Here is a 243,793-nt window from a genome sequence, read left to right as displayed (position 1 = left end):
CAAATTTTTTTCCAGTCTGGAAAACACCTAGGAATGATCACTCTTTCCCATCATTCATCCTGTTGTGCATCCATATAGCAACTTGACCTAAACCATAAGCACCAATTTTGCTCACAAGCCTATTGTGAGGTGCCGCCTCCAACTTCTCTGACCAACTAAGGCTTTTGAAGCTCAGTCTTTAAAATAATTTCTCCTCTGAATTGTTTCCAAAGCCACTTTGTCACATTAATGCTTTACTTTCTGTCAAACTATATGCCTGCTAAACCTTCTGCAGAAAACCAAGCTTAATTTTTTTAAAAAAAATTTCCAAATAAGCCACAAACTTTTATCAAAACAAATCCCGTTTCGCAACAGAAGTTGTGTGAAAAGATGAACTTCTTTCTCACTGGTTTTGCATTAACACGAGATGCTTCTGCCATTTCCTGTGAGCGTGTGTATTTTTATAAATCAACCACCACTCATCAAATCGCCAGCTTTGTGCTGCTGGTCCAGAAACAAGATAATTTCCATACATGGGAGTCCTGACGTCAGGCTTCCTGAAAAGTATGCGTCGCTTTAACTTCCTTAAGAAGTCTCACTGGAGGAGCTGACTGTCTTTAAAGTGGAGCTAATGAAATCCACACTTAGCTCAGAGAACCAGGAGTCGGTCAGTTGCCCACCCCGGACAAGGTAATGAAACAGCTTCTGGGTTACTGCTGATGGGTCAGAAAAACCAGGTCTTTTTGTTGAACTGTTTCTCCTTTATTATTTGTCGGGGGAACCTGGTGCTTGATCAGCTTTGGAAATGTCAGTTATAGGTTTCCTGTAATTCTCTAGATCAGGAAAAGGGAGTCGAGCGGATAAGAGGCGTCCGGACGGCTTGGATTGTGGAGTTTTACACCAAGGTGCTCATTGCAAGACAAAAGCTAACATAAACTGAACTGACTGCCGATGTTGGAAAGCTTTTAAAAAAAAAAGTTAAAGCAGAACACGTTGGCAATGCTCAGCAGTTCAGGAGGTGAAGAGGCGCAGAATGCTCGGGAGTTAGATAGTTCAGTTGGCTGGACAGCTGATTTGCCCTGGGCGAAAGTGAGGACTGCAGATGCTGGAGATCAGAGTGGAGAATGTGATGCTGAAAAAGCACAGCAGGTCAGGCAGCATCCGAGGAGCAGGAGAATGATGTATCGGGCATAAGCCCTTCATCAGGAATTTGCCCTGTAGAGCGATGATAACAGTGTGGGTTCAATTCCTGCACAGGCTGAGGTGACCATGAAGGACTCTCCTTCTCAACCTGTCCAGGTGTGGTAACCCACAGGTTAACCTATCCCACCAGTTCTCTCTCTCTCTCTCTAATGAGAGACCAGTCTCTCTAATGTGATCTGGTGGCTGTACCATTACCTGATTACAACAGTTGCTTTCGGGGATCCTGTGGAATCCACCTGAAAGTCTTCATAACAACTAGAGAATGACTCCAATTATGTTAAGGAAAATATTTACTTAGGAAAGGTTAGGCTATCTAACTCCCAAGTAACTGTTAAACTGATCCCATAAATCACTCACACAAACCTCCCAGACCCTCATACCCTAGACACTAACTTGACACTCCCTATGTATAATCCCAAACTCCATGTTCCTCTGTTGCACCAATCCCTCCACCCCATAACCCTGCTACTGACTTGAATCTCCCACACATGGTACAAACCCTCCCTAGCAGCTTCCGCCCATTAAACATAATTTCTGTACCCCACCCTGATCTACCCTAAACACTTTGCTGCCTCTTTGTCACTTTGCACCCTGGTAACCTACCTCCACCCCAGGGGGCACTCTAACCACTTGTGGGATTGCCACTCCCCAGAAGGTCTGGTCTAACATTTCAGGCTGATGACCAGGGCAGATGAAGTCCACTTGAGAATGTAACTTTTAAAAAAGTTTTGCGATTTACATCTGAAAGAACTGAAACCAACATGATCATTCTAAAAGATGAGAGACTTAACAAACAATCCAGGTCTTTTTCAATAATTTCAGTTCCATCACACTTTAAACTTTTGCCATAAATTCTGTGTCTTACAATCTAATACTCCTCAACTACCTGATGAAGGAGCAGCGCTCCGAAAGCTAGTGCTTCCAAATAAACCTGTTGGACTATAACCTGATGTTGTGTGATTTTTAACTTTGTCCACCCCAGTCCAACACCAGCACCTACACATCATAACGGTGAATGTCAAAAGCAGCAGCTCCCATACCAAAACTCTAAAATGTCACCTAAAAAATACTCTGCAGCTAACCTGAGCCTTAAAATTTAGACATAAGTGCTAGTATTCTACATTAATTCTACTCGCTCATTCTATTTACATTCTTTCTTCCCTTATCATGTTCAATTCTGTCACAGAGTCACTCTTTAGCCGGTTGCATGGGTATCTGCAAACACTCAGGGACCATCACCACTCACTCACTCTACCCCAATGAATACTGAAGTCTCGGTAAAGCACCCTTCCACATCAGTTAACAGTTTCTAAGTTCACACTGAGAATCTGTGAAAATGTAGGGTTCCTTTGTTTGTTTTCCTTTCAGGAGTTGACTAAACTTGAACCTGTAATGGGCAGTGTGGGTAGCATGTGGGTGATTTTCTGATGCTGCACAAGCAGGCAAGGATCTGATACAGCGCTGTGATTTTGGACAATGGTCCCTGTGGTTCGATGGAGAACTATGTCAGTATCTTGCAACATCCCTTGCTTCTGAATATAATTTGAGACACATTTTGTCAAATGGAGTAGGCTGCACGTATGGTTCTCTGGCAGCATGATCTCTCCTGCCTTCGGAGTGAATTCCAGGATGTGGTGGACATCCCAGTTATCTGCTGCGCTTTTCCAACAACACATTTTTCAGCTCTGATCTCCAGCATCTGCAGTCCTCACTTTATCCCAGTTATCTCCCGGTGAGTGATATAACATGAAGAAGAATTCATAGTCAAGCCTGAATGTACTAACATTGAAATATCAGAGATCAAAATGACAGCTTTTGTTTTACAAATGACTTAATAAACAGTTCGTAAAGCAGTGTCTATCTATGAATGTGCATAGAAGTGTTTAAAAAAATAATTGAACAAAGCTATGTAATTAAGCACAACTGGGCCTGCCACAGTATGAGATCAGAATAATAACTGATGTGGCAAGCTCATGCAAACATAAAGGAGTTAGTAAAGGCCATCAGGTGATTCAATGCTCACCTTGTTTAATTAGCAATTGCCACCTTTATTTTGTTCACTCATGACACTTGGGCATTGATGGATGGGCCACCTTTTATTGCCCATCTCTGCTTGCCCTTGAGAAGGAGGTGGTTAGCTGTCTTCTTGAACTGTGGTCGTCCATTGTAGGTAGACCCACAAGGCCCTTTGGGAGGGTTTTTGACCAGTGACAATGAAGGGACGATGGCATATTTTCGAGTCAGGATGGTGAGTGGTTTGCCGAAGAACTTAGAGGTTCCCATGTATCTGCTGCCCTTGTCTTCCTGGATGGAAGTGATTGTGGGTTTGGATGGTGCTGTCCAAGCATCTCTGGCAAATATCTGCACTGCATCTGGCCCAATGGCCTCACTTTGATCCTATGTCATAGAGTCATAAAGACATACATCATAGAAACAGGCTCTTTGGCCCATCGTAGTGAAAGTGAGGACTGCAGATGCTGGAGATTAGAGTCAAGATTAGAGTGGTGCTGGAAATGCATGGCAGGTCAGGCAGCATCCGAGGAGCAGGAAAATCAATGTTTCAGGCTGGAACCCTTCATCAGGAAATGATGAGGCCCACCATGTCTTCGCTGTTCAACAAACTACACTAATTCCATTTCCCATTTACCATGTGGTATGCTCTTATTCAGGAAACTGATCCATTTCTCTCTATACCAAGCACACAGTTATCCAGTGATTCTGCTTCAGGTATGCTTATGATAATTGCAACTCACCCCATGTGAGTTATTATTATTATTATTCTGTAATATATACAGAATATATACAGAAGGATAGACTGTAAAAGATAGGGAAGGATCTTTCTATTTGAGAGTCTACTCTTAAAGGTTACAGAGTCACTTCCTACTGAGGCAAACTAGACTTAGAATTTTTCTGACACATTTCCAAGTCTAACAGGAGGGCACATATGTGGTCCAGTCCTTCGAGCCAGTATCATCACCTAATATTGATTTTGAGTTCATTGATTGACTTCTGTCAAGAGGTTTGACTATTTTGACATCTGTAGTCATCTCTCATTTTACTTCTTTTTCACAATTACCTACCTGCACAGGCTGTTAAATTGGTTAATCCCCATGTTCAGAGTTGAAGAGTGTGGTGCTGGAAAAGCACAGCTGGTCAGGCAGCATCTGAGGACTTCAAGACATGGCTGAAGAGCTTCAGGGCAGAGGAGATGTCCTTGGGGGGGGGAGTGAGAGGGAGGTGAGGGGTGCAGTGAGAGAGAGACTCACTGAGATCCTTGTGGAGAGAGGAGGAGAACTTCTTCAAGGTGGGCATTCTTGGAAGGGGCGTTGCAGTAAGGTTATAATGAACTGTCCTGAAGCTCTTCAGCTTGGATGCTACCTGACCAGCTGTACTTTTCCAGCACAACATCATTTGACTCTGATCTCCAGCATCTGTGGTGCTCACTTTTCCTAATCCCCTTGTTCATCCTTGCTTTCAAGTTACTCTATGATCTCACTCCTTCCTCTCCCTGCATCACTTTCGCTCTTCAACCCTCTGAGTTTCCTTCACCCAGACTCTTGTGAATTCTCACTTTCATTTTTTTTTCTGAGCGGTGGAATTTATTCCTGAAACCTACTTGTATCCTCACCTGTTTCTTCACCTTTAATGCTCTCCCATAAAACTACCAAGTCTTTGGTCACATGTTCTCTTACCTCTTCAAATGGCACTGTTGGAGAATTTAGCCCAATTAATCAGAGATCAAAACACACAACTGACAAGGATTTATTTAACAAACAGTGATATTGTGGAAGAGACTTGATCCCACTGAAACAGTCACTGACAGGCTGTTCAGAAGGAACTACAGCTTCTTTCCCGAACAGAGAATACAGTGGAGTTTTATACCCTTACAACATTGAAGTGTGAATTATGAGACAATGGTGTGAGTTATACAACAAAGAGAAATAAAGTTCATTCATTGAAAAGATTCAACTGTCCGGTGTCTGACAATGAGTTTCTTGATTGACTCAAGCGATTCCAATCCTTGGCTGGAGGAGGTGTTACTGGAGGAGGGTTTCATCCTGGTATCAATGTGTGTGTATTGTTGAGAGGGCAAGCGAAGTACCTTTGGTACCTCCTTGTCTGGGTACTCTTTGCGAAGGCTTGACCCCTAGTGGGAGCAGCTCTGCCCTAAGGACACAGCTATGGGCTATTGTGGAGTGTGAGGCTATATTCTCTTGGTCTGGGGCTGGATGAGTCATGTCTTGAGGTATGTGTGATGTCTGGGGTGGTTGGTGTGGCCAACTTGAAGCCAAGTGGTTAATCTTAGTGGCTAAGTGCAGACATTTTGTGTTGTCTGTTTTGTGGCCATGAGGAAGCTGGGACCTGTATTTTCTCCCACAGGCACATTTTCACATTTTGTTTCATAATACTGAATATTAAAAGCTTTACTCAGATAAAAGTTGTTATAAAGGCCCAAGATAAAATAACTTGTCTACTCATAAACCATTTCTGGTAATAGTAAATCTACAGGGTAAGGAGCCACCTATAATTTGATGATACTTCGTAATCTCAGTGCTCAACAAAGAGATTGTGTTGGGAAAGAGAAAAGCAACCTTGATACGTAGGGTTGCTGCACTTAACTCATTCTGACAAACCTGTCTAACTTGAAGTTCCATCATCAGTTAAAAACAGGCAACATCAAATCGTTACCTTATTCACACCTTGTCTGCTTTCCCTTTCTACAGAATTCAGTGAATGAAGATGTACAATGAGTGACAAATTCATGTTATTGTTTTATTAGTTGGCTAATTTGTTGTGAAGTTGTAAAAATGAATATAAAAGCTGTATTTAATTCACTTGGAGTGGAAATGTTTCCTCGTTATCGAGGTGGTGCCGAGGGTTTATTCTCCATGTTAAGTGTGCGATATCTCAGCTGAGAATTCTCATTGCTATGTTTACCATTGGTGAGTCCATTTTTATAAGGATAATCTATACTTTGTTGATGTAGAAAGTGCAATTTGTGAAAAGCCTTTGGCTGCTACTGTGATATCTCACAGTACTTGTTTCAGAACTCGAGGTATATTTAACTTATATCATGATCACTTCTAATAGGAGCTACAAAATAACGCTAATTTCTATGAATTGCCATCAAATGTATAATAACGGTCCCAATATAAAGTTAGTTATATATGAACTTATATAATTACATCTAATGTTATAATCCTTTGATGAGGAATAGCTTCTCTCTATCTTGCAAACTGGTTCAAAACAGAAGTTTGATTCTGGAGAGGGGACCACCCCCTCACTGTCTTTGCTTCAAATACCTGCCCCACTGATTTCCCTACTAGATAAACTATATTTAAACTCTATTGATAAAGATGAAATTCAGTCACTTTCACAACTCTCTGCAAGCAGTGCTGTGAAGCTGCAATTGTTTATTTTCAAAGTTTTACAAACTCTTTTGCTCTCTTAGAGGTTTTCTGTTTACACTATTTGTTGCTCCATCTTCCATGCTAATGGGGGCGGGGTCTCTTTTTACTGTCTACAGTTGGCTGTTCATAGAATTCAACTAAATCCCTGCATGGAAGTTTGAAGGTTGCATTTTTAATTTCACAGTACTCATATGGGTATGTTTAATATGTAGTAACAATGTCAGTATGACTATACATTATTGTGAGATTATACTTTTCTTTTGGCTCTTGCTAAACTGTAAACTTCAGGCTGCTTGTTACTAAATGTCTCTTATGTAAGTTTTTCAAGGGTGCTTTCTTATCAAAAATGCTCGTGTGCTTAGAGCTGCCTGTCTACAGAAATCTAATTAAATTCCCCAAGGTGTAATTTACCAAAAATGTGTGTGTGTTGTGTGTTTCTGTGTGTGTGTTTCTGTGTGTGTGTGTGTGTGTGTGTCTGTGTGTGCGTGTGCAGTTTCCCCTTCTACTGTATATGAAATTGAACTTTTATAATAGTTTGCTAAAAAAAAGGTTTTCATCTGTGTCTCAGTTATCAGGGATGCCTTATTGACTATACTCCTCTGTCTTCTCTCACTGAGATCTTTCATTATCTTATCTGGCCCTCTATGGAGGCCACAGTCTGGCTGTGAACATCTGTTATATGTAGCTGCCAACCCCTTTTGGCAATCTTGCTTCAGCTAAAAGCTCCTGGCAGCCACTTTAAGTCAACTTTAGCTATGGGTAGCTGCAGCAACTCCATTTTTTGTTTTTTCACTTTATCTGTGTTTCTTGGCAGACTGTTCACTCCTTACTTTCCCACATACCTTTGCGTCATCGGCAAATTTAGTAACCATACACTTTGTCCCTTCATCCCCCAAGTCATTGATATAGATTGTAAATACTTGAGCCTCAAGCATTGCTCCTATTGGCACTCCACTCATTGCATCTTGTAAACTCAAAAAAAAACCTACTTGCCTCTATTTCTGTTTCACTTTAGCTAATCAAGAACATTGAACATAGAACATTACAACACAGGAATAAGCTGATTGGCCCATCATGTCTGTGTTGACCATGATTCTATTCTAAACTAATCCCACCTGCTTGCACATGTTCTATATCCCTCTATTCTCTGCCTGTTCATGTGTCTGTTCAAATGCCTGTTAAATGTTGCTAATGTATCTACCACTGGTCCCAGCATGATCGGTGAAGACCATCCCCATCATAGAAGTATTTCCACCAAATGAACTGCAGGGGTGTCTGAAAGTATTCACCATCACTTTCTCCTCCAGGGCAATTTAAAGATGGACAATATGTTTATTTTCATCGTCGGAAAGTGTGGTAGTGGAAAAGCAGAGCAGGTCAGGCAGCATCCAAGGAGCAGGAACATCAACTCTCCTGCCCCTCGGATGCTGGCTGACCTGCTGTACTTTTCCAGTGCCACACTTTTCGACTCTGATCTCCAGCATCTGCAGTGTTCACTTTCTCCCAATAATATTAAAACATCACACAACCCCAGGTTATAGGCCAACAGGTTTAATTGGAAGCACTAGCTTTCGGAGCGTCGCTCCTTCATCAGGTGGTTGGTATCTCCAAATCATGCTTCCCAATAATGCTTATTTTCCCCAAGATGCCACATCCTCAGCATGAAGTACCAAATGTATTTTGTCTGATTGACTTAACAACTTTAGTGGATCTAAACTGAGCTAAGACGAAACAGAATGAGAGTGAATTAATGGTGCAAATCAAAACAAAAATAAAGTAAATTACTTAGTTATCCTCACGGAGTTAAGGATAATTAAAGTTTTTACAAGTTTCGAATTGATAACAGTTCACGTGTAATTTTAGAAGCTTTTTTACATAAGCAGAACACTATATGAATAAGAAGGAAGCCAATTTATCTCTCCTTTTATCTTGGAGAAGAGCCAGGAATTTCCAAACAGTTCCCAAATTACAGAAAAGCCTCCAATTGACCTCTGGATATACTTGCTTGTGGAAATTCAATCTCTTGTCTCAAGGGAGAATGTATTTGTCTGAATACCCACCTGGCAATGCAACTGGACTGCTCTTTGGCTGCAGTTTTTTTTGATAGATTGGAAAACTGGAACTAATAGTTTGAAGAAGTAGAATTTGAAGTGTCACTGTCTCCTGTCAGCAACAGTCCCAAAACAACTTAAGATAATTACTGATCAACTCTTGCACTGTCGAGCTGTTACCGTCAAGCCTGGTGCTAATTACTCTGCTGTAACGTATAAGTATCCTATCATAGAGAATAGAAAGATTCATAGTGCACTGGGGGGCTTTACGTTCCTATGGTGCTCTTGCCAGTTGATAAAGAGCTAGTTAGTTCTCTTCTCAACTTCCAGCTATGGGCCTGGAGGTTGTAAGTTATTGCACCTGAGGTATATCCAAGTGGCAGCAGATTTTGGGTTAGCCATTGTACAGAATGTCCTATAATTAGAGAATGATGTTCAGCCAAAAGCAAAAATCACTACCTTACAAATCTAAAACTGATACCTTTTTTTGTGAGGAAAGTTATTGAAAAGTATATACCTTCCAGAATCATTATATGTAGCACTCTGGAGCACTGGGATGGATATAAACTACCACTTAGCCTACTTACTTAACTAAAGAGTTAAAAGGTTAAGGTTAGATCTCAGAAGGAAAGGAGCAATATACTAAGATATTAGTGGAGACAATAATGAAATTTATTGGTACTTATGAATAACTAGTGTAGAAACTTCAGTGAGAGATGGAGACATGGAGTTAAATTAAAAGTTCCTGAATTTACTGATCATGTTCTGCTGTTCCAACACTATCTTTGCATAAGCAGTATCATGTTTGCTTTCCTACTGAAATACAACAAATGCCCAAAAGCTTTGTAAGCTAGACTTTTTTTGTTATTCGTACATGGTCAGCATTTGTTACCTGCTTGCCTCGAGAGGTAGTGGGGAGCTGAATTTTTCAACCATTGCAGTCTGTTTTGTTTGGTATGCCCTCAAACTGTTAGGGAGAGAATGGCAGGATCTTGACCAGATACGCTGAAGAAACAGTGATGCATTTCCAAGTCAGGATGGTGAGTGACTTGGAAGTGAACCAACAGATAGTGCAGTTCTGATGTAACCGATGCTGCTATCCTTCTAGATGGTCGTGGTCATGTGTTTGAGTAAAGGTAAAGTCATCATAATCTTCTCTCCTATCAGAGAAAGATGACTGGTGGTAGCTTAATCTGCAGGCCACCACACCTCAGGCGAGGGGAGAGGTTGAGGAGGAGAGTCCATCATTATAACCTCAGCAGGTACAAGAATTAAGTCCATGCGTTTGGCATCAATCTGCATTACAAACCAGCCACCCAACCAACTCAGATAAATCAGACAATGAGTTTTAAAGTGAAGCATTTTTGGTGAATTTCTGCAGTGAATCTTGTACGGGGTACATGCTATTGCTGCAATACACTAGTGGTGGAGGGAGTTTGTAGTGAATTTTATGCCAGTCAAGTGGACAGCCTTTGTTCCGGTTGAATCAAACATTTCGACTGCTGTTGCACCTGCACTGAATGGCACCACGTGTTGAAATAAAATTAAGCAGGCTGTTTGCTCTGGCTGGTATCAGCTTCCTGAGTGTTATTGGAGCTGCACTCTTCCAAGCAAGTGGGGAATATTCTAGCATACTGCTGACTTGTGCCTTGTAGATGTTAGGACAGGCTTTGGGTTTCAGGAGGTGAGTTATTCCATACAGTGAATGACCTCTGACCTGCTCTTTGTAGCCACAGTATTTATATGGCTAGTCCAGTTACGTTCTTGGTCAGTGGTAACCCACAGGTTATTGATATAGATGAACTAAATTTGCCACAGAAAACTCATGCTTGCTATTACCTAAGTACCATTTTAACATGATAGCTGTTAGCTACTTCCAATCCATCTTTCTTGCATTGAAAATTGACTGTTAGAAATTTAGAGTCTCATTCCTTTGGGCTTTAATTAGCACTGGAGGCTTAAAAATTGGAAAAATTATGTTAATTTTTCAGTTTTAATTTTCTTTCTTCTGTACATCATAATCCAATCTTTCTTTCCTTGTCTATGTCTCCTACCTGATTTTTGCATTGAATTCATATTCCCTCATGAGTCCTTGCTCTGTGAATTTCTCAATATTTCAATATAACTGGCCAAGGAGATGCAACATTGTTCACCCAGTTTATTTAAGTCCAACTTCCATAGTTTTCAATTTGCCAATTTAAAAAAAAATCTACATGTGCAAGTCATTTCAAATAGTGGTAGATGCTCATTGGTGTTTGGCATCATAAGTTATATTCAATGATCTAATATGATCGATTTCTGACTGAATAGTTGAATAAAATAGTGTGTGTGAAGAATTTAAAAGCAAAGCTATACACACTATACCACGCTTGAGTAAATAGCTTCATTAACTGGTTTAATAACAGATTTGTTATAGAAATTGTAGCAGAAAATAAGGCTATTAAAGTAGTAGAGTCCTAGAGTCATACAGCATGGAAATTCACCCTTCAGTCCAACCAGTCCATGCCAAACATAATCCCAAACTAAACGAGTCCCACCTGCCTTGTTGGCCAATGTACCAGTACCTATGCCACTATTACCTCTGTGTCAGAATTATCTGCTCTCACATTAATCTCTGTTTCTTTTAATATTTTTAAAGAGCATATGATTAGCCAACTTGGTCTCAAACGTTATGAATGAGTAGCCTGCTGAAGTCATGCACTCAGCTTCAGTAGTCATAGACACACAGTAATAATTCTACATGGAGCAGTGCAGAGCAGCCTCATGGTGTTACAATGTTAATCTTGTACGTTTTGGGGAAAGAGCCAACAATGACCTATAGCTCCGTTTCAGATTGAGCGCACACACAATTGTGATCTGGATCCTGAAGCTTTAGGAGGTTGACTGGTTTTGGTTTTAGTTTGAAGGCAGTGTAAGTTGCATGGTTTCTTGTCTATTCTGTGTTATTTCCATAGCTGTGGGTTATTTTCAGTCAGGGATAAGAGACATCATTGGAAATAGAGAAGTGACTTGGTACAGTGGTGAAATCAGCCTTTCACTAAACTCTCAGAAAACTATGTTCCTCTTCCAATGAGTTTCCTCAATATAAAACCTCCTTCTCCCCCCACCCCTCACCAGATTAGCAATGAGATCCTGGAAAATTGTGACCATTTTCAATATTTTAGCAGCCAGCTCTCAACAAGGGCAGATATGGACAATAACATTTATGGTCACTTCCAGTGTGCCAGTACATTCTCTGGTTGACTGAGAAGAGTACTTGAGGACCAGGATTTGAATCAATGTGCCCAGGCCATTCGCCTAGATTTACTAGTTCAATTATGTCACCACTATTTCTCCAACACCCCTTAATAATCCAAATTTGTCAACATGACTGTTGATTATGACCTGAATTATCATTCCTAAAAGCTTTTCCACCCACAAATGTTTAACCAATTGGTCTGTCATTGCTAGGTTAACAGCTTTTTTTTTGGCAATTTTTCAGCCCTCAGGCACTACCTCTTCATCTCAGGAGAATTGTAAAATTTTGGCAATACCACTACTGTTTCCATCCTTCACTTGCTATCAATGAATGCATCTGGTGACTTATAGACTTTAAGTACTTTCTAAAACCTGTCCTTGATCATCTTTTAGCCTATCTACTCTTTGAATAGGAGGTCTTATAGTGCCTGTAGGCTGGAATCTCCACGGTTGGATTCCCTGGCAGGACATGATGGCCAAATATGGCTAAACGGGTTGATTATCAGCCTGATGACAGGTAGTAAGAGTAGGATATTCTCCTGGTTAGTCCAGCCTACAGAGGGCAATGGCAAACCAATGCAGTACTTTAGAAGGCAAATGAAATATTGTCCTCCATTGCTAGAGGGATGGAGTTTAAAAACAGGGAGGTTATGCGGCATTAGTATTGGATGCTAGTGAGGCTATGCATGGAGTACTGTGTACAGGTTTGGTCTCCTAACTTGAGAAAGTATGTACTGGCATAGAGGGAGTGCAGAGGAGTTTCGCTAGATTGATTCCTGAGTTGAGAGAGTTGGCTTATGAGATGAGATTGAGTAGACCAGGATTATACTCAATGGAATTTGGAAGAATAAGGGGGGAGTCATCTAGAGATGTACTCAATTGCGAATGGAATAGACAAGATAGAAGCAGGGAGGTTGTTTCCACTGGCAGGTGAAACGAGAACTAGGATGTTTAGACTGAAAATAAGGGGGAGCAGATTTAGGACTAAGTTGAGGAGGAATGTCTTGTCCCAAAGGATTGTGAATCTGTGGAATGCTTTGCCCAATGTAGCAGTTGAATCCACGAAAATAATCAGCCATGATCTTATTGAATGGCGGGTCAGGTTCGAGGGGCCAGATGGTCTACTCCCGCTCCTATTTCTTATCTTCTCATGACCCAACCATCAGAATTGAGTTGGAGAGTAAATTGTCTGTCAAACTGAATCCTGTTCTCACAACACCTTCGGCAGCACCTTCCTCCTTACTCAAGACAGGTGCAAAGTATTCCTTTGTATCATAACTGTGTCCTCACCACTACCATCACAGACTCTCCCTGTTGAACAATAAATGGCTCTACACCTCTTTATGCCACATTTTCCATTTAAATGCCTGTTGAAGACTTCTGTGTTATCTTTCATATTGCTTACTAGTCTTTTCTCAAACTCATAAAGTAAACAGCAATATTTGTGTATCTCAAGACCAGAATACAAATTTTACAGATTATGATGGACTTTGAGAAATTAGCTCTGCAACTTTAGTTCAGTCACTATATAATACTTGTGTCAAACATGGGAATTGTTAAATTAATCTCAAAACTATAATGGTACTGATCTTCAATGGGGACAGTTATGAGTTAGGCAGTGGGCAGAGTGACTCACCAATTGCTTGCTGTCAGTGGTCAAAGACCGAAATGATTTCCTTCATCAGAATCACATTCATTTCTCGTTCTATCTTGTGTATTTTAATACCCAGCATGGGTACCACTTTTAATCTACGTGAGTTGCCACAACATGTCATTTATAAATTGTGACACTTCAATTCACTTAGAACACATGCGTTTTGTGGTATCAAAAATTAATGGCTGGTATTATGATTTATCTCCAGAGAAAGGAATTGGTTTTCATTTTCTCCTTGCTCTTAGAGTATCTCCAAATCTCTTCATGCTGCCTCAGGTACATAGTTGGGAAAGCAATACAATTCAGACATGGAGTGTAAAGTTCACCCTATGACACAGTTATTGAATAATTATTCCCTCAGGCTTCAAGAGCAGAGACATTTTCCAGATGGGGTAGTGTTTCAAAATTAGGCAATTTAAGTAAAAGAAATTTGTGGCAGTAAGGAATAATATATATTTTCAAATATCAGAACCTGTTTCTCTTGACACACACACAAATACAATGCTATAAAAACAAACATCTATTCTATTAATGAGCAACTTACTGTACCATACAAATCATCAGCTACGAATCACCATAAACCCAAAATGGAGTTATTGTGATTTTTTCCATTTGGTTCTTTTCTCGTTACCATTATTGTCTTGGAAACTATGGCAGCAGCCAACTGTCAGTGAGTAAGCAATTTATATGCAGATTTAGCACAAATGTAGCCTCCAATTGAGTAATCTCTAGTTTCTAAAAATTGGTGAAATAGAAGTATCGTTCACTTCACTTGGAGTCTTTAGACTTAATGAAGAAGAGACCAGGAGTTCAAACCCTCTTGAAGTAACTCCACAGAGGCTGGTATCCCATCACAAACTCACCCTTTATTTACACATGGAGAGTCCCTGACACTGAGCCAGCTCCCTCAGTGCCAGCTGTCAGAGTGAAGAGTATCTCTGACATTCCTGTTTATATCTGTCAGCCAGGGCTCCCTGATTGGACCAGATTAACAGCCCCGGTCAGGAAATTCACTTTCTATGATGTCCACCGAGCTGACTTTGTTACAATCACTGCACTTCTCTTTCTAGTTGGAACAGTACAAACAGTTCTTGGCTGACTCATTAGTTCAGTGTGCCAAATTGTAGCTATTACAAAGTTGCCAGGACAAGCCAATTCCTGTCCAGAGACAAGATTATAAATTGCAATTGTGAGCACATAAACAACTGAAACAATTCTCCTCTTTTAAATAAAGCCTGGAGGCAGTGTCAACAGTGAGACCCAAAAGTGATAGAATAACATACAAATAATTGAAAAGAACCAACAAGATTGTCATGTTGTTTTTATTAGGAAGAATTATTTAACACCCTCAAACGTTACAATCCACAGATGTGCAGGTGAGGTGAATTGGCCATGCTAAATTGCCCACAGTGTTCAGGGATGTATAGATTAGGTGCTTAGTCAGGGGTAAATGTAGGTGGGTGGGATACTGTTTGGAGGGTTGGTTTGGACTTGCTGAGCTGAAGGGATTTTATGATTCTATGATTATTATCTGGCAGCAAGAAAAAATATCACCCAACTCCAATAGTGTATTCTCCAAACCTAGATATTGTTAAATGTCTGTTCTAAAAGCAAGTTAAAATTATACTTGTTTTCTTTCTCTCAGATATGGGTTGAAGATCTTATACCTTTTCACATATAATCTGATACAGTTCGTTGGATACTCATGGATATCTACGAATATTACTGCCAGATTCTTGACATTTGGTGAAGGTAAGGATTGTTCTGCTCTGTCTTAGTGGAGTCTTGTGTCCTGCATAGGCATTCCTGATGCCATTTCACCCTAACCCTGATCTTCACCTCTGTGAAGATCATATTTAACCTGGTATGGAGTCCTCTCCCATTAGCAAATCTGCTGGAGCTGTCCCAGTATGAACATGAGGGATGGTCCTATAATCAAACAGGAATCAGAGTGGTTTGGTATCAAGTGAAGCTGTAGGCTGTTCCTTTAAGTCTGCCTTCAATGTTTGGACTGCTCTTTCTGCCAGATCATTGTTGAATGGCCCTGAGGTTAGATTAGATTAGATTCCCTACAGTGTGGAAGCAGGCCCTTCGGCCCAATAAGTCCACACCCACCCAGACCCATTCCCCTACTGTTGAAAACCATTTGGCTTTAGGAAATACTCCCAATTCCCTGCTGGTAAATGATGGCCCATTATCTGTGACTAACACTTCTGTGAGTCCATGTATTGCAAAAGATGTGTGCAGTTATCCTATCATCATCCTATTTGACAAAGGAACTCATGCATGTCCAGCCATTTTGAGTGGGCGTTCACAATGGCTAAGAACATCGACCACACGAAAGGACCTGCATAGTCAACATGTAACCGAGTCAAGGAGTTTACTCAGCCAGTCCCACGAATGTGGGGGAGCTGTTGGCAGTAATTTTTGTCCTTGTTGGCACTCTGGGCACTGCGCCTCCAACCGAGCTACGTCTGTATCCAGTCCTGGCCACCAGACATAACGTGTCGGCAACTGATGCATTTTGGAAACCCCTGGATGACCCTGGTGGAGTTTGGCCAGTATCTGGCGTGACCTTCGCCTGGGACAATCATTCTTGCTCGCTACAATAATATGCCGTCCTCTATAGTCATCTGATCTCTCTGGGTCTAAAAATGTTTCTGTTCTGGTTGTGACAACCCTTTGGTATTCCCCATCACCACCAGCTGTTTCAGTTTTGCCAGGACTGGATCTTTCTGTGTCCAAAGTCTGACATTTTCAACTACTAGAAGTATGACAAGAAGATTTAAAACCATTACAGACTCTTCCAGTGGCAGTACCAGTGGTGGTGTATGTGCCAGTGGGTGGTGGCTCAATGCATCCTCATTTATCACTTGGCCTCCCGGACGGCGTTCCAACTTGTAATTATGCACACTTATAGGCTGCACTGCCTTGTCCTCTTTACGTAGACCGAGCAAGGGTGTGTGATCTGTTATTATTGTAAGTTTACGTCCATAAAGGTATTCGTGGAACTTCCTGACTCCAAATATAATCGCCAAACCTTCCTTCTCTATCTGGGCGTATTAACGCTCTGCATTAGCCAGAGTCCTGGATGATTACGCTTTGGGTGTTCCTCTCCAATGGCCATCTACAAGCTAATACTACCCCAATGCTGTACAGGGAGGCGTCTCATGTCAATACCTGATCTTGCTTGGGATCATATTGTGCTAACACCTTAGAGGATGACAACTGTTTTTTCACTTCCCTGAAAGCTATGGCTTGGCTCCATGACCATTTCCAAGGCTGACCTTTTTTTTTAGAAGTTGAGGCAAAGGTGCCAAAATCGAGGCCAGGTTATACATCAACTTTCCATATGACTTCACCAGCCTAAAGAAAGACCTAAGCTCCAGTCCAGATGTGGGAGCTGGGGCACCTTTAATTGACCTTGCTTTATCTTCCAACGGGTGAAACCCGATCTTGTTGGATCTGTAGCCCAAGCAAGTCGCTTGGAGTGCCTCGAACACACATTTTTCCCTTCTAAGGTGCACACCTGCCTGAGAGAAGTGCCTAAGGACTATATCCATGTGCTCCTTATTGGTCTTCCCTGTTATTAGCACCTCATCCAGAGAAATGGTGACCCAGGATAAACCTTGTAAAATGTTCTCCACCATCTGCTGAAAAATTGCACAGGCTGATGATATCCCAAATGGAAGTGTCATATATTGGCACAAACCCAAATGGGTATTGGTTGTAGCATACTTCTGGGTATCCTCATCAACCCGCAATTGCAAGTACACATGGCTCATGCCCAGCTTCGTGAAGGACAGACCCTTTGCCAGCTTGGTTTGGGTATGCACTGCATCAGTGTTTAGTGGGTTTGAGCAGAGCTTTGATTATGATGCTACCTGGGTAGGATGTGACAATCTCCAGAGTTGATGTGCCTCGTGGACCAAGCATAGGGACTAAATTCTGAAGAATTTCACCTGGTATGTATAATGATCTCCATTCCAGCTTGCTTCCTTAATCCACAGTAGAGGGGCTGAGAGAGGCTGTCCTGTTGCCACCACCTTATTGAATAAATCAAGGTTGAAGGGACATCTGTGTCGAAACTTGAAACAAATACTATGGGAACATAGCAACTTCCTTTAATGCACATTATAATTTATTTTTGTTGGCCATGAAAGATCTTCTTGCATTGTGTGTGAGAGATATGAAGATTCATTCCAAAGGATAGTGGAGATTTTGCCAATGCGCTCCTGGGAGCCACTGCATGCTGTAAACACAAGGAAATAAGAGTCAATTGATTTATTAAAAGGATGGCTGACAGCACTGAATCAAACCAATATCAGCAACAGAACAAAGTCATAATATGTGCCACTTTGTAGTTTGTGCTCATTGCTGATTTCAGGTCCCTGAATACAAACTAACTCTTGGTAGACAGCTCAATCAATTAATTGCCCAGCTTCTAACACTGTGTGAATGCAACCAAGCAGTGAGGAATAAACAGTAACCATTTTGGATTATATTTTTCACTTGGGGAGAAACTGGATCATAACAATATTTTATCTCCTGTGGTTTCATTGAAGACAGCCTGGTGGACACCTATCATTCAATTGGAACTGTGATGTCTTTTTGCCAACTGTTATCAATTCTGGAATTGATCCATATACTCCTAGACATCGAACAGAGCCCATTTCTTCCACGACTTGTGCAGGTAGGATTTATGAGCTCAAATAAATCAGTTTGTTCTTCCCCTGTGTAAAATTGTGATTTCTGTTTCTTTACAGATAAGTCCCCTTAGCCAGATGGGATTTATCCGAGAATGGCTCTGGGAAGCTGTATGGATTTCAAAAAAGCATTTGATAAGATTCCCCACTAAATGCTATTGCAGAAATTATGGAGGCAGGGGATTGAGGGTGATTTAGCAGTTTGGATCAGAATATAGCTAGCTGAAAGAAGACAGAGGGTGGTGGGTAATGGGAAATGTTAATCCTGGAGTTCAGTTACTAGTGGTATACCACAAGGGTCTGTGGGGTCACTGCTGTTTGTCATTTTTAAAAATGCCCTAGACGAGACTGTAGAAAGATGGGTTAGTAAATTTGTGGATGACACTAAGGTCAGTGGAGTTGTGGACCGTGCAGAAGGATGTTGCACGTCACAGAGGGACATAGATAAGCTGCAGAGCTGGGTTGAGAGGTGGCAAATGGAGTTTAATGTGGAAAAGTGTGAGGTGATTCACTTTGGAAGGAGTAACAGGAATACAGCATACTGGACTAATGGTAAGATTCTTGGGTAGTGTGGATGAGTAGAGAGATCACGGTGTCCATGTGCATAGATCCCTGAAAGTTGCCACCCAGCAGGTTGATAAGGTTGTTAAGAAGGCATATGGTGTGTTAGCTTTTATTGGTAAAGGGATTGAGTTTTGGAGCCACGAGGTCATGTTGCAGCTGTACAAAACTCTGGTGCAGCCGCACTTGGAGTATTGCGTACAGTTCTGGTCGCCGCATAATAAGAAGGATGTGGAAGCTTTGGAAAGGCTGCAGAGGAGATTTATCAGGATGTTGCCTGGTATGGAGGGAAGGTCTTATGAGGAAAGGCTGAGGGACTTGAGGCTGTTTTCATTAGAGATAAGAAGGTTGAGAGGTGACATGCAAGATGATCAGAGGATTAGATAGGGTGGGCAGTGAGACCCTTTTTCATTGGATGGCGATGGCTCGCATAAAGGGACATAGCTTTACATTGGGGGTGATAGATATAGGACAGATGTCAGAGATAGGTTCTTTACTCAGAGAGTAGTAAGGGTGTGGAATGCCCTCCCTGCAACAGTAGTAGTCTCACCAAACTTCGGGGTATTTAAATGGTCATTGGATAAACATAGGGATGATAATGGAATAGTGCAGGTTAGATGGACTATAGACTGGTTTTACAGGTCGGTGCAACATCGAGGGCTGAAGGGCCTGTACTGCGCTGTAATGTTGTATGTGCTATGTTCAATGGTCAATTATGTGAATGACCTTCCTCAGATAGGAACTTGGATTGAACAATATGGTAGGAGAAAAAGCTCTTGGATAATATTGGAATGAGGCTTTATGTATTAAAGGAGGTACATGTTAGAAATGCAGGTTTGGAGGGATGTGGGCCAAATGCTGGGAAATGGGACTAGATTTATATAGGATATCTGGTTGGCATGAATGAGTTGGACCAAAGGGTCTATCCTATGCTGTGTATCACTATGACTCTATGACTTAAGAAAAAGCATTTCTGCTTGTTCTGGCAACTTGTACATAATGATTCAAAAAATAAAAATGTAGATTATGCAATACTATAGCAGTCATATAATGTTAAGCAATCATAGAATCTTTCTGCATGCAAAGAGGGTGATGGTGCTTGTACTAACCCATTGCTAGAGAGATACAATTAGTTCCACTATCCTGCTCTTATTCCTCATAATGCCCTTTCGAAGTTGCTCTTGAACCTTCTTCCATTGCTCTTTTAGATAATGTATTTCAGACACAATAACTCATTGCTTCAGAAAAATTCTCATCTCCAACCCTGATACTTCTGCCAATCAGTGCCCTTTGTTACTGATTTTCCTGCCAGTTCATCACAACATATTCTACTGTAACCCCTCAAACTGATTGCATGGGCATTTTGGAAAAATCAGGTCAGGTTCTCATGAAATGATATTTTTAATCACTGATTCTTTAACATCTTACACCAGTTTTGTCTCTGCTGGTCTGCCTCAGTTTAATAACAATTCCGACTGCCCTTAGTCAACAACTTAGAGAACTGAGGTGTCGCAGCTAAGTAAATGGAGTAGGCATTTAGGACGGAGATGAGGAGTAATGAGGAAAGAGGTGGAGCCTGTGGAATCCTCTGCCACACAAAGTGGTTGAAGACAAAACAGTGAATGCCTTCAAGAATGTGAAATTTTTTGTTCTAAAGACTAAAGGGATCAAAGGGTGTGTGGAGAAAGTTGGAACAGGGTACGGAATGGATGGTCATATTGAATGGCCCAGCAGGATCGAAGGGCTGAATGACCGACTCTTGTTCGTATTTTCTGTTTCTGTTTCAGATTGCAGCCAAATTTCACATTAATAATGATTAATATTGTGCAGAGCAGCTGGAGAAACAGATGTGATACAAACAAAATGTGTGATAAAATGCTTGTCATAGAGATGTATAGCACGGAAATAGACCCTTTTGTCCAACCTGTCCATGCTGACCAGATAGCCTAACCTAATGTCATATTAGGTTCTTATATCATAGAGTCGTACAGCATAGGACTGACCCTTTGGTCCAACTCATTCATGCCAACCAGATATCCTATATAAATCTAGTCCCATTTGTCAGCACTTGGCCCATATACCTCTAAATCCTTCCTATTCATATACCCATCCAGATGCCTTTTAAATAGAGTCATAGAGATGTACAGCATGGAAACAGACCCTTCGGTCCAACCCGTCCATGCCGACCAGATATCTCAACCCAATCTAGTCCCACCTGCCAGCACCTAGCCCATAGCCCTCCAAACCCTTCCTATTCATATACCCATCCAGATTGTGTTTAAATGTTGCAATTGTACCAGACTCCACCATTTCCTCTGGCAGCCCATTCCACACACACACCACCCTCTGCGTGAAAAAGTTGCCCCTTTGGTCTCTTTTATATCTTTCCCCTCTCACCCTAAACCTATGCCCTCTAGTTCTGGACTCCCCCACCCAAGGGAAAAGGCCTTTACTATTTACCCTATCCATGCCCCTCATGATTTTATAAACCTCTACAAGGTCACCCCTCAGCCTCTGACGCTCCAGGGAAAACAGCCCCAGCCTGTTCAGCCTCTCCCTGTAGCTCAGATCCTCCAACCCTGACAATATTCTTGTAAATCTTTTCTGAACCCTTTCAAGTTTCACAACATCTTTCCGATAGAAAGGAGACCAGAACTGCACACAATATGCCAAAAGTGGCCTAACCGATGTCCTGTACAGCTGCAACATGACCTCCCAACTCCTGTACTCAATACTCTGACCAATAAAGGAAAGCATACCAAATGCCTTCTTCACTATCCTATCGATCAGCGACTCTACTTTCAAGGAGCTATGAACCTGCACTCCAAGGTCTCTTTGATCAGCAACACTCCCTAGCATCTTACCATTAAATGTATAAGCTCTGCTTTTCCAAAATGCAGTACCTCACATTTATCTAAATTAAACTCCATCTGCTGCTCCTCAGCCCATTGGCCCATCTGATCAAGATCCCTTTGTAATCTGAGGTAACCTTCTTTGCTGTCGACTACACCTCCAATTTTGGTGTCATCTGCAAACTTACTAACTATATCTTTTAAGCTCACATCCAAATCATTTATATACATGATGAAAAGTAGTGGACCCAGACCCGATCCATGTGGCAGTCCATTGGTCACAGGCCTCCAGTCTGAAAAACAACCCTTCACCATCACCCTCTGTCTTCTACCTTCAAGCCAGTTCTGTATCCAAATGGCTAGTTCTCCCGGTATTCCATGAGATCTAACCTTGCTAACCGGTCTCCCATGGGGAACCTTTTCGAACGCCTTACTGAAGTCCATATAGATCACGTCCACCGCTCTGCCCTCATCAATCCTCTTTGTTACTTCTTCAAAAAACTCAGTTAAGTTTGCCATAATTGTACCACCTCCAGCACTTCTTCTTGCAGCTCATTCCATACATGCACCACCTTCTGTGTGGAAAAGTTGCCCCTTAGGTCTCATTTGTATCTTTCCCCTCTCATCCTAAACCTCATTCCAGATCATCAGTGTAGACTTCATGTGCAAGCACTCACATTTAAGAAGCTCACAGAGTTATCGTCAGTGTTGCTAATGTATATTTTCAGGTTACCGAGAGGAACATAATCCTTTTTGTGGTCATCACCAGTCAAGAGGAGATGCAGGCTAAACCTATCGTTTGGGGCTTGTTTTCCCTCTGGAGCACCCTGGATGTAATCAAGTAGGTAACTGAGCAGCATGAATGATGGTTAGCCTACTGAGTGAAATTGTTCTTCAGCTTTGTACAGAGCAAAAGAAATGTCTGCAGACTGATATTGAAAAAAAGAGAGTTCATAAAGCATAACTTCAAAGTGATGCCTCAATTAGTCTGTTCGTGGCCTCCAAGCAATATTGGGTTATGTTTACTGACCATTGATATCTTCTACTAACAATGAACATTTTGAGGACTCAGCCGCTAGTGTGGCATTTTACTGATACATCACCGCAGCTCTCCACTCCTTTGACTCTGTTTTGGATTTGGGTAGTTCTGCCATCCGTTCTGATCACTAGTCTCACTGAAGCCCTCCCAATCTCCAGCCTGTGCCCATCACTGCCCGATCTCCAGCCAGTGCCAATCACTTCCCGATCTCCAGCCCATGCCCAGCACCTCTCAATTTCCAGCCTGTGCCCATCACCTCCCAATCTCCAGCCAGTGCCAATCACCTCCCGATCTCCAGCCCGTGCCCAGCACCTCTCAATTTCCAGCCTGTGTCCATCACCTCCCGATCTCCAGCCTGTATCCATCACCTCCTGATCTCCATTCTGTGCCCATCACCTCCCAATCTCCAGCCTGTATCCATCACCAAACAATCTTCAGTCTGTGCCCATTACCTCCCGATCTCCAGACTATGCCCATCACCTCCCAATCTCCAGCCTGTATCCATCACCTCCCGATCTCCAGACTATGCCCATCACCTCCCGATCTCCAGCCTGTATCCATCACCTCCCGATCTCCAGACTGTGCCCATCACCACCCAATCTCCAGCCTGTATCCATCACCGCCTGATATCCAGCCTGTATCCATCACCTCCCAATCTCCAGCCTGTATCCATCACCTCCCAATCTCCATCCTGTGCCCATCACCTTCCAGTCTCCAGCCTGTATCCATCACCACCTGATATCCAGCCTGTATCCATCACCTCCCAGTCTCCAGCCTGTATCCATCACCTCCCAGTCTCCAGCCTGTATCCATCACCTCCCAGTCTCCAGCCTGTACCCATCACCTCCCGATCTCCAGCCTGTGCCCATCATCTCCCAATCTCCAGCCTGTGCCCATAACCTCCCAATCTCCAGCCAAGTTGGAGATTCAGAGGTGATGGATACAGGCTGGAGATCGGGAGGTGATGGATACAGGCTGGAGATCGGGAGGTGATGGATACAGGCTGGAGATCGGGAGGTGATGGATACAGGCTGGAGATCGGGAGGTGATGGATACAGGCTGGAGATCGGAAGGTGATGGATACAGGCTGAAGATCGGGAGGTGATGGACACAGGCTGGAGATCGGGAGGTGATGGATACAGGCTGGAGATCGGGAGGTGATGGATACAGACTGGAGACTGGGAGGTGATGGATACAGGCTGGAGATCGGGAGGTGATGGATACAGGCTGGAGACTGGAAGGTGATGGACACAGGCTGGAGATCAGGAGGTGATGGATACAGGCTGGAGATCGGGAGGTGATGGATACAGGCTGGAGATCGGGAGGTGATGGATACAGGCTGGAGACTGGGAGGTGATGGATACAGGCTGGAGATCGGGAGGTGATGGATACAGGCTGGAGACTGGAAGGTGATGGACACAGGCTGGAGATCAGGAGGTGATGGATACAGGCTGGAGATCGGGAGGTGATGGATACAGGCTGGAGATCGGGAGGTGCTGGGCACAGGCTGGAGACTGGGAGGTGATGGATACAGGCTGGAGATCGGGAGGTGATGGATACAGACTGGAGACTGGGAGGTGATGGATACAGGCTGGAGATCGGGAGATGATGGGTACAGGCTGGAGATCGGGAGGTGATGGGCACAGGCTGGAGATTGGGAGGTGGTGGGCACAGGCTGGAGATTGGGAGGTGATGGATACAGGCTGGAGATCGGGAGGTGATGAACACAGGCTGGAGACTGGGGGGTGATGGACACAGGCTGGAGATTGGGAGGTGATGGATACAGGCTGGAGATCGGGAGGTGCTGGGCACAGGCTGGAGACTGGGAGGTGATGGATACAGGCTGGAGATCGGGAGGTGATGGATACAGACTGGAGACTGGGAGGTGATGGATACAGGCTGGAGATCGGGAGATGATGAACACAGGCTGGAGACTGGGGGGTGATGGACACAGGCTGGAGATTGGGAGGTGATGGATACAGGCTGGAGATCGGGAGGTGATGGATACAGGCTGGAGATCGGGAGGTGATGGATACAGGCTGGAGACTGGGGGGCGATGGACACAGGCTGGAGATCGGGAGGTGATGGATACAGGCTGGAGATCGGGAGGTGATGGATACAGGCTGGAGATCGGGAGGTGATGGATACAGGCTGGAGACTGGGAGGTGATGGATACAGGCTGGAGACTGGGGGGTGATGGATACAGGCTGGAGACTGGGAGGTGATGGATACAGGCTGGAGATTGGGAGGTGATGGATACAGGCTGGAGATTGGGACGTGATGGATACAGGCTGGAGATTGGGAGGTGATGGATACAGGCTGGAGATCGGGAGGTGATGGACACAGTGAGTAAATTATTACTTTTGAAAAAATGCAAAGAACCCAGGTGCAGGAAATCAGAAACAAAATCTGCAATTGCAGGAAAAACTCAGCAGGTCAGGCAGCATCTGTGAAGAGAAAGGAGAGTTAACATTTCAGGTCCTCTGGACCAAGTTTGGATTACTTTATGAAGACTGATGCATAATGAAAGGTAATGACTTCACAAAACCACATTTTGAAACATGCGAGTTTTGCTTGTTTCTCTTACAGCGAGGAGGGTCCTGTTTTAAACCGCAATCATTCTGGCATGATGCCAAATGATATGTGGGTTAGCGTGGGTGATGAGTGTTGATCGCTTTCTGTCAGTAAGTTAGGTTTGATAATAATAACGGCTCAAATCTTCTGATGGGGGAAAGGTCTCTGGCTTAACAGACAAGCCTTGTAACCCTGAGAAAGTCCAGAAGTGAGTACATCCTCAGTATTTTCCATGGAAGGTTTCGAGTTCAGGTTAATGGTTCTAGACCATAAGACATAGGAGCACAATTGGGCCATTTGGCCCATCAAATCTGCTGTGCTGTTAAATCATGATTGATATTTTTCTCAATCCCATTCTGCTGCTTTCTCCTTGTAACTCTTGATTCCCTGACCAGTCAAGAACCTCTCTATCCAAGTCATTTCCATAGCTTTACTATGTCCTGCATTGTTATTGCGACGTCTGTGGAATCAGATATCCAGAACCTAGGAGACAGGAGCTGTTGGTGCTTTACCGACTCTGGTCTTAACATAGATTTATCTGATATTTTTAAAAAAACATTAAAGGTTAATTAGGTTTACTAAGAATCCATAGGACCTGAAGAATATGTAAGGCTGATATGAGCAGTCAAGCAGTAATGACAAAGTTGTTTTAAAAGGCCTGCATGATCAAATGTGGGAAGAAGGGAAGTGTACCTGGTTTGGAGGGATGTTCAACACACATTCAGGGAGCTCCTTCAAGATGCCAGTCCCCCTTCCATCTATGCTGCCTATCTGACAGAACCTAGTCCCTCACTCCAACCATCTTCCTTCCCTGAATTTATCCAATGATCTCTTCACAGCCTAAATCCTTATCACTTATCTTCACAGGGAATCATTGGGCTTCCTTGGACGACATCCCAGAATACTGGCAGTGCTCCGTATTGACGTAGCAGGAGCAAATTACTGAAGCTCTGATGAAGAGTCATCGAGACTCGAAACGTTAGCTTGCTCTCTCTCCATGGATGCTGTCTGTCCCACTGTGATCTCCAGCATTTGTTGTTTTCAGTACTGACCCCTGGTTTTACTGAATCTGACCAGCAGTTCCTCCGAGCAGGATTTTGTCCCCTTTCTGAGGCAGGATTCCAAGTAATTTGCCCTTTCAGCCCATCTACTGCATGCTATTGCTGTGGGGCAGCTTTGCATGAAGTGAATTCCAGCCAACTCAGTGGGACATGAGCACTCTGCCTTCTTGTAAATTTAAGCACTATCTCAAGCTTCCAGCACTGAAACAAGAAGTATTAATTGCATTACACCCAATTTCTGTATGCTGTTGTTTATGTCACAAATAAGCCTTTTCCCACAACCCCTAGCCCCTCCATCCAACCCTATCAGCAACATTTAAGAAGCATCTTAAAATCCCAGAGCATAGTAGGCTACAGATGAGTGCAGGTAAATGTATATAGCTTGGTTGGCATAGACATGATAGGTCAAAGGTCCCATTACTATGCGCTATGATTGTATGACTCCATGAGAGTTGGAAGTGGAGAGAGTTAGGCCCCATATTTAGTCAATTTTAAATGCCAGAGAGATTGACTGGCAGCAAATAAAACTTGTGGTCTATTTAGAGTCAAATGGATTTGAGTTAACTTTCTGCAGCAAGTTTAATTTATACGTGCCACTCAGACACAGTGACCTAATGCCATTTAATTACAGTAAAGGTAAAATTGCCATAGTCTTAACAAACTATTGGGCTGCTCTCTCATTTGAGAAAGACAGATAACTGGTGGTGGTTTAACCTGAGGGTCACCACACCTCAGGTGAGGGGAGATGTTGAGAAGGACAGTCCTTCATGGTAATCACAGCCAGCGTGGGTATTGAACGCACATCACTCTGTATTGCAAACCAGCCATCCTTTCATCTGAGCTAACTGGCACTCATGCCTTCCAATAAAAGAAGGACCGTTTCAAAAAACATTCAGCATTCAAAACTATTTCAGCTTCTTTGCTTCCTTCCAGTGATGTGCACAAGCAGCAAAACACTTGGCTTTGGCTGTGATGCTTTACTGCAGTTTACTGCTATGGTGTCTGGTTAACTCTGAATATTCTCCCTTTTCTAAATTTAATTGCATGTCAAGGAATCAAGAAACTGAAGTTGAATTATTTAATATTCTAGATTGCAGATATGCTGACCTTTTGAGATTCATGTACAAAGACATACAGATCTCTCTTTAATATATAAGTCAGCCATTTATGCATTCATTCAAATTCTGTGATATGTGAAAAGCATTTCAAATTCAGTGACAGCATTGATTTCTAATGAAGAACAATTCTGAAACTTGAAAGACTACTTTGTAAAATTGACACTTCAATTACTTTGTAATTAAATGGGCAACCTGTAAAACCATTATTGATTCATCACTGACTTGAGCAAGTAACTATTTAAGAATTTATTTTAAAATAACAACTGTATTATTTCCTTGCAATTACAGGTATCCATATCGCATGTTATCTGTCATAGGAACTGACTTGTATACATTGTCATGGATTCATCATTGCCTTTGGATTCCTGTTTTGCCTTCAATATTGCTGACTGAAGGTATTACTTGCATTCACCATATTACCTTATGTAAACTTGGATGATAATGTTACATAGATTCTATAATATATTTATGTTCTTCTTAATTCTACTTTTTTCCCACTTTTATCACCTATTGTGGTCTCTCATGGAATAATGACTATGCCTCACTAAAGGCAACTTAGACGCACACTCTCAAGGTTTTGCCAATGCAATACCTTCATAAGCCTCTGTTAGAATATATTGTCCAATTCCTCTCTCTTCATATACTCATTGATATTCAAACTTTATGAAAAGTGCGGAACAGGACCACAAAATTCATTTGAAGAGATTATATAACTCTGGGCTGGGTGGAAAGAAGAGGTATCAGCAAAGCTGAAAGTGCATGTCATGTTATATTCACAGAGTCATAGAGATGTACAGCACAGGAACAGACTCTTCAGTCCAACTTATCCATGCTGACCAGATAGGCACAGCAGGTCAGGCAGCATCCAAGGAGCAGGAGAATCGACAGTGCGGGTGTAAGCCCTTCATCAGGAATGAAGCAGATTCCTGATGAATGGCTTATGCCCTAAACCTCGATTCTCCTGCCCCTTGGATGTTGCCTGACCTGCTGTGCTTTTCCAGCATCACACTCTCGACTCTGATCTCCAGCATCTGCAGTCTTCACTTTCTCCTCCATGCTGACCAGATAGCCTAAATTAATTCAGTCCCATTTGGCCCATATGCCTTTAAAACCTCCCTATTCAAATATCCATCCGGGTGCCTTTTAAATATTATAATTGTATCAGCCTCCGCCACTTCCTCTGGCAGCTCATTCCATACACACACTTCATTGTGTGTGAACAAGCTGCTCCTTAGGTCACTTTTGTCTTTCCCCTCTCAGCTTAAACCTATGCCCTCGAGCTTTGGACTTCCCCACCCTGGGAAAAATACCTTGGCTGCTTACCCAACCCATGCCCCTCATGCTTTTATTAACTCTTATAAAGTCACCCCTCAGCCTCTGACACTCCAAGGGAAAATAGCCCCAGCCTGTTTAGCCGTTCCCTATAACTGAAACCCTCCAACCCTGGCAACATCCTTGCAAACCTTTTCTGAACCCTTTCAAGTTACTAGCTTGGAAGACTGCTTCAACCAGGTCTGGGGACGCATTTGTAAATGGTGTAAAGTCAGGGTGATCGTCCTTTCCTGGAGAAACATGGTCGTGTGGAACAAGCTGCCTGCTCATGTGGATGAGTAGCGATTTCATTGAGTTTCCAAATGGACAGTCAGATTTCAGCAGGTCTGTTTCCTATCCACTACAGGATACCTTTATGACCTATAATTTAATTTTTGGGTCACTGACAATGGAAATGGTTGCTGCGCTATATTGGATTCTCTGTCTGCCTCATACAGACTGCTGTGTCCCAATGAAGAACCAGCAGGTTCTTTCTCAGTCAGGCTGGCACATAACATTTGTTCACCCTCTGCCCAGATCCACTAGGGACCCGAATATTTGTGGGTTGCAACCATTCCTGCTCTCCACACTATTTGCCCCTAAGTATTCTGTATTTTTATCTGTTTCTCACCTCTTCCGGGAGATTAGTTAACTCTTGGTTGTGTGCAAAATCTGAGTAACAATAAAATGAAAATGTCCAACAAACCCCTCTGCTCTTCAATGTTGTAAAGAGGAGGGAATTATGCGTAAGTGGCAGAAAGGTTAATTAAAAACAATTAGCTATCGGGACTAATAATGTTTAACTATTTAAACCTGGTTAGCAAATTACTGCGTTTAATTAATGGTGCTGTAGGAATTGTGACTCATCGTTGGGTGGTTTGTGCAGAAAACTAAATTTAAACTCTGAAGTTGTAAGATATGCTATCTCACTGATAAGAATGGCTCATGTGAGTGTACGCATTTGCAATGAAAGCTGATGAGCGTGACTTCAATGGTGGCGGGAAAAAACTGACAAAAACTTAGTAATAATGCTCCTCTTAGCTTTCGATCTGGTGAATTGGATGAGAAAACATGACTGAATTTGAAGACAATGTTGACAGTGTGACTTATTTAATCATAGATACAATCAGAGGAGAGAGCGTCCTCAACAGAAAATAAACAAGACAAGTTACAGGTTTATTAATTGCTGTTGCAAGCACTGACTATGTCTCAAGTATTACTATGCAGTGTGGCTTTCCACTTATTCAGCTGTGCTGTCAATATGATTGCTTTTCAACCTTAGCTTCAGAGGCGTGCTCCACACAAGCATGACATTTCAATTCTCCACAGTCTGGGCCTGTCAAATGAGACTTGTCACACTTAACACTCCATTCAAAGCAGTTTTGTAGCATGGATTTATTTTGACTGGAAACTGGGTGGAGTCTGTCAGAACTCATTTGTGACTCTGAGTGACAAGACTTTCATCCTTTATCTTGGGCCAGAATCTCAATTGGAGCATTGAGAGGTGCTAGGCACTTTTAAAAACACGCTGTTGCTCAGTGCCCAAAATATACAATATGGAATTTATACAAATCTTTTAAACTTAGTTGTGCCTGATGCTCTAACTCAGATTACTGCATCCAGCCTGGGGTAGCTGTCCCTCTGATTTTATTGTGTCCCCCCTCAGGGAACTCCAAATCCTTTATTTTATATTTCTCAAGATGCATGACACAGATTGGCTCATCACGTGGGGTAGTGCAGCAATAAACTGCCTACTCAGTTGAGCTCCCGAAATTACTAATCCATGCATTCATGCGCATTTTTTCATTGGATGTCATCACAATAAATTGGGAAATTAGAAGCCATACAATAACATTACATTATATGGTGTACAAATACCGTAGAGGTACTCGGTTAATAAAACAAAAGCCACAGGATAGTCCTGTACACATGTGCTCACCTTCCTCAAGATTTCAGTGTTGAAGTTACTAACAAGATATTTCTCATTCCACAGTAATTGCCATTTACCAGTCACTGCCGTACTTTGAAGCTCTTGGCACGTACTCCTTTCAGTTACCTGGACCAATTGCTGTCCCCATCCATTTTCCATACGTATTGCAACTCTACTGTCTAATACTTGTTATAGGTAAGTTCCAAATTAATCCTATTTCTAAGTTTAAAGTATTTATGAAAGTAGTTATACAATCAAATCAAAAGCTCAAGTTGTCAGAAAGACAGAATGCTGGTAATTTTACATGCTTATAATGGAATACTAAAAGTGATTTTGAACCCAATTTTACCAAATGTGCACTGGCTGATCTTAATTGTGAGAGTCTTGCTGGATGCATAAGGATCAGTCACCCATCAGGAAAGTCAACGTTTCAGCCATAAGCCCTTCATCAGGGATGAAGGGCCTATGCCCGAAACATTAATGCTCCTGCTCCTCGGATGCTGCCCAACCTGCTGTGATTTTTCAGCACTACACTTTTCAACTCTGATTCTCCAGCATCTACAGTCTTCACTTTGTCCTATCCTTGTGTGTCTTCACAGCCATCAATTCAAAAGGACAATGGACAATAATGTTCTCTGATGCATTCTTACTGGCAATGTCTCAACTAGAGTCGACTTGCAAATCTATCAGTACCATTTTCTCATGCTGTGTAACTCATTGCACCTTTTGAAATGTGGCAGTCTTGCAACTGCCCTCATCAAGAGAGAAAGCTTTGGCAGCTTGGTGGCTCAGTGGTTAGCATTGCTGCCTCACTACACCAGGGACCTGGGTTCGATTCCACACATGGGCAACTGGCTGTGTGGAGTTTGCACATTCTCCCCATGTCCGCATGGGTTTCCTCTGGATGCTCTGGTTTCTTCTCACAGTCCAAAGATTAGATTCCCTCCAGTATGGAAACAGACCATTCGACCCAACAAGTCCACACTGACCCCTCCAAAAAGTAACCCACCCAGAACCATTCCCCTATCCTATATTTACCCCTGACTAACGCAACTAACACTATGGACAATTTGTCATGGCCATTTCACCTGATCTGCACATCTTTGGATTGTGGGAGGAAACCCATGCAAACACGGGGAGAATGTGCAAAGTCCACGCAGACAGTTGCCCGAGGCAGGAATCGAACCCAGGTCCCTGGCACTGTGAGGCAGCAGTGCTAATCACTGAGACACCATGCTGCCCTAATGGTCTACAGGTTAGGGTGGACTGGCCATGCTAAATTGCCCGTAGCATCCGGGGATGTGCAGATTAGTTGGATTAGCCATGGGGAATGCAGGGTTACACGGATAGGGTAGGGAGGGTGGTTCTGGTTGGGATGCTCGTCGGAGATTCAGTCTGGACTCAATGGGCCGAAAGGCCTGCTTTCACACTGTAGGGATTCTATGGCAGTAGGACTGTTTTCAGAAAGGACTGTGTTTTCTGTGAGGATGTAAACCTATTGTGCACATCATCCTTAAAGCATTGTTTGGATGATGATGGAGGCGGTGGTGTATCTTTGTAAAGCCTAATCTGACATCGGGAAGGAGAGGGGCCATGTTAAAAGAAAACCCCAATTGCCTTCAAGCTTCTTGCCACACCCCCCATCCCCCTCCCATTTTCCCCCTTCCTGCAATGACCTGTGGTAGCTGGCTTTTGGAGCTTTAACAGCAGCAATCATTACCACCAAATTACCATCCCACTGGGAGGAATGGCAGACACAGGCCAGCTCAGTCCCTGAGGGCACTGATAGAGTCGTAGAGTCACACAGCATGGAAATTAATCCATTGAATGGCTTCAGGCCACCCTGTGGAAGAGACATGGACATCCCAATGGTTCTGCATGCAGTATTCATCCGTAAGCTATCTTACGTTAAAATGTATTTGAGAACAATGTGAAAAGATTGAATCCAGTTTGAAAATGCATGTCAATACTTTTTAAAAGCAAAATCAATACCTTGCTGCAACCTTCCTAAATGCTTCCATTAACCAGTATTTATGCTCCATTAACACATTTCTCCCCTAATGTCGTCGTTGTAATTTTATGTTTCTTTTTCCATTGTTTAATTTAGGCACATACTGCAGCTGCAGGCACTTTTATGAAGAGCGAAAACTGAACACAAGATACATAAAGAAACTAAAGCAAAACTAACAAATCTGAATTGGTTCCCATATCATTCTCCAGGATCAGGAAAACGCTGCTGTGAATGTGAGAATCAGTGCTTTTACCCCTTGAGTCTGAGCTTACTCAAATGATGCAAAAACTCTTCCAAATGGTTGTCAAGTCAAATACACTGTGATGTTCAATGTTAGGCAATACCACGCAAAATAGGCTGAATCCTAATCCACAAAATATGCTGGATTGGTGTCAGTCAATGGTTAAAACTCCAAAATTCTGAAATTTGGAATCAATCCCCTTCCTGTTAGTTTTAATTCGGACATGCTACAAATCCATTCACGGTCTGCGGGCTTGTCAATTTGATGTTATCATTTTAGCCTTTGTGCAAGTTTTGATTCTTGGGTTTTCCATGCCATTGGAAATCTGAAAGGGATGAAAGTGGAGCAGAACTGAAAGGTGCCTTAGCAGCACTGCTTAATGTTTAACAACAAGTTGTCCAGTAAAACATGCTGCCCATGAATAGGAACAAAATTCAAAAGTTCAGGCTTTCTGAATAATTAGATATCAAATATTCCTGCATTAAAATAAACTGAAACTTAACTGAATATTAATGATAAGCTCGAAAGTAGGCATGCTCTACGCTTGGGTTTTGAACTGCCTGTGTGAAACGGAAGTTGTGAGTGGGTGTGGGTAGACTTTGAAAACAGCGCTCCCGACTGATGGGTTAGCATTCAGAAGCCACTGTGGGATGTGGTTAGATTTTAAAGGTGAGGGATGGGAATGGATGGGTGGGAACTGGAAACCAACATACCTCCAGTGAATGGCCTGCTAAGCTCATCAAGGAGTTTGTTCACAGTTCAGCAAGATAACTTTTCACATCAGAAATCGTGAAACTCAAACACAATCTGGTGCAAGTCAGTGCACAGTCCGCAGGTTCGAAATGGCGAACTAAGTTTTTTGTCGACAGAGCCTTGGACTCATCCAGCATGGAAACAGACCCGTTGTCCCAACTCGTCCGTGCTGACCAGATATCCTAAACGAATCTAGTCCCATTTGGCAGCATTTGGCCTATATCCCTCTAAACCCTTTCTATTCATGTCCCCATCCAGGTGCCTTTTCAATGTTGTAATTGTACCAGCCTCCACCACGTCCTCTGGCAGTTTGTTCCAAACATGCACCATCCTTTGCATGAAAAAGTTGCCCCTTAGTTCCCTTTTAAATCTTTCCCCTCCCACTTTAAACCAATGCCCTCTAGTTCTGTACTCCCCCACCCTAGGAAAAAGATGTTGGCCATTCACCCTGTCAATGTCCTGTGTGATTTAAAATCCTGTATAAAGTCACCCCTCAGCCTTCAATGCTCCAGGAAAAATAACCCCAGCCTATTCAGCCTCTCCCTGTAGCTCAAACCCTCTATTCCCAGCACCATCCTTGTAAATATTTTCTTAACTCCTATGTGTTTAATAAATTCTTCCCTATAGCAGGAAGACCGGAATTAAATACAATACTCTAAAAGTGGCCTCACTAATGTCCCTATATAGCTGCAACATGACATCCCAACTCCTATACTCAGTGCACTGACTAATAAAGCCAAGCATTCCAAATGCCTTCTTCATATAAGTCCTGCCCTAATTTGCTTTTCCAAAAAGCAGCACCTCACATTTATCTAAATTAAACTTCCATCTGCCACTCCTCAGCCTATTGGCCCATCTGATCAATGTCCCGCTGTAGTCTGAGATAACCTTCTTCACTGTCCATCACACCACCAGTTTTGGTGTCACCCACAGATTTACTAATTATACCTCCTGTATTCACGTACAAATCATGAATAATTTTAACAACCAGAGGTTTTTGTGAGAGGTCTGATGCAGATTTTTTAATTGTTTGGCCATTTCTCTGAGCAGTGAGGATGTTGGACTCTCAAACACCTGCCTCCTCTCTTCTGACATGGTGCTGTGCAGGATTCCCTTCACCTAATAATGCTTGGTGTGGAGAACCAGCACAACAAAGGCACTTACACTGAAGGATAACATCACGAGTGGTGCAGATGCAGTGAGCATCCAGGGCTCAGAGACAATATGGATGCCCAGTCCCTGACCCCAAGCTCTATCAGTCAGCTTCAATAATTAGTCAAACCACTCCAGAGACATGATGCATAACTGTGGCAGCTTGCTTGACATTTAAAGGTGACAGTAACATCTCAAAGCGCACAGTTTTCAAGTGAATTTTTCCAACTTTCCCAAAAATGTCAGCAGTGAGAATCGTATGGGAAAGATTTAGTTAATTGTTTCCATAATCATTGTTTGCATTAGAAGTTTTGAAGCCCTATGCTATTTTGAAAGTTTACTGTGTTTTTCTTGACACAATTGCTTGTTTGTTTTTCAGCATGATGTAAATTTATTTATGCAACAGAAGTGAATTAACATTTGATTACAGTAATGTAAATGGCAGAATTCTAGATCTGCGCCACTGTTAAAAATCACACAACACCAGGTTATAGTCCAACAGGTTTATTTGGAAGCACACTAGCTTTTGGACAACCACCTGATGAAGGAGCAGCGCTCCAAAAGCTAGTGCTTCCAATTAAGCCTGTTGTACTATAACCTGGTGTTGTGTAATTTTTAACTTTGTACACCCCAGTCCAACACCGGCATCTCCAAATCACCACTGAACTGTGTCTCACTGTACTTTCATCTGGTTATTTTCTAACAGTGAGTCATAATTGTTAATTTAAGAGTGATACAATTTGTCAGCATTCCATTGAACACTTGCTACTAGATTATTCAGATTTATTTGCTTCCCCAGATTAGTGTTAATTAGAATGGAAACAGTTAAACAACTCTCAGTATTAATCAGAATGGAATTTGGATTAAATAACTAAATGCTGCAAGTCAAAGTCCAGACTTCAGTAACATTCAGAGGCTTGTTCAAAACAGAGTGCCAGTTGACACTTTTTCAAGAGAATTGATGTGAAACAATCCTGGGAAACAGTACTCTTAGTGGATCGTCACTCTTAAAAAAAAGCATACACCTTGATTTATTGATTGGGGAATGGAAGGAACCTGAATTCTGAGATAAAATAGGATCAATGAGGAAGGTAGTGTGGGGATAGGAGAACAATAGATCCTACAATGCATTTATATTGCGACTGTTGGTCCTAGCTAACAATCACAGATTAGGTTCCAGTTGCCAGGACTCTGTTTACATTGCTGGGTTTCTGCATGGCTGGAAATGTAACTGTCGTGTTTAGGAAAGAGCTGTCTGTTTCAAATTTTATATATATGCACACAAAGTTCCCATTAAACAGTTGGATATTTAAATATCTACAAAGTAGATATTGTCTTCTTTTGAGGGGGGCTGGGAGGAGGGTTAGTGGCTGGTATTAGATTTTTTTAGATTAGATTTACATTATAGTGTGGAAACAAGCCCTTCGGACCAACAAGTCCACACCGCCCCGCCGAAGCGCAACCCACCCATACCCCTACATTTACCCCTTACCTAACACTACGGGCAATTTAGCATGGCCAATTCACCTGTGGGAGGAAACCGGAGCACCTGGAGGAAACCCACGCAGACACGGGGAGAACGTGCAAACTCCACACAGTCAGTCGCCTGAGGCGGGAATTGAACCCAGGTCTCTGGCACTGTGAGGCAGCAATGCTAACCACTGTGCCCCCGCGCCGCCCACTCAGGTAGCCTTTATATTGGAGCCCATCATGCTTGAAAACTGCCCAGGAGATCCAATAGCCCTCTTCCACAGCACTTAGTCAACCAGATTTAACACCAAATAAAAACCACAAGAACTGTGGATGCTGTAAATCTGAAACAAAAACAGAAATTGCTGGAAAAGCTCAGCAGGTCCGGCAACACCTGTGAAAAGAAATCAGAGTTAGTGTTTTGGGTTTGGTGGCTCTTCCTCAGAAAGGTTAACTCTGATGTCTCTCCACAGATGCTGCCAGACCTGCTGAGCTTTTCCAGCAATTCCTGTTTTTGTTTCAGATTTAACACCACACTGCCTTAACACTCTATACTGCTGTACCATAAATGCATTAAGCAGTTTCAGCAATTATTATGTATACTGCATCTTTGTAAATGTCTTGCAAAATGTGATGTTAATAACAAATGAGCTATTCAGCTAAGCTAAACTAAAAGGGGCAAGACAACAGATGTATCTGTCTATTTTCTTCTTTATTTTTGCTATGTATTGTGCTATAAACAGGTATTGTTGGACTATAGCTGAAAAATGTGTTGCTGGAAAAGCGCAGCAGGTCAGGCAGCATCCAAGGAGCAGGAGAATCGACGTTTCAGGCATAAGCCCTTCTTCAGGAAGGGCTTATGCCCGAAACGTCGATTCTCCTGCTCCTTGGATGCTGCCTGACCTGCTGCGCTTTTCCAGCAACACATTTTTCAGCTCTGATCCCCAGCATCTGCAGTCCTCACTTTCTCCCATTGTTGGACTATATGCAATATATTGTCATACTACTGGACCAAGAAACCTGGGTTCAAGTCCGACCTGCTTCAGACATGTGTATTATCTATCATCAGGTTGATGGGGAAATATCGACAATATATTGCCTGTTCGTAGCATTAACTGTATTACACTGTATTGTACTTGTTTTAACTAAAATAAAATTGAAGCCAGTAAATAAAATCATTGAAAAGTTTTAAATAAAACCTTGCCCTTATAGAGATTTTTTTTAAAAGACTATCGTTCAGCTTACTTTTCAAAGTGCGTTTTAAACCATGAAGTAATATCATGTGTATTGGAAAGCTGCTCTTTTCAGCAAATAAATTATTTAATTTTGGCAATACCAGGAATACTTTAATTATACAATTAATTTAAATATTTGAATTTGATGGAACAAAGTATTGATTTTTTTTACGAGTGTAAAGATACACCAATACTATATTTTTGTCAAATCTGGATGTTTTAACAAGTTACCCTTCTCTGATGACTGATGAATGTTCATTTTATTTAGCCTTAAAAAAAGATGAGACAGGGTCTAAGTAAAGATAAAACGAGCAGCACCAAACTGCCAAGAATAAATCGAGCTAATGCAATATGCTCCTGAGTCAGATTGACTGAATGATGAGCTAAAATCTCACTATCGAATGCTTGTTTAATTGCCGTTTCGAACTGGTCTGGCTCCAAAACAGCACTATACAATTAGAAAGACACAGAAAGATTGCGCTGCAAGGGCCAACATTTTGAACAAGAGCCATGTTGGACTTGGATTGTGAAATCTGTTTATCTCTCCACAGATGCTGCCAAGGGTCCCTCCAGCATTCTGTATTTGTTTCCGATTTCCAGCACCCACATTATTTTGCTTTTATTCAAGTATTTAATTCAATGCCACTTCTCTTCCAGGTGTGCTCCCACCTAGAAAAAGCTCTGCTCTTCTCTCTGGCATCATTTCCACTTAAGTCTTTCAGCTCATTCACCTTCATTGCTTTCTATTTCCCTCCTCGTGTTTCAACAAATGTTTGCCAAAGCTCACTTTCAGAGTGACACTGAGTGAGTGTCTCTGGATCTGCCTCACCCCACCATGGATTCAAACTGAAGTTCCAACCTTCTCATTTTGAATTCCCAGCTGTTCCTACTGAACCCACCCTCAGAGCTTGCATAACCAGCTGCATATTAGATTAGATTACTTACATTAGATTACTTACAGTGTGGAAACAGGCCCTTCGGCCCAACAAGTCCACACCGCCCCGCCGAAGCGTAACCCACCCATACCCCGACATCTACATCTACCCCTTACCGAACACTACGGGCAATTTAGCATGGCCAATTCACCTGACCTGCACATCTTTGGACTGTGGGAGGAAACCGGAGCACCCGGAGGAAACCCACGCAGACACGGGGAGAACGTGCAAACTCCACACAGTCAGTCGCCTGAGGCGGGAATTGAACCCGGGTCTCTGGCGCTGTGAGGCAGCAGTGCTAACCACTGTGCCACCATGCCGCCCTATTCTTGACCTCTCCATCAGCACTGCCTCATGCTATATCAATGATATCCAGTCCCCTGGGAGTACTGATGCCTCTCTGGAGCCTCACTCCTCCACTCTGACTTTATCCTTTACCTTATCCCACTTCTGTCCAATATTCATGATATTCTTTGACCTTCCCTTCTCTAATGCTGAACGATCTCTACTTAACATTATCCCTTTGTACCCCCACATCATGAATTTTGTGCACATGATGCTGAACTTTTCTCCCTTTGTTTGCTCATGTCTTTGTACAGAGTCCTCTCCCTGTAACCCCCATTTCACCCAGACCCCTCCCTCTGTCCCCTTACCTACACTTGATCTCTTCATCAAGAATTGCTGACCTGACATAGAATAAAATCCGCACAGTGTGGAAGCAAGCCAACAAATGCACACCAACCGTCCAAAGAGCATCCTACCCAAACCTAATCCCCCTACACTATAACCCTGTATTGCCCACGGCTAACGCGTCTAATCTATACATCCCTAAACATTATGAGAAATTTTGCATGGCCAATCCACCCAACCTGCACATCTTTGGACAATAGATCAAAACTTGAGCAACCGGAGGAAACCCATGGAGACACGGGGAGAACATGCAAACTCCACACAGACAGTCGCCCGAGGATGGAATCGAACCTGGGTCCCTAGCACTGTGAAGCAGCAGTGCGAGCCACTGTGCCACCCTTCATCAACCCCCTTAATTTCTGTGGCCTCTTTGCTCACTTCTGTCATCCTATGAGCTTGCTGTTCTCTGTTACCTCAGGTCCAACCCGAACTTTGCATAGAATTCTGAAGAGTCATAGCAGTCTCAATACATTAACTGCTTCTAACTCTTTAAATGCTGTTAAACCTGCTGAATTTATTTAACCCTTTCTGTGTTTGTTTCAGATTTCTGGCATCCATGGTATTTTAAAATAGAATATTAAACCTGTTTCAGGTGGTTGGATCAGCCATGATCCTATTAAGTGTTGCAGCAGATTCAAGGGAGCCAAATGCTTTACTCCTGAGCCTAATGTCTTATGATGGTACATCATCTTTCTGTCTGCAAAGAACAGGGACCTATGTATTAATATATATAACTTCTAGTATACTCAACTTGCCATACTGGAAGCCAGACTGACAATGTTACATTGATTGTCTATGTAATGCTTTGTAAATAGACAGCACTTGTTTATCAAACCTGAATGTGCCAGGTCAGTACAATGTTACATATCATGCTGTCCATTTTGCAAGCATGAGCCTCTTGGGTTATGAACCGATTATAAATTTCAATGCTGGTGTGTTGCTGGGCACATCCCATAGACTGGCAGATCACATCTAACAGTATACCCCTTCGGTTGTTCATAACAACTAAGACCATACCCAGCCAGGTACATGGAGGACTGGAAGAGAAGTTCAAAGTTTACAGGTTGTGAGTGAATGTGAGAGAATGGCAGAATCAAACTGTATGTTATGCGCAAGCCATTCTTTCATCCAGTTCACAGGACAATGACTTGACTAATCGAAAACAACTTGTCTCATTTAAAATTTAAACAATTCCTGGTAGTGAACTGTCAGTCATCAACAACTGGTATACTCATCATGGCAATACCTCTACCAATCAGAGTCCATTTCCTAACCAGTCAGCAGACTCCACTCATACAGTTATTTTCCCTTAATTCTCAGATTTGTTGTGGATTGCAAAATTATATAATGAGTTTTTCAGGGCCAGTGAGGGTGCTTAGAAGTAATTGCAAACTTATTGTCCCTTTAACAACCTAGTCATACTTCATTGAACAGAAACAGCATTAAAGCAGAATTGAGGACGACAATAGAGATAACCAGGCATGGGAAATGAAATAGGGCATCATCTGGAATGGCATAGACCCACATAAACTGACAGCAAGTGTGAGAGTCTGCCCCATGTACAATAACACAGAGCTCCAGAGAGCCAGTATCTAGCTGAGATAGCTGTTAGCCCAAATGGAAGCTAGGAATGGTGTGTCTTCTTTTAAAGAAACATGACAGGTTCTGAGGAGGAAAAGAATAGCCAATGTGAATGATAAATTGCCAGTCTGTTAAATTTCAGAATTCCAGGCTACCGTAGCCTCCTGGATCTTTACTGGATTGTCTAAACAAAATGGAATTTCCCAGAGCTTTCCCTGAATCGGCACTGGATTTTTTTTTTGTTGATTCTGTCAGAACGTTGTATGCCGGCTTAATGGCACTTATTCTTCCCTGATGGTGTAGGCTTGATAGACCATTTTCTGACCCGCATTTAACAGTTTTGTGTGAACCAGAGGAATTGATTGAATTGTAGAAAGGAGTTCCAAACCACAGAGCAAAGAGGAGTGCTGCTCAGCAAAGCCTTACCAGACACCCTGAGGTACCACTCCAGAAACATAAGTGTTGTTCTTGGGTTTTGGCACAATGAGAAACCTCAGGTCATGTCTCATGTGTGATTAAGGAAGATCTAAGTACCATCAATAATTGCTTGGTATAATATATGTTAAAAACATTCCAAATCACCTTGTCTTGTGACTTTCTTGGGATGGAGTGGATGGGGTTGGTGATGGGTACGAGAATATCGTAGGCACAATGCCAATATTTTATAGGCCAACAATCTTTTCCACTAATGAAAGTAGATACACAGGAGAAACATCTATTTGATAAATTAGTTGTGAGATGTTGATGGTTTTTGTTCAATTTGAAGGATTATTATTCTAATATACTAAAGGTATTTCAAATGTGCTTTCAACATTAAAAAAAGCCCAAATACAGAACATTTCCATACCTTTTACACAGATTGAACATGTTCTTTTAAAATGCGTTCATTTACACTTTAGTGCTGTATCACAGCACAGTGCTTGGTAGGCTATTCTCAGTGGGACAGAGAGGGGGACCATAATTGTAATTTTCCCTATTGTTTAGTTCCCAGTTGAAGTCTGGCAATTGGATCTTAGCTGCCCTGCACAATGAATCCAAGAGGCTGATGCAAGAATTCAGTGCATGTGGTGAGTTAGCAGGCCGTTGTGCACTAGATTTGATCACATTTCCAGCCAGCACTGCTGTCGTGAAGAGAAAGAGAATGAAACACTTACATCAGTCCTATCAGGGCAGAGCCTCTGCATCATCAGCAGTGACCTCTCTCACAGCAACACATGGGATTTGGGTCCCTTGTGTTCCCAGGTTAAAGCTTCAGAGGAACTTTGGTGCGGTTCTCCACCACCCTGCTGCGTGCAGTCTCACTGGGATGTGAGAAACCCTCGGGCACTAAGCACCCAGCCATGGCTGAAGAATTCACTGTCACCTCAAGAGAGGTTAAACGCTCAGTGAGGAAACGTTGACCAACACCCAGGGGCTGGTTCTACAATTATGCAACCGCTGGGTGTGATTTTGGCTGGCTAGGCATTTAAAAAACAGCATACCGCCTTCCCATCTACCGACAAACTCAACCCTCACAATGCAGAGGGTGGGAGGGTGTCCATAGGAGCAAAATACCACCATAAGTAAATGAATAAACAGAGGTTAACTGAGTTACCTGCCCACACCATAAAATGGCTGGTGTGTAGGTAGTTGTGTAAGAGCGGTCAACTTGTTTGTTCCGTGTAAAATGACGGGGAGGAATAGGAGGTTCCATTTTCAGGGGGTGCCCTTTGCAGTGGGGACTTTGTAAACTCTACTTCATCCCTCTCGGTAAGATGGACAAACCCTCCCCTGTCTGAATGCTGGACTTCCCTGGGACTGGGTGTCCATTGAGCTTTCCTCCAGTAACACTGCTGGAGCGGCCAACTAATTTGTTTAGGGTGGGACTTTCACCCACCTTTTTAAAAAATTTATTCATTCTGGCAACATACGCTTCGCTGGCTAGAGCAGCATTTATTGATCGTCCCCAATTTTTAAAAAAACTAAGGAAAACCAGCAGAATATATAGTGTTACAGAGTCACACAGCACAGAAACAGACCCTTTGGTCCAACCAGTCCATGCCGACCATAATCCCAAAGTAAACTAGTCCCACTTGTGTGCATTTGGCCCATATCCCTCCAAACCTTTCCAATTCATGACTTATCCAAATGTCTTCTAAATTTTGTAACTGTACCTGCATCCATCACTTCCTCTGGTAATTCATTCCACATACGAACCATTCTCTGTATAAAAAAATCCCCTTCCTGTCCTTCCTAAATCTTTCCCTTCTCACCTTAAAATATACCTCTTAGTTTTGAACTCACTCAAGGGAAAAGACCCTTGTTAAGATCAAATAGTTTTTGACTAATTCGATCGAGTTGTTTTGATGAAGTAATAATTTTTTTTTCCATATTTGTTCTCGGGATGTGGGCATTGATGGCTCGGCCAGTATTTATTGTTCAGCCCCACTTGCCCAGAGGGTAGTTGAGAGTCAGCCCACATTGTTGTGGGTCTGGAGTTAGGTGTGGGCCAGATCAGGTGAGGGTGGCAGATTTTCTTCGCTGAAAATTTGTGAAGCAGATGTGTTTTCCCAGCAATAGACAATGGTTTCATAGTCACCATTAGACTCTTACTTCCAAAATTTTGTTGAATTCAAATTCCACCATACAACACGATTTGAATGCCAGTCCGCAGAACATGACCTGGCCTCTGAATTAATAGTTTGAATTGAATACTGCAAGGTCATTACCTCTCTAAGCAAGTTCCAACAATTCCAATGGTAGGCTTTGGTCCCATTTCTCAAGGATACTGGGTTCTTGGTTTTTGTCAGAGAGGTAATAAACCGCTGGTTAGACTGGTTTAGTACAGAGATTGAAGGGTATTGAGAGGTCTTTTTGTTTTCTGTAAACAGATGGGGCTTCAGGCCAAAGTGATCATGTTTTCGAAGTGACCTGTATAATGAAAGGGTAGTGGCCAGCTATCTAGCTGAGCAGCTCTGTCCAGAACTAGTTAGGAGTTCAACAGTGAGCTGTGTGGAAACAAACTCTCTCTCCTGCCCTTCTAACTTCAACCTGTAAGCATTCGTTCCATTTTTACCGTGTTTTAAAGGAGGTTTGCTTATTGGGACTGTTGTGTATATTCGGAATACCATAATTAAGTCTAGTTTGGATAGACTGAGTTCTGTAGGGGTTCTTTATTCTGTTTTTTGTGTTTCATTGTGCAATTTTGTGAATAAATTTTTGTCTGTTTTAAAACCTAGTCGTCAACCTTACTCCAGGTAATTCTCACCGTACACTTACCAAAACAAATTGCAAAGTTATGGTTTGGGTTCCTGCTCAAGAATGTTTTGAGTGAACTGGCCTAGTCCATAACAGGAGCAAGACTGGTGAAACTTCATTGCACTCCCTCCGTTGTAATACTATATTTCCTGAGATAAGGAGACCAAAACTGCACACATTGTTCCAGGTGCAATAAACGCAAGCTTCTGTACAATTCAAGCAAGACTTGACCACTTCTGTACTGAGATTTTCTTGTGATAAAGACTAACATTAGCTTCCCTAATAAATTGCTGCAAATGCACATTACCCTTCGGTAATTTATTGACAAAGACCCCCGAGTCCATTTACACATGTACACTTTCTAACCTCTCACCATCCCGAGTTGTCCTTGAAATGGAACAACCCATATGCTGTTGGGGTGAGAGTTCCAGGATTTTAAAATGAAGGAATGGTGATATATTTCCAAATCAGGATTATGAGTGGCTTGGAAAGAAACTTTCAGGTCATGGTTTTCCCAAGTATCTGCTGCCCTTGTCATCCTCAATGGTAGTGGTTATGGGTTTAGAAGGTGGGATTGAAGAAATTTGCACTGTGCATGCTGCACATGACACACACCGGTGTTCCTGAGCATCAGTGGGGTGGAGGAAGTGAATATTTGTGAATGTGGTGTTCATAAAGCAAGCTATGTTGTCCTGGATGGCATAAATCTTCTTGAGTGTTATTAGAGATGTACCGAGTGCGGAGCATTCCATTACACTCCTAACTCCTAACCCCCACCTTTTCCTCTGCTACATCGATGACAGTATCGGCGCTACCTCGTGGTCCCATGAGGAGGTTGAACAGTTCATCCACTTTACTAACACCTTCCACCCCGACCTCAAATTTAGCTGGACCGTCTCAGACTCCTCCCTCCCCTTCCTAGACCTCTCCACTTCTATCTCGGGTGACCGACTCAACACGGACATTTACTATAAACCGACCAACTCCCACAGCTTCCTAGATTACACCTCCTCCCACCCTGCCCGTTGTAAAAACGCCATCCCATATTCCCAATTCCTTCGCCTCCGCTGCATCTGCTGCATCCCAGGAGGACCAGTTCCAATACCGAACAACCCAGATGGCTCCTTCTTCAAAGACTGCAACGTCCCCTCAGACGTGATCGACGATGATCTCCACTGCATCTCCTCCACTTCCCGCTCCTCCACCCTTGAACCCTGCCCCTCCAACCACCACCAGGACAGAACCCCTCCAACCTCCAGATACATATCATCCTTCGTCATTTCCACCACCTCCAAACAGACCCCACCACCAGGGATATATTTCCCTCCCCTACCCTATCAGCATTCCTGAAAGACCACTCCCTCCGCGACTCCCTTGTCAGGTCCACACCCCCCACCAACACAACCTGCACTCCCGGCACCTTCCCCTGCAACCACAAGAAATGCAAAACTTGCGACCACACCTCCCCCCTCACTTCCCTCCAAGACCCCAAGGGATCCTTCCATATCCGTCACAAATTCACCTGCACCTCCACACACATCATTTACTGCATCCGCTGCACCCGATGTGGCCTCCTCTACATTGGGGAGACAGGCCGCCTACTTGCGGAACGTTTCAGAGAACACCTCTGGGACACCCACACCAACCAACCCAACTGCCCCGTGGCTGAACACTTTAACTCCCCCTCACACTCCGCCAAGGACATGCAGGTCCTTGGCCTCCTCCATCGCCAGACCATGGCAACATGACACCTGGAGGAAGAGCGCCTCATCTTCCGCCTAGGAATCCTCCAACCACAAGAGATGAATGCAGATTTCTCCAGCTTCTTCATTTCCCCTCCCCTTATCTCAGTCCCAACCCTCAGACTTAGCACCGCCTTCTTGACCTGCAATCTTCTTCCCGACCTCTCCGCCCCCACCCCCTCTCCGGTCTATCACCCTCACATTATTAACCTCCTTCCGCCTATCGCAATCCCAACGCCCCTCCCCCAAGTCCCTCCTCCCTACCTTTTATCTTAGCCTGCTTGGCACACCTTCCTCATTCCTGAAGAAGGGCTTATACCCAAAATGTCGATTCTCCTGCTCCTTGGATGCTGCCTGACCTGCTGCGCTTTTCCAGCAACACATTTTTTAGCTCTGATCTCCAGCATCTGCAGTCCCAACTTCTGCCTCACAGATGGTGGGCAGGCTTCGGAGAGACAGATAGTGAGTTATTCACTTAAGGATTCCTAGCCTTTGACCTGCTCTTGTAGGCACTGTATTTACATGGCTAATCCTGTTCAGCTTCTGGTCAATGGTAATCACTAGAATATTGAGAGTGGGAGATTCAGTAATGGTAATATCATTGAATGTAAAAGCATGATCCTTGGATTCTCTCTTGTTGGAGATGGTCGTTGCCTTCTGTAGCATAAATATTACTTACCAATTTTCAGCCCAAGCTTGGATATTATCCAGGTCTTGCTGCATTTGGACATGGACCATTTCAGTGTGTTATTATAAACAGTGCTGACCATTGCACATTCCCACTTCTCATGGGAGGGAATGCCACGGATAATAAAGCAGCTAAAAATAGTTAGGCCTAGGACATACCTTGAGGAACAAGGACTCTTGTAGTGCAGTGGTAGTGTCCTGGTACTTCTGAAGCAGGAGTCCTTGGCTCACTTCCTACCTCCTTCAGAGATGTGTAATAACACCTCTGAGTATGTTGAATCAAATAAATAAAGGGATGACCATAGGGTGCTTGTGGCACAGTGGTAGTGTCCCAACCTCTGAGCCAAGCGACCTGGATTCAAACCCCAACTGCTCCAGTGGTGCGTGGTACATCTCTGAATAGGTTGATTAGAAAATATCTAAGACAAACCCAATGGGCTCTTGTGGTGCAGTGGTTGTGCCCTTAACTCTAGGCCAGGAGGCCCATGTTCAAATCCAAGGCTGTTTGATAGCAACTCTGAACAAATTGATGAGAAAACTTTTCAAATAGACAGACCCACGATGTAGACGGGTAGAATGGTAATCTGCTGCTAGGCCTGGCCAAGCTAGCTATAACCAGGTGCAGGCAGTGGCCTGTGGAAGGGTGTCATATCTGCCAAGTGCCTGCCACACTTCTATGAATACATTAATGCCTTGGTGTCCATCAAAGCTCTTGAGAGAGGCAGATACTGCAGGGGATAAACCGCTTTATTCCCCCTCCAACTCCATTTGTAATTAGCCCCTCCCCGCTCTCCCTATTTTTAATGTTTCACAGGGCCCATAAAACACTTTGCACGTAAACTTCTAATGGGCTGCACCGATTAGTTGTTGGAAATCGAAAAAAAGTCACGGTGATTTGGTGATGGGGAAGTCATTCAGGTGCATGGTAGCACTTCCAGATAATATAACAAAAAGGCAGCCCCATGAAGGACTCTAATAGCACAGTGGTAGTGTCCCTACCTTTGAGCCAGGAGGCTCAGGCCAAAATCCCACCTGCTCCAGAGGGATGAATACATCTAAGACAAACAGAATGTCAAAGCAGTTATAAGGCAGACCCACCCCTTCCAACTCCACTTTTATTTAGCCCCTTCCTGCCCTACCTCTCCCTGATTGTTTGCAAAGCCCTGAAATGGATTTAATTGGAAACATTGGAAGGTATGAAAGCTTAAACACGCATACCAATACGTTCAAGAACGGAATGGGACTATTTGGCACCGATCATTTGGCTCTAAACTTATTTGGTGCTCATTACTTTGGCGCTGAGCTGTTTTGGCGCCAATTCAAAAAAAAGTCTTGTAGAGCATGTAAGAAATTCGTTTTTATTGCATTGTAAGAAATAAATCTAATTCCTTTTTATTCATTATTTTTAACCTATTCATTATAAAAATTAATTTCTACATTTTGCTACATTTATCAAACACATGTAGATAACCATCGTGTGAAAACTTTGGTTTGTCTCTCTTGCTTAGAATGTTTTCAGCCATTTCTGGTATGGGCTCTACAAGAAAATAGAAAGAAAATTGTATTACAGCTTTCCAGTGTGAAGACAGAAGGGCTTGAGTATCATCAAGGCTATTAACAATTGTTAAATGAGAAAATGATTACAAAACGAGATTTGAATCTACAGCGGGTCATTACAGCTTTGACTATCAACTCTTGCTAGTTGAAAAAATTACACCGAGTCATTAGTCATCCTCTCTTCTTTAACCAAACAAGACTTTTTTAAAATTCTGAATTGGCGCCAAAACAGCTCAGCGCCAAAGTAATGAGCGCCAAAACAGTTGAGAGTCAAAACGGCAGGGCCAAATGATCGGCGCCAAAATGTAGCCGACCCTTCAAAAACATCTTCTTTCTCTCTGGCATTAGATGTTGGAGTGGACTTCTCAAATTTCAAATCTGATGTTGATCTTGCTTTTTGCACACCCTCTTTGCAGCAGTAACTTTCTATTCCTCATTCTGTTCTATCACCCTATGATCTTTGTATGCTATGATCTGCCTGTACTGTATACAAAACTTTTCACTGTACTTAGGTACACGTGACAATAATAAATCAAATCACATCAAATCAAATCAAATCAAACCAAACATGGGCGATTTGCTGGTGGTGGTTAATAGAAGGACAAAACAAAAAGGTATCACACATAAAACCATTCAGAGCTGTGCATGGTAGCACTTCTGGACGTTAAAAAACAAAGCAGGGTAGCGATGGACATCCAGCTCATAGTGATGCCTCCTTCACCTGCTGACGGTAGCAGTCAGTCCTGAAGTTGTGCACCATGTGAAAGTTGCTCAGGTGCGCGGTGGAATCCCGTCTGCACGTACCCCTGCCCAAACAGAATTTCACATTGGCCTCGGGTTCCTGAACCTGCCTCAGGAGCTTGGGGCCCACACCCTGAGCCGCCTCACGGCTAAGCCTTCTGTATCCCTCCGCCATGCAAAGTGGCGGGTTTTTTGTACTGGCTGCCGCTGCACACCATCCACCTCGAGTCTTACCATCCGCCGCTCGGTCATGCCTTGACGTCCTTACTCCCCTCTGGGCAGGAGGGATCCCAAACAGAGGGCTCTCTATGTGGGAGTGCTCTGTCTCTCCCCTTAGGGACCAAGTGTAGAGGATGCTGCATTCAGCAGTCCCTTATAACTGCAGATGGTGGCACGTCACACTCTCCCAGCCCAGTTGTTCACTTTGCAGTTCTGTGGAGTCAGTGAAATATGGATGTAATACGGTTGGGCAATTGCACCCCCTTTTCGACCGCTTAAAATATCTTTCGCTGTTCTTTTGATTGCACTTTAGCCCTATACTCCTGATCTTCTAGCACTCGGTGCAGAGGAGTATGGGCAGATCAGAGGACCTCCCTATGGCTCTGCTCCATGCAGTAGGCTGTGGAGAGGAGGAGTCATCTCTGCCGACTGCCTACCCCTCTTCTGTGGTTACGTTTCAGCCCAGACTGTCATTGGAGAGGGAGCATGTGGTGTCCACCACGACTCTCAATGCCTTCAGAGACAGGTGGGCATCACATGGGGTACAACACTTTACTTCCCCTTCCAAATCCACTTTGACTTAGCCTCTTCCCGCCTTCCCTACACCATCCCTCTCATTGTTGACGGACTGCATCGCCCACACCAATGGGCTTTGCTTGGAAATATTTAGTTGGCTACATGGGTGTTTTGACTAGCAGTGGTTGCTAGTTGAGGAAAAAAATAAAATACCACAGGTGGTGGGGAAATAAAAAAATGTTCTATAAAAAATGTGTGTATAAGAACAGGGATATTTTAAAAAGGCAGATGCAGGGGATGGGTGTGCAGAGCTGTCCCCAGGCTCGGACTAGGTAATGTGTGGCATGAATAGTGGCTCTTTTTTGGTGTTCAACAATGAACGATATAGAACATAGAACATTACAGCACAGTACAGGCCCTTCAGCCCTCGATGTTGCACAACCCCGTCATACTAATCTGAAGCCCATCCCACCTACACTATTCCATGTAGGTGTGCCTGTCCAATGATGACTTAAATGCGCTTAAACTTGGCAAATCTACTACCGTTGCAGACAAAGTATTCCATATCCTTACTACTCTGAGTAAAGAAACTACCTCTGACATCTGTCTTATACCTATCCCCCCTCACTTTAAAGTTGTGTCCCCTCGTGTTTGCTGTCCCCATACTTGGAAAAAGGTTCCATTCCAGCCAGGCTCCCTGAGTTATAACAGGCAGTGGCTGCTGCCACTTTGCAAACAAAATCTTTAACTGTTGTTCAGACTGGACATAGTCACAGTATCCACCTTAAAGTATGCTGTGTCTCTCACTTGGAGCTTACAACTCGAAACAGTGTAATGCAAAGAACATTTCAGGATCCCAGTCTTTAATTATATAGAACATTACAGTGCAGTGCAGGCCCTTCGGCCCTTGATGTTGTGCCAACCTGTATTATTGCTTGAATTAATATCGACAGAAGAACTTCAGGTTTACAGGTTTTGCACGTGAATTGATGCTTTTATTTCAACATTCTGATTCGCATTTGTATTTATATTCTGCAGCAAACATTATGTTGGCATGAAGTGATCAGAATCTTGGCCAACTTCTGGTGGTAACTATTTGCAGAAAGAACACTAACAGCTTAAAGAAGCAGGGAACAAAACTTTCAACAGAAACAAATCTGTCTGTTTCCAAATGTATCCCTTATACTTTGGCGAACTCTTCAATAACAAACAAAATCCATTAGTAGAATTGTAGTTTTATGCACTATTTGAGGCAATTTGTTTCTGTAAACAAAGTGCATAAGATATCTCTGATATACAGTTTTGGAGGTGCAAATTCTTGAGCCACTTATCCATTCACAGCAAACAGCTTGGTCTTAATGGTTTTGTAATACATTTGGTATCTTGCCACTTGAGTGCATCATCAAGCCTTTCCTCGCAGTTTTCACTTCCTCGCAAGTGTTGGCTCCTTCTGAAAACTGACCAGATTAACGCTCAAAAAGGTGCCAGTTACCATCCATATGCACGAGTCCAGATAGCCTTCCTCCTGTACTCAGGTAAAAACCGCAGTGCCAGCACTGTAGCTATGAGAAATAGAAAAGGACACTTATTAAGGTCGACCTAATATAAAAGGCATAACCTAAAACTGTTTCCCAAGGTACAATAGGACCGCTGTGGTCATTTAAGGGCACTGGGGTTTATCAATAGAAATATTCAGATTTCATGTCATGCAACTCAATAACAGTATTATATATTGTCACAATGGATAATGGTTATAGTTAAACCCAATCTTTGTGAGTTGATAAGTTTATTTTTTAATTTGTACTTAGACCATAAGACCATAAGACATAGGAGTGGAAGTAAGGCCATTCGGCCCATCGAGTCCACTCCGCCATTCAATCATGGCTGATGCGCATTTCAGCTCCACTTGCCAGCATTCTCCCCGCATTTCAGCTCCACTTGCCAGCGTTCTCCCCGTAGCCCTTAATTCCTCTAGACAACAAGAACCTATCAATCTCGGCCTTGAAGACATTTAGCGTCCCGGCTTCCACTGCACTCCGTGGCAATGAATTCCACAGGCCCACCACTCTCTGGCTGAAGAAATGTCTCCGCATTTCCGTTCTGAAATGACCCCCTCTAATTCTAAGGCTGTGTCCACGGGTCCTAGTCCTAGTCTCCTCGCCTAACAGAAACAATTTTCTAGCATCCACCTTTTCAAAGCCTTCAAGCAGGTTAGAGTATAAGAGTAGGGCATTCTTACTGCTATGGTACAAGGTGCTGGTGAGACCACGTCTGGGGTATCGTGAGCAGTTTTGGTCCCCTTATTTAAGGAAGGGTATTATTTTACAGGAGGCAGTTCAAGGAAGGCTTACCACGATGATCCCAGGTATGGAGGGATTATCTTGTGAGTAAAGACTGAACAGGTTGGGAATCTCCTCACGCGAGTGAAGAAAAATGAGAGGTGATCTCATGTGAAGTGTTAAGGACAAATGCTAAGAGATGGTCCCCCTCCAGAGTCGAGGTCCAGACGGAGGTCATAGTCTCAAATTAAGAATGCCAATTTAAGACTGAGATGCCGAGACATTTCTTCTCTCTGAGGGTTGAAGAGCTTTTCAAGTTCCTTGCCACAGACAGCTGTGGGTCAGAGTCCTTGTGTATATTTAAGGCTGAGATTGACAGATGCTTGATCAAGGGTTATGGGGAAAGGGCTGGAAAGTGGATGTGATGAAGGTTGTCGAGAGTGTGGTGCTGGAAAAGCACAGCAGGTCAGGCAGCATTCGAGGAGCAGGAGAATCGACGTTTCGGGCAAAAGCCCTTTATCAGGAATGTTGGACCAGTCATAATCCTATTGATTGACAGAATATGCTTGAGGGGCTGTTCCTTTTTTCTTATAGACTATGCTCTTATCTAATCAATGCGAGTCAGTAAGTCCTGCTATTTAATGATAAAGTATCATTACCTCACACAGCCATATTTGACAAAAGGTCGTTTATTTTAGCAGTTTCTTGCAAATCTATCAACATTTTTATTGGGTAATTATGCAATGTAGCTGAAATACTTTCTGAAACCTTTGTATTGTGTAAATTTCAAAAATTATAAAGTTGCTTTATGGCTGCAGTTGCTCTGGCTAGTTCCTGCAACAATAAAACCGGCAGAAAGTTCCACTCTCACTGTCAATAACTTTGTGGCACATATTATTCATCAGTTTAATCCAGAAAATTGCTTGCTTTTGAAGTGCAACTAATTGTAAGTTCAAGTAGAGTTTACATCTGATTTTCAATAGTCTGCATCCAAAACATCATTAATAACCAACACCATGCAGTGGGATTCAAGAACTCTCACTAATTATTCCACCTTCCAAAGCAGACGAGCAAACACACATAAAGGTTCCAAACAAAGAAATAAAATGATAACTGTTACTCAACCATAACCAGTTCTAATTCACAGCAGCAGCAAATGAATGTTTATGTGGATAGTTATTCTCGCAGCAACACCATTCCATTTGAATCTGAATTTATCACAACAGCTTTCGACACCATCTGTAATCAGCTGTTTATCCAAATCATTCAGTGAGGCATTACCTGGTTTGATTGGATGATTATTGCCTGTGTTGCAATGATATTCTCCTCAATCTTCAGTCCCACTTACTTGGAATTGTCAGGTCCTATAATCATAATCTAGTTTGGTATACCCAGCCAGTGTTTTACAAATGACAGAAAAATCAATCTCAGTGGCAGGCACAGATTATGTACTTATTCAGTAAACAGTCAGCATGTTGTAAAATAACACTATTTGACCCTGTATTTTTAAAGTAATCACAAGCTGGTCAACTTTCTCAGCTCCTCCTTTCCATGTGTCAATGAATGATGTTGGACATCCACCGTTACATCGACCAAGAGACAGATTCTTTATATCTGAGCACGGGAGAAGCTCTGGACAATTATTTGAACCAGTTCCAACAAAACTATGTTAACTGGTCGTTTGCTATTCGTGGACTTCTGCTGTGCACACATTAACTCCCATGCTACTCCTACCTAAAAACAGAACAGAGAACAATACAGCACAGAACAGGCCCTTCAGCCCTCGGTGTTGTGCTGGCCTTTTATCCTAATCTAAGATCAGACTAACCTACATGCCCTTCATTGTACTGACTTCCACCTGCCTATCCAAGAGTTGCTTAAACATCCCTAATGGCTCTGGAATTCCTGAAGAAGGGCTCATGTCCGAAACGTCGATTCTCCTGCTCCTTGGATGCTGCCTGACCTGCTGCGCTTTTCCAGCAACATATTTTCAGCACTGTACTCGCATCCACAACTTACCCTGGAAGTTCATTCCACACATGGACCACTCTGTGTGTGTAAAAACAAAAATTGTCCCTCATGTCTTTTTTACAACTTTTTTTCCTCTCACCTTAAAAATATACCCCCTCGTTTTGAAACCCCCATCCTAGGGAAAAGACACCTGCCATTTACCTTATCTATACCCCTTCATGATTTTATAAACCTCAATAAGGTCACCCCTCAGCCTCCTACACTCCAGTAGAAAAAAAAAGTCCCAGCCAATCCGGTCTCTCCTTTTCACTCAAACCTTCCTTTCCTAGCCACATCCTGGTAAATCCCTTCCGAATCCTCTTCAGCTGAATAATATCCTTCCTATAAGAGTCACCTTATTCAGACACCATTGACTCTCACTTGCGCTGGTTGAGCATCTTTTCTGGACTTCATCAGTGATGGAGTAAATTATAATTTATGAAGCAGCATTGCAAAACTTAAACCACAGAATGCACTAAAACATTTTGCATGCAAACTAATATTCACAAAACTGACAAAACACCAAAATCATTAATATAAAAATAAAGGACTCTGGATGCTGGAAATCCAAAATACAAAGTGCTGGAGAAACTCAGCAGGTCAGGCAACATCTGTTGAGAGAGAAGCAGAGTTAACATCAAATCCAGTGACCCTTCACGATAACTGAAATTATTGAGGGAAGGGTTCTATTTATGTCGATTACGGGGTTAGGGGCAAGGGAAGAAGAATAGAGTACACGGAGACAGTGCCGAGAGAGGGAGAGAGAAGAAAATCAAGGGATAGGCAAATGAAGATTGCTGATGATAATTTGAGAGAGGGATCATTTCCAGGAAGGTGCTAAACACAAGTGTGGGCAGGTGAAAAGGTGTTGGCTGCGCTGTGGGCAGTCCACAAACACAACTGGACCTTGGGGTTTGCAGGAAGGTAAGGAACAAGGAAGAGGGTGTTCACATTCTGAAATTGTTAAACTCAATGTTCAATCGTGAAGGTACCCAGTGGAAGAGATGGTGTTGTTCCTCCAGATTGCATTAAGCTCCACTTGAGCACTGCAGCAGCCCTGAGACAGAAATGTTGGCATGGCAACACGGCGGTGTGTTGAAATGGTAGGCAACTGGCAGCTTGGGGTCATTTTTGTGGGCACAGTATAGGTGCTCTGCAAAGCTGTCACTCAGTCTGCGTTTTGTCTCCCCAGTATAGAGACCACGCAGTGAGCAGTGTACACAGTAGACGAGGTTGAATGAAGTACAGGTAAAGTGCTGCTTCACCTGGGATCTTAGATAGTGAGGAGGGAGGAGGTAAATGGGCAACTGTTACACTTTTTGAGATTGCATGGGAAGGTGCCATGGGGGGTGGGGGTGGGAGAGGTGTGGGGAAGTGTTGGGAATGAGAGACGAATGGACCAGAGTTTCCCCACAGGGACTGGTCCCTGTGGAGTGCTGATAAAGGAGGAAAGAGGTATCTGTCTCCGATGGTGGCATCCCATTGGAGGTGTCAGAAATGAGGAACCTGTAGAGGCAGGGGCTGGTGTAGGACCAGGAGGACCCTATCACTGTTGTGGAAGAGAACACCAGGAGTGATGGCCGAAGTGCAGGAGATGAGTCAGACGTGGCTCAGGGTCCCATCAACCGCGGTGATGGGGAATCCTCAGTTGAGGAGAAAAAGTGACCATTTCTGAGGTCCCTGCCACAGAAGGTAACATCATCAGAGCAGATGAGACGGAAAGGAAAATGGAGACACTGGGAGAGTAGGATGGAAGCAGTGTTTGATTATGCATACTCATGGTAATTATGGGAGTCAGTATATTTGTGGTGGGTATTAGTGGGTAACCTAACCCCAGAAATGGAAAACAGAGGTATCAAGGAAGGGAAGGATGGAGTCAGACATGGATCAGGTGGAAACTAGAAGTTAAACTGACCAATTTTCCCCATTCTTGGGAGGAGAGGAAAGCAGCACCAATGACATCATCGATGTACTGGAGAAAGAGTTATGAAACAGGACCGTAGGAGGTCTGGGAAAAGGAATGTTGCTGGTATCCCACAAAGAGACAGAATCATTTCTCTTCTTTCACCTCAGACCTGTTTAACATCTTGTTAAATTTAACATGAGCAAGTGTCAGGGAGCAAAAACAGGAGTGTTCAGGTTGTATTACCTTCTGAACTTCTTGATCTGATGATCGCCTCACAGTCAATGTCTGGTATTCATGAATTTTCTACATATAGTTGCACGTGCAGTGAGGGAGTATTTTTGACAGGAGATGATTGCATTTTCATAGCAATGTTTTTCTGTGCTGGATTTCTCTGAACAGTACAGCGCTCTTCATTCTGAGAGTGGGGAAGGGGGAGGACACAAAGCGACACTCTGCATCGAACAGATATCTTCAGTCACAATGTTGGCTGGTGGATGGGTTGGTGTGTGTGTGTGTGTGTGTGTGTGTGTGTGTGTGTGTGTGTGTGTGTGTGTGTGTGTGTGTGTGTGTGTGTGTGAGTGTGAGTGAGAGAGAGAGAGGGGGGGGTGTAGTTTGCAGTGTGAAAGTGTCTGTAGACTGAAAGCATGGGAAATTTGCAGATCTGAAATCTGTTTCCTTAGGGCAGACGGGGGAGGGGGCATTCTAACACTTAGAAATTAGATTAGAATTTTTAGATTAGATTACTTACAGTATGGAAACAGGCCCTTCGGCCCAACAAGTCCACACCGCCCCGCCGAAGCGCAACCCACCCATACCCCTACATCTACCCCTTACCTAACACTACGGGCAATTTAGCCTGGCCAATTCACCTGACCTGCACATCTTTGGACTGTGGGAGGAAACCGGAGCACCCGGAGGAAACCCACGCAGATACGGGGAGAATGTGCAAACTCCACACAGTCAGTCACCTGAGGCGGGAACTGAACCCGGATCTCTGGCACTGTGAGGCAGCAGTGCTAACCACTGTGCCACCCACGGTGAAACTTTCTGGGACAGGAACTAAAGACAAATTAATTGGTGTCCTCAGAGTCTGGTGAAACCAAGGGTTTTTGCCCGAAACGTCGATTTTCCTGCTCCTTGGATGCTGCCTGACTGGCTGTGCTTTTCCAGCAACACTCTCATGTAGACTCTGATTTCCAGCATCTGCAGTCCTCACTTTTGCCTGCCTGAAACCTCAGATAATCAGAGGCACACTTCCTGGGGTGCTACACACCCATAAATCCAGCCATCGTCAAGTGCAAATGTATAGCTCACTAAATCACATTTATTTTACTTCAGTCAGTCTAAGATCCTAGGGAGTGTTGCTGAACAAAGAGACCTTGGAGTGCAGGGTCATAGCTCCTTGAAAGTGGAGTTGCAGGTAGATAGGATAGTGAAGAAGCAGTTTGGTATGTTTTCCTTTATTGGTCAGAGTATTGAGTACAGGAGTTGGGAGGTCATGTTGCAGCTGTACAGGACATTGGTTAAGCCACTGTTGGAATATTGCATGCAATTCTGGTCTCCTTCCTATCGGAAAGATATTGTGAAACTTGAAAGGGTTCAGAAAAGATTTACAAGGATGTTGCCAGGGTAGGAGGATCTGAGCGACAGGGAGAGGCTGAACAGGCTGGGGCTGTTTTCCCTGGAGCGTCGGAGGCTGAGGTTTACAAAATTATGAGGGGCATGGATAGGATAAATAGACAAAGTCTTTTCCCTGGGGTTGGGGAGTCCAGAACCAGAGGGCATAGGTTTAGGGTGAGAGGGGAAGTTAGAAAATAGACCTAAGGGGCAACTATTTCATGCAGAGGGTGGTACGTGTATGGAATGAGCTGCTAGAGGATGTTGTGGAGGCTGGTACAACTGCAACATTTAAGAGGCATTTGGATGGGTATATGAATAGGAAGGGTTTGGAGGGATATGGGCCAGGTGCTGGCAGGTGGGACTAGATTGGGTTGGAATATCTGGTCAGCATGGACGGGTTGGACTCTAACACATGTATTGCCTCTGGGTGATTCTGAGCACAGGTAGCAAAGCAGATCTTCACCAAATAGTTCCAAGATGAAGAAAACTAATGAAAATATCCAGCCTATCAGATTTGCTCTGTACAGGGAGAGCCTCACCTCTGTTGTTATGCTTCACTTACATTGGCAGAACATGATATGGGTGGTCTTGGCACCTGACCACAGGCTTATATGTTGCAGGTCAAGTTCAGATGAAAGCACATCATTCTGAAATGTTAATTATTCTTCTCTCTCCACACAGGCTTCCTGACTACTTCTGTATTTATTTCAGGGTCCCATTATTTGCAGTATTTGGCTTGTAGACTGTTGCAGGTTATCTGGGTTAGTGCTCTGTATCAACGACCCTGAGAAGAACTCAAAACGTCAATTCTTCTGCTCCTCGGATGCTGCCTGACCGGTTGTGCTTTTCCAGCGCCACACTTTTTGACTCCGATCTCCAGTCCTCACTTTGTCTTCGGCTGTACTTTCTCCTTATGTTACCAGTGCACCTCAAGTCTTAATGTGCGCGATTCATGTTACAGCGAGCACATTATTGTGAATTCTGAAGCACTAGACAGTCTTGAACAGTGGATTAATATTTCTAGCCATTCACTAGCTTAATCGCCAGCAGATCCTTTCACACATCGTGTTAAGACCCAGAGCAAAAAACATAGCGTTACGATTTGAGGAACCATGAAATGTGAATGGCACGCTGAATAATTCAATATGTATTAAATTTAATTTCTTCCCATGCATTATCCCAAGAAACAAGTTAAACCCAGTGTGTGGGGCAGCTTATTTAACAATGTGTGGTCTATGGTGGGCCAATGTATTTTGCTTTCTGTCTCAAATTTCGGAAAGTTATCCTTGTTACGCCTGACTTTGTTTCAGCTTTGTAACAATCTGAACATTCTTGAAGAAGCAACAGCTGTTCGCAGCACAAAAGATTTTCAACTGGATTGCTGCCTCACAACAGGAAAATCATGCAACTGCTAACTGCTGCTGTCATCAGACAGCTCCATGCTATTGTTGCTCCTGAGTTGGGGCTCATGCACTAGGCAGGATGGTCTGGTGTTCATTTCCCTCCCCAACCCTTTCCGCTTTCTGCAAAGACCATTCCCTCCGTGACTACCTGGTCAGGTCCACGCCCCCCCTACAACCCACCCTCCCCTACCACCGCAGGAATTGCAAAACCTGCGCCCACACCTCCTCCCTCACCTCTATCCAAGGCCCCAAAGGAGCCTTCCACATCCACCAAGGTTTTACCTGCACATCCACTAATATCATTTATTGTATCCGTTGCTCCCGATGCGGTCTCCTCTACATTGGGGAGTCTGGGCGCCTCCTAGCAGAGTGCTTTAGGGAACATCTCCGGGACACCTGCACCAATCAACTCCACCGCCCTCGCCCTGTGGCCCAACATTTCAACTCCCCCTCAGCTGAGGACATGCAGGTCCTGGGCCTCCTCCACTACCGCTCCCTCACCACCAGACGCCTGGAGAAAGAAAGCTTCATCTTCCGCTTTGGAACACTTCAACCCCAGGGCATCAACGTGGACTTCACCAGTTTCCTCATTTCTCCTTCCCCCACCTCACCCCAGCTCCAACCTTCCAGCTCAGCACCCCCCCATGAGCGGTTCTACCTGCCTCTCTTCTTTTCCACCTATCCACTCCACCCTCCTCCCTGACCTATCACCTTCATCCCCACCCCCACTCACCTATTGTACTCTATGCTACTTTCTCTCCACCCCCACCCCCCTCTCATTTATCTCTCCAGTCTGCAGGCACACTGCCTCTATTCCTGATGAAGGGCTTTTGCCCGAAACGTCAATTTTCCTGCTTCTTGGATGCTGCCTGACCTGCTGTGCTTTACCAGCACCAGTCTAATCTAGACTTTGGTTTACAGCATCTGCAGTCATTGTTTTTATCTGGTCTGGTGTTCAACCCTACCAAGTTACAGCTTATCCAAGACCGGCTGCCATTTCAGCTGTCTGTACACGAGAGGTTAGGGCTGCTACTGGATAGGCAGAGCTGAATGTTTTCAGCTTACATGGGGAGACTGACCCTTTGTTGATAGATGCTTTCAGCAAGGGACTGCATGTTGAACAAGGCGGCCAGAGGCTAAGGAAAGATCAGGGAGGGAAGGGATGCCATTGCTGGAGATTCAGCAACTACAAATGTACAGTTCAACGTGAAATCAAACATGCTCAGTCCCAATAGACTGAACAACAGGGAACAGCCTTTACAGGAAGATACTGGGGCCAACTACACCAAAGACTGACAGGTCAAGAGAATGGGCAGGGATCATGTGCCACGGTCAAAATTACAATGCCACCTAGAAGATTTTTTTTATTCATCCTTGGAATATGGGCATCACTTGCTGGGCCAGTATTTATTTTCTATCTCTAGTTGTCCTTGGTGGTGGTAAGCTGCCTTCTTAAACCACTGCAGTCCATGTGGTTGACCCACAATGCTATTAGGGAGGGAATGCCAGGATGTTGACGGAAAAACAATGAAGGTACGGTGATATATTTCTGAGTCAGGATGCTGAGCAGCTTGGAGAGGAACATGCAGGTGATGTTCCCATGTATCTGCTGCCCTTGTCCTTCAAGATGGAAGTGGTTATGGGTTTGGAAGGTGCTGTTTGAGGATTAGATTAGATTAGAATCCCTACAATGTGGAAACAGGCCCTTTGGCCCAAGTCCACACTGACCCTCCAAAGCATAACCCACCCAGACCCATTCCCCTACATTTACCCCTGCCTAATGGAACTAACACTATGGGCAATTTAGCATGGCCAATTCACCTAACCTGCACATCTTTAGATTGTGGGAGGAAACCGGAGCATCCAGAGGAAACCCACAAAGACACGGGGAGAATGTGCAAACTCCACATAGACAGCTGCCGAGGTTGGAATTGAACCCAGGTCTCTGGTGCTGTGAGGCAGCAGTGCTAACCACTGAGCCACCGTGCCATCCATATCTTTGGTGAATTTCTGCAGTGCAGCGTGTAGATAGTACACACAGCTGCTACTGAGCATAAGTGGAGGGAGTAGATGGCTGTGGATGTGCTGCCAATCAAGAGGGCTGTTTTGTCCTGGGTGGAGTTTCTTGAGAGTTGTTGGAACTGCACCATCCTGGCAAGTGGGAAGTATTCCATTGCACTCCTGACTTGTGCCTTGTAGTTGATGAACACTCTTTGGGGAATCGGGAGGTGTGATACTCAGTGTTCCTAGGCTCTGATCCACTGTTGTAGCCGCTGTGGTTATATGGTGAGTCCAGCTGAGTTCCTGGTCAATGGTAACATCAAGGATATTGATAGTGGGTGATTCAGTGATTGTAATACAATTGAATGACAATGAGCAATGGTTAAATTGTCTCCTATTGGAGATGGTCATTGCCAGGCATGTGTGGGGCACTACTGTTACCGGTGACATGTCAGCCCAAGCCTGGATATTGCCCAGGTATTCTGTTAAGGTCATTCCATTGCTGCAACAGTGAGAAAATCCAAGTGAAGAGAGTTAAACTCAAAATCATGGCAAAGACAGGCATGGGTTGGAATGCTGACAGGACACCTCAGACTTGAGAAAAAGGATGCTTGGAGGCAGGATAGGAATTTGCAAAGACCTGATTACAGACCTGAGGAAAGAAGATAGAAGTATGGAGGCTGGGGAAGGAAGATGGGTGGCTAGTTTTTAAAAACCAGAGGGGAGAATGTGCTTCAGAAAAGTGACAGCTGCAGATGCGTGGTGCTGCATAGAGGAATAAATGCTGAACCATCAGGAACTTATGAGAGGAGTTTTAAGCAATCTGAAGTAGAGCTATAGCTGATGATGCACACAGATGGAAATGGTCTGGAGATACGCATGATGAAACATAATAAAGTGACGTGAGATTGTCAGATCAATGATCGAGAGATGATGGGAGACTATGGGCAGGGAAAGCCCAGTAGTATTATCACTGGACTCAGAGATACAGATAATTTTCTGGGGTCCCAGGTTTGAATCCCACCATCGCAGAATTTCAATTCAATTTAAGAAAAAGTTCTGCAATTAGAAGTCTAATGTCAGACCCTGGAAGAATGTTCTAAGTTTCGAATGGGATCAACTCCAGATAACAAAAGCCCAGTTTTGCCCAATTTCCCTGCCATCCCATGGAGTAGTCTGGTGAATCTCCATTGCACTCCCTCTTAGGCAATTAAATCTCTCCTTAGATAAGGAGATCAAAATTATACACAGTACACAGAGGCCATGGTCTTTAAGGTTCCATAGAACTGCAGCAAGACCTCTTTACTCCTGTACTCAAACTGCCTTCTGCTAAAGCCCAACAGACATTCTATAATTCATACAGTCCATAAGTGATAGTTGCACCTACACACTAACTTTTGGTGTCCCATAAACAAGGACAGCTAAGTCTCTTTGCATACCAAAAGCTCCCAAACCATCGTCAGTTAAGAAATATCCTGTTTTTTTTTCTCTAATAAAGTGGATAACTTCAGACTTAGTCACTTTATGGCCCATTTGCCATGGAGTATAATATTTTGTGAACGCCTTGTGGGCGGCACGGTGGCACAGTGGTTAGCACTGCTGCCTCACAGCGCCGGAGACCCGGGTTCAATTCCCGCCTCAGGCGACTGACTGTGTGGAGTTTGCACGTTCTCCCCGTGTCTGCGTGGGTTTCCTCCGGGTGCTCCGGTTTCCTCCCACAGTCCAAAGATGTGCAGGTCAGGTGAATTGGCCATGCTAAATTGCCCGTAGTGTTAGGTAAGGGGTAGATGTAGATGTAGATGTAGGGGTATGGGTGGGTTACGCTGCGGCGGGGCGGTGTGGACTTGTTGGGCCGAAGGGCCTGTTTCCACACTGTAAGTAATCTAATCTAATCTAATCTAAAACAGACATTCTGAGGGAAGAAAGTCTGTGGGAATGTGGTTGTTTGTTCATCTGTTAGAAGAGTCGAAGGGGGTAGAGGTGAGTAGCGATGCAGTGGGATAACAAGTTGGAACATTGTTTTAGAAGGTCAAAGATCAGGAGGATGGGAAAGTTAGCATCCCATCCCCTGGTTGGCTCAAAGAGCTAAAGAGAATAGCTTGGCAGGGCAGTTTGAAAGCAAAGTGGAAGTGATGACTTTCGGTGGAAATTAAAGGTGGGAAAACTATCCAAGAGTGGAGAGGGGTGGCTGGAAGCTAGGATGACTGGAATAAAGCATCAGAGAAAGGCCACAAAAACAAATGGATTCAGGTTCGAAATGACAATTTAAAATGTACAGGAAAGTTCAAGTCAAGTGGGTGGCACGGCAGCTCAGTGGTTAGCATTGCTGCCTCACAGAGCCAGGGGCCTGGGTTCGATTCCAGCCTCGGGCGACCATCTGTGTGGAGTTTGCACATTCTCCCAGTGTCTGCATGAGTTTCCTCCAGGTACTCCGGTTTCCTCCCACAATCCAAAGATGTGCAGGTGAGGGTGGATTGGCCATGCTAAACTGCGCATAGTGATAGCTGCATTAGACAGGGTTAAATATGAGGTAGGGGAATGGGTCTGGGTGGGTTACTCTTCAGAGGATTGGTGTGGACTTGTTGGGCCTAAGGGCCTGTTTCCATACTGAAGGGAATGCAATCTCATCTAACCTAAGCAAGCCAGCAATTAAGACAGTTGTACCTTGTACCGTACAGATTTAAAGTTTTTGTACCTAGCAACATCAACAAACATTACAGAATGCAGTTATCAACTGTCAATGCATTTTCACTTCATCAACAATCTCATTGAGAGAGTTTGGATGCTTATTCCACTTGTGATGCAAAACCAAGTAAACCCTGCTAAGGAGATGGCTACTGTCAGAATTTTAAAAAAAATTCCCTGTTTAAGTTAAAATTGTACAAACAAGTATTGAAAATAAAAAGCATAGAGCATTTGTGTTTCATTAACAATAGATAAACGTGTTCAGTTCCCAAGTATATTTTTGTTCCCCTGAACTTAAGACAAACTTTTTCTTTGCATCCTGATTAGTCCAAAACCACAGGTATGGTATGACACTGGAAATAGGCTCCTCGTCACAGCACAAGGAGCTGTTCCAAGCATCACAGGAGTCCTCTCCAACGACATCATAACCGGAACAGCCACTGGCATTGAGAGTCCATATGGAAGATCACCAGTAACTTTTTAAAAAATATCAAACCAGCATTATTAACATATTTCTTTGGATGGTATGGGAATAAAAACTAAAGCTGCGAGAGATCCTTCCTAACATTAGACATAGGAAGAAAAAAATATGACTTTAGCCTAACAGTCAAATTAAGTTTAAGAATTAACTAACCAGTATGACTTAAGACCACAGCAAATTAATCATCTGTTAAGGCCATCTAAGATTTTAAATAAAAGCAGTAAATTACCTTTGATCATATTCAACTTATCCAGTGATAATGCTCCTTGTGGACATTCTGCCATGTTAAAAAGCCAATCAATGAACTGTAATGGGGAAACAGAAATATGATAATTAATTTAAGATTCAAATGAATAGAATGCATCAAACAATTTGTTTTTATGAATAACACTGACTCAACTTCTGTTAAACAACTTCAACAAGCACCTTCCACCCAGACCTCAAATTCACCTGGACCATCTCAGACACCTCCCTTCCCTTCCTGGACCTCTCCAACTCCATCTGTGTGACTGACTAACCACGGACATGATCCCAGTCCCAAGCCTTCAACTTGGCACTGCCCTCCTGACCTGTCCATCACCTTTCCCATCTATTCACTTCATCACCTTATCCCCCACCTTCATCTACCTATCGCATTCTCTCTGCTACCTCCTCCTCACCCCCCCCCCCCCACCCCACCTCCCCAGCCCCACCCCACCTCCCATTTATCTCTCAGCACCCCCGGCCCACAAGCCTCATTCCTGATGAAGGGCTCTTGCTGCCTGACCTGCTGTGCTTTTCCAGCACCACACTCTTGACTCTGATCTCCAGCATCTGCAGACCTCACTTGGTCTTAGTTTTGAGCTTGTGTATGAATAATATTTGTTGTTTAAATTCCAAAGTGATGCAGACCATGTTGTCTCAACGTACTCAGTATTCCAGGATTATATAAAGGTCACTTCCTTCCTGGGGACACAGTCATTGGGATTTGATTGTCAAAATTTTCTGGTGCATAGCAATGAACTTCTGGTCTGCCCATCGAATAATTGTTATTTGTCTGGGATTCTTTCTGCATTATACATGATTTTAGATTGTATACGCAATCTTCCAAGTCTAATGCTAATTTCACCTGCAAACTTAACCATTTGTTAGATTCACAGTTGATCAAGTCTTCATCACTCCATTACCAAAGGTTAAGTGCTGTGACACTACCTTTTCTCTTTACTAATCACTGAGTCCAACCCAGCTTCCTCCAGCCCTGATTTCAAGTTCAGTGATGCTCTTGCTCCACATGGTCGCCTCGTTGGAACTTTCTAACCTGAGACTCCAGGTGGTTTTCTTTTAAATTCATTCCTGGAAGTAGGTGTCACAGCTAGGCCAGTCCTCATTGACCATCCAACCGTAATTGTCCTTGAGAAGCTATGATGGCATTGGACTGGGGTGGACAAAGTTAAAAATCACACAACACCAGGTTATAGTCCAACAGGTTATTTGAAAATACAAGCTTTCGCTGCGCTGCTCCTTCATCAGGTAGCTGTGGAGCTGGATCATAGGACACAGAATTTATAGCAAAAGATCACAGTGTCATACATCTGATGTGATCCATTGAACAACCTAGATTGCTGCTGAGTTTTTCATCTTTTAGACTGGGATGCAGGGTTTGATACATTAATATGTAAATCCCTGAACTTCTTTCAGGTCATGTTCCGAGGCATGGTACATTGGCGAGACAAAGCAGACGCTATGACAATGGATGAATGAACACAGCGCAACAATAGCCAGACAGGGATGTTCCTTCCCAATCAGGGAACACCTCAGCAGTCAGGGACATTTGGCCTAGAATCTTCAGGTGATTGTCCTCCAAGGCAGACTTTGGGATAGGTAACAACGCAGAGCGGCCAAGCAGAGGCTGATAGCCAAGCTTGGTACCGTTGGGGATGGCCTCAACTGGGACCTTGGGTCTATGTTACACTACAGGTGACCCCACTACAGTACACACTCTCTCTTACACACATACTCACACAGACCCTCTTTCATACACACTCACTCTCAGGCACACACAAACTAACACCTCGCACCCCCCTCCCCCTCCCCCACACTCACACCCATGCATACACCCTCTCACAGGAATATACTCCATCACACTCACGCATACACTCTCTCTCTCACAGACACTCACTCACTCACATACACACCTATAGGTCTATAGAGTGAATTTGCATTAGCATAATTGTTCTTGTGCAAAACACACAATCTGTAGGCAGTGAATCCATGTAACATTTTATAAATTCCTACTTTGGAAACAGAACCAGTCTGACTCAAGATTGGAATACAGACAGACTCTAACCTCAAACCTTTAATGCATGTCTGAGCTGACATGACACTTTTTAAAAATATAAAACCTTAAGTTATCTTGAAAATGTGATTTGAAAGAAGTTCCTGGATTTACATATTAATAAATCGAAACCTGCAACCCATTCTAAAAGATGAAAGACTTAACAGCAATCTAGCTTTGTTCAAGGTGTCACATCAGTTGTATGACATGAAGATCTTTTGCTATAAGTTCTGTGTCCTACGGTCCTGCCCCACTCGCTACCTGATGAAGGAGCAGCACTCTGAAAGTGAGTGTTCCAAATAAAGCTGTTGGGCTATAATCTGGTGTTGTGCAATTTTTAACTTTGTCCTTGAGAAAGTGATGGTGAAGGATGGTCTTTTTGAACTGCTGCCAACGAGGTGGTTTAAGGGGCACCAGGAACAGTGTTGTTAGTAAAGGAGTTCCAAGATATTTGCTCAGTGGCACTGAAGGAACAGTGATATACATCCAAGTCAAGATGGTATGTGGTTTGGAGGACAAATTTTCCTGGCGTTGGTTGGGTTCCTGTACATTTGCAGCCCTCCAGGTTTGGGGTGGTCGAGGCTGTGTGTTCAAAGTAAACAGACAGGCTTTGGGATAGACAGTAGTTGAGTTATTCCCAACAGAATTTCTAGTCTCAGAGCTGTTCTTGTAGCCACAGTATTCATATGGCTGGTCCAGGTCAGTTTCTAGTTAACGATAGTCTCCAGGATGTTGATGGGGGTGCCAGCATTAGTAATGCTACTGAATGTGATGGAAAGATGGCTAGATTCTCTCTTGTTGGAGATGGTAACTGTGTGGTATTTGTGAGGGATAAATGGTACTTGCCACTTGTCAGTCCAAGCCTGGATATTGCTGTGTTTGGACCTGGGCTGTTTCTGTATCTGTGGAGTGGTGAATAACGCCGAACATTGTTCACTGATGTTTGTACATGCCCATTTTTGACATTATTACGTAGAAATAGGAGTGGGAGTAGGCCATTCAGCCCTTTGAGCCTGCTCTGCCACTCAATATGATCATGGTTGATTATCCAACTCAGTACCTCGTTCTCACTTACCCCCCCATATCCTTTCATCCTTTCAGTCTGAAGAACTATATCTAACTCCATCTTGAAAATGTACAATATCTTGGCCTCAGTTGCTTTCTGTTGCAGAGAAGAGCAGAGGTTCATCACTGTGTGAGACAAAATTTCTCCACATCTCAGTTCTAATTGGCCTGCTCCATATTGATGGATGGAAGGTCATTGATGATGCAACTCAATATTGTCTGGTTAAGGTCACTACTCTGAGAAACCCCTGCAGATTGGAGGTTGAGTTTGATTGATGTCCAATAACAAGCATCTTCCTCTGTGCCAGTGGAGAGATTAGCCTGATTCCAGTTTTCATTTGCCTGGATAGTTGGTTGGCAATGCAGAGTAATGACAACAGCATGGGCTCAATTCTCACACCGACCGAGGTTACCATGAAGGAGTCTCCTTCTCAAAGTCTCCCCTTGTCTGAGATATGTTGACCCTCAGGTTAAATCACCACCGATTGTTCCTCTCTAATGAGAGAGTAGCCTAATGGTCTTTACATTTTGTTCCTGCATCCTTGCAATGGAGAAGCATCTTAATATGTTGCTCTGCATGCTTGCTTTTAAGAGAAAAAAAAATATGTATTGGACATTCAAACTGCAAAGAAAATATTGTACTTTTTCTAAAAAGGAATCAGCAAAGTTCTACCCTTGGTTTAGTGGGAACCTGAAAGGAGTTAACACCTTTAGAATCAGCAAGCTGAGAAATCGGCCGAAGCAACTTGAATTCTGCAGAAGCTATAAAATTCAAAGACCACTCATTTTATTCATTGTGACTCTTGTTTAATCCAGGAAAAAACAGTTAGGATTATGTTGAACTATGGGAACAATCTCTAAGTTTAATGTCAGGCATTAACTTAAAAAGCAAATATGTACAAATGTACAAAAACAGAAGTTGCTGGAAAAGCTCAGCAGGTCTGGCAGCAACTGTGGAGAGAAAGCAGAGTTAACATTTCGGGTCCTTCCTTCTGTTCTGAGGAAGGAACTGTCAATGGCTGTGGATGATTAAATAACTTGCTGGAGGAGGCAGCCTCAATGATGGAAGAGCCCAGCACATCAGTACAAAAGGTAACACGGAAGCATTTATAATAACCTTCAGCCAGAATTGCCAAGGAAATTTTAAGACTAGGAGGCACATTTTTAAGGTGAGAGGAGAGAGACTTAAAAAAAGGCAAATATTTTATGCAGAGGATATTTTGAGTATGGAATGAACTTGTTGAGGGTGGATGCAGATACGATTACAACATTTAAAAAAAACATTTGGATAGGTACATGGAATAGGAAGGGTTTGGAGGGACATGGGCCAGGAGCAGGCAGGTGGGACTAATTTAGTTTGGGATTATGTTTGGCATGGACTAGTTGGACCAAAGCGTGTGTTTCCATGCTGTATGACTCTACATGACTCTATTACAGATACCATTCTTCAGCCAATTCAACTTACTCCTCGTGATGTCAAGAAACAGTTGGAGACACTAGATACTACAAAGGTTATGGGCCCTGACAACATTCCGACAATAGTACCGAAGACCTGTGCCTCAGAACTTGCTGCTCCCCTAGCCAAGCTCTTCCAGTACAGTTACAACACTGGCATTTACCTGACAATGTGGAGACTTGCCTAGGTATGTCCTTTAGGGTGTAGGCTTGTTCACTGAGCTGTAGCTTTGATATCCAGACGTTTCATTACCTGGCTAGGTAACATCATCAGTGGCGACCTCCAAGTGAAGCGAAGCTGTTGTCTCCTGTTTTCTATTTATATGCTTGTCCTGGATGGGGTTCCTGGCGTTTGTGGTGATGTCATTTCCTGTTCGTTTTCTGCGGGGTTGATAGATGGTATCTAGATCTATGTGCTTGTTTATGGCGTTGTGGTTGGAGCGCCAGGCCTCTAGGAATTCTCTGGCATGTCTTTCCTTAGCCTGTCCCAGGATAAAAAGCAGGACAAATCCAACCTAGCCCTATCAGTCTACTCTTGATCAACAATAAAATGATGGAAGGTGTCATCAGCAGTGCTATCAAGCAGCACCTGCTCAGTGACACCCAGTTTGGATTCCACCAGGGCCACTCAGCTCCTGATCTCATTACAGCCTTGGTTCAAACATGGACAAAACAGCTGAATTCCAGAGAGGAGATGACGGGAACTAACATTCCTTGATAGTAAGGCCACATTTGACCCAGTGTGACATCAAGGATCCTGAACAAAATTTGAATCAATGGGGATCAAGAGGGAAACTCTCTGCTGGTTGGAGTCATATCTGGCACAAAGGAAGGTGGCTGTGGTGCTTGGACGTTAGTCATCTCAGCTCCAGGACATCTCTGCAGGAGTTCCTCAGGGTAGTGTCCTCGACCCAACCATCTTCAGCTGCTTCATCATTGACCTTCGCTCCATCATAAGGTGGGGATGTCCACCGATGATTGCACAATGTTCAGCACAGTGACTCCTCAGATATCGAAGCAGTCCATGTTCAAGTGCAGCAAGACCTAGGTAATATCCAGGCTTGAACTGACAAGTGGCAAGTAATATTCAAGCCACACAAATGCCAGGCAATGACCATCACCAATAAGAGATAATATAAGCACTTCCTCTTGACATTCAATGGTGACACCATCACTGAAGCCCCCACAATCAGCAGCCTCCCCATTTGCCTGAATGGGTGCAGCTCCAACAACACAAGAACTTGACATCATCCAGGACAAAATGGCCTGTTTGATTGGCACCACATCCATTCCCTCCACCAGCTCAGTAGCAGCACTGTGTACCATCCCCATGACACACTGCAGAAATTCACCAAAAGTTCCTTGGACAGCATCTTCCAAACACACAACTACTTCTACCTAGAAGGACGAGGGCAGCAGATACACGGGAACATCACCTTCGGTACGTTCCCCTTCAAGCCACTCACCATCCTGAACTGGAAATATATCGCCATTCCCTCAATGTTACTCTGTCAAAATCCTGGAGCTACCTCTCTCATGGCAATGTGGAACTACCAATAGCACATGGACTGCTGTGGTTCAAGAAGAAAGGTCATCGCCACCTTACGCTGGGCAACTAGGGACAGGCAATAATTACTGGCCCAGCCAGAGCCATCAACATCCCTTGAATGGATTTTTTAAAAAAATTCCATAAAGTCTGACAATTATAAACGGGAGTTGCTAACAATCAATTACGCAACGGCAATTTTGAAATCAACTTTAAGTGCAAGATTTCAATAATTTTGCAGCCTTGGTGCTGATAGTTATGTTGTGCCTTTTGCTGGAAAAGTGGATTTGTATGAATTTTGTGAATGATAAGAGTTTTTGGTATCAGCTATGCCCCATATGTGTCCGTACGAAATGTGGACTTGTGGGGATATGAAGGAGTTGACAACGTCACTAAAAGATACATCAAGAAAGGGAGGAGAGAGATGAGCAAAATGGGACCCTAAAAATTTCTAATTTGATTTTCATTTATTTGGTATCAATGCAGCTATTAGTGTCAAAAAACAGATTGGTGGTAGAGCTCAGCAGGTCTGGCAGCATCTGTGAAGAGAAATCAGAGACAAAGTTTTGTGTCGAGTGACCCTTCCTCAGAACTGTTTCTCTCCACAGTTGCTGCCAGACCTGTTGATTTTTTCCGCCAATCTCTGCTTTTTGTTTCTGATTAACAGCATCCTTTCGGTTTTTGTTTAGCGATGACTAAATTTTTATTCTAATCAGTTTTTAATGAACGTCAGCTTTGCTGAGGCAATTGTTATGCGCCAGAGTCGAAGAGTGGGGTGCTGGAAAGGCACAGCCAGTCAGGCAGCATCCGAGGAGCAGGAGAGTCGATGTTTTGAGCATGAACTCTTCATCATTTTCTCCTAATTGTTATGCCCCAGTCAAATCCCATCTGGCAGCCCCAGTCTAAGTAGCCTGAGAATGGACTCACCTTTTGTGTATGGTCTTTCCAGGGCTCTTTAGCCAGCAGTAAGAGGATGCTTTGTGGTAGAAGGTAAAGACATTGTTGCACAGACAAGGATTCCACCGAACTTCCGCCTAGAGACAATTGCATGCAGTCGATGAGATTTTTCTCCTCGCTCTGTGGTACCCAGCTGGCCCGAACACCGAGCATCAGCGGTGTCGTGTGATCACTCCACGCAGCAGCAGCAGCAGCAAATACCCTCAGCAGGAAGCCCACAGTCTGAAAAACAAAACCACATGGGAGCCCGGTCAATCTACCTGGGCGAATACTTGCTTTGGACTCATCAGACTGCACAAAACATTTTGAAATTACAGTCCTTTGGTAGCGAAAAAAAAACCCCAGCAATTTCAGATGTTTCTTTTTGAGTCACGGCTGGTTTCGGTTTCTCTTGGCAAATACTAATGTGCAGCTCATCTTTCATTCAGTCAGCTTCTATGTCTTTGCTGCAGGAACGAGAAACTAATACAAAATTAGTTTGCTGTACTTTAAATAAAGCATGTACACTACAATTTTTTTTAAATCAAGCTAATGTTTGAAAGTAATCCCAAGGCCACATTAAATGAATATTAGCACATCTAGATGTTTATTTACTAAATGGCATAAAACCATATTATATAACTGTATTAGTCATAAAATATAGAGTATATGTCTACATAACCTTGCTGGTTTATATAATGTGTCAGGTGAATTTAATGATTATGTGTTTCTGTGTTACAGTGCACAGAGGGATCGGTCTTTTCATTTGCTCAACATTAGTATGTTCTGCCAAGCCCATAATGGAGTTATTCTAGCACAAGCTTGCTTCTATAAATGGCATTTAATGACTTCAATGTGTTTCCAATCAACTTCAAGATCCCGAAACAGTCCAGGTTTTGGTTGCTTCCATCGAATTAATGCAAAATTTCCTTGGGACAGAAAGCATTTCAAATTTAAAAAGCAAGCCTGGTGGAATGACAGAGGTACCTCTTTCGGATCTGTGTTCTGCGTAGGAGCTGACCCATAAGCAACGTTTCGGATATGTCCCATCAGCTCCAACAGCCATTCCATCCGCTTTATTACACCTGAGCAACAAAGAAAAATTGTTTTGTTTTTAAATGTCAGTCGCACACTTGTTACTCAGCTCACGTCACTTCTCCAAGATCACAACGAGTTCCGATTCACTGAAAAGCACTTGCTTCCCTTTCCTGGACACCCATTGTTCAAATAAAATGCTGTGTTTGTCAGCTGATGCCGTTAACTCTTACACTGCCACTCCGTAGGTAAAGGTGGGATGTGGCTGCAACTCAAAGTGATTTGTCAAACTACATCAAACATTTTGCTGGGAGGAGTCGTGAACGTGTCAAGTCAAAGGGTATTGTAAAAACCGCATATTGTGCTTACAACAATCAGAGCAGTGTTTTAATTAATGAGCTCAGTTGGCTAGGCAGCCAGTTTGGAATGCAGATAGATGCCAACAGCGTGCATTCAATTCCTGCATGGGCTGAGGTTACCACAAAGTTTGCAACTCAACTTCACCCCTCACATGGTGACCCTCAGGTGAAACTCTCACAGTTATCTTTCTCTCTAATGAGAGAGCAGTCTATGGTATGGTATGTGTATGGTGACTTTGTCTTACCTTATGAGCCACAATTGGCACGGCTGCCCTCTGGTGGATGTTGGGAATTGGCTCATTATCAAAAGTCTGATGTACTGGATGAAAACACTTAACCAATTACACACGTGCATAGGAGTGGGGAAGAAAGGTCACTAATTGGTGAGAGGATCCCTGGTCTCCTAGTGTCACGTCTGAGATTTGATCCCTCCCTCAGGAATAGGACATTTTGTTTGCTCCAAGCAAGGTCAAGCAGTTGGGCCTGAGGCCTTGGGCTGTGATTTCCTGCAGACTCAATATTTCAGAGATTGGGGAAGGTATTGCCAGTCAGTCAGCCAAGAAAGCCAAGATCATAGTGCAAAGGGGCTCAGAAGGCCAGGAATATGGCTGAGACCCAAAAGCTACTCGAACAACTCCAATGGCAGAGGGTCAGCGTTCCAACATTCCTGCTGGCCCAGCAGGCTTCATCCAGATGTTCTTGTCTCTAAGATAGCACATACTCCAGACGCACCATTCACTGTAAACCATTAAACCGCTTGTTCAATGTCCAGAACTGGGGGAGCAGAAAGTTTCTCTGACTAAACACTGAAGAGCAAAGCCACTGGACTGAATCCAAATGGCCCTCTTGAAACAGGCTGGGAGGCAGGAAAGCTGGCAAAATGAACTGGGAAGGTGGATTACAGGAAGGTGAAAGTGAGGACTGCAGGTGCTGGAGATCAAAGTCAAGAGTGTCTTGCTGGAAAAGCACAGCAGGTCAGGCAGCATCCATGGAGCAGGAGAATCGATGGGAAGGGCTTTTGCCCAAAACGTCAATTCTCCTGTTCCTTGGAATACAGGAAGTCCCATATTTTCCCATTACCAATGGAAACAGATTAGCCAACTGGTGACATGATAGACAGGCAACCAATTGCCCTAATGGTCATTGCCTCTGAAGTACCCGCCCTCCTGCACTGGTGGCAACTTCCCTTTAGTTGGCCTTCAGGCATTTTATCGCAAAAGACCCTGGCTGGATGAAAACACTCAAATTATTACAAACGTGCATAGGAGTGGGGAAGAAAGGTCATTAATTGGTGAGAGGATTCCTAGTCTCCTAGTGTCATGTCTGAGATTTAATCCCTCCCTCAGGAATAGGACATTTTGTTTGCTCCAAGCAAGGACAAGCAGCTGGGCCTGAGGCCTTGGTTGCGATTATCTGCAGACTCAATATTTCAGAGATTGGGTAAGGTATTGGCCCGGGCTATACCACTGTACCAATGGCTGCTTCTGGCACGTTCACCCTTTCAATTTAGAGCTCACCTAGTCCTGAACATCTCTCAATCACATACTGGCCCCTTTGCCTGTCCCTCTGCAACGTGTTGTATAAAGGGGATGTATTGCTGGCTGCTTCCAGACCTCCCTGTCCCCAACCACTGATGCTACAGTGCTGCAGTGGCGCAGTTTCTCCATGGCAGGCTTGGAACACTTGGCCAACAACGTGCTGCAGCGTTAAACAGCAAGAGTCAGAGAGGAGTGGCAATCTAGCGATCATCTGGGCCATTGCTTTTACAAGTGACTTTTTCAGATCGGTTATAAAATTAAACAGTCAATGAGTCATAGAGATGTACAGCATGGAAACAGACCCTTCGGTCCAACCCGTCCATGCTGACCAGATATCCCGACCCAATCTAGTCCCACCTGCCAGCACCCGGCCCATATCCCTCCAAACCCTTCCTATTCGTATACCCATCCAAATGCCTTTTAAAAGGTTGTAATTGTACCAACCTCCCCCACTTCCACTGGCAGCTCATTCCATACATATACCCTCTGCGTGAAAAAGTTGCCCCTTAGGTCTCTTTCCCATCTCACCCTAAACCTATGCCCTCTAGTTCTGGACTCCCCCACCCCAGGGAACAGATTTTGTCTATTTATCCTATCCATGGCCCTCATGATTTTAGTCCCAAGGCATGAATATCCTTCAGCAAACCAATGCTCCATTGGTCCAGCTTACCTGTGTTCTGGTGGCTGATGAGTCGACACTGGTAAAAACTCTGCAGCATAATCCAGATGACAGTCTCCATGTGACAGCTGCCGACCGCGGCAGCAATAACATCATTAAGACACAGCAACGGAACCCGGCCTTGAGAAACCAGGAATGCCCGGACAAACGTACTCTTTGCAATTGTATCCTGCAAAAAAATTTCAGCCAGTTAAATGCAAACAATAATGTGCAATCGCTAAGTTATAGCAGCACCCAACAATTCACACATTTTCTCCTATCAAGATGATTTCATACCTATCAAAAAACTGCAATCTACAGTCAACTGTTTATTATCCTGTTGGTCCAGAAGTGTGCCAATTGAGTATACAATCAGTAACTGATCGAGAGGTCCACGTACTCAATGTAAAAATACAATGTAGGGGGTATACACATCACTGTCATACATTACTTAGAGCAGAAATCACTTCAGTAATAATTCAACTTTGCCTTAAATAAAACTTACCGGCACAGAGCCTTTTTGCTTACCCCCTCAACTGACTGCTCCAGACACTGTGGTATTTGAGGAGAAATTGACTCGAAATTGAATTGTCTGTGATATTTCATTCAACGGAACAAATATATTTACATTCAGGTCAATAACTTCAAAAATGATAAGAGTTGGACAGAACAGCACTGGAAACTTTGTGGTACTTGAGGTATATAATTTTTTGCCAGTTTCTCGAGAGTGCTAATTAAAACAAAGTACGCTATGTTAAAATATGTGCAATCCTCTGAACTTGGGCTCCCCAATGTTAAGAAGCAATCATATTTGTGAATGATATGGTTTTTTTTTAATGACAAACAACAATGGTTACGTGGTCGCTGTTCAATTAACTTGTGATTCCACTTTTTTTTAAAGAAAGTGATATAAAATTTCACCATCCATCACAGTGGGATTTGAACCCAGGTCCCCAGAACATTAATTTCCAGTTCTGGATTATTGATCCAAAGACATCACCGCCTTCCCTCTCCTCATCTGGTAAAGTTGCGCATTTTATTAGCTTAGTAGTAACTGCCTTGGGCTCAAATAATTCAATGGACAACAATCCGCATCCATTTGTTATCTCAACATGCATGGAGTTTTGGTCGACCGCTTTTGATTATTTCAATCAAACTTTGTTTACTGTCTTTCCAAGCGGAAATTGGCAGAAAAGTCTTACTTGGTTCTTATTGGATGGGTCAACAAGTTATAAGGATTATTCTGATGGGCAGAAGTCAAAGAGGCAAGGAAACTGAGCAATTTTACCAAATACATCTGCCAGTTGTGGCAGTAAAACCGTGTTTCAGACAATGGTTATGAACATTTTTTCAATTTATTCATTCACAGGAAGTGGTTGTCGCTGGCTGTGCAGCATTTATTGCCCATCCCTAATTGGCCAGAGGGCAGTTAAGAATCAACCACATTGCTGTGGGTCTGGAGTCACATGTCGGCCAGACCAGGTAAGGATGGCAGTTTCCTTCCCTAAAGGACATTAGTGAACAAGGTGGGTTTTTCTGACAATCGACAATGGATTCATGGTCATCATTAGATTCTGAATTCCAAGTTATCTTTACATTTTCCTTTTTATCGAATTCAAATTACACCACCTGTCATGGGGGGATTCAAACCCGGGTCCCCAGAACATTATCTGGGTCTCTGGATTAATAGTTGAGTGATAATACCACTAGGCCATAGAAATACACAAACACCACGGGCCTGTAGAATGAGAATCTGAAGTATGTGGAAAGGAGTTTTTTTGTTTTGTTTTACAATCATAGAATCCCTATATTGTGGAAACAGGCCATTTGGCACAACAAGTCCACACCTGCCCTCAGAAGAGTATCCCACCCAGATCCGTTCTCCTATCCTATTACTCGACATTTCCCATGACAAATGCACCTAATCTACGCATCCCCGAACACTATGGGGCAATTTAGCATGACCAATCCACCCAGCCTGCACATCTCTAGGCTATAGGAGGAAATCGGAGCACCTGGAGGAAACAGGAGGAGAATGTGCAAACTCCACACAGTCGCCTGAAGCTGGAATTGAACCCAGGTCCCTGTCGCTGTGAGGCAGCAGTGCTAACCACTGAGCCACAGTGCTGCTAAGTCAAGTGACCAAGAGTGCTGAGTGGCAGGAGCAGCACTGAATATCTGCAGTGAGATTGAAGTGAGGTACAAAGTGGTGTGGAAGGTCATTTTGTTTTGTCTGCTTCTGGGTGAGGAATACCTTCAGAATGGCCAGCTCCATGTCTGTATGCCATGTTTGACCCAGCCTTGCACTTCTCTGCACCATGAGATTGTGCATACTCCTCATCAAAGATTGATAAGGTTCTACACGGTTTTTTGATCAGTAAAGTTAGATAACATGGGACTCAGGGAGAGCTTGTCATTTAGATACAACATTGGCTTGACAGTAGGAGACAGGGTTGTTTTTCAGATTGGAGGCCTCTGACCAAGGATGCTCCACAGGGATTGGTGTTGGGTCCACTGTTATTTATATATACAATTTGGATGAGATTTTAGGAGGAACTCTTATGTGTGTGATGATAGAGCTCCAATCGGAATGCCAAGCTTCTAGGAATTCTTGGGCGTGTCTCTGTTCGGCTTGTCCTAGGATGGATGTCTTGTCCCTATCAACAAACACATCGCGTTAGACCCCATCTACCACCCCCTGCGAAAAAGAACAGGAACTGGCATCACCACAGGAAATTACATCGCCAACCCAAAGAAACCCAAAAATATAAAGAGAAAGCAGGAACCATCAGCAGTGCTTCACCCAGAGGCTCACTGAAGATGTTACTGAGTAGGGTAATGAAATGTCTAGAAATGATCCTTCCAGCTCAGCAAGCAAACCTACATCCAAAACCTCATCCTGAGCTACAAATCTTCTCAAAACTCGCTGAGCTTTAAAAGAAACCTGAGGGACAACTTGTTCACACAGAGGGTGTATCGTAGGTGGAATGAACTGCCAGAGGAAGTGGTAGATGCAGGTACCGTTACGATATTTAAAAGATATTTGGATAGGTATTTGAATAGGAAAGGTTTAGAGATATATGGGTCAAATGTAGGCAAATGGGACGGATTTAATTTAGGAAACCTGGTCGGCATGGACCTGTTTCTGTGCTGTGTGACAGTATTACTCTATTGACCTTCTTGACAGTAGTCATTTTGCTTTGCCAACCTTCCCAATCAAACAGCGCTCATGGTCACAGCTATAGTGTTATTGCCCCAGCCGCTGAGCCAGAAATCTAGGCTCAAATCCTAAGGCAACTGTGTTCATAATGCAATCAATGTGACGATCAATATAGATCAATGGCATGCAGCCAGCCATGGTTCCATGCTCCACCATGCCTACATCTTGACACACCAATCCAGACTCATGGAGAGCCAGTTGTCTTAGTCAGCTAGATCTCCATTCCAGCTGGGGCTTTGGAACTGCTCGACGTGGTGAAGATCACAATTTATGTAGAGAACAGAAGATGATGATGGTGAACAAACATAGCAACAGAAACCATGGACATCTCATGCTCCTCCCAACCTTCCCCTTGCTGCAATTTCACTCTTCTCTCCTCACATAAGGAAGCAGATGGATGACCGCAACAATCTGTGATGCTTCGCTGGGGCATATTGAAGAGGGCTGTCCAGGCACCTGAACAACAAACCAAACTCTTTGTTATTGCCCAGGTCATAATAGAGTTTGTGTTTGATCTCTGCTGTGAATAGATCAATTCAGATTTTCTCAAACAGAAAAATGTGCAAAGCTCAAGTTGCCCATGGCTCTCAGTTTGTGTTTTCGATGTATTCTTAATGAACATTACCTTTGTAACTTGGGTTATTCTGTCTACCTCAGTATCACCCAGTTCAGATAGACAGTTGGCAATTCCAACATAAAACTTCAGTTCATTGACCTGAAAAGGAAATAAAGATATATAAATTTCAACTGGAGTAATGCACCAGTTGTCAGTTAAAATAATGTTTAACATTGATATGGTTCTCTTTCTCTATCAATAAAATTACTTTTCTAAAATTATCTTTTCTAAAAGATGTGTACTGATAATATGAAGAATTGGCTTGGAGGAGATTGAATTTAGTGAATAAGCTAAATAAATAATGATGATAAATTGTTGTTACAGGCAGTTCCTGTGACAGTGTTGCAAATACTGTTGATTTGGTCGCTCCAAGCCAATTGTCTGAAGTAATCATCTGTTTGGTGGCAGTTAAAAACATATAGAAGTCCCTGAGAGTTCATTGTGTAATTAAGCTTGAAAAACAGAAGTTGCTGATTGCTGGTTAGGACAAACTCGCAGATGTTGACCAGAATATTAGTTGGCGTCTTATAATTGAGCTTAAGCTATAACAGCTATTGATATCCCAGAAAAGCTATAATCTCTTCAGAAGAATAAGGTGGAAATTTGAAAATAAATTAAATACCATAATATTAAAAAGGTGGTGTAATACTGACACTGTACAGCGTGCTGGAATTATAGCTTTGAATAAAAGCAGAGGCAAATCATGGAAAACAAGGTGACATTGCTGGTTATGTTACTATTAAATAATAAGATAACTATTAAATAACAGAATGTTGTGGTGCTTTGACCAAGCATCGAATGCCTGATCTCAATATTCCAACTGGATGGAGTCAAATCATACTCAGTCTTCCACAGGAAGGAAATAGTAAATATCAAATGGAAAGTTGAATCAGGTTATGACAGACATCCTGTGTATTAGACAGGAGAACTTGTAAAAATCAGCTTCCAAAGAAATTGAATGTTTATGATGTCTTGTGTCAGAAATGAAGAAAATTGAAAAACATTTCTACAGATGGACATTCTTTCAATTTTTTTAAAGCATTTTAATTATTGGTCAGTTATTTCCATCTGTTTGATGTTTAAAGGCAGCACTGATTAAAAAGCTCCTCACTTATGTTTTAACATCCATTTATAATTTCCAACAGCTACAAGATTTTCCAGGTTTAATGTCTGCATTTTAAGATTTGGAGATGCCGGTGTTGGACTGGGGTGTACAAAGTTAAAAATCACACAACACCAGGTCATAGTCCAACAGGTTTAATTGGAAGCACACTAGCTTTCAGAGCACTGCTCCTTCATCAGGTGATTGATCAATCACCTGATGAAGGAGCGTCGCTCCGAAAGCTAGTGCTTCCAATTAAACCTGTTGGACTATGACCTGGTGTTGTGTGATTTTTAACTTTGCATTTTAAGATGTAGTATAACGTGGTAGATTTCCGCAATGTACATACAGAAGAGTTCAGCATAAATATAATGAAAGTGCCTCACTTTATTTCCCAATTATTTATCAAATTTTAAAGAAGAACTATCGAATTAACTAACACCACAATAAAGATTCCTTCCAATTCAAGAGAAGAGGGACTGTATTAGATATCTCTATGATAAAACAGAATATAAGCCTCATTAAATGTAATAAAATTATAACTAACTAAAAGGCAAGTGGCTCTCAGCTGTAATGTTTGATTCAACAGACCACAATCATTCAGCAGCATCGCTGTACACCAATCCAACTCGTCAGGTTCAAGAACTGAGCCCCAAGCAACACACTGCAAATAACAGCCGGCCTCCTGGTTATAGATTTTCTTTTAAGAAAAGTATCGAAACCATTGCATTGATGTGGAATATTGTAAAAGTGGATAAAACACATTGCTGCTTTATTCTTGAAAAAATGCAACATTCTCCTTGACCGTTTTGGGATTGAAACACACGATCTATAGTTTTGGGATTGAAACACACGATCTACAAAAGCTGATGTGCACCTCTATGGTTCCTGCCCAAAGATAAGTGAGATTGTCCCAGAATGTATGAGTTGAATGATTAGATTAGATTAGATTAGGCAGGCCCTTCAGCCCAACAAGTTCACTCCTTGAAGAGTATCCCACCCAGACCCATTTCCCCCTGACAAATGCATCTAACACTATGGGCAATTGAGGTCAATGAACTAAATGGTCAATTCACCTGACCTGCATATCTCTGGACTGTGGGAGGAAACCGGAGCACCCGGAGGAAACCCACACAGACGCGGGGAGAATGTGCAAACTCCACACAGACAGTTGCCCGATGCTGGAATTGAACCTGGAACCCTGGAGCCGTGAGGCAACAGTGCTAACCACTGATCCACCATGCCATCCACTGATTCATTCACAAAATCTTAACTGTCAATTTTTCAGCAACAACAAAAAATATTTTTCTGGTCTTCTTTTCCTTCCAAAAATCACAGCTTTTAAAAATACAAATTGGGCATCATTTGACCAATTTTTTTTTACTTAGCTTGACTTCTCTTCTGAACTGTTAAATCCGGGCTTTAGCCCATTCTAGAAATCTAGGTCCTTCACCCCATATCACATCAATAAAATGGAATGTCTGACCATTAAATAGAAAGGTCACATCAATCTCTGTTGTCATCAATGAATGAAATAGAGCCAGTAGCCTTCTTGATGTGTCACTGGATTAATTGTCCAGAGAGTGAAACAGAAAATGTTGGCAGTACTCAGTAGGCCAGGCATAGACCCCACGTGTAAGAAGCAATAGAGTTAACAATTCAACCTAAGGAACTCCCAAGTACAGCAGTTATCAACTCGAAATATGAACTGCATTTCTCTGTCCACAGATGTTGCCTGATACAAGTATTTCTGTCAAGTTCTATTTTTATTTCAGATTTCAAAAGTCCATAATATTTTGATTTTGTGATATGAATTCTGGTCTTACGATAGCAGCAGGAAATTACAAAATCAACTCAATAAACCTGGGTTCCAATCTAAGATTAGTAATAGTGACAAAGAACTAGCTGTAGGATTGTCATAAAATCCATTTAATTCACTTTATCCTTTCATGAAGGATATAAAAGATGTGCAGGTTAAGTGAATTGGCCATGTTAATTGCCCGTAGTGTTAGGTGAAAGGGTAAATGTAGGGGAATGGGTCTGGGTGGGTTGCTCTTCGGAGGGTCGGTGTGGACTTGTTGGGCCGAAGGGCCTGTTTCCACACTGTAAGTAATCTAATAATATCAGCCTTCTTTATCTAGTCTGGTTTATATTAGGCTCCAGACCCACAGCCACGCGGTTGAATCTTACTCATTCTTTGAAATAATCTAGAAAGACACTCAAATGTATTCAAGAAAGTGTAGGAGGCTGAGGGGTGACCTTATAGAGGTTTATAAAATCTTGAGGGGCATGGATAGGATAAATAGACAAGGTCTTTTCCTCACGGTAGGGGAGTCCAAAACTAGAAGGAATAGATTTAAGATGAGAGGGAACAGATTTGAAAGGGACTTGACCGACAGCCTTTTCACACAGAAGGTGGTGCGTTATGGAATGAAGTGCCAGAGGAAGTGACAGATTACAACATTTACAAGACACTCGGAAAGGTACACGGATAGAAAAGGTTTAGAGGGATATGGGCCAAATGCAACCAAGTGGGACTAGTGCAATTTAGAAATCTGGTTGGCATCAAGGAGTCAGGCCAAAGGGCCTGTTTCTGTACTGCATGACTCTATAATGCTGCTCACTACCGTATTCTCAGGATCAATAAATCTTGGCCTTACCTGTGTCACCCACGTCCAGTGAATGAAGAGATATTTACAAACTTTTTAAAACTTTGCCCTCACCCTTTTTCTTCATGACAGCCACCAAATGCAAACTACATGCTCTTTCCCATTTGTCTTCCCAGCCTCCCTCGAACTCGTGTTCTCACCTTTCTCCCACAAATCCTTCCAAGCCAGTTCTTAACAAATTTCTGCTTCCAAGTTATATTCATCCTTTTCAGAACTTCTACCATAAGTGTCTTTCTTAAGCCATCAATCCCTCTATTTCTACTAGCCATAGCCCTGTCTCAAATCTACTTATCTCTCTTAGGTCTTTGGACATTTTGTTGTACAATTAATGTTCACCTCCTTCACCACTCACTGTCCTATAGGTGTGGTTTCTTCCCCAACCATAGCATTCAAGATTTATCAATCAATGTTACCAACATTGTTTGACTGTGGTACACAATCCCTGCTGAATCTCTCTCTAACTTTAATATTGCTGATCAGATTTTCCCACTTTTCTGAAATCCTTGTCGATTGTACTATTTTTTGATCCCAATCATAACAGTCTTCCATATGTTTATGAATATCCTTCCTTTGATAGTCAACAGTAATTGTTGGTTTACTCTGGTTAATTTTATTTCTAATTTATTAATCACTTACATGTTGTTCGTTCATATGCTCATCCCTAATCTATATTAAGGATCGATTCTCAAGTGCTTTCCTCAGTTGCCTGCCTTCAGACTTAAGTTAATTCAGAATTCTACAGTCTGCAGTTTTTTCAGGGGGACAATGATGTATAGTCATCACCCTGATTCACATCACGCCCTGTGCATCAACAGTTCAATTTTAAGATTCCCATTTTCAAATCCTTCCATGCTGTTCCACCATCCAAACAAAGCAACCTAATTCTGGTCACATTTCTCTCAACTTCATCTCTGTTCCACTGATTGTAGTTGACTGCTTATTCCTCACACTATGTAAATCAACACTGAAAATTAATCAAGCCATGGCATTAATGATTCTCTGGAATTCTCTTGCAAGACTAACTTGCCAACGTACCTACCTGCCTGCCTTTAAAAGTCCCCCTAAAACGCCAGCTGATTCTGCTCCTACTCTGCTTTCGTCCCATACCTTATCAGTATCCCGTTCTGACAGGCTCCCTTTTCATAATTTGTTTTGGCACTTAAGAGGTGACCATTTACGAGAGGTACACTGTATCAATTAATGCAGGTGTCGTTGCAGAAAAGCCGTACCTGGATTTCATTAGGCAGCAGTTCAAAAATTGTCTCAACGCTTTTGCACAATATGCTCCAGCTGTGTTGCACTTGTGTCGGAACCTTCATTGCTTCATGCAGCCCTTGTAGAACGGTGTGACAAAGGTCTGGGCTTTTCTGCCTGCTCTCCAAGGTAAAGCATTGGACTGCAAGCACTTCCACAAATGTTTGAAGTTTATCTTCTGGCACATGTTTCATCCAGGAAGCAAGAGATGTAAAGAGGTACTTTCTTGTCTCCAGCTGGAAGCAAAACAAAAGTACTGAATTTAAATAAACCACAGAATGCCAGAAATCTGAAACAGAAATTGCTGGAGAAACTCAACAGATCTGGCAGCATGTGTGGAGAGAAATAGGTAACGCTTTGAGTCCAGTGACTCTTCTTCAGAAGGAGTTTCTGAAGGACGGCCACTGAACCTGAAACATTAACTCTCCTTTCTCTCCACAGATGTTGCCAGACCTCCTGAGTTTCTCCAGCAATTTCTGTTTTGTTACAGAATTTAAAACTTGATTGAAATGAAGTCACGACTGGTGGGGGAACGGAATCTATTTTGGAGTTTGAAATTGATACACATTTTGCTGATCTGATGCGGAATTCTACACTAAATCAAATGATTCACTGCTTTAGAAAGGATGGTAGCAATAATATCTTGTAATAAATATGCACCGTTTTGCTGCAGTAGTAAAATTATGCACAATAAGTAACAACAGTTCTTGATGAATTTTGTTACAATCCAGGTTGGTCGGTCCGACAATGTATTTTTAAAGAGTAATTGGTAAGATTCATTATAAGATTGCACAAGGTTGGAATGAGTTATGACCTGTGAAGGATATCAGAGTAACAGGAATTGTCAAGACCTTGAAGGGGTTAGAAAAAAAGGATGTGTTTTAAAACCGGAAGTGGGGGGGGGGCTTGAGGGTACAGGGCATTGGATGAATGGGACTCGGGTCACAGAGTTTGGATGCAAGCTTATGGATGCTAAAAACCTGCCAAGATTGAGGGACAGCACTCAAGCCAGGAGCTAAGGAAGATTTCATGTTCCTGGAGCAGTGGAGCAGAATCTCAGGTGGAATCAGGCGATGTTACAGAGGTCGAAACAGGTCATCATTGTGGATTATTTAGTCAGATGTACATTGTGGGATGACGTACGACACCAAGGTTACAAACTTGCCTTCCCCATATTTGATTTGAAAAACGTCCTGCTCATTCAGCACTAGATGTCAGAGAAGCAGCCTGGTCACTTAGATATGGAGATGAAGTGGAATTGTGTGTCTACCTAGGGTGGGGGCAGGGAGAGGGCTTTAAAAAGATGGGTTGCAGTAGGAGTAACAATCCTACTTTTCCGGATGACCATGGACTGGGAAGCAGACAGATAGAGTCAGATAGTCTTCTTCCAGGGGATAGTGCCTAGGGGAATTATGTAGACCCAAAATGTGAGGGAACAATAAGGGTAACAATATACACAAGAAAATAAAAGCCAGTGTAGTGAATTTGGTGATTATGAACAGAAAAATAAAGTACATTCCTACCTATCTGGATCAAAATGGAGACAGACTGAAGGAAGACGGCATGGACAACTGCAATGAAGGTTGTACATGGGTCAAGGAGGACAAAGCTGAAAATGTGTTGCGGGAAAAGCGCAGCAGATCAGGCAGCATCCAAGCAGCAGGAGAATCGACATTTCAGGCATGAGCCCTTCTTCAGGAATCCTTTTCCAGCAACACATTTTCAGCTCTGATCTCCAGCATCTGCAGTCCTCACTTCTTCCCTCAAGGAGGACAAGTAGGAAAATGCATGTCTGCCCCATAGGATATTGTTTGTGACTTTTGATAACAGCGGCTTTGACACTGTGGTGGGGTTTGGGGGGATCCTTAGAATCACTGAATCTTTACAGTATGGAAGGAGGCCATTCAACCCATCAAATCCACACCACCCCTCCAAAGAGTATCCCACATCCCTATAACCCTGCATTTTCCATAGCTAAACCACTTTAGTGCACATCCCTGGACACAACAGGCAACTTAGCATGGTCAATCCCACTAAGCTACACATCTTTGGACTGTGGGAGGAAACCGAAGCACCCAGAGGAAACCCATTCAGAGACGGGGAGATTGTGCAAACTCCACACAGACAGTCGCCCGTGGGTGGAATAAAACCTGGGTCCCTGGGGCTGTGAGACAGCAGTGCTAACCACTGAGCCACCGTGCCGTTCTTTGGAGGGATTGAACCATGGAGTTCTAGGAAAGACTGACACCCATTTGGGAAGGGGCAATTTATTCGACTTCAGAGAGAAAAGCAAGGCTGAGGATGGGCCATTCATTTGTAAGCACGGAGCCCTCACAGGTGGTTTCTCTTGAAGACAGGATGATGACAGCAGATTGGAACAAGAGAAGCTCTGTGCCTGAATACAGAGAAAATCTTTGACAACATCAACTGACATGTGAGGCCTGGCATAAGAGGAAATGGGAGAGTAATCAGAGAGTGATGCTCTGGTAGGTGGAACCTTCGAAGAATATGGTAAGGTGGGCTTGAAAAAAAAACACAGGTAAAATGACCTCTGGATAGACGGTTGGTTTGTTAATTGTGAGCCCAAGAGCTCTGCACACTTGTTAAAGGTGCTGGTTGGAGGCAGGGAGAAGGTTTTAAGATGATGGTTTGCAATAGGAGTAACAATCCAGGGTTACTGAACTTGTCTGGATGACCACGGGCTAGGGAGCAGCTTTGGCAGATACCAGCAGGATGAATCAAGCATCAGTATAATATATTCACAAACCCTGTAACTACAGTCAAAGCAAAGGAAACCGCCCCATTTAAGAATACCACTAACAAGTTCCATGTGTGGATTACCGACTAAACAAAAAAAAAACAAAACGCAGAAAGCAATATGCATTTATAATAGAAACAGATATGGAAAATTAATACATACATTCAGGCTGTACACTAATGGTGGTGCCACCCACATGCCTAAGAACATTGCAGCACTCTGTGATGTCTGAGCCTGGGTGACTGCGATTTCAATGCAGTGCTGCTGAACATCTTCACCTGCAATAAAGAAAATAACAGCATTCAAGCTGGTATTTCACAGCATGACCACTGCATGGCACTGTTTACTTTAGGAATCACACAGCAGCAGGTTATAGTCCACCAGGTTTATTTGGAAGTACGAGCTAGCTATGCAACAAAGGAGCAGCGGTCCCAAAAGTTAGTGCTTCCAAATAAACTTGTTGGACTATAACCTGGTGTTGCATGATTTTTAACTTTGTCCACCCCAGTCCAACACCAGCACCTCCACATCATGGTTAGGAATGGCTGCAGAGGTGGTGAAATTTGTCGTTGTTTCCTAACAGTTAGAACAAGTCACTGGCAATCTTGATTTCCCAACTTGATTCCTCAGTGAGCTTAAGATGAGGCTGCAGCATGATGAGGGACCATGACTGATCACCAACATTTCCTGCATTCTGAACAACTTGGCAACATAGCTTGCGCTGGAAGCAAGTTCTGGCCCAATATATTTGCAAATCAGAACTATGGCACTTAAAATTATTGAACTCAATAGCATCAGTGCTCAGGAAGTGTAAATCATTGTCTCCGTACTTCACATTTTTGTTATCATTTTGGAAAAAGGTGAATCTTAACTTACTCCTGCACTCATTAAAAGAGACCAGCAGTTCTTTCACTGCGTTGAATGAGTGTAACAGCATGAACGTGCTTAGTCAACAAGAATTCTCAGTACTTGCACACACTTCATTTGACAAGGCAGACTTGGTGATAAATTTAACAACAAGGCAACATTTCTAGTGACAGACAGACAGACACACACACACACACAAACATATCATCACCGCAAAGGATCATTCATCACTTCAGGACAGAATTCATAGCAGCCAGCAATGGATTAGTTGATCAGTTGAGGCTTAGCTATGTGGAAAACGTGAAGATTTGAAAACTTACTGTTTTCAAGAATTGTTTTAGGAAATATTTCAATTTATGTTCTTACCATTGAGCTCTTGGGATGATAATCCATAACAAATAATAAACATCATTTGAACATCACTGGTTAAATTTGTCACTTGGTGGCCAATTTTCCAATTAGAGACATTTCAAATTTTTTTTTACAGAAGTGTAAAATATCTGTGATATAATCTCCCCAATATCATCCCTTTCCAGTTTACTTCACTTTGAAAGCAGTTGGGCACAAGTCGAGGTGAAAAAATACAATATTTGCTATACCATGCTAAGAAATCCAACAATGATCGCAATCCAGATTGAAAGACCAACTATTTCATACTGAGTTAGAAATATGAATGAAATCGTTGGGTATTTCTTCCACACTTTAAGGCTAAGGCCAATTGTAGGGCAAGTCACCATCATTGAAAACCCCTTTAAAGGCATGCAGAAAATTATAAAAGCAGTGATGTTGGGGATATAATATGAAATCAGACATTTTATATTTCGGCAAAAAACATTTGAAATGTCTGTAATGAACAAGATGGAGGCAATTTTCGTTAAGCCACTGTCATTAAGTACCCTTTAAAATGAAATGAACAAAATAACCCTACATAAATCAATGGACCTTACGATGCAATGCATTATAAACAATCATTACACCTTTGACAATTTACCAAAATTCAGTCTTATAAGCGGAGAAAGCATAGAAGCCCAATTAACAGGTGGATATTGGTAACTGTTCCCACATCCAGCAATGGGCCCCAGCAAAACCTTCACGAGCTGGGCAGGAATTCTCTCAGGTCCTGAAAATGAAAGAAGAAAACCAGATGTAAAAAAAAAGTGCAGCAGTGGCATGGTCTGCTAATGTAGATTGTTGTGGTGCACTGATTTTGAATTCAATTCAAGTTCATTTATGCAACTGCTTAGATTGGCAGAAGAAATATAAGAGTGGTTCAGTGTGCATTGTAAAACTACAAATCTAGGTGCAATGGTTTAACCTGTTAACTGATTGGGAAACAAAGCACACACGTTACCTTCAGTGTTCGACACCAACCGAACTAAAACAGATCCCAAAGAGGATAAAGTACAAAAGGAGCAAATTGATATATTATTAAATAAGCCTACAAAAAAGTGATAGTTTCATGACAATGTTAATCTCAGGGTTCAGACTGTTACCATAGAATGGTTCAGGTCATCAGACAAGCTCCATTGTTCTGTCTAACAATCTTTCCTACATATCCAAAACTAAACAGCTGAACTCCTCACTTAATGCTTTAGTTCAGTCCCAGATGCTTAATAGTCTTTACACAGAAGGTTAAAACCACTCTGAGGACATCTTTTTGAAACATACATACAGGTTTGTCCCAGTTTATGGATTAATGATTATCAGACCCTTGAAAGTACCAGATTTACACATCACTCATGCGTCACTTAAAGAAAAACCCAAGGGAGCATTTTCATCAATTTAAAAAGAAACTGAGACCCTAATACCACAGAAACACAATAATATACAGACATTGGAAAGAACATATATCTGCCCTGAAAAATCTCCATTGAGTAACCCAGAGGTCAATGCTTTAGGCTGGATGGAATCGGATCTGGAAATGTCACAGCTGGGTATTGTTGAGTTTGACTTCAGGTATGTGTTTTTAAAATCTTTTGGGGTCTGCACTGATCCTGGCATGAACTGTTGCTACCGTTCTGTTGTTGTACTCCATGGCGACATATGATCTTGCTCAAATGCGCGCTGAACAACGGTGACAGTCAGTCCCATTGTGGCCCCACACACACAGCTGTGAGAGTCAATGGGGCTGTTCAAGGATGTTCAGGGAAACAGGCAAACTGCCCAGGAACCCTGATCTGAAATACAGCTGTGAGAGTGAGCAGATCCGAAATAGGAGGTACCCTGGGAGGATTCAGAGAAGGCACAATAACTGACATGGTTTGCAGATAAGCGCAGCAGGTCAGGCAGCAACCAAGCTTTTAGGCTGAATGGAATTAGATCTGGAAATGTCACAGCTGGGTAATGTTGAGTTTGACTTCAGGTATGTGTTTTTAAAATCTTTTGGGGTCTGCACTGATCCTGGCATGAACTATTGCTACCTGTTGCGCTTTTCCACCCTTGGATGCTGCCTGACCTGCTGCGCTTTTCCAGCAACACATTTTCCAGCTCTGATCTCCAGCATCTGCAGTCCTCACCTTCTCGTAGTTTGCAGATACCCGAGGCTTTACTTAGCGCACAAGTTAGAGCTGGGAGATCAATTGATAAATTCTTGATGTCACAAGGAATTAAGGGCTACGGGGAGAATGCAGGTAAGTGGAGTTGAAATGCCCATCAGCTATGATTAAATGGCGGAGTGGACTCGATGGGCCGAATGGCCTTACTTCCACTCCTATGTCTTATGGTCTTATGGGAGTGCCTTGCATTCCCTTGGGAGTTTCGTCTCCTTAGAGTAATGCAACAAACTTGTTTACGGATAACACACTTCAGAACAGTAAGGTCACACACAAAAGACTGCAATTAAGAGGCTTCTCTTTTGGAGGGAAACATAGAAATAAAAGGAAAGTAATCTCAAATCATCCAATCCAACTCGTTATTATCCCACTGCAACATCAACCTCTCCCCTTGCCCAAAGCATGGTGACCCTCAGGTTAAATTGTCACCAATTATCTCTCTCTGATGAGAGCGCGGCCTTATGGTCCCCTGGGACTACTGCACCTTCACTTTTTACAAAAGGGTATGGAATAAGGGCTTTTCACCTTCACTACCACTTGGAAGCACATTCCAAGATGCTATTCAAAAAGTCAAACAGGTTATTTTGGTATAGCATTCCGTCCTGTCTCATTCATGATATGGAGGTGCCGGGGTTGGACCGTGGATGGACAAAGTCAGACGTCACTCGACACCAGGTTAGAACCCTTCACCTGACATAGCATTAGCACTCCAGAAGCTTGTGATTTCAGACAAACCTGTTCGACCATTAACTGGTGTTGTGCAACCTCTGTCTCGTTCAAAGGCACTTCACATGCTTTGAAAAGGGGTTCTCAAGTGGGCAGATGTGGCAGTTTCTTTTAACAAAATGAATAGCAATAGGCCACAAATCATAACAAGATAAATACTTGATTGTCCTAGTCTCAGAAGGAGAAATGTGGCCCAGGACCATTGCTACTCACCTTCAAACAACGTTTGGAACCTTGACTCTATAGCTGAACCACCCAGACAAGTAAACACCAAGTTTCATACCACAACATCTAACAATGCAGCACACCCTTGATTTTGTTTTTAATCCCAAGGCAGTATTTAATGCATCTCTTGGTGATTGTGCTCTGAGAGAATAAATTCTTCTTGACATAAATTCTTCGACCCCATACCTCTTTCTCCTCCTGCAGTGTTTTATTCCAAACTAATGCTTCATGTTTACCCATCTTATCCCGCTTAATATCAAAATCTCAAGATAAATCTGCATATCCTTAGTTAAAAATCACACAACACCAGGTTATAGTCCAACAGGTTTAATTGGAAGCACACTAGCTTTCGGAGCGACGTTCCTTCATCAGGTGATTGACAATCACTTGATGAAGGAGCGTCGTTCCAAAAACTAGTGTGCTTCCAATTAAACCTGTTGGACTATAACCTGGTGTTGTGCGATTTTTAACTTTGGACACCCCAGTCCAACACTGGCATCTCCGAATCATGACTGCATATCCTTAGTGGTCTTCTTTGGCCTGTGCTGCTAGCTCAGAGCCCTGACACAGTGGGTCAATTTCCATTCTCCTCTGAACTGTGGCCACAATTTGCACTTTCCCTTCCAAGTGATCACCCTGCATCCCCAGTAGCCAGAGAAAAACACTGGATGGTTTTAGCACTTTCCACTAACGATGAGTACAGCATTTTCACAAGCTATCTGATGCCTTAATCAAAAACAATGAGTGCGCTTGCTGATTTGTGTTGTGAAAAAGCAACTGAGGTTCCATCTACAGATTTCTCACATATTTATCAGTTATCCAGTCCCATTGCTAATTCTGACAAAACATCCATATTTACAAACAAGAACTCATCTGCTCACTCCACACAAATGGCCTGATGTCTCAGTGCCTCTTGCATTTCCTTCAGATTTTCAATATCTGCCGGGTTTTGGTTTTGCATTATTTTGATATTGCCGATGGCTTACTCAGATTAAAACGACCGGGGCTGTCAGCGCTGCTGGGTTCAGGAGGATAAGGGGAAGATTTTCCAAGAAGAAGCAAGGTCTGAACTGTTGAACCTTTTTAAGATAATGTCATACCTCCTTTCTAAGCACACTTTCAACTGAAGGCAATTAGATTAGGCTTCAGTTGCATTATCACATGGACCATCATAACCATTTTTAGCGAAACATCAATACCATTTCAGAAAGCCAGTCAAAGGTCAAGTGAGACCTAAGTGGATAAGTAAATGCATCTTGGCAGTGTTAAAACATTGCCTGAAGTGTTCTTATTCTCTTTGTCTTAGGGTTTCTGGAAAGGGGAATTGAACAGGAGAATAGGATCTGTGCCCAACGTGATCCTATATTGGATCAAGAATTTCTACACACAAAAAAAAAGCCCAATATGACAGCCAATCTGTAATTCAGAACCGCACCCTTGCAAAGCAGCCAAAGTGATCTTCAGCTGACGAATAAGCCCAACTTCAGGAAGACTGTAGAATCAATTCTCAATATCGATCATCTTGATAGCACCAACACAAACTTAGATTGAAACAAAGTGACCTGCCAGACACAGCCGCGGAAGACTTCCGTTTGCTACAAAACCTGACAACCATGCAGCATGTTGCGAAGCACTGGGTGTAATTCAGTAAGAATTCTAGTGAAGCAGGATGCAATAAAAACTGGATGAAGTAACCATACTGAGAAAACGCCACGTAAAAGAACAAAATTAATGCAAACTCAAAGCTGTTCCAAGAGCATCAGCTGAACCTGGATTGAACAACAAGAAAGCTAATTATCATTTTGTTGCAATCAAGGGAAGCACTTAGGATACATTTAAAACAGTTTCCATATCATACCTTTCTTTCCTGCTTCAATAATATAGTCAGTGGCAGATCTGATGACACTTCTTTCTGGCAAATAGCCAAAGTCTGGAGGCACTGTAAAAATCATTGATCTCATTAAGTAAGGAGTCACATATGTTAATTCCACAAACAATAGCTCCCTGTGTCATTGGCCAGAACGTCCCTCTTCTGTTTCAAATAGCATGAATATCCACACAAACAATCTGAAGTGCTGAGCAATTAAAAAACACCGAGGAAGTTGCTGGACACGACACAGGGCTCCAGGGCTCCACGCAGAACTGACAGTTTGATTTTTTCTTAGAAAAAAGATCCAGTTGCAATTAGATGGCAGATACACGGATGAAAGGAGGTACATTGGGAAACACATTTCAAAGTCGATGCTAGCTGACAAGTAAAACCCTGCTGTCACCTTCAGTTTCAGTCGTCTGCTTTCCAAACTTGAGAAAAATGTACGACTCGAGTCTCCTGGCAACAGGGTAAGTAGTCTCAGTATCCTCGTAGCTTAATCACTTGAAAAATGTGGCATCTGCAGATGCACAGCGGGTATGTTGTACAGCAGATCACAGCCAAAGGAGAAGCTAAATTTGCTGAGGACAGGAGAGGCATGAGCTGGTTGGTGGAGATGAGGCAAGAGGCGAATAAAGCCCGCAATTCTTTTACAAACTGCTGAGGGGAGTCTCGCACCTTGTATAAATCACCTAACATCCACAATATTCTTTTTGCTTCCACAGGATGATCACCTCGGGTCTCCCTGTGAGATCTCGCTGAGAGATTTGGCATCAGTTAAGAGACTTGACCACGGCCAGCTTCAAATGAAGTAATGCCATTCAAAATTCCTGCTAGTCCCATCCAGATACAGTGGTGTCCAAAGAGGCACCATCAAGATTGAATAGAAGTCGAGAGATTTCTTTTTTTGTTAATGTTGCTGAGATTTGAGAGTTAAAGAAAGGTAATCCTTCTACTTGCATTTCTTATATCCACAAGACCTTCCAGCTGCTAACAAAATTACATTTAAGACAAGAAATTCTGATGAACTGTTCTCTTCACGTTTCCCTCTTCTTGTCAAATTCTTAGCTGTCTTTCTGCATGCCCAACTATCATATCACATTCCATTCCACCACAGACAAAAGGATTTCCCAATTAAACAGCAAAGCAGGAGCTAATTTACACATTTGTATTGAAGATATTGTTGAATCAGGTACAGTGGTCAGTGTTGACTCAACAATTTTAGCCCCTCACAACACCTTTCCACTTCCACTTTGACAAGACAATAAAGGTAAGTAATTCAATTTGTTGGGAACCGCAAGACAGAACAATATCAGAGAATCCCGACAGTGCTGAAAGAGGCCATTCAGCCCATCGAGTCCACACTGACCCTCCAAACAGCATCCAACCTGAATCCATCGTATCCCTGTATCTCTGCATTTCCGACTAATCCATCTAGTCTGCACATTCCAAGACACTATGGGCAATGTAGCATGGCCAATCCACCTAATCTACACATTATTGGACTGTGGGAGGAAACCAGAGCACTTGGAAGAAACCCACCCAGACGTGAGAATAACGTGCAGGATCCATATACACACACAAGGGTGGAATGTAACCCCATCCCTGGAGCTGTGGGGTAGCAGTGCTAACCACTGAGCCACTGTGCTGCCCTCTATGTTGCAATACTCTGTTCTCAAGTAAGCTCAGAAATAAATACAACCTTTATTTTTTCATTATTATCAGCCCTTTGCCAATTATGCTCAGTATTGAGTCACTGAAGGATGTACAAGACTAAATGGAATGATTTGTTCTCTATTTTCACTCCATCTTTGTCGGGTGACTTGTCAGCCGAACGTCCCCTCTGAAGGAACAGCAAGGTGAGGAGTTCCACCTTTGCAGAATCATGGAACATACTCACTCACAGGTAAAGTACAACAAGGTGTTACACTATCAGAATGAACTGCCACAAGATTTATTATAAATCCTGGTACTGTTAATTGTTCATGATGGCAACTAACAAATTCTAATTAGATGGGACCACAGCCTGACTACAGGTGCTCTCAGAGGTGTCTTGTTTTAGGCAAGATTTTACACAAAAGATCTTCCTCTCCTTGCAGGTGAGAATAAAAATAATTCTACGGGTTTATTTCAAGAGGGCTGTGGTGGTCTTCTGGTACAAATTCTGTCTCCAATGACTCAAACCCATTGTGACCTAACTTTCTGTTGTTCAAAAACACCCTGTAGTGCTTGCCACTGAAAGGAAACAATGTCAAATGACGGCAATGATGAACCTCAGATACAAGGCATAAAATAAACAAACAGAAATTCACCGTCTATTCTGGAGCTCACCATGCTGTTTCCACACTCTCAGGTGCAGCTTATGATAAATGCCTCAGGTATCTCTCTCTCTCTCTGGGTATCTGGTTCCAAGTCTGCCTGCCCCAGAATGTTGCTGGAGCTGCCACAGATGGGAATCAACCAAAAAGGTATCTTTCTTCAAAGACACTCTCAAAACTACCCCCTCAAGGCTTTGTGTTTCTACCTCAAAGGATCGTCAAAGATTTTGAGAGTATACCATGTCCTGCAGACACAAGTTTCTTTACATAGTGAAGAACCACACTCACAGAGGAAGTTAAATTTGTAGAATTCATCCTATTTTGGGATGGTGATCATTTTCACCTTTGGTTTCAAACACCTTAATAACCCCCTGCCTCCTCATGTCGATAATCTCCTCCAGCCCTCCAAGATGTCTGCACTCCTCCGGTTCTGGTCTTTTCCATATCACTGGCAGTTGCATTTTCAACTGCTGAGGACCCCAGCTCTCTATTACTTTCTGGCTGCCTCTCTGCCTGGAAGATGCTCTTTTAAACCAAACTCATAACTCACGGATCGAGCTTTTGATACCTTTGCTCAGCTCTCTTTGTGGGTGTTTGAAAGATCACCCTGGTGAAGTGCTTGGGTATGTTTTTTTGCTCTTATAGAAAGTTATATAAATGAATGTTCTTGCTGTTGAAGTATTCACAACCGAAATGGGAACGTGAAATATTTGCAGTGTTGCTCAATTTACACGGCAATCAATAAGGTTTGCGCTGGTATTACTAACCTGATGTCCGGCTCTGACTGGATGACATGTTGGTCAGATGTAGATGTCCTAAAGCATAGGCAGCATTTGATTGGAGTCCAATTACTCCAGAGAAACTAATTGTCTATGAGAGAGTAATAAACCACAGGTAGGTAAATAAAAAAAGAAACACAAAGTCAAAACTGAGCAAGTGTAATTTAATTTATGCATATTTTCAAAAATATCCTGCAGATGCAAGGGGCCTATTAGGGAAGGCAAATGAACTCATGGCATAGTTGGGAACATGGGACTGGGATATCACAACAATTACAGAAACATGGCTCAGGGATGGGCAGGACTGGCAGCTTAATGTTCCAGGATACAAATGCTACAGGAAGGATAGAAAGGGAGGCAAGAGAGGAGGGGGAGTGGCGTTTTTGATAAGGGATAGCATTACAGCTGTGCTGAGGGAGGATATTCTTGGAAATACATCCAGGGAGGTTATTTGGGTGGTACTGAGAAATAAGAAAGGGATGATCACCTTATTGGGATTGTATTATAGATCCCCCAATGGTCAGAGGGAACTGAGAAACAAATCTGGAAGGAGATTTCAGTTATCCATAAGAATAATAAGGTGGTTATGGTCGGGGATTGTAACTTTCCAAACATAGACTGGGACTGCCATAGTGTTAAGGGTTTAGGTGGAGAGGAATTTGTTAAGAGTGTATAAGAAAGTTTTCTGAGTCAGTATGTGGATGTACCTACTAGAGAAGTTGCAAAACTTGACCTACTCTTGGGAAATAAGTCAGGGCAGGTGACTGAGGTGTCAGTGGGGGAGCACTTTGGAGCCAGTGACCATAATTCTATTAGATTTAAAATAGTGATGGAAAGGATTGACCAGATCTAAAAGTTGAAGATCTAAATTGGAGGAAGGCCAATTTTGATGGTATTGTTATTTTGAAAGCTGATTGGGGGCAGATGTTCGTAGGTAAAGGGACGGCTGGAAAATGGAAAGCCTTCAGAAATGAGATAACGAGAATCCAGAGAAAGCAAATCCCTGTCAGGGTGAAAGGAAAGGCTGGTAGGTATAGGGAATGCTGGATGACTAAAGAAATTGAGGGTTTGGTTAAGAAAAAGAAGGAAGCATATGTCAGGTATAGACAGGATAGATTGAGTGAATCCTTCGAAGAGTTTAAGGGAAGTAGGAGTATACTTAAGAGAGAAATCAGGAGGGCAAAAAGGGGACATGAGATAGATTTGGCAAATAGAATTAAGGAGAATCCAAAGGGTCTTTACAAATACATTAAGGACAAGAGAGTAACGAGGGAGTGAATAGGGCCCCTCAAAGACCAGCAAGGCTGCCTTTGTGTGGAGCCTTAGGAGATGGGGGAGATACTAAATGAGTATTTTGCATTAGTATTTACTGTGGAGAAGGCCATGGAAGATATACAATGTGGGGAAATAAATGGTGACATCCTGAAAAATATCCATATTATAGAGGAGGAAGTGCTGGATCCCTTGAAACACACAAAAGGACTTGATCAGATGTAACCTAGACCTCTGTGGGAAGCTAGGGAAGTGATTGCTGGGCCCCTTGAGGAGATATTTGTATCATCGATAGTCACAGGTGAGGTGCACCAAGACTGGAGGTTGGCTAATGTGGTGCCACTATTTAAGAAAGGTGGTAATGACAAGCCAGGAAACTACAGATCAGTGAGCCTGACATCAGTGGTGGGCAAGTTGGAGGGAATCCTGAGGGACAGGATGTACATGTATTTGGAAAGGTAAGGACTGATTAGGGATAGTCAACATGGCTTTGTGCATGGGAAATCATGTCTCACAAACTTGATTGAGGTTTTTGAAGAATTTTGATGGTTTTTTTTGATGCCCTTCTTCAGGCATCAGCCCTCCTGAAGAAGGGCTGATGCCCGAAACGTCGATTCTCCTGCTCCTTGGATGCTGCCTGACCTGCTGCGCTTTTCCAGCAACACATTTTCAGATTTGGTATGCTTCCCTTTATTGGTCAGAGCATTGAGAATATGAGTTGGGAGGTCATTTTGTGGCTGTTGGTTAGACCACTTTTGGAATGTTGCATGCAATTCTGGTCTCCTTCCTATCGGAAGGATGCTGTGAAACTTGAAAGGGTTCAGAAAATGTTTATAAGGATATTGCCAGGGTTGGAGGATTTGAGCTGTAGGGAGAGGCTGAACAGGCTGTGGGGCTGTTTTCCCTGGAGCGTTGGAGGCTGAGGGGTGACATCATAGAGGTTTATAAAATCATGAGGGTCATGGATAGGGTAAATAAACAAAGTCTTTTTCCCTGGGGTAGGGGAGCCCAGAACGACAGTTTAGGTTGAGAGGGGTAAGATATAAAATGGACCTAAGGAGCAACTATTTCACGCAGTGGGTGGTGCGTGTTTGGAATGAGCTGCCAGAGGAAATGGTGAAGGCTGGTACAATTGCAACATTTAAAAGGCATATGAATAAGAAGGGTTTAGAGGGATATGGGCCAACTGTGGCAAATGGGACTAGACTGGGCTGGGATATCCGGTCGGCATGGACGTGTTGGACTGAAGGGACTGTTTCCGTGCTGTACATCTCCACATCTCTATGACTTCAAAAGAAAATATATTTTTTCTCCCCCTTTAGCTTCCAACCTCTGTACTTCACGTTTGGTGGTGAAGTTACAACTTATTCATTACTAGCGTTACGGATGCTATAGAGAGGCATAGTATTCAGGCACCACAAGTCACATGTCTGCAAACATCCTAACGAATGCGAGAGAAGGAAGTGAGGTATGATGGGAGATTTGATTTCACAGTTACTCCATGCTAACATGACAATACCATGCTCTGAACATATCACATTAATTAACGGTTACACATGCAATTTGTATGAAATGAATATCAACTCAAATAACTTACAGCAGGATTTTATTTGACATCAAGGTATTTTGCACAGCACAGAGCCTATTCTCATCCCTTTTTGCTCATCTTTATTTATTTGCTTAGAGTTTGACTAAATAAAAAGTGGGCACTTCATACTGATGACCACAATTCTCCAGAGGACAAAACCCAGCCTTCCACATTCAGGATTATGCCAATATCCCTGTTAGCACATATACCAGAACAACAAAACTACTTATAAGAGAAATATCCCAATGCTCTACTAGGGAAGAGATTAGACTCAATTAAACCACCAGTTCAGACTGAAATTTGTGACATGGATAACTGTAAATCATTCTGTATGTATAATGTTATCAACAGAAATTTAAACCAAATTTATGTGAATTTCTGCAACAAACAAATGAACATCAGGGACTCCACAAACATTTTAAAAGTTAATTTCATTTTTAAAAGCACTTTAATGTATGGTTGGTTAATAAATACATTGATGTTCTTCCCTTGACTGTATGTGATTTACTTTTGTATTGTCTTACTGCTTGTTGACACATTTCAGAACATCCATGCACAGATCAGATCTAAAAATGCAACAGGTCTGATATGCAATAAACTTGGCTATTTATTTCAGCAACATATTCCTGAGATTTTTCAACTTCAGGCAAATGAAGATCGCCACATTTGCGTCGACAAAACTTTAAGTTTTTCCATAGACTTTAATTTTTATCATTTGACAGTTTTTGAAAAATATGGTAAAGTAAATGTAAAAGTTCTATATTGTACTAACCATTGGAAGACTAATTATTCAACAATCGGGTTATTGCTAAAATATAATTTAATCAAAGTAAACCAAAGTTGATTGCCAGTCTCTAATATGGGCTCAATAATGGACAAATCATTTGAAATATTTGGAAGCACACATACAAAATTTGCAAAAGTATTGGTAGGAAGATTGCAACTTATCCTGAAAGGAATTAAGGTGGCATGAAAAATCAACAGAAGTCAAACGTTAAGTATAAACGTTAAGTATAAATGCCTTTTAAGAGTGGGATGACAAATTTCTTCACTCAGAGGGTTAAGTCTATGGAATTCACTACCCCAGAAAGTGGTTGAAGCCAAAACATTATATGTTTTCAAGTGAAAGATTTAAAAGGGACCGAAGGGGCAACTCTTTCATGCAGAGGATGGTGCATGAATGGAATGAGCTGCCAGAGGAAGTGGTGGAGGTTGGTACAATTACAACATTTAAAAGGCATCCAAATGGGTACATGAATAGGGATTAGATGGATATGGGCTAAATGGGATTAGATTAATTTAGGATATCTGGTTGGCATGGGCGAGTTGGACCCAAGGGTCTGTTTCTAAGCTGTACAGCTCTATGACTCTATATAACTCTTGCAACTGAAGGGATCAAGGGATATGGGGAAGGGCAGGATTAGGGTATTGAGAGTATCAGCAATGGCCATATTGAATAGTGGAGCAGGCTTGAGGGGTCAAATAGCCTCCTCCTGGTTTTATCTTCAATGCTACTAGCTTAAGTGCACATCGACATTAACCCAAATGGAACAAGCACAAATTATTCAATTACTTGCTAGATTAATTAGTGCTAATATGTACTACTTTGCCATTTTGAAAATCAGTGGAAGAATGTTCATTTGTCACAATAAAGTGGAGCTTGTCTTAAGCTAAGAATAGAAAATGGTAAATAATCTCAGCAAATTTCTTCACTGACTTCACTCTGAATTTTGACTGCACTCTCTCATCACTGACTGAACCTTCTTCAATAATAATCTGTCTGTCTGAATCCAAATGATCTCTCAGGATCACCCCCTGTGCACTCAGTCCTGTCTATAGTCACGAGGCCAATGAAAGAGTGGCAATCCCTACTGAGCTCAACAGTGCACAGCTTTCAACTTGGACAACAGTCTATTGACTTCTATATAGTGAGCTCTTCGATGACAAACAGTGCCATGTTGAATAGTTGGCACCGGCTCACTCATAAAACCTTTTTTAAAAAGTTAAGGCTTTGTATTAGTTTTAAAACAGTAACATCACTGGAATTAGTCCTCTGCAGGTTTCTGGAAGGATTACTGAAGATAAGAATGGGAGGTGGCAGTGTGGTGGGAATGGTTTTCACTGGTAATCTAGAATGCCCAGACTGATGGGCGGCACAGTGGCTCAGTGGTTAGCATGGCTGGCTCACAGTACCAGGGACTCAGGTTCAATTCCAGCTATCCAGATCATCTGTGTGGCGTTTGCACATTCTCCTGTGTCTGCGTGGGTTTCCATCCACTGTCCAAAGATGTGCAGATTGGCCATGTTAAAGTGCCCTGTAGTGTCCAGGGAAGTGCAGGCTAGCTGGGTTAATATGGGAAAGGTGGGGTTATGGGGAAAGGGTGGGATGCTCTTCGAGGGGTTGCTGCAGACTCAATTTCCACAACATAGGGATTCTTTAGCGACAGCGGGTCAAATGGCACCATGGTAGATGAAGCAATTTGAATTCAATCAGTAAATCTGAAATTAAAAGTGAATCTTAGTAATAGTGACCACAAAACTATTGCTGCTTCATTAATGCCCTTAAGTGCAGTCCTTACCTGGTCTGGCTTATGCAACTCCAGACCAAGAGCCATGTGTTTGACTCTAAACAGACTTCTGAAATGGTTCAGCAAATCAACCCAATTATGGCCGAATTATGGCCTTGCCAATGATGCCTGAACTCCATGACTGTGAAAAGAATTAAAAGATACTGGTGGAGAATTTTGTGATGAAAGATCTACTAAAAGGGCAATTGTTCTATTATCAGCCAAAGTTGCTAGAAATTGCAAAAGAGAACCCAGTCACATCTGTAAAATAATGCTCGCAGCTTAGTATCTTGTTGACCTCCTATATACTACGAGAACTCTTTTGGATGGTCAAGAATGAAATCATCCTGGTTACACAGCATGTTGGCTTTCAAACGGTGTAAATTTAGCAAGGGTTAAATAAGATCCTGCACACAGCAGTAAATGAAAGGCTAAATGAATTAATGAGACATTCATATTGCTGGGTATGAGCTTTCCTTGTAACCCAAGCTGAACAGTGGATTCATATAGTTTATCAATATTAAAGGAGTAGAACAAAAATTATTGCAATAGCAAGAAACTGTTTCAAGAACCAGCATGTTATACTTGAGTATGAGCAGAAGAAATAATTTTTGCTTGCTAGTATATTGAAGAGTAAGTTTCCACCTCCTGTGCAGAGTTGTGCTCACAGACAGCATCATAACAAAGCTGCACAGCTCAGCAGGAGAGTGAAGAAAGGGAATTCAAAGACAAAGAGAACTCTGATTCAGGGATAACTTACTCCTCAGACTGCTTAATATTGACACGATACATTAACAGGTATTTGAAATTTACCTGAGTCATTGCTCTTATGACTTCATTCATTTTCGATTGAAATTGGGATGACTGGATTGTTTCTGACTTCAGCTAGACAATGAGTCAACAGCAGATGGTTAGATGGTGTTCAATTCAGTCAATCAACTGAGATTAGCAAAAGTTTGACAAATTAATACCGGCTCTTTGCATTCTATTACGTTTCACAAACTAGATCTGTTAATTTTCAAAGGAATTTTAGCTTTATGTTCAAAAAGCTATTTTTGTTTACTGCATTCAAATCCAGAAATGAGTGAACCAGCCATTACATCTGACCCTGCACAAACAGATCATGCCAGTTAAAATGGGTATTGGAAAAAATATGGATCTTTAACAGATTGCTTCACATTTCAATAAACATTTCTTTTGTACTAAAGATACAGCTTTGCAAAATCTGCCCCAAACAAATCTGATTTGCTCTGCCTTTTTCTATGATATTTCTGTCTGAAAGTGTCCTTCGCTCTCTCAATCCAGATTTATTAAAATGTAACAAATCTACATTGATTCAATTTTCTTCAGCTGACATTACATTAATTCGACGATAATAAGGAAGGAAAGAGTTTACATAAATGCTACCCATTCTTCAAATGTGAGGCTGATATGTCCATTGCACATTTCTGTGTTTACACCTATCAAGTGCTGTATCCATACAGTTCAAATTTCACCCCCACTAACACTAACTCAAAGTCATGGAGTTAAAAATAAGATGGCAAATGTGAAAGCGGTAGGCACACTGCAGTGCTGATCTCAACACCACCTGAAAGGTACTGCCCTGAGTAACAGGATTAAAGACTGAATGCAGTCTCAAGTCAAACTTTTAATAAACTCTCAATGCTTGCCTGATTAAACAGTTTTCTAGTCTTTATAATCAAGGCACTTTGTGTTATCCAATGTTGGTTGGTTCCAGTTAGCCGTAGATGGAGGGTTATCAGCTACTTAATGATCTTTGTGAAGTGACAAACGCCATAGTTTAAGACCAATCGGTGCTCTCTCATTAGAGAGAGACAACTGGTGGAAAGGTTAACCCGAAGGGTCACCACGTTCAAAGTTGCCAGGGAGGGGCCTTCAATTCTGAACTCAGCCAGTATGGACCAAACCAACCGCAGCAGCGGAAACTAATGCTTGATAAACTGGTTACATGCTTAGGTTTTCCTGGGTACGAAGGAGATCTTAGGAGACTCTTAAAACTGCCCTGGGAGGGGGTCACTGTTATGAATAAGGTAATGAGACCATTATTGCTCAGAAATCAACAGTGACATGAGGGTGAAGGGACAGGGACATTCGAAGTTGCTGCTGTACCATTCTCCTTAGCTTTGCCCAACCATACAAGGGAACTTGACAGAATATGAACTACTCAAGTCCATATAAAGTACGCAATGCACCCAGAGTATATTTTATCCTTATCAAATTTTCAGAGAACAGACAAAGAGGTTGTTTAATACCTTTTATCTTTGGAGCAATTTTGTAGAGCAGGCAGTTGTATATAGAAATTGCTATTTTAACCTTAATTGTGGAATGCCCTGCTACTAATCACTGCCACCTCAGTCTCCCCAAAGTTCTGCCAGGTCCAAAATAGGAATCAAATCCAATTTAACATTTGCAGGTACAACACACGAGTTCTCTTGGCCAGATAATGAAATTTCTTTGTGCTTCACAAGTGGATACTTATAATGCTTATTCATCCCATTAACGTGGAGTCTGAACCTACAGGAACCTTCCTTTTGAAACAAAAACAGAAATAGCTGGAGAAACTCAGCAGGTCTGGTAGCATGTGTGCTGAGAAATAGAGTTAACTTTTCAAATCTAATGACCCTTCTTCAGAACTGGACTTGAAATATTAATTCTGCTTTCCTTCCACAGACTTTCCTGAGTTTCTTTTGCAATTTGTGATTTGTTTCTGATTTTTACATTTCACTGTTTCTTTGTTTTATTCCCTTCCTTCTGCCTTATTTATGAAATGGTTCCAATGCTAAATTTCTGTGTCTCCCCTCTGCTGATCTGATTAAACTCCATACAAAGGTTGCTCATTAGTATACTTAAAAGGTCCCTCAAGCACAACAAAAAAAAAAATTGGAGACATGTATTCACTCTGCATCAGCATTAACTAAATAAATTCTGTGTTTACCTACAACAAACTGACAGAATGGTTTCACTTAATTATCTTCTCTAGGCTTCTGAATTGTCAGTTTCAAATAATTTTTGTACTAGTAAATGATTTTGGATAAAGTGTACCTGTGTTAGGGAGCTTTCAGATCCCACCAAAGCAACAAGACCATTTACTGCAGCTAATCGATGCATTGTCGGGCAACCCTTTGAGAGGTATAAAGAAATGAGAAGGATAAGATAAGGTGTTTTGATAATTACCATAGAGGCACACAGCAAAACAAAGATATCAATCTAGAAAAATAACTGACTTTGGAACATAATGGGTAGATTATCTTTAAGTATTGTTCTTACATTGGACATTAGAGGTCTTTAACTTGTATAAGTCATTGTGTGATCACTACATTATTAACATCAGATAATGTGCTGTAAAAGACACTCTCTATGGGAGCATATATATCAGAACTATACAAAAAAAAGATATCTCTGATGTATTTAAAGACAGAGTTTGTCTAACGAGAGTTCATCAAATCATTTTATATTGGAAATGCTCTAGTTTTTGACTGCAGTTATTTCTAGATCATTGGAAGATAAGAGATAAAACTGCACACACTAACAGTAAGTCAGTAGAATATGCTAATAAAAATCCATTATTCAATTGTCATCAGTCAGTAGCTCTGATAGTACTCTGAATATTATGAGAGATAAAACAGCACATCTTGAGCAATGCCATGGAATATCCTGGCAGTATTAAATGGACAACATATAATGTGCCAACACAAACTTACTTTAACATTTTTGTGTACGTGTCCTATAATCCTGATTGTACACTCAAGTTTTAAGAAAGTGTATCCAAGTACATGGGGGAAAACTGAGTTGCATGTTCTGCCATGATCATAATGAATGACAGGCTTGAAGGGCTGAATGGCCTACTCCTGTTCTTATACAATCCTCAGGTCTCATGCTTCTTGCATCCCCTTTAAAATTGTACCATTTACCATAGATTGTTACTCCACATTTTTCCAACTAACATACATAAATTGCATCTATAATACTATTCTCTTAACTGTTGACTATCGTTCAATTTGTTTTGATCTGCAAAGTTTTGGAAATTTACTAACAGAGATAAAACTAGCATCAAATCACTCAATTGCAGATCAACATTGTCCACATCATCCCACCTCAGCAAGGAGTATCTTCAGCCAAGCGGGAAGTAGTCGATTGCTAAGGTCTTCGGCCTTGCCATGTCCACAGGCAGCCAAGCCGTGAACCATGTTTCCCAGAGCCATGGCAAAACCTGCAGTCTGAGATTGAAAGAAAATTTAGAACATTAATATGCAAAGTAGCATAGACATACGTCACAGTGGATGAAGAGTGGAGCTGGAAAAAGCACATCAGGTCAAGCAGCATTAGAGGAGCAGGGGAGTCAACGTTTCAGGTCAGAACCTTTCATCAGGACTATCTCCAAGGAGACATGCACCAGTGCATCTATCTTTTTGTTGACTTGACCCAATTAAAGAAATATAACAAAGAATTCAAAAGTCTGCAGACCCACAAGTTATCAGCATCATTATCTTCTGATCTGCATTTGATTCCTACACTTCCATAAGCTTGGCAGTAATCCACTGATTTGACATTGCAACTGGTTAACTGAACATACATACATTCAACGTACATCTACAAAGATGATTTGAACTTCAATGTTAATGCACACTGAAGATGGAGAAGGAAAAGATATCACAGTCCTGCTGGTCAATAGGGCTGTTCTCCCATGAGAGAAACGATTGGTGATGCTTTAACCAGATGGTCAGCACGCTGGAGGTGAGGGGCTGATGGGACCTTCGAGGGAACCTCAACTAGTGTGGGAATTGTACCCAAGCTGTTGGTGTCACTGTGCATCGCAAACCAGCCAATGGAAATTTAAATCTTGGGAAATTTTGTGTTTGAAGGACGAAATCTTGAGCATTTTTCTAATATTGGTAAGGCTGGGATTTGCATAGTCTGATATAGCTGGTTCCACATCCCAATACACTTAGAAAGCTTTTTATTTTATTTCCTATATAAGCATTAAGAAATGAAGTTGCATCATTATTCACTACTCAAAGTCATCTGGCAAAGTCATGGGGATAATAGTGATTATTGCTACAATGTCAACCTACACAACGTATTGTTTACACTATCTGGCCTGCACACTTTCAAGTGCAAATAGTGATGTTCGTCTGGTGTTAATAACAGTTCAGTGTTAAATATATATGCTGCCATAACAAGTTGAATCTATTTCTTTTGTGGGCAAGAACTGCTGGGAGAAAGCTAAAAATGATCTTAAAAACAGTTTTACAATACCAAGTGAAGCGAGAACAGGAGTTATCCGACAAGAGCATATAGTCCAAACTTAACTTTTACTTCCTGAAGAAGGGAACTTGAAACATTAATGCTGTTTCTTTTTCAATACCTGCTGACTTTTTCCAGCAATTTCTGCTCATGTTTCAGATCTTCAGTACCCACAGTTCTTTCTTTCATTTAATTTTTATTTTAGGCCTTATGTCTTCAGGCTTACTCACCTGGGTTAGGGTGCTGCGGAAAAAGCCCTGCTATTCCATGATCAAAAAAAAACTCAAAGAACTGTGGATGCTGGAAATCTGAAACAAAAACAGAACTTGCTGGACAAACTCAGCAGGTCAGGCCATCATCTGCAGAGCGAAAGCAGAGTTAATATTTTGGATTCAATTACCCTCTTCCAGAATACTATTCCTGGATTTGTCACGGAAGTTAAACATTTTATTCCGAGTTTGCAAAATTCCCCAATTTATCTGTCTTTCAGGCACACATTGACAGAAAGCACGGATCAGGTCTGCATATTTAACGAGATTGCTATTTATTACAAATAAACAGATTCTAGCTACAGTTAAACAATAATAAACTACTAACCAGTTAAAACTCGATTTGCCTTTATAAACCCGACTTACACAAACAGGCAGACACACAAACAAAAAGAATAGAAAGCATACTGTCCGGGTTCATAATGGCCTGGTACAACAACTGCTCTGCCCAGGACAGTAAGAAACTACAGAAAGCTGTGAACACAGCCCAGACCATCACGGAAGCCAATCTCCCATCCACGGAGTCCATTTACACATCTCGTTGCCATGGAAAGACTGCCAACATCACCCCGGTAATGCTTTCTTCCAACATCGTGAACACACTCACCAACAGGCTCAAGAACAGTGTCTTCCCCGCTATTATTATTAGACTGCTGAATGAAACTCTAACTTCAAATAATATTGATCTTGCTTTGTGCACCTCCTCTGCAGCCATTACCTTGTTTGTTTCGCTCTGTCTAAGCACCCTGATCTTCCTCCTCCAGGTATTTTCACTTCCTTATAGAAGGCACAAAATAACTGGCTGACATATCTAACATCAAACTCAAAGGAAAGAAAATACAATTGTGTGAAAATGGGTGACAGGTCACACTCAGTATTGATGCTCATTTAAATGACCCGGTGATGGCTTGACAGGCATCTTGTGTGATTCTTGATAAAGTCTCTGACTTATTATTAAAAGCCACAACTTATACCAACTGGGAAATAAACCAGTTGGGGCATTGAGGTGGGGGCATTTTCTTTTGATCGGAAGGAAAAAGGACAGCTTCCTCCTTTCTGGAGATCCGATGGCTTCTGGCTGATGCTTCACACCCGGAAGCTGCTCAGATCCCTGGAGCCAATCACGTAGCTAGCAAGCAAAAGGCCTTTGTCATTGATAACACACATCAGTCCACAGACCAATCAGCAACTTGTTGCTGCCCAAATCTCTCTTCATACACAGTGCCTCCCACCCCAGCTCCAGCCTGTCAATTTTACTTCTCCCCCAAACCCCCACCTTGAATAAATAAATAGTGTAAACAGCACTTACAATGAGTGTCAATTAAATTGACCAGAAGTGCAGCAATCCTTTTCAAAATCAATTTTTCCCAACTTTTTCCCATTTCAGCCCACAATCAAAAATCCAGAAAATTAAAAATATTGGTCCTTACATGAAATTAAATGTGTTTCTGCAATCATGTTACCACACCAGGAAAAGCATCTGATAATAGTTAGAGTTATTGCGGGTCTTAATGAAGCCCTGTTGTACAGCGAAGCTATAATGGCCAGGGAAGTCCCCTTTTGTGTTGCATGAGTTAATCACAGCAGGAATGGGAGTGGTGGTGTCATCACTCACAGTATCATTCAGCCAGGGTACACGAGGAGAGGTCAGTGTTCTTTCTCCTGATTATTATCAAGTGATCTCTATTAATAGTAGCATTCAGTGCTATTTCCTGTTTGAGTCACAGAGACGTACAACACAGAAACAGACCCTTCAGTCCAACTCATCGATGCGAACCAGACATCCTAAATTAGTCTTGTGGCATTTGCCAGCATTTGGCCCATATCGCTCTAAACCCGTCCTATTCAGATACACATCCAAATGCCTTTTAAATATTTTAATTGTACCAGCCTCCACTACTCCCTCTGGCAATTAATTCCTTACATGCACCACCCTTTGTGAGAAAAGGTTTCCCCTTAGGTCCCTTTTAAATCTTTCCCCTCTCACCTTAAACCTATGCCCTCTAGTTTTGGACTCCCTACCCTGGGGAAAAGACCTTAACTTTTTTCCTCTCATGATTTTAAAAACCTCTGAAAGTTACCCTCATCCTCCTGCATTCCAGAGAAAAAAGTCCCAGCCTATCCGGTCTCTCCTTATAACTCAAACCCTCCAGTCCCAGCAAGATCATTGTTAGTCCTTTCTGCATCCTTTCCAGTTTAGTAGTGCCCTTCCTAAAGCAGGGCGTACAGATTTGTATGCAAACGTGGCCTTACCAAGGTCTTGTACAGCTGCAATATGAAGAGCTTCCATTTTTAGTGTTCAAATGATTCTCAGATAGTCTCAATTTTTCATAATTATGAATTATTTTATTAATATTGTAACAGTTAATTGAGCATAGCAACTCTCAGGAGATGAGGAGAACCCATTAGTTTTTGGTACAATTGCTTTGGGCAGGAACTTTAGAAAAGACATCTGTCCTTTTCCCAATATCTGACCTGACCCAAAAAGTCTTTAATGTTTCACTGCAAAATATGGCATCACCATCAAGGAAGCAAAGGACACAGAGTGTGAACCTGGACTGGGAGTTCAAGTCTCACAATCTTGATTCTGAATCAAAAGCAAAAGCTGACCGAGCTGCACAGAGAAACCTTTTGGCAGATGAACTTGAAGACACATCGACTTTATGCTACTTCACAAATGAATACATTGACTTATGAGAAAATAGACAAAAGACTCCAATTGAATTCCGCAAAGCCTGTCATATTTCCAGATTTTTTTGACCAGTTTTCCCACTAAAAGCATTTGGGAGAAATGAAAAGAAAGGTGTTTCAAGCGCTGGGTTTAAAGAAGGAAGCCACAGGTTACATGTATTTGCAGAAAACAAATTTAAGTCAGACAAAGCTATTCTGAACCAGACCAATCTGACAAGAGAGGAGTCATGTCATGCCAGGATCTAACAACAAACATTCACATCTCAGGGTGATGGAACATTGTTCTGATTGAACTTTGGAAGCTAATTTAAAAGAGTGCACACTATGCTAGGTTTGACAACAGCCCCTCTGATCAACTCCTGGACCAAGGAAACAGTTCAAAAACAAAGCTCCTATTTCTTTTGAGGAGAAGAAAAAAAGTGCAGCAAACAAAGCCTTACAGGGCTATACAAAGTTTACCCATCTTCTAAACAACCCGGTCAGTGATGTGGCTCTGTGGTTAACACTACTGCCTCACAGCACCAGGGGTCCAGCTTTGATTCTACCCTCAGGTGACATTCTCCCCACATCTGCTTGGGCTTCCTCTGGGTGCTCTGGCTTCCTCCCACAGTGCAAAGATGTGCAGGTTAGGCAGATTGGCCATTGGAAATTGACTGTAGTGCCCAGGGATGGGCAGGCTAGGTGGGGTTAGCCATAGGAAACGCAGGGTAATGGGGATAGGCTGGGGAGTGGGTTTGGTCAAATGCTCTTTGAAGAGTTGGTGCAGACTCAATGGGCTGCACTGTAGAGATTCTCGGATTTGCACTGAAACTCTCACTAGTTACACTTCCCGTAGAAGACATTCTGGTGTATTGCTTTCAGCATTGTAAGGCAGGCTCAATGGGCTGGATAAGGTCTTTCCACACTGTAGGGGTTTTGTGATCCCAATATCCCTCTGGAGCAGCTGGGACGGGAACACTAACCTCCTGACTCAAAGGTAGGGACACTACCACCGTGCCACGTGTTTTACACAGGCTCAAAAATGCTGGAAGAGTGGCCAGAGGTGACATATCGAAGTCACAGATGCAGGGCAGCCTGGCATGTTCGTTATTTTGATCAAATACAAACTGTACTAATAAAGCTAAAGAATTATAATTGCTGCCCTGTATGTTCACCTGCCGTGAAAGAAAACAATTTAACACTTGACAAGAATCCTCATCTCATTAAGTTTTTGGTCAGTGCACTAACACAGCAATTAAGGTAAAACACAGAGAACAACATGAATATCTGGCTCAGGCTATCAACGGTGACTATTTGTTCCAAATCCTAGCTAACACAAATTGGTCAATTGGAAACATGAAGCAGGGATGAGATGGCTCCCACAGAAGTCAGGACTTAACATTATAGGAGCAAATTCTTTTATTCATTCACGGGATGTGAGCATCATTACCCAGGCCAGTATTTATTGCCCAGAGGGCAGTCAAGAGTCAACCACATTGCTGTGGGACTGGTGTCACACTTTGGCCAGATTGGGCAAAGATGGTTCAATCCATTCAAATTTGAAGTGATACACCTGGGCGGGGTAAACAAAAGGCAAGGGAATACACGATAAACAGTAGGACTGTGGGAAGCGAAGATCAGCACGACCCTGGCGTGGATGTACACTGGTCCCTGAAGGCATCAGCACAGATTGTTAAAGTAATTAAGGCGGCTTATGGGTTCCTTGTCTATGTTAGTTGAGGGAGAGTGTTGAACAGCAGGGACCTCATGCGGGAATTGTATAAAAGGTTTGCTAGGCCACACAGTGAGAGTACTGTGTGAAACTCTGGAATCCACATTATGAGGAGAGACGTGATTGCACTGGAGAAAGTTCAAAGAAGATTTACCAGGATGTTGCCTGGAATGGGGAGTTTTAGCTATAAAGAGAGATGGGACAAATGGAGGGGTTGAAGCAATGGTGAGATCAGCAATGATCATATGAAATGGCAGAGCAGGCTTGAGGGGCTGAATGGCCTTCTCCTGTCCTATGTTTTTATGTTATGAGCTCGGTAATTACAATTATGGTGGAGGTTACCATGCAGCACGGTAACATTAGCAACATTTTAATTTTGTCTGCTTTTTTCCCCCCCACCCCCCAACCCTCCTCTGAGGACACTGGATCTAGAATTCAACTGGGCTCTGGATCATCTGATCTCTGACTGGAGTTACAATAGGAGACTGACTGAGCCCAGTACTGAAAGGTGTGATGACTTCTCTATTAAGTTGCATTTCTTTATTGAAATATTGCGTGCAATTCTGGTCTCCTTCCTATCGGAAAGATGTTGTGAAACTTGAAAGGGTTCAAAAAAGATTTACAAGGATGCTGCCAGAGTTGGAGAATTTGAGCTACAGGGAGAGGCTGAACAGGCTGGGTCTGTTTTCCCTGGAGCATCGGAAGCTGAGGGGTGACCTTATAGAGGTTTACAAAATTATGAGGAGCATGGATAGGATAAATAGACAAAGTCTTTTCCCTGGGGTCAGGGAGTCCAGAACTAGTGGGCATAGGTTTAGGGTGAGAGGGGAAAGATATAAAAGGGACCTAGGGACAACTTTTTCACACAGTGTGGTGTGAATATTGAATGAGCTGCCAGTGGAAGTGGTGGAGGCTGGCACAATTGCAATATTTAAAAGGCATATGGATGGGTATATGAATAGGGAGGATTCAGAGGGATATGGGCCCAGTGCTGGCAAATGGGACAAGATTGGGCTGGGATATCTGGTTGGCATGGATGAATTGTACCGAAGGGTCTGTTTCCATGCTGTATGAATCTGTAACTGGCAGTATTTGAACACAGATGTCTGATCACTGACCTGTTGGCTCTGTTCCGTCAAAGTCCGCAGCTTGATCATGATCTCTTCAGCCTCATTAGCTTGTATGATCCCAGCACTGAAAGCAGAAACACTCACACATGCCACCGAATAAGCCAATACCTGAAAGAATTGACGTTCATGAGTTTCCTTTCATTATTAATTGTCGTACAGCCCACAGACAATTGAAAATGACAATTAAAATTTTTAACCAGTGGACACCCTAAGGAATTACAAGGCCTGACATTTTTCTAAGCTTAAATTAATTTATCAAACTTAAAAAAGGTTCCTTGATAAAGTTATACCCAGTCCCGACTTCCCAGTAATTACTGTGACCAAGCAATCGGGTCCGATGTTCCTATTGGTGTATTGGACTATGAAGATGTCGATAAAAGCTGTTGAAATGTTCGATCAGCCATAACTGCATTATATGGTAGAACAGGATGGATAGGCTCCTATTCCTATGTACCTCCACTCAGAGGCAGTGAAGAAGGAATATTCCCTATTGTTTGAAGTATGAGATTTGTGTGATGTTGAGCATTTAAAACTATCCTTTTTGATGATAAGATTATCGTGGTTTTGAACTGCATCTTTAAATGTAGGTTAAATGAAGAGTTTTACGTCACAGTAAACCTGTTCAATTATTAAATCAAAAGGAATGTCACAAGTGTGGTTGAAAGAGAGGTGCCAAACATAAACAACTGGGGACAATGGTCACTTTTTACATTCACAATGAAAACAGCCTGTGTCTCCTAAAACACAGCAAGGTGTTATTGCTATCAGGTCATAAACAGAAACAGAGAGATTGTTTCCAGCCCAAGGTAAAAAGCAGCAGTAATTAGAAATAGCTGATTACAATTCTAACATGGATACTGAGCTTGTATACTTCTTGCTGCGAGTGGCTAAGAGAAAGCCATAGTGTTCCGATGACATGATTACCGAAAAATTCAGATGGATTGTAAAGAGAAAATTGTTGCAAGTTTTGGTCTTGGAGCATATACAGCCGATTGGAAAGGAAGGAACAAGGTGACAGGCCTGCATCTTAAGCAGAGACATCACTGACTCTCTCCCATATACTACATGTAATACAGGCGGCAGCCCAGTAAGGAAACAGAGTTCATGAGCAATTAAGTCATCTGAAGGATTTGCCGAGCTAAATTATGGGAAGTTTTCTCAGCAAAAGTCTCTCAGTGGAAGATAGAACAGGGAAAGCAATGTGCAAGTAACAGTGTGCGTATACATTTGGCATGAATCATGCCAAGTGTGACCTTGGTTTGGCCATTCTTAGTAAATGACTGCCAGATGTATGCAGATTTATTGCCAAGTCAAAATTTGATACCAGTGGTGTATCTTGAACTATACTCTCCAGATAATTCTCTCTCTTAACTTCATCCAGCTCAACACACATTCTACAGTAGGAGGGAACATTGGCCAGTAATATTTCAGGCTCTTAACTGCATACAATTGTAATTCAGTTTTTTAAAAACTGTTTCTAACTCCAAGTCTTTGTTGATTTTTATATTTGTTCCAAGTTACCAGTCTACAGAGAATGATGTGGTGAAAGAATGTCTGCAGACTTCAAGACTTGTACATGAACAAACAGACAGTGACAGAGACACAGACATAGAACAATCTTCTCCCTAAATTTCAGACAGGAACAAAATGAGAAACCTCTGCATTTTAATAAGGGCACTCCCACTGGAGTGTGCTCCATGTTGCAGTCATAGCTCCAGCCTCACAGCAAATCAAGGACTCCACTGCTAGGGTTGTCTTTGAAAATGGTCATGGCAACAAACTTTAAAGCACGGCTCCTTCTCAGCTGAAGCTAGACATGTTCATAGGGTTTCATGTTACATTAGGGAGATCACTAAAGCTCTCTACTCAAAAGAGAACAAGTGACATTTTATTGGCTGTTGAGAAGACAGTGCATCAAGTCCCAAACTTTGCTGGATTGCAGGTTTCCTGAAAATGTAGGTGTGCCGACCACATGCACATCACTTTTGTGAGCTCCATCTCATCAGAACCCAAAGAGATTCTACTCCATCCATGCAATCAAAGGAAGTGATTCATGAAGATTGGTGCCTGGTATCCCAGTCATGTACCTGCGGCATTTGAGTGAGATGGGCAAACTAAATGGTATCTCCCAGGAGAATTCTCAGACCAGATGACAAACGACTGTGGTGTGCAACTCACTCAAATGTCAAACGCCTACATACGATTCTGCTACCTGGACTGTACTGCACAAGATTGTACCAATCAACAGGACAACTGTCAAGGTACAGAGAGGTCGACTGCATCCTTGTTTTCACTTCAAGTCAACCCTTTGGCAATACAGCTGGGAAGCTTTAGCTGACTGGGATGCAACCTTGACATTTTGCAGGGATTAATAATGGTTTTAAATGTCCAAATTTGCTTTCCCTTATTCATGGTACCAAGTTAAGTAACTAGCAAAGCTTTGTAATGCAGTGAAAGCACAGTACTGCAGGCACTGGAGAGCTGACAAGTCCAATCTGCTGGAGAAACTCTGCAAGTCTGGCAGCATCTGTGGAAAGAGAGTTAACATTTCGACTCAGGTATAATTTCTTCGGTACTGAAAGCCACTGGACAATGATTGTTTTGATCTTGTTAACAAAGAGGGAAGAGTGGAACAGATGGCGAGGGTGCCACAACAAAGGGCAAAGGGATTGGAGGGATATAGATGCAGAATCAGTGTTAATAGTAGGCAGGAGTAGAAGAAAATAGGTCATTTTTGTTGAGGACAAACCTTTGCAAGCATGACATAAAAGTGGAAGGAAGATGGTGTTACCCAAATGGAGATGTATCCATGGGTCTGAAATTGTTAAACTGAATGTTCAGTCTTGAAGGTGAGGTGCCTTTTCTTCAGCTTTCAGTGAGCTTCACTGGAGCAATAGAAACATCCTCATAAGAACAAATTGGTTGAGAATAAAAGGAAGACATGTCAGAAGCATCGTTGTGGAAAGAAGCATCGTTGTAATAGATGCAATAGGGATAGCGAACCTGGGAAAATGGACTGAAATGTTTACAGGAAGCAGCGTGTGAGGAAATATAGGCATGGTAACTGTGGGAGTCAGTGGGTTTGTCATGGATATTGTTGGATAGTGTATCGCCAGAAACAGAAACAGACAATTCAAGGAAGTGATGGGAAAGTCAAAACGAACCGTAGAATCCCTACAATGTGGAAAGAGGCCATTCAGCCCACCCAGTCCAAACTGACTCTCTGAAGAGCATCTCACCCATACCCTATCCCTGTAACCCCTCATTTACCATGTCTAGCCCACCTAGCCTGCACATCCCTGCACATTATGGGCAACTGAGCATGGCCAATCCAACTCAACTCCTCAACTTTGGACTGGGTGAAACCAGAATGCGAGAGAAATATGAAAACTGGAAGGAAAATTGATTAATTATTCTATTTTCAGGTGAGAGCAGGCAGCAGCATTGATAACATCATTGATGTATCAGTGGAAGTGTTGTGGGAGGGGGGGGTCAAAGTAGGACTGGAACAAGCAATACCCAAATACCCCTAATAAGACAGGAATGACTCGGGCCCATACAGATACACGTGGCCACACGTCTTATTTGTGGAAAATGAGACAAGTTCAAAGAGAAATTGGTAAATGTGAGTTCTTGTTTGGAAGGCACCAGACAAATTGAATCTGACAGGATAAAGAGCCCTGGAGACGTCAAGTAAGAGCTGATTCCAAGTCAATGAATTACATTGCCATGGGACAAAGTGTGAATGAGGTAAAGATAGGGCGGAGCAGACAATATCATTCCATTTCTGACCTGGAAGAATAGGGAAAGGGGCTGTTGCTTAAAGTAATACAGAAGTGCCATTTCAGTTAAAAACTGAACACCTCAGTGAGGTGGTCCTCATGGTACCTGGCTGTCTCGGACTACAATCTGTTTCAATTTAAATTTGGGGGATTGAGGGAACAAGTTAATGAAACAGTACTTGGATGCCTGAAAGAACCTTTTGCAGGATATCTTGTCAAAAGGCAGTGCCAAAAGCAGAGTTGTCCTCTGCAGATGCCAAAAGTGTCCCTTAAGGCCATCTGGAAGTTGAAAAGAATGCGAGAAAAATATTTGGTGACCAAGGTAGAAATTACAGAACCCTATGCAGGATTCACAACTTTAACCTGCATTAGGACCTCCACTGAGCACACACCAAGTCCTGACTCAACACATGTTACTCAGCCTCCAATAACTCTGTTGCAGTCTTAGAAAGGTACAGGACGACCATGAATACCTCCCTGACACTCCACCTTAATGGCAGGCAAGGGGGCAAAACAGGCAAGCACAGTCAATCACATTTGAAAAATGGTTTCTGGCAAGAAATGGTGGAAAATCCCCTCTATCCTGGGCCAGATCCGGGTTGTGGGCCTGTTACTGCTTATTAGCAGCAGAGTGCCTCAGTGGTTAGCAATTCTGCCGCAAACTGCCAGTTCGATTCCACCCTCAGGTGACTGTGTGGAGTTTGCACATTTTCCCCATGTCTGCGTGGGTTTCTTCCGGGCGCTCCGGTTTCCTCCCACAGTCGAAACATGTGCAGTTTAGGTGGATTGACCATGCTGAATTGCCGATAGTCTCCAGAGATATGCAGGCTAAGTGGATTGGTCATGGAAAATGCAGGGTTAGAGTAGGGGGCTGTCTGGGTGGGATACACTTCAGAGAACAGATGGGCTGAATGGCTTGTTTCTACACTGCAGAGATTCTATTATTAGAGATTTAACCAATTCTGGTCATAATGGTAAATTTAAATTATTCTATGAAGCAATTCTTTAATTTATACGTGAAGATGCTTATGTCTAAACTGGTCCTACCTCTTGGTATACCCTGCTCTGAGACGTACTTTCATCCAAGCTGCGACAGAGTTCACTAAGAGTGACAGACACATGCACACGGCTCTCTGTTTGGCTGCTTTGGCTCATCAGGGACAGAACCAGCCCCACTCCCAGGATGCAGCCTGTACTGCAAAAATGAAAACAACATGCATCATGAGAACAGTCACTGCAGCCTGAGAGACTCTTCCCTCCATGCCCTGTAGGCTGATGTTGGGTATTCTGCATTCACATCTCAAAAGTCAAACAAAACCTCATGAAATCGGTAGGCTGCAAGTTTAAAATTGGGATTATTGTGCTTAATAAACTCTTTCATATACTCTACGACACTGACCAGTAGTCACTGGGAATACTGGCCACAGAAGTGATAACTGAGCAATTTTACACAAATGTTTCACTGCAAGTCTTAGCTGGATGAAGGGAATGGATCAGAAGATGTACAGAAGGCACACTTGCGAGTCTGATTCGACCATGGGAAGGAGTCATTACTCTGCTTTCAAGCTTAGGAATCCCTGTCAGTAAGGTATAGCTCATCAGCACTAGGAGTTTTAAGCTCGGTGAAAACGGTCCAATAAGCGTAAAGACTAATACCTTGGAAATTGAAACAAATGAAGTCCACATTCTGAATGTAAAACTCCACAGGTTTCAAAACCAGTCCACATGGCATGACGAGGTGATGATGTGGCAGTCATAATCCTGTTAGTATCTCTAATCCAGGGTGTTAGCGAAGACTTTGAACACTCTTAGTAGGCACGCACGACTAAATCTGTAGCACTGTCATGGTTACCATGGAGAAAGTGAGGACCGCAGATGCTGGAGATCAGTGTCGAGAGTGTCGTGCTGAAAAAGCACAGCAGGTCAGGCAGTATCTGAGGAGCAGAAGAATCGATGTTTCAGGCATAAGCCCTTCATCAGGAATTCCTGATGAAGGGCTTATGCCCAAAATATTGATTCTCTTGCTCCTCAAATACTGCCTGACCTGCTGTGCTTTTTCAGCACCACACTCTTGACTCTGTCATGGTTACCGTGTCCTGTGCAACTCAGCGCTGGTGGTAACAAAGTTGCCCCAAGAGGCTCAAAGGAGGGCAGTCAATACAAGGGAACGTGAGGAGACAGATTGCTTCAATTGTGTCACTGATTCCCTTTTGAAATTTTTATCTTTCAAACAGCAGAAGTTCTGAGGCAAAGAGAGAAGAATCTCTTACCCCTGCACTACTCCAAGGTGGACTGTATGGAATCAGTACAGATGGAAGCTATTCAACCCATCATGTCTCTCCTGGCTCCTGAAAGAGCTACCTAGCTAGTCACGCTCTCCAGCCCTATCTCCACAGCCGTCTAGTAGGCCAACATTCTCTACCCAATGCTCAAAACACGCATCATGGAGAATGTGCTCTTTTGAATTATTTTCTCAAACGTAAAAACAAACCTACCCGCTGCACAAATGATTTTATCTGAAACCTCTCTACTCAGTGGCAGCCAGGTTCAACGGCCACTATCGCAGTCAGGTGGGTCTCCAAGATGTATCACAGACAGAACAGGGATTGAACCTACACTGTTGTTTCTACACAGGGTGGTTAAAAAGGCATTTAGGACGTTTGCCTTCATTGCTCAAAGCTTTGAGTATAGGAGTTGGGATATCGTGTTGAGGTTGTACAGGGCATTGGTGAGGCTCTTCTGGAATACTGTGTCTAATTCTGGTCACCCAGTTAGAGGAAGGATATTATTAAGCTGGAGAGGGTTCAGAAGAGATTTACCAGGATGTTGCTGGGTATGGAAGGTTTGAGTTATAAAGAAAGACTTGCAGGAGGTTGAAAAGTGACCTTAGAGAAGTTTATAAAATAATGAGAGGTATAGATAGAATAATAGATAGGTAATTGTGCGTTTCCTTCGGATTGTTGGATTTCAAGACGAGAGGACACATTCTTTAGGTGAGCAGAGAGCGATTTAAAAATAGACATGACGAGCAAATATTTTACGCAGAGAGTAGTTTGCATGTGAAATGAACTTCCTAAGGAAGTGGTGGACATGGGTATAATACAATGTGGAAAAGACATTTGGGTAAGTACATGAATAGGAAAGGTTTGGAGGGATATGGGCCAAGAGCAGGCAGGTGGGAATAGGTAAGTTTGAGATTGTGTTCAGCATGGACTTGTTGGACGGGAGGGTCTGTTCCAGCACTGTATGATGCTATGACTCTATATTCTGCACTAAACCCTCATCAACTAACCAAATGAGCTAAATGACAGTGGTTAGCACTGCTTCTTACAGCGCCAGGGACCAGAGTTTGATTCCATCCTCAGGTGACTGTCTGTGTGGGGTTTGTACGTTCTCCCCATGTCTGTGTGGGTTTCCTCAGGGTGCTCCAGTTTCCTCTCATAGTCCAAAGATGCACAGGTTAAGTGGATTGGCCGTGCTAAATTGCCCATAGTGGAAAGTGAGGACTGCAGATGCTGGAGATCAAAGTTGAAAAGTGTGGCACTGGAAAAGCACAGCAGGTCAGGCAACATCTGAGGAGCAGGAGAATTGATGTTTTGAGCATAAGTCCTTCATTAGGAATTGCCCATAGTTTAGGGTGTAGGTTTGCTCGCTGAGTTGTAGGTTTGATATCCAGATGTTTCATTACCTGGCTAGGTAACATCATCAGTGGTGACCTCCAAGTGAAGCGAAGCTGTTGTCTCTTGCTTTCTATTTATATGTTTATCCTGGATGGGGTTCCTGGGGTTTGTGGTGATGTCATTTCCTGTTTGTTTTCTGAGGAGTTGATAGATGGTATCTCAATCTACGTGTTTGTTTATGGTGCTGTGGTTGGAGTGTCAGGCCTCTAGGAATTCTCTGACATGTCTTTCCTTAGCCTGTTCCAGGATAGATGTGAAAGCAGGAGACAACAGCTTCGCTTCACTTGGAGGTCGCCACTGATGATGTTACCTAGCCAGGTAATAAAACATCTGGATATCAAACCTACAGCTCAGCGAGTAAACCTGCACCCTAAACCTCAACCTGAGCTACAAACCTTGCAAAATTTGCCCACAGTATTCAGGGATGTACAGGCTAGGTGCACTAGCCATGGGAAATGCAAGGTTAAAGGGATAGGGTAATGGGGTGGGTCTGGGTAGGATGCACTTCATTGGGTCGGTATGGACTCGACACACTGGAATCTAGAATTCTATGACAGCTCACAAAAGCACATCAAACATCAAGCTTAGAATTCAGTTACAGCACCCACAATACCACTTGCCAGAGCTAAAACTGTACATTCAGATGATCATCTTCCCACTTAATTTGTGTGTATATTATTTATTTTAGGAATTATTTGCTGAATGCATTGTATTATAAACTGAACAAGAATAGTTGAACTGGATGCTCAGAGAATGTAGAAACAGCTGTTGACAGATGAAGAAACAGCTGAATTTAACTTGTAAAAAATTTACATCTGACGAGTTCATTGTTACCACTTACTGAATTTATAACCATTCCTTAAGGTAAAATAAACGAAAGGTAATCAAACCGCACTTGTGTTCCAAGCTGGTATCAAATGAACATTTCTCCAGAGCATCCAGTGACTTCATGAGCAGTAAATTCATCTTCTGCCCGGAGACATCACTGCCAAAAGGATGACAGAAGACATTAAGTTCAAATACATTACCTCATACTCAGAAACTGACATCGTCCAATCCGTAAATTCAACCATGAAATAGTTTCAAATAATGCATGCTGTGCTTGAGAATCTGAAGTAATATAAATTTCAACAGGAGACAGGAGGGGTTAAAAACAGTCTGCACTCACAACAACTCTGGTTCTAAATGGCTTCTTTTGCAGACATCTCTTTGGTTACGCACAAAATTCCTCTCCATTCATGCATTATTGAACACAGTTTGCAGCAGCTCCATGGGGGGGGGGGGGGGGGGAAAGAGTGCAATACAGAACAGTCACGTACTTAAGATCATGATTCCCTGATTTTCACGACTACAGTTTTGAAGATTCATTTTTTTCTGCATTTTCCTTGTTATTGTAATGGTCACATGGCTTTGATCTTCACTTCTCTTTCCGGTCGCTTTATACTGAGAATGTGGCAAAAGACTTCAAAGAGCACCATGTAATAGAGGTAAGCAATCCTCACCGCAACATCAGGCTGTCATGATTAAAGACACCATTGTCCTGTAGAGTTCAATATTATCTAACATCCTGTCAATTTCCACCTGGAATCCTGTACTAAAATTATACTCCCTCTTTGGTTCATTCCTCTCTCAGAGAACAAGAAAATTGTGATGCATACTTCAAAAAGGTCCAGTTAACATTTTATATCTTCTTCTTTCTTCTCATTCTTAATTGTTTACTTGTGTGAATTCAGATCTGTTGCCGATTCAAGATGCTATATAAATGCAGTGACAGGAGAAATTGTATGACTAGCCAAGAGGAAAAGGGAAGCGTACATAAGGTCTGGGCAGCTAAGAACAGAACGGGCCCTGGAGGAACATCGGAAGACTAGGACAAGTCTTAAACGAGGAATCAAGCGGGTTAAAAGGGGTCATGAAATAGCTTTAGTGATCAGAACTAAGGAGAATCCCAAAGTATTTTATTCTTATATAAGAAGCAGGCTGGTAACTAGGGAAAGAATTAGTCCACTAAAGGATAATGAAGGAAGGCTGTGTGTCGAACCTGAGAGAATGGGTGAGATCCTGAATGATTACTTTGCATCAGCATTCACTGAGGAGAGGAACATGATGAATGTTGAGATTAGAGATAGAAGTTTGATTAGTCTGGATCACGTTGGCATAAGTAGGAAAGATGTGTTGGGTAGGCTAGAGGTTATTCAGGTGGACAAATCCCCAGGACCGGATGGGATCTATCCCAGGTTGCTGAGGGAGGAGAGGGAGGAAATAGCTGGGGCCCTGACAAATATCTTTGTGGCATCTTTAAGCACAGGTGAGGTGCCGGAGGACTGGAAGGTTGCTCATGTTGTCCCCCTGCACAAGAAGGGTAGTAGGGATATTCTGGGTAACTACAGACCAGTGAGCCTGACGTCAGTGGTGGCAAAGTTGCTGGAGAAGGTACTGAAGGATAGGATCTATTTATATTTAGAAAGGAATGGGCTTATCAGTGATAGGCAACATGGTTTTGTGCGGGGGAGATCGTGCCTTACCAACTTATTAAAGTTCTTCGAGGAAGTGACCAAGTTGATAGATGAAGGAAGGGCTGTAGATGTGATATACATGGACTTTAGTAAGGCGTTTGATAAGGCTCCCCATGGTAACCTAATGGAGAAAGTGAAGTCATATGGTGTGCAGGGTGTTCTAGCTAGGTGGATAAAGAACTGGTTGAGCAACAGGGGACAGAGAGTAGTAGTTGAAGGGAGTTTCTTGAAATGGAGAAAGGTGACCAGTGGTGTTCCACAGGGGTCAGTATTGGGGCCACTGTTGTTTGTGATATACATAAATGATCTGGAAGAGGGCAATGTTGGTATGATCAGCAAGTTTGCAGACGACACGAAGATTGGTGGAGTAGCAGAAAGCATAAATGACTGTCAAAGGATACAGGAGGATATAGACAGCCTGGAGAGTTGGGCAGAAAAGTGGCAGATGGAGTTCAATCCAGACAAATGTGAGGTGATGCATTTAAGTAAAAACAATGACTGCAGATGCTGGAAACCAGATTCTGGATTAGTGGTGCTGGAAGAGCACAGCAGTTCAGGCAGCATCCGAGGAGCAGTAAAATCGACGTTATGGGCAAAAGCCCTTCATCAGGAATAAAGGCAAAGAGCCTGAAGCGTGGAGAGATAATCTAGAGGAGGGTGGGGGTGGGGAGAAAGTAGAAGCAAATGTGGCTGTGGTAGCGAGTTTGTTTCAGGACATGGTTGAAGAGCTTCAGGGCAGAGGAAATGACCTGGGAGTTGCAGTGGGAGAAAGACTCCCTGAGATTCTTGTAGAGAGAGGAGGGAAACTTCTTCAAGGCAGGCATCATTGCAAGAGGATTCGCAGTAGGGTTAAAATCAACTAGGTAAAAACAATGACTGCAGATGCTCGAAACCAGATTCTGGATTAGTGGTGCTGGAAGTCTAGTTCTAGAGCAAATTATACAATGAAGGGAAGATCCTTGGGAAAAGTTGATGGGCAGAGAGATCTGGGAGTGCAGATCCATTGTACCCTGAAGGTTGTTGCATAGGTGGATAAAGTGGTTAAGAAGGCATCTCGTATGCTTGCCTTCATCGGACGGGGTATTGAGTATAAGAGCTAGCAGGTCATGTTAAAATTGTACAAGACATTGGTTTGGCCGCATTTAGAATACTGTGTACAGTTCTGGTCACCACATTACCAAAAAGATGTGGACGCTTTGGAGACGGTGCAGAGAAGGTTTACAAGGATGTTGCCTGGTATGGAAGTGCTAGCTATGAAGAGAAGTTGAGTAGGTTAGATTTGTTTTCATTAGAAAAAAGAGAGATCGAGAGGGGACTTGATAGAGGTTTACAAAATCATGAAGGGTATAGACAAGGTGGATAGAGACAAGCTTTTTCCCAGGGTGAAGGATTCAATAATGAGAGGTCACGCTTTCAAGGTGAGAGGTGAAAAGTTTAAGGGGGATACATGCGGCATGTACTTCACACAGAGGGTGGTGGGTGTCTGGAAAGCGTTGCCAGCAGAGGGGTAGAGGCAGGCACAGTAGATTCATTTAAGATGTGTCTAAACAGATGCATGAGTTGGCGGGGAGCAGAGGGATACAGATGCTTAGGAATTGGATGACAGGTTTAGATGGTAGATTTGGATCTGCTCAGGCTTGGAGGGCCGAAGGGCCTGTTCCTGGGCTGTAAATTTTCTTTTTTCTTTGATCAGTGAAAGCATTCTCTTAGGTCATCACTCAATTTTCAAAGAGCTATACAACACAGGAACAGGCCTTTCGGCCCACCAAGCCTGCACTAACGCATGATGCCTTTCGAAATTAAAAATCTTTTGTCTCTACACTGCTAAGATCCCTCTATTCCTTGCCTATCCATACACCCATCAATATGCCTCTTAAGTATTGCGATTGTTTGCAGATGACACCAAAATTGGTGGTGTAGTGGACAGTGAAGATGGTTATCTCAGAGTACAATTGGACCTTGATCAGATGGGCCGAGGAGTGGCAGATGGATTTTAATTTAGATAAATGTGAGGTGCTGCATTTTGGAAAGGCAAATCAGAGCAGGACTTATACACTTAATAGTAAGATCCTGGGGAGTGTTGCTGAACAAAAAGACATTGGGGTACAGGTTCATCGTTTCTTAAAGGTGGAACCGCAGGTAGATAGGATAGTGAAGGTGGCATTTGGAATGCATTGAGTATAGGATTTGAAATGTTATGTTGCAGCTGTACAGGACATTGGTGAGGCAATTCCTGTCTCCCTGTTATAGGAAGGATGTTGTGAAACTTGAAAGAGATCAGAAAAGATTTGCAAGAATGTTGCCAGGGTTGTCAGGTTTGAGCTCCAGGGAGAGGCTGATTTGGCTGGGGCTGTTTTCCCTGGAGCATCGGAGGCTGAGGGGTGACCTTATAGAAGTTAATAAAATTATGAGGGGCATGGATAGGGTGAAGGGTCCAGGTCTTTTTCCCAAGATAGTCCAAAACTGGATGGCATAAATTTAAGGAGAAAGGGGAAAGATTTAAAAGGGACTCGAGGGGTAACTTTTTCACATTGAGGGTGGTGAATGAACTGCCAGAAAAGGTGGTGGGTACCACGCCGACATTTCAACGGCATCTGGATGGCTACATGAATAGTTTAGAGGGATGTGGGTCAGATGCCGACAAATGGGAACTAGATTAATTTAGGATATCTAAGTTGGCATGGACGAGTTGGACTCAAAGGTCTGTTTCCGTGTTGTACATCTCTGTGACTCCATGACCTCCTCTGGCAGCACATTCCCGTCACTTACCATCCTCTGTGCAAAAAAAACTTTCCTCTCGCATCTCTTTCAAACTTATCCCTTTTACCTTTAACCTGTGTCCCCAAGTAATTGACATTTCTACCCTGGGGAAAAAGACTTAGACTATCCATTTTATCCATGCCCCCCATAATTTTATAAACTTCTATGAGGTCACCCCATATCCTCCAACTTTCAAGCAAAATCTCACCAAGTTTGTACAATCTCTTGTCATCCTCCAACATCTGGTGAACCATTTCTGTACACTCTCCACACCCTTCTAGTAGTGTGGTGACCACAACTGTACACAATATTCTAAATGTAGCCAAGCTAAAGTTCGATACAGCTGCAACATGACTTGTCAGTTTTTATGTTCTACGCCCTGACCAATGAAGGCAAGGATGCCATATGGCTTGACCACGTTATCCACTTGGGTTACCACTTCCAGAGAACTATGGACCAGTTGGCCTGGATTCTTTTGTACATTGATACTACCAAGGATTCTGCTAATGTACGATTCCTTCCTGCACTATATCTTCCAAAATACATCACCTCACATTGGCCCATGTTAATCTCCATCTGCCATTTCTCTGCCCAAGTCTCCAGCCTATGTATATCTTGCTGTATCCTCTGGTAATCCACCCGCAGCTCCCGCCAAACTTTGTGTTATCTGTAAACTTGCTAATCAGGCTGCCTGTATTTGCCTCCAAATCGTTCATAGACATATTACATACAACAGGTGTCCCAGCACCGATCCCTGTGGAACACCACTGGTCACAGGTCTCCAGTCAGAAAAGATGCCCTTCCACTGCTACTCTCTGTCTTCCATGACCAAGCCATTCTGTGTCTATCTTACCAGCTTACTGTGGTTCCCATGTGACCTCACATTTTGTATCAGCCTACCATGAGAGATCTTGTCAAAGCCTTGCTAAAATCCTTACAGGTAACATCTGCCACCCTTATCAATCATCTTCATCACTTCATCAGAAAACTCAATCAAGTTGGTGAGACATGACCTTTCCTACATGAAGCCATGTTGCCTATCGCTCATAAGTCCATATTTTTCCAAATGTGAGTAAAGCCTATTCTTCAGAATTTTCTCCTGTAATTTCCCAACCGCTGATTTAAGACTCGCTGCACTGTGATTTCCTGGATTGTCTCTGCTGACCTTATTAAATGAAGGAACAATGTTGGTTATTCTCCAGCCCTCTGGGACCTCTGCTGTGATCAAAGAGGATGCAAAGATTTTGTATAAGGCCACAGCAATTTCTTGACCTGCCTCCCTCAGTATTCTGGGATAGATTCTAACAGAGGTCATGGAAACGTGTCTACCTTTATGCATTTTAAAACACTCAACACCTCTTTTTTTTCATACTGATGTGTCCCAGAATATCAACATATCCCTCCTGAGAATCACCATCCACCATGTTCTTGAATGACTGATGCAAAGTAAAACATGAAAGTGGTCAATTGAGAGTAACATGGATCTTGCAGCTGCTCCTAAGATTGCAAGCCTACTTCCTGATTTCTTATAGTTATTACATTTCAGTCATCTTAGATGTTTAGTTTGATTCATTTTGGTTCTTTTACAGTCTATTTTCACACAGTGATTTGTGTGTGGAATGAACTTTCAGACAAAGTGAAGGATATAGGTAGAGTTACAACGTTAAAAAGACATTTGTATTAGTACATGAATAAGAAATGTTTGGAGGGATATGGACCAAGCGAAGACAGGTGGGACTAATTTAGTTTGGAATTATGTTCGGCATGGACTGGTTCGACCGAAAGGTCTGATCCCGTGCTGTATGACTATTTGTTAAGGACCTCATCCACTTCCTCTGGTTCCATGCATAAATTTCCACCTTTTCCTGAAGTGAATCCATTCTTTCCCTAATCAACCTTTTGCTGCTTATGTTTACACTGCCTTGGGATTTACTTTAATCCTGTTTGCCAAAGACGTTTCATGGTCCCATATGGCCCTCCGAATTCCTTGATTAAGTTCTTTCATGCTATCTCTGTATTCTTTGAGGGCTCTGTGTCTTCAGTTTCTTAAACCTTACATATCCTTCCTTCTACATTGACTGCGCTCACAATTTCTCTTGTCACCCAAGGTTCCTGGGCCTTGCCATCCTTATCCTTCATTTTCAAAGGAGCATGCTGGTCCTGAACTCTAATCAAATGGCCTTTAAAAGACTCTCACATGTCATATGCGGATTAACCCTCAAATAGCTGCCCACAATCTACATTCACCAGCTCCTGCCTAATATTGTGGGAATTAGTTTTCCCCCAGTTTAGTACTTTCACCCGAAGACTAGTCTCATCCTTATGCACAAGTGACTTAAAACCGACAGATGTTACAACATAGGGGAACCCCTCTGCTAATTAAAACCCAACACACAGATAAGCTCACCTCGGGGAACCCCTCTGCTAATTAAAACCCAACACACAGATAAGCTCACCTCACACTGCAATCTGTTAAATTTGAAGAGGCAAAGAGCTATCCCAGATTTCACTTTTTAAAAGTCAAAATGAACAATTTTATTCTTTAAGTCCAACAGAGAACATTAAAACCACAACTGTTTGTAACTCCTTTCTCTTAAACCTATCTTTTACCTCCCACTCTACAATACTACTCTGATAAAAGACCCTAATTAAGATTTACAAAAAAGAAATCACGTTTCAAAGCCAGTCAACTTCATTGATTCTCCTCTGTAGATTTTCCTCTGTATTTTCCTGGGTTGTCATTTCTTCAGCATTCTGCTGCACAACTTTTCTCATGGACAGGTACCTTTCAGAGAGTTACTCAGCTAGCAGGCTGTACTTGTGGGTGTTCTTTGCTGTTCTTCCCTAACTGTTCAAAATATCCGGTTTTAAACCCCAAAACATCGGATCATTTCATTGGTTTGACGTCATCCCCAACAGTAAAATTCAAATTCGATTGGGTTTTGGTCTCTGGAGCATAATTTAAACTGATTGGCCAAATTTGAATTTGTTTTTGTACCAGGGCAATACAACTCCAGCTATTTGTTTCAATCAAATGTTACATTTTTAAGTTGTTCAGCACATTCTGTACTTTCAGTCAGCCCTTTCCAGCTTCCTCTCTCTCAAAGATACAATACACACCTACATCTTCATAATACAGAATTATGGTCACTGTTCCCCAAATGCTCCCCTACTTAAACTTTGATCACCTGGCCAGGCTCATTCCCCAGGAGCAGGTCCAGTATGGCCCCTTTCTGAATCAGACTATTTACATATTGTTACAAGAAACCCTCCAGAACACACCTAACAAACTCTCCCCCATCCAAACCCCTAGTTCTAAGTGAGCCCAGTCAATATAGGGGAAGTTAAAATCACACACAACAACTCTGTTGGTTTTACATTTTCCCATAACCTGTCCACATACCTGATCCTCTATCACCCTCTGGCTGTTGGGAGACCTGTAGTACAATCCCAAAGTGACTGAACCCTTCCTATTCCTGACCTCTATTCACTGGATGAGCCCTCAAAGGTGTCCCCTCACTCAGTATAGCTGTGATAGTGTTCCTAATGCAGTTCCCCCACCTCTTACACTATCTTGTCTGAAACAAGTCAATCCCAGAACATTAAGGTGCCAGTCTTGTCCCTCTCCCTGTAATAGCCACATTATAGCCAAGCTGTAAGGTCATTTGCCTGACCTGTCATATAACAAACACACTTCAGATCACCAGTCCCGTCCTGTTCAACAGTCTCTCTCTGTCTGTTTGTCCTTTTCATTTTATCGGCCTGAATCTCTGACTCTCCCCAGTCACTTTACTTGCTGACCTACTGCATTGACTCCTGCCCTACCACACTCATTTAAACCCTCCAGAGTGTTAACAGCTAACCTCCCTGCCAGGACATTGATGCCCCTCCAGTTTAGCTGCAATCTGTCCTTCTTGGACAAATCCCACCTGTCCTGAATCAGAAATCGGCTAGCTGTAAGACGACAGGGTGGTGGTTGATGGGAAATGTTCATCCTGGAGTTCAGTTACTCGTGGTGTACTGCAAGGATCTGTTTTAGGGCCACTGCTGTTTGTCATTTTCAGAAATGACATGGATGAGGGCATAGAAGGATGGGTTAGTAAATTTGCGGATGACACTAAGGTCGGTGGAGTTGTGGATAGCGCTGTAAGATGTTGCATGTTACAAAGGGACATTAATAAGCTGCAGAACTGGGCTGTGAGGTGACAAATGGAGGTTTAATGTGGAAAAGTGTGAGGTGATTCACTTTGGAAGGAACAACAGGAATAAGGAGCACTGAGCTAATGGTAAGATTCTTGGTAGTGTAGATGAGCAAAGAGATCTCAGTGTCCATGTACATAGATTCCTGAAAGTTGCCACCCAAATTGATAGGGTTGTGAAGAAGGCATACGGTGTGTTAGCTTTTATTGGTAGAGGGATTGAGTTTCAGAGCCACGAGGTCATGCTGCAACTGTACAAAATTCTGGTGCGGTCACACTTAGAGTAATGCGTACAGTTCTGGTCACCACATTATAGGAAGGATGTGGAAGCTTTGGAAAGGGTTCCAAAGAGATTTACTCGGATGTTTCCTGTTATGGAGGGAAGGTCTAATGAAGAAAGGCTGAGGAAATTGAGACTGCTTTCATAAGAGAGAAGGAGGTTGAGAGGTCACTTAATTAAGACATATAAGCTAATCAGAGGGTTAGACATGGTGGATAGAGAGAGCATTTTTCCTCGGATGGTGATGGCTAGTATGAGGGAACATAGCTTGAAATTGAGGGGTGATAGCTATAGGACAGATATCAGAGGTAGTTTCTTTACTCAGAGAGTAGTAAGGGCGTGGAATGCCCTACCTGTGACAGTAGTAGACTGGCCAGCTTTACAGGCATTTAAATGGTCACTGGATAAACATATGGATGAAAATGGAATAGTGTAGGTTAGATGGGCTTCAGATTGTTGCACTGACCTGTGGAACCATCGAGGGCTGAAAAGCCTGTGCTACACTGTAATATTCTATGTTCTAAAACATCTCAATGATCCACATACCTTCCTGCACCAACTCTTCAGCCATCTGTATAATTGCACTATCTTCCTATTTCTGAACTCACTAATACATGGCACAGGGCGTAATCCTGAGACCACAACCTTAGAAGTGCTGCTTTCCAACTGCCTGCCTAACTCCGATCTCCCTGTACAGGACCTTATCTCTCTTTCTGCCGATGTCGTTGGCATCAATAGGGACCACCCCCTCTGGCTGCTCACCCTCCCCTTTCAGAATATTCTGTGCCCACTCAGAGACAAGATCCTGGCACCACAGGGGCAGCACACCATCCTGGAGTTTCACTTGCAGCTCACTGCTGGTCACCTAATCTTCCACCCTCCCTGCTGTACCATAGTGCCAGTTATGATGCCACTGACCTGGTTGAGAGGCCTCCCCAACAGGATCCAAGACGGTATGCTTTCTGAGGGTACTGGCCCACAGGGACTCCTGCACTGGCTGCCCATGCTTACTCATCTTCCTGGTGGTTACCCAATCCTCCTTTGGATGTGCAGCCCTTACTGGTGTGTGAACAACTCACTAATCATGTTATCCATGACATCCTCATCCCTTACGGATGCTCCACAGTGAGTCCATCCGCAACTCCAGCTGCTCCATATGGCAAATTAGGAGCTGCAGTTGAAGACACTTTCTGTGTACACCGTCACCATGGAGACTGGAAGTGTTCTTGATTTCCCACGTATTGCAGGAGGAGCATTCCATGGGACTGAGCTCTTCTGCCCTTGTGAACCTTATCGACTAATTCAACCTTCCCAACTGCAGACTGTAATCCAGGGACGGACTACACAACCTAATTTACGACTCACCAAACTCAGGTCTCTCACTCCCGATCTCTATTCTTATCCCCATTGCACAACTTTTGTGTATGCCGTTCACAAAGTTCACTGCACAAACTCACCAATGCTCCTTTGAAAGCACCTCCCGAACCTATTATCTCTACCATCTAGAAGGATCAGGACAGCAGATCCCTGGGACCACCACTACTTGGCTCTGTAATTAGCACTGCTGCCTCACAGCATCAGGGACTCAGCCTCGGGTCACTGTCTGTGTGGAGTTTGCACATGCTCCCAGTGTCTGTGTGGGTTTCCTCCTGGTGCTCCAGTTTCCTACCACAATCCAAAGATGTGCAGGTTAGGTGAACTGGCCAAGCTAAATTGCCCACAGTGTTCCTTAGTCATGGGTAAATGTAGAGTAATAGGGTACGGGAATGCCTCTGGGCGGGTTACTCTTGGGAGGGTCGGTGTGGACTTGTTGGGCCAAATGGCCTGTTTCCATACTGTAGGGATTCTATGACTCTACGACCACTCACAAGTTCCCCTCCTGGAGCTGTCTTCTGTGTCTAAACCAAATGTACTGCAGCAATAAATCACTGACACCTTCATGGGGCAAATAGGGATAGCTGATGACAATGAAGAACGGAAAAGAACACTGATGTCCCATTTAAAAGTTGGAATCTAAATATGATAAGGAAGGGCTGAAGCAAAAGCATACCTTGGAAGATTTTAGAACCTTGTTAACAGACTGCAACATCAATAACAGAGAAGTATCTTTTTTATTTCTTACTGGAGAGGTGGTGGCATAGTGGTATTGCCACTTGATTAGAAATCCAGAGAACTAGGATAATGACCAGGGTGATGGGTTCAAATCCCAGCACAGCAGATCACCAAATTTGTATTCCTGAAAATAAGTAATGTGAAAAAAGGCCAGCCTAATGGGGACAATGTAACTAACCCTTGTTGATTGATACAAAAACCCATGGTGTTCATTAATGTCCTTCAGGGACAGAAATCTGCCTTCTGGTTAAAGACTTTGAAATGGCCATAACAAGTCAGTCAATGGAAGGGACAAGTACGGGATGGCCACTAAATGCTGGCCCAGCCAAGCTCACTCACACCACAGAAGTAAATAAAGAAAATTTACTGGCAGTGCTTGGCTAGTCGCTGCTATGTTACAGAACAAGGTTGTGAACGCCTGAAAGGATGAACATCTCTCTCCTATAATTACCTCATTCGCTCCTCGTACAGGCGACTCAGGAACATTCCTGCGGCTAATCCCATGTGAAACAGAACAGCTTGGGAGATGTCAGCATTCGGTTTTCCTGGCAGACCTGCAACGAGAATGCCCAGGACCTCTTCGATGCTCTCTTTGCGTGAAGTGATTAAGACGGGTACAAGGAGGGTTAAAGCCATGGCAGCACACGAGCGAGCTATGGCACTGGCTGTATTCTCCCCGGAGTAGGATTTCTGTCAGAGCATAAATCAGTGTTAGTGAGCTCTACATCGAACCCTGCTCCCTGCAGCATTCTCACTTCATCACTGTGTTTGGTGAGGATGACACTTTTTTGTCTGACCAACCCTCTACATGGAGCCCTTAAAAGGTGCTCTTCTGCATTCTAGGAATTATATCAAGGTTATTGCAGCAGAGGCATCACACTGTAACCCTATGAATGCAGAGTTACTGAAACATTCCCCAAATGTCTCTTTGCTGGAGCAATTCAAAGTTAATTCCTTTCACATAACTAAATACCACCATTGTGGCACCACCTACCTGACCCCTCCCCACCAAGCCCGGAAGTTGTCTTGGAACAAGTGCCAATATGTAACTAAGACAGTGAGCTGGCACCTCCGTGGCATGGGAGATGAAGCAGAGTTGCAATGTTTGCTACTACCACTGCAAATCCCACGATTAGCAGCACATTCACCTTTCAGTCAGAACCAGAGAACCTAATCTCGGCTGAAAGAACAGAGGAGTACATAAGAGCTACGTTAGCAGATTTGTTGCCTTTTGGATGAGAAGTTAAACAATAGCCCAGTCTCCCTACTCAGTAAAACTTAACTGACTTCATGACTCTAAATGTTCACTTTGTCATGCTCAGTAATGATGGCACAGAAGTAGGTGTTGTGGTAAACAGCGATGAAGATAGTCTTGGACTCCAGCACAAAGTGGCTAGGCTGGTCAGATGGGCTGAACAGTAGCAATTGGAATTTAATCCTGAAAAGTGAGAGGAGATGTATTTTGGGAGGATAAACAAGGTAAGGGAGCACACGGTGAATGGTAAGATTCTGGCAGGTACAGAGGATCAAAGGGACTTTGGTTATGCACATCCATAAATCCCAGAAGGTTGAAGACAGGAGTTTAGGCTGGTTACGATGGTATACGTGATACTTGCCTTCATTTGAGGGGAGGCAATGGCCTAGTGGTATAATTGCTGAACTGTTAATCCAGAGACCCAGGTAACATTCTGAGGACCCAGGTTCAAATCCCACCACAGCAGATGGTGGAATTTGAATTCAATAAATATCTGGAACTAAGAGCCTAATGATGACCATGAATCCATGACCATGAACCCAGAGGTGTTGAGCTGTCTCTAAGAAAGTCAACAATTTTTGAGGCCTTGGGGTGGTTTTTTTTAAAGTTGGAATGATGGAAGCAGCCTGAGTGCGGCCTACTCTCACTGACCAGGCTTTCGAGATTTTTGTTTTAGGTTTTGGGTTTAGTTTTAATACCAGAAGCCTCAAAAGAGTTGGTAGCTTCAGTGAATGTCTTCTGGCTGCTATTTTCTCTCAATCTTCTCTTGATGTTTTTTCCTCCCGCATGGGAGAACTGCATGTAAGAATCTGTGTCTGAATTTGCTTTTTTGCCAGGGGGTGTTTTTATGGTATGTTACTACATTGGAACAGTTAATTAGTAATGGCTAGTGCATCTATTGTCCAGTTAAATTTTCCAGTTGGTAAGTGATTCTAAATTCCTCTTTCTTTGGTTTGTATTTTAACTACAGTGTTAAAATAAATTGCGTCCTGCTTAATGTCAAGTAGTTTGACAGTTATATCAGATCTGGAACATGGCATGTTCCATCGACCTTTCAAGTAAGTACAAGTTAGAGTCTATTTAGTGGGGTCTGGTCTGGTCCATAACACACATGTTACTGTACTGGATGTGTGTAAATTCAAATGTTGTTTGTGAAGGAATAATCTATAGGCATACAATGAAGACACTGTAGCTTTGGACCACAGTTCTCATTTTCGCACTGAAAGAGCTAATTTTAGGCAAGAACAATTCTTCAAACATAAGCTTCCAAGGTTTCAGATTTTGTTATTTTACCTTCTGCTGACAAATACAGAAACATGACTAAATTCTCACTATTTCGCCATGAAATTATCAAACATATGACAAAAGATGTTACATACTCTTGTCTTCATTTACTCAGTTTGACAAATGCATTAATGAACGACTTTGAAAAGTACTTACATGTTGAAACCATGGAAAGATGCGCCCCTTTGGACGATAGCGATTGTCAACTATGCTCAGTAGTGTCTCCACCACCATTGAAATCCAGTGCTCCGTTGGTAAAATGTCAGCCCCAATCTATATAGAAAACAAACAACATTGTGGACCAGTGGACTGGGAAAAACAGCACAATATGACATGACCCTGCCTTCACTTCTCTGCATCTTATCAACAGCAGTTGTGCTGAGACAGGGACAAAAACAATTTTCTACACAAGAGACTTTATGTCTTTCTCCCATGCAAGATTAATGAAAAGAACATTATCTTTTAACAGAATTGTTTAGTTGTTTGTCAGCTTGAATGAACAGTTTTTCACTGGACTACAGATACAATTCTCAATTTGCTCTATCCAAGACCAATCCCTCTCCATTCATTATGAAAGCACAAGATAGTTGCAATTGTAGACTCTAAACAGAAATACTTCAACGGATTTAGGAGTGGGACCAAGAGGCAGTGGAGGGGTCACTGCACCACATTTGCCAATCAAACAGGGCACAAGCCCTCCCCAAACAGACGGCATGTGCAAAACAAGTAGAACATGAAAACAGCGAGCAAAACAAACCATGGCATGAACCTACTTCTGGTGCATCATGAGCTTCTGAGGGCAAGCTGCTTTCGTATTTGGCCACAGTCACAGCCAGTCCAGTCAAAGCGAGGATGGAATTTCCCTGCACAACAGGGCTGTCCCTGTTAAGCAAACAGAGTTTCAGGTTTTAAACCTGCTGCCATCATACTGCAACAGGAAGACAGAAAATTCACAAAAAAACAGTCACCATGAATCAATCAATCAAGTCATTCTTTCAAAAGAGAAACTGAGGACAGAGCACTGCTCTTGATTGGCATATTATTCTTTTAACTCTGGCACTACCATTTGTATTCAACCACAGGAAAGGTCTGAATGTGTGTTTTGCTAAGAGTCCGATGTGAACTAGGTAGTGATGGCTTATGTTTGAGCAACTATTAGTTATGAACTCACTCAGAGAGCATAGTCACAAGTCACAGGACACCACCTTCCACTTCACCTGATGAAGGAGCAGCGCTCAGAAAGCTCATGATTTTAAATGAACCTGTTAGACTATAACTTGGTATCATGTAAACTCTGACTTTGTCGATCCCAGTGCAACACCGGCACCTCCATGTCAAAAAGCATAGGAACCGCTGAAGTTCTTTTTGCGGTAGGGGATGAGGGTTAAGACATGTGGTTCAATTAGAAAGCTTTCTGGACCAGGGACTTTGGGATAAGTGAACTGGGTTTGTTTCATGCTGAGAAAAGTTGCTCAAGGTAGAAACACATGAATGTAAATCATTCATCCACATATTAGAACTGACAGGGAGATTATTATACCAATACTATTTAATAATTTAGTCAAAACTTTCCTGAGTAATCAAGTCATTCCAACTGTGCATGTTAATTATAACTACAGAAACTTGAACACATGCACTGACAGGTTCAAGAACAACTTGTTCCCTGCTCTTACTACACTGATGAATGGACTTTCTCACTTCAAAAAATCTTGATCTTAGTAATACTGATCTTGCTATGCGCACCTCCTGTGTAGTTGTAACCTGTAAGTTGAAGCATCCTGTAATCTGTATGTCCTTGTTTGCTATGATCTGCCTGCAATGCTCGCACGACAAAGCTTTCCACTGTAAGTAGCTGCATGCGACCACAATAAATTAAATCAAATCCTGCTACCAGGATCAATATCTTCTCCAAACCAATTCCTCACTCTGCACAACTCACTCTTCCGAAAAGAAATCAACAACAAAAATCCAAGGAAGCAATCAGAAAGTGAAACAAATGTGTCTTAAATTTAAGTCCAATTCCTTTCATCAACTTTATTTTTCTAAAAATTGGGGTGGTTTTCTTGGCCTCATTTCACCTTTATAGAAATATTTGCTTGGAAGAGTGTGGTGCTGGAAATGCACAGCCAATCAGGCAGCATCAAAGGAGCAGGAGAGTCGATGTCTCGAGCATAAGCTGTTCATCAGGAATCCTGGCGAACAGCTTATGCTCAAAACGCTGACTCTCCTGCTCCTCGGATGCTGCCTGACCTGCTGTGCTTTTCCAGCACCACACTCTTCCCACTTGGATCTCCAGCATCTGCAGTCCTTATTTTCTCCGAGAAATAATTGCTTCCCCACAGCCGAAGTGCTTTGTGTAAAGGAAACTTACAAAAGGAGCAATGTAAACGAAAACAAGAATCCAGCAGGATGCAGCAATGGTGAAATAATGTACACATCACTTACTTTGAAGCTGATTTAACGACATCAGTCAACAGGTCCCTGACCCTGTTAAAGAGAAACACTGGGTTCAGATAAGATATATCTAGCGACAATGCAGTTACTTACAGAATTAATGAAAGCATTCTTTAAAATTACAGTGACATTTTTTCTTTTCACAATAGTATTATAGGAACATTTAAGCGACTCTTGGACAGGCAAATGGATGATAGTAAAATGTGAGGTATGCAGGTTAGTTTGACCTTCGAGTAGGATAAAAAGTCAGCACAACATTGAGGGCCGAAGGGCCTGTTATTGTGCTGTAGTGCTCTATGTGTTATTACGATCAATTAACGGAGTTTGGGCTGATGCTGATCTTCAAAGGGGCAGGATTCTTGATGTGGTGCAAGCAAACATACAAAGACACCTTGTCTAGTTGTCTTCCCAAGCTTTGCATAGGGACCACACTACACACATTAAAAACTGGCATCCCTTAGCAGACTGTTGAATAGACAGCTATGAAACATTTGGACGGACGTAAGGTAAAAGGCACGTGTAACCAGAAAATGGCCCCAAGTACTTAAATACCTACAGTAAACAAGAATTGATCACAATATGGATAACAGCATCCTCAGAACTAATTCAGCTCACAGTGTATTTGTTTATGTGAAATTACACTTCATTGTTCACCAGTTTGTGCAAAACAAAATGCATATAATTTGAGGGCATATTAATTTGGGAATTCTTCAACACGACAAATTGCAAAGTGGCAAATTAGTGTTGCTGTCTAAAATTCAAAACGAACATATAAATGCGCGTTTAAACTTTACCTACCAGAGCCAGGAAACAAACTGCTTGTACTGCAGCTCTTCAGGATCATCTTTCCCATGCTTCTGCTGCATCTCCAGCTCAGCTTGTCTCCCCTGGAGACAAAGATATCAATCAACCATTCCGTCCCACAATGAAACTATTAGCAATCAGTGATTGCAGGCAGGAGGAAACTGTACATCAGTTGACACTGAGAGAGGCAGAATACATTTCAAAGCAGGCAAGTGCTTCAAAAAGAAACCAGCATGTGGCAATTTCCTATAACCCTTCTTTCTTATACATGTGCCATTTTCCCAGCTGGAAATGTAAGGAACACAACCTGCTTGTTAACTTCAACGGTGCCAAATCCATTCTGTAATCGGCAACATGGAGGTGAACAAGAGATTTGGCAATTGCTTTTCTGAGTATAACTCAATGCAGGTATCATACTTTTCAGCATGGGATCATTCTGATGGTACAATTCCAGTCTGGAATCCAAGTTATACTTTGTCCAACTTGGCGCCCAGTGGATGACAAATGATGGCTTCACATACCCCTGAGGCAGTACAGTAGAATTGAGAGCAGAATTAAATGAGCTTCCACTTTCTGGCACTGTAAACCTGTTTCTTCATGTTCTAATGTACTTGACAGAGTGAAAACACTTGGATTTCATGGTGTTTCACTCAAGCGGACATGATAATATTGGGAGCCAAGAGCACTCAGTGAGTCAGTGGCACAATCTTCCTTGGATGAGATTAGGAATGCTGAATGTTACTGTCAATTTTTTTTTAAGATTAATTGCTGGACTTTGCATGGCAACTCTGTAAAAGTGAAGCCATATCCAAATCTCCTTTTTCACAACAAAATTTAATGACAGACAAACATATTAGGATGGCTTAGTGGTTAGCACTGCTGCCTCACAGCGCCAGGGACCCGGGTCCAATTCCAGCCTCGGGCGGGCGTGTGCGTGTGCATGTGCGTGTGCGCGCCTGTCTGTCTGTCTGGTTTGAACATTCTCCCCATCTCTGCATGGGATTCCTCCGGGTGCTCCAGTTTCCTCCCACAGTCCAAAGACGTGCAGGTTAGGTGATTTGGCCATGCTAAATTACCCAGTATTCAGGGATGTGTAGGTTAGGTGCATTAGTCAGGGGTAAATATAGGGTACGGGAATGGGTCTGAGTGGATTATTCTTTCAAGGGTCGGTGTGGACTTGTTGGGCTGAAGGGCCTGTTTCCACACTGTAGGGATTCTATTCTATTCTATATCACCTTGATTGAAATATAAGCAGATGTTTGCTATCTGCAAGTTGGATTTACTTAAATCTAGTTCATGCAAAGCTCTGCATTAAAAGCAAAACACAGCTGTAAATGTGAGAGACTATTTTTATGTAAAATAGACAAGCAGGGCACTCAATCATAAAGGAGGTCTTTCAAAGGGGCTTATACCTGAAACGTCAACTCTCTTGCTCCTCAGATGCTGCCTGACCTGCTGCGCTTTTCCAGCACCACACTTTTCGACTCTTTCAAATCTCACGCCTTGTGAAGAAGTGAACTGCTGTAGTTCACATCAATCAACAAAACGTACAGCCCTCAGGACTTGACAACATTAAAAAGGAATCTAGAATCATGGATAATTACAACGTAACCTTGGCATCCTAAATAAAAACATTCAGTCCTTCAGACTTGCTCCACCATCATACACGATCATATTGAATTGGGAGTAGGTCCAAAAGGGCTGAATGGACTACTCCTGCTCCTAATTTCTGTGTTTCAATGTTTCTAACCACTCTCAGCAGAAAATAAGCAAGCTTTTTTGTGTAGCAGGCAGTGTATGTAAAGGAGAGAACCCACATATAGATCTAAAAACAAAATCAGACCCAAATTTGTTGAACTATTATCCCAACTCATCAAAATTGACTCAAAACAGGAAATTCAGCAAAGCAAGCACAAACAAAAGTAACTGGCGAACATTTGATACACTTTATAGTTACTTAATAATAAAACAGTATAGTCCACAGACTAGCCTAACACTATCTCCACCAAAATAAATTTGACTGTGGTGAACAGTACCACAATAATTATCTGATTGCTCCTCTTTGCTCTCTTTAAGAGTCTAATCTTAATAAACAGATTAGGAAATATAAATCAAACTACAAAGGCATTCAACATGACCAATAAACACTTCAGTGCAGTTGCCCACTTCAATCACAATGTCAAACACTCAGGTTGCTTGGTTGGCCATAAATCAAGCATAATTACAGTAATTCAATTGATTATGTCACTAATAATTAGCAACAGAACCCTTTTTTGCCCTTCATTTATTGTTATCTTGCTGCCAAAATTATATCTACAATGATAATATGACACAGGTTCACAGTGTAGTACCTTTAGCTAAGCAAATAATCCACCAAAAGCTTGCCACTTCATGTCACAGAGTTGTAGAGCATGGAAATAGTCCCTTCAATCCAACATGTTCATGATAACAGAGTTTCCCAAACTAAATTAGCCCCATTTACCTGCTTTTGGCCCCTACCCCGCTAAACCTTTCCTATTAATGTACTTGTCCAAATGTGCTTTAGATATCGTAACTGCATCTACCACTTCATCTGGCATTTCAATTCCAAGTGGAAACCACTCTCTATGTGAAGAAGTTGCCCTTCAGATCCCTTTGAAACCTTTCACCTCCCCCCTTAAATCATGCCTTGTAATTTTGAACTCCCCTAGCCAAGGGAAATAACCTTTGTTATTCATCTTACCCATGCCCCTCATGATATAAGCCTCAAAAGGTCACCCTTGAACCTCCTATGCTCCAATGAAAAACGTCCCAGCCTATCCAGCCTTGCCCTATTACTCAAACTCTCCATCCCCAGTAACATCCTCATAAATCCTTCCTGCAGCCTCTCCAATTTAATAATATCCTTCCTACAGCAGGGTGACCGGGATTGTACAGTTCACCAGAGGTGGCCTCACCAACATCCTGTACAACCACAACATGCAGTAAAGATTCCCCCATTGTTGAGGTATAGTTTCATATCAAGATATAGGTGCTATTTTCTCTCTGTATTAAAATTGGCACCATATATTATTTGGCATAGCATACCTGGCTTTCAGTGATGCAAAAATATTATTATAATGCAAACTATTAACTTGTCTCATTGACACCACAGATTTCTTTTGGGGCACAGTGTAAATGAAGGGGCTCAGCCTTAATTCTCATTGAGAGTGGTCTACAGCGTGCAATCACCCCATCACACAAAACTCCACCTTGTGACAGAGTACCAGCAGTCACATCTTTAATCATACAGAAACTGGTCAATTGAACAGAAAAATCATTCTCCACTTCCTTTATGCAATTAAAGAAATTTCCCTTCAAGTTTTCACTTTGAAGAGAGAATGGTGGCAGTATTTAAGTCAAACCATGAAGGATAAAAGTTTCTTTAGAAGACTGAAGGAGAACCCATCCCAGAAGTTCAATTTAATTAGATTTTAAAGCAAACTTAAATGCTTGTATCAAACAATACCCTAGAATTACTGTCTGCCTGCAGCCATGTTGATGCACTTTATAAAATGTAGTCCTGTACTTCCCCTTTGCACCAAATTCCAATGACAGAAATCATCCAGAGCTTGATGAAAATTTCAACAATGAAAAAATACAGAAACGGCAGAGAAACTAAATGCGTTCACTGTACAAATTTTTGCTACAGGAGATACCTGTAATCTCCCAGTACCAGAGATCCAAGCGGCTCAGGAAAATTACAGCCAGAAGATTATACTGTGCAAATTAATGGAGCTGAAATCTGACAAATCTCCATGACCCAATTTTTATCCGAGAGTGTTGAAGGATGTGGCTACACAGCTAGTCAACCCATTGATGAATACAAGGGGTCCCCGATTTGCAAATATCCAACTGTTGAAGGATCATAGTTAAAACAGTGATCTCATAAAGAGGTGCCATTTTAAAGATTTGAACTGCAAACATTTCCTGTACTTATTAATGGATACTTCATAGCTTCCTAATGTCATGTTCTGACACTTGTGTACAAATGAACTTGCAGACGGACTCAGGAACGAAATCTGTTCACAATCCAGGGACTGCCTGTATCTTCCAAAATCCGACAGATCGTGGCATAATTTATGCAACCTTGAAGCTCACGAATGTCATTCCACTGTCAAAAGCAAGTGAGAAAGAAAACTGGAACTATACACCTAAATCAAAATTGCTGAAAAAGCTCAGCAGGTCTGGCAGCATCTGTGGAGGGAAATCAGAGTTAATGTTTTGGGTCGAGTGACTCTTCTTCAGAACAAAGAGGCCCTCCCTCAGAACTACAGGCCTGTTGGCCTTTTCTCAATAGGAGGGAAAATGCCACAAGTCTATGATAAAGGATTGGATTAATGCACAACTAGTTGATTATGTTCTGGATTGAGCACAGTCAATGTGGAATTACAAACGGGAAATAATATTTAAAGGTTTTTTTTGAGGATGTTACCAGGAAATTGCTCAAGGAGCAGTAATGGATACTGAATATGTCAACTTTCAAAAAGCTTTTGACCAAGTCCCCACAGGACGCAGGTTGGAAAATTAAAATACACAGCATAGGAGGTAATGTACTGGCATGGATCAATGATTGATGAACAGACAGAAAACAGAGTGCTGGAATAAATGAGTCATTCTCGCACTAGCAGCTGTGACTAGTGGGGGTACCACATGGATCAATACTTTAGCTCTAGCTGTTCGCAATATACATTAATGGTTTGGGCGTAGGAACCAAATGTGCCATTTCCAGATTTGTAGACGATACAAAGCTAAGTAGGATGTGTGTGATGTAACTAGCCAATGGACACCTGACCCTCCCTGAGACACAGAACTCCTTGATATCAGCCAACTCCACCTCTGTACCATCCAAAGGTTTAGATTAGATTAGATTAGATTAGATTACTTACAGTGTGCAAACAGGCCCTTCGGCCCAACAAGTCCACACCGCCCCGCCGAAGCGTAACGCACCCATACCCCTACATCTACATTTACCCCTTACCTAACACTATGGGCAATTTAGCATGGCCAATTCACCTGGCCTGCACATCTTTGGACTGTGGGAGGAAACCGGAGCACCCGGAGGAAACCCACGCAGACACGGGGAGAACGTGCAAACTCCACACAGTCAGTCGCCTGAGGCGGGAATTGAACCCGGGTCTCAGGCGCTGTGAGGCAGCAGTGCTAACCACTGTGCCACCGTGCCGCCCACTGCCACCGTGCCGCCCACCCCAACCCAACTCTGCAACCCAACCCATGCCCCGTCATCTACCCTCTCACATGCCACCCTATACTCTCACATACCCAGCTGTCATCAGAACCCTCATGTTTCACCCTCACCCACATACCTGAAATCCTATCCCCTTGCCCACTCACCTGCCACCCTAGCACCTCGTCCACCTAGCACCCTCTACCTTTACCTTTGTACTCCCTCCCCCACTCACACAATTACTTTCTCTCAAGGTCTGTCAAAGAGGTTTTGCAACCTTTCTGGAATACGCAACTACTGTTGCTGGAATGACTTGGTCTCTTAATGCTGATCCTGCACTGAATGGATTCCTAGTCACTTTCCTACAACGGTGGCATCCAGGACAGGACAAAACAGGCTTTGAAGTCTGGCTGTAAAATTCGCTAGTAGGTAACTGGGCAATCTTGAATGGGAACACTGCCAGTCAGATCCATGAATCGAGACATCTCGACCAATGAAACTTACAGACCATGCTCTGAAAATCTAATCAAGCAGAATCTAAAACTCTATGGAATGAACAGGACCACGTTGAATGTAACCAAGTTAAATAAGATATTATCTAAAAAAACATTGCGTCTGCAAAAGAAAAAAAAAGTAAAATCATGAATATTAAGCTTTCATATTGAAATTGAATAAGAATCTAGTCGAGTCTCAAGAAATCTAATGGTTACCTGCAGAACTGCATGGTACGCTCGTCCCATGAAACCTAGCCAAGCTTGGGATAGTAAAATTGATTTATGCCATTCAGAAGGTTGGATAGGCACCTGGAAGGAAAAAGATCCTTAGAAAAAAAGAACACATTGCATTTGCACCACATCAAAATCAAAAATTTAAGGAGTGTCAGAACAATTATCAGCAAATGTGCACACAATTGGCCTCTGATATTGCAACAACTTTTCTCATCTTAGCTTCAACCTTCACAGTTTTGATTGTCATCAAGTTTATTAAGTCATTTGTAAAAGTTTGAATAACACAAAAACCAAGAGTTAATTCCTGTCTGTTTTTGTTGACCCTGTCAATGACTCAGCGAAATGTGGGGCATTTTTCATATATTTTTGAGTATTCATTTTTTTGTTGTGAAAAAGGAAAGCTTGTCAGATCTGTTTATCTTGGACTCAGAAAAATTCCCAACAAAACACCTACAATTTCTAAAGGCCCTTGTGTCCCTTGAAGAAGCTTCTACAAAGGTCTGGTTTCCCAGAGGTTGAATAGACCACAAAAGCTTACACTTCTCAAACAACAAAGGCAATGCTGATCAAAGCCCCACACTGCTAGTTCTCAGGTGATTGCATTTGGTTGAACTGACCATTTCCTGATGAGTTACAGCATGAACCTTTCTTTCTACCCCTTCATCTTTCATAAATTGACAATAGAGATGTACGAGAATGAGAACAGAATGGCAATTAACCCAAAAGGGAACACGGATCCCCTCAGCATGTAAATAATAAGCCAGTACAGGTTGCTCTGCCAAGACGTGACGGTGTATTCCACTACAACCTCGCACTATAGAAAATCACGCTTTGAAAAAACCGCTTTGGAAAATCGAGCTGTAGAAGATCAATAACAGAAAATTGCTCTACTTGTTCAGTAGAAAAGCTCATGTTATCCAAACAAGGTCCACAATTTGTCAACCGCACTGTAACCAATTTGTGCTGACAAACCGACCTCTAATAAGAGGACGTGTAGGTCATAGAGGAGAAAGTGAGGACTGCAAATGCTGGAGGGTCAGAGTCGAAAAGTGCGGTGCTGGAAAAGGCACAGCAGGTCAGGCAGCATCTGAGGGGCAGGACAGCCAACCTTTTGGGCATAAGCTCTTCATCACATTCCTGATAAAGGACTGATACATCGACCCTCCTGCTGCTTGGATGCTGCCAAACCTGCTGTGCTTTTCCAGTGCCACACTTTTCGATACGGAGCATGGATAGTACAGCACAGAAACAAACCCTTCAGTCCAACTCATCCATGCCAACCAGATATTCTAAATTAATCTTGGACCCATTTGCCAGAATTTGGCCCATATCTCTCTCAACCCTTCCTATTCATATACCCATCCAGACGCCTTTTAAATATTGTAACTGTACCAGTCTCCATCACTTCCTCTGGCAGCTCATTCCATATTAGAGACAATGGGGGAGAATGTATACATTTCATTTGCTTTGAAGGAGGCCAAGGCTAGCATAATTTTGGATCAGGGTCACAATCTATCGGCAAGATGCCCTGAAAAAGGTTGCCTGGGCCTACAGTGTTTAAGCTGTCGACTCCAGGTGGCTTGCATTCCAGGAACGTGTGATTGGACAGCAAAATCTTCCCAATTTCCCAAGATACAGGACAGGAAGCAGGGGACTGGATAGTGGGAAATCTAACACCTTTGTTCGAGAAGGGTAGTAAGGGTATTCCAAGTAACTACAGCTGAGTCATTTTAGTATCAACGCTGGGTAAGATTTTAAAAACAATAATAAAGGAGAACAAATAAACAGGCCCTTGGGAATGATTTGAATTAAGTAAGGAGAGGCTGCATGGGATTTGTAAAGGATGGATCTTGGATTTGCCTAATCCAAATGGAATTTTTCTTGAAGAAATCGAGAAGGTTGGAGAGGTCAATGTTCTGTATATGGATTTTAAGGAAGTTTTTGACACATTTCCCAACTAATGACTTAATTATTAGAAAACAGAGTGAAACTTTAACATTTGCTGGCAATACCAAACTTGTAAATAAGGTAAACTTTGATGATACCAATTGACTGCAAAAGTACACAGATAGGGATGTAGAATGAGCAGTTAAGTTGCTGATGGAAAAGAATGAGATGGTGCGTTTGGGAGAAAGCATAGGGAAAGACAACATAGATTGAATGACCTCAGAAAGAATGAGCAAGAGGGATGTTTGGGTTCACATGTACAGATGCTTGAAGGTGGTAGGTCATTGTGAGAGAATAGTTGACAGACTGTTGGATATTGGGAGCTTCAGAATTTGTGGCATTGAGTACAAAAGCAGAGAGGTGATGCTGATCCTTCACAATATTATGGTGAGGTCACAACAGTAGAGCTGCTAGTCACCACACTTGAAGGAGGTTGTGAGGGCCCTTGACAGGGTGCAGAAAAATACTTCCAAGGATAAGAAATTTTAACTACAAGATTAGGTTGGAGAAGCTAGGGTTGTTCTCCTTGGAGGACACAGGGTGGACAGGAGATCTGATAGAACTGTCCAAGATTGTGATAGATTATGATTGCGGAGACTATGGTCAGTGGTATTATCACTGGGTTGTTAATCCAGAAACTCAGCCAATGTTCTGGGGACCTGGGTTCAAATCCCACCATGGCAGATGATGAAATTTGAAATCAATAAAGAATCTGAAATTAAAGATCTACTGATGACTATGAATCCATTGTTAATTGTTGGAAAAACCTATATGGTTCAGTGATATTCTTCAGGGAAGGAAACTGCCATTCTTACCTGGTCTGGCTTACATGTGACTCCAAACCCATAGCATTGTGGTTGACTCAACCTCTGGGTAATTAGGGATGGGCAATAAGCGCTGGTACAGTCAGTGATGCCCTCATCTTGTGAATTTTTTTTTAAACTGGATAAGATGAACAAAGAAAAACTGTCATCCTTCTATGACGGTTTAAGGACTAGGGGACACACATTTTCCATTTTGGGTCAGAGTTGTGGGGTGATCGGAGGAAGAACTGGCTTCTAAACACAGGGAACGATAATGATCGGCAACTCATTGCTGACAAAATGTTAAATATTAATAGTAGCAGAAATGTTAAGTGGCTTCAAAGGGAATCTGGATGTGTGTCTGACCAAAGTATAGCTGATGGCTATGAGGATAATGCAGGGGATGAGACTGCAGGGGGTTTCTCTACAAAGAGTTGCCACATCATCAATGAGCCTTTTGCACTTTAATGACAAAGAAATCCATAAATAGGGTTTCCCCTGAAATTTGGATAGCTTTTCCCAACGGGACCTGTTCTGAAACTCGAGGGAGATTTTTCTTGCACACTGCCTTGAACCATTCAGGAAATGTATGCTTCAAAGCCACGGAATTCAGAAAAGCATAACTGGTTCAGATCATTCTGGAAAACTCATTGCCTCATTTGATGACAAAAATTGTAACCTACTATTTGTTGATGGTTACTTAAGTTACATCACAGTCTTTGCTAATTTGATCAAATTTTGAGCTTTTCCCACAAGCAGGTAATAATTTTGAACTCGTGGCTCAAATGTAGACCTTTACGTTGCTTTTTTACTGGTGATTCCATTTCAGTAACGTAACAGATACTTTTGCAAATATAACTCAGAGAGCCCACACAATGCAACTCAGTTTCCAAATAACTGCCTCAGAAGTTGAGCCATTTGAATAAGTCAATCCGCTTCCTCTCTCTCAATTGTGTCAACATTACAAACTAATATCCACATTTTGTCAACATTTCCATGGGTAAAGCTGGCTACATCCTGTTGAGATAGTAATGCTCACTCTAGAAACCTGCAACAGGAATTCATCTGATGATGGGTTTTGAAGCTGCCGCATGTGTGTGTGTGTGCGCGTGTGCGCGCGCGTGTGTATACGCGCGCGTTTGAGAGAGAGAGAGAGAGACACAGACAGCAAAAGAAATGGTGAAGGAAGTGGGGGATTGGAGCTGGGGGGAGACAGAGGTGAGTTACATATTAAGGTAGGGAGGAGCTGCCTTTTCACCAAGTGTGGGCAAGCACTATAAGCCAACTAAAAACCAAACAACAAGGTCTCTTTTCCCTGCAAACCTTCAGAGGATTAGCACAGACCAAGCGGTGAATGACAATGTTTCCATACTAACCCTCAGAGAGACAGAGATTCCCTGGAGTAAAAGAACACCCAATGGTGATTTTATGGGCCTTGATTTGCTTTTATATTTTATGAAGCCATCGATCCAGTAAAGCTATGTAACCTCTGGAAGAGAGAGCTGCTTCACTGGAGATGTAATAGTTTATATTAACACTCAAAATGTAACTCCCAAGAGTCTCCCCAATCACATATTGTTGGGGGATGTAGCTGACCAGGTGTACTTTGGTCAACCGCATCTCCGAAAGTCCGAGCTGCAGCAACTCTGTCAAGAGTTTGTAAATTATAGAAATGCAAGAAATAATGGAAAATAAATTAGAATTTTTCTTGGTTAATTACATGTGGTAAATGCACGCTCACACACACACACACACACACAAAATCAGGAGCAATTCTGTGCAAACACAAAAATGGTTTGACATGTATTTCATAAACATATTACCTCGTGGATAAGGGCTGCAAGCATTTGCTGGTAGCTCCGGCCCCGGCTCACCAGAAAGCGATTAATAGGCTTGCCATCTTTATCCGTCTGAACATGTAGATCATAACAAAGTAATAAACCAGCTGCAAGGAAGTAGGAAAGGCTTTAACGGGATGATGAGCTTTAAGAAGGCAATAGTGGAATGTAAACTGTTAATCCATAACATTAATCCTAGCCTGGCAATGCTGATGTGTAAGACCTTCAGCACGAATCTTAGAAACTACAAACCCAGGGTTAAGCCTTGGAGAATGCCACTGCTTTTTCGCGCTTTGCTTTCCTTGCTCAATCTTCCCAATGAAAAATGGAAACACAACCTCTAAGAAATTAGGAACTGGGGATTGTTCAGCAAGTCTCCCAATTCATGCAAAATATGTGAGGAAGATACTTCAAGCATTCAAGGCACTTTTAGAAGCTCTTTGTGCATTTGGTTACCAAATAAACAGGAAACACTTTTGTTCAGCAAACCAAAAACAAAACCTTTCATCCTGAATTAGCTTGTATTTGGTGGTAGGAATAACCCTGAAGTTTGCACTGATATTAAAGAGCATAATCTTTTGGTATCTACGTGAGGAGTAGCATGCAGACTTATGGAAGTTGTTGCTCAGTTTGCCTCCTCCTCCACAAGTTTCACAGGCAATATCTCACCAAACAAAAAAACACTTACAGCATATGTTGAATATGCTTGTTAATCACTTAACACATCAAAAAAGGGGAGATATTTCCTAATCAATCTGTTCAGAGTTGTTATGGAGCAAGTGGGAGTTGAAGCCAGGTCTGTTGGATTTTGGAGGGAGGGACATCACCCCAAGAATCCTGAAAAGAGTTTGTCCATTCAATCCTAAGTGAGGTTTTAACTGCATGTCAAGTGTTAATCACAGCTAAACAACTTGTTCGGCAATTCAAGTTTCATTGTTGCCAGTTACATTCCTCTGAATTTTAATGGCATTTGGATATGGAAACAAGATTTTTATTTCAAACAAACACATTTTCCTGTCCAGCTCTTTTACCTCTGCTTCAACCCTAGTTTCAGTCCAATTATCTCACTTTCTGTATCCCAACTTCCTAATTCAGACTCATAAAGTTCCTCAACGTGACTGGTTAATGAGGCACACTGTTGCCTGACCTATTTGATCAGAATTGTTGTCGACTGCATCAAACTGTATCTAATATTGCCCTAAGCCCACAAAAAGTCTAAGTGGTTCAAACTGTAATAAAAGGTAAGTGATGTTTCTTTATTGCTGCCTGCAAAAGCCAAACCACTGACTCAGTCAAGCACTAGCTATCCTGGTCTTTCAGATACAACCAATTCATGACTGATTACAACTTCACAATGGCCCCGTAGTTACCCAAGTTAACCTATGTTTAACTCCTAAAAATGGAGAATTAAGAACGTGATCGAGACTGAAGGTGTGAGTCATAAGGGAACATAGAACATTACAGCGCAGTACAGGCCCTTCGGCCCTCGATGTTGCACCGACCTGTGGAACCAATCTGAAGCCCATCTAATCTACACTATTCTATTATCAGCCATATGTTCATCCTACGATTATTTAAATGCCCTTAAGGTTGGTGAGTCTACTACTGTTGCAGGCAGGGTGTTCCATGCCCTTACTATTCTGAGTAAAAGGCTGGGACCTTTTTTTCACTGGAGCGTAGGAAGTTGAGGGGTGACTTTATCGGAGGTTTATATAATCATGGAGGGTACAAATAAGGTGAATTGCAAAGGTCTTTTCCCCAGAGTAAGGTCTAAAATCAGACAGCACAGACTTGAAGTGAGAGGGGAAAGATTTGAAAGGGACCTGAGGGGCAACATTTTCACACAGACGATGCTGTGCGAATGAGTTACCAGGTGAAGTGGTAGAAGCAGATACAATTACAACATTAAAGGACTTTCGGACAGGTACGTGGACAGGAAATGTTTAAGAGGGCTTGCTGCCAAACAATGGCAAATGGGCATAGTTCAATTTAGGAAAACTGGTCAGTATGGACGGGTTGGGCTGAAGGGCCTGATTCCATGCTGTAAAAACGTTTTGTTGTTTCATCTATTTTTCTGATCCACCTGCTCAGTGATGTTATTATGCACCTCTGGAGCAGGTGGGACTTGAGCCTGGGCCTCTTGGTCCAGGGCTAGGGACACTACCATTGTGCCACAAGCAGGTCCATATGATCCTATGGAGATCTTTCAGTAGTCTCCAGGTATTCAACTGTACAGTACCTACCTTGCTGGAAAACTAGGGGACAAGCAATACTTTCTCTGGATTTAAAGATAACAGGCAGGCCAGCAAGTTATTTTAACAGAAATCTCCTGAGATTTTGTGGTTATAGTAAAAGCCATCAAGCCTGAATCATTTCAGACAAAATTAAAGTCACTCCCATGTATTTGCATGAAGGGGAGAATGGATGATTAAAACCCTGAAAAACCCAGATTTCCAAAAATAATCCCCGAGGCATTTAAAGCACGTTGTATTTAACAGGCAAATGAAAAGTGATGCTTGCACCGTACTCTATGAATCAGATGCGTGTGCTGAGTCAACACTACATTATCCCAACACAGCCTGAAATGCAAAGTAACCACAGGCTTCTGGTGACTCAGAGACAGACTGTCAATGCTCACTTTGACCAACTCACCCTGATATCCACTCATGCTTTTTCCAACTCTGGGCTGCTATTCCACAGGTGAGACCTTGGTGGCAAAGCCAGGGAAATCACTTCGAACAAAATATTTTGGGATGACCCTTTAATGATTAGCAACAATTACAACAATAATTCTTTATGCAATTAAAAATCAGCCCAAGCACGTCCATGTCAGTGTTAGTGATCCACACATTTATACTTGCAAACTTGTGATGTATCTGCATAGCAACACAGTATTCCTTTTCAAGTCATGTACTTTGCTTTAAAGCACCAATCCAATTGACTCAACTTTCCACATGGTAGCGAACTCCACTCGCTCAACGTTCTCTTGAATTTCTGAGCTACTAAGTGGTTATCTTGTTTGAGGGCCCCAAGGTTTGAGCTCCCACGCACTCCCACCTTTAATTTGCCGACTGAATAAATGTTTTTATAGCACCCTCTCAATTCCAGAGAGGAACAACCCTGAACCTGTTGAGTCTTTTCTGAAAGACATACTCGCTCAGTTCTGGTGCCACCCTTGTAATTTCTGAATGCATTTACTCCAACATTTCTACACAAATGTAAGTCGGAATGATGCACTGTTCTATTGTGCTCTAACCAAGGTTCCATAAAGTTTAAAATAACCAAATCAACACTTTATTTCCTTTTTTAATTAAACTTTACTTGCACTGTTTATAGTTTTGTTAACTTGCATCACAATTTTTCAAGGAAACACACACCAAACAACCTGTCCTATGGCCAACCACTTCAACTCCCCTTCCCATTCCACCAAGGATATGCAAGTCTTGGGTCTCCTCCATCGCCAAATCCTAACCACCCGATGCCTTGAAGAAGAACGCTTCACCTTCTGCCTTGGAACCCTCCAACTAAAAAGGATCAATGTGGATTTCACCAGTTTATTCATCTCCCACCCCTCCCCCACATCTCATCCCAGATCCAACCTTCCAACTCGGCACCAACCTCTTGAACTGTCCAACCTTTCCATCTTCCTTCCCACCTATCCTTTCCACTCTTTATTCTCTATCACCATCACCTCCCACCTGCATCTACCTATCACCTTCCCAGCCAGCCCCACTGCCGCCCTCCCCTTCATCTCTCAACCCCCTTACCCCCTCCACGTTCCTAATTAAGGGCTTATGCCCAAAACGTCGATTCTTGACCTCCTCGGATGCTGCCTGACCTGCTGTCCTTTTCCAGCGCCAAACTTTTCGACTCCCTACTTTTCACGACTTACACACATCGAGATTTGTATTGTCAACTTACAGAGATGCTCACTTGTCAAGGCGTTATGCAGGCTCCTTATTCTAACTCTGAGAGTGCAACATCTCTTTCTATTTATAATGAAATTCACTTGTCATTTACATATCCATCCTGGAAATTTGCTATTACCACTGCTGAAAATGTGTTGCTGGAAAAGCGCAGCAGGTCAGGCAGCATCCAAGGAGCAGGAGAATCGACGTTTTGGGCATGAGCTCTTCTTCAGGAATGAGGAAAGTGTGTCCAGCAGGCTAAGATAAAAGGTAGGGAGGAGAGACTCGGGGGAGGGGCATTGGAAATGCGATCGGTGGAAGGAGGTCAAGGTGAGGGTGATAGGCCGGAGTGGGGGTGGGGGCGGAGAGGTCAGGAAGAAGATTGCAGGTTAGGAAGGCGGTGCTGAGTTCAAGGGATTTGACTGAGACAAGGTGGGGGGAGGGGAAATGAGGAAACTGGAGAAATCTGAGTTCATCCCTTGTGGTTGGAGGGTTCCTAGGCGGAAGATGAGGCGTTCTTACTCCAACCGTCGTGTTGCTATGGTCTGGCGATGGAGGAGTCCAAGGACCTGCATGTGCTTGGTGGAGTGGGAGGGGGAGTTGAAGTGTTGAGCCAAGGGGTGGTTGGTCCAGGTGTCCCAGAGGTGTTCTCTGAAACGTTCCGCAAGTAGGCGGCCTGTCTCCCCAATATAGAGGAGGCTACATCAGGTGCAGCGGATGCAATAAATGATGTGTGTGGAGGTGCAGGTGAATTTGTGGCGGATATGGAAGGATCCCCTTGAGGCATTGGAGGGAAGTAAGGGGGGAGGTGTGGGCGCAGGTTTTGCATTTCTTGCGGTTGCAGGGGAAGGTGCGGGGAGTGGAGGTTGGGTTGGTGGGGGGTGTGGACCTGACGAGGGAGTCACGGAGGGAGTGGTCTTTTCGGAACGCTGATAGGGGAGGGGAGGGAAATATATCCCTGGTGGTAGGATCCGTTTAGAGGTGGCGGAAAAGACGGCGGATGATACGCTGTATGTGGAGGTTGGTGTGGTGGTGGGTGAGGACCTAATTTGCTATTATCTTCTAATTTTGTACAAATGTCATCATTATTAACTATGCCCTCTGAACAAGTCAGACTTTACTCGAGACATCAACTCTGTTTCTCTCTCCAGAGACCTGCTGAGTTTCTCCAGCATTCTCAGATTTCCAGTGTCCATAGTCTTTTGCTCTTACTTTTCAAGAGGAACTCTTATTAAAACATTTAAGACTTTTCAAGGATGTGATAGGTGGTTGAGAGCTTGCTTCCATTTGCAGGAGAGTCTAGGATCAGAAAATACCATCTCAGAACAAAGAATCATCCAATTAGGACAGAGATGAGGGGGAATTTCTTCTGGCAGAGTTGTGGAATTGTTTATTGTTGTGGGTTACCAAGGCTGGGTCATTAAGTACACTCGATGCTGAGATAGACAGATGTTTTTCATCAGTTAGGTAATAAAGGCTTAAGAGAAGAAGTCAGGAAAGTGGATGAGATTCCCTACAGTGTGGAAACAGGCCCTTCGGCCCAACAAGTCCACACCGACCCACCCGAAGAGTAACCCAGCCAGACCCATTTCCCTCTGATTAATGCACCTAACTCTATGGACAATCTAGCATGGCCAATTCACCTGACCTGCACATCTTTGGATGGTGGAAGGGCAGAATGTGCAAACTCCACACAGACAGTTGCCCGAGGCTGGAATCAAACCCGGGTCCCTGGCGCTCTGAGGCAGCAGTGCTAACCACTGAGCCACCATGCCGCCCGTGGAGTTGAAGGCTATTAGATCCCCAATGATCTCATTGAATGGCAGAACAGACTCGATGGGCTGAGTGGTCCTTGATGAACAATGTAGAAAGAATTGGTCAAGTAACATACAAATTGACCACTAGTAAAGCTCTAAAGTACAATACACACATTTCAAGTCTATAGTGCAAAGCAAAGTCTTATCTATGCAAAGAAAGATAACATTGTCCCAAACTACAAGTCATAAATTTCTTAACTATTGTTTCCAAATAGTTACATCCTTAAAAACAAGCTCACTTTTCTGAAGGTTGCATAAAAATATTTCTCTTTTTATGTAATGTGGCGAAGTATTAAGTAATCAATATGGAACTATTAAAACCACAGAGGAATAGAATCATCTTCATAGTAATATTGCCACCTGCATCTTACAAAGACGTTTGAAATAGATGCGGTTTGTGGCATTCCCCAAAAAAAACTTTTAGTTTATACAAGGCTGCAGTACACATTAAGAATTTTACCATTCTCTCAAAATGAAATACAAGAAAATAAATCCCATGAAGTCATAAAAATCCCAAAGGTCTGAAGTAAAATGCTTCTCCTCTCCACTATACTTCGACTTTATCTGCACGGATTCTGTAACTTTCTATTATTGGCTGCAGTTTTTAACTCTATTATCTTTACTTGAGATATTTACAACCTCTGACAGGGGAACTTTACTTGATTTATTACGTGACAATAAAGCTTAAAATCAAATTGTATTAAAAAATTACCTGGATAGATGTGAAATAGGCATTGCAATGATTAAACGAGTTTGAATTGTAAAACTTCTTGGAATACAGATAAGGTGACAGTGCTACCCAAAATGCTCTGTCAAAAAGGTTGATCATTAATTCACCTGCCAGGCCAGATTTTAGTCCAGGTTGCTTGTTCTTTTCATATGTCTTCAGCATGAAGTTAGGAATCCCTGCCACAGTCTTGCCTTGGTCAGAGCGTACAGTTCCTCCACGGAGTGCCGAGTAGTAGACCCCACGGGGCATCACCGTTAATTCTTGGGTCACGAGAGATGTCAAAAACTCTTCAAAAGCTGCAAGGAAAAGGTCAAAGAACTACTACTTATGGCTGTCACAGTGGACAAAATTAGTAACTGCAAGTTCAAATTTAAATAGTATAGTCAAGACAATCACTCCCATGTGTTATCTTGACTTTGAGTTCACCTCTGCCTTAACTTCTGGCAGGAAGTTATCAGTAAGCTATGTCAGATGCTGAGACAAATGTCTTTAACTCTTTCCTCCTCGGTGATTAATTACTATGTTGCCAACAGTGGCCTCAGGACAAACATCTCATTAAAAATGGAATACCATTAGTACACTTTCCATCTTCTGGAGCAGCCACAAAAAATTCTAGTCACAAATTCTGTTCAAAGTTAAAGCCAACTAGGGTATAGATTTACAAACAATTTCAAATCTAATGACTGTGATCTACATAATCTTTGAAATCGAGTTTACAACACTCAAAATCTGAAAAATGTTACAATGCAAGGAATTACTGTCTGATTGTTAAGTCTAGAAGAAGGTGAATAAGCCAAATATTTGACAAAAAAAACTGGCAGATTCATTGTTACAAATCAGCCAAACTATTGATTTTTTGCAAACTTTACTTGCGATAATAATTAGCATTTTTATAACTATCAGAATATGCATTCAGCAACAAAAAAAAGGAATTGTGTTGCATTATAACAGGATTTAAAAATAAGACTAAAATGCTTATCCCGAAATCAAATAGGGCTTTAGAAAGAGGAGGATCCTGAATAAAAGCTTTGAACAAGAGGACAATCTTCACTATCTGATGATCGTCTGCAAGTTTCACAGATGATGCATAGACTTGGGTCTCTCACAGCATCACCGGACATTCAATAAATGAGGAGAGCTCTGATCCAACCAGGTAAGCAAATCTGCTGTTGCCCATTGGAGAAGCAAGTCATGGAGCTCAGTGTTCTGCCATTTAGAGAGGCTGGGGTTGATCTGTGACCAACTCTATTTACCCACTTTGACAATATCTCTTAATAACATTAGGTAGTACGAATTGCTTTCAGACTTAAATCTGACAATTAACCCAGCACTAACTGCCTCTTGTAGAAGAGAATTACAAATTTCTTTCACTCTGTGTGTAGAAGTATTTCTAAATTTCACTCCTGGAAGCGCCGACTCTCACTTTGAGATTGTGCTACTTGATCCTGGATGCCTCAGCCAGCTGAAATAGCTTCTCATGACTGATGCTATTGGTTCCTCTTCAAATCTTAAAATCTTTGATCTTAACCAAGATTTGTCTAACATCTCCCCAGAATTTAATCATTGGAGTCCTGATACCTTTCTGGGCAAACTGCACTGTCCTGGTGTCATAATCAAGACATCATTCCCCAAACTGAACATGGAATTTGTGGTTTGGTATAACCAGGGTTCTGTATAGCTGAGGCATGACTTCAACTCCTTAACATTGGAGACCTTGAGATATACATTCCACTTGTCTTGATGTGAAGACTAATGAAGAGACTGAGGAAAGATTTGCATCCCTTTCATACCTTCTGGTACTGTTCTTGAAAATCATCATTTTAGGAAGCACTTTGAGCCATGACTATCCAACACTTAGATTGTATGGAATGCTATCTTTTATTTCTAGATTTATTGACCAGCAGATTAGCAAAAGTTTCACTATTAGTGCCCAGAAAATTTGCTGTTCCAGCAATAGCAAACTCCCAATGCAAACTTGCAAATTCAGTCCCCAAAGACACTAACGTAATTGTATTGCCAGGTTTGGCTAATCTACAGGAAGATACTGAGAGCTTTGGGACATTTTTCTTTACTAAAGGCTCTATATAAATGTAATCTGTTTAGCGGTGTGGCAAGTGACAAAACTTGTTTCAGCACAATAAAAGTCCTCCTGAGCCAGGGTATTTCAAATCAACAACAAACATTTGGGATCCAATCTCTTGCCATGAGCAGTAGATGCAGTTGAGTTCGTCCACCATCCTACCACACCCCTCATGATGACCATCTCATTCTGGATACCTGTAACACTTGGCCACCAGAAACAGTCATTCACAATTGTGTTTATAGGATCAATAGGCAGGAAATGGAACAAAATATATACCATTGGGTGCATGTGTGTCAAAACTTATTCTTAATATCAGCATCTCTCATTACAAATTAAGGTAAATGCTGACTTGCCTTTAAATAAGCTCGTTTAACTTACAATTAATGATGGAATCAACTCACAAGACATCTTTCCAATTTGGAGTCAATTTAGTGAATAATCAGTCAAGTCACAGAGTCAGACGGTTTGGTCCAATGAGTCCATGCCGAACATAATCCCAAAATAAACTAGTCTATTAAACTTCAGAGCAAAAACTCTTCTCTTGAAATCACTGTACAGTTTATTTTGATGAACCAGACTAGGCAAGTGTTGTCCATTGCTTTGTATGCCTGGTGTTTCCAATCTAATGCTGATATATTAACCTGGGTGAAATTCGAATAGTAATACCACAGTGGTTAGACAAATATTTGTTCCGATGTCATCTTAGCTTTCGGTTCACAACATTTTCATGGAGACAACACTGATGAAGAAATGCAGCAATGCATGTCAGAATTCATATGGGCTCACCTTTTGTTTCTTTACTGGTCCGATTACCACCCCATTTTGCCTTGCATTATCACCTCTTTTGCCCCTTAACCACTTTGTCTTCTCCTTCAAAGTATCGATCACGTCTCTTCCTCCTTCCAAAACCCCATTATTCCCTGGTTCTGTTATTGCTTAGAAGTGGTTAAACCTCGAGCTTTCTATTCTAGCCCAAAAATCGTCAATCTGAGCTACCAACTCTGCCTCTCTCTTCAGCGATACTACCCGAGATGATGAGGACTTCCAACATTCCCTGCTTCTGTAACACATCCTCAGCATTTGATGAAAGACATGGGACATCAGGACAATTGGTCAGGTTTAGCTAAACCACAGTAGGAAGGTCAAAGGGGAGATTGCAGGACATCGGTTAGACTGATATAGAACTTCCATTAGATTTGAGGATAGACTATTGACCTGGATGTTCCTCAGTACTGCTCCAACCCGTATTTCCTACTTTAATTAATAATGAAATGACATGACATCACACTATTTTTCCCATCCCTGAGCCCTCATGGTCAACAGAGCTTGGACTGATGGTAATGTGGCAGACAGTTTCGTAAAGGGCAGTGGGAAGTTGATATCCAGGTTTCCGAATTGCAAGTTCTCTTTCAAAGCTCAGTCCTCTTCAAGGGTGTCCACTTGTCCATACAATTGCTGTCTTCCGAAAGCATTTCACAATTAATTTTTCTAACCATTGTTCATAGAATAGAATCATAGAATCCCTACAATGTGGAAACAGGCCACTCAGCCTATCCATTTGACCCTTCCGAAGAGTATTCAACCAGATTCAACCCCAACCCTATGGCTGTTAACCCTGCATTTCCCATGGCTAACCCACCTAGCCTGTACATCTCTGGGCACTATGGGCACTTTAGTTGAAAAGTGTGGTGCTGGAAAAGCACAGGTCAGGCAGCATCTGAGGAGCAGGCGAATCGACGTTTTGTGCATAAACCCTTCATCAGGAATGTGGCAATCCACCTGACCTGCACATCTTTGGACTGTGGGAGGAACCGGAACACCCAGACACGAGGAGAACGTGCAAACCCCACACACGTCGCTCGAGGCTGGAATTGAACCCGGGTCCCTGGCGCCGCGAGGCAGCAGTGCTACCCACTGAGCTATTATGCTACACACTGTTATCAATGTTTCCGAGAAAATTCAACAATCCTACTGCAGACTGTGGCATGGAGAGCTCACAATCGTTTGGTCGCATTTCGTGAAGCATGATCAATAAAAAAATTGAGACATCTGAAGCTAACTGGTTTTTCAAAAATATTGTTTTTCAACTACAGGTCAGTGTTATAGTTTAATGTCGAGATAAGATAATTAAAGCCTTAGAACATACCTGAAAGCACAGGCAGAGGTGTCATTAAAAGCAGCTTCATGTACGATGCTCCAGGGACTGAAAGATCTTCTTCCTTTTCTTCTTCTTCTTCATCCACATTCATATCCATCTCATCATTGTCATAATCGGGCTTTCTTTCTGGCCTTACCTAAACAGATAATCCAGCATTAATTCATCACCGGCTTTTTACTGATTCTCAAACCATCATTTGGTTATGTACAAATATAAATCAGCAGATTTCGACATTGCAGCTTGGCCAAACATGGCCACATAATTATTCATGTTCATCTTCAACTACCATTAGCCCCCATAGGCCCAGAAAAAAAAAATGGAGAGTTGAATTTACAAAAATCTAGTATAAAGATGAGATTTGAAGAGCCCAGGAGTCTGGGTGGGATGGTCTTTGGAGGATCAGACCAGACTCGATTGGCCTGCTTCCATAATGCACGGTTCTATGTTTCTCTGAAATTGATGTGTGACCTTACAAATCCTGGCTTCAATTAGGCTACAAATCTAAGCAAGGTGTAAATCACTCCCGGACCTGCAAAAGCCTGATTTTTTTTTCTGGACACTTTCAGCTAACATTGGAGTTCAAATCACTACACTGTTAACGTGGGTAGAATCTATCCCAAAATGAGTCCTTCTAGTGATAGCTCGTGTGACTTTTATAACTGGTTTGCTCAGATGCATTCGATGAAGAGATCAAAATCATGGTAGATGGTGAGATCGTCAAATAAAAAGAGAGCTGCTGGGACTCAGAAGCCCTGAAGGAAGGGTTTACTCTGATCCATGAAGCACTCTGTTTCACAGCAAAGAGAAGTCCAAAGCTTCCGGTCACTCCTCAGCCCAGCGTTCAAATGCCTTTAAGGGTACCGTAGAGTAGCATCCTGAAGCGGTGAAAGAAACCATTATTTCAGACTGCACGTGCACTACATCATTGCTTTCTGATAATGAGGTTTATTGTTCTGAATTCTTCTCCACTCAACATCTTTACTGGGCATCTGCGGCATTGAGAGCAGGAAGCCCAAAAGTTTCCAGAGAGCAGGGCAAAGTGGAGGAGACTGAGGACTTGCTGGGAGTGCACGTATGAAAAGCCAGTTCACCTTTTACCTGTATTGCTCTATTTTTCTACTTAATACCACAGAGGACTGTGAAGTTATGTTTTAATTTTATTTCTTTATTTTTCCACTTATAATAAGAACAACGGTAATACCTTCCTTTTAACTTTGTTTCTCTGCGCTATTCTTTGTAGCTAAGTTTTGTACCTGAGTACCTTCATACCCAAGATGGCATCACACGTGGTGACATTACACACTTTTCACTGTACCCCTGTAGCTTAAACCAAATCAAAATACACAGGTCGTTCCAACCCTCTTACTCAGTGTATACCTGACAATCTCCAGGGAACAGTGAGCTACATACATGGTGTTGAAAAACACCTCGAAGTTTGGTTAATATAGTTTCATGTTGGGTGCCTCTCTCATTCACACTCATTCATATGTCTCCTATTACCAAGACAAAGCTGCATTTTATTCTACCTTGTCATGTATGTTTTGGATTAATTAGCTCAGTAACGCTAACAAGCTAGGAGTTAAAACATGACGAGCCCACAAGACAAATATTCTGATTTTCATATGTCGATAGATTCAAAGTATTGTTTTGAGAGCAGTCCTTTTTTTCGGGCTACCTTTGGTATTTATGCGCATGAAACAATTTAGACTATAAGGAGATCAGCAAAGTCTGATTGCACCACAAGCTAATAATCATTTATTGTTGATTATTTACAATATCAATCATACAATTAACACGAGGGATAAGCAATAAATGCTACACAGCCAAGTGACACCCAAGTTCCACAAGCAAATAAAAAAATACAATTGCCTCCCACTGAGATGTCTTTACCTATTTGTTCCTTTCCCAGATGGTTGCTCTGGCTAATGAGCCTGAAAGTTTACATGGAAGTCCATAGTCTGCATCCATTGAATAAAATGATTACTTCTGAAAGAACCTGCTTCTCAACTACATGGTACAGAAACATGCCGCTGCTTTTAAGACTTACGATAACTTTGTCAAGGTGTCAGAAGTCAATCCATCATCTCCCATCATTCATTAATTAACAAACCATTTGTAATGGAGCATGGACATTATCTGTTTTACAAACAGTTTCCAAAAGGACAAAAGTTTTGTTTAAGTATGACTTCAAAAGGGCTGTGGATTTGATCTCCTAGTTACCGAGGTTTCCTCAGCTTTAATATTTATAAGGCGACAAAACATATTGGTATTCTGAGCAACTGCTCGGCAGAGTTGTAAAATTCCAGTTTTATTTGTGATTGCCTCTGAATATCATGACAGTTCCGGCAGTTCCACCTCTAGTTACAAACAGAAGAAACGTGGGAGGAAGAACAAAAAGAAAAGTCAGTGACCAAATTGCTACAAACCAGCTCAAAAACAGCATGTTCTACGAATAAGAGAATAAGATGATGTGCTGGGAAAATTTAAGAGGGATAATCGAACAAGTAAGAATTCTGGAAGGCAAAATAAATTTAAAATATAGTCTTGAATTTAAATATTGCACAGACAAAAAGCAACGAAGAAAAATACTGGCATTTATACAGCACCTTTAAGAACCACAGGACACCTTAAAGCACTTGACAAGCAATTAAGTTCATCTGAAGTGTCGTGGCTGTTGTAATGTGAGAAACGTGGCACTCAGTATGCACAAAAGCAAGCTCCAACAAACCAATCATGTGACAATTACCAGATAGTCTGTTTTTGTAAAGTTGATTGAGGCATAATTATTAGCCGAGACTCTCGGGAGAAATCCCCCGGTTCGTTCTGAGTGCCACACAATCTTTTACGTCATGGTGAAAGGGCAAACAGTTTAACACTTCATCCTTACAGCAGCATCGTTGGCAGTGCTCCCTCAGGATTGCACTGAGATGTCAGCTTTGATTTCAGTACTCAAGTCTCTAAAGTGCAGTTTCCACCCACAACTTCATGACGCAGATGTGAGAGTCCAACAAAGAATTTTTTGGTCTGTACTCTTCAGTGCATGATGTCAAGCAGTGAACCAGATTAAATACAACCTGAACCTTCTGGTGTAGTAAATCTCTATTTAAAATAAAACATCCAGAAGCAATTTGTGAATATTATAAAATAGCTTAAAAGATACAAAGCTCTCCTGCTGGTGAGATTAGATTCCCGATAGTATGGAAACAGACCCTTTGGCCCAACAGGTCCACACCAACCCTCCAAAGAGTAACCCACCCAGACCCCAACCCCATATATTTACCCTGACTAATGCACCTAACACTATGGGCAATTTAGCCTGGCCAATTCACCTGACCTGTACATTTTTGGACTGTGGGAGGAAACCAGAGCACCTGGAGCAAACACAGGGAGAATGTGCAAATTCCACACAGACAGTCACCCAAGGTGGGAATCGAATCCAGGTCACTGGTGCTGTGAGGCAGCAGTGATGACCACTGAGCCAGTCGGTTAAAACTGAACCGATAACTGGCAATTTTAACTGCTTGACTGGTTAGATGGTAACACTACATCCATCACTATTCCCCTGCCACACAAAGCATTTGTATTTGCATGGGTATTAAGAATTACAGACTCAAACACTCAGGCAGGTTAGCTAAGATCCAACTGAACAACAAACAAAACAGGTTTAAGAATTGAATTCACTATTCCTAGTTTGCGTCCCAGGATTCTGAAGATGCATTTATTTTTAAAGTTTACAAAGAAAGAAATTCAAGTTTTTTTATTCATTCACAGGATGAGGGTATTGCTGGCTAGGTCAGCATTTATTGCCCAGAAGGACATTAACAGTCAATCACATCGCTGTGGGTCTGAAAACACATGTAGGCCACACCAGGTAAGGATGGCAGTTTCCTTCCCTCAAGGACATTAGTGAACCATCCAAAGCAAGCGTCAATGCTTTTGTGGTCATCATTAGACTCCTAACTCCAGATTTTTATTGAATTCAAATTCCTCCATCTGCCATGGCAGGATTTGAACCCAGGTCCCCAGAATCTTACCTGGGCTTCTGCATTAACAGTCCACTGATAATACGTCTAGGCCATTGCCTGCCTCACAATCCACACATTTTCAAATGTACAAATGTTACATTCATGTGTTACATTACAATGAAGAATCACAATTAAGATAACTTTACCTTAATACAGAAGGGGCTCAATTTACAAATAAAACCAGACCAAACAGTTGATTGCTCATCATGATCCAAATGCAACTGAATCAGGGGAGATATTTTGAAATAGCCACATATTTTGAAATGAACAGATTGATATTTTTGAGCATCGAATTTGCTAGAGATTTATCATGATGCATGGAATATCACTTAGAATAGGCCTAACCTGCACAAAGTCTTTATATTTCATATTAATCAACAATGAAGCAAAATGGCAGAATTAGAAACATATGTATTGAGGGAAAATATGTGGGAAATGGCACACACTGAAATATTCCATATTTAGTGAAAGGTTTTGATTGCAAAATTATTAGGTTACTGGTTTGATGGAAGTGCAATGTTTTGAATTAGACATTACATTGCCTGACATTGATGCCTGTTGGTCATCTGAAACTATCGTCCAGTAAAACACAGGCGTGACTACAGAAAGTGGAACCGGATCTAGTTTTCAAAATGGCACACATCAATTTGGACTATATTTATCAATTAAACCAAGGGAATCATTGTCAATCCTAACAAACAACGTTTGAAGTTCTGCAATTCTGTTCAATCAGATTGGTTTAAATTATGAACAGAGAGCACAGATGCAGAAATACAAAATTACTTCGTACTAATTCAGCCATGCCCAGAAATACTTCCAATTGTTAGCTGAGTAAAAGAGCAATGTCACTAAATTCAGAAATAACAACTATGTTATCCAAAGAATTTAACCAGAACTAAAAACTAGGGCAGAAGCAACATTATTTTAACATTCAAATGTTGGATAGAGGCTGTCTTTCTGCTGAACTGAAAATCTGTTGGATCATTGATACGGTAAATCATAGCACCTGCTTATCACCCTCATACAGTGTAGGGAACAATCAGAGTTATTTTCAGAATTAAGACCTCTAGGGACAATTTAATCAAATTGCTCAGGGGATCAACTTTGTACGATTGTGGTATGTGATCACGAGTTAACTTGAACTGCATCAAAAATAGGTTGCTTAAGAACATTAAATAAAGGAGTAGACCAAACCATCCCTCAAGCTGACTCGAGTATTCAATCAGATCCCAAGGCTGATTTCTGCCTTCATTTCACTCTGCGGCAAGCTTCATATCTCTTTTGCTTTCTTGAGACAGTAACATTTTCTCTGTCTCTTTCTCTCAGGTTGGATCACGATAAATCACTGTATCTTTTGTTTGGACGGGCAAGGTTAAAAAAATACAATAGCAGTGATGCCAGTGAAGTGTTGTGCCTTTATAATATTTTATTAATGATAAGAATGTTTCTGACATCTAAAATGTTTCAACGAGATAAACGCAACTTGATGACACATAGGAGTGTCACAATAATTAATCAGGCATGATTTGGAGGTACCGGTGTTGGACTGGGGTGTACAAATTTAAAAATCACACAACACCAGATATAAGCCTATAGATATATTTGAGTCTATTCTAAACTTAGTGTATCATAGCAGAGCATAAAGCGCCGAGACATGGGAAATTAAAGGCTGTTTCATTCTCAATTTCTCAATTCTGTTCTTTTCTCTAATTAAGATGAGTTGCTGATAGGTTCTACAAGGAGGCTAGTTTTTCCATAAAGCAAAAATCTTGTACAAAAGGTATTAGTTTCAAACATTAAATACAAGCACTTTGAACAAAAAAGTACCGTCACGTAGCTTTTATTTCCCTTTCAGTGAGCCGGTATTGTCAATATTTAGATAACGTGGGCAGAGTGAGCACTTCCTCAAAGTCTTACAAAATACAGCACCAAAATATTTAACTTTCTTTATGGTTTTACCTCAAGTCTGACCTTTGGGTTTTCTCCAATTTTAAATGTTAGCCTTTCTTGAAAAAAAAAATTACTTGTTAAAATCAGCTCAGAACAATATATTTCCAAATTCACTGAAAATCTCTATTCTAGCCAGCGATCTATTACAGGCGTTAGCAGAATTAAATTGTTTTTGTAATGGGGAAGTCGTGGGCAGTTTCCTCCGAAGTCAGTGGTGAGTGTCGGTTCTTTGCTGCTGAGCACAAAATCCTGACCAACACGGAGTTCAAATATTAATAGCATGTAACTTGTAAAGATAAATGATCTGAAAACTCCAAAGGAAGAGAAATATGACAAATAAATTAAACCCTGACCTGTTCTGGCAGGTGAAGAACTGTATACTCCTCAGAGTTGAATGCCGAAAGGGCCTTGTACGCAGAGCTGGCAATAAGTGAGTTCTACAATAAGGAATAACAGGAACGTCCATTTGCATACAATTTGGAAAATAACAGTTCATTGTCAAAATCCGATCGCTGTATATGTTTGAATCAAATCAAAAATGCCTTCATACTGCATCAATTTTAAATTCCAACCTGTAAAATATGTAACAGAAATTCTAATTCTGAATAGAAAATTGCTTCTCATAACAATTGTCAGCAAGCAATGCTTCAATTATTTGTTCTGGTCAAGTGCTGCCATTGCAGTTTGAGAATCAAGTAATTTGACAATGGTTTTGTACTACAATTCCTATACAACATATCATTCTGGATCAGAAGGATTTTAATTTTCTTCCGGAATGTTCTAAACCAAGAATTTGTCAACCACTCTATGCTGTGTTATGAGCAACTGATCAACATAAAAAAGATGACCAATAATGTGTAATGGCATGGAGTGAACTCCATAATGTGCAACAGCTACGAAATTAGTTGCCAAATGCAGAATTCTGAATTAATCATGGATGAATCAATGAGGATCTAATGCAGTGTAATATTCTGACTAAGCGTAAATCTGTAATACACATATGCGAGTCCCATCTGTTAAACTAACAAGTTCTTATTCAATCAGCAGGGTATGGGTTAATTGTACCTTACTCTGGGTGTGGCTCCACAATATGCTTATAACTTGCGCTCTGAATTTCTGTGGGGAAAACAAAGTACCCTCATAAATAACTGTAATCTAGAATTGTAGATCAATCCAAAAACACAGGCTGTGGTTAAATTTACAACAAACCAACAATGGGCATTCAAAACAAATTTTCAACAAGGCATTCCAGATACAAGTAAGCAGACCGGTACAATCCTTAACAAATCTGTTAAGACTACTGTTAACTTTCTACTTATAGGAGGCACTTGTTCATATCTATTACTCTTTTAAATACTCTTTTGGTGATCTTAAATGGAATACTACATTTCCAAACTTTACTAAGCAAATATTACAACATTGGTATACTTATTCCCAAGTTAATAAAATGTAACACAACCCTTAAAATTTGCAGTTGATCTTAGCACCGCACTGCAAAGAACATGCCTGTGAGATTTAAGCTGATCGGTAATGCCCTTCATTACATACAGATAGTAATAACATGTACATGGTTTCAGAGGGAGCTCCATAACGTTGAACCTTACTTGAGCTAAAGTCAACATCTTCAGACCCTGACAGCAGGAACCCCAGGGTCGAGAAGGTTTGAAGTGAACATAGAACAGCACAACACAGGAACAGACCCTTCGGCCCACGATGTGCCAAACATGACGCCAAATTAAACTAATCCCCTTCTGCCTGTCCTCGGTCCATATCCCTCCATTCCTTGCATATTCATGTGCTTGTCTAAAAGTCCCCAAAACACCCCTATTGCATCTGCATCCACCACCACCTATGGCAGCATGTTCCATACTCGTACCACTCTCAGAGTAAAAAACTTGCCTCTCACATCTCCTTTGAACTTACTCCCTCTCACCTTAAATCCATGCTCCCTACTTTTAGACATTTCAACTCTGGGAAAAAGATTCTGACCGTCAACTCTTTCTATGCGTCTCTTAATTTTACAGTCTCCAATCAGGTCTCCCCTCAGCCTCTGCCACTCCAGAGAAAACAATCCAAGTTTTTCTAGCCTCTCCTTAAAGATGGCTCTGAACCCCAAAATACTTCAGGCGGTTTTATTCAGTAAATTCCAAAATGTACTTTTATTCAGAAAAGAGAATGGTAACAGAGACAAAACAACTAGAGGTTGGCTGAAATTCTGTGTGGGACCGATGGGACGTAATGAGTTGTCAAAGAAACTTCCAAAAGATTAGAATGCGATCATTTGTGACGATCAAAATAATGAAAGGAGTGATGGTAGACAGCAAGCCACCCAAATTGGATGTCCCAAATTGCATACACATTTCGTGTTTTTCCTTGAAAAATACACAAGGACAGATAAAAAGCCAGTTTCAATTCAAATAGTGTGTGCTCATGGGATGGAACATTCTTTAGTATACTAGCATGGGGAGAAAGTGAGGACTGCAGATGCTGGAGATCAGAGCTGAAAATGTGTTGCTGGAAAAGCACAGCAGGTCAGGCAGCATCCAAGGAGCAGGAGAATCGACGTTTCGGGCATGAGCCCTTCTTCAGAAAGCTTTTCCAGCAACACATATACTAGCATGGGATCAAGTATCAGCACGCTGAGGGTCGGGGTGAAGAAGTACCTCCTCTACACTGCAAGTAAAAACCCTCTCACTCTGAGTGCTAGAAGTTAATTCACCAGCAGCCAGCAAAACGAATACAAGAGTGCAAATGCACGCCATTGCATTCTGAAGGCTGGAATCCAATCACTGAAAAGATTAGATTAGGTTACTTACAGTGTGGAAGCAGGCCCTTCGGCCCAACAAGTCCACACCGACCCGCTGAAGCACAACCCTCCCAGGGAATGAGAACTTGAGAATCTCAAAGTCTGCAAAACTAAGGATCAGGAAGCTCACTACACAACTACCAGAAACCTCGACTGCAGTAGCTGCAATGTTCAAGGATTTACTTTTCACAAACAATTCAGAGACTGATCCACAGATCTGTTTATTTTTTAAAACGTATCTTTTCAAACGCATCGCCTATTTCTAATGTCTGCCTGTGTCTTTTCGTCAGTCTTTCTTCTCGTGTGCAGTAATTATTAATCTCACTCCTTTTGTTAATTTCAGAAATCCTGGCTAATTTAGCTCCTTTTAAATGGCAAGTCCACGTGGTCTGGGAAAAAGGCATCCACTAGGAAAAGGATCCTCGTTAAATTAACCTTTTTGCAACCAACCAAGGAAAGGAACCCATAGACACCCTCAGCCATCAGCTTAATGGTTTGAGGTATCCCATCTGGAACGTAACAAACTGGCGAATCTCGTCCAGATCTTTCGTAATAAAAGCTTCATTTAAATATTTCTTAAAACAGAATGCCCTTAAAACATGTGTTCGGTAATGACTACATTCACATGTTAAGAGATTAATTTGTAGTCAATTTGATCTTTGACAGTAATATGGAGAGAGGTCACAATATTTCACTGCAGTCACTTGTGAAATTGATCCAAGTACCTACAGGCAAATGGAGATCTCCTGTGCATTCTGCAGCAAGTTGGACTCGGAAATAACAGCTGATATGTTAAAAATATTTTGAAATTTAAAACATAAATTATCTTTAGGTATTGCCTTTACTGAAAGAAAATATTCAAAGACCCCTCACAAGAACATTATCGACACTGAGTCATATATGGCAATGTTACAGCAGGTGGCCAAAACTCAAAGGGGTCGGCTTTAAGATCAGCCTTAATGCAAAAGAAACTGATAATGAGATAGAAAGGTTCAAACAAGGAATTCCAGAGTTCAGGGCGTTGGCAGCTGACAGCTCCACCATTATTATACAGCAATCCAAATTGGAAATGCTCAAGAGGTTAGAATTAAATGAGCACAGATTTCTCAAGGGGTTGAGAGACCGAAGGATGTTACAGAGATAGCAAGGGCATGACCTTCGAGGGATTTGAAAACAAAGATGAACATTTTCAAGTTAAGGTTTTACATAAGCAGGAGCCACACAGGTTAGCAAGAAAATATTGTTCAATCTCAGGAAGTTAAAAATCACACCATACCAGGTTATCGTCTAATAGGTTTAATTGGAAGCACTAGCTTTCAGAGCACTGCTCCTTCATAAGATGGCGAAGGAGCAGTGCTCCAAAAGCTTGCGCTTCCAATTAAACCCGTTGGACTATAAACCTGGTGTGGTGTGATTTTTTAAACTTTGTACACCCCAGTCCAACACCAGCATCTCCATATCAATCTCGGAAAGATAATGAAAGATGATACTGGAGCCGATCCTTTCTGAGCTTCTTGCTTATGTGCACAGTAAATCCTCCAACACATACAGTTCACAACTCAACCACACCCTACCATTTAATTAACCGTTCGAAACAAAAAGAGAAATTGCTGGAGGAACTCAGCAGGTCTGACAGCATCTGTGGGTAGAAAGCAGTGTCAATATTTCGTGGCCATATTTTAGTTTTTAATGGAGAGTAGAGCAGAGAGAGTAGATTTTATTTGTCATTTCTACCATATACAACTGATATGGCAAAAAAATGAAACAGTGTTCCTCGAGAATTGAGGTGCTACAGGGACAGCACAAACTATATGATCATACACAGGGCAGCATAAAGTGCGTAAGAAGTGCAAAATATTGTGTACATAGAACATAGAAAAGTACAGCACAGAACAGGCCTTTTGGCCCACAATGTTGTGCCGAGATTTAATCCTAATGTAAAATATAGTAACAACCTACACACCCCTCAACTCACTGCTCTCCATGTGCATGTCCAGCAGTCGCTTAAATATCCCCAATGACACTGCTTCCACCACCACAGCTGGCAACGCATTCCACACATTCACAACTCTCTGCGTAAAGAACCTACCTCTGACCTCTCCTTTATACATTCCTCCTAATATCTTCAAACTATGATTTCTCGTAGCAGTCAATCCTTCCCTGGGGAAAAGTCTCTGGCTATTGGCTCTATCTATTCCTCTCATTATTTTGTACACCTCGATCAGGTCTCCTCTCTTCCTCCTTCTCTCCAAAGGATGATAATTAATAGCAGCAATTTGAAGTTATGCAAAGAATTTCCGACGGAAAAGGGTCTGATCCTATCGTGTTAAGGAGCCTGATGGCTGGGGGCAAGAAACTGTTGCACGGTCCGGCAGTGAGAGACAGAATGCTCTGGTGTCTTCTGCCAGATTGCAGGAGGGAGAAGAGTTTCTCTTGATATCGCTCATACACAAGTTTACAACAGCAGGTAAAGCACGTAAATTCATCATAGTCCCACTGAACCGTTCTTTCATTAGAGAGATGACTGCTGGTGAGTTTAACCCAAGGATCACCATGCCTCAGTTGAAGATGAGAAGATAAGACCTTCAATGTGACCTCAGTCACTTAAGAAACCCAACATGCACCACTGCATTGTGAATCAACTGTCCAGCCAACTGAGCTAACTGACCCCGTCATTATGATCAGTCAAAATTAAATTAATGCCTCTGCCTGCAAATAATTAAAGTCGACTGACGTACAATTAACTCAAGAGTGATACGTAAACAGGGCTTACAGTAAGGAAGGATATGGGCAGCAGAGGTTACAATGATCTTGTCTTATTGGAGGGTGGCACAGATGCCAGGATTACACCAACATAGTCTCGAGATAACAAGTGGATGGATGAAAATTTCAGTGCCAAATGAGCTGACAAGCTTGCAAGAGGTGACACAACATGAGAAAAATCTCCACAAACCTGCAGTCTGGATCGTCACATTGTTTGTTGGCTTCAAGAATAGCGTCAAACTAGGGAAAACAAGCTTAGACCTGCTGTTTCCATTGTCCATTTATAAACCACTCTGTCATGGGCATTATTCAATCCATTAAGCCTGGAGTAAAAAGGTTGAGTTAAACTTTTCCTCAATTCCTTCCCCACGTGCCAATCAGGTACACCTCCAAAATTCGGCATTAGACATGCATTCCAAAGCAAGGCTCATTGCTGTTCCTGGCTGGAAATTCATCCAGCTTTTACCAAAAATGTATCAGCTTGTGTAAAATGCGTCATCTGATATTCAGTTTAAAAGTGGAGTGTGAAAATGTAGTTTTAGCATGAAGGTCTCAGCAATTCTGACAACAATCTTCAAAAAAAAACTGATATGGATCTCATCTTTATGATTTTGAAAGAGAGGAAAACTTTTCATTCAGAAACTACAATGATCTCAGCGCAGTATCCTTACATTAAACTGGGTTTTTGCTCCCACTACTCTATCCAGAAAACTGCTGCACATTCTTTGCCTTTCAATGGTAAATTTGCTTTTCACTACTTTGAGGGTGCGAGAGTTGCGATTTATTTTGAGGAAGCATTCCTTTCTTTTAATCCATTTCTGTTTACACCTCGGATTGCCTTCTTCAGCAACGAACACTCCTTACCTCATATTCGGTGGACTTCACAGCGAGCAAAGGAACGAGAGCAAATAGTTCAGTCAGGGCCTTGACAACCAGAGGTCGTGTGTCAGAGTTGAGCTTTGGGGACAAAGCGCACCATGTGGAACGAATATCCACCACCTAAAAGGGGAGCAAGAACCAGACAGGTCCAGCAAGACATTCACAGTCCACACTTCAACACACTTTTGCTCATTTCTAAACACTTCACATTCCCCAAAGTTTTTTAAAAAATTATTTTAGAGAAAGCATTTCCCTTTCAAAATTTCAGAGGATAATTGACGTGGACATGAGAATTGGCTGAGGGAACATAAATCTAAAATGTGGTACAAGACCGGGTCAGAATTCTGCTAGGAAGTCTGCAGTGAGGAAATTGCCTCCTTGATCCCCAAAGCCTGCCCACCATCTACAAGGCACAAGTCAGGAGTGTGTGATAGAATACTCTGCACTAGCCTGGATGGGGACACCGCCAACCAGACTCACTAAGCTTGACGATACTGCCCACTTCAACATTCATTCCCTGTACGTAACAGGCCTTTGTGCATCAGTTGTCGATATTATTTAGAGCTTTCATTTGTTCATAGAATCCCTACAGTGTGGAAGCAGGCTATTCAGCCCATCAAGTCCACATTGGACAGCATCCCACCATACCCACCCCTCTTCCCTATCCCCATAACTCCGCATTCCCCATGGCTGTCAGTCAGTGTCATGAACTGGTATCCCAACATGGATTGACTGAAAACCAATGCTTTTATTAAGTATTATTTATTTTGTGCTTATCATAAAATTAATAAGTTGTGCAAAATTTACATGTAAATTGTGAAAACATATTAATAGCTGGAATGAGCCTATAATGTATCGAGATGAGCAAACTTTTGAAGGACTCCTAAAACTCGCGCTATAATTATAATTGATTTAGGTCTTACATTTAAAGTTAAAATTAACCCTAATTTCAAGATAAATGTCATGTGCTCTGTACCTCTTATGCAAGTGTAAAACAGGATAAAATATCAAGCAAATATTCAGCTGCACTCCGCAATCTCCAACATGAACCAATTTAACCAAACGTACCTCAGCTTGACATAATGCATGCAGTCCCTGAAGGACAAGAACGGCGGGGGTGACCTGGTCGGGTCTTGTACATTCATTCAGGACCTTGGAGATTGCTGCCAACATATCAGCTCCATGCTGGTAAGACCTACAAATGAAAATATGAAAAGGGAATGTAGGTTTGCAGGTTTGAGTGTGACACACCAACAAAGATCTAATCAGGATTGCCCTTATCCCACAGGATAGCTGTTCTTCTGTGTCAAGCTTGTAAAGGGAGCAGATGGCTAAGGTGTCATTTACAAGATGTCTTATGAGGCCAGTCTTATAGTCTGCAAATTTATATTAATTCCAACTACATTGATGGGGACTTGCAGTAGGCAATAGTAGAGAAACCATTAACTGATTTGTTCATTTTCACATTAAGGAAAGGAAGCACATTCGCCATCTCAAAATGAAATTGAGCACAGGATGGAGCACGTTAATAAGGGTACCTTTACACAGGATCACAGACATGAAGATTGCAAATGTTTCATCTATACATTGCAAATAAGCATGGGGTGGGCGGTTAGGGCTCACTGCATCAGAAATGTGTGGGTTCTTGTAGAAAACATGAATGTGCACTGAACTTGGAAGGGACCCAATTGCTACACCATCAACAGAGACATACATGGGGCCATTAAAACTGATTGTGTCTGTTAATTGCTAACTTCAGAAGTTAAGTGAATACAGAGTCAGAAAATAACTAAACATCTAGAACGTCATGATATATCAACTCAGAATACATGTCAGTGGCATATTTGTAAATAAGCTTGCAACATTGACAGATAATGAGCTGCTATCAACATGGTAGTCACACGCACCAGTAGTGAAAGTGAAGGAGTACATCATCGAAAAATCTCAGAATTGGCTCGTGTAATTCAGTGAATTATTTGATTAACTTATACTCGACAAGTCACTGATACAATTAACTGTGTTGGGATGAGACCTTTGTTTGTCAGAGGTGGTCAATATGCACATGATCCCACAGTTAATAAAGAGGATGAGTCCAGAAATGGTAGGGCAGCAGAGAATGCTCACACAAGTCCAACAAATATTTTTGCAGCTTTCTTTTCAGCAAAGGTCAGAGAACATGCTTAAAGCAAGATCCGACAGACATGAATTTAAAACCCTCACAAACAATGATGTGCATTATGTTGACATAATCGCACTTAATTAGAAGGACTCACTGATATCTTTACAAAAATTTATAAATGCATGCGTCTGATGGGGACAGGACCTAGAGATGCCACCAGACTTTGTGAGGCAAGCTATGAGGTCTTCCATAATACCTGCTAGATCCATGCTAGGGTGACAAGGTAGTTCAGTGGTTAGCATTGCTGCCTCACAGCGCCAGGGACCCGGGCTTTGATTCCAGCCTCAGGTGACTATCTGTGTGGGGTTTGCATATTCTCCCCATGTCCACATGGGTTTCCTCTGGGTGCTCCGGTTTTGTCCCACAATCCAAAAATGTGAATTATAGGGTAAATTGACCATGCTAAGTTGCCCATAGTGTTCAGGGACGTGTAGGTTCGGTGCATGAGACAGTGGAAATGTAAAGTAATAGGTTCGGGGAATGAGTCTGGGTGGGATACTCTTTGGACGGTCGGTGTGGACTTGTTGGGCCAAATGGCCTGTTTCTACGCTGTAGGGATTCTATGATGATCCACAAGACAGGTTCCAGGGGTTCTGTCTTCAATGTTGGTTTGAGGTGGGACAACTGAGAGAAAGAGGTTCAATCTCAGCAAATACCTCTTCTCATTTCATGTGGGACATGGGGCATCCAAAATTGAAGCTCTGTCCCAGGGCAAACTTTTTACTTTTGGAAAACTTTCATTTTGGAAAGATTATACAAACTTAAAGTCTAATGCCTGCATGTCCAAAATCCAAAAGAAAATACAGTATCTACGTTTACATGTGATCTCACAATTAGTCTGCACTCGCTGAATAATCCAGAGTATGCTAATAGCGACATTAACAACCAATTTAAGAGCAAAATTCATTCAAGAGCAAAATTTGACTCCACTGTCACTTGCAAGAAGCAACTGATATTGTTAAGCAGGGATCCACTCTCTGCAAACAAGATCAAAAGTCCAAGAATTGCGCAGCTCTGAAATTACCCGGAAGCATGGGGAATCTGTAGTTCCCCTTGCTTCCTACATAGCAACATCTTGGCCAATCAGCTTTGACTCGCCAACCAATCAGAATTCTTTTCTCCTGACAAAGTATAGTTTGTTTTACAAACATACAGGTTAGGAGCAGGAACATGAAGAGAGCTATTGAGTCCCTTTCGCCTGCTCCATCAAAGGTAGCAAAGCAGATCGGATCACTCCACATTTCTGCTGACCTCGAGACCTCTCACCCCCACTTATCAAGAATGTCCATACCTTTGCCGTAAAAATATTCAAAGACTGTGCTTCCACCTCCTTTCGAGGAAGAGAGTTATAAAGACCCTAGAAAGAATATTGTTAAACTAGAAAGTGCAGAAAAAGTTTACTAGTTTGATTAGAGAGTGCCAGCATCTGCAGTCTTTACTTTCTCCTTGTTTACTAGTTTGGTACCTGGATTGGAAGGTTTGAGTTATAAGGAGAGGTTAGATAGGCTGGGACAGTTATCTCTGGAGCACAGAAGACTGAGGGGTAACCTTACAAAATCATGTGAGGCATAGTTAAGGTAGATTAGCCAACAGCTTTTGCCCATTGTAGGGTATTCCAAAACTAGAGAGCAGAGGTTTAAGGTGAGAAGGGAGAGATACAAAAGGGTCCAGAAGGGCAATTTTTTCACACAGACGGTGGTGAGTGTCTGAAACAGGATGTCGGGGATAGTGGTACAAGTGAGTACAATTTCCTCATTTAAGAAACATTTAGACAGATACGTGGATGGGTTAGGTATGGAGGGTTATGGATCAAACCTCGGCATATGGGACTAGTTTTAATCATGAAAACTGGGCAAGTCAGTCCAAAGGGCCTGCTTCCATGTTGTAGACCTCTACGACTCAAAGCTGTCAAAACAATTATTGCTCTCGCAGTCAAAAATGCGCCACCCCTTATTTTTAGCAGAATTTTAGATCTACACACAAGAGGAAACTTTCCACATACACCCTGTCAAATCCCCTCAGAGTCTTGTATGTTTCAATCAAGTTACCTCTTACTCCCCGAATGTCTAGCAGATGCAACGTTTTCTTATCAAACAACCGACCTCTCTACATTCAAATCCCATAGATCTTTTCTGAACTGTTTCCAACATATGTACAAGAGGTGTACAAGATGATTAGGGGGTTAGATAGGGTTGACAGTGAGAACCTTTTTCCACGTATGGAGTCAGCGATTACAAGGGGGCATAGCTTTAAATTAAGGGGGGGTAGATATAGGACTGATGTTAGGGGTAGGTTCTTCACTCAGCAAGTCGTAAGTTCATGGAATGCCCTGCCAGTAGCAGTAGTGGACTCTCCCTCTTTATGGGTATTTAAGCGGGCATTGGATAGGTATATGGAGGATAGTGGGTTAGTGTAGGTTAGGTGGGCTTTGATCGGCGCAACATCGAGGGCCGAAGGGCCTGTACTGCGCTGCATTCTTCTATGTTCTATGTTTCTATGTTCTATATTTCCATCCTTTCTTAAACGGGAGACCAGACATGGTGCCATAAATGCCCTATATAACTGAATAAAAACGACCCTTACTTTTGCAACCAATTCCCCTCCAAACAACATTCTATTTATTTTACTAATTACATAATATAACTATAATCTAACTGACTGCAATTTTGATCAATAAAATCTGGGCATTCTTCCATTTGTCCTCAGAAGTGAAGGATGAAAAACTTTGGTAATACATCTCTGTTTTCAGCAATATACAAAATCTCTTTCTTTAAAAGTGATATTCTCACCTCTTCCTGCAAATGTCCCTGATTGTCGCTGCTTTGGCGATCATCTGTTCCCAATGGTCCTCTTTAACACATGATACTGAGGGCACATCAACTAATGCCATGAACTTTTGCAGTTCTGGATAAACACGATCCTAAGAAATGAACAAAATGAAATTGTACATCAAAAGGATTCAAAGTAAATAATTAAGAACAAAGTATCATTTAGAAATCGATATTACCATCAAACTTTAAAAACAAACACCATTAATGCATAAAATAACAACAGGAAACATTATTTCCCCAAATATCAAGTACAAAACTATATTTCGATAGCGTGTTGGAAAATAACATAACAAATTAAGTTCATAAGATACCAGTCACATATTAGAATTTCGCAGTGGTGATAGAACATCATGGTTTCCGAATCTTGTGGCTCAGAACAGTGTACATGAATAGCTGTACAGTCACTTCGCTATCATATTCTCACAGAACAATAAAAATGCACTAAATCAGTGGACAACACATTAGCGTGCTATAAGAACTAGTTTGGGGTCATTAAAGAGTGAAAAAATCCACACTTTAACGCAAGAAAACTGAATTTCCAGAAGGTTTTATTTGGCTGGCACAGTGGATATTATATGCACCCATTCAGAATAATTCATGCAACTGAATGGTCAAGTCAAACAGCATAAAATACAGCTATTTGATCACTTAAATCACACATTCAATTCTGCTCATTGTCCAATTAGAACAACTAGTCATGGACTTCTATTTTCTAAATGGTCAGCCTTTACTTTGACGTCTCCTGCACACTGTTACTCAAACCCCACACTAACAGAACAAACCATGACTAACACTCAAAATGATGGAACTGATGAACAATGTTACATCCAAATACAAAAAGTTTCCTCACCTGATTTTCCCATAGAATTGTCATCAGACGCAGAGACACAGCTTTAAGACGTGTTGTTTTCCACAGCATTTGTAAAGCACGAATTATCTGAGCTACACAAACCTAACATCAGAAGGTAAGGACTGAGTTAGAAGACAGCTCTGTTCAAGACATCACTAACGTTGAAATAGTTGTGAAAAAGGCTGCAGTTTTCAATCAATACATTTCACTCCATCTGGGAGCTTTACATTAACTTAGGTTTTCAAGTAGTAATGCTATCAGTAATCAAGTGTTAGTCAATGCGATTACTAGTATTTCTTGAAACAAACCTTGTGTGTGCCCAGTGCAGGAAGTGTATAAAGAATAGCATGATACAGGGTTGGTTCCAGTGGTCTTCCCAACTTAAACATCAGAACAGAAATGAGATGTGGTACCTACAATTGATAAGGAATGGAAGGAACCGAATTACTGTAACAGCTGAAAAGAAATTACACATTGCTCTGCTATAACATGACAGTTATGTTCCTCTGCAACCTCGCGCTGCTGAAAACCGCACTGTGGAAAACTGCTATAGAAAACCGCACTGTGGAAAACTGCTATAGAAAACCGCACTACGGAAAACTGCTATAGAAAACCGCACTACGGAAAACTGCCATAGAAAACCGCACTACGGAAAACTGCTATAGAAAACCGCACTACGGAAAACTGCTATAAAAAACCACACTGTGGAAAACTGCTATAGAAAACTGCACTATGGAAAACCGTTACAGAAAACCGCATGATGGGAAACCGCGATAGAAAACCGCACTATGGAAAAGTGCTATAGAAAACAGCACTATGGAAGCCGTTATAGAAAACAGCACTATGGAAAACAGCACTATGGAAGCCGCTATAGAAAACAGCACTATGGAAAACTGCTACAGAAAACAGCACAATGGAAAACAGCACTATGGAAAACTGTCAAAGAAAACAGCACTATGGAAAACCGCTATAGAAAACTGCACTGCAGAAGATAGTTAATAAAAAATCATTGTACACATTCAGTAGAAAGTTTGCATTACCCAAACAACATCCAAAATTCATCAATCGCATTATACCCAACTTGCTCTGACAAAACATGCATTACAGCAGAATGACCTGTATTCATTAAATATGACTCCCCATTTCCATCGATAAAACATCGCTTCAGCAGAAGAAACTTTACACAAATAGGTCTAGCTATTCAAATTTTTTTTTAACTAAAACTGAAGGCAGAAATTTCATCTCCAGAGTCAGCTTGAACAGCCAGTAATTGAAGAATAAATATTTCATTTCTTACACACTGCCAAGGTGAATCACTCCTTACCTCATACAGCATGGCATACAACAAATATTTCTGGCAGCAATAGTCAGAGTGTGAAGTATTTCATCCAATAGGAACTTTCTTGACTAACCTTTTGTACCAGTGGAATTACTGTCCTGTGAACTTTTTCTCTACATACATTCTTACGTTTGATTTAATGCTGGCAGAATTGTTACCTGGGAAGCATCAGCTTTTGCCAAGTCTTTGGCAGTATCCAGAGCAATACGAAGACACTCTGCATCCTCTTTTAAAATTATATAGGTAATCACGAGAGCAATGTGTTCAGGAACTTTGTCATTCAGAGCCAATGTTGACTTGATAGAAGACAGCCAAACAGAAGCAGCTTTCACATCCGTACTGAAATCATCCAAAAGTTTCCAAGTTGCAAAAATAGTTTTATACCAACTAGTTATAGGGAATAAAAGTTCACAAGAAGGCTAAAAGAGAAAACAAAACACAAACATATTTCAAGCAATGGTAAGCTATACACGGATTTACAAAATTTAAAAGGGTAACCCAAGGTATGAAATTGTGGGTACTTAGGAGCAAGATTTTAACAAAATAAATGGAAAGTGGGAATGAAGGAAGAGAAAATGGCTTTTCCCACTTTCTTCCAAAATTAGCCTAGATTTAAAATTAATTGACACAAACTCCAATCTTGTTGGAGGTACTCTGAATTTTCATTCACATTATCTGTCCCATGGAGGACTCCATATTAAATCCCCAGGGGACAATTGGTTAAAAGTCACCAGAGATTGGCACACAATGAAATGTTTTAAAAGGTAACAACATCTTCAAATACAAGACTCAAATGTAAGAGTGAGGGTCCACAGATGAGTACCAAGACTAAGTAACAAGTACCAATGAGTATAAAGTACAACTTTCAGAGGAAATTGTTGGGGTTCAATCAAAGGAGGAACAGAGTATTGCTCCCTAGTATCCAAACATTCATTCCTCAACTTCCCGTTCAAAATCAAGCAGCCTGCTCCTTCATTGCATTTTTTTTGTCAGATTTTATTGCGCAGAAAGCTTCTGTAACAGTCACATTAAGCAATTGATTATCAAGCTGTATTGAACTTGGCAAGAGATGCAAAAACACAAAATTGTGTTAAGCATTGCATAGACATTTAAAATCAAAACTCGTAACCATTGCCTATTTAATTATTCTCAGTGTATTGAATGAGGACTTTCCAACTAAGTTTACACATTTAAGTCATAAAAATGTGTCTGATCACAAAAGGCCCTCAGCTTAGGAATTCCATCTCTAAACCCGTCTGCCTTGAGGTCCACTTCAAATCCAATGTTAGAAGTCACACAACACCAAGTTATTGTCTAACAGGTTTATTTGAAATCACAAGCTTTCAGAGCGCTGCTCCTTCTTCAGGTGATCTTTGTACGGTATGATCTGCCTATACTGCATGCAATACAAAACCTTTCACTGTACCCAGGTGCATGTGACACTAATAAATTAAATCGAACAAAAAAAAACTCAATGGGTCTTAAAGCCATCTCTTCAAAAAAGTTTGGTGATTTATCCTAATACTTCTTTATGTGGCTTGTCATCAAGTTTTCTGTGAGAAAACATCTGTGGAAAGATGCAAGTCAGTGTGGTTTGTAGAACAAAAACATGCCGTTAAATATTAGATGAGTTTGATTAAGATATTGATTTTACTCACAGCACCTTTATTGGTTACACTATTTCATAAATCTAATCTCAAAGAAACCATCTTCTCTCCCTTACCTTCGATCTGCTAGACAAGTCTTTTCGTTCCTCATTCTGGATAATATCAAGGAGTTTCTCAGCCAGTTCCTGGGTGGCTGGTCCCACCTCTGCACTTGATGTATAGTTAACAGAGGAGGCTATCTGAAGTAATGGCATCACCAGTATCAGAGCTGCCTTGAGCAGATTGTGCACAGATGACAAAGAGAGGATCTTCAGTGCTGTCAATATCAGAAAGAGCCACACGTCAATCATTTTATTGTATTTTTATATACAGAAAAAATTGGGAACAATGATGGGTGGTCTTACTACTGGTGAAGAAGCCTCCAAACTGCAAGATGTGAGAACATTGTTCTGAGTCATTTACCTTTAACAATGGAAACATTTATTACCTATGAAGTTGTGTGACTGGAGTAATATTCAAATAAAATATTCAATCTGAAAGAGGATCACTGGACCTGAAACCTTAACTCTGCTTTCTCTTAACAAATGCTGCCAGACCTGTTGAGTTTTTCCAGCAATTTCTGGTTTTGTTTCTGATTTTCAGCATTCGCAGTCCTTTGGTTCTTCTTAAAATAAAACTTTATTGTTGCATGTGTTTCAACAGGTTTCCTTTGCTTGATGTTTCATTAAATTCCTGAAAATACCAGAATCATGATGAAGAATAGTTTTATGACTGGGTAGTCAGTAGTTTAAGGTGGTCTTTCAATGTTGGTGAATTTTCACGGTTAAAATGGAGTTTACTTACTGATGACACATGCAGATATCTCTTCCAAAAGCAAACACTCAGTGAACGACCTTTTTTCATGTTGTGACCTCATTGAGAGTTTTCATCTATGCTTAACTTCTTATACATTAAGCAAGTCATAGCAACAGATGGTGGTCTGAATATGAAATGAACCCACAATGCTCAGAATAGAAATAAAAACAAAACCTGCTAGAGTCAGGCAGCATCAACAGAACACTCAGGTCACTGGTCTGTAATATTAAGTCTTTTATTCGCCATTGATGCTGCCTGACATCAAGATTTCCAGCAATTTTTTTCAACATCAATATTTTGCTGTTGTATTATTGCCAGCAATAACACTTATCAAACTTCCAGACCAGTGACAATCAAACAAGAAGAGGAGTTTCAGGCACAAACATTTCTGAGTTGCCTTAGTTTTGAAGATGGATTGTCAATGCTATTGATGGTGAAATTTGAATTCAACAAAAAATTAAAAATCTGGAATTAAGTGTCTAATGATGGCCCATGAATCCATTGTCTTAACAACCAAACGTGTTCATTAATGTCCTTTAGGGAAAGAAACTGCCATCCTTACCTGGTCTGGACTACATGTGACTCCAGACCCACAGCAAAGTGATTGACTCTTTACAGCCCTCTGGGTAATTAGATGACAGTGATAGATGCTGCATAACCAGATAATCCCTCACCCCATGAATGAACAAAGGAAAAATAACCAAGGCTGCTGAGCTACAGTTCAATAGCCTTGATTTCCATGCAGTGTCACATCTTTATGGAATAAAAGGCATAAAAGTGTCCTTAATGGTGTTAATTAGAAGGGATTTTATCTGTCAAATTGTTTTGGCACAAATCCCCCACAACTCCAATCAAACGAAAGATCAGAATAAACTTAATGAAGAAAATAACTTTTGCTTTCTCGTGTATAACGGTGAATTTTGTTTAGTGTGTAGCATATCACCTTCCTCCAGAACAGCAGAGATCAAATCATTATTTGCCTAAATTACACCAAGTACCTTCATCGATATATCAGGTCAATGCCACAATTTTGACATAAAAGACTGGGGTAAAGGGAAGGGAAAGAAAGAACTGGTGAAGGATAAAATTGAAGCTGATATTCAGAAGCCGTGAAAGGAATTAGTATTTTACCAACAGGGGAAAACAACCAAACAGATGGTCACTTTTGCACTTTGATATACAAAGAGTTATATAGCATGGTAACAGGCCCTTCGGTCCAACCAGTCCGCACTGACCTTGTTCCCAAACTAAACTAGTCTCATCTGCCTGCATTTGGTCCATGTTCCTCCAAACCTTTCCTATTCATTCACTTGTCCAAATGTCTTTTAAACACTGTAACTATACCTACATCCATCACTTCCTCAGGGAGTTCATTCCACACACAAACCACATTTTGTAAATAAAAAGTTGCCCCTCATGTCTTTTTTCAAATCTTTTTCCTCTCACCTGAAGAATATGCTCTCTAATTTTTAACTCCCCCCCCCCACCCCCACCCTGGGAAAAAAATTATTATTCACCTTATGTATGCCTCACATGATTTTATAAACCTCTGAAGGTTACCCCTTGAATCTCCTGTGCTCCAGTGAAAAAAGAACCAGCTTTCCTGTCTATTTTTATATCTCAAACCCTCCATTGCCAGCAACATCCTGGTAAATCTTTTCTGAAGCCGCTCCAGTTTACTAATATCCTTCCTATAGCAGGGTGACAAGAACTGGTACACAAAATTCCAGCAGAGGCTTCACCAATGTTACAAAACTAAAATTTTCAACTATATTGTCTAATTTTGATCCTTTTTTAAAAAACTGGCCTTAGGCTTTGACTCTGCCCAACTTTTCTCTTTTCAATTCAAATGATAAAAACCTGCATCTGACACAAAAATAAACATGGATACCATAGCAGTTGTCTTAATAACTGTTGAATCACAAGCAAACTTGAGATTTTGCAGCATTGATAATGATACAGCATCCACAATACTTGTCACAAACAAAGTATTATTGGTAAAGGAACATAAGCTACACTTTCCAAAGTTTAACAATGGTGTACAAAATATTTTCATTGCAATCATAAGAAAGTATTTATTCTGTATTTGGGACGCAAATTGCAAGCGATCAAGCAGCTTAAAATCAAAGCCAGTCAACCCTAAAACCTACTAAACATAAATTTATACTTTGGGCTTATGTTTTTAAAATAAGGAAAGGTCAACTCATAAATATTAAAGATTTCAGACAAGGAAAATAATCATGAGAATTAAGCAGTTACAACCCACCTCCCTGTTCATCCTTCATAGGAAAGCAATTTTCCTGCAGGTTTGTAATCTAAAATTCAAAAGGTTTTGAATTGCGGTTATAGATAACAAGGTACCATTGAGAAAATGTTTCTGCCTAATTAAATTGTCAAGTGAAATATAGGAGGCATCAGCTTGGAATATTTCATTTAGGTTTGGTCTTTGCGGTCTAAACAACAAAACTTTTAATGAAGTATATTGCCTGGAATTCTTCATGTAAAAAAAGCCAATTACAGTATTTTATATGCATGTACTTGTATGGGTTTTGTTCTGCAGGAGAGTGGCCCATTACCATTTAATGAGCCTCATTTACTGCAATGCATGAGCAGTAAACCACAAATATATTTCTCCCTCTCATAGCCTTAGACAAACTTAATTTTGTAACTAAGGTCTTCACTGAATCGAACTACTAACATAAAATGTTAATCAGATCACAGAAGTGGAATGAATACAATGCCAAGTCGCTTACAAAGCTTCAATACTTGGCACTGGAGTACACTGTTTTGATATAAATTAAGTTTTGATACTAAATAATGAGCATTTTTATCTTGTTGATAATTTCTCTACTCATTGACTTATGTTTCCATTTGCAAATATCCTCTCTCACTAAAGCGTGAACAGCACAGGAAACCGCTATATTTTCATCTCGTAATTAGCCAACTATAGACTCTAGTATAAAAACCGAAAGAACTGCAGATGCTGGAAATCAGAAACAAAACCAGAAATTGCTGGAAAATCTCAGTAGGTCTGGAAGCATCCATGGAGAAAATCAGAGTTAATGTTTTGTGTCCTGTGACCCTTCTTCAGAAATGTTATGTCAAATATTCTTTTCTTTCTTAGTAATACTGTCTAATATATCGTTAAGTACCAAAAGCTATGCAGGGAGACAAATACAATTATCCATATTGATTACGAGATGCAGAGAATCCAGCCTCTCTCTCCAGTACCTGCCAATAGGGTATGTTTACCCATTGTGTTACTCTTCAGTTTGCAAATCAAATACACATGGAACAAACAATCAAGCTGTTTTTTTCCCCCAAGTGCAAGCAGAAATTTTCAGTTCTCCTAGCTGAAGTGAAACCACTGCTTACTCTGAAGGTAGGTGCTTGCTGGAAATACTCAGCAGGTCTGGCTGGAACTGTGGAGAAAGAAACAAGTTATGTTTCAGGCTATCACTTCTCATTGGAAGTTAGACCTGCTCAATAACTGACATTGCCATGCAAAGCAACTCCCTACAACTCTCTATCACAAACTATGGAATGCCAACTATCATTGGGGACTTGCTTATTTTGAGACAATTAAACTGTTTAGGACTGCTATTCATTATCCTCAAGTAATTAATCAGTATAATTCATAGCTAATTAATGATACTTGTGATCTCTTTCCCAGGAAAAAGCAAGTTGCTGATCTCTTGGGAACAGTTGGAAGAATATTTTCTATTTGGAGGTCATCCTGAGTTTCAAGGTTATTTGCATTTTCCAAGGTTTTCTGACATAGTCACTTGTGACTCAAATCATATCTCTGAGTTCTCTCATGTTGTGGTACTGAAAATTCCTTTTCACTGCAATGCTTCACTCTTTCCCTGTCTGATTACACACTAAACAGCATATTCCAACGTGGATGCTGATCAAGAGGATAAGCTTGTTGAAGATAGTAGTCAAGAACTCCTAATCACATCAAGGGAAGGAGGTTTGTTAGACGACTCTATTTCAATTCAAGTACTGAATGGATCTCATCAGATGATTTAAATATAAGCAAATTACAAAAACATGCAAGGTTAGGGCTTATTCCATCAAAATTATGCAACCTCATGGAAACTGATGAAAACATAGCATAGGTTGAGGTGAGAATGGATCCCATTTGGGCACATATGGTATCAAAAAAGCTGAACTCAAATGTGGCAACTCATGCAGTTAAATTCAATCAATACAGTATCAGACAAGAGCACTGCATCTATTTTGCCAATGATACAACAACACGATGCTCATGTATCTGACTTTGCTGAGTAGTCCACTAAGTAAACAGGCTCATAATATCTCACAGATTTGCAACTGTCATCATTATGTCAGTTACATGTGAGCTTCACAGAGGGGAAGGAATATTTCATCTTATATGTGGAAATTCACTCCACCTGGTCTCAATCAGTTTGTTAATTCAGATAAAATTGGGTGTGATGAGATGTCACATTGGTGTTCCTTGGGTAGTCCATATATATGTCGAAGAGGAGAAAGTGGGAACTGCAGATGCTGGAGAGTCAGAGTGGAGAGTGTAGTGGTAGAAAAGCACAGCAGGTCAGGCAGCATCCAAGGAGCAGGAGAATTGACGCTTCTGGTATTAGCCTCATTCCTGATGAAGGGCTTATGCCCGAAACGTCGACTCTTCTGCTCATCAGATGCTGCCAGACCTGCTGTGCTTTTATAGCTCCACATTCTCAATTCTGATCGCCTGCATCTGCAGTCCTCACATTCTCCTAGTTCATTATATGTAGATGTAGTGACTTGTGAGCATGGATGCTCTCAAATACCCAACTCGACAGCTTGTTACTATGACACAAATCGACCAAATGTTCTCGTGACTTGCTACTGAGTAGTGGTCATGTTTAGCAGAAGGTCCAATGGCTGTGAATTTGAACCTGTCTTCAAGAATGGCATGCATTTTGTCAATATAGTGCACATTTCTTAGCTACGTCCTCCTTGTTGGTGGTGTACCCCTCTGCATTGACTGGAGTCTTGCAATGTCTAACATTTGATGTGAAATCAGATAGAACTGCTGAACAACCCTTAGTGTGCCAAGAATTACACCAGCAGCCAATTTATGATCCACAGTTGGGCTCACAATGTGGCTGACTTCCACTTGCTACAAGCTATAGAGGGGACCTGTCCTGTACAGGCAAGAGGAAAAGACCAGCAACCATGCTTTTTGAACCAAACAACAGGGTGGGTGAAAGAACAGGCACACTGTTCATTCTCCACATTAATACCTCAGCCAGAGTTAATTTGCCAGCAAGGAGTACTCTTACTTCATGCAACATAATCGGTCGCTTGCTTTGAAATTTGGCTTGCAACTGTCCTCATGAGCGTCAAATGCAAAGCTCCAACAGCACTGTCACTTTTGCTCAGCAACCCTCAAGATATTTCATCCCAGTCCGAAATATTTCACCAACTATTTTCTGACTGCAAGCTTGTGTTTTTGATTACCCAACAAAGAATTCAAGACACAAACCTGATTAACTGTGGGAGAAATAAACAGAGTTAACACATCAGATTGACAGACATGTGCTGCTGCACATGTACTATTAGAATTGCTGACTATTTCAAGCGTCCTCTAGATTTTTAGCATCAGCACTAATTGGGTTTTGTTTAACAACTGGGAGGAAATGTTTCATATTTTATTTGATCTGACTCATTAGTCAGTATCTGCAAACATTCAATCAACTTGTAACCCTTAGGAATAACTGGAGAGGGAAAAAAAAGTCCTGTTTCTTATCAATCATTTTGCTTCAGATTTCGTGGAATGACCTTGTGGCCTCAAAATACTTTTAACTCTTCCTCATGCATAAGTGTATTGTGTAACAGTTCAATCTTACCAAGATTTAAAATGGGTTCTTGGTGGCACACTGGAGTCTGGAGCAGAAGTAGGCTCAGTCCCACAAGCATTTCTTCAGCAGGAATACTCTACAAACAAATCAGTTTAAAGAAAAGAGACTTTGAAGAAAACCAGATGTGTAAACATCATACTGCACCAGAGCACAAATGACGACAAAATGATTACGATGCACCAAGTCTGCAGCCCATTCAGAATATCAGAACTTCCTTGACCGACTTATCAGTAACTAGAGCCAAGTGAAATCCGATCATGACCTCAGATATCAAAAGGATGCATAAACAACGAAAACAATCCAATTAAGATCCCTAATTGAAAATTTTTTAGCATTAAGTCACCAATTCCTTCTTTAGTGCCAGTGAAGTTTTTAAATTGAAGCTTAATTGGAGAATATGCTTTTTGAGTTTCTCTCATAATAAACTTTTCGATCCATTCACCTAAGGCTATGACAGAACCCTCATAAACCATTACTTTTGTCATCCGTGGAGTTCAGTGACAATTTGTCTGATATAAAGATGAAGAAGTTGGGAAAAATATATAAACTTCTTCCCATAGATGAAGCAAGCAATGTGATTTGAGTTTCTGATATACGGTTCAACGACTGAAAAACCATACATTCTAATTCAAGAATTCACATCGCAAAAACAAGGAGATTTATGTTCCTGCAATTTTTGGGGACACATGAACTATTTGGCACAAGGGAGGCTACTAAATTTTTCAACATCCAGTGATGCTTCTGCAGATAACAGCACACGAAAAAGCTTATTGGCACAGGGGCAAACAAATTCAGAGACTTCAGAAGGCCTGAAGGAAATAAGAAGTTAAGTTACAGAGATCTGAAGGTTGGAGGTGAGCCAACAATTGTTTTATGAATGTCAACCGATAAGGAGCATTAGATTTGATTTTCTTTTTAAAGTACATTTCAATTCAGAACCAGTCCCCCTTCTCTAATTAAAGTCATTTGTTTCAGAGACAAGGACGGGGAGAGGCAAGTATCTTGCTTTCCAGAATACATGAAGTTAGTGGTCTAGCAGCAGGAGACTGCAAGATATTAATGTTTCAGGCATGTGAAGCCAGGGGGCTCCATATGTGACATGTGCAGAGGGTAAAATGACCTGACAATTGAAATGCCAGTTGAACTAATCTGAAGTCTTGGCAGCCCTAATTCCTCAGTTGTGATTTCTGTTGAGGAAGAAATAACGTGATTTAAACGCTTATTCAATTACATTATAAAGAGAGAGTAAGACACTACCTATGATGTAACACACTTGCCCAGCGTAAAGCGCTAAGCTGTTTGAATATGCAGCCACACATCAGGCTGATAGGTGCCGTGCACACCTCATTCTGGGTAAATAGTCAATGTGCAGCCAAGCAAAAAATTTCAAGTCACTGAGCACAAAAAAAAGACCCTCCTGCATACCATTCTGGTCACCCTGCTTTGGAAAGGATCTTGTTAAACTCGAGAGAGAGAGAGAGAGAGAGAGAGAGAGAGAGAGAGAGAGAGAGAGAGAGAGAGAGAGAGAGAGAGAGAGAGAGAGAGAGAGAGAGAGAGAGAGAGAGAGAGCGCAAAAAAGCTTTACAAGGAAGCTCGGAGAATGTGAGGACTGCAAATGCTGGAGATTAGAGTCGAGAGTGTGTTGCTGGGAAAGCACAGCAGGTTAGGCAGCATCCAGAGGAGCTGGAGAATCGACGTTTCAGTCGTAAGCCCTTCATCAGGAATGAGGCTTCCAGGCCCGGGCTGAGAGATAAATGGGGAGGGGGCGGCGGAAATGGGTTTGGAGGGGAAGGTATCTGAGAAAGCAATAGGTGGATGAAGGTAATAGGTCTGGATCGGAGGGTTGAGCTACAGGGAGAGGCTGAACAGGCTGGGACTGTTTTCTCTGGAGCGTCAGAAGCTGAGGGGTGACGTTGTTGAAATTTATAAAATCATGTGGGGCAAGGATAAGCCAAGGTCTTTCTCCTAGGGTGGGGGAGTCCAAAACTGAAGGGCATATACTACCAGTACTTCATCCAGAGGCTCACTAATGATGTTAACTTGTATGGTGACGAAACATCTGAAAATGAACCTTCCAGCTCAGCGAGCAAACCGACATCCAGAACCTCAAACTGAGCTACAAATCTGCTCAAAACCTGTTAAAGGGCATAGTTTTAAGATGTGAAGGGAAAGATTTTAAAAAGGACCTGAGTGGTAATTTTTTTAAAGCAGAGGATGGTGTGTATGTATGAAATGAGCTGCTAGAGGAAGTGATGAAGGCAGGTACAATTAAAATACTTAAAAGGAATCTGGATGGGTACGTGAGTAGGAAGGGTTGAGAGTGATATGGGCCAAATGCTGGCAAATGGGACTAGGTCAGTTTGGGATGTCTGGTCAGTGCACACCAAATGGACCAAAGGGTCTGTTTCCGTACTGTATGACTCTTTAACTACATTTTAAAGGAAAACAATTCAAAATTCTGCAGCAACTGGAAATCGAAAATAAAACGTTGCCCAGTTCCAGTGAAAGGACAATAACCTGAACCATGAACTGTTCCTCTCTCTGCAGATGCTTCTAGAGATTCTGAGAACTTCTCACATTTAAGTTTTATAAATATTTTATGGCACTGTGGAGTTGAGAGGATGATGTTACTTACAAGGGGAATGCTTCAGGTATTGATAAACACTTCAGGATATATCCACAAAATAAGAATATATGACCATTTTACTATTGATGTGCAGGCACTGGTATTAGACTGGGGTGAACAAAGTCAGAAGTCAAATGACACAAGGTTATAGACCAACAGGTTTATTTGAAATCTCAAATAACTTCACCCGACGATACAACAGCGCTCTGAAAACTTGTGATTTCAAATAAACCTGTTGGACTTCTGACATTTTACTTTTATATCCTGGTTTTCTTTTTAAATGGAAAATGGAACGAATGAAATTCACTTGTGCCTTCCACCATAATCTGTCACAATTTATGTCATTTGCTACAATACTTGGAAATTCACCATCTGCTTACCTCAGGAACATTGTCGACAATCATCTGAATTTGGTGAATAAGTGAGGAGAGCTCTCCTGTGATTTTCAGGCTAACTTCACAAACACACAGCAATTGCAGAGATATCTGGGCGAGCTCTGATTTCCAAAAATGAGCATGGCGGAGGAATGCTAGCGATAACTCTTGAAGAAATATGGTGGCTTCTGTAACTTGTGCCAAACTGGTTACCTGGTAGATAGGAAACAGAATTACAACCATGCTTTCGACATTACTATTGGACTAGCATTTCAAAGGTCTGGACAACTGCTCTGGAGACAGAAGCTCAAACGCCATCGCAACCACTGGCGGAATTTAATTAAAGTAAAATTATCACTCAGAGTCGTACAGCACAGAAACATACCCTTCGGTCCAACCAGTCCATGCCAAACCTAATCCCGAACTAAACTAGCCCCACCAGCTTGCAATTCTCCCATCACTCTCCAAACCTTTCCTATTCATGTACTTACCCAGATGTCTTTTGAAGATTCAAGAGATTAAGACTGTCGTAAAAATCCATCTTGTTCACTAATGTTCCTCATGGAGGAACTCTCTCTTGTCCTTATTTGGTTTTAACATTTACGCCGTCATGGGACAAGCATATGGAAGAACATGGAATAGTGTAGGTTAGATGGGTTTCAGATTGGTATGACAGGTCGGCGTAACACCGAGGGCCGAAGGGCCTGTACTGCGCTGTAATGTTCTATGGTCTGTGTTCTATGTTAACTGCATGCGACTCCAGCGTTGTGCTTGATTATTAATTATCCTCCAAAAATAACCCAGCAAACAACTTTGTTCTATCAAAATGCAACTGACATACTTATACCAGATGGACTTCATTATTCAAAATGCAAGCTCACCATCACCTTCTCAAGGCAATGAGGGATAGACAATAAATGCTAATGCTCACATCACATAAATAAAATATTGTTTAACATCATTGCTACACAATTATTCTAGACACACATAGAAATATTTATGGCAACATACATAAAAACACACTAGTCTGCTGTAGCAGGAATTCATTCAGCCCTTGAAGACTGCTCCAACATTCAATAAGATTATGGCAAACTGGTTTGTACTTGATTAAAATTACGTTATCTTGGTTTTTAAGAAAGCAACTAATGGCTTCTTGAGAATAGCTATTTGGGAAATAGGAAGACTGTGGAAATCTTAAGTGCTCAAGATCTTTAGTGATGCAAGTATTGCATAAGAGAAGCCTATTACACTCTCACAACAGTGGCTTAGTCTCTCATACGCTCATTGGAGACAGAAGGTTGTGGTTCAAGTCCCACTCTCGGCTTTGAACTCACAAATCAAGGCTGACACTCCAACCCAAAACTGGGTGAGTACTCGGGCTCATAATCATGGACCTTGCAACATCTGGACCACAACAACATCCAAAAGAACTGAACCTTACAACAAGCACCACGATTGATAACCTTTGTACAAATGAAAACCTTTTGAACTCTGAGTGATATCGTGCAGCACCATAGCTCAGTGGTTAACACAGCTGCCTCACAACGCCAGAGACCTGGGTTCGATTCTACTCTCTAGCGACAGTGTGGAGTTTGCATTGTCTCCCACTGTCTGGGTAGGTTTCCTCCTGCTCCCTCCTACAGTACAAAGATGTGCAAGTTAGTTGGATTGACCATGTTAAATTGCCAATAGTGTCCAGGGATGGGCAGATTAGCCATGGAGAATGCAGGGTTACAGTGATACAGGGATGGGATGCTCTTCTGGAGGTCAGTGTGGTTTTGATGGGCCGAGAGCCTGATTCCATACTGCAGGGTTTCTATGGTTCTTTCATATATCCTCTTCTTGCATGATTCCTGGTTTCAGTTCCAAAGTGTTTTTTTTAAAAAAAGAGTAATGCTAAATTAGCATCAACCCATTGACGTGCAATAGTACATTTCCATCCACACAATTGGGCTGAACTAACAGAAAAAATATACTTTCCAACTCAGTGATAAACATCTCCTCATTTAAAATTGAAATTAACCACAATTACAAATGAAGCAAATAATACCAGCAAAGTACTGCATCTGCCAGAAACAGGGTACTTGTTTTGGGTGAACTGAAGGGCAGTCACACATTACTCTCTGTCTTTGTGTTGATGTATGTGGTGTTTGAACTGAGCCAGAAGGAGAATTCGAAGATTGTACCAATGACCTCAAATCAACATGGCCATTCCGTTAAACTTAAACACAGAATGAAGCCATTAATTTCTTAAACGCACAATTTAAAAGAACCAAAATTAGATTAGATTAGATTAGATTACTTACAGTGTGGAAACAGACCCTTCGGCCCAACAAGTCCACACCGCCCCGCCGAAGCGCAACCCACCCATACCCCTACATCTACCCCTTACCTAACACTACGGGCAATTTAGCATGGCCAATTCACCTAACCTGCACATCTTTGGACTGTGGGAGGAAACCGGAGCACCCGGAGGAAACCCACGCAGACACGGGGAGAATGTGCAAACTCCACACAGTCAGTCACCTGAGGTGGGAATTGAACCCAGGTCTCTGGCACTGTGAGGCAGCAGTGCTAACCACTGTGCCACCGTGCCGCCCGAAATGCAGTGACAAAATATTTTTTCCTCCCAAAATTACCAACACACCTCTACACTCAAAGTCATCACCCTGTACACATCTTCCACCGAACTTGAGAGGTCACAGTTAAACGTATTTCCTTCACACATGCTAGAACATCTTAACCAGGCAATCACCACCCTATTGACTGAATCGCAGATCTCAATTTCAGATTTATATTTACGCATTTTCTATGCATTCACTACAATAGCATCCACTGTGGTTTCCCTGAACAAAATGCAATCTAAACTGAGATTTCACTTTTGCTCATAAGTAATTTATGACTTCAGGATTTACCAGCTCTCAGTTCACTGAATGTTCCTTTCGCTGATGGTTTTAATTAATTCCATGACAGTCAGGATATAGAAGAAGAACCTTCCCCAGCTTCCATGAATTCAGCTGTGCGTCATTGTGAAATTTATGGACCATTTGGATGAACTTTTCAGCATAGTCAACTTTGCCCAGTGATTTCCAAATGCTCACTGCTGACCTAAGGCCTTTGAAAGATCAACAAGAACACATGGGTCCAAATATCTCTCCCAGTATTGTTCTTTAAGTTGCCTGACAGGGTCACATCAGTGCTACTACTTGAAATAGGCATTGGGCAAGAGTTTCTCAGCCCTCCACTCGGCATAACTATTTAGGTAATGTTAGCAAAGATTTTCCCCAGCATTACGTGGGAAACACTGTCCTTGTGTTTGAGGGATTAGACAGTGAGGCATTTTTATGCCCTTCAAGGTCTATTTTATTTCAGCACATGGACGGCAACAATTGAAGAAGGCAGCTTACAACTACCTTCTCAGGTAAGAACCTGGCCGGTGTCTTCCTGCTAAATATAACTCAATAGATGTCTGGGCACAATGACTCGGACCCATTTTTTACAGATGCATCATACTCCATCTATATTTCCCGCTGCCTCGGGAAAGCAAATGAACATTATCAAAGACACTCCTCGCCCTAGTTATACTCTCTTCACCCTCTTCCCTCGGCAGAAGACAGAAAAGTTTGAAAACATGTACCAGCTTCCTCCCTGCTTTTACGTGACAAATGAACAGACCTCTCATATATTAGAGCTGACCTTTCTCTGCACCTTCTCTGTAGCTGTAACAATAAATTCTGCGTTCTGTTCTATTACCGTTATGTACTTATATAAGGCATGACTTCCAAATTTGCTGATGACACCACCGTAATGGGTTGGATCTCAAACAATGACAAGACAGAGCTGAAAATGTGTTGCTGGAAAAGCGCAGCAGGTCAGGCAGCATCCAAGGAGCAGGAGAATCGACGTTTCGGGCATGAGCCCTTCTTCAGGAATCCTGAAGAAGGGCTCATGCCCGAAACGTCGATTGTCCTGCTCCTTGGATGCTGCCTGACCTGCTGTGCTTTTCCAGCAACACATTTTCAGCTCTGATCTCCAGCATCTGCAGTCCTCACTTTCTCCTAACTGACAAGACAGAGTACAGGAAAGAGATAGACAGTTTAGTAGCATGGTGTCAAGACAGTAATCTCTCCCCCAGTGTCAGCAAAATGAAGGAACTGGTCATTGACTTCAGGAAGCGGAGTGGAGGACAACGTCACTGTCTGTATCAATGAGGCTGAGGTGGAAGTAGTTGGAAGTGTCAAGTTCCTCAGAGTCAATTTCACCAACGATTTATCCTGGTCCATCCATGTCGATGCGACAGTCAAGAAAGCACACCAAGGTCTCTACTTCTTCAGAAGGTGAAGGAAATTCAGCATGTCCACAGTGACTCATATCAATTTTTATAGATGCACCATAGAAAGCATCCTATCCTAAACTTGGTATGGCAACTGCTCTGCCCAAGACAGCAAGAAATTAGAGACAGTTGTGAATGCATCATCAAAACCAGCCTTCCATCAATGGACTCTGTCTCCGCTTGCTGTGGCCTCAGGGAAGCAGCCAACATCAACAAAGTACATCCCACCCCATTTATACTCTCTTCCACCCTCTTTTGTCAATCGGAAGATGTAAACATTTGAATACCTGAACAAACAAATTCAAGAACAGCTTCTTCCCTACTGTCATCAGACTTTCAAACGGACCCCTCAATATCGATATTGATCTCTCTCTCTCTGTACTTTCTCTGTGGCTGTAATACTGTATTCTGCCCTCTGTTCTGCCATCCTGATGCACTTTGTATGATATGATCATCCTCTTTTGCATGCAAAACAACACTTTTCACTGTATCTTGGTACATGTGACAACAAAAATCAAACTCAAACTCATCATGCCTCCATAGTTTAATTAGGATAGCAAAGGCTGTGGATTTGAATTCCATTCAGGGTCAATAACAGTAGTTATCCTGTCTTCCACATAATGGCCAAGGAAGCTACAAAGTGACATTACACTGAAATAATTTCATTTTGACATGTGACAATTAAGTAAAATGGCAACTGGAATAAAAGGTCAAGATGAGAGAAAATAGATTTAACAAGACTAATCTAGTTGTGAATGAGAAACATGTCAAGTTCCTGCCATAGTAAGGAAGGTACGCATCAAACAAAATCTCTCCTCTGGAGTGCAGCAGACAGTAACTATTCCCATGATTAATCTTAATTCGGCACAACCTTAATGGCCATGTGTCAATCACCTAAGTGTGCTCCAAGATTGGCTATAACTTTGAGTGACAGGCAACATCCCCTGCATCTATTTAAGTGCATTCAAATACTCACTTGATATCAGTACAATAAAATCACACAGGGTGACAATCTGGTCAACATTCCATAATAAGCTGAGTAGAGTCACTTCTAATATTTGTTTTGTGATGTCCCAGGTGCTCGGAGGGAAATCCTACATTAAGTATTGGGGTAATGGTCCCTTTAAGCAGGACATTTCTCAGAGAGCTGGTTTCTGGTCAAACAGTTTGCTTCCAGTCACTGATCATGGGATGAAGTGGGCTCAAAGTTAGACAAAATGAAAAGGGTCAACATGCTGTTAACTATAGGGCTGAGTAGCTCCCTATGTGTGACTTTTGAGCTCAAAACTGTTGGGTTTGATTTAGTTTCAACAGAAAGGAGAGTAGATAAAGGGGCCGGGAAAGGGAGAGATTGAGCAAAAAGAGTCGGGGGAGGGAGTAGAGAAAGAGACAGAGAGAGAAGCAAACAAAAAGAGTAAAGGGGCAAGTCAGAAAGGAGGAAAGGAAAGAGAAAAGAGAGGGGCAGATATGGGGAAGTGGGCAGAGAGAGAAAGTGGCAGATAGAGATCCAAAGAGAGCAAATGGAAATGGGCAAGTCAGAATGAAAGAGGGAGTAAGAGGGTGTGCACATGAGAGAGTGAAAGGGACAAAAAGTGCTCAAGACTACTAAACTCCACAGTTAAAGACTAAATATCATTTTAAGAACAAATTTATAGATAATCTCATTCTGAAAAAAATCACTTCCAAAAGCTAATTTAAGCTGAAGGAAAGTGTTTTCAACCTTTAGGATTCTATGACTCCAACTGTTGCTTCTATGGGAACTCAAAGAGCTGTAACTTGTGAACTTTTAACATCAACGTAATCAGAAAAAAATCTGTACAATGGCATGGAGTGGTCTTACCTGCAAGTGAGGAACAAGATCAAAGAAGAGTTGGAGGACCTGCTGGGTAAAGAGAGTAGGTGCATTCTGTTCCTCTTGAGATTGGCTTTGAAGTACAATCTGAAGAAGGCTAAGTCGAAGCTCAGAGTTCTCTCGCAGGCAGCAGGGTTCACAGTACAGATATTTGAAAAATGGTGCCATCATTTGCACAATGGATGCATTTAACCTTTAATAAAGGATCAAAGAAAATTTAAACAATACTGCTAGATCTAAACTGAAGATTTTTTTTTCATCCATTTATTGCGTGACTGCAATTTTCTCCCTTATTGTATCATCTCTACACTACACACAACACTCCTCTACATAAAGACAAGCAACTGTTCAGGACCAACACCTTGAGAAATGACACACTACTATCAATCAAGAGGAGGAGCATGAGACAGGTTCAAGATGATGCTTGACCTTTCCTTTCCTTTCCTCTAGGTTCTGCCAGCTTCAGAACCTCCTCAGCAAAAAGCAAGTTAGGAGTCACAGGGACATACCCACCGACACCACTCTGATATAGTACAGGAGGGTATAAAAAGGAAGAAAGATCCTAGGAGGAGGCATGGGTGGCCATGGCTGACGAGGGAAGTTAAGAAACATATAAAGTTAAAAGAGAAAAAGTATAACAGAGCAAAGATAAGTGGAAACACGGAGGACTAGGAAGCTTTTAAAGAACAACAGAGGATTACTAAGAAGGAAATACGCAGAGGAAAAATGAGGTACGAAGGTAAACTGGCCAATAATATAAAGGAGGATAGTAAAAGCTTTTTTAGGTATGTGAAAGGCAAAAATATGGTTAAGACTAAAATTGGGCCCTTGAAGACAGAAACAGGGGAATATATTATGGGGAACAAAGAAATGGCAGAAGAATTGAATTGGTACTTCAGATTCGTGTTCACTGGGGAAGACACAACCAATCTCCCTGAGGTAACAGTGGCTGAAGGACCTGAACTGAAGGGAATTTCTATTTGCCAGGAATTGGTGTTGGAGAGACTGTTAGGTCTGAAGGTTGATAAGTCCCCGGGGCCTGATGGTCTACATCCCAGGGTACTGAAGGAGGTGGCTCAAGAAACCGTGGATGCGTTGGTGATTATTTTCCAGAGTTCGTTAGATTCGGGATCAGTTCCTGCGGATTGGAGGGTGGCTAATGTTGTACCACTTTTTAAGAAAGGTGGGAGAGAGAAAGCAGGAAATTATAGACCAGTTAGTCTGACCTCAGTGGTGGGAAAGATGCTGGAGTCTATTATAAAGGATGAAATTACGACACATCTGGATAGTAGTAACAGGATAGATCAGAGTCAGCATGGATTTATGAAGGGGAAATCATGCTTGACTAATCTTCTGGAATTCTTTGAGGATGTAACTCTGAAGATGGACAAGGGAGATCCAGTAGATGTAGTGTACCTGGACTTTCAGAAAGCTTTTGATAAAGTCCCACATAGGAGGTTAGTGAGCAAAATTAGGGTGCATGGTATTGGGGGCAAAGTACTAACTTGGATTGAAAGTTGGTTGGCTGATAGGAACCAAAGAGTAGTGATAAACAGCTCCCTTTCAGAATGGCAGGCAGTGACCCTGCAGGTACCGCAGGGATCAGTACTGGGACTGCAGCTTTTTACAATATATGTTAAATGATATAGAAGATATTATTAGTAATAACATTAGCAAATTTGCTGATGACACTAAGCTGGGTGGCAGGGTGAAATGTGAGGAGGATGTTAGAAGATTACAGGATGACCTGGACAAGTTAGGTGAGTGGTCAGATGCATGGCAGATGCAGTTTAATGTGGATAAATGTATGGTTATCCACTTTGGTGCAAGAACAGGAAGGCAGATTACTACCTAAATGGAATCAATTTAGTTAAAGGGGTAGTACAGAGAGATCTGGGTGTTCTTGTACACCAGTCAATGAAGGTAAGCATGCAGGTATAGCAGGTAGTGAAGAAGGCTAATAGCATGCTGGCCTTCATAACAAGAGGGATTGAGTATAGAAGCAAAGAGGTTATTCTGCAGCAGTACAGGGCCCTGGTGAGACCACACCTGGAGTATTGTGTGCAGTTCTGGTCTCCAAATTTGAGGAAAGACATTCTGGCTATTGAGGGAGTGCAGCGTAGGTTCACGAGGTCAATTCCTGGAATGGCGGGACTATCTTACATTGAAAGATTGGAGCAACTGGGCTTGTATACCCTTGAGTTTAGAAGACTGAGAGGGGACCTGATTGAGACATATAAAATTATTAAAGGATAGGACACTCTGGAGGCAGGAAACATGTTTCCGCTGATGGGCAAGTGCCGAACCAGAGGACGCAGCTTAAAAATACAGGGTAGACCATTTAGGACAGAGATGAGGAGAAACTTCTTCACCCAGAGACTGGTGGCTGTGTGGAATGCTCTGCCCCAGAGGGCAGTGGAGGCCCAGTCTCTGGATTAATTTAAGTAAGAGTTGGATAGAGCACTCAAGGATAGTGGAATCAAGGGTTATGGAGATAAGGCAGGAACAGGATACTGATTAAGGATGATCAGCCATGATTATATTGAATGGTGGTGCAGGCTCAAAGGGCAGAATGGCCTACTCCTGCACCTATTGAGTATTGTCTATTGGCAGTGTGCAACGTGGCTCCTTTAAAACGTGTTCCTTATAACTAACGCAACTGCTTTGTTAATCATCTTACAGGAAAGCTATCACTGATTAACAAATATCTCACTATTGAAATTACAAATTTACCTCTTCGAAGGTTGTCGAAAAATGGAAGCTGTCTGCTGAAGGAGAAATGGCCAGCTGTCGGGTCGGTTTTCCAATACGAAAACAAAAGGATGTGGGGGGTTTCTGTAGCAAAACAAAACGTAACATTCACAGACGGAATACTTCATCAGCTGGGTCTCCAACAAAATATCCCGATTCCACATCTCAAGAATGATGGTGTTAAAGTAAAAACAAACTTGGCATCAGATCATTTTAAATTATAAACAAATATACGTAATAAATACAATAAGTATGCCAGCAAACTATTGCATTCAATTCCAGTTAACATTTCCTAAAGTTGGTCTTCATAATATATTTAAGTTTTGTCTGTTCATAAACTTGTATCTGAATTTAAAAACCTGTCCAGGTGGTCAAATATGAGATGTGATGATGATATTGGGTGGCACAGTGGCGAGCATTGCTGCCTCACAGCGCCAGGGACCTGGGTTCGATTCCAGCCTCAGACCACTGTCTGTTTAAAATTTGCACATTTTCCCGGTGTCTGTGAGGGTTTCCTCAGAGTTTTCCGGTTTCCTCCTACAGTCCAAAGATGTGCAGGTTAGGTGAAGTGGCCATGCTAAATTGCCTGTGCTGTTCAGGGATGTGTAGGCTCGGTGCATTAGTCAGGGGAAATATAATGGAATAGGGTATGGGAATGGGAATGGGAATAGGAATGGGTCTGGGTGGGATACACTTCGGAGGGTCGGTGTGGACTTGTTGGGCCAAATGGCCTATTTCCACACTGTAGGAATTCTACAATAGCTCAGCATTTTCTACCATCTCAAAATAATTGTCACCATATTATTTTTCTTCACTGCATTCTAATGTGCACTTTTATATCACCTAAACTACAGCCAAAAATGGTGGTTGAGAATTACAGCATAATTAAGTACTTCAACCGTGTCACTTTTTCTGATGTCTAACTGCATTGAAAACATGCAAGCAGCTGATTTGATGCATGTATAACTCTGATTTTCCTATTCAGTGGAAGGAAACACAGTCATCTTAAATGGTTTGTTCACATTGCTCTCAATAACTTTCTTTGCTGCACTGCTAGTTACATTGTAATTGGGGGACTGATCTTTTAATACCAATAATGAGGTATTGAAAACAATGAAGTAGAATGAGCAAAAATCTCACCTTTGATACCGATATTTATGGTTTGTGAGCATAAGAAATCATGCCTAGTGGGGCTGATTAAATTGTTCACTACCTGATTGATGATCACAGCAGGTAGCACAAGTCTAGCATTATAGAACATTATGCCCGAGATGGTGAAATTTAACATATTAATGATCTTTGGTCTCCACTTCAGTATTGGTAGTCCGTTAATTAAGTGCCTTTCTGGATCAAAATAGGGAGCCATACAGATGTTAGCATTTTTCTCAATCCAGTTTCCCCAACCATTAGTTTCTCTTAGGATAATCATTTCTCATATTTTCTTACACTACTGCTACTGATCCAGGTTTCAATAGCCTTAAACACACCTGGAACCAAATCTTTCTGCCTCTTTTGACATTCTCTGAAGTGCTCAAGAAGATACCCATCCCTGCCTCCCTAACAAAAGCAACTCAAAATGCCCTACTGTTCTTGATCTCTCTGACCATCCTGCCAAAATTCAAATTCCTTCTGGAATTTCAGCAGGTTCTTTTCTCCTGCCGTATCACAGCAAGTTGCCCACTACATCCTCTTTAACAAATCCACTTAATTCAATCTCTTTGAGCAGAATTGAGCTGATCTACAGCCCCAAGGTCCATTTGGGTGATTGCTTGGTTCTCAAATCCATTCTGTTATCTTCTTTCCGAAGAAAAAAAACTCAAACTTCGTGGTCTTCCAGCTGTGGCTTACACAGCATCTCCCTCTCTCTCTGTCGACGGTCTCCAAGCCTGTTCATCCGACAGCATTAAGGTCATGTTTCTTTTCCTTTGTGCCCAGATGTTAAACTCAGCACCAGACTTTCAACATGACTAAGAGCAGAACCCCATCACCCATGGCAACCAGATCACATGGGCTCATTACCAGGAACATATGCTTCTCTTGACTACGCCATTTTACCATCAATTAAAGGCAACTCTAAATGGACCTGTGTCGGAAGTATGAATAAACAGAGGAATTTTGTGGTGGGCAGCAGATTGTCGCAAACACTAAACCTTGAGTCTCAGCCATTTACTGTCTACATCACTAATCCAATTTGGGACAAACTGTAAGATGGACAAATTTGCTAATGATACAAAGTTAAGTAAGCAGTGAGGAGAATATACGGGAGGTGCAAAAAGATAAAATCAGTTGAGTGTGTGGTCTAGAGGTGAAAATGAAGTGAAAGTGTGGGGAACGTTTCATTTGGAGGAACCGAAATGAACACCAGCTAGAGTGTAAAATGTCTTTGCTTATGTGACATGTATTGCCGGTACTCAATTTCACTTGACAAGGTGGCAGGAGGTCACCCTGTTGAACTGACGAAATCCACAAGGCATAGATGTATGCAGAGTGTGGTTAGGGAGTGAGTTCCAGGGTCCCAACCCAAATACACTGAAGGAACCATGATATATTTTCAACCCATGATTATGAGTGGCCTGGATGGATATTTTCAGATGATGCTCTTGTCCTTCTCAATGGGGTAGAGGTCATACGTTTGGAAGGTACTGTGTGAAGTGCCTTGGTACATTTCTGCAGCAGATGGTACACACTACTGTCAAGATTAGAGTGGTGCAAGAAAAGCACAGCAGGTCAGGCAGCATCCAAGGAGCAGGAAAATCGACGTTTCGGGCAGGAGCCCTTCATCAGGAATACACACGACTGCCAATGTGTTTCTGTGATGGAGGGAGTGAATGTTTCAGATCGTATGTGATATCAGTCAAGACAGATCCATCCTGGATTATGTCAAACTTGGACTGTTGTTGAAGCTCCACTAATCTCAAAAATGGGGGAGTATTCCATTATACTTGCGCCTTGTAGATGATGGACATGGGGAGTCAGGAGGTGAAATACATTTGCAAGATTCCTCACCTCTGACCTGCTCTTGTGGCCACAGTATTTATAATAACAAGTCCAGTTCAGTTTCTGGTCACTGGTAACCCCAAGGATGTTGACAGTGTGGGAGCCAATGGTAAAGCCATTAAATGCCAAGGGATAACAGTAAGATTCTCTCTTGTTCAAGATGGTCATTGCCTGGTGTTTGTGTGACTGAAGTGTTATTTGCCACTTATCAGCCCAAGCCTAAATGTTATCCAGATCCTTCTGCATATCAAGACAATCTGTTTGGGTTTCTCAAGAATCGTGAATGGCGAACATCCTATAACCATTGACGAACATCCCCACTTCTGACTCAATGACGGAACAAAAATTATGGATGAAGCAGTTGGAGACGGTTGGGTTGAGGATACTACTCCGAGGAACCCCTGACATGACATCCTAGAGCTGAAATGAACCATCTCCAACATCTACAACCATTTCCCTTTGTGCAAGGCATGAATCAAACAGGACTGATTATTTTCCCCGGAATTTTCATTGACTCCAGTTTTGCTAGGGGTCTTTGATGCCCCACAGTCAAATATCAAGAACAGTTACGTTCAAATTTTAATAAGAGAGAAACAAAGAAACTTTAGCATGCAGAAGCACTTGGGAGATGTTGTACACAAGCCACAGAAAGTCAACGTGCAAGTATAACACAGAATTGGAAAGACAAATATTAAGTTATCCTTTATTGTAAGGAGGTTGGTGTAATATTGAAGAAACCTTGCTGAAATAATATAGTGCTGTGGTGAAAGCATACTTGCAGGACCATGCCCAGATTTGGTCCCCATTCCTAAAGAACGACAGGTTTGCTTTTAAAGCTAAAGCTGACTAGATTGATTCCAAGTTGACAGGATTGGCCTAGAAGCAGAGGTTCAGTGGAATGAATTTACATGTCTGGAGTTCACAGGAATGGGAGATGATCCAATTGGTATTACAGATTCTATAACAGCTTGACAGTGTCGATGCTGATAGACAAACAGCCTATGTGCAGAGTCTCGCTCAAGGAGTTAGTTTCAAGAAAACGAGGCTGATAATCAAGAGGTATTCTTATGAAGTGTTGCGAGCACAGGGAGGAGTAATTTGGCTCACCGGGTCCATCAATTACCCTGATTAAGTCTCTTCTCACCCTTTTTACCCCCTTCAAAGCTTTTTTTATAATTCTTTTTATGTTGTATATTTAATACCCAAACCCTTAAGTCTGGCATTTCCGCTCTCCTCCACCAAGAAAAACTGATCGAAAACACTGAAGTGCATCAAAAACATTTTCAACAAAGAGTTCCATCTCAAATATTGTGGCTGGGAATGACTAACGCCAATCAAAGAGTAGTCAAGTTTCGGTAATCCGTGACAGATTGAACCGTTCCCTTTCAAATAAGAAACTGGACTTCTGCTTGATGAATTGAGATTTGGTATTGGAATCAAATTGCAGTTGCAATAATATATAATAAATATTAAAAGAAAGAATTCATGACCAGGTTACTTGATCTCATGCAATAGTAATATTTAATTGCAAAAACTCAAAATGAAAATGCCCCAGGAGATAAAGGATAAATTCTAAGATTCAAAGATAGTCAAAGGCTTCCTGGGGTCAACAAAACAGAGTTCAAAAGGTCATGTTCATCTAGAATTTGTCACTTGGTATGATAGAGTGACCAGTTACAATCTGCCTGACCATCTCTGTCCTCAGAGAGGTTCCCATGGAGATTTGTCACATTAAGCAGCAGAAACCTATCTAATGTCACTGCATGTAATTTGTCAGGAACACAGTTAAGGTGACTACTTGAACAATATCATTTGTTGCCAAAGAGTACCTTTGTGATAAGTTAACCTTGCCCTTTCACTGGTCAAATACAAGTTAACATCCACTGCATTGACAGGGTTGAAGTGATGCATGAAATGAGGCATGAACTTCTGAAAGAATTGCTTCAGCAACCGCAGAGCCCATCTCCTGGCCATGCTCAATGTTAACCTGTTCCTAACCAGACAGCATAAGAGCCAACTGATTTATTATCATTTATGTTATGGAGTAAAACTGTGGAAATGCCACTCTCACACAAAATTAAAATTTGCACATCTCAACACATCACCCAAACTTCCAAATTACCAAACAGATAATAAATACACCTGTCAACCTCATCCCTATTGAAGTCTAATTCCAAGCAAAGCACCAGAAGATAGTGAGTTAAAAAAAACAGCAAATAGTCCAGATGAAAGGGATAAGTAGGACACTATTGGTCTAACCTCAGTCAAGCCATTTGCTAGATGTCTCTCAGGACTATTTAACACAAAGGGACAATTTGCTTTCCTCTCATTTATCCACTGGATAAAGTCATTATACCTTAGATTGAATGCTTCTGTCTGACAGGACGTTAATGATGCTTCAAACAGTGTCTTTTGAGAAATGGTATGCTTTTTAATTAAAGGAGGAGACACTAACAAGACAAATGCTGAACTTGATTACACCGTAAGCTAAAATCAATAGCTAACCTTACACACCAAGTCTTCATATTACTTCTCACCTCTCAACCTTATCAAGTCAACAAATGAGTTCCGTTGTGTCACATCTATTTGACATTTTACCCGAATAAAATAATGAGTATTTGATCCAGTATGATTACTTTATGTTGGAGCATGGCCTTTAACATTTAAAGGGGACAATGAAGTCACCAGGAAGTAGCAAAAACAGAGCACATCAAGGCAGTTATTGAAAAAAAACACAAGTAGCTAACAGCCCTAATTTTATTACAGATACTCTTTCAGGAAGAAGTTATGGAAGATAGTTTATAAGTAGGATTTCATATGATATTCAACAGTGCAGCCTCCTTCCACAATTTTTCACAGAAAACAGTTATTGGGACGACATGAAACAGTAGCAGACACTTAAACTGCCACTTCATTGAGTGTTTTTAAAGACACTGAATAACAAGCGCTGAACCACTGATCTTAAATTTATTTATTCCCACAAAACAAAGCTGCAATACCCAGCACATTTCGGACAGTTTGGCATTTAGTGTGCAACCTCCACTGAGCCTGCTAAGATTCAAGAGAGAATTTGAATTTCCAGCTCAAAACTGAAAGAACGGCAAATTAAGATAGCAAATTTTAAAATTTGTATGGTAACAAGTCGCTAAAAGCCCGATTGGCTAAACACAGTTGTCTTTTTATAGACAGCTCATACTTCAAACTAAGGAGAGGAATATTCCTCTTTTAAATTTATCACATACCATACTCTCTACAGCATTATTGTCCTTTTTTTAAGCAAACTGTCCTTGGATTTTCCCAGTTTCTAATATTCTCCCCGATCTTTAGACTTTGAGGAAAAGCTGTAGTGTTCCTCAGTTTAAGGGGATTATCTTAAATCCACTTTTGGCAGGAAAGCCTGTTTTGATAATTGTGCTGGAATCCCCAGACAATTCATCATTGTGTCTCTGCAACCATATCAGATTATGGTAGCTCACAAAGCCGAGCATCCTTTCATTGGCACGGAGTGTGGTGCTGGAAAAGCACAGCAGGTTAGGCAGCATCTGAGGAGCAGGAAAATCGATGTTTCAGGCAAAAGCCCTTCATCGGGAATGAGATTAGCGCTTTCAATAGCGCTGACTGCTCAGAACCTCTGTCAGTGATATTCATCAACTCGTGCAGAAGCCTATAACTTGATGGCAAAAATGGCTTCCCTCTACCCTCTTCACCCTCTTCGTCCTCCGACTACACGCAACATCAACTTTTCATCCAGATAGAATGTCAACTGGCTGTCCTCGAGCTAACTCCCTTTCACCCTACAACTAAACAGTTTGCAGTACAATTGCTGACAACTCAGTAATCCAACAACAGAGACACACATTTCTGAAATTCTGGGAGACTTGGCGACGACTCATGGTAAACTCAAGAGACTGTTGCTGTATTCTCCAAGAATAAAAAAAACCTTATTCTCAGCTTTTAAAAAAAGTAAGTCTCCCTATGATGTCTAACAATCAAGTAATCAAGGCTTTCAACTGCAGAATACGAAATCATCCATTTACACAAAATTTAAAACTACTGTTCCAAAAATAATCAAATAAAGCTCACATTTATATTGCCATGTTGACTGCTTCAGTGCTTGTGAAATTGGGTGCAATCACGTGCACGGAGTATTAGAATAATAACGTATTGTCCTTCCTTCTTGTGTGCATACATCATAGCAAAATGCAAACAAGGAGCCTACACTGAATTGCCACATAAACTGATGGTCTGGCTACAACTCATGTCAAACACAAAGCAATGCTGCTAATTAAAATAGAACACAGCATATCATAATAGCCAAGTTATAATTCCAGATATCTAGTTATCATATATCCATTCTGATAATCCATCACTGCCACTAAACAGTCTAGGACAATACTATACATTTTTAAGCTCTCAATTTCTCTGCTTCACTGGCCATCAATTTAACCAAACAAATTATTTCAGCAAGGTTTTATTGTGAATAGATCTTTCAAATTGTCAATCTTGATGGATTGTTTAACCTCAGAAAACACTTCACATTATTGTTCAGCAATAAAAATGATTGCTTTGTTGCAAACCCAGGCAAACTGACATAAAGCAAAATATAAAAACTGTATGAACAACATTTCAGGCTGCTGCTACCAATTCTTTAAAATGGGAAAAGTTGACGTGGACAATTCTAACTGGAAATATTACAGACAAAATTGCACGGTACGTATCACTCCATACTTAGGTTAAAAAGAAAAATTGAATCGTCTTATTTTAGAAAGATGGGATGAAGGATGGCACTCTGGAGCAAGAAAATGCTTCAGTAGAAAAGACACAAGGATATTCAAGCATGCTATTCACACAGTCAAGGATTTTCACTCTGGAGGAGCAGATTAGAGTTGAAAGAAGGCATTGAGTACAGGAGTTGGAAGGTGAGCTTGCAGCTGTACAGGACATTGTTTAGGCCACTATTGGAATGCTGTGTTCAATTTTGCTTTCCCTGCGATAGGAAAGATGCTGTGGAGTTCAGAAAAGATTTACAAGGATGTTGCCAGGGTTGGACGGTTTGAGCTAAAGGGAGAGGCTGAATAGGCTGGGGCTGTTTTCCCTGCAGCATCGAAGGCTGAGGAGTGACCTCACAGAAGCTTCTAAGGTCACGAGGGGCATGGAAAGGGTGAATATTCAAGATCTTCCCCCCCCCCGCCCCCCCAAAAGTGTACAGGAGTCTAAAATTCAAGGGGGCAAGTTTAAGGTAGGAGAGGAAAGATTTGAAAGAGACCTCAGGGCCAACTTTTTCACGGAAACAGTGGTGCATGTTTGGAAGCAGACCCTTTGGTCCAACTCCTCCATGCCAACCAGATATGCTGTTAATCTAGTCCCATTTGCTAGCATTTGGTTCATTTCCTTGAAATCCTGCCTATCCATATACCTACCCAGATGCTTTTTTACATATTCCAATTGTATCAGCCTCCAGTACTTCCTCTGACAACCCATTCTGTACACGCACCACTCTCTGCGTGACAAAGTTGCCTTTTGGGTCCCTTTTATCCCTTTCCCCTCTCACTTTAAACCTGTGCCCTCTAGTTTTGGACTCCCAAAAGAGATCAAAGGAGTGGGAGGTGCTTTCACCTTGCAATTAATGCATGGATATTCACAAAACTGTTCCTGAAAATTATTGGGTTTTCTTTTTTCCAACATCACCCAGACACAGTTAACACAGAGCAGCAACATCATGATTCAATAAATGTAAGATGAAGGGTGTGCTTAACCTCTGGCTAGGATCTCCAGAGCTTCATAGGAAACTGAATTTGATTTACCTTTGAAGGTCCCACAATGAATAACCATCAATGGGCTGAAGTACAATTTATAAGGCAGCTACTGATGCACAAAACAAAGTACAGCCCCCTCAATAGCCAAAGCTTTGGTCAAATCTCCAGTTGTATCATTCTGTATTAATTTTCTAATAAATAATGTACTTAACTTAGCAATTATCACCAAATGACCTTATATCAAGCTCAACAATATTATAACATTTACATCTGAAATTCTATGCCTCAGTACAGCTTGATGTTACAATTCTTTCCTTTAAAAACATGTCCCTTAAGTCACTGCTGCAGTTAAAGATGGATAAAGTCCAAATCAACAGATTTTTATTTTAAAAAGCTCAACAGTTAGACAAAAGAATCTGGATCAATGGTCTCAGGTTCACATTTTACGCTGATGTATGATGTTCAATGCAAGCAATTAGCTCATGCTTGCACATCCAGAGCCTTGATGCTCAAATACTGAACGGCCAGCCAATCGTAAGCTAGAAGTTTCTGGTTCTAGCGATCATGCCTTGAGTGGCAAGACAGAGGCTTAAGGGGCTTAAATGGTGAGAATATAAGTGCCTACCTTTGGGATCTTGCAGGGTAAGGATCAGCAAAGTCAGAAGCATGGCCTTCATCAGTGAACCCCGAAACCCACTTTCCTGCTCCTGACTGGCACCATGGAGACTGCCTTGATCAGAAACCAGTCCCCATTACCACCAGAAAGACACATAATCAGGCCATTGGTGAAATGACGCCGTTAATTGACAATATAAGGGCCTTCATTGATGCCGAATGAAGCTGGTGACCCTTGGAGCATCTGTAAGTGCTGAGGTAGCAAGAAGGGGAGGGCATCTGTCCAAGCCAACTTGCCACATTTTTTTGCCATGTCCAGCCAGGGGATAATCATGTCCTTAGTGCTTATGGTCTGGTCATTTGCCTGCGACCCAAAGCTTGTCTGTCAAACCCTAAATTTGTATGGGAATTAAACGATCTTCCCTTAGAAAGTATCAACACTGAAAGCATGTTATAAAGATATTAAAATCCAAAATGGAAAGAAAGCCCATTGGCTCATGCTCTATGTTGGAAAGAATGCAATCAGCCCTAATCCCCTGCCCTTTTTCCATACCCTACAAATTGTTTAGTTCAAATTTATGTACAAAATTCTATTTTGAAAGCTACTGTTGAATCTACTTCTCCCATTCTTTTGGATAATTTGCTCCTGACCACAACAACCTCTCATCTCCCCTGTACAAATCCCTATCAAACATCTTGTTAATACTTTATTTTTGATTTGAAATGATGTCTTGCAGTCACACGTACCCAAGCAGAGTGAAAGCTTTGTTTTGCAAGCAGTACAGACAGATCATAGCAAACAGGGGCATCCAGTAAATGGAAATGTGGAATTTGGAAAACCAATTGCTTTGATACAATCTTTCTGAATGGAGACTTCTGCTCCTAATAAAATGGAGGGGTTCTAAATAATGAAGGTGAACATCATTATAAGGAGCAGAAGTCTCCATTCAGAGAGATCGCGTCTAAGCACTTAGTTTTCCAAATTTCACATTTCCATTTATCCTGACCACCCATAGGCGAGGCAATCAATCTACCTCCACCTTTAAAATATTCCCTGACCCTTCTGAGGCAGAGGGTTCCAAAGTCTCTCAAACTGCTGAGAGAGAGAAATACCCCTCATCTCGGTTTCAAAAGGGTGACCTCATTTTCCTCCAGTTCTGGACTCGCCCACAAAAGGAAACACCTTTTCTATGTTCACCCACCAACATTTTTTGGAATTTTGTACTCTTCCATCAAGTTACCCCTTACTCTTGTAAACTTCAGTGGAAACAGATTTTCTAATCTTTGCTGACAAGACCTTGCTCCAAGTGGCGATGAACTGCCTTGAACACATTGCACTTCTTCCTTAAATAAGACGACCAAAAGTGTCAGCAGTCTTTGAGATGTGGTCTTACCAATGCCTAGTGCAAGCAATGGATGTCATCCTTACTCCTATGCAGAACTGTCTTAATCGAAATGAAAGCATGCTATATGTTGGCTTGATTACATGCTGCACTCACGTAGTAACATTTTGTTATGCATACATTAGAGCATCTAGATTACTCTGTAGCTCAGAGTTTCACGGTCATTCACTATTAAAGTAATACTCTGCTTTTTTACTTCTTCCTGTCAAGGTGAACCTTCATTATTTAGAACCCCTCCATTAAATCTCTTCTGCTTTGAGGAGAACAATCTAAGTTTCTCAAATCATCAGATATAACAAAGTCTTTCCAACTTGGTATCATTCCAGGCTCCTCAAGACACATTCCAAGATCTTCCTATCTGACATAAGGTGATCGGAAGTCGTGAAATGATCCCATTAAGTAAGAGCATACCTAGTTTTTCAGCAGCCATACAGTACCCATTCACTCAATGAAACTGTAACTTAGAAAAATTATGTTTCTATAAGAATCGACAGCACCTTTTGATTGGTTCAAGTAAAGATTTAACATTTAGCAAGCAGCAAAAACTTTTATTTATCATGACATCATTTCCTAGGCAATCCGGAGATGTTATTAGTTTGTAACAGCTGACATATCTTAAAGCATTAGAGCTTACTAGGGCAATGAAACACTGCAATACAACAAATGGTCAAAAATATTTTGTAATCTACGATTTACCTGATGGCATACGGACATGAATACACTGTTTTATCATTTGGATCAGTTCCCTGTGCTTGCATCTGCAGCAGTTGACTGATACTTCGAATCAAGCCTTGGACATTACTGGAAGAGAAAACGAATGTCAGTCCATGTTTGACACTGTATCTGGAATGAAATTTATATGCTTAATTTTCATACCAGGGAACTATCATATTAGAAGGTACAAAAGGAGAAAATGGACCTTTGTAGAACTCGAGCCAGTCTGAGGAAATACTACTTTACATGTGTCAGCTTGAGAGAAAGACAAAACATCATTCAATTTATTTTCAGGGATATTGCAAAATCTAAGAAGAGTTTCTCTGGACACTAATTAAAATCAGATACCTCTTTCTGATGACAACAGTACTTTTCCAGTGCATCAGCCAAAAATTCTGGATTTTGACTGCTTTTAAAAAGTTCAATACATTGCTTCAGTTATTCACAGAAAGATATTTCTGAACTAAAATTTGCTATGCTAAGTTTATGCTATAATAAAAATGATCAAAAAATAACGTAATAGCATGGAATTCTCCAGGTGATCTTCAAGAACATTTTAACACTGATTTTAGATGAGCCAAACAGTTAATAATATTGGTCACTGACTTTTGTCTTATTTATAAAAATAATTCCATACAAATGCATCAAATCCAGAAACAAAGGAGAATTCTACAATATTAACAATAAATAACTTACATTTTGAATGGAAAGGGACCAAATTTGACTAAAAAGTGGTTGGGAAATATTCTGATGTAGTAAGCATAACACATGATGCTACTCCAAGATTTATGGTAAAGCCAAAAACATTAAAGTTTGGGATGCCCATCAACACAAGGTCTCTGTTATATTTACAGAAATAAGGTGAAAATGTGCTCCTGCCGGTAATTATATAATAGTTATTCACTCCCAGCATCTAGGTTCCAGTTCATCCCAGATAGACAGGAGTTAAGACTCCGCTCTTGAGAGAGAAACCTTACAAACTGCAGACAGGAGTCTATCTGCAGTTTATAAGGTTTCTCTCTCAAGAGCAGTATCCTAACACAGTTGCTGATGGACATGGGCCTAAAATATAACACTGTCCCTTATTTGGCTACAATTGGCAATCGCATTTGGATGAGGCAAAGGATCACCAGTGCAGGAATGAAAGAAGTGTCACACTGGTGCAGTAAGGGATGATATTTTGACATTGTGACCATAAGCACATTTCCAGATCAAGGTACAGAGCAACAATCAATATTGGAACAGTCTTTGTAAAATTGACATGACACTGACTCCTGTGGAGGTCTGAATTCAGTGCACACGGATTCACGCATTTTGGTTTCAACATTTTTTACTCTGGTGTGTCCACTGAACAGCTGTTGTGTACTTTCAAACGTGTTGAGTTTTACCCCACAAATTATTTTCACTCCTTTCTCAAAAAGAAACAAAGAGGCTCAGTTCTTGGTACACTTTTGCACAGAAGAGAGGATAGAGTTTCTGATGTAGTCACGTGTGTAACTGTTGAATCGTCAAAGTCATGGCCCCAAAACCTACAGCATCCAGCCAATCGATGAGCCATGTGTACCATTTAACAAATTTGTCCTTCAACAACTAAATCGATCAGGGGAGATGTTTCTCCCGATTAACAAGCATTACACAAAATAGCATATAACACACCTCAAGAGAAGATGTCAAAGTGTCTGTTCTCCAACGTTTAGAGAAAACACTCTCTCCCAAAATCTACTGAAAACTGATAAAAGTTGGACAAAGTGCACATACCTTATTTTCCTCATCTTTCAAAAAAAACCCAAAATAGACTAAGCACCTTCCCAAACTCTCATCAGCCATGCATGTGAATTATAAGTTTGCACAGTCAAATGCAATGCTGTGACAAAGGACATTATCCGTTAAAATAACCGAAGTGTGGCCATCTGACAAAAAGGTTCGCTGAAGCACATTTAATGATTTCAGGTACCTGGCAGAAGGAATTAGGTTCAGAATTCCATTGAGCACATAATTAAAATCAGCGTGGTTCTGTGCAACAAGTGCAGCCAATGCTTCACAGCAAGCAGTCCGTACCACCACATTGTCACTGCAACACTTCTCCCATAACAGGTTCAACGCAGGGCTCTGGGGGAGAAAGTGATGATAAGAACAGTATCACAATAGTCAATTAAAATGCCTGGCTTATCATTTCTGCATACTAGCTAATCATTTCCATCAACTAGCCAAGGAAACAGAGACAGCCCTTAATGTTTAATTCAGCCTGCTCACTTCATTAACATTAACAACTCCCCGTAAAGTATAAGCATAAATATAAACTCAGTCAAGAATGCAAAGAACGGTCAGAAACTGTTTGTATGCTCATCTAATCTTCAAAAAGACCACATCCTTCAGGTATATAAAACAATGAAACAATTTTGCACAATATTTGTGAACTGGCTTCCACCAATCTAAGGTGTTAGAGGGAAATGGGGTACAGCCTGGAGAAGTCCCAGATTTAGAGCAGATATTTTCTAATCAATCTGTTCAGAGATGTCATTACACACCTCCGGATCAGGTGGGACTTGAACTCAGGCCTTCCTAGCCCAGAGGTAGGGACACTACCTCTTCGCCACAAGAGTCCAGCCCAGAATTTTGAGGATTTCTAGTTAAATGAGGTTGTTAAGGAAGCCCCAGACTGCCCACTTCAACATCCTTGCCAGTTAGGTGGATGAGGCAATTTCGTCTCCTTATCTACCTTGTCCAGACCAATTCTAGCAAATCTCCTAACCGTCTTTTCTCCAGGTAAGGCGGCCCCAACTTCTCCAAAATAGGTGACGTAAATTGCTCACCCTAGGAGCCATTCCTTCCTGCGCATTCTAACGTCTTTGTGTTTTACCTCATGTTGTGGAGATGCTGGTGTTGGACTGGGGTGGACAAAGTCACAAGTCACACAGTGATATCACCTGATGAAAGAACAGCGCTCCGAAAGCTTGTGATTTTAAATAAATCTGTTGGACTGTACCCTGGTGTCATGTGACTTCTGACTTGACCTCATGTGGCATCAGAATTGGACCTGGGATTCGATTTCAGTCTAAGCCTATGTTTTGTACAAGTTTAATGTAATCTCATTGGTTCTCTTTGCCCCTTTTGATGAAGCTAAAAATCATTATTTTCATTTTAGAAATATTTGGACAGGTACTTGGATGGGATAGGTATGAAGGGATATGGACCAAATGCAGGAAAATAGGACTAGGCAAATTATAAAAACTGGACAGCATGGTCAAGTTGGGCCAAATGGCCTTTTTTTGATGATGCTGTAAACCACTCTGACTCTAAGTGCTTTATGGATCAAGTTCTCATACTGTCCTCTACTTTCAATGCCATATGGGGGTCTCCCTGCTCTTACACCCCCTTTAGAGTAGGAACCTTTTTTTATTATTTCCATAGAAGTCTTTCAAATTGCCTTTTATGTTAGCTCACAGTCTCTTTTCATACACTCTTTGCCTCCCTATTTGCTTTCTTTATTTTCCCTCTGAACCTTCTATATTCAACTTGGTTTTCAAATGTATTATCCACTTCATGTCTCTCAGGAGAAAACGTCTTCTCTTCTGGACTTTAATCACGACTTCTTTTGTCATTCAGTGAGCTCTGCATTTGTTTTCCCTATCTAGCCCATTTGTGCGAACACACCCTGACAGTGCCTGAACAATCTCATCTTTAAAGGTAACCCATTGTTCGATTACCATTCTTCATGCCAAGTCCTGACTCCAATTTATCTGGACCAGACACTTTCATACTTCAGTTATGTTGACTTTCCCCCAGTTAATTACAGTATTCTACCGCTGGACCGGTCAGTGTCTTTTCCAAGTAACCCTATAACTTATGACACTCTCCCTTAAATGTATTCCTACTGACACTTGATCCACTTGGCCCATCTCATTTTCAGAATTCACATCCAACAATGCCTCCTTTTTCATTGGTCTGGAAACATACTACAGTAGAAAAATTTCCTGGAAATATGAAATTCTGTCCCTCCCTGTCCTTTACCCCTTTACTTTCATGGTCTAAATTTCAATAGTTAAACTTCACCATTCTAAGTGCTCAATAACTCTTGCAACTCTCTGTTGCTTTTTTGGTCCACACAACATAATTTAGTTCAGGATTGTTGTACCAGGTTAGATAAATGAGTTACAACGACATGGGACAACAAACATTCAACAAAAATTACTTTCGTATAGCATTTTAAAGGAAAGTAAAGTTTCTCCATAGGTGCAAAATCAGAAAAAAATTAATCCTGAGCCAAAGGATGAGTAAAAGCTTAGAGTTGGAAGTTAACAGAGTGGTGAAGGAAGTTTCTGAGTTTAAGGCCTGGGTGACATCTGACATGGTCACAAATAGTGAGGGGTTAGGGGTCTGACATTTCGCAGCAGTTGAGAATTCTCAATGGGTTGTAAGGCTGGCGAAGGGTACAGTGATTGGGGAAGTGAAAGGCAGTAAAGGGATTTAAAAATTCCACTTAAAAGTTTTATATTGGAGACAGTGGGATACTGGAAGTCAATGTAGATCAACAAAGGCAGGATTCGAGAGCTTAGTAAAGTTTAACAAGAGGAAGCAGGAGGTCACTCAAGTCTAGATGTCAATTCAGGCATCTGCCAACTCAGGGCAGGTGGAATTTAGCACAGTCTAACAACACAGGAGAATGATACTTCAAAGTGTAGTCCCAAGAAAATTCTACTGTATCTAATTTCAAATAGCAACCCTGCTGCACCACATCAACTTCAATTTCCATGTACATTCATTTCTTTAACCCCACTAACATCTGTCGACATGAACAAAGCACATGTATTTCAACACATTTCACATTGCTACACATTTCAAAAGATAACTTACATGGATTTCCAAACTATATAGGGCGCCAAATATACTGAAGGCATATAGAGTTCGTTAAAGAATGATTACTATCATACAAGCAAATTATCAGTGAGTGTGAAATCAACTTTGTAAACTTATCGCAGGGTTACGAGACCTAAAGGTATACAAAGACAATGTAGTAGCAACCAGGCCTCAAAAGAGATGTTTTGTCATCTGCAACTGAAAGAATTAAGGGTTTTCAAAATATATCAGACACAACTGTGATTATTCCAAATTGCCCTGAGCCACCTTGACAGTGGTAATAAACACCAACCTGATCTGAAGCATGATTTATCAGAGACGACGACCCCTTTTCTTTCAACACAGCAGCAACCAGATGTCCCACAGCCTGGACAAAAACAAACAAACATTCTCAATCTTTAGGTGAGCACCTCAGATTTATTCAAAATTAAATCATTTTCAAAATCCAGCAGTATCCTACCTGTGACTGGATTGTTACATTTTGAAATTCTAATCTCCTCTTAAAATCTTCTGACATTGTTCGACGTCATTAAAGCGCTTTCCAAATAAGGTCTATAAAGCAGAATGAGAAACTGTTAATATTGCATTGCAAAGTGAACACGGTTGCTGGGCCTTGCAAATTAGTAAATGGCTCTAACTGTATGAGCACATGGTCATGAGAGCCATGACCTCACCATCAGCACTCATTTTTGTTTTAAATTATCTGTTATTTGAGTGATATTCATTTCGATAGTATTTACTCCCAGTCAACAATTACTAGAACGCATTTGGCAAAGTAGGAAATAAGAACATAATACAAGCAGAGTAGGTCATGTGAAGCCACAGGCCTGCGCCACCATTCAATGAGGTCATGACCAATGTGACCTGAGCCAGTTGTCAGTTTTCCTACTCACTCCCAATAACATTGCATTGTCCCACAGTTCAAAAATCTGCCCAAACAATAAAACCAAAGACCTGCACAACCAAAACAAAGATACAACTTCAGTTCTGAAGAGGAGTTACGGGATCTGAAATGTTAATTCTGATTTGTCTCCACAGATGCTGTCAGACCTACTGCCTTTTTACAACAATTTCGGTTTTTGGTTCAAAAATTTGTCTATTTCAAATCTCCAAATATTTTTCAAAGGTTCGGCTTCCACCATCCTTTAAGTGAGAGAATTCCAAACATTCACAATCCTCATAGAATTACTGAATCCCTACAGTGTGGAAACAGGCCCTTCAGCCCAACAAGTCCACACCGTCCCTCTGAAGAGTTACCCACCCAGGTCCATTTCCCTACTATCCTATATTTACCTCCGACCATTGAAACCAACCTACACATCCCTGAACACTATGGGCAATTTAGCATAGCCAATTCACCTAACACACACATCTTTGGACTATGGGAGGAAACCCACACAAGACACAGGGAGAATGTGCAAACTCCACACAGACGGTCACTCAAGGCTGGAATTGAACCCGGGTCCCTGGCACTGTGAGGCAGCAGTGCTAACCAATGGGCCACCATGCTGCCCCAAGAATCATACTACCAGACCATCAAACCATCACGATGGTCACATTCCCTCTGGAAGAGGAAATGCCTCTGCCTCAAATGGGAGATCCATTATGGCACTTTTCCAGTAAAATGTTGGACTCTGAACCCCAAGAGTGCAGATAGTCAGAGGATTGGATGTAGACTTTAGGTATAATATATTGTAAAAGAGGTAAGAGGGATAAAGAGATAAAGAAATATAGGAGGGGGATGTAGAGTTTTAGGCCTCACTTGCTGATCTACCAAGGATGTAGTAATTAAGATCAGGACCACAAGAAAACTGAAGAGGCTTGAACTGAAGCAAGCTTGAGATCTAAGGGTCATGGAACTGGAGAAGGTTAAAAATCTGAGTGAGGGCAAGACCATGGAGCTACTTGTAAATAAAGTTGAGTCATTTAAAATCAAGACCTTACTTAGCCAGGAGCCGACATAGTTCATTGAGGACAGGCACGATGGATAAATGGGACCTGATGTAATTACACTTACTGGCACTACAGATTTGAAGGCAGTCCATTTTACAGAAAATGGAAGAGTAGTCAGAGTTCGAAGAGAGTATTCAAGCCTGGAATACCATGGGTTAAGCAACAGAATTTTAACAGTGGAGGAGGCAGCTTTTCCAGGCCATCAAGTCTGCACTTGGTCCCCAGTGAGCATCTCGCTCAATGCTATTTTTCCTGTCTTCTCTCCGTAACTAAAGACATTGATGGTTTGGTTCAGAAAAAGAAGAAAGCCGATCTAAGGTATAGACAGGATAGATCGAGTGAATCCTTAGAAGAGTATAAAGGAAGTAGGAGTATACTTAAGAGGGAAATCAGGAGGGCAAAAAAAGGGGACACGAGATAGCTTTGGAAAATAGAATTAAGGAGAATCCAAAGGGTTTTTACAAATACATTAAGGACAAAAGGGTAACTAGGGAGAGAGTAGGGCCTCTCAAAGATGAGCAAGGCGGCCTTTATGTGGAGCTGCAGAAAATGGGGGAGATACTAAATGAGTATTTTTGCATCAGTATTTACTGTGGAAAAGGATATGGAAGATATAGGCATTCCTGATGAACGGCTTATGCACGAAATGTCGATTCTCCTGCTCGTCGGATGTTGCCTGATCTGCTGTGTCTTTCCAGCACCACACTCTTGACTTTGATCTCCAGCAGCTGCAGTCCTCACTTTCTCCTGCTGCATTCTAGACCCTAACAAGTGCTAACGTTTTTCCTCAGAGCGTGTTTGCTTTTTTAACAAATTACTTTAAATCTGTGCCTTCTCATTCTCAATTTTTTCATAAGTGGAAACATTTTCCTCTGACTTCTTCTGTCCAGCTCTTTCAGGATTTTGAATTGCGCAGTCAGATTTCCGCTCTCTTCTTCTGTCCAAGAAGAACAATCTCAGCTCCTCATTCCTAGAACCAGTCCCATAAACTCTTCTGCATTCTCCCCAATACTTTCACGTGTCCTAAGGTACAGCCTCCACAAGTGGAGGCACTGCACCAGCTGAGGCCAAATGACAAATTGAACACAACCCCTTGCCTTTTAATCTATGCCCCTATTCATAAAGCCTAAGATACTGAATACTTTGTTAACTGCTCCTTCAACCTGTCCACTCACCTTTTAATGATTTATTGTATGTACAACCAGGTCCGTCTGCACCAGCACTCCCTTTAAGCTCTTTTTTCGCATATTGTCTTTCCATATTGTCCCAACTACAACATATCACCTTACACTTCTCAGCACTGAAGTTCATCAGCCACCTATTAGCCCAGTCCATCAACTTGTCGACATCTTTATGAAGTTCTACGATCAAAATGAGTCAAGTCGGACAATGTTAAAGAGGCATGCTTCATAATGACACTTCCCTCAAGTTAAAAGCTCACCTCTTAAAGACTAGCATAGAATAGACAAAACTAGAATAGAATACAGAAGAGGAGAAAATACAGAATAGAAATGTATTGTCACATGTACTTTCACATGAAAAATACAGTGAGAATTTTTATAAGTCACCACAAGTTGCAGTCTGGCTGTATGCTCATTGACTTAAACTTCTATCAGTTATATATCCCTTCACTTTTAAAACATCATCCTTGATTGCAATATTTAATATACAAATAATAAGATTATTTATGTCTGATGGAGGTTTACAGCAAGTAACTATATTTTACAAAAGCAGAAAATAAACTTCCACATCATATTCTGCCAAGTGAATCTACGAGACAATACAGGAACTATGTTTTTGTTACACTTGATAATTGTAGTTCTCTCACTGGTCCATGCAAGAAGACACAAAATCATGATGATCTGAATTATCAATTACTTCTTTGTTATGGTCTCAAATGACTGACCTACACTGCAAATCCAATACTCTACAATCAATGCAGTATAAATGAAAGTTTGTAGTCTGTACTCCATGCCTTGGCTCTCTCCTCTTTCAGTTAGCTTTGGTACCAAAGTATTCTTAACCCCAAGTTCCTAGGTCAGGAATTCAAGCATCACTTCAGGGAGCTGGGCACAAACAATGCTGACATTGTGAAGGAGTGCTGAACTGTTAAAAGGTGCTGCTTTGGTTCAGATGTCTGCTGTTCCAGACACACACAAAAAGCACCATTCCAAGATAACCAGCTGACGTCTGACAATCTCCTGGTCAATATTGATCCTTGAACATCACTGAAACAGATTACATCACCGTTCTTTGTAGAATCTTAAGAGGCAACTTACAATTTCTCAGCAATTACAACTCAGGAGCTCTCCGTTGGTGCCAGCATTTTGGGAATTCGCAGTTGTTAATGTGTAAAGTAAACAGCGAAGCTCCCTCTTTTTTTCCAACACCTTTATGACCAAAGGGTCTGTTTCCGTGCTGCATGACTCTATAACCCCTTGGAACAAACATTTACCATTCCTTCCTCTTTCAGCTTCTCCCATGTTATACTGGGTCACCACAATGCTAGGTGTTCATTCTTCATAAAAACCATGTTTTGTGGACTTGGCTAGTGGTTTTACAGCCAAAACCCCTTCCAGCCCATGAACTGTCCTCATTTATCCAGGCTAGGAAGCAGCACTAACACTCGCTGGCTTCTTCAGTAGTCAACAAGTCCTGGAGTGGGACTTGAAGCCAGCTCCACCCAGATTAGAGGCAGTAAAATAACCCACTTCAGCTCCTACGGTGGGTACCTCAGTCTGAAAAGTCCAACTGATTTTAAAATGATACCAAATCTTTTGCCATTGATAAAGGAGTCAAAATATATTAGCTCTATAACTATCATCCAAGGTGTTCAAATCTTGGACCAAAGTAGTTTAAACAAGATTTAATCCCAATACACCATTGAAATTATGTAGAATTGTGGGTCACATAACCGTATCGATTTACTGCTTTTTAGATCTTTCTATTTCAAATCACTATGAGCATCAATTTACTATTTAAATATTCAGATATCTCCAACAAAGTAATACACCTAATTTTACTGCATCATCTAATCAAGAGAAATTAGACATTACCCATAAATGTGTATAGGTACAATAATTAAAGCGTTCACATTCCTCTAAATTATGACTGTGAGTTGACATAATAAATAGTGTGCAAAGTTTTCACTGATATTTAAATTGTAACATACTTGTGGCAATTAGTTGATTAGCCACTCATTTGCAGAAGATTACAGAAATCAGTGCTCTGCGTCCATCTACCCAATTTGTTTTGATAAGAGGCAATCAGGATCCTGTTAAATCAATCCAATTCCGCTGTGGATTATGATTAGCTCTCTACTTTTGAATTACGTTGTGACAGGGCGGTGAGATGTGCCATATCATGGAATCCCTACCATCAATACAGCAACACTTTCAGAAAAGCAAACAAAGCAATGGTCACACAGTTGGGAGGGAATTGTCCTGGGAGCCCTCAACGTTGACTTTTGATCATATGAAACCTGATGATATCAGTTCAGGTCGGAGCAAGGAAACTTCCTGGTGATTGCCACCTTCTACTAAGAATGTCTATCGGGTATAAGCAGGTATGGAAGGAGTTAAGTTCTGAGTTTTGTGAAGCAAGTGGTTCAGCTGAGCATGACTCAGATCAGGTAAGAACTTAGAGTCAACTGTGGGGTGCTGGAGGCAAGGGTAATAGGTTAACAAGTTGGAAAAGCATTCATTCTATCCAGCCATTTAACAATATTGGAAGCATTCAGTGTGTAAGGCTAGTTTAACGAGGTGATGCCAGTTAAGGTTAACAACCTTCATAGCGTAACACCAGATGGCTTAATCTTTGCTATTGACACTCACTGATTGTAACGGTCACCCAATCAATATGTATGTTGCCTTCTCTGGATGCTCCTCCCTGTAAAATGCCTACATAATTCATTAAGAAACTGCTCTTTCAGAGAAGACTGAGAACTCATGTCTCTGTGCACATGGGCGATTGTTCTCTCTCCCTCCAGGGCCAGGAATAAAGATGAAGGAGGTAAAGCTATACTGTCTCTAAGTGTTTTACTTCAACTGAGGGTGTGAAATGGGATGACACCACCACCCCTCAATTCTCCTCCAGTGAACATGTCTGAGGATGCTTTGAGGATGGAATGTATTTTGAGACTTCACTGCCTCCTGAATGCACTGGTTCCTAATCTTATCCTTTGTTCTCATTCCACACATCCATCGCCGTATCGAAATCTCATCAGCGTCCAATCATTATTTGGTTCTTCTTAATGTTGCTCAAGATTCTACAGAGAGCATGAAGGCTCAATGGTTAGCACTGCTGCCTCAGTGCCAGGTTCGATTCCAGCCTCAGGTGACTGTCTGTGTGGTGTTTGCACATTCTCCCCATGTCTGCATGGGCTCCCTCAGGGTGCTCCGGTTTCCTCCTCCAGTCCAAAGCTGTGCAGGTCAGGGTGAATTGGCTGTGCTAAATTGCCCATAGCGGTCAGTATGGTGTTGGGTAGGTACATTTGTAAGGGGAAATGTAGAGTAATAGGGAAAAGGAATAGGTCTGAGTGGGATACTCTTCGGAGGGCAGTTGATAACTTGTTGGGCCATTTAGCCTGTTTCCACACTGCAGGGATTCTATGACATGGCACATCTCACAACTGTCCTGTAGATTCTTTCTTCCAATGTCAGCACAATTTTCTATCAGAGAGCTCCCACGGATGTTTATTACTCCAAACTAAACGCATACTTCCAGCTTCTGTCACCAAGATGTTTAAAGTTTCTCACTTTCTCCAGGTTTTCAGCCATAATCTTTATCAATTGATTCCAATCCTCTTCCTTCAGCTCAAAGTTACAACATACATATTGGATCAGGAAGAAACGGGGGAAAGTCGGTTAAAGTAAAGATATACAAGATGCTGAAATAGGAGTGATATTTCTCTGGAACTGACTGACTATCAATAAAGTATAGTGTTGGAAAACACATAGAAAAATCTTAACAATAATGTCACAGTTTCAAACAGTCACAGATATAAAAAAAACTGACTCTGCTTATGCAGTAAAAAAATGTTCCGTTGTTAAAGAACATCTGTTAGACCTCAGTTGGAGTATTGTTTGCAGCTCTGGGCACCACATTACAGGAAAGATGCAAAAGCAGTCAACAAGAATGGTTCCTGGATTAAAAAACTTCAGTTATGAGGATAGATTGAAGAAATTGAGATTAATCTCCACTGGAAGAAGAAAGGCAAGAGGTGACTGGATAAAAGTTTTCAAAATCATTAGTGGGCTGCAGACAATAGATTGGGAGACAATGTTCTCCCATCTAAAAAGGTACAAGAACAAGAGGGCATAGTATTCAAGTGATCTGCAAAAGAAGAAAGGACATAGTCAAAGAACAAAGAAAATTACAGCCCAGGAACAGGCCCTTCAGCCCTCCAGGCCTGCGCCGATCCAGATCCTTTTCCTAAACCTGTCGGCCTATTTTCTAATGATATGTATCCCTTTGCTCCCTGCCTTTTCATGTATATGTCTCGATCCATCTTAAATGACGCGATCATGCTCGCCTCTACCACCTCCACTGGCAATGCATTCCAGGTACCTCCCACCCTCTGCATAAAGAACTTTCCACATATATCTCCACGAAACCTTTCCCCTTTCACCTTGAACTCACGACCCCCAGTAACTGAGTCCTCCACTCTGGGAAAAACCTTCTTGCTATCCACCCTGTCTATACCTCTCATGATTTTGTAGACCTCAATCAGGTCCCCAAACCCCTCAACCTCCGTCTTTCTAATGAAATTAATCCTAATCTATTCAACCTCTCTTCATATCTAGTGCCCTCCATACCAGTCAACATCTTGATGAACCTCCTCTGAGCCCTCTCCAAAGCATCCACATCCTTTTGGTAATGTGGCAACCAGAAGTGTACCAGTATTTCAAATAGTCAGAAAAATTCTTTCCACCAGCGAAGAGTTAGGGTATGGAATGCATTGTCTGGAAAGGTGGTGGAGGCAGGTTCAACTGTGGCATTCAAGAGGGGAGTGGATGATTACTTGAATAAAAATAATGTGGGGAAAAGGTGAGTGATTGGGTCTGAGTTAATGATGCTCACTGAACAAACCAATACAGGCGCAATGGGCCGAATGACTTCCTGCTGCAGCATAACACTCTGGGATTCCATGATCTGTGACTATGTGTGAATATTTTTTAGTGGCTCATCACCACCTTAATCCACTGCCAAAATTATAGTGTCAGTCAAGCCCAGTTTCTTCTGGGATCTGACCTGCCCAGTATTACCATCAGCTGGGATCAGAACAGTTTAGTAATCTAAGCCACTGCAGGCAATACATTGGTCAAAATGTATCAGTAGCTTATTCATTGGTATAGTGTCTGGTACAATAGGGACATATGAATAGAACATTCAGTCCTTGAAGTCTGTCCCACCATTTAATATGATCATGGCTGGTCAAATACTTCAAAACCTTTTACTCACATTGTCACATAGCTCTGTGCACCATTGAAAATCAAAAATGTAATCAACCTCTACTCTCGCAGGGTATAGAATTCCAACAATTCATTACTCTCTGAATGACAAAAAAAAAACTCATCTCAGTCCAAATGGCAAGTCCTTTATTTTTAAACTGTGCTCCCCATTTCTAGACTCCAGAATCTTCCCTGCATCTATCCTGTCTGTCCCTTTAAGTATTATTGAAATTTACTACAGCTTTCCTCCTGCAGTCCAACAATTCGCAGGTTAGGTGTATTAGCCATGCTAAATTGCCTGTAGTGTGCAGGAATGTACAGACTGGGTGGATAAGCCACGGGAAATGCAGGGTTACATTGATGGGAGTGGAAGTGGGGAACTTGGTGGAATGAGCTTCAGTGGGTCAGTAGGACTCAATGGGCTGAATGGCTTACTTCTACACTGTAGGGGTTCTATGAAGACCTCTCATTCATCAAAACTCTGCAGAGTTCAGATCTAGTATGCCCAATCCTTCTGCACAGGATAGTCGCACCATTGGTAGGGCCAAGACTGGTGAAGCTTCATCACATTCCCTCAATGGCAATAATATGTTTCCTGAGGTAAGGAAACCAAAACTCCACACATTACAGTCTACTCAAGCTCCTGTACAACTGTGGCAAGACACGATGATTCTGGTACTGAGAACCTATTGTGACAAAGGTAAACATCGATTAGCCTTCCTAATGGTTTGCGTATCTGCAACTTAGCCTTCAATGGGACTTAGGTCAAGAGCATATTTGACATCGTTAAAAATCACACAACACCAGGTTATAGTCCAACAGGTTTAATTGGAAGCACTAGCTTTTGGAGCGCTGCTCCTTCATCAGGTGGTTGTGGAGGACACAATTATAAGGCACAGAATTTATAGCAAAAGTTTACAGTGTGATGTAACTGAAGTTATACATTGAAAAATACCTGGATTATTTGTTGAGTCTTTCATCTGTTCGAATACCGTGATAGTTTCACTTCTTTCATGTATAAATCACAAAACTATTTTTTAAAAGTTACATTCTCAAGTTAACTGTAACAATTGGTGTTAGCCAGATGCTAAGTTGAAGGTGTTAGCCCCCTGAGAATCTAACTTTGAAAAAACGTTTTGTGATTTACACATGAAAGCAGTGAAACTATCACGGTATTGGAACAGATGAAAGGCACAACAGACAATCAAGGTATTTTTCAATGTATAATTTCAGTTACATCACATTGTAAACTTTTGCTATAAATTCTATGCCTTCCAATTGTTCCTCTGCATCCACCAGATGAAGGAGCGTCGCTCCAAAAGCTAGTGCGTCCAATTAAACCTGTTGGACGAAAACCTGGTGTTGTGTGATTTTTAACTTTGTACACCCCAGTCCAACACCAGCATCTCCAAATCATGACACTTGACATCTACACTTTCCAACCTTTCACCATTTAAGAAATACTTGACACATCTATTCTTCCTACCAATGTCGATAACTTCACATTTTTCCACCTTACCCTCCACCTACAAGCTTTTGTCCAATTACTATGTTTGTCCAAATCCTGCTGAAAATGTTTTCCATCATTATCATCACATCCATTACTGCGCAGCTCTACCATCTGCAACAATTTAAACTTGGCCCCCACCTCCAAATAATATAACAGATATTGTAAACAGCTGATCCCTGTGTCTACCCACCTGTCACAGCCTGCCAATGGATCAATAATCCATTTATTTCTATTCTCACCTTTCTGCCTGTCAGCCAATCCTTCTCCTTTCCCAACACAAAGCCATGTTGACTGCCCCGAATCAGTCTTTGTCTTTCCAAATACATGTAAATCCTAAACCTCAGGATTCCTTCCAACAGCTTGCTCACCATTGACGTCAGGCTCACCAGTCTTCAAGTTCCCTGACTTGTCCTTACCACCCTCTTAAGCAGTGGCACCATGTTGGCCAACCTCCAGTCTTCCGGTACCTCACCTGTAACTATCGATAACATAAATATCTCAGCAAAGGGCCCAGCAATCACTTCCCTCGCTTCCCACAGAGTTCTAGAGTACACCTGATCAGGTTCTGGAGATTTATCCACTTTTATGCATTTCAAGATATCCAGTACTTCCTCCTCTGTAATATGGATATTTTTCAAGATGTCACCATCTACTTCCCCACATTCTATATCTTCCATGTCTGTTTCCACAGTAAACACCAATGCAAAGTACTTTGACCAAGGGTCAGTTAGACTCAAAACGTCAGCTCTTTTTTCTCCTTACAGATGCTGCCAGACCTGCTGAGATTTTCCAGCATTTTCTCTTTTGGTTTCAGATTCCAGCATCCGCAGTAATTTGCTTTTACCCTGATGCAAAATACTCGTTTAGTACCTCCCCCATCTCCTACGGCTCCACACAAAGTCTGTCTTGCTGATTTTTGAGGGGGTTTATTCTCTCCCTAGTTACCCTTTTGTCCTTTATGTATTTGTAAAAACCTTTTGGATTCTCCTTAACTCTATTTACCAAAGCTATCTCATGTCTCCTTTTTGCCCTCCTGATTTCCCTTTTAAGTATACTCCGACTGCCTTTATACTCTAAAGATTCACTCGATCTATCTTACCTATACCGGATATATGCTTACTGCTTTTTCTTAACCAATCTCTCAATTGCTTTAGTCATCCAGCATTCCCTTATACCTACCAGCCTTCCCTTTCACCCTGACAGGAATATACTATCACTGGAGTCTTGTTATCTCATTTCTGAAGGCTTCCCATTTTCCAGCCGTCCCTTTACCTGCGAACATCTGCCCCCAATCAGTTTTTGATAGTTCTTGCTTAATATCGTCAAAATTGGCCTTTCTCCAGTTTAGAACTTCAATTTTTAGATCTGGTCTATCCTTTTCCATCACTATTTTAAAACGAATAGAATTATGGTCACTGGCCCCAAAGTGCTCCCCCACTGACACCTCAGTCACCTGCCCTGCCTTATTTCCCAAGAGTAGGTCAAGTTTTGCATCTTCTCTAGTAGGTACATCCACACACTGAATCAGAAAATGTTCTTGTACACATTTAACAAATTCCTCTCCGTCTAAACCCTTAACACTATGGCAGTCCCAGTCTATGTTTGGAAAGATAAAAACCCCGACCAGAACCACCCTATTATTTTTACAGATAACTGAGCTCGTCTTACAAATTGTTTTTCAATTTCCCACTGATTATTAGGGGGTCTATAATACAATCCCAATAAGGTGATCATCCCTTTCTTATTTCTCAGTTCCACCCAAATAATTCCCTGGATGTATTTCCGGGAATATCTTCCCTCAGTATAGCTGTAATGCTATCCCTTATCAAAAATGCCACTCCCCCTCCTTTCTCGCCTCAGTTTCTGTCCTTCCTGTCACATTTATATCCTGGAACATTAACATGCCAGTCCCATCCAGCTCTGAGCCATGTTTCTGTAATTGCTATGATATCGCAGTCCCATGTTCCTAACCATGCCCTGAGTTCATCTGCCTTCCCTGTTAGGCCTCTTGCATTGAAAGAAATGCAGTTTAATTTATCAGTCCTACCCTGTTCTGTGCCTTGTCTCTGCCTGCCCTGGCTGTTTGACTTGCTTCTTTTCTCAACTTTGCCAGTCTCCGATTGATCTCTTTTCTCACTATCTCCCTGGGCCCCACCCACCTTACCAGTTTAAAATCCTTCTGATCAGCTCGAGCAAATCTCCCTGTCAGTATAGTAGTCCCCTTCCAATTCAGATGCAATCTGTCCTTCTTGTCCAGGTCACTTCTATCCCAGAAGAGATTCCAATGATCCAAAAATGTGAAGTGTTTTGACCAGCTGCCTCACACCTGGAATATCCACTGCACAGCTGCCTTTACAGAAAGAAAATGTTGAGGTCGAAGCTACAGTTTTAAAATATATTGAGAGGGTCTGGCCTGGTCCAGAATACCATTCATCAAATTTGTGAGTAACATGTCAAAAACCTCCAATAACTTAGTCAAACATTGTTTTCGAATCACAAATCTATGCTTGTAATGCCCAACTGGATCATTTTTATTCAAGTGTTCATTTATCACATCTTTTAAGAATAGATTCCAGCATGCCTTCAAAATCGCCCCATTCAAATTGAATTAACTCACTTTCAATTTGTCATATTTTGGTGACTCATGCCGAAAAAGTTCTCTTACAAAATTATTAATTATCAAATCATACAGAACAGACCAGACCCTTTGATCCAACCAGTCCATGCCAGTCATAATTCCAAACTAAACTAACCCCACCTGCCAGCACTTGGTCCATATCCGTCCAAACACTTTTCCTATTCATGTATTTATCCAAATGTTTAAACATTATGACTGTATCCACACCCACCACTTCCTCTGGAAGTTCATTCCACACACGAACCACATGTCCCTCATGTCTCTTTTAAAATCTCTCTCCTCACCTAAAATCTTTCTCCTCCCTTGTCTTGAACTCCCTCACCCTAGGGAAAAGTCATCTGCCATTCACCTTAGCTATATCCCTCATGATTTTAGAAACCTCTATCAAGGTCACCTCTCATCTGCCAACACTCCAGTAAAAGAAGTCCCAGCCTATCCAACCTCTCCTTATAACTCAAACCTCCATATCTGGAGGCAGCCTGGTAAACCTCTTCTGAATCCTCTCCAGCTTAATAAAATCGTTCCTATAACAGGGCAACCAGAACTGGACACAGTACCTCAGAAGAGGCCTTCCCAACATCTTGAACATTCTTAAAATAGTCCATTGGAGTAAAACAAAACATTAGATCAAAAATAGTGTACAGTATTCCCTAGTTGGTTCGTCAACATGCTGCTCAAAAAACCCATCTATAACATAATCCAGATGCTGAATGTCCTCACCTTTACTGCTCAATCGGTTTACCCAGTCAATGTGCAGATATAAGTCACTAATGCTAATTATTCTGCCCATGCTAAATGTTTCTCTTATCTCCTGATTAATATGATGTTCCCCACTTTCACTAGTTTTTGGTGGCCTATGAATAACTCCAGCCAGTGTCCACTGCCCCTTCCAGTTTCTCAACTCCATCCAAACAGACTCCACAAATTGTTCTTCCAATCCAAGATTTCCCATTACTCACGTACTGGTCCCATCTCATTATCAACACAACACTGCCTCCTTTTCCTTCCTGTCTGGCGTTCCTAAACGTCAAATATCCATGAAGATTCATTTCCCAATCATGGTCACCATACAGCCATGTCTCTTATAATGCCAATGTTAACGAAGTTTTCACCAAATCTGTCAAATGCCATTAGGTTAATGACTAGTGAAAAATGTTTCCCTCTCTCAAAGAAGCATTATTGTTTTGAAGATGGTTACCTTGTACACAGGTCTAGAAATACTCGAGATTTTACATATGGATGTTATACAGGTATCTCCTTCAAGTATTTATTCAATTCCCTTTTGAAAGCTAATGCTAACACTATCACGTAGTGCAGTCCAACCCAAAGCTACTCATCGCATTAACACGATCTTCATATCAACTCATTCTTTCAGCAATCAATCTCAACTCATTGGCGATCAACCTTCCGGTGTCTTTTCTCAGCCTTCTTGCTATGAGGATGACAAAGTTCCTTCATATCTACCTGTGAACACAACAATGTCACACTACGCAAGGCATTTCAAGATGCTGTTTCCACAACAAATTCATTGAGCAGTGCAACCTGGATCTGAAGTTTGGATAAAAACCATCGATCAGAAACAAAAGCAGAAATTGCTGGAAAAGTTCAGCAGGTCTGACAGCATCTTTGAAGAGAAATCAAAATTCACATTTCAGTTCCAGTGACACTTCCTCAGAACTGGAGTCACTGGACACGGCATCACATCACAATGGCTCAGGGCTGCACCACTCCCAATTCCTCAGCATCCTTTGGCCTCATTTGACTTGCTAACAAGAAATACTTTAGTTTCCTTTCAGGCCTCAAGACACTCAGAGTTACCCAGGGCTCTCTGGAACCTTCCTCCCATCCCGTTCCCTCTGACTCTGTCATATATTCACCATCCCTCATAACCTTCTGCTCTCCATTGCTAAACATTCTGTACTCAGCAAAGGTCTCAGCTTTAGCCCTCTACGTTCGGGGCACAACAGGACGTTGAACTCTTCTGTCGTCTTCACCGCCATGCCCATTTCTTGGGGCGCAAATCCTCTCCCCACCCCTCAGACCCCTTCGCCCAGCTCCAACACTCTCCCTCCACCTGGACCTTCTACCTGTATTTGACCTGCTCATTGAGAAATCAGTTCGGAGGAAGGGTCATCGGACCCATAGCGTTAACTCTGATTTCCCTTCACAGATGCTGCCAAACCTGCTGAGCTTTTCCAGCAATTTCAGATAACATTTGGATATTTGTGTTTAACCCTGAAGTGTTCTTGTTTATTCTCTCACCACTCCCCGACAGTAAACTTTGACCTAGCGATATAACACAAACAACGGCGTGCATGCACTCACTTATGGCACGAAATTCTTTCTATGAATGTTCTGCTTGCTAAGGTGCAACAAATGAGTTATGACAGCTTTCTGGCAATAAAACAGATCACTTCCTGCAATAACAAATTCAGTCAACTCACCATAGTTGCAGGATACAAAATAATTCTCCCAGGCATGAACTGACACAGAAGATTACAGGAGTTCTTTGAAAGCAAGCAATGAGTACTGTTTCAAATGTCATTATTAAATACTAGAGAGCAGATGGGCAAGCAAACCAAAGTCAACATCCTAGTCAAAACTTAGTTGTGGCTTTATGACATCCTTTAGAACAGTGTATTTTCTGCTTGGTAGAATAGAGTTGCAGCAGACAAATATACATGCCGGTCATGATGAAAACCAGAATTCATATCAACAAAGCTGGTCCAACAGAAGGCGACAGAATGGAAATGATTCTACAAAAATGGTTGATAAAGTTACTGAGACTTCCATTATGTCAGTTTGATGGAGGGTTGCATTTGGAACAGGCATTTAACCTTGAACTAAAGTTCATTGTCGAATCAAGTTGCGTGGATTTTTGAGGAAACGCCCAATTACACTGGAAAGGGCTCGGTTTGAAACATAATTTGTCGAAACACACAAAAGCTACTGTGCCCATTCAGCTCTCCATTTTAATTGGCTCAACACTCAGGATTTGGTCTGTATTGCATTAATTAGAAAGCTAGTTTTCCCTTCGGTGATTCTATTTCCAAAATAGACTGCCACTCAATATGTGAAACGGCTACAAGTTACCTTCTGTACTAATTGTACCTGGCACAGGCTGCAGGACTGAAATAACTGTGCAGTGGCCAGTATTCCTTCACCAAATCTCCCTTCATTTCTACGTACACAGCTCAGAACAGCCACCTCAGACGCAGTCCCTAGACCGAAGAGGCTTCCTGAACCTCCTATTTATATCTGTCAGCCAGGGCTCCCTGATTGGCCCAATCATAGTCAGTCAGTGAGATCCACCAGGCCCTTGTTCAATTGCTACAAGCACCATGTGAAATACAACACTAAGAGAGAAAAAAATGTGCATCTGTATGAAATTTTCATTGGCAGGGTAATTTTACCGAAGAGAATTGAGACATAGAGTTTATGTCAGTGAACAGGCTCTTGCTCTGCACTGGTTCTCTCCCTACTTCCAGGTTCAAGTTCCACCTGCTCCAAAGATGGGTACCTTGGAATAGGGTAATTAGAAAATATCCATAAACGTCAATGAGGAATTATTATATTTGATTGGTTTAATGATGGTCCCCTCATTTATCATAAAACAAAGTTCCAGATTGTTGTTTGGACAGCAAATGCACAGGATCAGTATCCAACATATGGACAGTCCTCTGGATTAGTACTTTCCTTTCGCACTTATGAAGATCCAACACATCTCACACATGTCTAACCAACAGCTGAGTTTCAGTGAAATCATTTACCACTCTTCACTTTGTCTCGTTGGGCATGCAACATTACTATACGTCATTCGAAAAACATAACCATTACTTCTCTACAGCTCAGCATCATTGCAGGTATTTTATCTCTCAAATATGCAAGAAACATCACTTTGCATAGTTGAGTCACTTCTTTATATAATGCATTTAATTACATTTTGCATATAGCATTGATAGGTGCTTCTAAGGATCCATTTCAAGTCTGTAAATATTTCCAACAGTAATTTTTTAAACTTCAAATAAAGAATCTTTTGAAACCACAGTATAGTTTAACTGGCTTTGGTGCTGCAGTCAAGCTCCTGAAACCTTTGAGTTCCTTTGTTCCTAGTGCCACAACCAAATCCAGTCGCCATTTCACCCTGCATTTAATTTTCAGAAATCCGATCATCGTGGAAATCCTAACTGGAACCAAAATTCATGAAGCAACCATCGCTGCATTGTGACTCATGTAGTATACCAAATCAGCTTTCTTCTAAAAACAGATAAACTGGCAACAAACCATGAAGCCCATTATGAGTCAACATTTTAATTTGAGTCTATAATACTGTTCATACGTAAGTGTCCTTTTAAAAATTACTGTCAAATAGTCCTTCAAAGAACTCTATTTTTTGTTCATCTCTGAAAGTTGCAGTACTTACAATGTAAAGTGTTTGCATAGACAATCTCAAATAATAACATCAAAAAAAGATGGAAGGCTATTCTCTATTCTTTGGAAGGGTTACATGTACTGTTGAATTGGTGAACTGCATCTGTTTAATGAGATTAGGTCAGTGAATCATTTGTAAAATGCTGTTGGCATGGAGAATGCAATTCTGGAAATAATGGGATATTTGTATAGCCATTTCCAAACAAAAAAAAGTGTTGCATAGTTAACAGAGTTGCAACTCTGTTAGGAAGTCACTTTCAGGCCTAGAACGTACTTGCTGAGAGTTATAAAATACCTAACATGTTTATTGTGATTTCAATCAAGTAACAAATATTTGGAGGTAACGACAAGGCAGTACTTGAAGTTCAAATGACTGTAGATGCTTTTACTCAGCAATAAAAATAAAGAAAGCCGGTAAAGAAACTCAGGCAGGTTAGGTAGCACCTGTGTGTAGAGAAAATAACAGTTGTCACTTCAGATCTTCATCAGAAGGGAAAGGTTAGAGATGGAATAGGTTCAAAGCAAGAGGTGAGTGAACAAGGACAAAAGGTTGCAATATTATGAAGTGATAAGATAATGCCTCATACCAAAAGATTGAATGCTTTCTAACTAACCTAATTCAGTACTCTATAATACAAACTAAAGGATCATTAAGAAACTTCAAAGGAGGGTAACATAAACAGCCAAATTAGATACAGCTGAGAACTCGAGAATGTTTTGTCCTTGAAATGAGGAATACCAGTACGTAAACTTAAGAACTGATCACTGACTTCAGAAAGAAAGGAATAGAAGATGCCTTCATCTACATCAACGGAGTAGAAGTTGAGAGGATCGAGAGCATCAAGTTCCTCGGAGTGATGATAACTGACAATCTGTGCTGGACTTCCCGCATAGATGTGATGGTCAAGAAGGCACAATGACGCCTCAACTTCCTCAGGCATCTCAGGAAATACAGCATGTTCATAAGGACCCTCAGCAACTTCGACAAAGGCACCTCTGAAAGCATACTGTCTGGGTGCCTAATAGCCTGGTGCTGCAACTGCTCTGCCTAGCACCCTAAATGACTACAGGAAGTTGTGTGCACAGCCCAGAGCATTATGGGAGCCAACCTTCCATCCATGGACTCCATTTACACTTCTCCTTGCTGCAGAAAGGCTGCCAACATCATCAAAGACCCACCCCACCCAGTTAATGCTCTCCTACAACCTCTTCCATCAGGGAGGAGCTTGAACACACGCACCAGCAAGTTCAGGAACAGCTTCTTCCTCGCCGTCATTAGACGGATGAATGGACTCTCCAACTTCAAATAATGCTGATTTAGCTAATATCGATCATGCCTAGCGCACGTCCTGTGCAGTGTCACTCATATGCCTTATTCAGTTCAAGTTTTTTTTCACTCAATGATCTGTGTGACCTTGCTTACTATGATCTGTCTGTGCTGTTTGCAAACAAAGCTTTTCACTATACTTAGGGACACATGACAATAAATCAAAATCAATCAGATCAGGTACTTTTACATCATGAATAGTATGGATCCAGTACAAAGCTACACTTCTACACTAGGAAAAATCATAGGTTCAAGACAGGAATTAAAGTATGTGACACCTTGATTTTTGGACCAGTTATCTGTATTCAGAATCAGGGTGCCATTTTGGGTCTAAACATTGGGAAATGCAACTTCTGTCTTCATTTTCACTCTGCTTGGACTGAATGCTGGAAACTGGTACAGAAGAGAGTTTTTAAACAGTTTTGTGCACAGACAATTTTGTCTGTACTTTACATTTATCTAAAACATACATTTAAAATTCTGATATTTCCAGTCTGCTGTAACGATGGATCAGAAACCCAACTGTTAATGGACATTTTCTTCACTTGTAACTGAAAAATGTGTATCTCAAAAGGAGGGGTACAACAGAAAAACTGTGGATTTAAATTGAGCGACTGTCTGGCAAGGTTATGCGTGAAGCCTAATTTCACACGTGTAACCTGCAAGGAATCTTCAAACAAGCGGTGATTCAACAAGAAGAAATAACAATGGGCTGCTCACTAGCCCTGTCTTCTCAGCAGAGAGCCATCTATTGCACACATCTGCTTTATCCCCAAAGAATACCCAAGAACAGAGTTCAAGTAGCCAGTTTCAACTTCAGTACAACCTTAATTATACAAATTTCGGATTATCCAAACAACATCTCAAGATCCCGCAAAAACGGCGTTAGGAAACTCAGCAATCAGTTAAACAGCATTATGGCATGCATTGCCTGTTAACTGAGAAATGGGCGGCACGGTGGCACAGTGGTTAGCACTGCTGCCTCACAGCACCAGAGACCTGGGTTCAATTCCCGCCTCAGGCGACTAACTGTGTGGAGTTTGCACGTTCTCCCCGTGTCTGTGTGGGTTTCCTCCGGGTGCTCCGGTTTTCTCCCACAGTCCAAAGATGTGCAAGTCAGGTGAATTGGCCACGCTAAATTGCCCGTAGTGTTAGGTAAGGGGTATGGGTGGGTTGCACTTCGGCGGGTCGGTGTAGACTTGTTGGGCCGAAGGGCCTGTTTCCACACCGTAAGTAATCTAATCTAAATGCTCGATAAACAGCACTCAAAATTACCACTTGCTTACGATAGATCAGTGGTTATCGGTTAAACGGCAATATGCCGTGCATTGCCGGTTAACCTAGAAACATTCAGATAACCCGCTGTTTATGATCAGATCAGTTATCTGAACAATCAATTATCCGGACAAAATACTCTCCGCCTGGCTCGTTCGGACAATCGAGGTTCAAAAGTATACTGATGTGGAATAGTAGGACTGAACGCTTGATCATACCAAGCTGCATTTGTGCATTAGCATGTTGTGAAGATCTCGGTCAAAGACATCTCCCCTCATGACCTGTGTGGTAACTGAATAGAATAATAATGTAGCAATTTGAACACATTAAGTGATGTGTCACAGCTGCAACTTATGGGAACTTCTGGATGCCAGCTTGATCCAGGCCAATAGGTCTGCAATAACTGTGAGAGCTTTCAGTTGCTTTGACTCAGCGTTTGAGCTGGGAGTTGAAGGACATAAACATCAGGGATGGCGATGGCTAGGGGGGGGGGGAGGGGGGGGGAGGGGGGGGGGTGATTGTTCCCTGGATATTTTGTGCTCGGGATTGACTGGTCTGTATTGGTCAGTGCTCAGGATTAGGGGACTTTGAACAAGATAGATAAGATAGCCCAGAATGCTGAGACCCCTGCCACTTGTAATTATTCAACAGATTTTGAGGTTCTATCAGTTTGTTTGAATGAGAGTGCATGCTGCAGAGATGATGAGCAAACTCATGATGGCACTGTGTACAGGAAGCCATTCACACTGAGGGAAATAAAAGGAGTGTAGTGTTGTTGTTAAATTATTTTCATTCACTCAAGAGTGTTACTGGCTGACCCAGCATTTATTTACCATCCACAGTTGCCCTAGAAAAAATGGTGGTGAACTGCTTTTGAACCAGTGCAGTCCACCTTTGATAGGTTGACCCACAATGCCATTAAAGAATGAATTGTACGATTTTGATCCAGCAACAGTGGAGAAACAGGGATATATTTCCAAGTCAGGATGGTGTGTGGATTGGAGTGGAATTTGCAGGTGGTGGTGATCTCATGTATCTGCTCCCCTTGCCTGTCCAGACTGAAGTAGTCATGGTTTTGTAAAGTGATGTCCAAGAACCTTTGGTGAATTTCTGCAGTGTATCTTCTAGATAGTACATACTGCTGCGACTGAGTGTCAGTGATGGAGCGAGTGAATGATTGTGGATGTGGTGCCAATCAAGCGGGCTACTTTGTCCAGGATTCCATAATGATAGCCTTGGCAAAGGCAATTCAGCAACACAGTTATGATTCTCACGTGCTGACTCTCTCAAGTCCATTAGAAAGAAACAATCTGCCCCTTCGATTTTTACCAGGAAGCCTCGCGTCTAAGATTTCACTCTAGTAGCAGAAAACACAAGCTTCTGACTCCAGTAGCCAGCAGAAACCTTCTCAACTCATGGAGAGAAAAACCAAAGGCTTGACCCCAGCCACTCACCACTCTTGCCTTATTTTTTTTAAAAAATAGAGACCTCAGCTGTTTACCAACTGCCTGACTGAAGGAGACACTTCAGCACTACTGTGACAGCACCCCTCGATAAGAGAAACAGCAATGAACACATGCATAGTATCATCACACAATGAATTCCAAGGGATAAAGCCACCATTTGTGGCGAGTGAGAAAGGTAAAAGGCAACAATGAAACTTTAAGAAATGCATGTAATTGTGCATTAAAGTGTGGCAAGTGAGAAGACTGGACAGAACCTAAAAACGTTAACAATTACAAAAAGGAAATGAATAGGGAGGGAAAGGTTACAGTCCAAGAGAAAGCTAACCAGAAATATAAGATAACAAGAATTTTTCTAATAAAGGAGTTGAAATTAACGTGGATTCTAGAAAGAAATACAACCATTCCATTCACACTGCTTTCATGAAATCAAATAACTTTGCAAGTTGCGGCACGAGGTAAATTATATTGTATAATGTCCAGCTCCCTCAAAACAACGTTGGGCGAAATGTACATAAATTTAAATTACTTACATTCTTAAAAACTTGCACCAATAGTTTAATGATAAAGCAAAACCTACGAGCAATAAACATTGGGAGTGAACAGAGAAAAAACAGGATTGAATTTATTAACATTCCATCAATTAGACATTGGAACTAACTAATTAATTAGAATTATGAAGTATGCAGAACACAACAATTAATTTGATTAAATGTACTTACAACTCTGTCTGAAAACCCAGCAACAGAAAATGTACACTCTATAAAAGAAACCATTTATCTACATAATTAAGAAAAATATTCTGGCCCAGAATTGCCGGGAGTGCAAATCCAAGTGCATCAAGTGGATTTTTCAAATTTTAGATTACATGTCGACACTGGAAATTGCTGGACAAGCAAATTTATCATGCCAAGAGTTACAGGGCATCTTGAATGTCACGAACCTCAGATCCAAAGATCCATATGCTTCACCAGTGAAATATATTGATAGACCGTGGGTGATGAAGGAATCGGGAATTAGATACCAAGATAAATAAAAAGGAAGAAAGATTGGATTAACAAAGAAAGAGGGAAGAGTAAAATTCTTTTAAAGAAATAAAATTTAAAAGAATTCTAGGAACAAGTTACCAGCTGTAGCAATGCAATCGCAATTTCAACTATTCTCTTTCCAGCCTCCATGATTTGTTTCATATCTGGACTTCAAATGCCAGAAACTCGATTGTTACAGCACGGAAGGTCATCATTTGGCTGTTCTTGCTTGCACAGTTCTATTATCAAGTGCCAATCTCCTGCCTTTTCTCTCTATCCTTACACACCATGTCAATCCAAGTAGCCATTCAAAGCCTCAACTGACCCTGCCTCCACCACATTTTCTGGTAGTGCATTTAACATCCTAATATTACCCTAAAGAAACTTACTTCCCTTGCTTCTTTTGCATTTTATTTAAAACATGTACCCTCCTTTTCTTCTTCCTTTCACGAAGGGAAACAGCTTCTCCCTATCTTCTCTGTCCAGCCTGCCCACAATTCTGGATACCTCTTTTAAATCCCCTCTCAGTTTTCTGCTCTCCAAGAACAGTTGCAACATCTTCAATCTATCCACACAACTGAAGTTGCTCAGTCCCGAAACCATTCTTGTAAATTGCTTCCGCATCCTTTCCAATGCATTCCCATCTTTCCTCCAATCTGACACACACCTGAGGGCTAGACATGATTTGTCGAAGTTCAACATTACCTCCTTGCTCTTGTACTCTGTGCCCGTATCAATAAAGGAGGAGAAAGTGAGGACTGCAGATGCTGGAGACCAGAGTTGAAAAGCGTGGTGCTGGAAAAGCGCAGCAGGCCAGGCGTTTCGGGCATAAGCCCTTCTTCAGGAACGTTGATTCTCCTGCTCCTCGGATGCTGCCTGGCCTGATGCGCTTTTCCAGCACCACACTTTTCAACTCGTATTAATAAAGCCAAGAACAAAGTATACTTTATTAATAGATTTTGCCATCTGTTTTGCCTCCTACAATGATCAGGCTGGGACCTTTTTCACTGGAGCACAGGAGGTTGAGGTTTCAAAGTTGGTAAAATAATAAGATGCATAGAGAGAGTTGATGGTAGTTGTCTTTTCCCCAAGTTACTGAAGTTACTCAGGGGAGTTTCAAAACTCGGGGGCACATGTTTAAGATGAGAGGAAAAAGATTTTTTAAGAAAAAGAGATGAGGCTTTTTTTTGACAAAGGGTGGTTCACACATGCAATGAACTTCCTGAGGAAGTGGGGGAGGCTGGTACAATTACATTGTTTAAAATGTATTTGGATAAGTACATGAATAGGAAAGGTTTGGAAGGATATGGGCCAGGAGCAGGCAGGTGGGATGAGTTGAGTTTGGGATGATGTTTGACATGGACTGGTTGGACCGAAGGGTCTGTTACCATGCTGTATGACTCAAGGACTTAGAGATATTCCTCTATGATAGCTGCTAGTTTCTCTCCTAATTCCCTTTTGCTCCTGTTTTCACCCACCCCTAACCCCCAACCCCCAACCCATAAAAAACCTGCAGCATTCTTGGTGAATCTCAATTCTATTTTCTGCCTTTCAGCTGTCATATGTAAATTGTCAGGCCCAACTCATCTTGATGAATCACATCACTTCACACAACATGTATTATCCATCGAGTCATAGAGATTACAGCATGGAAACAGACCCTTCAGTCCAACCCATCCATGCCAACCAGATATCCCAACCCAATCTAGTCCCATCTGCCAGCACCCGGCGCATATCCCTCCAAACCCTCCCTATTCATATACCCATCCAAATGCCTCCTAAATGTTGAAATTGTACCAGCCTCCACCACATCCTCTGGCAGCTCATTCCATACATGTACCACCCACTGCGAGAAAAAGCTACCCCTTAGGTCTCTCTCATATCTTTCCCCTCTCACCCTAAACCTATGCCCTCTAGTTCTGGACTCCCCCACCCCAGGGACGAGACTTTATCTATTTATCCTTGGCTCTCAAGTTAAGATTGATGGAAGCTCCAGCAATGGGGCAAAGGTTCAAGGATCCTCTCAGTAAAGTTTCCCCCATCTCAATCCGAAATAGCCACCGCTTTGTTCTTTAAAAAAAAATTCAAAAATGAACCGATTAATCGGTTCAGACATTAAAACATCGAACTGTACATCCCACAGAGCCTCGTAAACTGCTAGAAGTCACTATCATTAAACTCACACACAAATTTAGACAAGGTCAGAAGTCACACGTCACCAGATTATAGTCCAAAAGGTTTATTTGAAAATTAAGCTTGTGGTATCGTGTGACTTCTAACCTTGTCCACCCCAGTCCAACAGCGGCACCACCACTTCACAAAGTTGGACAGATTCCGAAACTTGTTAAGAGACCAAATCAGGCGCCTCACAGTTACCGCCCCCCACCCCCCGGAAAAGAAGCAAGAGCTAAGGATGAAAGCTGGAGGCTTGGGCCCGAGATATGTACAAGCGCCCCGGGATAAACTCAAAGTCACAGCTGTCGGGGGGGGGGGGGGGAGAGAGAAGACTTAACTGAGCCTTCATCCCTTCCGTGTCCGGCTCCAGCACAATGCAATGTCAGGCCCTTTGTGTGTATGGTGTGGAAAACCAGCAGAAAGTGCAAGGCACGGCGCTATACCGCCCAGTCTGTGAAAGCTCAGCTCTCCCCTGTGCACTGCAGCGCGGAATGTATGAATGAGCCGCTGAAATTGCAACATCTGACGGTTACAATGTAACAAACCGCGGCGTTCCAAAATACTTTACCCAGAAGCCGAACGCTCTCGCGGGCACACTCACTGCGCAAGTGTGGCTGCTCCCCTCCCACAGCCTTGACGTGGACTGGCTGCTGTCGGTTCACAGTGCACAAGGTTCCCCCAGCGAATCTCCAGAACCATCCTCGCGGGGCAGCTTTTCTGCCCGTCAATCAAACGCCCTCCTTCTGCAGACATTAGGGTGAAATCGACTGGATGTATCCGGGCGACAGTGAGGTCTGCAGACGCTGGAGATCAGAGTTTGAGAGTGCGTTGCTGGAAAAGCGCAGCGGGATGATGTATCCTGGAGAAAGCGAGGTCTGCAGACGCTGGAGATCAGAGTCAAGATTTAGAGTGAGTGGTGGCTGGAAAAGCACAGCGGGTCAGGCAGTGTGCACCTCCGATGCTGCCTGAGTTTGCTGTGCTTTTCCAGCACCACTCTAATCTTGACAGATCCTGGCGTTGAATCTCATCTGTATGGGAGTGCAAAATTAAAAATCACACAACACCAGGTTATAGTCCAACAGGTTTGTTTGGAAGCACTAGCTTTCAGAGCGCTGCTCCTTCATCAGGTGGTTGTGGAGAACAAGATTGTAAACCACAGAATTTATAGTATGGGGATGATGACTCAGTGGTATTACTGCTGGCTATTTGTTCAAGAGGCTCAGCTGATATTGCAGGCAGCCTGTGTTCGAGTCCCACCACCAGGGCAGATTGCAATATGTAGAATTTATGAATGAAACGACTTCCCAGTTAACAATGGTGGGGAGCGACCATCTGGTTCACTCATGCTGTCTTAAGGAGGGAAAATCTACAGTCGTACATGTGAGTCCAGACCCACAGCAATATAGTGGATTCCCTACTGCCCTCTGAAATGGCCAAGTGAGCTCCTCAGTTCGACCAATCACAACAAAGGAATGAAACCAGACAGACCACGTCGAATTGACAAAGACAATAGCAAATAGCGGTCCTGTCAAACCTCTCCTTACTAACATCTTGGGTGAGTGCAGAGTTGGGAGAACTGCCTAAGAGAATCATGACTTATAGACAATAAATAGACCCAATGAGGTCTCATGGTATCAAGTGTAATGTGGGCAAGGAAAACTCCTGCTAATTACCTTTTTTAACAATAATCTCCTCCAGGTTGACCAACACTTGGAGGAAACACTGAGGGTGACAGGCATTCCGAATGTATTCTAGGTGGGGGATTTCCGTGCTTAAAGGATGGCTCAGCAACAGCACTAATGATTGAGCTGGTCGAGTTTGAAATGCTATTGCTGCTAGGCTCTGTCTGCGGCAGCTGGTGAGGGAACCAATGAGAGGGAAAAACATACTTCAACTCATCCTTGCCAATTAGCTGGCTGCAGATACATCTGTCCATGACAGTATCGGTAAGAATGATCACTGCACAGTCTTTGTGATAGAGAAGGTCCCACCATCACATTGAGAATACCCTGCATCATATTGTGTGGCCTCTACATCACATTGTGTGGCACCATGTTAAATGAGCCAGACTTTGAATGGATCTAGCAACTGAGCACTCATGAGGCACAGCAGAATTGTAATCCAACACAATCTGCAGCCTCATAGCCTGGTATATTCCCCGTTCGACCAACGCCATCATTGTGTAATTCATCTCCTGACTTCCCAAAGCCTGTCCACCATCAACAAGGCACAACTCAGGAGTGTGATGGAATACTCCCCACTTGCCCTGGATGAGTGCAACTCTAACAATGCTCAAGAAGCTTGACATCCTCCAGGACAAAGCAGCCCACTTGATTAGCACCATATCCACAAATATTTAGTAACTCCACTGTGAACATTCAGTAGCAGCCGTGTGTACTATCTACAAGGTGCACTGCAGAAATTCACCAAAGATCCTTAGACGACCACTTCTATCTCAAAGGACATGGGCAGCAGATACATGGGAACACCACCGGCAAGTTTTCCTCCAAGCCACTCACTGTTCTGACATGGAAATAAGTCACCATTTCTCAAGTGTCACTGGATCAAAATCCTGGAATTCTCTCCCAAAGGGCATTGTGGGTCAACCTAAAGCATGTGATTGCATCGGTTCAAGAAGGCAGCTCACCATCATCTTCTCAAAGGCAACTAGGGACAGGCGATAAATGCTGGCCAACCAGCGAAGCCCACATCCCGCACATGAATAATAAAAAAAGTGGGGTAATCTGGAATGAAAGGCCATGGTTTTAGGGTTTTGGATGGGAGATTTACAACAGTGATGAGACAAAATTAACTCTCTCGAAGGGTCATGAATCTTTCGAATTCACTTCCCCAGATTGAGGTGGATGCCAGGACACTGTATAAATTTAAGGAGTTGATAGGCAGATTTTAATGATTAATGGGTTACCATGAGCTGGCAGGAGAGGGGAAGCCAAGATGAGATCAGCTGTGATTGTACGAAATAGCGGAGCAGACTCAGGGTGGCGTGGGGAGGGGGGGTGGGGCCGAATTGCCTGCTCCTCCTCCCACTTCTCATGTTCTTATATTTCCAAAGCTTTCATTCCTACTGGAGTGTGGGGTGGTGGCTCTGTGGTTAGTGTTGCTGCCTCACAGTGCTAGGGACCTGGGTTCAATTCTAGGCTTGGGTGGCTGTCTGTGTAGAGTTTGCACGTTCTCCCTGTGTCTGTGTGGGTTTCCTCCCACAGTCCAAAGATGAACAGGTTAGCTGGATTGGCCAAACTAATTGCCCATAGTATCTAGGGATGTGTGGGATAGCCATGAGGAAATACAGGGATTGGGTGGGATCCTCTTTGGAGGGATTGTGTGGGCTGAATGGCCTGCTTCCACACTGTAGAGATTCTATGTCAATGTTAACATTCAGCCCAGTTTCTCCGCCTTCCCAGTTGTTATCTGTAAAGATATCACATTACCCAAGGTTTTGCAGAACATAAGTTCTATGTTTTTCATATAACTTTTATTTTAAATCACATGTAAGAAGATAGCACAAAAAGATGCTATCAATTAATTGTGTATAGAGGATATATTGTAATCGACAGCTTTTAGCATTTCTCAATGGTACCTTACGACAGACAGTGAGGTGTTGTATTGGGGTAAACTGGGAACTGCTCAAGAACGAACGAGGAACCTCAATTTGTCCAAGTCAGTGAGGTGATATCAGTCATATCCAATCACACATTAATGGCCAGAATACCCTCGTAAATATAGAAATCACATGAATTAAAAAGACTTACTACAAATAAAATAATTTCCTAGAAATAAGTATTTTAACATTTGATTTGGAGGTATAGCCTAATACAGATTGATACAGTTATCTGTCCCATCTCACCTTAGACCCTTTCTCCACAGAGATTGACTTTCAGAATGAAAAGATTGGATTAGATTACTTACAGTGTGGAAACAGGCCCTTTGGCCCAACAACTGGATTAGTGGTGCTGGAAGAGCACAGTAGTTCAGGCAGCATCCAACGAGCAGCGAAATCGACATTTCGGGCAAAAGGCTTTTGCCCGAAACGTCGATTTCGCTGCTCGTTGGATGCTGCCTGAACTGCTGTGCTCTTCCAGCACCACTAATCCAGTATTTGGTTTTCAGCATCTGCAGTCATTGTTTTTACCTTTGGCCCAACAAGTCCACACCAACCCGCCTAAGCGTAACCCACCCAGATCCATTCCCCTACATTTACCCCTTCACCTAACACTACGGGCAATTTAGCATGGCCAATTCACCTAACCTTGCACATTTTTTTTTGGATTGTAGGAGGAAACCCACGCTGACGCGGGGAGAACGTGCAAACTCCACACAGTCAGTCGCCTGAGGAGGGAATTGAACCTGGGTCTCTGGCGCTGTGAGGCAACAGTGCTAACCACTGTGCCACCGTGCCGCCCACAAATAGTGATGAACATATACAAAATACTGTTTAAAAATCAAATTTTAAAAATAGTAGAGGCAGATGGGTTTTGGTTTATCATCTGAAGGCTTTTTTAGGAGAAAGTGAGGACTGGAGATACTGGAGATCAGAGTCGAGAGTATGGTGCTGGAAAAGCACAGTGTTACGACACGGGGTAAACCCCTCTGTTAATTTTAAACCGGACACAAAGACAAGCTTGCCTCATGCCATAATCTGTTAAATGGCTTGGAAAAGGTGGATGCTAGGAAATTGTTTCCGTTAGACGAGGAGACTAGGACCCGTGGACACAGCCTTAGAATTAGAGGGGGTCATTTC

General features: G+C 41.9%; 2 protein-coding genes across 4 annotated transcripts; one reads left to right on the top strand and one right to left on the bottom strand.

The window, feature by feature from the left end:
- Nucleotides 1–534: 534 nt before the first annotated feature.
- Nucleotides 535–37,114, top strand: hacd4 (3-hydroxyacyl-CoA dehydratase 4). The gene is made up of 7 exons (XM_072590230.1): nt 535–669; nt 15,181–15,287; nt 18,101–18,228; nt 22,383–22,495; nt 27,735–27,841; nt 30,751–30,882; nt 32,795–37,114. Exons 1-7 carry the CDS (start codon nt 611–613, stop codon nt 32,872–32,874), a joined length of 726 nt encoding a protein of 241 aa, XP_072446331.1. The 5' UTR covers nt 535–610; the 3' UTR covers nt 32,875–37,114.
- Nucleotides 37,115–50,427: 13,313 nt separating this feature from the next.
- On the bottom strand, nt 50,428–239,888 carry focad (focadhesin). 3 transcript variants are annotated; one of them, XM_072590215.1, is made up of 44 exons: nt 239,636–239,888; nt 215,243–215,334; nt 215,075–215,149; nt 211,880–212,034; nt 209,908–210,012; nt 198,423–198,524; nt 195,678–195,882; nt 189,511–189,717; nt 186,493–186,580; nt 179,884–180,083; nt 178,319–178,579; nt 177,130–177,234; nt 176,822–176,923; nt 175,930–176,060; nt 172,030–172,156; nt 170,947–171,081; nt 165,579–165,629; nt 164,867–164,950; nt 158,527–158,674; nt 154,405–154,593; nt 147,828–147,949; nt 143,237–143,329; nt 137,315–137,403; nt 136,508–136,549; nt 134,836–134,944; nt 134,219–134,335; nt 131,975–132,213; nt 120,552–120,641; nt 117,024–117,171; nt 112,183–112,302; nt 105,244–105,366; nt 104,192–104,269; nt 101,942–102,013; nt 95,690–95,792; nt 92,593–92,673; nt 88,223–88,351; nt 86,527–86,642; nt 83,582–83,842; nt 78,591–78,680; nt 74,758–74,935; nt 72,143–72,240; nt 71,147–71,398; nt 64,069–64,144; nt 50,428–51,016 (listed from the first exon to the last, which is right to left on the bottom strand). In XM_072590215.1, the coding sequence occupies exons 2-44, from the start codon at nt 215,297–215,299 to the stop codon at nt 50,943–50,945; spliced, it is 5,427 nt and encodes a 1,808-aa protein (XP_072446316.1). In that variant the 5' UTR covers nt 215,300–215,334; nt 239,636–239,888; the 3' UTR covers nt 50,428–50,942. The 3 variants fall into 3 exon arrangements, with proteins under 3 accessions (XP_072446316.1, XP_072446311.1, XP_072446323.1); XM_072590210.1 differs by having other exon boundaries at nt 239,603–239,887; XM_072590222.1 differs by lacking the exon at nt 239,636–239,888 and adding an exon at nt 239,373–239,516.
- Nucleotides 239,889–243,793: the final 3,905 nt, after the last annotated feature.

This window comes from Chiloscyllium punctatum, chromosome 2 (assembly GCF_047496795.1).
Source record: "Chiloscyllium punctatum isolate Juve2018m chromosome 2, sChiPun1.3, whole genome shotgun sequence".
In the NCBI taxonomy this organism is placed as follows: domain Eukaryota; kingdom Metazoa; phylum Chordata; class Chondrichthyes; order Orectolobiformes; family Hemiscylliidae; genus Chiloscyllium; species Chiloscyllium punctatum.
The sequence above is the reverse complement of the archived record's forward strand: the minus strand, read 5'-3'. Positions and strand labels throughout refer to the sequence as shown.

Coding starts and splice junctions, on each gene's coding strand:
- hacd4 (XM_072590230.1), top strand. CDS start 611: ATGAAATCCACACTTAGCTCAGAGAACCAGGAGTCGGTCAGTTGCCCA. Junction 27,842..30,750: donor TTCAATATTGCTGACTGAAG/GTATTACTTGCA, acceptor CTCATTCCACAG/TAATTGCCATTTACCAGTCA. Junction 30,883..32,794: donor CTGTCTAATACTTGTTATAG/GTAAGTTCCAAA, acceptor TGTTTAATTTAG/GCACATACTGCAGCTGCAGG.
- focad (XM_072590215.1), bottom strand. CDS start 215,299: ATGTCAGAAGATTTTAAGAGGAGATTAGAATTTCAAAATGTAACAATC. Junction 195,883..198,422: donor TTTCGACAACCTTCGAAGAG/GTAAATTTGTAA, acceptor CCTTTATTAAAG/GTTAAATGCATCCATTGTGC. Junction 186,581..189,510: donor TTGTCGACAATGTTCCTGAG/GTAAGCAGATGG, acceptor ATTTGTTTGTAG/AGTATTCCTGCTGAAGAAAT.